Source organism: Schistocerca piceifrons, chromosome 1 (assembly GCF_021461385.2).
Source record: "Schistocerca piceifrons isolate TAMUIC-IGC-003096 chromosome 1, iqSchPice1.1, whole genome shotgun sequence".
Taxonomy (NCBI): domain Eukaryota; kingdom Metazoa; phylum Arthropoda; class Insecta; order Orthoptera; family Acrididae; genus Schistocerca; species Schistocerca piceifrons.
Window position 1 is genome coordinate 367338852 of NC_060138.1, and position 288358 is coordinate 367627209.

The 288358-nt window shown below is 40.6% G+C and overlaps 2 protein-coding genes across 7 annotated transcripts; one reads left to right on the forward strand and one right to left on the reverse strand.

The window, feature by feature from the left end:
• Positions 1 to 4634: 4634 nt before the first annotated feature.
• LOC124710380 lies at positions 4635 to 197195 on the reverse strand. Of its 6 annotated transcripts, XM_047240925.1 has the most exons (18): positions 196964 to 197195; positions 163482 to 163567; positions 161483 to 161640; positions 151969 to 152055; positions 151779 to 151874; positions 139941 to 140052; positions 130792 to 130904; positions 109377 to 109472; positions 86315 to 86410; positions 86061 to 86156; positions 73043 to 73138; positions 65946 to 66041; positions 43670 to 43741; positions 37489 to 37533; positions 19267 to 19378; positions 17179 to 17288; positions 16120 to 16328; positions 4635 to 5059 (listed from the first exon to the last, which is right to left on the reverse strand). In XM_047240925.1, exons 2-17 carry the CDS (start codon positions 163521 to 163523, stop codon positions 16268 to 16270), a joined length of 1488 nt encoding a protein of 495 aa, XP_047096881.1. In that variant the 5' UTR covers positions 163524 to 163567; positions 196964 to 197195; the 3' UTR covers positions 4635 to 5059; positions 16120 to 16267. The 6 variants fall into 6 exon arrangements, with proteins under 6 accessions (XP_047096881.1, XP_047096878.1, XP_047096876.1 ...); XM_047240922.1 differs by lacking the exon at positions 163482 to 163567 and having other exon boundaries at positions 139941 to 140049; XM_047240920.1 differs by lacking the exon at positions 163482 to 163567.
• A 3944-nt stretch (positions 197196 to 201139) lies between these two features.
• LOC124802739 (zinc finger protein-like 1) lies at positions 201140 to 239124 on the forward strand. Its single transcript, XM_047263725.1, has 6 exons — positions 201140 to 201386; positions 216139 to 216250; positions 221382 to 221575; positions 230236 to 230497; positions 233381 to 233498; positions 237982 to 239124. Exons 1-6 carry the CDS (start codon positions 201285 to 201287, stop codon positions 238208 to 238210), a joined length of 1017 nt encoding a protein of 338 aa, XP_047119681.1. The 5' UTR covers positions 201140 to 201284; the 3' UTR covers positions 238211 to 239124.
• Positions 239125 to 288358: the final 49234 nt, after the last annotated feature.

Here is a 288358-nt window from a genome sequence, read left to right on the forward strand (position 1 = left end):
GTTTGTATGGATAGCAATCCAGAATGCTTCTCAGGATATTATACACCATGCTCACAGGCGTGCCGAATGTTTGGGTCATTTCCCGTGCACTGCATGTTTGCATACCACCACTCGACCCCTCTTGTAATGCTGTGGCTACGTCTTTAACGGACGTCAGATCAACTTTTTTCTTCCCTCTGGAACACTGCACTTCCAAAGAACATGTCTTTTCAATATTATGAAAAGGGTAGTTGATACTGACAATACAGCACAGATGCTGAGTCGCAGATAGGCACAACAAAAAGACTGTCTGGAAGTGAGCTTTCAGCCAACATGGCTTTCATCAATTTCATAAAATTGTTACATTTCATCTTGGGTTTTCCATTCTTGGATTTAATCTGTCTTTTTTAATTTTGTAATCTTTTTATCAAGACTCTTAGTAGACATCTATCTTGTCATCTGTTACCCGTCTTTATGTATTATATACTTGTAAATAAACAGTGCTTTGAAACCCGATGAATCATTTCGGCTAACCCTATATATAAAGATTATTCCGATATATATAGGAATATTATCACATTAACAGAAGTGATTCCATTAACAAAACTGTTTGTATTGAGGCCTAGATGGTTATTTAACATTAAAACAAGAAGGAAAATGATAATAATAAATGATAATATAAAAACAGCATATACATACCTGATGTAACTTGATCTGGCAGCATTTAAGAACCAAGATGATGATGTTTTAAGTAGAAGGATAATTAATTAATGAAAAAGATGATTCTATACTGTTTAAATTAGGTTACTTAACAAATAGTTAAATATTTACCCATTTATATAGGGCAGCATGCATAAGGGTACAGAATGTTTGTGGATTTAAATTTAGATTTTTCCCTCAAGTCCCAGAGGTACAAACGTTTTGGTACCCTCGTCATCTATAATTGAGTAAATGTGTTCAGAATGAAATTTTCACTCTGCAGTGGAGTGTGCACTGATATGAAACATCCCGACAGATTAAAACTGTGTGCCGGACCGAGACTCGAACTCAGGACCTTTGCCTTTCGCGGGCAAGTGCTCTTTCAGAAGTGCTAGTTCTGCAAGGTTCACAGGAGGAGAGCTTCTGTGAAGTTTGGAAGGTAGGAGACGAGGTACTGGCGGAATTGAAGCTGTGAGGACGGGTCATGAGTCGTGCTTGGGTAGCTCAGTTGGTAGAGAATTTGTCTGCGAAAGGCAAAGGTCCCGAGTTCGAGTCTTGGTCCGGCACACAATTTTAATCTGCCAGGAAGTTTCATATCAGCGCACACTCCACTGTAGAGAGAAAATTTCATTCTGGAAACATCCCCCAGGCTGTGGCAAGGCCGTGTCTCTGCAATATCCTTTCTTGCAGGAGTGCTAGTTCTACAAGGTTCGCAGGAGAGCTTCTGTGAAGTTTGGAAGGTAGGAGATGGGGTACTGTCTGAATTGAAACTCTGAGGACAGGTTGTGAGTCGTGCTTCGGTAGCTCAGCTGGTAGAGCACTTGCCTGCAAAAGGCAAAGGTCCCGAGTCAAGTCTCGGTCCGGCACACAGTTCTAATCTGCGAGTAAATGTGTTGTTTATTAACGTTATGTTGGAGTGTATGATTCAAATAAAACACAAGAGCATATTTTCACGCATATGATATTATGTGGTAGTGCAGATATTTGGTTTGCATTGTATTATTTCTTTGAGCTATTCCTTGGACAGCATGTGGCAGCTGGGTGTTTGCCAGCAGACACCTTTACATCACACCAGGTGTGGCACAGAGCTTCCAACTCTGCACGTATAGTGTGTGGGAAGAATGATTGTTTGAATGCCTCTGGCACACTGTAGTTAGTGCAATCTTGTCACTGCAATGCCTACTGCATTGTAATATATTCATAGATTACTCAATTAAGGTGCTTCTTGGAACTTTGCGTAAGTATGCTTTCTCATGGTAGTGTGTTTATCTTCAAGTGGCTGCCCGTTCAGTTTCTTCAGCATCTCCGTGATGCTCCCCCATGGGTCAAACAAACCGGTGATCATTTGCACTGCCTTTCTCTGTGTACATTCAACATTCCTTGTTAGTCCTATATGGTATGGGTCCCACATCTTGAGCAACATTCTATGGCTGTTCACACCAGTGTTTTTAGTGGCAGTCTCCTTTGTAGACTGATTGCATTTCCCTAATATTTTACCAGTGCACCACTATGAAACCTTATCAGATCCAACTGAATATTCATACAGCTATTTTCAGACAATACTTCATTATAAATAATTGCATCATCTGCAAACAATGTGAGGTTACTATTATACTGTCTGCAACATCATTAACAACAGAACAATCAGCATGGTCCCAACTAACTTCCCTGAGGCACACCTGAAAGTGTTCCTACGTCTGTTGATGACTTTCCATCCACGTTAACATGCTGCATCCTCTCTACCAAGAAATCCTCAATCCAGTCACATATTTTGCTTGGTACCCCAAACGACCTTACTTTTATTAATAATCATAGACATGATATTGAGTAGAATGCTTTTCAGAAATCATGAAACACTGCATCTAACTGACTGGTTTAATCCACAACTTTCTGGATGTCATATGAGAAAAGTGGGGGTCGAGTTTCACATGACTGGTTTCAAAACAAATATTGACTGGCACAAAGCGCTCATTTTGTTCAAAATATCTCATTATGTTTGAGTTCAGAGTATATTTGAAGATTCTACAAAAATGGATTTCAAGGATAATGCACAGTAGTTTTGTGGATCTCTTCTGCTACGCTTCCTGTTGACTCGTGTGACCTGTGCTTTCTTCCAACTGCTGGACACAGTTTTTTGTCTGTGGGGTCTGCAGTAGATTATTCTTAAAGGAATGCTAATTCAGCTACAAATTCAGGGATTCTATTGAGCCCTGGAGCTTTATTCACATTTAGCAATACAGCTGTCTCTCAACACTGCTGACGGTAATACCCATGACACTCATTTTTGCAGTGCAGCAAAAATTACATTGGGTAATACTCCAGTATTATCCTTCATAAATGAACATTTGAACATGGAGTTCTGCATTTATGCTTTTGCTTCGCTATCATCAGTTCCAGTTCCTGTCTTACTCCTGAGTGCCTGGACACTACTTTTGGTACCACTAACAGCCCTTACACATGACCGGTTTTGTGAGATATCCTTCGATAGTATTCTGCTACAGTGGTTGCTGAAGGCTTCATGCATTGCCCTCTTGATAGCCAAACATATTTCATTCATTCAGCATCTTCGTATCTATAGCCCTATGCTTTGTACTCCACCTACTATGCAGTAGTCTCTGTTTCCTTAGAAGACTCTTCACAGTTATAGTATACCATGGATTGTTCCTCCCATCATGAATTGTTCTAGTGAGTACATACCTGCCACATGCATGGTCAACTTGTGATGATGCCATCTGCTTGACATGACAAATGGCTGCACTATTTTATTTTGTAGGGAACTTTGACAGTTATTCCCAACTATTGCTCAAATTTTGTCTTCGCGTGTTTCTTTTTTTTCCCCTGATGAGGGAACCTCCCCATCGCACCCCCCCTCAGATTTAGTTATAAGTTGGCACAGTGGATAGGCCTTGAAAAACTGAACACAGATCACTCGAGAAAACAGGAAGAAGTTTCGTGAAATTATGAAAAAAATAAGCAAAATATAAAAAATGAGTAGTCCATGCGGAACAAATGCAATATCAAGGAGAGTGTGAGCTCAGGAGCGCCGTGGTCCCGTGGTTAGCGTGAGTAGCTGCGGAATGAAGGTCCTTGGTTCAAGTTTTCCCTCGAGTGAGAAGTTTAAGTTTCAATTTTCAGACTGTCATGTGATGTACATGCCGTCACCAGTGTCGTATAGAATATATCAGATGTGTTTTCCTGTGGAGGAATCGATTGACCTATGATCTTGCGATCAAATGTTTTCGGTTTCCATTGGAGAGGAACGTCCTTTCGTCTACTAATCGCACGGTTTTGCGGTGCGGTCGCAAAACACAGACACTAGACTTATTACAGTGAACAGAGACGTCAATGAACGAAGGGACAGATCATAGATTTGCAAAAATAAAGAAAGTAAACTTTCCACTCGAGGGAAGACTTGAACCAAGGACCTCTTGTTCCACAGCCGCTAACGCTAACCACGGGACCACGGCGCTCCCATGCGCAGATTATCCTTGATGTTGCCTATCTTGCACATGGACTACTCAGTTTATATATTTTGCTTATATTTTTCATAGTTCCACACAACTTCTTCCTGTTTTCTCGATTGATCTGTGTTCAGTTTTTCAAGGCCTATCGACTGTACCAACTTATAACTAAATCTGAGGGGGGTGCAATGGGGAGGTTCCCTTGTGAGTATGTAAAATCTCTGTTCACCATGGTGTAAACAAGCAATCAAAAATGGTTTGCCTTGAAACCACATAATCTGAAGGAAATGGAATAAGATGTCTCCTCACACGAAAAAATCATCTGAACGCTATATTCCAGAAACTTTCTTTTATTAAAAATATAGTTTACTAATATCAAGTGAAATATTAAAATTTATTTGAATTGCTATCTTTAAAAAGAAATATCTGAAAATGAACTAGGAAACAATCCAATAATTACACTTCATTCATTATTGTAAACAAATAACAGTGTACTACGTTGAAAGGAAATTTACAAAGGCATAAATACAAAAAAACCAATTTTAAATAACAAATTTTTAACAAATTAAATAATAAATAAATACAGCTTAAATAAATTTAAAGAAGCATAAATGCTCTCAAAACAATGTTAAAATTGCAAGGAGACAAAAATCAGCAAATCTTCCTAATGTACCACATATGTCTGAAAACTTTATAATAATACACAAGTGGAATTTTACAATTATTAACAATGCACTTTCACATGAGCTGGATATAACAGTTTTTATCCTGACCTCTGCATGATTTTGGTTCCTCTGGCAAATTCTGCCTATTCTCTTACATGGGAAATGAAAGTCATTATGCTGTATGCAGTAAGTGTAGGTCACGCAAACAGACTGTGTTTGCCCACTTTTTTTGCTACTGGTTGTGATCCTTTTGACCTGCAGATACGTTCAAAAAGAAAGTTTAATTAGTAGTTATAGTTGTTTATGGAGGAAAATCAGGTGAAGAATAAGAAATCAACTAAGTCAAATCAAAGGAAAAACCATGATGGGATGTAACTGTATATAATATACATCATTCCTTACCAATTACAAGAAGTGACGCACAGAGTAGTAACAGGTACACAGAAAAGATTAGAATACAACATAACTTTAGCAGAAGCCATTTATGGACTTAATTTTCCCAAGCAATAATTTTAAGTCACTGGGCCAAAATAGTTTGTGACTGGTTTGAAGAACACTCAGAACAACTTGAGCAAATAATTTGGCCACCCAGATTGCCTGACAGGAATCCCATCAAACATTTATGGGACATAATTGGGAGATCAGCTCATTCACAAAACCGGCAATACTTTTGAAACTATATGGTCAGCTATAGATGCAGCATGGTTCAATATTTATGCAGTGGAATTCCAATGACTTGTTGAGACAATGCCACGAGTTGCTGCACTACTCTGGGCAACAGGAAGACTGACACAATATTAGGAGGTATCTCATACTTTTGTCACCTCAGTATATACAGGGTGTCCATAATTAAAGATTCTGTTTGAAAACATCATAGAAAGAGAACTGCTAGAATGACGTCAAATTTGAACAGTATATTATTGACATAAGGGGAAACATCATGGAACAAACAAATTTAATGAAAATTTTACCAACAGATGGTGCTGTAAGCTTTTTAGTGTAAATAGGGTTGGCTACAAATGACATATGAATCACAATATGATGACTATGGTTTGAGTTGCAAATTACACCATCCGAAATGACAAGGTTGTACCACATCAGATGGAAGAAATTGGTATTTAACTGACCTGAGGTCAAAAACAGCATAAAAAGCAAAATGACATCGATTTTTAACTGTCCCAGAGCCAAAAACTGCATAAAAAGCGAATTGATTTTTAATAACCCTGAGGCCAACCACCTCTTAAAATGCAAAATGATACTAGTTTCTAATTGTCGTGATACTGGCACAAGTATGCTGTCCACTATTTTCTGCCACAAGTTGAAATCGAGAAACAGCACATTCCACAACATATTGAAGTGTCTCGGGAGTCACAGTTTAGATCATTCTAGCGTCTTTCTACAATGTTTTCCAAGTGGAAATTGAATTATGGACACCTTGTATATACTGAGGTGACAAAAATCATAGGATAGCACCAAATATTGTGTCAGACCTCCTTTTGCCCAGCGCAGTGCAGCAACTCAACGTGCATTGACTCCCTGCAGAATATAGAACTATGCTGCCTCAACAGCCGACTATACCTGTGTTTTGCAATGTGTGCCTTTGGTTCAGCTATGTTTGTAATTGGAGCACTGAACACATAACTCCACAGCCAGAAGTCACATGAATTAACATCGAACGATCCGGTTGGCCTGGTTGTACGTAAATGATGGCTAATAATTCTAGCCTTTCCAAAAAGCCTCAGCAGCAGCCACTTTACTGGCTGTGCAGTGTGCAGAGGAGTGCCATCTTGCATAAATATGACTCTACCCACACAACCACACTGTTGAAGGATTGGAATGATGTTGATGCAGAAGACTCTCACAATGTTTACCAGTGATCGCACAGGACTCATCTCCTCAATAAAATATGGCCCTACAATAAATGATGCCATCAGCTAGCACCACACAGTCACCTTTGCAGAATGAAGTGGTATCAGTTGAAGTGCATATAGATTTTCCATTGCCCATATTCTGCAATTCTGTATATTCACATGTCCTTGGAGATAGAAATGGGCTTCATTTGTCCACAGAATGTTCCATGGCTGTTCATTGTCCACTTGCAATCGAGCAATATATATTTGATAGTGGACGTTTGACTTGCTGAAGGGTCAGCAGGAAGCAACTCCTGAACATACGTGATTTTGTATAGAAAGCAATGCAGGGCATTTGATAGGATTTTACGCACCGTGCTTGCAGGCATGTTCAGCATTTGGGTGATTTCCCATGCACTGCAAGTTTGCAAATTACCACTTGACCCCTTCTGCAATGCTGTGGCTACATCGTCGATTGATGTCAGATCAACTGCTTTCCTCTCTCTGCCACATAGCACTTCAAAAGAACCTGTCTCTTCAAATTTAATCATTTTCTCCAGATCTTTAGCAGACATTGGACATATGCCTTTTTTTCATACGCTTGTGTGTCTGGACCTTCTGCAGGGTTACTGGAGCACAGTCACTGTTCTTAGAGCTTTATCAGCAACACATGATCCTTTCTGGAGACAGTCATGTTGGGCATCTCGGAAGCAAACTGAGGAACACCTGTGTGACACGTGCCTGATAGTGTGGACATTCTGATGCTTATAGCGCCATCTATTGTCAGATTTTTGATTTTTGTTTTTTGTTCCATGAAGTTTCCCCCTGAGTCAGTAATATGCTGTTTTGACATCAGTCTGAATAGTGGTTCTCTTTCTACAGCATTTTCAAACTGCAACTTCAATTATGTACACCCTGTAGAATACACCATGTCATTGTAAGTGGGACAAAACTGACAGATGTAAAAATCATTTCAAGAGTACCCCAATGGACAGTTATAAGTCCATTACTGTTAACAAAATATACAAATAATCTAGAATATAATAATGAAGCTTTGTGAAGCCATTTGTGGACAAGGCTGTTATCCTACAGAAAAAATATAATCCTAGAACATTGTAATGAAAGGCCTGGAAACACGCAGGTGATAAATAACTGGAATAGGACTGGCAGTTGATCCTGAATGTAAATATAGTGAAGCTATGACCCACAGATAAGTGTAGAGATCCATTACCGTTTTAATGTGCTACTGTCAGTAACTCCATGAAAACTGTAAAAATTATTGAATACCTGAGAGTAACTGCCGGGAGCAAACTAAAGTAGAATGAAAAGAATAAAACTAGTTGTACAAAAGCAGATGCCAAGCTGAAAGTCATTAAAAGAATTTTATGGAAATTTAATTCATCCATGAGAGAAGTGGCTTCCAAAATACTCATTGAGTACTGCTTGTCAAATTGAGACTCTTACCAGGTAGGATCTGCAGAAGAGAGGGAGAAGATCTGGTGAAGAATGGCATGTTTTGTAACAGATTCATTTAGTAAATGTGAGAGTGTTTTGGAAATGCTCCTCAAACTCATGTGCCTCATGTACAAGCCGATTCTTATAACCTTACTTGAAAAATTAGGGGAAGTGTATTATATACAGAGACAAGGCACTCTAATATAACCCTAGAAAATTTCATTTAAAAATCAGTTTACTCCAGTCCATATAAAAGTTAAAAAGTTTAGTAAGACATTAAACTGTATTATGAACAGAAACGACTCCATAGTCAAGGCATCCAAAGCTGTGGTAGTACCTTTTATAGCAAGAACTCCACAAACAGCTGTATCTTGAACCAATTTTTATTAAGATATTACTACAAGAAATCAACAAAGGTAGTGATTGGGACCCTACACATCAAAATAGTACCAATCATATGCACCTACTTGTAATAAAAGATGTGCTTAGAAATATTAAAACATGATAACTAACACCTGACACACCTGATGATGTGGCTATAAGCCACGGAACTGTTTATGCCTTCATAAAAATTGGTTGAAGGTATGGCTGTTTGCAAAGTTCTTGCTATAAAATATATTATGAATGTCTCAAATGTACCAACCAGAACGCCATATAAGCACTTATGACCATGAACTTTCAAGGAGTTCAACTTGTGTAGCACAGGCTTCAAAATGATTATCACTGCAAAAGTTAACAATATCATTGTTTTTATGCTTGTATTCTTTTCTAATATAAGTGGCAACTGCACCTTTCTCCATATCTGTCCTACAATAATTTGATGCTAAGACCTACAATAATTGGATGCTAAGCTATACCCACCCCCATTCAGCATTTCTGTTTCAGTGCTCAAATGACACTCAGTACATACTGTACTCATATGGTTTGTAAACTGCAGTTCAACCAAAGAAATAACAAATTCATTAATTTTACTTTTAACCTGTAATGTTCCAAAAAAATACATTTACTTTAACCTACCTTTCATCTTTACAATTAATTGTTGGTGTTGTGGTCTTCAGTCTGGAGATGAGTTTTGTGTAACTCTACTTGCTGGTCTGTCCTGTGCAAACCTCTTCATCTCCTGCATAACTTCTGAAACCTACATCCACTTGAACCTGCTCACTGTGTTCATGCATTGGTATCCCTCCACAATTTTTACCATCCACACTTCTTTCCATTACCAATTTGACAATTCCTCAATATCTCAGGATGCCAAATGAAACAACAAGTTTACTGTTATTGGTCACTGTTTATTTACATCAACAATGTGTTTTGAAGGTTTAAACCTCCACTATAAAGCAGATTTACATGGTTAGTAACACGTGTGTTGTGTTACGATTTTGACACGACACATGCATATGTCATACTAACACATGTAACTCCAACTAATGTTGGAAGTTTAAACCTTTTAAATACATTGTGGATATAAATAAACAGTGACTGGTAACAGTAAACTTGATTCATTCGATATCAATAACAGTCAGGGTAAAGCTTAACCTGAAATGTTCGCATCACGGGATGTGTCGTAAACTGATCTGCTCTTTTAATCAAGTTGTGCCATAAATTTCCTTTTCCCTCAATCCGATTCAGCACCTCCTCATTTGTTATTCAATCTTCCCATCATTCTTTTATAGCACCACATCTCAAAGGCTTCTTTTCTCTTTTCATATGAATTGATTATTACCCACATTTCAGTTCCACACAACGCTACACTCCAGGCAGATCAGATACCTTCAGAAAATACTTTCTAGCACTTAAATTGATATTAGATGTTAACAAATTACACTTTTTCAGAAACGCTTTTCCTGCTATTGCCAATGTGCACATTATATTTTTTCTACTGCAGCATCATCACTGTTTTACTGCCCAAGTAACAAAACTTGTCTACTACTTTTAGTTTCTTATTATTTCTTAAAATAATTCCCTCAGTATCACATGATTTAATTCAATTACACTCCATTACTCTTGTTTTAGTTTTGTTGATATTCATCACCTAAAATTTTTTCAAGACACTATCCATTCTGTTCAACTGTTCTTCCAAATTCTTACCACCTCTGTCATTGGCACACCTTAAATTTTTATTTCTCCATGAACTTCAATTCCGTTTCCAAATTTCTTTTTAGTTTCCTATATTGCTTGTTCAGTGTACAAATTGAATAACATCAGAGATAGGCTACAATTGTGTCTCACTCCTTTCTCAGATACAGCTTCCCTTTCATGTCCATCAACTCTTGTAACTGCAGGATGATTTCTATATAACGTGTAAGTAACTTTTTGTTCCCTGTATTTTATATCTGCTGCCTTCAAAATTTCAGACTGCAGTCCAGCTGTCAAAAGCTTTCTCTGTATCTACGAATTCTATTAATACATGTTTCTCTTCCTTCAGTCAGTCTTCTACAATAAGATGTAGGGTAGCTATTGCCTCACGCGTTCCTACATTTCTCCGGAACCCAGACTGATCTTTACCTATGTTGGCAGTTTGACAGTTTGTCCATTCTCCTTTACTGTATTAATATTTTGTAGTCATGATTTATTAGACTGACAGTTTGCTAGCATTCACACCTGCCAGCACAAGCCTTCCTCAGAATTGGGATTATTACATTCTTCTTGAAGTACAAGCTGTTTCTCATCCCTCAAATCTTGCTCACCAGGTGGAACAGCTTTGACATGCTGGCTTTCCCGTGGACATCAGTAATTCTGCGGGGATGCCGTCTACTCCAGGGGCCTTGTTTTCACTTAGATATTTCAGTGCCATGTTGAATTATTCTTGGAGTGTCATATCTCCCAACTGGTCTTCACCTGTATCCGCTGCTCTTTCTATAATATAGTCCTCCAAGTTTGTTTCCCTTGTACTTGACCTCTATATATTCTGGTCACCTTTCAGCTTTCCTTTCTTTACTCAGTACTAACTTGCCATCTGAACACTTGATATACATACAGTGTCTTCTTTTTTCTCCAAATGTATCTCTAATTTTCCTATACATGGCATCTATCTTTTCCCTGCTAGTGCTTGCATTTTTGCTCTAGTCATTTTTGCTTAGTCATTTTGTACTTTCTGTCAATCTCAGCTTTTTGATGTCTGTATTCCCTTTCCCCTGTTTCATCTGCTGCATTTTTATATTTTTACTTTTGTCAATTATATTCAATGCCTCCTGTATTATCCAGAGATTTCTACCATGCCTTGTCTTTTAATCTATTTGATCCTCTGTTGTCTCCTCTAATTCATCTTCTATTGTATTCTATTCCCTCATTCAACATGGCCTGATGCTTCCTCTGAAACTCTCCACAACATGTGGTTCCTTTAATTAATCAGGGTCCCATCTCTTTAATTTCCAACATTTTTCTAATATCTTCAGTTTCAGTCTACGGTAATTTCCAAGAGTGATTGCCTGTGAAACATGTGGATTCCTATCAATATATATCAAACATGTGATTCGATGTCAACCACACGACTCTGGTGGTGTGAGTTATGGATAATGTTTACAGTGTTCACTAGAGCAACGACATAAGATGAATGTTTACTAAGTTACAATTAATTACAAATGAAAGTAATAACTTTACTTTCTTTAATTGTCAGCCATGTCTTCTTCATGCACTATTCCTCATGTTGTATGAGCTGCCAGCAGCAATCTTTTTTGCCCATACCTCGGGTACACTCTTGCTACGTCAGTTGGAAATGTTGGAAGAATATAAGGAGGATCAATTTTTCCATGCAATGTCAAGTTGTGAAAATATAGGTATTAGAAGAGGAACAACTTTCCACACTACATAACCAAGGAATTAGATTTTGCCACATGAGGCTAACGGCACTTGAAACTGCAACACTGTCACTGTTGTTATTCACAACTGAAAACAATAAACTATGTTTCTCTGGCAATGCGCTAAACATTCACCATAATTCATGCCAACAGAGTTGTGGGGTTGGCATTGAACCACATACTCGATATTTATCATTATGGGCCAGTGCATTCGATAGGCAATCATTCCTGGAAATTACCAAATCTACAGTTCACAGCCAATAAATTACAGCCAGAATCCACACCTGCCCATAGAAATGTCTTACAGCTTAAAATCTGGTTTTGAAATTTCTGTCTTAACATTATATAATTAGTCTGAAACATTCCAGTGTTCTCAGGTTTCTTCCACATATAAAGCCTACTTGCGTGATTCTTAAACCAAGTGTTAGCAATGATTAAATTATGCTCTGTGTAATTTCTACCTGGTGGTTTCTTCTTTTATTCCTTGCCCCTAGCCCTGTTGTTCTACTATTTTTCCTTCTCCTCCTTTTCCTGCTTTTGCGTTATTGCAACTATGATATACACACATAGCTTAGTTGCATTCCTACTTTCTTACTCATTATTAGACCTACTTCTGAATTACTCTTATTTAATTTTGTGTTGACAGCTCTGTACTGACCTGGCTAGAAGTCCTCTTCTTCCTGCCACCACACTTCACTAATTCCACTATATCTAACTGCAACCTATTCATTTCCCTTTTTAAATTCTCTAACATACCTAACTGGTTAAGGGCTCTAGCATTCCACACTCCGACCCATGGAGTACAGGTTTGACTTTCCTGATGACCACATCCTCCTGAATAGTCCCCACCCAGAGATCCAAATGGGGCTATTTTACCTCTGAAATATTTTACCCCAAGAGGATACCATAATCATTAAGCCATATGGTAAACTATATTTTTCACTTATTCACAGTACCAGTACAGAAAAGTAGAATGGCGAATGTTACAAAGGCAGATCAGTCAATCATCCAGGCTGTTGCTCCTCTAACTTCTGAAAAGACTGCTAACTCTCTTCAGGAACCAAAGGTTAGTCTGGTCTGTCCACAGATACTCCTCCAATGTGGTTGCACCTGTGGCACGTTATCTGTATTGTTGAGGAACGCAAGCTGCCCTACTGTGGCAAGGTCTGTGATTCATGGAGGCTTCACAATTTACAGGATCAAAATTAATTTATCCTAAAGAATTGTCTCCATTCATAACCGTAACTGCACAGCTGTTTCTACAACATGTTTATTTTATACCCGAATCAAAATACCGGTGAATTTCCTGCCTGTGTTCATCCACATATAACTTAAAAGGGAACCCACCATAGGTTGCTCTCTGATACAGTCAAAACTTGGCATGGAGACAGAAGGGTAAAAATAAAGAGACACCTACTTCAGCTTAGGTGCCAACGCTCAATAGTTTTTGAGAAAATGATTGTCAAAGAGTCCACTTGGATATTGTGAAACCAGGTAAGTTGGTAGTGCAGTGGCTAAAAGCACCATGGTGTATATGCAGACAAGAAAAAAACTCTGGATTTTCCTGTTAAAAATACAATTTCTCCTGTACAAAAATACACTATACCCTGAGTGAAAGCATTTTTTTTCATGTTAAATGACAATATACTTTCCCTCGGAGCTGTAAAACTCATGAATCCTTTGAATAGTTATGGTTTTATAGACTGGCACAGAGCTTCCCTGCAAATTAGAAAACAAACCCAGCAAAAAACAATGTGTTTTGGAAAGACCTTCGAAGTGCAGCAACATGCATATTGCATATTTTTGTATTAAAAAAGTATAAATACATATTCCACAAAACATAGCATGGTAGCTTCTGAAGCACTGAAATCAAGATTGCGCAGCACGATGCACTTTTCTCAACCAGTCATAGCTCATATCACATGATCTCACCAGTCAATGAAAGCAAATATTCAGAGCATAGGAGATGTGATGTAGTCAGGCAATAATAACATCACTGTTAAGTAGCATGAACACACAAATAGGTATAAAGTTAATGGTTTAAATTAATATACATACAGTACAGTTACAAGAAAAGCTAAGATTTCACATACAACATTGGTCATCAAAAATGTTTTGCTGTTCGCCCCTCCCCAGGGTGTGTTTAGGTAGGATCCTATGTGCACAGCTTACATTGCAGCAGCTGAACATTTCTGACAAGCACGATTATAAATTTCACTGCTGTGCATAGAACACATCATGGGTTACATGGTTGTATACATGTTCCATCAAGCACTTCAACTCTTCCATAGAACAGCCAGTTACACGTGATACTGCTCAAGAACTCACCTCACTCTTTTTTCGAAGGATGACTATACTTTTTGCCATTTGTAATCTACGAAAGAACTACAATAAATATGAAAGACTAACCTTGAAGCTTGGTCATTTTTAGCATGTGTTACCTTTTAAGATAGATCAAACACAAATGTGCCAGTAAAATTTTAAATAATAGCTTAAATCGTTGGTCTTCTGGGCCAAAAATTTTTCTAAGTGGCTGGTTCTCAAAGTGTTAATTTTTGAATGAGAGTCAAATTCTCTATAATTTAACAAATTAAGTGCACGTTCTCAAACATAACAAAATTCATCTAGCGTAAAAGGAGATTTGCTTTGAAAGTAATGCTTCTCAAACCAACATTTGCGATATTTTCCTGCGACCTGTTAAAAATGTAAACGGCTGTGATATCACACTCACTGAAAGCAGTTTGTTGCTATGTAGTACTGCGTAGTCTTCACCTTAAAGCCTTCGATACATTTCACTCTCAACAGGCACTTGTGTGTGCAGTGTCTTTTGTTGTATGTTTTAGTGCTGCAGTATTATTCTGCAGTAGCAGGGTAAAGTAAAACACACTTTTAGCTCAGGTTTCCACAGTCACGAATTTCTTACACATGCAGCCCCCTGCCACCACTCAATTTATATGTGGAAACACCTTACTTGCACATTGTCATGCCAACTTATGCATAAGTTACAAAAGATGAAAAGCAGTCTACTTTCTTGCAGCATGTCGCTTTTCCCACCTCCACCTACAAGCTTCAGCAACTGCGATAAGTGGATCTGCTCTCATTCTGCTCTGGTTCATTCTACAGCACAGATCTAGAATCATTTGTTTATGTACCTGGAAAGGTAGTGTCATGTGAAAATAATGGATTCTTCAACCAAGTAAATAAATAGTTTCTTAAGTGATAAAATGTTCTTAAACAGCGTGATAAGAATATCATTCTAGCAATCAGCAACTCCTTATAATCAATGATTTATAATGGAGTAATACATAATGGATTAAAAAGTACTGAAATAGAGTGTGACCTTGCTGAGGTTACTATTACTGCGGAACTGCCAATGCTGTGTGGATATTTTTTATTTCAGTATAATGAGCTATGAGCACTACTTCTTCTTCAATACTGTGAAAGAAATCTCTTCTACAGGAATCTCTTTGCTGTCCATATTCTGAGAGGTGGTAGTGTGGACCAAAAAATATGTTCAGTATACATCGGCACTAAAGTGCTTACTTTAAGAGCATAAGCATTTTTGTTCATCTCCGCTCCTGTGAAATACATATCATCTGCAGAACATGTGTTCCTAAGCTTTTTAAGATATGCATTTTAGGATCCATGTATACTACCTCCATCCAAAATATGAAAAGCAAAGAGCTTGCAGTAGAAGAGATTTGTTACACAGTATCGAAGATGAAGAAATGCTAAGCTCTTAAGGTGTGTTAGATCCCTTGTTTACTAGACCTTTTTGCTTATAATGAGCGTTCCTGTCATATCCTTGAACACTGACCATCCCTCTGTTTAATAAACAGTAAGTGAAAAAAATTTCTAGTGCATCAATGTTTGCTCTTATTTTTACTTTTATACTTCCAGGGAACCAGAACATTTCTACAAACATTTAAATTACAACAATTTGGAACACCACACACAGCACGCGAAGGCACATACACCAAAGCCACCTTTTTTTGCGAGGAATAGGGCAATAATTTCACAGTAAACCATGAATGTCGAGCATTTTCTCGGATGCTGGAGCCTGCAATTGACTTCGGATCAAGGTGTGTATTTTAACCGAATTGCTTCTACTTGTGATTTCCCTTTGCTGTGCAATAAGAGAAGGGCACTTCTGTAATTGGCAAATGTAACTTTTCAAGTGTCAGTAAAAGTACACATTGTAGGCTTTACATACATTATGGTGGAATTTCTGCCAATCCCTACATGGAGGGACAGTTTCGCCCACACCATGAGCCAGTTTCTTTTGTGAGCTTTCCAGATTTTGTGGTTGTTGTGTGCACATTCTGATGTCGTTCCATTAATTGGCTTATACCTTGATGGGTTCAAGGACCAAATTTGTCACTAACTTCTTGAAGACAAACAAAAGCCGTTGGTAGCAGTTCTCTGAAAGGTTTTAATCAGTTTTAATTGTCAAGATAAAAACTATGTTTAATAAGATTTGACATCTTTATTTCTTCATCATTACTTCTACTGTCTTTCACAATGTCATGTTAAGTAATGATGACAGTACTTTTGTGACGGATTTGTTATTTTGTTATACAGGGAGAGTGTATCCTTTACATTTATCCTTTTCCCAAAGCTCATACTACATTTTATGCACAGTCTCTGTGCCTCTGACACACAAACATGACAAAAAAATGCAATAACTAATTTTAATCCTTATTCTGAAGCTGGTAAATAGATTGTCATCTTCTGTGTTAAAATCGTTAAAAACGAACAGCTCAGCAAAAAAAAAAAAAAAAAAAAAAAAAAAAAAAAATTCTCAGAGATGGAGCAACATTTGATAAGCATTAAAATTTAATAAATGGAAACATAAAGGAGAAGCTGATTTTTAATGCCACCTGAAAAGACCAATTTAAAAATTAAGCACACTAAAACTTATAAATTATCAACAAAACTTGGCAAGAGACCTCACCTACACACACACACACACACACACACACACACACACACACACACACTTACAAACTGTAAGGGTATCTGTTCAGAATATGTGGCAAATGAAATAATTTAAATAGTGCACAATTTTTTGTAGTCCTCAATTTCTTTCTCCAATCACAGACATTTCAAATTGGTTTTAAGCTTATACATTTCAGAGTTTTCTTCACAGCGCAGTTTCCTGGTTGCTGTACTTCACTTGTACCTTGTGAAAGAAATAATATAAAAATAAAAGGGAAATATGTGAAGGACTGTTTGTGCAGAGTCAGTAAGGTAATATATAGCATTTACTTACTTAATACGTCTCACTATTTCTTCTGGCAAATTGTATTTATTAATATTTGGCACAATCTTCTTCAGGTACCGTTCCCTCAGCGAATGCCATGTATGACGATTTCCCACTGGCTAAAATAATTTGAAAAAAGTTGTTAGTAGATTTGATCCAACAACAGAATTTATGTTTATAAATACTTTGTGTATAAAGTATTCCATAAACTATCAGACATTAGTAAATACAGAAAAAAAGTAAGCAACAAATATGAATTTTCTGATTTCTAAGGTTGCCATTACAATAGTTTGCCAAGGAGTGGGAGCCCTAGATGTGACATGTTTCTAACATTTTGGAAGACGAATGGCAACTTGTAAGCAGCCATAAAAATGTTCCAGCTCTGATCCTGTGAAATACTGACTTTTAAATAATTTTCTTGGGGGGAAAAAAACTGTCTAAACTATACATTTTCCTTTCTCTGTGAGCTTGTTGGAGGGTGAGGGGGGGAAATAGCCACAATTGTTTGAGAAGAGCTCAGACAAATAGTGTATCCGCCAGCCTCTGCAATCAAACAAAATTCTAGTGTTGAAGCAATCAGAGTATAGTTACTGGATGCTGTGCTTTATTTTTTATGTTCTATTTCAATTATATGCAGCAATATTGGCTAATGACCAGTTCTGTAAAAGTACTGAAATCTGAATTGTAAACTGAAATAAGTGTGATTGAAACAATGTACAATACAAATGTGTTATTTTTGGAAACTATACAAGGAGCAAAGGCAAAACCTGTCACAGTCAGTTCTATGTCCTGTTTTAGGCTCAAAACCTGTGTCAGTTTTTGCCAGTTTGATACAATAAATAAATTTTTAAGGTATTTTGACTATTTTGGCTACACCATTTATTTCATTAACTCGACACAGACTGCCTGACATACGTTAAGTGGACACAGATATTATTTCAGGTGGAGGGAACACAATGAAGCTGAGTTGCAAACCTCAATTGAGATCAGTGGTTATCAACAAGTAGTTCAATTGTAGCCACTAAAGCTGGTTATGCTGTAACATGACTCACTTAAAAAAGTCATATAAACAATATTTTCTGCAGCTCAAGTCCACAATACATTTATGTTATGGCACAGCATATATAAACATAAAGAAAAAATCGATATCAACATTGCTGAGCATCAAGCTGAAAAATTGAAACCTTGCCTTCATGCACTTGGCTTCTCACCATTAAGAGGTGAATATTTGTAGGCATAGTCATGACACGACGCACATCTGAAAAGTTAAAAATTTTCTGTGTGTCTAAGTGTGACACATTAAATACTTTAATCTGTAAATAAATCATCCAGTATGCACACTTTTACACAAGCCGAATACAAGAGATTCATAAAAGCAATTGAACTGTTGAAACAATACACAGCTTATGATCACCAATGAAGGTATTTCACTAATGTAAAAGTTATCAGTTTTACTAGCATTGATAAAACTGAAAGAGTACATCATATGTGATGGTAGTGAATAATAAGAATCCAGGCATCAAAAGAGGTTTTGAACTAGTTGCAAATTGTAAGTGACTAGACTGAGACAGTTAAAACAAACAAATGTGTTCCATTTATGTGAAAAGAGAAAGATAGAGAAAATTGCTAAATGTAACTGAAAGCAATGCTGGAGGGACTAAGTCAGAGACTCAGCACCTATTTCCATAACCAAGAAAGCAATTTACAATGTGGTTCTGTTCCAAGAAATAAGACCCAGACAACATATCAGTAAATGTCAAGACATGTGCCAGATATTTCTCCGTCTAATTTGTCATCTTTGTACTGAAGTCTGGGCTTCATAGCATAACTTTCAAAAAAGTCACACAGAACTTTCAAAAAAAAAAAAAAATGTCATTGCAAAGAGCTACAAATCATGAAACCAGCATTTCTACTAATAATTACCACTATGTCAGATATGTAATGTGCCAATAGTAATCATACAGTTCCCAAAATGAAAATCAGTGATTTGCTCAACAAATATGACCTTTATACGATATAACTGAATACAGTCAGATAGGGAATGAAACTTACAACATAATGCAAATTTATAAGAAAAAGTTATATGAACATCAGTACCTCTGTTGCTGCCATATTCTTCCATACAACGTTGCCTCCAGTATTACTAAACCTGTTATGCTTCTGGAGGTATGTGACTATGGCATATTCTTCTTCCATTGTAAATTCTTCCCTGAGAAAAGATACATCTAATAATGTATGACAGAATTTTCACAACATGAACTACGAAATGCATATATCCATAAGAAAATATCATGATACTTCCTAGCATATGTTGAACCAAAGGAAACACTCGTGTTACTTGCATATCTTCAAGCAATTTCAAGATTCTCATGTTATTTGATATTGTCGATTTCGTTGGTTTACCACACGTACATGGAATTTTGTATCACCACATGTCGACTGAGGAGGGCATTTATGCTTCACAGATTGGAGTACTTGACTTATTTTCTTTGTTGGTCTAAAGACCGGCCTGATGTGATGTTTCTGTAATATCTTAGCAATGTGATCCATTACTTTATTAATAAAAAGGAGAGAATCTGTATTTTTAGGTTGTTGTGGTTCATCCTTGTCCTCCTTCCTTTTTCAGAAAGTAACACATACAGACAGATATTTGCATAAAAACTCCAATCACCATCCACAATAAAAGAGAGGTGTCATTAAATGTCTTATTGATAGAGCTGAATGGATATACACATCAAAACACCTGGACACTGAAATAAAACACCTGAAGCAGGCCTTTGAGAAAAAGGTCTACTCGGGGAAAGAGGTAATGAGAATTTTGTGATCAAGGAACAGAAAACAGAAGGACAAGGATGAACCACAACAACGGAAAAATACAATTTCTCTCCCTTTTATTAAAAAAGTAACGGATCACATCAATAAGATTTTACAGAAACTTGACATCAGGCCGGTCTTTAGACCAACAAAGAAAGCAAGTCAAGTACTCCGATCTGTGAAGAATAATGCCCTCCACAATCGACATATGGTGTATACAAAATCCTGTGTACGTGTGGTAAAGTTTATATTGGAACTGCAAAGAGAAGCATAAATACACGGCTAAAAGAGCACAAAAGTCTTTGTCAACTAGAAAAAAAAAGAGAGAAAATAGCTACAGCAGAGCATACTCTTCAGTCAGGACACCACAAATGGAAGTTTTCTGAAACAGTAATTTTATCTACAACGTCTAATTATTATCCATGACTACGTAGAAAAGCCACTGAAATTTATAAGCACCAGGATCATTTCAATATGAAAGAGGAGGCAATGAAACTTAGCGACATATTAACAGCAGCTCTCCAGAATCGCTAGACAATTTTATCTTTGACAAGGATTATCTCTTCTCATCACGTGTTACTTTGACTACACCCCCTTTCCTATAGTATATACATCGCTCTCGGGTGTCTGACCAGTCAGTCGGCGAGATTCAGAAGAGGAGCACCTCTGAGGATGTCCAGTGCAGTCCTGGATGAAATGTCAGGAACAAACGTGTTTCTTGGACCAAGAACTCACGTCCCAAAAGGTTTACCAGCAGCTACGCTGCCAGTTGTGTCTGCCAATGAAAACATTATGTCACACCAATGACATGAGGAGTGCATTGCATCATATCATCGGTGCTGCACACATCAGCAGTTGTAGACAGCTGTTACATGAGCAGGTACTGAGTCAGTACTAAAGCATCAACTGGATCTCAGAGTACGGAGGTTGGCTGTCTTCATTGGAGCCGAGGCCTTGAGTGGCTGGTAGAGGAAGAAAATTGAAGCTCCTCTGGGCATTGGGGAAATGTGTAAAGCGGACACTCAATCAGACATGCCAGTGACAGTGGAGGAAGAGCTTCACCCACATTAGGCCAAGTCTTTACAGTATGTGGTCAACGATCGGGAAACTTGTAAGATTGCACCCAGTTTCAAACTGAAAGAACTCAACAATATGATATCAAGATGGGAAATAGCACAAGTAAAGCTTGTAGGCCACATTAAAATCCTAACTGTACTTCTCAAGTCATATTCTGAAGAGTCAAAATGATTTTTCAATGTATTTATAACAAGAGATAAAATAGAAAGCTGGGCCACTTGTGAAACCACAAGAGAGACATAAGAACCACAAGAGATATGTTCACTGTGAACTTGGTTAGTAATGAAGACAGAAATAAGATAGATAGTACTCCCATGAAAAAGGAAAATATGGTGTGTGAACTACTCAAAAAAAGTGTCCTCAAATTATTATGTATAATGTATCATCCAAGATGACACAGGAGTACATTTTTTCATGTATCAATAGGCAAAACCTAGAGTATATCACCAAGGAGGATGGAAACATCCAGCTGAGACTCAGAACATGTGAGCAGAATAAAGCAACAGCACACCACATCATAAAGATATCTCTTGAATTAAGGAAATGCTACTTAAATCGACAATGGAAAATCCAGGATGGAATGTAACAATATTATGAAAAGGATAGTTGCTACTCACCATACAGCAGAGATGCTGCGTCACAGATGGACACAACAAAATGCTACTCAAGTAACAGACTTTATATTGGCTACAGTTCAGTGAGCATGAAGGATTATTTGCCCTAACAGTGTGTATGAGGTTCTGCAACTTTTGGCATGTAGCCAAGTGCTGCACTACAGCACTTTAGTGAGGCCCTCTTGAGCTCATGGTGGAGACAATATGCATGAATGGAAAGATGATCCCAATAGGAATTTTGATCCTGTATGCATACCCTAAAAACATAGGGGAAAAAGCCATTTGCTTCTATATGTACACCCTAAAAATATAGGGGAAAAAGCCATTGTGCTCTTGGATAGAAAGGGATACATACAAACTTCAACTGCAAAGAGGGACTCTACACATGGCTATTAATATATCTTTGCAGTATAAATGTAAAAACCTCTCATGTAAAGAGAAAACATTAATCTCTTACAAAATAAGCATGTGATTAGATAAGGCTTACAATCTAGTAATTGGTACAACAGTAAAATCAAATGTGGCAGTTCAGACCATACAGCACCTTATACTTCTACTGACTGGATGAAAGTGATGCTGTCCATTTAAAACATTCCTGCAATCAATCGTAAAAATGAAAAAGGGATGGCAGATGATGAGATGCATTTCTCACAAGTCTACATCAAAACACGGAAAATATCTGCAAATATCACAATGTATTGATTTCTAGTTCTCACATGTGCTTGGTATCTGTCTAAGAAAGCAGACAGGTGGTATCAACCCTAATCAAATATGCAGAAGTTTAGTGAGGACTCTTCAGCTCTCCAGACTTGAAGGGGTCATCACAATAAAGACACTTCAATATCGGGTGTGAAATGGATATTCCAGGGGACATGAAATCACTTTTCCCATTAGAGAGGCTGAAGTTGATAATTCTCCTTACCAGGACTGAAGAGTAAGTGGACCTAAATATTCAAGTACTTCATACAAGAGGTGAGCATTTCAACAATGAAGTCACTTACAGGAAATTTGTAATTTTCCATAGTAGTATTGCTTTTAACTCAAGCAAATCATGGCTACAGTGTTACATTCACATGTATCGTGTTACATACATTAAATCAGCTCAATAGGATACACACAGCACAGGTCACTGCTATGCTCAGCCTAGTGCTTATGAACAAAATCAAAAAGCTGTTTGAGGGAATGAGATTCGACATAATCTGCTTAAAAGAGCCATACTCTGGGCAAGGCAACATCCAATTAATGTAATGAACTGTACAAGTTAACACTGCAGGAGGGTGTCCAATGACAGTAATTCTCTTCCATAACAAAGTACTGAGGCCTGTAAAACTAACTGTACAACAGTAGAATTAATTTTTCCTTTTGACACATGGTATATTGTAAATATGTACTTTCGGTACAGCTATAAGATTAGTGTTCATATAGGGAAACTAAGATAATCAGTGAAACTCTACATGACAAATTTGTCACCATAATGATGGATACCAAAGACAAATCAAGTTTCCAGAACAAAAGAATTCGTGGCCTTGAGTTATGAAAAAACATACTTATGAAAATTCAGTTTCAACGCAAAATAGCCACATAACCTATTAATTTAAAACAGGCAGTGACATCATCAAATACTGATTCAGCATGACAAGCAGCTGTGCCTGTAGATCTGTACAAAGTTGGTGACTAACTCAAGGGGTAACCACCCACACTTTCATAACCATATTGCATGAATTAAAAGTCGTAACCATATTGTATGAATTAAAAACCAGAAATTTCGTAGTTGTGTGTGATGCTCTCTAGCTTTAAAACTGGTTTGTTGAACAGACAAGTTGCACCATGTAAAGATTAAGGTACAGGCCTTGCATGCAAAAGGTTGTGGGTTCGAATCTCATTAGGTGCTTTGAAACTTTTTATTTTTATATCTTTATTGAAATGACTTTAGTCATTTTTTAATCCAATTAATTGGGTTAAACGTATTTCTACATTTCTGTTGATTTATCATGTTATTTTCATCATCATATTAATTTTTTCATTTGCTCTTTTTTTGTTTTTATCAGTCTTTTCCCACTTGGAATCTTTGTTCATGTTATTTTAATCATTTTTACATATTAATGTTGATTTAATTTCTTCCATTTTACATGCCATATTTTTGTCTGTGTGATTGCATTAATTATTTCTATTCCTGATTTTGCTTGAATTTCATTTAAATCTTCATCTGCATTATGTTGTCCACAGTGCAATAAGAATTTATATTTTAAATGGTTGTATGATGATTATCATTCCAAAAATGTACATATTGTCATGAAAAATACAGTTTTGTTACCATTGCTCATTTAATACAAATAGTTTATTTTCTCTAGTTTTTGAACAGGTACAGTGTCAGTTTCAAACATTTAAATTTTATGACAGATAAATGAAAAGAATGTAATTCACATGCACAGAGATTCCAAAAGGAAAAATAATGACGGGAAGGAAAAAGTGAAAGCAACTGGAAAATTTAATGTGTTGATTTTAATGTGACGAAGAAGCATAAATAAGAAAAATTACATTTAATCCAGTCAACAGATTAAAAATAATGACCAAAATCATTTCAATAAAGATTTTTTAAAAAATTTCAAGCCATGTGATGAGATTTGAACGCACCACCTTTTGTGTGTGAGGCCTGAACTTTGTTGCACTGCACAACTTGTCTGCTCAACAGCCCTTTTTTAAAGCTGTAGAGTGTCACACAGAACACCTTTTGCATGTGAGGCCTGTACTTTATTAATTACACTGCACAACTAGTCTTTTGAACATTCCTTTGTTTTTAAAGCTGTAGAGCATTGTGCAAAAATTTCAAATTTTATAATTATTAGTTCCAAAAGAGGGCCTACATGGATGAATGGTCACAGGATGTGATAGCTGGTATCTTAACCTACATCATAAAGATTATTTCAAAAAGTTGATCCCACAGATGGGGACTTTACCTTATTAGCATTCTCAACATTAGTAGATAATAATCAACCGACTACTGGTTGGCAGCAGCTAGTCGAAACTATTACTGAGTGTACTATTGTCAGATGAAAGACAAATGAGATGTTGAGGAAACATCTGCCTGAAGGAAACGAGAACAGTTAAACAGTTAAAATTGTTGATGAACAAGGTTCTGGAGATTCTCAGCATATTAAAAAATAATAATGCACCAGATCCAAAAGACTGAGATATTTATGTACTTGGGTATAGCCACTACTTCCACTTGAAGCGAACTGTTCAATGAGGGTAGTGCCCAAGGAAAATCTGTAAACATTTGGAAATCAGCGAAGGTCATAATTCTGAGAAAGGAGGAGGGATGATAAAGATCATACCCAAGGGGAACCTTATAGATCCATCCATCTGCTAAAAGTTATTGGCAAAATGTTTGAAAACGTGCTAAATAAGAGGCTTTAGATTCACAAGAGCAAAACTGGAATAAATGATGCATAGTATCAGAAACTACTGAGGAAGTTACTAACCGTGATCTAAGATCTCCTGCTCTTAGCCAGATAGACAGAAACATGGGAGCTCTGCTGAACACAATTCAGGAGTACTGCAGTATAAATAAACTTTCCATTGCCCATTGGAAGTCGAGCTATATAATGTTAAAAGACAGACTAAACTACAGCAGAAATCCTCTATTCAGAATTAATGATGTGCTCAGAAGCAGAATGCCCACTCGAAACTACCTCAGGGTGTGATTGGATGAGAAATCAAACTATAATATTAAAAAAAATGCAGCATGGTCAAAAGGTTTGGCAGTTATGAGTGAATTTGTTAACTTTGCACACTGAAGATTTGAACTACCTACAAAAATTTTTCATCGCTATCAACTGGCAATACTAGTGACCATAGTGGGTACTGGTGCAAGCCTTTTGGGTACATGGGACACGGACAAAGACATTGTTTGCAGTGTGGGTGCAGCATGCAGTTCTAAAGCTTTGCTCGGGTGCATTTGCTGCAACATCAATTGACGCCTTGTAACTAGTGTTTTGGACCAGTCTCTGATTCTGCATATCACGGAAAAATTTGTAACTTATTGGACGAAGAAAAGCATACCACACAAAGTAAATGAAATATTTAAGAATTGTGAAGAGAGCTGTATCTCCATCAGAGAGTGTATTTTGAATTTGTGGCAGGAATCTGGTATCTTTTCTGCCAATGGAAGGAAGACAGTTTGTTTCTTTTCAAATGTCAGGATATACTCTAAATGGGTCACATTTCATCATCTACTGCTCTTGTGCACATTTACTGCTCTTGTGCACCATTTTATGGTATGGTTCAGACTCAGATCAACTATATGTATTGCATAGGAAAGATAATACAACTGTGATCGCCCATCAGAAGTGCACCTGAATGTGTCCTAATGGTGTGCCCTGTTTATGAGATGAAAGAAGGAAGACAGTAGCTTCAGGGTACTCCTGTCCATGAGGCAGTGCCCAATGAGCTGAAATTTGTCTTCTTGAATTACTCCTGCCACTGCCACTACCCACTGTAGAAGGATGTGACGTACCATGGAGAAGGGGGAATGGCCTGTTACCAGGACAGGAATGAAGGGAAATATGTCCAGCAAACCATCACCTTTTATCACTTTCGGAATTGAATTTACTTTGGATCTAAGGGCACATCTGAAACGGAGACTGGATCTTCAGTACTTCAACTAAAATGCAGCTGGTGAAACAGGAAGCACTCCAGTACACTGTCAACTTGTTTTAGTATACACAGAGTTCCTAGAGCTAGTGTGAGGAAAAAATTGGATCTAGAGTAGCCTAAACACTGATATTACTTAAGGTTATTCAAAAACAGTCACTGTTGCCTTCTCCACATATTTTTGTAAAAATGACAAATTTTGTTCTCCTTTCTATAGTTCTTTTCATTCCCTCTCTAACTTTTTATTATTATAGTTCTCTTTTATTATTAGATTGTGATTCTTTTATAATATTAGGTAAGGGAAGTATAATGGACAATTTTAATGAATAAATTAGTAATAGTTATTTTACAGCTAGCTCTTAGAAGAACAATATGTGTAGGTACGCACACTGCCAGAAACTGTTGTCCGCCAGCTGGTAACGTTTCACCAGTGTACACTAGGCACTTTAAAAAAACACCAAAATAAATGTTTTGTGTAAAATATGTTATTTTTAAAAAGTTCATTTAGTTAACTACATGACTGACCATCAATAAATTTTACCAACTGCAAATGTCTGATGATATTAAGCCTCCAAATAGTATCACAGGCCTTCTCAAGGAAGAATCAAAAGGGACACCTTTAGACATGTTTGCTTAAGAAAACCCGTAACATAGGGGCAGATTACCAATGGTGGAATGATACCTCCTGGGACCACACTGGAAATAACTAGGACACAATATATGCAGCTCATAACTTGCAAAAGGTTCCCTCCCAGTATATGTCTAAAATATGATGACAAGAAGATAGAAGAGGTTGCAGAGAGAAGTTGGCAGTATTAAATTCTTGAGAGTACAACCTGATGATAAATTCAACTGGGAGAAGCATAGCACAGAAGTACTGAAGCACCAGAGCGTACTACAGAACTAAGCATGCTCCTAAAAAAAATCTTCACTTGTAATGTGGATGTTGTCAGATAAAAAAAATAAGGCACTAGCACACTTCATTCGATAATCAGTTTTTGGGTAACTCATCAACTATTTAAAGATCTGGTCTTTAAATATGTCTGCTTGTGTCTGTATGTGTGGATGGATATGTGCGTGTGTGCGAGTGTATACCTGTCCTTTTTTCCCCCTAAGGTAAGTCTTTCCGCTCCCGGGATTGGAATGACTCCTTACCCTCTCCCTTAAAACCCACTTCCTTTTGTCTTCCCCTCTCCTTCCCTCTTTCCTGATGAGGCAACAGTTTGTTGCGAAAGCTTGAATTTTGTGTGTATGTTTGTGTTTGTTTGTGTGTCTATCGACCTGCCAGCGCTTTCGTTCGGTAAGTCACCTCATCTTTGTTTTTATATATAATTTTTCCCACGTGGAATGTTTCCTTCTATTATATAAATATATGTTAAGCATTATATAAAATGTGACTCCTGCACATCTTCAGTGGAGTAACGTGATGAACGTAAATAAGTGAAGCAAACTGCTTCCTGTTTAATGATGCATGGGTACGACAGATAAAGAATTATCTTATGTACCTGAATGTACACACATTTACATGTTTGTGAATAGTTTGTTACCACCTCTTAAATGAAAATGTGTTTTAGATTTTTTGACTCATTCCACATCCATGACAATCATTTCACTCACAATATGTGGAAGGAATATTGGCACATCTCTGTACACTTGTAAATGTGAATTACGTATGACATGTTTTATGTCCTTGAGGATCTCCTCACTATGGGTCTATGGAACAAAAAGTACAACTAATCTAAGGACCTGTCTAGATTGGGGAACCCAGATGAGACAGTGGTCAGACATTCACTTCAAGGCCTTTCCTATGCTTCAAGTGTGGGCAACATTACAACAATTACTTGGGTATGAACAGAACGTTTACATTTTTAATAATGAGATCCGGATGCCCCACTGTAAGTTAGGGAATTTCCTGTACCCTAAATTCAGCTGAACAGGCCAAGGATTTCTTTAGTTGTACCTCTGAGACAGAGCAGCATGGGGTAATAAAAATTATTGTGAGTACAAAGATGTTGAATCATGAGCTACAGACATTGCTGAATGCAGTTTCCACACTGAGGAGTGGTACTTGTATCGTTCTTCATTATTGAACTTTACTTCTCACTATTCAGTTTAGCAATATGTAAATGTTGGAGAATTGTTGGATCCTAGCTGACAGCAATGGTCATTTGCCCAAAATGTTCTGCCACTGTCTGCGTGATGTCTCTCTGGTTGGTCATAAGACTTTTATTCCACATTACACCTGTGCCTGACAAAATCTAACCCCACCCAGAAATACTAGGAACAATTTCCCACACCGCTGTGTTGATTATTGAGTTCAAGAACTCCTACCACAATCTTTTCTTGCCATTCTTAAAAATATGGTGAGATTTGTTACTGAGACTGAAGTTTTTCCTTGCTTATGAACTGGAAAATCATACTGAACCAATTCAACAACCCAGAATTCAACAACCCACAATTTTGGATTTTTTTTTTTTTTTTGTTAAAAAGCAGGAACTAAAATGCTATTTGCAATATTTCATACACTTTTCACGATCAGATCTAAAACAGCTAGATACGTTCATAGTACTATGTTCAGCCACCAATACCAATTTTCCCCACACTTGAGCAGAACAAACTGCACTAAAAATAACAGGTTTTGGAAAGGTTTTTTAAATTGTGATGTATATCTAAAATGCATATTTACGTATTATATAAATATGAATATGAAACACACCAAATATGGTATTTTAGCTCTGCATAATACTTTACAGTCTTTGACAAAACATAAAGAGATCCTCAAGTGTTCAGCAATTATTGCTGGATTCGCTCTCTCTCTCTCTCTCTCTCTCTCTCTCTCTCTCTCTCTCTCTCTCTCTCTCTCCCCCTCCCCCTCCCCCCCCCCCCCTCCCCATTCCTCTCCCACCCCCAACTATAAGGTGCTTTTTTTGCAAGTAAGGTGAGAGGTGTGAATTTTAAAATTTTCCCGGTGAACTGAGTGTTGTAAGAAATTTTGAGCTTTCAATGGACTCTAGCTGATTACGACTGGCTGCAAGCCTGAAATTTCTTCGAACATGGTGAGAGATGATTGCAACTGTACAGATAAACACAAGAGCTTAATTAAGGCCCTTTTAACAAGCAGTAGCAGATAAAAGACAATGTAAGTAACAACATAAATTTACATGTGTTTGTGTGTGTGTGTGTGTGTGTGTGTGTGTGTGTGTGTGTGTGTGTGTGAGGGGGGGGGGGGGGGAGGGTTTGGGTGCGTGGATGAGCATGAAGATTTGAAATAATTCCCTTCTGAAATTTCGCTCATCCAGAAATACAAGAGGGGATGTGGAATGAAGAGAAACCAGGAATAATTTTGTAACATTTTTGGACACTTTTTCAACTTCATATTACCCAAAAAAGCATAGCATGTTTTGTAAGAAACGAATACAGGGAATAGTCCCACAGAAAGAGCATACAGTCTACACTGAGAATCCCCCACAAGGTGTCAAAGTTTAGGGGCACAATTAAGAATATTTTATTTAGCTGACAAACCCGCCATTGTCCGAGTATTAAATTTCCCAAGTTTTTACTGGAAAAATAATTTTTGTATGCTGGGCACAGCTGCTTCATGTATTTACAACACAATTTTGTAAATGTCTCTAAGGCAATGCCTCTTCATGCTCTACAGACGGCTACTGTTCTCAACTAAAGCTGTTTGTGCTTTGCAGTTGAAAGCTGTCAAATGCATTGCCAGGTGTCTGGGATTTCCTTAAGTTCACTCGACTGCAGGAATAGTAAAGAATAAATGTATTAAAATTTCATAATGAGTAATTTTTTTTCACACAGCTCAGTGTTTATAATGTCATATCTCTTGAACTGTGTGTCACACTATGATGTCTTTGGGTACATACATTCTGCGGCATATGTGGATACTGTCTGCGACATATATTGTGAATAGATTTATTAGCAAAGAAGTAATAAATTTAAGTGTTGTGTATGAGTGACAGTTTTTCATGCGTCTCAGTATTTATGACATTGTATCTCCCGGTCCACATGTTATACATTGATATATCTTTGTAGGTACATTCGGTGGCATATGTGGATACTGTTTACAAAAAGTGTTGTGAATAGAGTTAATAGCAAAGAAGTAATAAATTTAAACATGGTGCACAATGTGGCAGTTTTTCATGCATATCAGTGTTTATGACATGCATGTCTTCTGAATTGTGATAGTTTTTTGCCCCCACAGAACTGTATTGCTGCTTGATAGTAGCAGACAAACAAAAATATATGTATTTCATGACAGCTTTCAGTACCTCATCTAAGAATAAAAAATATAGTAAAAAAATAGGATGTGAACTAAGGTGCATGAAGGCTGACTGATTTGAACACATGCCTTATGTCACTTGACTCCTTCATCTGCTAGCTGGGGCTCTCCTCACCGTCTTTATCTGCAATGGATGGAAATCACAAATTCTTCAATTTCTTGGAAACTATCCGGGAGTAGGCTGATTTGTACGAATAAAATTTCCTTAGTTTTTAGTGATCAGTTGCATCTGATCCAAAAGGGGCCCTACATTATGACCTTTAAGCTCTATGTTTTTCTGTAATGGAAGCCTGGTGACCTAAATCGTTCCACAGGAGTTATTTTAAAAGATACCCCAACTAGTGGGCCAAAACTCATTTAAGTCAGTAGGTCACACATCCTGGTCTCTCTGAATTAGCCTAAAAATGAGAGTCTCAGTGGTTAAGATGCTGCAACGAAGTTCTGGAGAAAAGGGGCCACATATCAATAAACATTTAGCACATTTCTTATGAGAAAATGTTCTCTTGCTCCAGTATTTAAGCTGACAGTGCATTAGTGTTAACAGAGTAAACTAATTTTGTATGGCATATTTGGCTGAAGTTCCTCAAAAGGGATGTTCAGCCACATCTTTGCTAGTTCTTTCAACTGTATGCCACTGCGGTGATTTGCATGGCCCTAACATATTCCATTAACCCTACCATGGAGAGGGCACCTACAGTTTAATGTGGAACCCCAACCACATGTCATTCCTGACATATCTTCACATCACTGAGGTTAAGTCTAGCTTAATGGCAGACTGAAGGATTCTGGTCTCTGGGATTCAATTCTGCAACCTTGTCGGCACAAGGCTTGCACTTAAGAGACAACCAAGCCAGTTGACAGAGTAAGGTGTTGAAACAGAGAGCAGCAAAAACCATTTGAATCTGAGCCTGATGCCTTTTGTTCACAGCTGTCACATCACTCTGGAACCTCAGGCTGCTGGTTAACAAGTCACTTGTGGATGGTAGCTAAGGCTGGTAATTTAACTATTGGGACTTGTTTGCAGTGTGTGTTTTGTACCTTTGTGTGGAATGTTATTTTGCACAAATATGTGAAGCTAGCAGCAGAAATTTATTGGAAAAAGATACGGCCATTATGATTTTGCAAAGTGAATGTAATATTTTGCGTTGATGGAGAACATGTAAACTGTTGCTGCAGAGGCCCTACCGGGTGCTCAGGTAAAAGTGAACTGACAACATCACTATCTTTCATGCTTGACCATCAATCACTTTCTTATTTTGATCCAGGTACTGACTCTCCACGCATTTGGGTTTCTACTTACCAGGTGTACTGATATGAAATGAGCATTAAGATACAAATGTGTCGATAGGGAACATTTGTTGTGAACGAGACTTAATTTTTTTTGTTTGGCTGGTATGACATCTTTCAAAGATATTTAGTACACATCAAGTCATGGAACAAACAACGTCATACTGTTAACAATGTCGAATTTTGTACCAGAAAGTGATGATTTGCGGAAAGCATTAATTTTTTGTTTTCACTTGAAAAAAAGTGCTGCAGATTCGTATCGAATGCTTGTCGAGGCATATGGTGATCATGCTCTATCAGAAGCAACATGCAAAAGATGGTTTCAATGGTTCAGAAATAATGATTTTGATGTAAGAAATGAAGAATGTGGAAGACCACCTAAACAAGTTCAAAGACACCGAATTGCAAGCAATATTGGATGAAGATGATACTTTGAGTCAGAAGCAAATGGCAGCAATGCTAAACGTTGCACAACAAACAATTTCTGACTGTTTGAAAGCTATGGGAAAGATCCAAAAGTGTGGAAAATGGGTGCCACATGAATTGAATGAAAGGCAGATGGAATACCAAAAAACAATTTGTCAAATTTTGCTTTAAAGACAAGAAAGAAAATCATTTTTGCATCGAATTGTTACTGGCGATGAAAACTGGATTTATTTTAAGAATCCTAAACGGGAAAACCATGGGTTAATCCAGGACAACCATCAACATCGACTGCAAAACGAGATTTATTCGGCAAGAAGACAATGCTCTGTGTTTGGTGGGATCAGAAAAGTGTGGTGTATCATGAGCTTCTAGAACCCAGTGAAACAGTGAATACTAATCGCTACAGACAACAAATGATCAATTTGATCGAATAAAGACCAGAATGGGCCAGAAGACATGGCAAAGTAATTTTTTTACATGACAATGCACCTGCGCACAAAGCAAAACTGGTTCAGGATACAATCAAAACACTTGGCTGGGAGCTGCTACCCCACCTACCATATTCACCAGACCTGTTTCCATCAATGGAACATGCATTGGCTGAGGAACAGTTCGATTCCTATGAAGAAGTCGTAGTTTGCTTCAAAAGACGAACATTTCTATTGGCGTGGTGTCCACAAATTGCCAGAAAGGTGGTCAAAATGTATAGAAAGCAATGGTCAGTACTTTGAATAAAATGTTTTTACTTTTCAATTCAAAACTAATGTTTCATTTTCACAAAAAACCGCTTATTTCATACCGGTACACCTGGTAAACCATTTGACACTATTAATGGGATAGTACCTTGAACCACATTTACACTGGTTTCTGTTCATTATTTTATTTTCAAGTCTGCAGTGTGATTCCAATCATATTCGTTGTTTGTGTCCCCAGCTACACTAGCTATCAAACATTTCTTCATACTTATTTCCATTCTCTGCTATGCTGAACTTGCAGCAAATGTTTCACACTGTGTATTTACACCGAAAGCTAAGCTATGACAAGTGAAGATATGAATTAGTGATATGTTGTGATGCATTAATAATACTTAGTGATTTTAGCAGACAAAGAAAAAGATGTAGTCCTTGTTGGTGGACAAAAACATGCTACAGAAGACATGGCAGCAACGACACATTCTGTGAGTTGAATTTGGAATTTCACTAGTATGTTGCTGTATGATTTTGATATTCTAAAGAACACAGTAGTGCCAACTGTTTCAAAGAAAGACACAAATTTCAGAAAAGCAATTCCTGTGAAGCATGGATTTGCTGTTATGTTTGGTTTTTGGCAACATGATATTCCTATGAAACTGTTGGATATTTATTCTACATTTCAAAGCCAATCATATCTCAAATAGTCCCTTTGGTTTGTAAAGGTTTGGTTGAATGATTGAAAGATTATATAAAGGTAATGCAGTTACATTAACAGCACTGAAAAATATATTTTATTAATCATAGATTTATATGTAGATTAAAATTACACCAAATCAGCATCATATTCGACAAACACAATCTCTTCCACTACAATGTCATTGGCAATCTGCAGCTGAAGATCCCCCTACCACATCTGCATTCACTGTTGAATCCTCTCCTGCACAAATTCATCTCTGCCACAAAGAGAGTGTCTTTGGCTGTAATTGGCCTTTCACAGGACTGCAAGCTTACGTAATGTGCACAACAAACTTCCCGATGGCTCTGATGGAATTGTGCTCTTGTTGTTATTACTGCAAAACATTCTACAACATTACAGTTGCCTCATTTTCAGCTATTTTTATGGAGGGGGCAAACTTGATGGTTCAGCTACACCTTAAGATTCTTCCATATCCTTATCTGGCATCTCTTGTGGAACTTGAAGTCAAATTTACTTTTTTCAGATAGTGTGAATCAAGATGAATAGCATGCAAAAGAAAATGTGTTCAGCCAGGTACTCCACTTATCCCACTGTGAAGGAGCAAATGAAGGGTAGAATATTGTCCTACAACAGGCTGTTGGTTGTGGGAGTGAATTTTACAATTACAAAATGTAATTTATCATTGTGCTGCTTGTTAGTTTGACACCAATCACAACTTTTTATATGCTGATGTTTTCTGCAAAGGGAGGATTTCAGATGGTGGCGCATTTAAAAATACCTCTGTAAGTGAACTACTTCATACAAAAAAGTGAACCTGCCATGCATGGATGTTTGCCTGGAAGGACAAAGCAGTTACCACTTGTATTCCTGGTAGATGATGCTTTTCAATTACAAGAAAAATCATAAAGTCATGTCCAAAAATGCACAACTGAGAGTCAAAAAGAAGTATTTTAATTGACAATTGTCAAGGGCAAGGATGAAAGTAGAAAATATATTCAGTGGGACAGCCTCTTGGTTTTGTTGCTCCCCAAAGTATCTTGTTGCAATCTGAGAAAGCATAATCTATCACTATGACAGCAGTGTGTCTCCATAATTTCTTAAGGAGAAACCCCAAGTCAAAGAGCTATCACAGCCAACAAGGAAGCTTCAATTCTCATTGTCTCTTAAAAGGTGAAGTGATCCCAGCAGCACGAAGATGAGATGCTGCTGCATCATCTATTACTGCACTTCCAAATATACAAATAGAACTTAAAACACAAACAAAGAAATTCATGTTGAATTTGTTAATTACTTTGAAAGCCCAGAAGAAGTTATACTATAGCAAAATAATTAATCATAGGCCTGTGTCCCCTTGTGTACCTCTTTCTTGATTGTATTTCTTGTTTCTTTGGTTCCTGAATATCCTCAAAGAATCATAAATAATCAAAAGTGGACCACTCTGGTTAATACAGAGACTCGGTACCACTGCCCAATTTCTTGATCTCTCCAACTTTTCTTTTTTTCTTTCTGTACTGAGCCACACACAGGTGCTAAGCACCACAGTGATATTCTGTAGTGAGTCCTGTTTCATCTTCATATTTTTATAATTCCAGGGGCACTCCTTTGTCATACAGAATGTGAAATGTTCAAATATGTGATTTCTTATCAGTTCCATTATTTTACAAAACACATCACAACATGCAACATTACACTAAGTAGGACAGAACATAAACAAACTCCAGAGCTGCACAGCAGCATGTAGTGGTAGCAGACTACGAACAATGTTACCTTCGATCTGTAATGAAACAGCTATGGAACACGTTTTTGTGTTTTTAACATGTTGCAGACATCAATAATACAGTAGTAGCTGCACACAATATCATAAACATTGTAGATAAACATGTTTCAAACACAGTGTAAAAAGGATTTGAAAAGGGTCATTGCCAATTTCTTTTCTCATACTTCTCCATATCAGCTTGTGCTCTATTTGTAAGGACCTCAAACTTCAACAGACATGAAACTCTAAGTTACATTTCTTCCTTTTGTATGGTTTGATTGTTATTTGACAACCACTTGGCAATGAGCCACTTCACAGATAATTTTTTTTTTCATTTGGAAAATAGCTGAATCTCCCATTATTAATGCAATTATCCCACTCTCTACCTTAAGTGATTTGGGGAAATGTTAAGAAACCTAAAGTTGGAAAAAAAAAAAAAAAAAAAGAAACATCAGATTTAACATCCAGTTGGTGATAGGATTGTAAGAGATGGAACACAAGCTTAGACTGGAGAAGAATATCAATCACATTCTTTTCACATGTAACCTCAACAGCATATGCCTTAACACATTTAGAGAAACCATAGAAAGCTAAATGTGCATGTCCAGAAATAGCAATGAACCCTAGCACTACCAAAAACAAATTTAGTGTGCTACATACTAGATCACCTCACTTGGTATCTAAATTGGAATTGGAATGTAATGTTTAAATGTGATTCCCCCACAAATACACACATGTACATCAATTAAACTAGCTCAGAAACCCAGAAAGAGATCATGTGGACTAAACTGTGGTGGGGCAATATGTAACTGTGCGGAAGAAAGAAAAGGGTAGATTCAAAACTAAAAGCCAGAAACTGGATTCTAATCTTGCCTTTCAAGAGCACAAATATTTTGATCTAGCGTAACATCTGACCTAACCAAAGAGTTCATGGCAGGCACTGTGTTACAGCTCTGAGAGGATGTTCTGTATGCTAAGCAATATCCTACTACAGACCCCCTCCCCCTCCCTCACTAACCCACACGTAGTGTCTTGTCCATTGAGTTCCAGCTGTTCAATGATTCAGTAACACTACAGATCATAAGACATGCTTCCACTCACATGAATGTTCACTCTCTTTCCATAATCTGCTCTTATATTGTGTGGCTCTGAGAGATTTAATCGCTATTTGTGTGCATTTTAGACACATTCTCCAATTTTTTGAGATGTAATGGCCAAAACATTTTTATTCAATAACAATTTTAACCTTTTTTCCAATTCTTATCTCCTTTCCTCTACATCTAAGGCACAAATAATTACTAATTCTTGATGGTAATGCCCCACAACAAAAAGCTGTCCTGATGGATGAAGCCTGCAACACTATTATTTTCTTAAAAGCATTAATTTTATCTTTCAGTTATCAAAATGTAACTGAGAAAGTGTAGTCCTTTTCAATAACAGAGTAACCTGTAGACTGGTATAAAGAAATTACAAAAGGTTTTCAGAGTTAATTTTTCAAGGAGACTGAAATAAACTGATGATATAAAGATTTTTACTACCACAAATAAAATTTAATTATTGTTCCTGATGTCTCCTTCCTCCCAACAAGCATTTGTCATACAGTAGTGACAATACAGATGTAAAAAAACCTTACTATTAAGAGTCAACTCTTTTGTGTACAAGTAATAAAAAATAAGCACACTTTTCAACTAATTACCAAGGAGGATAGTAGTGAATAAATAAAGAATTTCTCTCACAGAACTAGGGTTTATTAGTACGTTCCCTTATTTCATGAAGCATAAAAATGGTGTTGGTAAATACTTAGATAATTGCCACTACTATACTCCCTTTGTTAAAATTATTGTTAGAAGTAAAGTTTTTTTCATATTGACCATTAGATGTGCTTAATTACATGAATATGAGCAACTGTTGTCAGAAAAATAGATTTTTAATAATTATGTACTGCCAAAGAATGGGAACAAATTACCTCCTCTTTCAGCTTACTCTGTTTAAGTACAGATACATACCTATGTCTTTTCCTCAACTTCTTAGACTTCTGACTGGTGGCTTTGCTGAAGAAAAAATAAATAAATAAATAAACACAACAAAACTCTATTCCAAAAGTCTGCTAAAAATTTAATAAGGCATCAATAACCTCAATTTAACATCTTCATACTAAAACAGAAAATAAGGAAGCTCATTAATATAATGGGTGATTCAAATGGAGTAATGATGCATAAAACACAAATTTTGACAAGATAAAGTCACATAGCCTCTCGTATTCAATCCCCTCTCTCACCTCCATGTTGGTGAACAGTGGGAACCTGAGCAACCCTGTGGAAGACTGGATACCCAAGCCCTGTGGGAAACAGGGTCAGAGCACATGAGCACAGGGCCGAAACCCCTGACTTGGAAAGAATTATTGTTGTGAATAATTTAATACAGAAAGCCAGACTGCCCTCAAGAACACAAAATAACTGAGGAAAAAGGATACAAATAGGACTCTTAAATTCAGAACATGAAATATATGTACCCTGCTGGAACCAGGAAAATGAACAGCACAGCCAAAAAAGGTTAAAATATGTTTTGGAATTAGCTGCCCTCCAAGGGATCAGATGGAAGGAAAAAGGAGAATAAGGAAGCAAAAATTTATGTTATATTACTCTGGGAGAGGTGAGAGACAAGGAGATAGTGGTGTTAGGTTCATTGTAGGAAAAAAATAGGAGCAAATCTGTCGCTGTCTTTACATCATATAATGACAGAATACACAGCCTAAGAACAAAAGGAATATTCTATAATATGACTTTTGAAAACATACATGCTCCAACAGAAGGATCAGATGAGACTGTGTTGGACGTCTTTTATGGACAGCTACTGTTGTAACGGTGACCGGAACAGTCACGGGGTTGAAGTGACGGAAAATGTGGCAGGACCCGCGGAGCGGCCCGCGAACAACAACATGACCAACAATAGACCTCACGACAACAACATGAACGAGACAACAGAGTCAAGAACCTAACAATACAACCACGTCGACTCGTAAACAAAACACGAGAGTAAATACGTTGTCTAAGGCGAGGTGATATGTCCAGAGACATATGCAATGTTAGACCGGCTGGTTGAGCGAGAGGTAGGCACTTAAGTACTCTATCGGGGATGCTGCTATTGGCCACTGCAACCACGTGTTCCACTGTGGCGCCCTCCCTCACACTAAATGCGGGCCAGGAGGCGCGCACGACCACAGCTTAAGGTGCGATGGTGTAGAGACCTCTACGGGTCTTCGACGTTCATGATGTCTGTCGGGTATTCAAATTCCGCAGTGCGTGGTACCAGAGCTACACAAAGTCTTTGAGAGGATACCTGCACCTGTACATGATTCAAGAATAGCCCTGGGATATTATAATGCAAAACTTGGAAAAGAAGGAGCTTCCGCCATCCGTTTCGGTAAGGAAAGCTTGCATAAGAAAACAAGTACTAATGAGCTGAGAGTTGCCCAGTTCACAGCTGTCAATGATCTTAAAGCATTAAGCACATGTTACACAAGGAAAAAATTTCACAGAAGGACTTGGTATATTTCTGGAGTGAATGATAGAAGTCAAACTGACCGTATATTGATATCCAAGAGATGGGCAAGTGACAGTGAAAATGCATGCACATTTCACGGAGTTAACTTTGACCACTACCTTATGGATGCAAAAGTGAGGCAAAGGATTGCTATTCTGTATAAAGAGGAAATTATGAGAATGCTGAAATAGAACGTAGAAAAACTGGGAGATCAGCTTTCGAATATCAGAATAAATTGAAACAGAAATTACAGGTACTGGAGCACAGTAATGACATAGATAAGGAATGGCAATGTATTAAGAATAATAGCATAACTGCGTCAAAGGATGTAGTCGGGGAACCTAGAAGATCTAGAAGTGAGGGGTGGTAAGATGATGAATGTAGATAGCTGGTTCAAAAGAAGAAGTGTCTGAAGTGTCTCCAAAGAGAAACAAGAATAATCCAGGCTACATACAATGAAGGGAGGATAGAAGTGCAAGGGTATGCAGAAGAAAGAAAAGGGAAACCTTAAAAAAGGAAGACACGAGATATTAAAGAGCTTTATAATAGGAATGAGAGGGAAGGTGTATAAGAAGTTAAAAGAATGAACACACGGGTATAGACCTAAAATAATAGTCTGCAAGGATAAAGATGGAAACCTGCTGACAGGAAAGAGGAAAAAGATGGACGGACAGAAAGAATATTTTAAAGAAGTGCTGGAGGGCGACTGCAATGATGGGGAGCAATGGATATACCATACAGTACATCCAAAAATAGAAGAGTGTAGACTTGCATAAACACAGAAGGTGGTGAACTGTAAAAATCACGTATCTCCAGGAAATGATGGAATAATTGCCGAGCTTTTAATGAGAGGAGGCATTACTTTACACAAATGAATATTTAAATTTCTCTCTTTAATCTGGAATCAAGAAAGAATTCCAGAATAATGGACTATAGTTGTAATCCAGCCAATACATAAGAAAAGCAACAAAGCACGGTGTTCTAACTACAGAGAAATAACTCTGTTGAATGTGGCATAAAAGGTTTTATCTGGAATCCGATACAATAGACTATTACCATCTGTATTGGATGATTATCATCGTGGCCTTATGCCTAACACATCAACTGTGGATCAGGTATACGTACTGAGACAAATACAGGAAAAGGCATATGAATATAATATACAGTTCAACAGTATCTATGTGAACTTCAAGCAGGCCTTTGATAATTTTTAATAGGTAAGAGATGTTAGAGGATATAAAACTGCTTTGGAAGGGATGGCGAATTAATCAATTGTTTTAGTATCAGTAATGGAGTTCAACAAGGTGCTGCTCTTTCCACAATACTTTTCAATTTGACCTTAGAAGCAATTGTAAGAAAACTGGAAATAGCTGGGCACACAGGTATAAACACCACACAATTGAATGCATATACTGCTGATTTTTCAGTTATGAGTAGATGAAGGATGTCACTGGGGAGAGAAGCCACACAGCACAGGGGACTGGAAATTAATGACTAAAAGACTAAATATATGAAACTCCATACAATAGAGGGCACCAAAATCTGCATAGCTGGTCAGCAGGAGGTTTTAATTTTCAACATGTAAATGATTATGAAAATCTAGGGGCTAATACTGTCTCTCTTTCCAAGCATTAATCCCGACCTGGCAGGGTCTGCTGTTAAGGTTAACTGGATGTGGTGTGTTAATTTTAAGCGGTGGCTGGATGCCCTTTCTGTCGCCACCCCTTCCCCCCTGGGACGGAATCAGTGTACCCCAACTCTCTGCATCTAGTGTAAATCGTGACATAGTGTGAACATGTTTCAAATGGCTGCGAGCCGTGTAACTGAGGCAGAATGTGTGTGTGCGTGTGTGTGTGTGTGTGTGTGTGTGTGTGTGTGTGTGTGTGTGTGTGTGTGTGTGTGTGTGATGTTTCAAATGGCTGTGAGCCGTGTAACTGAGGCTGAATGTGTGTGTGTGTGTGTGTGTGTGTGTGTGTGAGTGTGTGTGTGTGGGGGGGGGGGGGGGGGGGGCGGGGACACCAACCCAGTATTCACCAAGCGGGATGTGGAAAACCGCCTAAAAACCACATCCAGGTTGGCCAGCACACAGGTCCTCATCAATAGTCTGCCCGGCGGATTCGATCCGGGGCCGGCACGCCTACCCGAGTCCAGGAAGCAGCACATTAGTGCTCTCAGCTACCCTGGCCAGTCATCTAGGGGCTAATATTAATAAAGTAAATTCCATGTTCACTGATATAAAAGCAAACTTTTTAAGTGCTAATAGGTGTTACCATACATTTACGAGGGCTATCCACAAAGTACATAACGTTTTCGTTTGTGTCCGTTAGGGGCGGGGCTAGCGCGGCCATCTTGGTGTAATGGCATTCCGACGCTCAGTCGGCATCCTGCCGTGCTAGTGGGAGGTTCGTGCTGTACTCCGTTGAGTTACTGTGACAGTTTGAAATGTCAGCGTTAATTGAAAATGCTGCGACGTGTGAAGTGCATGCTGTAATAAGGTTTCTGACTGCAAAAAACTGTACACCAATAGAAATCTATCGGCAGCTTTGTGAAGTGTATGGAGACAACATAATCACTGAAGGTGGAGTGTGTCAATGGGTCATAAAATTTAAAAATGGCCGAACTAACATTCACGACTAAGAGCGAAGTGGAAGACCCAGCATAGTGACTGCCGAACTTGTTGAAAAAGTCGATGCCACGGTCCGTGAAAACCGTAATTTCATAATAATGGAACACTCTATGAGTTTTCCACAAATTTCACGAAGTTTGTTGCACGAAATCATTACCAAAAAGCTTGGTTACCACAAGTTTTGTGCAAGATGGATACCAAAAATCTTGACAGAGATTCACAAAAATCAGCGAATGGCTGCAGCGTTAATGTTTTTGGACGCTTACGAGAAAGATGGCGACTCATTACTCGATCGCATCGTTACTGGTGATGAAACATGGGTTAAGCACCTGAACTGCGAGACAAAATTGCAGTCAATGCAGTGGGGGCACACAAATTCCCCCCAAAAACCCAAGAAATGCATGCAGACAATGTCGGCAAGGAAGGTGATGGCGACTGTCTTTTGGGACAGAAAAGGTGTGATTTTTGTGGATTTCCTGGAAAGAGGCACTACAATAAACTCTCAAAGGTATTGCCAAACTCTGCACAACCTCAGAAGAGCAATACAAAACAAGCACAGGGGAAAGTTGGGCTCAAAGATCTTGCTGATTCACGACAACGCCCGGGCCCACACGGCAAATGCCACTCGTGAAGTTCTCGAATCTTTTAAGTGGGAGTTGTTTCCTCGTCCGCTGTACAGTCCCGACCTGGCACCGAGCGACTTCTACTTATTCCCAGCAATGAAGAAGTGGTTGGCTATGCAGCATTTTGATGACGACGCACAGCTTCAAGAAGAGGTAACCACGTGGTTGAAGGCGCAGGCGGCCGAATTTTACGACGAAGGAATTTCCAAGCTCGCCCATCACTACGATAAGTGTCTTAATTTAAATGGCAACTATATAGAAAAGTAGTATTTAACTGTGGCTTTCATCTGTATATAATAAAAAAATTTTCCAATACTTTATTTATTTTTAATTCCAAAACGTAATGTACCTTGTGGATAGCCCTCGTATAAAGCTGATGACATCTTGAATGGTAAATCAACAGCTCAACATGGCTATATACAGGTGCGAAGCATTGACATTAACCAGCACTGATGAACAACAACTCAGAATATTTGAACAAAGAATACTATGTAAAATTTATGAAGGGTTTCAAAACAATTACGGTACTTAGATAGCAAGAACCAATCATGGTTTGGATAATCTCATACAGGGAACTGATACTGTAAGGCTAATTAAAATTAAAAGAACAGCTTGGCTGGGGCACATCCTAAGTACAGAGGACACAAGAGCTACAAAGAAGCTGTTCCACTGGAAACCAACAGGAAGAAGGTTAAAAGGAAGATCACGTAAATTGTACTTTGGAGGAAAGAATATATAATTATTCCTGCACTCATGGTAAATAAATAAATTATAACATTTAACAGGCCATTGCACCTTTCCAGAAACAGAATATAAAAAAATAGCAAACAAATACACTCTGACCATATTCCACATAAATTAACTGCAGAGTGCATTTCGTCCTTGTACAAATGATTACGAGTTCTAGTTTCGTGAAACAAAAAACTATTGCTATTATTATTATTATTGATTGTATTGAAGAGAGGTGCAGCTTTTTCACTGAAAAGTCAAGATTTAACCATATTTCCAAGCTCATTTCCCTTCTCTTCCTTCTCTGTATTCTCCTCTATTCAAAGAACACATCGATGTTTTCATGTTTCCTGCAATGGCATGGTCTTTAGGGATGTGTGTGTGTGTGTGTGTGTGTGTGTGTGTGTGTGTGTGTGTGTGTGTGTGTACCCCTTTACCCCTTCCCATCCATCTCTCTCTCTCTCTCTCTCTCTCTCTCTCTCTCTCTCTCTCTCTTTCACACACACACACACACACACACACACACACACACACACACACACACACACACACACACTTCCTCCCTCTCCCTCCCCCCTCTCTCTATGAAATATTTACATTGACTTCTATTTCTTTTAAAATAGTCTTGAAATTAAATTGAAGATGGCAACTACATTTTAGACTTACACATTCACGTTCTGTCGTTCTGCAGTCGTTGCCGCAAACCAGTCATCAGATGAAGAACTATCTTGAGATTTTCTGTAGTGGAAGAAAAATATTTCTTTGGAAAAATTCATTGTTTTATACAGTTGCATCTTATTTTTCTTCATAAATGTATAAAATATGAATCACCATTTCACAGCACACAACTGTCATAAAAGGGCATTAAAGACAAATTCAAAGATTTTTCCAACGAAATTTGACAGTAATGTCAGATCAGTTATTGTAGGTGATACAATATAACTGTCTTATTGCTGTCGGGGATAGATCATAATGGAGCTGATTTGGTATTAATCTCATTTGATGTTAGAAAATTTTTCAATTTATATTACTATAATTAACAAATGTCAAGCGCAACATTCCATGTTATTCACTAGCGTGTAAAATATACTCCAGGTTTTAAACACCAACAGTCCTTTTCCAAGGAGATAAAAAAAAAAGATTAGAATGTACCACTAGTATTAATCTTAGGAATGCTTTTAAGACTGGAACACAAGCTACACATGGACAAGAATGGGGCAGAAAATCAGAATGGCATTTTTAAAGGAACCACACTTTTTATCAAGAAACAGTGGCATGATTTGAATATCAAAGAAGTCAGGCACGGACAGGTATGAGTATTACCAAACTATTAAGTTAATAAGTTGTGACAGCAAAAGAGTAACAGAAGGATCAAAAGATAGAATCCAACATGGGATAAGATCAGTTCAGATCCTGAAGAGATTTAGGAACGCATTAGGCAGTATTATTTCAGAAACCTATTTCTGAAGATAGGTGAAGGAAAAACAAGCCCACATTGACAGCATTTGTAGATTTGGAAGTGTTCTTTAAATATACTGATTAGAATACACTCTTTAAAATTGTGAAATTGCCAGAGACAAAACACAGGAATAAAAGGTTATCAATAATTTGTATGAAAACAAGACTGCAGATATAAAGAGTTGAGGGACATGAAATGGAATCAATAGTTAAGAAGGAAGTGACACTATACTGTAGCCTTTCCCATTATTAATCAATCAGGTAGAAAAGGAAACTGAGGAAAAATTTGGAAATGGAGTTTAAGTTCACAGTGAAAAAATAAGAACTATAAGTTTTGTTGATGATACTGTAATTCTGTGCAAGACTGCAAAGACTTGGAAGATCAGGTGAACCTTTTTTTGATGATATTGTAATTCCATGCAAGACTGCAAAGATTTCGAAGATCAGTTGAACAGAATGGATAGTGCCCTAAAAAGAGGTAATAATATAAGCAAGAAAAAAGTAAAATAAGTGCAATGAAGTGTGATAAAATTGAGTCAGCTTGTTGAGAGGATCAGATTACTAGATGAGATGGGCAGGAAAACAACTGACGATGGCTGAAGCAAAGAAGATATAAAAGGCACACTGGCAATAGCAAGAAAAGCTTTTGTGAATAAGAGAAATATGTTAACATTTATATCAGTATACATAAATATATTACACAAATTTAAGTATTAATGAGTCTTTTGTGAAGTGTAGCCTTATACAAGGATGATAAACAGTACATTTTTAGAACCATTGCAAAACGCCGCTTTCAGTGTCACTGGTATTTTGGCAGTACACTACAACAGTTGTATTATCATCTACTAACTGCAAGTACTATGACTAGTGAATCATCGCTCTCTCGGTCTCACAGATGAGAAAGTTGAAACTCCAGCGTTGTACAGAATAGTAACAATTCTGTGGTGATTATTGGAAATGATATTTGTTTGTGACACAGACGAGACCTTAAATAGCGTGGGTCAAAAGCCTGATGAAGTATAGGTTCTGATAAGATAGAACAATAAAAATTTCAGTGTGGTTTGACCCATTATCTTTGACAGGTGAAGAGAACTTGATCCGAAATGAGTCGATTCATTGTAATTACACCAACAGGGAATAATTTAGAAACAATTTCATTCTCGTTAGATTTCTAATTTGTGACGTGGTCCAATTCACATACGTACATTTGACTCAATAAAGCAGATGGAGTTATAAAAAGCAGCAACATAATTTTTCATTATGAGACTGACAAAGTTGATAGATGCATAGTTTTCCTGTGAAATTCCAAATCGTTTCCAAAATTTCGATATTGCATTAAGCAAGCTGTTTTCTCTTATGGATCACAATGATGTCTCGATTAGAAACTGCCACTCAGGAGTATACATCTATAAGGCACACTGTAAATAAGCTTTCTCAGGACATTTTGAGTCTTTCTTCAAGTCACGGCCAGTGCCATTCGAGCTACCATTCTACGTTTACATTCAATACCCCCTGTTACATTTGTTTGGTATGGGTCCCACACACTTCGGCAATTTTTAGGATGGCTTGCCAATTGTTTTGTAAGTAATATCTGTTGTAGATTGATTGCATTTACCTGGTATACTAACAATGAACTGTAGTCTGCAGCCTGCTTTTCCTGCGACTGAGTTAATGTGATCATTCCATATCATATCCCTAAAAATCATTACAGCCAGATATTTGTATGAGTTGACTGATGATTTCAACTTTGTGCCTGTTTATCTCAGCAGTTTATCATCATCATCATCATCATCATCGTATACAGTTCAGCAACAAAACTGTTTTATACATATAACCAAAAATACATAGGCCTAACTGTTTACACCACATAAACATTCAACAGCACAGACTACAAACGAAAGTTGACATGCTCAATTCAGATGAATACCTCACTGGATACTTCATTTACAAGCTACCCTTGATACCAAAAGGGAAATGTCTGTTAGGACACTCATTTGCAAAGTGGTCCATTGTCTGAATATCACCACAGTGATACGACTATCTGTCCAAAAGCCCAACTTGTGCAGGTTGTATTAGCACATACCTTCTCAAGTCCAGAATCAATTGAGCTTTACCCACACCTATGCAGGATGATGAAAGCCTAGAAGTTAAACAGTTGAGTTGTCAGTAAATTTGTGGTTTTGGGTTTTTATGACTTGTCACTAATGTTCCCATTCATTTTCCAAGTGGAATACAGTGAAGAGCATTTGGATTGATTTCTCATATGCTTGTCTTCTGGATTTGAGGTGTTTCAAGTGAACCGAAAATTAATCTTCATAAAGAGGTATTGATTAATTTTTAGAAACTTGCTGACAAAGGTTGTAGTAAGCTGCCTTTTGATGAAGGTGTGCTGGACAGATGTTCAATAGTATTGGTAGCCAGTACATTGGTGTAGATCTGACCGTGCTACTAATTAGAGGTCTGCATCTGATGTTTATGCTCGCTTGAATTGCTTAGAGCATGCAGTTCCGTGTAAGTCTCTCAGATGTCAATACAGTCACTTTGGACTGAGGGGGCAACAGCACTTGACTTTCATGACACTCGTTGGAACATTGCACACTCGAATTGGTTGGCCATCTGCTATAGTTACCCGAGTGCCTCTAAGTCTCCTGCTGTAGGATCATGGCACATGAACATGAGATGAAAGAGTGTGCGAAAGCTAGACCTAATTCAAAATAATATATGCTGGGTGCAAAAGACAGTGCCTGTAACAATGTTGGGGAGAGATTTTCGTCAGCACCTGACAAGGGTGTCGGCTACGTGTACTATGGCAAGTGCTCTGCTCTCCTATCTTGGATACCCGCCATTAGACATCTCAAGGCACATGTCTGCAGTTTACGATAAAGTAACAATATTATGAAACAAAAAGATGCCACCCACCATGTAGAGGAGATGCTGAGTCGCAGATAGGCACAACAAAAAGACTGTCACAAATAAAGCTTTTGGCCATTACGGTCTTTGTCAGCAACAGATGACTGACACACACACACACACACACACACACACACACACACACACACTGCAGTGTGGTTTCAGTTGCCAGGAGCTTGTAAAATGTCAGTTCAGAATTGGGAGATATAGATGTTTCCAACATTTTGCTTCCTGTTACGATAATAGTACGAAATACTGAAAGACAAGCCAATGAAATACAAGCAAGTATGATGGGCAGCATTGTTCAGGCTGTAGGCGTGAATGCATGTGGATGTACAGTTGATATATGGACTGACAGATATCAGAAAATGTGTTACCGTCTAATAGTGTGGACTTTGCTTATTGAGATTAGGCACTGCGAAATATGGCACTGGCGCCAAATCGCTTTTCGGAGAGAGAGAGAGAGAGAGAGAGAGAGAGAGAGAGAGAGAGAGAGAGAGAGAGAGAGAAAGAAAATATATGGACAATTTACTAAGAACTTCAGTAAGGAAACATTATTCAAATTGTTAGGGGTAAATCCCCACCATTTTAATAAGATTTCATTTGAAGCAGACAAAGACTTTAATGTAATTAAGGCACTGTAATACCTTCAGCATTATTATGCAAGCATTATTAATGATTTGAATGTAGTCCTGAAACATATGTTAGATGACAATTACTTAATAAACGGCTCGAAGTAGTTTATTCCACAACTTATGCTGCTAAAGATAGTTACCGTTTCATGAAGAAAACTGATGACCTGAATTCACTATAGACAAAGTTGAAGCAAGAAAAGTAGAGTAAGTGTAACAGCTTGTTTAGAATGCTACACAATGTACTAAGGAACTACGACAAAGTCATGGAACTGCTCCAGGAGAGAGGTGTGTCTGAAAAACTTACTGATTACAACAACAACACTGCAAAAGAACTCATGACATTTTTAGAACCATTCAGAGATGCAACAGGAATTCTAGAAGGCAAGAAGTTTCCAACAGTTCTGTTTGTTTTGTTACGGGTGCACAAACTGAAAAGCCATTGTAATATAGGACCTGAAGATACAAGGGTGCATACGTACAAATTATTCTAGACAAGCTGCATGTCCAGCAAATGAAAACTGTGCTTAATTGCAAAACGCCGCTTTCAGTGTCACTGGTATTTTGGCAGTACACTACAACAGTTGTATTATCATCTACTAACTGCAAGTACTATGACTAGTGAATCATCGCTCTCTCGGTCTCACAGATGAGAAAGTTGAAACTCCAGCGTTGTACAGAATAGTAACAATTCTGTGGTGATTATTGGAAATGATATTTGTTTGTGAGACAGATGAGACCTTAAATAGTGTGGGTCAAAAGCCTGATGAAATATAGGTTCTGATACGATAGAACAATAAAAATTTCAGTGTGGTTTGCCCCGTTATCTTTGACAGGTGAAGCGAACTTGATCCAAAATGAGTCGATTCATTGTAATTACACCAACAGGGAATAATTTAGAAACAATTTCATTCTCGTTAGATTTCTAATTTGTGACGTGGTCCAATTCACATACGTACATTTGACTCAATAAAGCAGATGGAGTTATAAAAAGCAGCAACATAATTTTTCATTATGAGACTGACAAAGTTGGTAGATGCATAGTTTTCCTGTGAAATTCCAAATCGTTTCCAAAATTTCGATATTGCATTAAGCAAGCTGTTTTCTCTTATGGATCACAATGATGTCTCGATTAGAAACTGCCACTCAGGAGTATACATCTATAAGGCACACAAACTGATCTGAGTGTAGTTCCATCAGCTGGTGGGTGCGACACCAGTCTGCAGACACAGAGTGCTGAAAATAATTTGGTGGTAACAGCAGCACAGCGAGTGCGTCAAGACTGGGCGGCTTCTACCCATCCTCTGTACAGTGCCTACCCACCCCCTGTATGGCGCCTCATTCGACAGCAGCTCACTTCCGAGCATTTGTACTCGGGGAAGCCGTGCCAAATGTGGTGCGCTCGAGCGAGTTTGGGATTTCATACGGGCACTGATAACCGCGCAGTTGAGCGCCCCACAAACCAAACATCATCATCATCATCCATCTTTAGGCCTCCTAACCGATGTGTAGGAAGATTCCAACCTCGATTCCAGTCAAAATAAGGGCCAGCATTCAAAGACTCATATCTGTAGATTTCTGCTTGATACAGCGATCACTTCAAACATCCAGTCGCTGTATAATGCAGAAATCTACAGATACCAACCAAAGTTGGAAACTTCCTACATATCGGTCAGGAGGCCTGAAGTTGGTGTAATATATGCCAGAACTGGTAGCCCAATAAAATAACAGTTTGGAAATTAGATGGCTGAAAGGGGTTTCAATTGACATTCTACACAAACAGCCAAGGTCCCGCAATAATCTCTGAAAAGATGGACATACAGAGACTTATGCATTTGCTCCACATGTACTACTTGCCAGTTTCCTTGCCAGGTTCACTCATGTTTGGGCCTTTTTTGCTGTTTTGGAAAGGCGAAATGATATGTTAGTGTTCTGTCTAGTGTGACACCAAGGTACAGTATGGGATCAAAAGTATCCGGACACCCCAAAAACATACATTTTTCATATTAGGTGCATTGCACTGCAACCTACTGCCAGGTACTCCATATTAGTGACATTAGTAGTCATTAGACACCGTGAGACAGCAGAATGGGGCACTCCGCGGAACTCATGGACTTTGAATGTGATCAGGTGATTGGGAGTCACTTGTGTCATACATCTGTATGAGAGATTTCCACATTCCTAAACCTACCTTGGTCCACTGTTTCCGATGTGATAATGAAGTGGAAACATGAAGGGACACGTACAGCACAAAAGCGTACAGGCCAACCTCGTCTGTTGACTGACAGGGTCCACCGACAGTTGAGGAGGGTCGTAATGTGTAATAGGCAGACATCTATCCAGACCATTACACAGGAATTCCAAACTGAGATGTACCCACTGCATGTACTATGACAGTTAGGCGGGAGGTGAGCAAATCATCATCTCGCTTGGTGTAAGGAGTGTAAACATTGGATGACTGAACAGTGGAAAAACGTTTTGTGGAGTGTTGAATCCTTGTACACAATGTGGCAAACCGATGGCAGGATGAGGGAATGACGAATGCCCGGTGGATGTCATCTGCCAGCGTGTGTAGTGCCAAAATTAAAATTCGGAGGTGGTGGTGTTATTGTGTGGTTGCGTTTTTCATGGAGGGGGCTTGCACCCCTTGTTGTTTTGCGTGGCGCTATCACAGCACAGGTCTACATTGATGTTTTAAGCACCTTCTTGCTTCCCACTGTTGAAGAGCAATTCGGGGATGGCGACTGCAACTTTCAACATGATCAAGCACCTGCTCATAATGCATGGCCTGTGGTTACACGACAATAACATCCCTGTAATGGACTGGGCTGCACAGAGTCCTGACCTGAATCCCATAGAACACCTCTGGATGTTTTGGAATGCCGACTTCATGCCAGGCCTCACCAACCGACATCAATACCTCTCCTCAGTACAGCATTCCATGAAGAATGGGCTGCCATTCCCCAAGAAACTTTCCAGCGACTGACTGAATGTATGCCTGCGATAGTGGAAACTGTCATCAAGGCTAAGGGTGGGTCAACACCATACTGCATTCCAGCATTACTGATGGAGGGCACCACGAACTTGTAAGCCATTTTCAGCCAGGTATCCCGGATGCTTTTGCTCACATAGTGTATTTTGGCTTATCATCATAAATAGCTACACTAAGAGAATTGAACTTTGGGCTGACCTTTGCTGATGTTAGATAATTAGAGAGGTGGAAAAGATGTACTTTTTGAAGCATAAGATCTAAGTTGCCATATCTTAACCCTCCTAGTACTAGTGGGGTCAATATGACCCCATAAGCACATTGGAAATAGATATCACCCTTGTTGTCAAAACTGTTATTTTGAAAATGTATGACTTTCTCCTTGTGAGTCAATTGTACCAATGATGTTTCAATAACTTTTATTTTTACAACACATTAAAATTTATTACTGGTTTCTGCACTGAGTAGCAATAGTCAGTCTGACCCCAATCTAAATTTCTTTCTCTTTCTTGAATATAATATTTATGAAAACAGAATGATTACTGTTACATTGAACAATTGTTATGTATACTTTTATGTTTAGTTCATTGCAATACTGTCAATATATCTGACATAAATTATTTGGGGTCTATATGATCCCAACTGTATTCACTGAGACAAGAAAGCACTCTAGTAGGAGGGTTAAAATCTTCGCACAGTTTAGTGGGGACTGTGTGTTAGATGTTCTTCAAATTCAAAAAGATTTTCATTCTGATATGAAATTCCAAGATCATCTGCATACTTTCCATAAATAAGAGTGAAATATAGTCAGTTTTCAGCATGGAAAAATAACCCTTGCTGATCGCATGTGACTATCAGTCACACACTGTTTGATTATACACTGCCAGAGAAAGTGGGGAGGGGGAGGGAGTAGTACACTTGCAAATAAGATGTTGATTTTGATCTGATGATGGCATATGGCACCTGTGGTATAGTAGATGTACTGATAATGGTTTAAACATCATTCATCAAGAGACAGTTTAGTGGCATAGCTACCGGAACACCATCTGTGTCTATCCTCTTAGAAGGAATACTCACAGCCAGAAGGCTCAGTGTGGTGCAAATGTGTGAAGCAAATATCCGACCTTGCCACAGAGATGCATTCGTGTTTCCTACAGTCACCCGAGTGAGTTTGAAAGAGGTCAAATTGTGGCCTCCTGAGTTGTGGGGCAGTCCTCTCAGAGAACTCCCACATAAGGTGGACATCCTATATTAGCTGTGCAAAGATGCTGGTATCAGTAGTCACATGAACATTCTCACACCCGAGAAGAGGTTCTGGGCATCCACCCAGCAAAGATGCCTGCCAAGATTGCTATATTTTAAGGCCAGCAGTGGCAGATCATACAGCTACCACAGCACAGATAAAAGGACTTGTGAGCCTTGAAGTGTCAACATGAACTGTTGCAAACTGGTTATTAGCAGTGGGACTATGGGCACACTCACCTCTAGTCTGTCTTCCACTCACACTATAGTATCGACATGCACGTCTTGACTGGTGCCATCAGAGGACCACTTGGAAGGGGGAATGGCATGCCGCGGCCTTCGGTAATGAAAGAAGATTCTTCCTACACATAAGTGAAGGTTGTCTGCATGTAATAAATGTAGCTGGTGAGGGTTGGGGATGTTTGGGGGAAGAGACCAAACAGCGAGGTCATCGGTCTCATCGGATTAGGGAAGGATGGGAAAGGAAGTCGGCCGCGCCCTTTCGAAGGAACCATCCCGGCATCTGCCTGGAGCGATTTAGGGAAATCACGGAAAACCTACATCAGGATGGCCGGAGGCAGGATTGAACCGTCGTTCTCCCGAAAGCGAGTCCAGTGTGCTAACCACTGCGCCACCTCGCTCGGTGTAGCTGGTGAGTGCTGTCTCATAAGAGTGCATTTTTCCAAGGTGACCCCCACCCCCCTCTCCACATCAGGCATTGTGGTCTGGAGTGCAATTAGCTATAACTCTTGTTCACCTTTGGTGTTTCTGAAGGGGATGCTAACCAGTCCTCAGTACATGGAGAATGTCGTTAGATCTGTTCTTTTGCCGTTCTTGCAACAGGAAGGTGATGTGTTGTTCTAACAGGATAATGCTCACCCACACACTGCCTGTGAAACTCAACGCGCTCTGCAAGATGTGCAGCAACTTCCCTGGTCAGCACGATCTCCGGACTTGTCTCCAATCGGGCACATGTGGGATATGTTGGGACGAGTAGTTACTTATATGACTTGTCAGCTAACAACTCTTACAGAACTACATGAACAGGTCGAGCAGACGTGGCATGACATATCCTAGGACTGTATTCATCATCTGTACTGTCGACTGTCTGCCAGAATCAGTGCCTGCATTGCCGCCCGTGGAGGCTACACCACGTGTTTCAGCATGGGTCGATACATGGTACCTCCGAACTGCTTGTACTACTGATCTGTAAATGTAATTATTTTATGCACTCCATATGCATTGCTGCAACACTAAATCTTGAGTGAATTGGAAGCCACTAAAAAGAGTGTACTCTTTTTTCTGCCAGTGTATTATAAACTTTTCTGGATGTACCTGTCACAACTCTTCATTGGTGAAAAGCAAGTTTACGATAATGTTATCACAAACTGTGTGTCCTGTGAAGTGTTCTTATGCAAAAACAAAGACAGCTGAAACAATACATATACATTCTTATAACTATCTTTGTGGTCTGGTATTGCTGTCCTGAAAAATACATAAAATGCATTTAAGTGACATCCAATCAAAGATTCATTACCATCTTTCACAGGTTCTCACAGTGTTTTGAGAAGATACATGGTGGCATACGAAAGACTGGCCCAGAGTATTAGACTGCTCATTGTCACCTGCGACTTGTAGTCTGTGGGGTGGTTCCATATCAACAAAGAGCAGTACACAGAATTTGGTGACACAGTGGTGTACTACAGGGTCAGTGGCAAACGCAAAAAAGAATCGAGCCCCATCCATTTGTACACCTACTGCAATCACATATATTCAAGCACTTATGATCCAGAGTCCAAAGAAGTTGACACGACAAGTGAACATTTCATGTAGGTCTTGTCAAAGTGTTATTACTTATCCAGTTGACTGCAAGTGGCATCTCAATGGTAGACCTAGGTGTCATATACAGGGTGGAAAGTGACCAGTGAGGATGCAGGGTGTTGTACCCATCCCCCTAACCAACAAGTTTGAGGTGCTTTCTCTCACTGAAATTGAAACTGAGCCACTGGGACTCACTTCACCTTTTTTGAGGAAAACCATTTTGCCTGCTGTCAAGAGGAAAAGTGTAAGGGTCTATTAATCGCCAGCAGTTCAAATGTATGGTGAATGATGGTACCTCTAAGAGAAATGTCAGGAAGGGACAGGAAAGGACACCAGGTGCACTCAGTGTGTATGCCTGGAGGTCTCACACAACACGTTGAAGAGTCTATTCCAGCTGCCATTGAGGGAACAGGGTGCAACCAACTTTGGAACAAATGGCTGTCGTCTGGGCTCTGGTGTCAAACTTAAGCCACTCCAGCAACTGGCAGAGAAGGTTGGAAGACCAGCCTTGCGCATGTAGTTTCAACAAAGATCACAATTTGCAGAACTGTCCCTATAGCTGATTGCAGCCCTTTGGTTCTGAGTCGAGTGGAAGCACTAAACCAGAGACTTTGAACGTTTTGGGACTAGTTAGGCTGTGACTTCCTGGACTTACACTGTAGGGTTGAGGACTGTAGGATCCCCCTAGGTGTGCCCTAGACATTAGAGGCTGCTATTCAGGTAGCTAACTGTGTGTGAGGTGCACACAAGAGTTTTTTAGATTAGGCAACTCTCCATCCAATCCAAATAACAACAGCTGTAGGAAACCCGGAACTACAAGTGTAAGATCGAAACAAATGCCTCCCACACATGAGGTATTAAAATTCTAATGGTAAAGTGCAGAAGCATTCACAACAAAGTGCCAGATTCTGAAGTGCTCATGAAAAGCAATGAAGCTCACATAATACTAGGTACAGAAAGCTGGTTGAAGCCTGAAATTGAGAACAGTGACATTTTTGGGGAAATTTTAAGTGTATATCAAAAGGATAACAAATGGGAAATGGAGGTGGTGTATTTGACGTAGTAGACCACAAAACTCAAATCTACCGAGATAGAAACTGAAGCTGCATATGATACTGTTTGGGCAAGACACAGTATCAGGGATGGATATAAAATGATAATTGGATCCTTCTATTTTCCACCAGACTCATCTCCTGATGTAACTGAAAGCTTTGGAGAAAACCTCAGTTCACTTGTACACGAGTTCCTCAGTCATACTGTAGTCATCAGTGGAGACTTTAATCATCTGACAATTAATTGGGAAAATTACTGTTTTATTAGTGGTGGGTGTGATAAGACATTCCCGTGAAACATTACTAAATGCCTTGCCTCAAAACTACCTAGAATAGATGGTTAGCATTCCTGAGTATAGATTTAAGTGTCAGGAAGTCATTTCTGAAAGTATTTGTATGGAGTGTAGCCATGTATGGAAGTGAAACGTGGACAATAAATAGTTTAGACAAGAAGAAAATAGAAGCTTTCGAAATGTGATGCTACAGAAGAATGCTGAAGATTAGATGGGTAGATCACATAACTAATGAGGAGGTATTGAATAGAATTGGAGAGAAGAAAAATTTGTGGCACAACTTGACTAGGAGAAGGCATCGGTTGGTGGGGCATATTCTGAGGCATCAAGGGATCACCAATTTAGTATTGGAGGGCAGCGTGGAGGGTAAAAATCATAGAGGGAGACCAAGAGATGAATACACTAAACAGATTCAGAGGATGTTGGTTTGCAGTAGGTACTGGGAGATGATGAAGCTTGCACAGGATAGAGTAGCAGGGAGAGTTGCATCAAATCACTCTCAGGACTGAAGACCACAACAACAACAACAACAACAGAGGCTTGTAATTCTTTTTAAGCCGTCCGGGGTGGCCGAGCGGTTCTAGATGCTACAGTCTGGAACTGCGCGACCGCTACGGTTGCAGGTTCGAATCCTGCCTCAGGCATGGATGTGTGTGATGTCCTTAGGTTACTTAGGTTTAAGTAGTTCTAAGTTCTAGGGGACTGATGACTTCAGAAGTTAAGTCCCATAGTGCTCAGAGCCAATTCTTTATAATCAATTCCTTGCGGAATTTTTATGATTAATTATAAATTAAAACAGGAATTTGAAAAAAAAAAAAAAGGAAACAAAAGTAGCATAGACGGGTCTCGAACCAGGGTCGCCTGGACGGGAGTCTTGCTCGCTTGCCACTCGGCTACTCGCTCACTTGCCAGAACAGTGAAACTCTTCTGCATATAAAGAGCTACCCAAACTTAACAGGCAATATTTCAAAAACGAGGCCGCATTGGCACTTACAATTTTAGGGTGTGATAGGTACCTATCCACACTATAAGCAGGTGAAGTGGGAGCTCATAACTTTACATCTACATCTACATCTACATCCACAATCTGCAAGCCACCCCACGGTGTGTGGCGGAGGGTACCTTGAGTACCTCTATCGGTTCTCCCTTCTATTCCAGTCTTGTATTGTTCATGGAAAGAAAGATTGTCGGTATGCCTCTGCATGGGCTCTAATCTCTCTGATTTTATCCTCATGATCTCTTTGTGAGATATATGTAGGAGGGAGCAATATGCTGCTTGACTCATCAGTGAAGGTATGTTCTCGAAACTTCAATAAAAGCCCATACCGAGCTACTGAGTGTCTCTCTTGCAGAGTCTTCCACTGAAGTTTATTTATCATCTCTGTAACGCTTTCGCGATTACTAAATGATCCTGTAACGAAGCGCACTGCTCTCCGTTGGATCTTCTCTATCTCTTCTATCAACCATATCTGGCACAGATCCCACACCAGTGAGCTGTATTCAAGTAGTGAGCGAACAAGTGTACTGTAACCCACTTCCTTTGTTTTCAGACTGTATTTCCTTAGGATTCTTCCAATGAATCTCAGTCTGGCATCTGCTTCACCGATGATTAATTTTATATGGTCATTCCATTTTAAATCACTCCTAATACTTACTCCCAGATAATTTATGGAAGTAACTGCTTCCAGTTGCTGACCTGCTATATTGTAGCTAAATGATAAAAGATCTTTCTTTCTATGTTTTCGCAGCACATTACACTTGTCTAAATTGAGATTCAATTGACATTCACTGCACCATGTGTCAGTTCGTTGCAGATCCTCCTGCATTTCAGTACAAACTCGATGCACCTCCCAGAAGGTCCCCTCATAAGTGCTAACGTGTACTATATCGCACATGGCATTTGGCCTGCCGAGGAGCACCACAGTCTGGGACCCTTGGATAAATCACAAATATCCACTGCATTATGCCACTCACAAACAGACCTGGACTGCAGGCAGGTCAATGAGACTAGATCCGATGGGCAGGGCTTACAAATTAGTGAGAAATGATGGGCTTCAGACTGGCAGAGATTTTTCCAATGTTTTTTCAAATTTCCCTGATATTTCCCAGATTTCCCTGACATGTTTGAAATTCCCTGATATTCTCTGATTTCCAGAATTTGTGGCAACTCTGGCTCTACTGAGCACCCAACGTGGTGGTTTCCTTTCAGGTTCCACATTATCTGGCACATTAATCCAGACTGGGTAGCAATCGCTTCCGTGCAAGTCATCGACCACTTCCTATTGAGCAGTGTGTGCATGGGCTGGAGAGAAAAATGAGAGATCGATGGCCAGTGCAAAAGTGTGTGCTCTGTCCCATATTGAGCAAATGTGCGCGAGGTGACACGAGAAGCCTCTCAATTTCACTAGCCTGGGACAGATAGTTGCAGAGCCCCAAAGCACATTGTGTGCATTAAAATCACCACAGTGCAGCTGTGTAACAAGGTCATTTAGAGCCCCTTCATTGAGCGCATCATGTGACAGCACATAGAGGGAGCGTATTGTCAACAGATTATGCACATGCACTGATTTGGCAACTGCTTGTAAATTCGTTGTAAGTGAGAGAGGCAAGGAGTGGAAGTCGGTACCGACAAAAATACCTACTCCTCCTCCCAGGCCATCCTTTTTGTGGAGTACATAGCCCCAGAGTTCAGGGGCATATGACTCAGTGAAATTAGTCTCCTGGAGACACAGACACAACAGTCTACCCTGAGATAGTAGACGGAGTTCCTACACATGCATCCTGAAACCCAGCAAGTTCCACTGAAGTATGGGAGTCATTCATCCTGTCTCTCCACAGGGGTGGGAAGGTCGCAGTGGGTGAAGGTTCAGTGGTGGGGCGAGACGAGTGCCCATCACACACCTCATATTCCTTCAGCTCTGGGGAAGAGTCAGATGAAGCATCAGGTAGAATCACATCGACATGGTCCAATGATTTATCACTTGATTTTGTGTGTTGTTGCTGCTTTACAGTAGCTTTTCACTGTTCTGAGGGCTCTGCTTGAGCCGAAGTAGGAGTGGTAATGGCCATGCTGGGTTACTCAACAGCCTCAGCCATCAGAGGTGCCTGGGGTTCTCCCAAGTACCTTTGTCTGCTGATCTAGGGGATGCTACAGGCTCTGAAACACTTGCTACCTTGTAAGTGCACTGATATGTGCAGGTGTTTTCTGTTCACACTGAACAACTCTGTTTGTGTATAACCATTAGCTTTGGGAGCATGTTCCTGAAGGATCAGCACAACAGATGTAACAAATGAGGGAGGCTGCATGGACTTGTAGATCTTTTTGGCTTCACCATAGAGGATATGATAATTTATGTACTTGTCTGTTTTTATTTTCTGTACTTCGCATTTCTCTAGAAAGATTCTGCAGTCTCTATTCCAAACAGGGTGGTATCCAGAGCATTCGATACATTTGGCTGGAGATGAGCAACCAGCACCTTCATGAGCAGCCTTACTGCAGTTGCTGCACGTTGCTTTTCCTTTACACCCGAAAGTTGTATGCTGGTATTTAAAATAGCACATTGGATTTGGGAAATAAGGCCTCATGCTAAGGTGAAGGAAGCCAGCCTTAACATACTCAGGAACTTTCATGCTACTGAATGTCAGGATACAGGAGTTGGATTTGATAATATTTCCATCCACACTATTCGTGATGGCAACTATACACTATGTGATCAAAAGTATCTGGACACCCCCAAAAACATAAGTTTTTCATATTAGGAGCATTGTTCCGCCACCTACTGCCAGGTACTCCATATCAGCGTGACCTCAGTAGTCATTAGACATCATGAGAGAGCAGAATGAGGCACTCTGCGAGACTCACGGACTTCGACCATGGTCAGGTGACTGTGTGTCACTTGTGTCATACGTCTGTATGCGAGATTTCCACACCCCTAAAATCCCTAGATCCATTGTTCCCCGTGTGATAGTGAAGAGGAAACATGAAGGGACAGGTACAGAACAAAAACGTACAGGCCGATCTTGTCTATTGACTGACGGAGATCATCAACAGTTGAAGAGGGTCGTCATGTGAGATGGATCCACTGCAAGTACTATGACAGTTAGGATGCCAGATGAGAAAACTTGGATTTCATGGTCGAGCAGCTGCTCATAAGCCACACATCATGCCGGTAAATGCCAAACGATGCCTCGCTTCGTGTATGGAGCATAAACATTGGACGATTGAAGAGTGGAAAAATGTTGTTTGGAATGATGAATCACGCTACACAATGTGGCGATCCAATGGCAGGGTATGGGTATGGTGAATGCCCTGTGAACGTCATCTGTCAGCATGTTTAGTGCCAACAGTAAAATTTGGAAGCGGTGGTGTTATGGTGTGGTCATGTTTTTCATGGAGGGAGCTTGCACCCCTTGTTGTTTTGTGTGGCACTATCACAGTGCAGTCCTACATTGATGTTTTAAGGACCTTCTTGCTTCCCACTGTTGAAGAGCAATTCGGGGATGGCAACTGCAACTTTCAACACGATCAAGCACCTGATCATAGTGCACAGCCTGTGGTTACACAAGAATAACATCCTTGTAATGGACTGGCCTGCACAGATTCTTGACCTGAATCCTATAGAACACCTTTGGGATGTTTTAGAATGCCGACTTCATGCCAGGCTTCACCGACCAACATCGATACCTCTCATTAGTGCAGCACTCCATGAAGAATGGGCTGTCATTCCCCAAGAAACCTCTCAGCACCTGACTGAACATATGCCTGCGAGAGTGGAAACTGTCATCAAGGTTAAGTGTGGGCCAACACCATATTGAATTCCAGCATTACCGATGGAGGGTGCCACAAAATTGTATGTTATTTTCAGCCAGGTGTCCCGATACTTTTGATCATGTAGTGTACCTTCTGGAGACCACTTATGTTACAATCCTTCCTTGGGAATGTTGGCTAGATCCCTGCATGTCACAACATCCAGGGTGCTATCCAGTTCAGTGTTTATTGCATATTCCCCAAGGCATTTAGCAGTTTGTAGGTTAGTGGCTTGCTGGGAATCTGAAGTTTCCATTAGCAGGGTCCCAGTACCAAACGCTTTACTGATTTTAAGGAGTCACTGATTCCCTCCAAACCCATTTGTATACAGAAGGGCAAAATCTTCTGAAAACTACCCTCCTTCCATTTCACCATGAGAAACATATTCTGAGGACCATCATGTATTCTGTTACTAGAGACTGTACCTTCCAAATAAACTCCTGAGTCAGGAGGATTGTCTACACAAGCCCTCTTGTTAGACTGGGTGTTAGTACCTTCCAGCACCCATCCTTTTCGCTGGGAGAAGGAAAGGAAAATTTTGGAGGATCCTTTTGGTGCCATGAGCAGCTATGGAAATAAGGGTCCACTCAGACAGGGTCCCATGTGCCTGAATAAGCCTTATACAACTGAGGTGTGGCAGGTTCCCCTGAGGTTGCCAGCTAGCAACTGTTCCACCTCAACAGCCTTGCATCTCATCAGTGCACAGCACACCTTGAGATTCAAGGTTTTTTTAATAGAGGTTTTCATCATCCTCACGATCCGAGTGGTCAAGCCAAAAACCCCCTTCCCTGTGACATACAACGTTCCACTGCTGTGCTGCAAAGTAGCCACTGAAGCATGCCCAGAGCTTACAGTGACAGAGAACTAACAGCCTTGACCAGTCCCCAGCTCAGGAACCCTGCGGTCACCAAGCCCATACCCAGCAAATGAATGCTGATCCCCTGAAGGATGTTTTCCTCAAATCCTGATGCCAAAGTAGAGGACTGACCAACTTCTTTTTAAACTGAGCACAATGCAGCCACAGTAAATAGGACAGTGAGAAGTCAGTTCTGAGGAGAAGTGTTGTAAGAACATCTGGGAGGCTGAATTGCTTCTGACCTTTCTGGGAGGCTGAATTGCTTCTGACCTTAAGTGGAGGATGAAATTATTCTACATTTGCATCTATACTGTGCAAGCCACATTATGGTGTGTGGTTAAGGATAATTTGTGTATCAATGTCACTCCTTTGCCTGTTCAAGTAGTGTATGGTTCATGAGAAGAACAATTGCTGGTAACCCTCTGTGTGGGCTCAAATATCTCTGGTTTTAACTTGATGGCCTTTTTGTGAGATATACGTAGGAGAAAACCAAATAATGGCTCACTCTTCTAGAAAAGTATACTCTCGAAATTTTAACAGTAAACTATACCATGGTGCATAATGCCTTTTTTTCAAGTGTCTGCCACTGGAGATGGCCGAGTCTCTCAGTGACACTTTTGTGCTTACTAAATGATCCTGTAATGAAATGTGCTGTTCTTCTTTGCACATTCTGGAAGGGCACTGCTATAGTCACTTACTAACATTCATTTGGTCCTCAGCAAGCTTCATGTAGGCTACTGAAACACACACTATGACTCTTTTGAGAAGTTTTGCCATGAATATTATCAGGCAGACTTTAGATCTGTATACAACTGATTATTATACAACTTTTTATTATAGAACTCATTTTTTTATACAACAGTATCTGATTCATAAACAGCAAAATAAGTGCTCATGAAGAGGGGGCAAGGTAAGAGTACGTCAGGAGGGGATGGATGGGGTGGGAGAAGGGAGGGTGTGTTCTGCAGCCACTATAATTTTTAATAAATAATTTTAGGATTAGATTTATTGTTACTTCATCATCTTAGACCTATGTCTAAGCATTTCTGTTCACTGTCAATATGCGTAAAGCGCTGTTCTGTTAGCATCTCGCTCACCTGGTGGAACAATGACATGTTTTGTTTTATGGTCAAATATGGCACCATTTTTGGTCAATTTCATTGTTCTTCTCAGTCAATTCTGGTGTAATTTTTTGTCAAGTTTGCTGCTATTTTTGCAGATTTTGGTATTTGTTTCTGATGGCTTATTTCTGAAGTACTATTATGATCCTAATTTTGTCTTATTTCATTGTTTTTCACTGTTAAGTTGAAACTGAAAATGTAATTATCAACAATTTTATGTTTATTGACATCACAATTTACATTTATTTACATTGTTAAAAGAATATTTATATTAAACGCAGCAAACCCGGAGCACAGTCCCACTGCAGGTAGTCTGTCTACAGCTTGGTAAACAAAAATTGGATTTTCACTATTTCATACAATTACTGACCAAATTTAAAAATTTAAAATGCTTTCATAATCTACTCATTAAGAGCTACAATCTTATGTTTCAGGTTTGACACTATAACTCAAGAACATCAGTTAGAAACAGTGTAGATGCAATGAGGCAGCACAGTACCCATACTATATTCATCCAGCGTCTGAGAATGTAAGCACTTAGTGTCTCCCAACAAACTTGACACGTAACTTGAAACCATCATGAAACTTTTTCTCACACCCCTCACAAAAAGATGAAAAGAAAAAAGTTTATTGCTTATTGTGTTTACACTGTACATGCGTTGAAACAGCAGCATCAGATATTATGTTTTAACTGATTATTTCTTTCCTACCAGTTCTATTCATAACACATTTTTAGACAGTATCCACTTATACCACTGAAGTACCCGCAAAAACATGTCATTGCACGATGCATAGTTCAGAAGATACGATGTCTCAATGTTTCATACATGGGAGTTCACTTCTTTAAAGAATCAGTGGTGGGGGTTTATGGTTAAATCTAATGGATTTAAAAAAACGTACCAATAGTGTAAAATTAGATGCTCTGAGTTCAAATTTAAATATGCGTGAAAATTGCCTTCAGCACAACACCAGAAATTTGACAAAGTCCACATATCCTAGTGACATGGACAGTTGTTTTCCCTTAAATTATGAAGGAGTTTGAATACCTTCAGAATATCTTACATGACTGAGACCTGCCATTCTTGTACCAGTAGTAGACTTATTGCCATGTCAGCATTAATAAAGGTCATTATCATCCCAGGGATTGAACAAGAACCTACATCTATGAACACAGACTTAAGAGATGTACCGTATCAGAAGAGTTGTAAGCCTAATATGAAGGTACAACCCAGCGCATTTCAGTGTTTTCTGCACTTCTGCCTGAAGTATCTGTCCCTTCACATTTCTCAAAAGATTACTTCTTTAATCGGTAAAAATTTGTCTTCCCACATAATGAAGCAATTTTCACTTTTCAATCTTAATAGTGGCAATGTTTTATTTAGGGATGTCAAATTTCCCGCTTTTTTTGCGTAACAAATCATACCAAAAATTATAGTTTTGAGATGTGTTTAATGTAGCACATCAATTAAACTACATATTTCTGCAGGATGCACATATAGATACAAAAATCACCAAACATGGCAATTTAGCTTCACAAATACACAAATCAACATAGCACCTGTTTTGTTTGCTTCCATCAGCCAATCACAGTACAGGACAAATAATATCACACAAACATGTATCTGGTGGTAAAACAGTACACTGAGAATATTCACTCCAATATTTAGCCAAATTACTTTTTTTATTTCATAAATGAAGTTTGTGATGACAGCATGACTTCCTGAGTAGGCTGGGGGCTAGGTCATATGCCATCTCGATTTACGTGTTTTCAAAACAAAAGAACTGTATTTGGTGTTTCTCACATTTATACTTGCATATTACATAAATATCTATTTTAACTGATATATCACATTAAAGATATCCCAAAAATGTGGCATTTTTTGTACAGCAGGTTGTGCAAAATTGGTAGGAAAATTGAAGTCAGTGACTAAAACTGTTACTAGAATCTAGCTCCTTTGATGTTGTACCTAGAGGCATACTTTTTTACGTATCAACTACTATTTTAAGATTACACACAATTCTCCGAAATGAGAAAGAGTCAAAATCCAATTTCAGCATTTAATAACTACTAGTTACCATTATTGGAAAACTGCTGGCCTCAGGTTTGCAATATTTTTACACAGGAATAGGAAATAATGTCAAATTGCGTTACTTTTCGTAACAACTCACAATTTCACATTAGGTCACTAAAAATTGCCATTTCACATTATTATTTTCTTGCAAAGTTTTCCTGTCCCTAAAAATAGGTTTAGCTATGTATGACCTTCAGGCAGTGATGCTTGTGCCAATGGTACAAAGATGAAAAGTCTTTTATAAATTAAGATTAAACTACTTCCGTGTCACCACAAATATGGTATCCCAATGATTCTGAACAAATATTATTGTCACTTTTATTAATTTTATTTTGTTAATTATCATATTCACTTTTTTTGTAGATACCCAAAACTAGATGATAACCATTGTTATTTTAGGCATGAAGTACCTGGCAGCACAGTTGCAATAGAAATTGGTTCTTGTGCTTTGCTTTACTTTCCACAATTTTCAATCAAGTGTACTTTATTCAGATAACTGCAGAGGGCAACAAAAGAACATGTAACTATAAGTCTTATACAACTAACAAAAACACAGTTGTCTTAGAAAAAACTGATAAGAAGAACTGCTTACTTTTAATAGTAATTTAAATTAGATTTTCCTTCCCGATTTTTCATCGCACTATATCTCAATGCAGTGATTAATATAACATCAAGACAATAAGCCACAAATATCTAGTAAGATGGCATCCTCAAAATGAGGGAGACATTATCCACAGCATTATAGAATACACAGCAAAGAAATCTGAGCGAGTCTATGTTCCCGACAAATGTGTTACATTAATCAGAAATGCAAAGAGGAGATCCCCAACATTTAAAAGAACAGAGCTTTGAGGAGTTCACGAATTTAAAACCACTGTATGGTGAAGTAACTATAATATACCAAATAACATTGATGGGAATCCATTTAAGATCAGTGATGTGGAGCTCTTACATTTTGAGAAAGGTAGTGACTGTTTTTCTCAAAAGGGTAATTACAAACAGCTGGAATGGCAAACTGTTAATTTCAAACCCAAAAAAGCGTTCTGTGGATAATATTTGGGAAGAAATTTGTGTGAAACCTGTGTACAGAATGTAGTTAACAATTCCAAGCACCAAAGTAAATTATTTGAAGAGCTTGATAACTAGTAACATAATTCCCGGGTTCTATAGCAGTTATTTTTAACAATATTTGTTAGCTTTGTCTGCAAATTATTGGCTTGCAAATGATTTGTGACTTTCATATCTTTTTTTGTGTTTTGGAAAGTTAATGTATTTATATTTTTATTGAACAATGGAAAGACAGTTACTACTCACCATATAGCGGAGATGCTGAGTCACAGAAAGTACAACAAAAAGACTGCCACACAATAAGCTTCCAGCCAACAAGGCCTTTGTCAAAAATAGAAAACAGATGCACACATGCGCTCACGCAAACGCAACTCACACACACATGACCATAGTCTCTGGCAGCTTCAATTGCTAGAGACTGCAGTCACGTGTGTTGATTTTTATTTCATATTTTATTTCCTTACTGAATTTTTTTAATGACATGAATCTCTTTTGCAATAAATTAGCATAAACAAACAAATAACATTATTTATTCTCTCTGAGTTTTAGACCCTTCTTATAATTTAGTACCCAACACTTAACAGAAAGTAAATGGTAGTTGAGATTTAATCTGGCACTCACCTCTGATCTCTATTTGTTCTTTGTACAACTGGAGCTCTATGATGCTCCTCAGTACCTGAATTCATCTCATCAGAACTGTTAATGACCAACTGCCGCCTAGAAACAACACACATTTTTATGTAGGTAATGAACTTTGTCTGTAGGAGAACGAGAGACAATATCAATCATTCATAAGAATCTGTTTTGATTTGCATGTCAAATAAGCAATTACATAACTGAATCTTCTACATGATTCCATTCCATGCATCAGCATTTGATTGTTGTAACCATAATTGCCCATTTGAAGGTCATCATATAGGAGACAACACTTTGCAATAGAAAATACAATTTTATACTCTTCTCCCAACATTACTGTCAATAAAGACATGCCTTTAGACTCTTTAACTACTACTACTACACAAATTGCTTATGGCTAACATGAAAGTAAAGGGTCAAAAGTGAACTCGGCACAGTCACGCAGATGTCACAGGGTTAAAATGATGGAAAGTGGAAATGATCAGAATTAAGCATATTTTCTCCCAGTTATTTTCTACAAAACTGATTTCCTTGCTAAGCTGTCTGTCATGAGGTCACATTCAACTGCAGAACTGAGGGCACTAGTCACCAGATGGAAGGGTAATAAAAAATGAACAGACATGCAGAAAAAAAGACCCTTATTGGTTGAGATTTTAGATAATGTTTTCCATCTAACTCTCTCCTTCTCTGTCCCTTAGCTCTACAGCTGCATAGGAACTCATTCAAAAATGGATGCACAAAGCCTGTTCCCTCACTTTCAACATTTGACAAGTGGGTAAGTGAATTCAATTGTGTCTGATATTCTTGACCACATCGGATTTCCCGAGATTGCAACTACAGACGAAAATATTGAGACAGTATACATGGTAATGGAAAATCTGTGGTTCAAGAGGCATGAATTATCAGAAGAAATAATGGCACAAAATTTTTGAACAGAACAAGTGTTGTATTAGTTCAATGCTGACCACAAGCAGGTGTGAAAAAGAATCTTTCATCAGCAACGTTAGCAGCAGTTTAAAAAAAAAAAATTGATTCTGCACAATGATTTGTCACTGTGGATGATACTTGAGTCCACCACTTCACTCTATAAACAAAACAGCAAGTGGATCAATGGATGGAACGCTTCGGGCCTTCTCCAAAAATGACAAGTCAGTTTCATTAGAAGGAAATGTTATGACTAATGTAACAGGTATTTTACCATTAATTATGTAGCAAAAGGTAAAAAAAAATCTGGTGAACTATAAAAGTGTTCTAGATGAAAGAATATGTGAGAAAGAAACTGGGTTACAAAAGGGCAGGCAGAAGCCAATACATTTTTCTCAGCACTACAAACATTCACATAGGTGCTTTGGAAATAGGGAACCAAAAGCTTTGAAGAACAAATTGCTCTGCAAAAAGTTGCACAAGTAAAATTATGAGTTGAGAACACAATGGGTTCTGTCTATAGTTATTTATATGTGGGCTATAGGAATGAGCTCAATAATTAGGCTATCTTTAGAAAATCTGTGTGACTAAATTAATGAGTATTGAACAATTCAATAAATGTTAAGGGAAACATTTCTGTTCTTACTAGACTTTGATGTCAAAGAAAAGCAACAGGTAGGAGATACAGATTTATTCAATCTATGTGATCCAAGCCCTATCTCATCGAACAAAGAACGAGTTCTATAAACTATAATCTGTCCACTCGTACTTGGAAAGTAAAAAATGTTAAAGGTTCATATGGAAGAGAATGTAGACAGAAGACATACAAAGAGCTGCTTGAGATCTGCTTTTCTGGACACCAAATTACTAACGTATATGAATAGGTATCTGTTCTTTTGGAGATGTCCGAAAGAACAGATACCATTCGTGATCTTGCAGCTCTCGAAGAATGAAATGTCTGAAAGAACAGATACCATTGGTGATCTTGCAGCTCTTGAAGAATGAAATTACAATGAAATCCCATTTAGTTGCTTACAGGTGTTGGTAAATATCAACGGGGACAGTTGAAAATGTGTGCCCCGACCGTACTCGAACCTGGGATTTCCTGCTTACATGATACCATCTTCAAATAAATAAAGCTTACCGGCCAATGATCTTCTTCAGTGCGGAAGCACTCACACTGCCCGAACTCTTACGGGAATCGGTAGATTGACTGCCGCGAGTAAAGAGTACAGTGGGCAGGGGCACTACAAATGTAGTGTGTGGACAGTAAGTTGTTAGTGTGAGTCTCACGGGGAGCATGCCAGAGATAAGTCCCTGCAGTAGCATTATCCTCTGTGTCCTCGATGGCTCAGTCAGATAGAGTATATGCCATGTAAGCAGGAGATCTTGGGTTCGAGTCCCGGTCGGGGCTCACATTTTAAACTGTCCCCATTGATATCTATTAACACCTGCAAGAAAGGTCTGGATTTCATTGTAATTTCATATTACAGACATGTTGAGAAACAAACTAACTGGACTAAAGATAGTGATGGATGGGAAAAAAGGACGGCACTGATATGACAAGAAACAACAGGATTTTATTTCCATTTCACGGTGGCAATCTCACATTGTCACATTAGAGGACAAGAGAATTTGGGGCATATGATAACAGGACCATGACAGGTATGTTGAATTAAACAAAACTATTCAGAAATTTCTTTGAAGGATACAAGATGTTACAATGGTAATTTGGTAAGAGACGTGACTGAAAACATTCAGAGTATCTACCAAACATAAGCTAATATCATTAGTTAATATGACAGATGACACAGAAAATAACAGAAGAGGAAAAACTTACAACAATTTAAAAATCACAAATTCACTTTTCAAGGAAAAAGGATATACACAAGTATACTGGGGCCAGCAGAGGTCTTAGATCAATAATTGACTACATCTTAGTAAATGATAAGCTAGCAGGCCACGTAAGGGATACAAGAGTTTATAGAGGACAAGATATAGGATCAGATCATTTCTTACTAATCTCCAGAATAGATCTTTTTACAAAATGGAAGAAAATAACTAAACAAGTAACAAACCAACAAGACTAAAGCATTTATAAGGTATACTTGCTTGAAGAGCACAGTATCAGACACCTGTACCAAAGGAGATTAAATGAAGAACTAGCAAACTTACAAACTAAAGACAATATAGAAGAAGAATGGCAAACTCTGAAGAATACTGTATGCAGAGTAGCAGGAGAATCTCTCAGTAAAAAGAGAAGAATATGGAAAAGAAAAGAATACGGAAAAGAAAAGGCCTAAAAATTTGGAAAGAGGATATAATGAAAGCTGACAAAGAAAAACAGGATGCATATATAAAACACTTAAGCAGCCCCACTATTGAGAACAAACAATACTATAAGGAGAAAAGAAATAATGCTAAATGCATAGTAAGGACAGCACATCAGGAGCACTGGGATAGGTTTATTTCTACTATCGAACATGATATCCACGGAACACAACAAATGGCATATTAGGTTTTAAAAACCTTAACCACAACAGAAAGAGAAGATACAAATAAGTAGTATTGAAAAAGAACACTGAAGTGCTGAAGAAGAACATTACAGCGAATTGTGGTATGATCATACAGCACAAGAAAATGAAATTGGCCAACTAGACGAGAAAGGATTAGATTAAATACAGTCTGACGAATTAACATCTGCACTAACATCACTTAAGAACAGAAAAGCAACAGGAAAAGACGGCATTAATGCTGAATTATTAAATTATGGAGGAATGATGCTACACTCACGACTGCCATATCTCTTCAACGAATGTTGGAAGAAGAAGAAGACGAATAGTATTCCCAAAGACTGGAAAACAGCTAGAGTAATATCAATTTTTTAAAAAGGAGCTAAAAGCCTATGCAGTAATTACAGAGGAATAAATTTACTGGACTCAACATACAAGGTGTATGCCGAGATTTTAAATCCAAGACTTAAAAACATAGCAGAAGCAGTACTGCATGAGGAACAAATGGGTTATAGGAAAGGACACTCCACAATAGGTGCAGTTTTTATCCTACAGCAAATAATAGAAAAACGGAGAGAGTATGATAAAGAAACACACATTACTTTTATTGACTTTAAAAAAGCTTTTGACAATGTCAACATATATGGAAATCAGAATTTCAGAAAGGCAACTACCTAGACAGGAACATTATTTTAAATAATTTACTATATGCTGATGATGCAGTGATCCTAGCAGATAAGGAAGATGACCTTCAGAAAGGAATCTACTTGCTAAAACAAATAAGTGCAAAATTTAACATGGAAATTTTAAAAGAAAAAACTAAGACACTGGCCTTCATGGGGAAAGAACCAATCAGAACCAAAATAGTGATAGACCAGAAGATTTTAGAGCAAGTAAACCATTTCAGTTACCTCGAATGTGAAATGACATATGGCTACAGCAGAGATATTGAAATCAAGCTTAGTAAATTCACTCGGCTATGTGTAACAATCATCAGGAACATAAAAAACAAAACCAGGAAAAACACTGAAATTAAATTTTACAAAACTGTTGCAGTTCCCACCCTGCTCTATGGAAGTGAGACATGGGTGATTACCAAGAAGCAAGAAAGCCGGATTCAGGCACAAGAAATGAAATTCCTTAGAGGTGTTAAAGGTTGCACAGGAGAAGACAGGCTAAGAAATCAAGATATTAGAGAAGAACTGCAAATCTTTAGCCTCAATGATTGAATTTGAGATTACAGAAGAAAACAGAACGAACATCTACAAAGAATGGAGAGTGAGAGACTTCTCTTAAAGACAAGAAATTATAAGTGCCATGGGAGAAGAGACAGAGGAAGACCACAACAGAGATGGGTACTGTAACAGGCAACGATCATTGTAAGAGTACTTTAAATGTCTGTATATATCATGAGATGAATGAAAAACATAGTCATGAAGTAATGAGATTTCAAAAAAATGCTAGATGAGGTTTTTGAATACAACTGATTAAAGCTGGGGCAAAAGAAATACAGAATGGAAATGCTAAATGTCGAACTATTATTCAACATACAAGAAAGGCGTTTGACAAAATATAAAGGACCAAAGACCTATGAGGCTCTCAACCATAATTTTAACAATTTTTACTGAAATAATCACCAACCTTACAGAAGTAGCATAAGATCTTAATCAAACATAGGAAGAAGATAGCTTTAGAAGCCAATATAGCACAGTGTACTATTTATAAGTTGTAATAAAGTTATGGTGACAGCAATGAGCATGATTTACTCCACTGACTAGGCTTCATATATGTTTGAAAACTTCTGATTCAACCTGAACATAATTGGTACTCACATTTCTTTAGAAACACCACAAGCAAGCTACGTTAGCAACTGAAAAATACGCAAATCAATGCTACAGTTTCTATTTACTGCATCACAATAGTGAGACATGCAGAATTTAACAAAGGGGTCAGGCAAGGAGATTCCATATTAACAAGCTACACTGTCTAACAAATAAAGTGAAGCACCCAGAAGTAGAGGAAACAAAGTGAAATATTATGGGCTGAGAATGTGAGTGAAGTTTACCGTGTCTCACTTCACTAGCATGTTGTGAAGATACAATTGCAAGAAAATTCTGTAACAGTGGTTTATTAAATCAAACTATGGAAAATCAGGGATGGAATGTAACAATACCAGAGAAGGAAAGTTGCTACTCACCATATAGCGGAGAAGCTGAGTCGCGATAGGCACAATAAAAAGTTTCACACAATTAAAGCTTTCAGCCATTAAGGCCTTTGTCAGCAATAGACACACACACACACACACACACACACACACGCGCGCGCAACTTGCACACACATCTGCAGTCTCAGAGAGCTGAGCCCACACTGTGTGCATCTCCGCTACATGGTGGGTAGCAACTTTCCTTCTCTGGTATTGTGACAGTAGTTTATTAAGTTTATTAAGTGAGGAACTGAAGAAAGTGAAGTCAGCAGCTTATGAAGAGGCACATCCTTGGTACAAAAAAAGTGTAATATTTTCACATATGTTGTTCTAAAACCCGTAGTATTTCTCATTTCACTAGCTATCGATTGCTCTTAAAAATTACATTCTTTCACCAAAAAAATCTGTAGTTATTGGAATAACACAGTAGATAATGAAATTTTACATAATAATGATATAATAAGATACTCTCCTCTTTGCATGCTCTCATTTGCCTAAGTCTCATTTCGATATCTGAAACCATTTATGTAATATGAGGAATGTCGTGCATGTTTTACTCTGGTTTTATTGCTGGTGCAGCGTGATTGCAAATGAGTGTGCTCATCACATCAATTCTGTCGAGATTGGTGGCAGATACATACCTCTACCCAAGCCCAAAGATGAATTCAGTATTTTAGCTACATTTCATATGCAACAACATATTATAAAATATGCACCAAACGCAATAAAGCGACCTCTATTTTTCACAGCACACTTTTCCTAATTTTGTGCTGTGTCTTACTTCCACATGAATATCACAATAACTACGACCATTAATGAAATAACAGGCACATCATCACGAAGCTAACATATAAAGCTATAAGTAAAGCAGAAATGAATTTTTTCACCAAAGAGTTTTATTAAGGTTGTTTGAAAAAGATTGCAGGGTGCACACCACAATTCTGCCTTCACTGAGCAGCTGCAAGCTGGAAAACACTTATCGGCCTCCCCTTCCGAACAAATGAATGAACTTGCCCAGCACTTTGGATGAAAACTGGTCACTGTGCATCGGCCACCACATTCTGCGCGAGCTATAGTTGCAGCAAGCTTGTATACAAAGTGGGTGCTTTTATAGATGGTTCTGTCAGTGATGGGGTGGAATATGCCAGTGAGAGAACTGATACTTGTTGTAAATGCTGAGTATATGGGCTAAGTCTTTGTATCTAGGTCTTTGCCACAAATGTGATTTAGGTGGTAAAGAGTTGGAAGCAGGTTGGTAAGCTGAATTAGCAAATTCCAATTCTTAGTTATGTGCCTAACCGCTATTCAATGTCTTCAATCACAAGATTTCTTGGAAATTTAATACTAACTGATAAACAGAAGGAAATGAGGGAAAATTATCAATGTTTTTTTTAAAACTTGTTAGCACTAGGAGAGTTTTACAATGTCAAGTGTCAACTAACCTTTGTATGGTATGTTCTTTGTTTTTCTCTAGGTGCTGCAGGTCATCCTGTTTCCCGGGACATCTGCCACCTTCGTTCTCATGACATACCCGTGAGCTATATGGAATGACAGATTTGAATTAATATTTATACCAGAAATTTATCATACATTGTTGCTACCCTCAACACACACAGATTGTAACATAGATAAGGAAACATATGATTTCAGTGGGAGGGTGCAGCATTGTATGGAGAAATACACTTGATACGGAGGTTGCACATGACTGCTATTACCCATCTTAAATATATTTGAGCACTGAATGATACCTATAACTAAAGTGGGTGACTTTCACACATGGTAACATTACAGCTGGAATGTCATATTGTTGTCTCTTGTATTACTGTATTACTTCTATCATCATTGCTTCTGTCATGTTACTCTTACTGTAATTACTAACGTTAGTCCATAAATTAATAAGGGATTATCCATGTCAACAGTTTCATTGATTAAAACATAATCCCCTTTGCATTTACGTATATGAATTCAATGAGAAGTCCAGTCATCTTTACTTATTATACAGGGTGATTCAAAAAGAATACCACAACTTTAGGAATTTAAAACTCTGCAATGACAAAAGGCAGAGCTAAGTACTATCTGTCGGCGAATTAAGGGAGCTATAAAGTTTCATTTAGTTGTACATTTGTTCGCTTGAGGCGCTGTTGACTAGGCGTCAGCGTCAGTTGATGCTAAGATGTCGACCGCTCAACAGAAAGCTTTTTGTGTTATTGAGTACGGCAGAAGTGAATCGACGACAGTTGTTCAGCGTGCATTTCGAACGAAGTATGGTGTTAAACCTCCGGATAGGTGGTGTGTTAAATGTTGGTATAAACAGTTTACAGAGAATGGGTGTTTGTGCAAAGGGAAAAGTTCTGGACGGCCGAGAACGAGTGATGAAAATGTAGCACGCATCCAGCAAGCATTTGTTCGCAGCCCAGGAAAATCGACTCGCAGAGCTAGCAGAGAGCTGCAAATTCCACAATCAACTGTATGGAGAGTCCTAGGAAAAAGGTTATCGTCTGAACGTCAACTACCCGAGGCGATGGATCGGCCACCAGGCAGCCCGTGACAGAGCACTTCATCACTGGCCTGCAAGAAGCCCTGATCTTACCCCCTGCGATTTTTTCTTATGGGGGTATGTTAAGGATATGGTGTTTCGGCCACCTCTCCCAGCCACCATTGATGATTTGAAACGAGAAATAACAGCAGCTATCCAAACTGTTACGCCTGATATGCTACAGAGAGTGTGGAACGAGTTGGAGTATCGGGTTGATATTGCTCGAGTGTCTGGAGGGGGCCATGTTGAACATCTCTGAACTTGTTTTTGAGTGAAAAAAAACCTTTTTAAATACTCTTTGTAATGATGTATAACAGAAGGTTATATTATGTTTCTTTCATTAAATACACATTTTTAAAGTTGTGGTATTCTTTTTGAATCACCCTGTATATCAATTGGAATTCATTTCATAGAATACCTCTTTACAAGCCAGATTTAAACATTGTTTATTTAATATTAGTTACAGTGAAAGAATATTTAAGAAAGAAGAGAAACAGCAGAGAGAGCAGTGTGCTTTCCAAGACAATTAAAAAGTGGTGTTTCCAGTTATATTAAATTTGTAACTAATGTGCTGTTATTCATAACTTCCGGAGTATGAGCAGGAGAAGACAAAATACTACAATGCTGAGGAGACAGAATACTACAATGCCAAGCAGTAAAGCTTATTTGCTTCAACAGTGGATAGATGGAAATATAGTATTGTGCCAAGTGTGTGAAAAAATACGTCAATATTATTTTTGTACTTTCAGAATATTTTAAAAATCAATGTGATTTTTGAGTTAGTGAGGGTTGTTTTTATTTAACTAAATGAACTTGCATTATTTTTATACTATTGTTATAGGTGCTTTGGGACAAAAAATTCCAGATTACACAACATTTACAAACACATGTTCACAGAAATGCTGTCAATAACACCCAAGTGTCTCCAAGATCCAAACTACCTTACCTGTAGCATTTTCTGCAAGTGGAAGTGGAAATTATGGCAATGAAAATTTTTCAAGAGGTATCTGCAAAACGTTAGTTTCTGACATTTCTTTCAAAAATTTAAATAATGTAGAATTTTGAATGATCCTTGAAAAATATTCCGAATGAAAAGATCCTGATGAATCGACATTAAGGAAAAACTACCTTGGCAAAGTTTATGAAGAATTGAGTTTAAAAATTTATTTAATGAAACTAGTTTGTATGTCAACTAACCTCCCCCCCCCTTACCCCAATACATACAAAAATATTTTCAAATAGAAACATAAAATACTGTATGGCCCGCAATGCCACATGGTTTGATCTAGTTACTTTATGATAAAGAAACACGTTTTTTACAATTTTTTTAAACTTGTCCTTGCTCCCCCTCCCCATATAAGAAGAAGTGAGACTCCAAACTACACCATTGATCTTTACTAATTTTCAATAAAATAATCAGTTTTAGGTAATACTAGACATAAGAGATGATATCGGTGACTCACACTTGTGGTTATCTGACTCATGTGGGAAATTTATTGCCAATGTCATATGTGAAAAATGACAGAATCTGAACCAGGAACACCACATCTCATTGTCTCCAGGGTAATGGAAGAGACAAAACATTCAACAACTGCTAGGATTGTTTGTGATGCATTACGTCTTTTGTGGCCTCCTAAAGAAAATAAAGAAACACTCTTGATGATAGTTACAGATGCAGCAGCTTACATGATTAAGGTTGATAAAGCTTTGCAGGTATTTTATCCTACAGCAGTTCATACAACGTATTAAACACATGCTCTTCACCGGTTGGCTCAGAAAATTTGAGTGAATTTTCCATAAGTAAATGCCTTAATTTGCTATTTGAAAAACGTGTTTGTGAAGGTGCAATCAAGAGTAAATTCTTTACTGATATGATGCAAGAACTCTTATCCTCAGGCTCACTCCTCACAGCTACTTATGAGAGAAACAAAGTACTTAGCTCCACGGTATTTCTTTCCAGATGGTAAGTAATATGTGTACCAAGTTTGGCTGAAATTAGATCCAGAAGTTTAGAAGGAGTTTTTAATCCACAACTTTGCCTGCATATGTGCATGTCATATTTATTTAACACATTCACATATATTCGTACATATTTCACCTCCCTGTAGTTTCAGTTTCACACAGCTCAATGTTTATGAGGTCATATCTCCTTAATTGCATGTTGCACAAAGATATAATTTTGCATGTATATCAAGTTTTATATGTGGACACTGGACGCAAAAGTGTGTAAAGAAGTTATGAATTAAAGCACCATGTATCATGCAGCAGTTTTTCATGCATCTCAGTATTTATATGTCATACCTTCTGAACTATGTGCCATACAATGATATATTTTTGCAGATTTATTCAATGGTATATGTGAATACTATCTGCAAAATGTGTTGTGGATAGTGTTATTAGTAAAGACATGATAAGTTAAAAGGTTAAGCCAGTGAAAATGTAGTAAGTGGCAAACTGTTTTCCTTTCATCAATTTGTGAGGGGGGGAGGAGGGGGGGGGGGGAGTTGAGCAAGAAAAACCCTTGTAAAACTTTGAAATTATGTGTAAAATTGGTTGCAAGACAGTAAGTGCTCACATTCTCAAATACTGGATGAATATAGTCTGATTATCTGCACGTTGTGAGCTACGCTTCTGTTCACATTTATCCCCCACCCCTTTGAGATGTAGGTGTTTCTTACCACCACAGTGGTAAGTCTAGTTGAAATCAATCCAGTGGTTCAGGAGGAGATCTGAAACTACATACATACGCATACATACATACACTTTTATAATATATATGGATTCAGTGCAATTTATCTACAGTGCGGCCCATATTTGTAACACTCTGAACCAATTAAGGAAAAAGAAGCTATGTTCAAACATACCCATGCATCTCAGAAAGCACTTCTCACTCCAAAATCACATCTTACACTGAAGAACCAAAGAAACTGGTACACCTGCCAAAATCGTGTAGGGCCCCCGCGAGCATGCAGAAGTGCCACAATGTGACGTGGCAAGGACTCGACTAATGTCTGAACTAGTGCTGGAGGGAATTGACACCATGAATCCTGCTGGGCTGTCTATAAATCTATAAGAGTACAAGAGGGTGGAGACCTCTTCTGAACAGCACATTGAAAGGCACCCCAGATACGCTCAATAATGTTCATGTCTGGGGAGTTCGGTGGCCAGTGGAAGTGTTTAAACTCAGAAGAGTCTTCCTGGAGCCACTCTGTAGCAATTCTGGACATGTGTGGTGTCACATTGTCCTGCTGGAATTGCCAAAGTCTGTCGGAATGCACAATGGGCATGAATGAATTCAGGTGATCAGACAGGATGCTTTCGTACACGTCACCTGTCAGAGTCGTATCTAGACACATCAGGGGTCCCACATCACTCCAACTGCACATAGCCCACGCTATTACAGGACCTCCACCAGCTAGAACAGTATCCTGCTGACATGCAAGATCCATGGATTCATGAGTTTGTCTCCATACCTGTACATGTACATCTTCTCAATACAATTTGAAATGAGACTCATCCGACCAGGCAACATTTTCCAGTCGTCAACAGTCCAAGGCGAGGCGTAAAGCTTTGTGTTGTGCAGTCATCAAGGATACATGAGTGGGTCTTCGGCTCCCAAAGCCCATATCAATGATGTTTTGTTGAATGGTTTACACGCTGACCCTTGTTGATGGTCCAGCATTGAAATCTGCAACCATTTGCAGAAAGGTTGCACTTCTGTCATGTAAAATGATTCTCTTCAGTCGTCGATGGTTGCATTCTTCCAGGATCTTTTTCTAGCCACAGTGATGTTAGAAATTTGATGTTTTACCGGATTCCTGATATTCATGGTACACTCGTGAAATGGTTGTACGGGAAAATCCCCACATTATCGCTACCTCGGAAATGCTGTCTCCCATCGCCAGTGCGCCGACTACAATACCACATTCAAACTCACTTAAATCTTGATAACCTGCCATTGTAGCAGCAATAACCGATCTAATAACTACGCCAGGTACTTGTCTTATGTAGGTGTTGCCAATAGTAGCGCCATATTCTTCTTACATATCTCCGTATTTGAATATGCATGCATATACCAGTTTCCTTGGCGCTTCCTGTTTACATATCTCTGTATTTGAATATGGATGCTTATACCAGTTTCTTTGGTGCTTCAGTGTAAATCTGCCCCTGCCTCACTACTTTGATGTCTGCTAGGTGTCTTGCATTTGCAACCAATGCATCATAACAAGGAAGTGGCACAGTTGTTCACATAAGAATCCAGATGGATCAGAAAAATCAACTGGAACAGTAACCTCGGCAACAGCTCAACTAGATTATTTATGCATAAAGAGATATCTATAAACATTTCTGGGATCTGGAACCTTTTTGCTTTTTTTAATGGTACAAAATTTTACTTGTTTTTCGACCAATGAGGCCTCCATACCGAGAAAAATTCACAGTCACTCCAATGATGGGCATCCTATCTTAGTAATTTTCATTACTCCTTACAATACCAAGCCAGCTTGCAGTGAGCAAATGCTAACATCTCTTTGCTGGTCCTGATGATGACTCTGACACACATGAAACTGTATGTTTTCAACTTAATGTTAATTTTGCAACACATGTTAAAATAACTTTATATTATCACATGAAGTTGCTCTTGTCACTTCCACAAACTTTCTACTGAGAGGTATTGTCAGATATTTTTTACAAGACTGGTCTGAATGGCTACCATGTGCCAACCCTTCCACAATTGACACCCTCACTGCAGAGCATCACCAATACAAAGTACCAAAGGGCATTCTCCTGTTGGAGATGGGCAGCCCATTCTTGAAATCCTCTTTCCACAAATCCTCCAGCTGCTGCATCACTCACATTGGGAAGTGTCATCATAAATGTCAGATCTTGCCCACAGCTATACATGCTGGCCAGTTATTGAAGCAGACACAGGATAAATAATTTGTGTGTACTCTTTCACAACACAACCGACAATGACCTTCATCAGAGGACCTCTTTGAACAAATAAACATCTACTACAGGTGTCACTGCTTGGAACCACAAAGATCTTAGATATGGATGTGTTTTCAACATCCACATGTCACCTTCTTGACTTCCGTCATAACTAAAAACATTCTTGACACTGGCACCATATTTGCCATCAAGGACATAGCTTGCACCATCATTTCTGACAATGACTCACAATTCATTTCCTCAGTATTCAAGTCTTTTCGTTGCAGAAATCAACACAGCATCTTGACAGTGCATCTTTTCACCTCACTCCCAATTTCAATGTTAAATGGTTGGTAAGGACATTCAAGGCATACATCAAGGAATTAATGACTATAGTGCTGAATAGTTTTTGGGCACATACTGATACATTCTTCCACCCATGTTCATGACCTCAGCCCAACAAAAATCCCACACATATGCCAGCAAAGGTGGCTGTACCAAATCCGTACACTCCATTAACAGCAGTCCAAGAAAGATCACTCTTCCACATTAGCTCCTGGATCTGTGTGCTCACATTTGGCCATACGCAAGGATGGATTCCTTGCACCATCACTGAGTGACAAGGGTGCCAGAGACTTCCCATTGAGGTCAAATATCATTAATATTTTTTATTCGAGTATATAATCAGTTTCAAACATTAACGTAACAAAAGCCATAAAAATTGCACAACACAGAGAATTTGCAAAACAAAAAATACTGAAGTCAGACCCATTTTTGGTTAAACAGTTCTACAGCTTTGTCAAGGACAGATTGTGGATAAATGTATTGTCTTTCTGATGGTGATGTTGATGGTGTGTCTAAAGTCATGAAAATATGCTGCTCAAGAATTGAGCAGGTGTCTTTAACAATTGGTCAATGGAAGGAACAAGCACCACCTTGTGGGTCATAAAGCTGATGAGGAAATCTTGTTGTTCATGTGAAACTTTATACATGTTTCCAATCCACCAACATATATGCAACATACTGTCCAAGTTGTAAACCTGCAGTTAAGTTTTCTCGAATTTCTTCATCTGCTTCAAAGGCATTAACTAGGAATGCTGCAGCATCATTGGTACCTCACTTACTCTGAGCTGATTATAATTAACTGGCTTAAATTGATGATTTTCTCTCATTCCAGAAATTGTATGTCCCCTGGCAAACCTTTTTCTTGATCAGGCTGAATTTTTTTCAATGTCTTCTTTTGGTACATAAAAAAAACTTTACAGCTGGAGTACTGTAATCACAGAATTTGACCAAATCATATGGAGTCAATATTTGGTTATTTACGGGCCTCTGCAGACTGGAATGGACTGCTAGTCTTCCCCAATACCGTCACAAGGTGATTTACCATGGCTTGTTCATGCAGACATAAACTGACGAAATTTTTGAAGATCTAATATTGAACAACTAAACCATCATTAAAGTATTAAATGTTCTTAATGTTTTCAATCTTTGTCTTTAAATGCGCTATTAACTTTATTTGAAAGGCATGGACAGTAACTGTATGAGTGAAACAGTCACTGATCATACAAATACTAATACTCTGACATTTTTTGCCACAAAATAGACAACAAATGGATGTAATGTGGCCAGACAATTCTCCCAATGAAAGCCTTGCACAGCATCTTGAGCAACAAATGAATAATTCTCAGCAAATTCCATCAATGTAATTAATTCATTTTCTGTAAGATTAACTTTTTCCTCCTTAAGGTGTGGCTTCTTAAACAGGTAATTTTCAAAATAATTGCCTCCATGAAATGTTCAACAGTTCTCTAACATGTTACCAGAATGTCTGTCGGTATGGCTCCATTGCTTGTGCTTTATTGTTTCTTCAAGGTCATTGTCTTTAAAAGTGTCTTCAAGAACAGCCTCCAGTTGATTTTTTCCTGGACATTCCTCGCAATGTTGCACCATACAATCTTTTGATTCCAAACTGCATACAGTTTCTTTCGTCAAGTCTGTGTGGTCATCTTGGATATATGTTGCTGAAACCAAAATTAATCTGACATTTTGATGAATAACACATACACATACTGAATGTGATTCAAAAGCACCAACTGTAGTACACCATTTTGGCCTGAGCTCACGAAATTGAGAAGCTCATTTGATTTCCATATTGCTTACAATAAGCAATGAACATTTCTTTCAGGTTACAAAAAAGCAGACTTTTCTGGTTCTGCAACACAATCCTTTTTGCCTGGGCATAAATAAGAAAACACGTCATCTTCAAAAAACTGAGGACATTTTGTTTTACTTTATCACTGAGATTTTTCCCTTTTCGGTTTGCAGATGTTGCCAAAATCCCATCTTCCATCTTTAGTTTCCTAGCTTTCTTCACCATTTTAGTTGGAACAGCAAATTCTTTAGTTGTTTTCTCAAGAGTCCAGCCACTTAGGGGTCAGGGTCAAAATTTGAACTTTACTGCAATTGCCTGAAGTCTGAAGCTTCATCTTAAGTTCTTCAATTAACATGTCCACATCTTTACAGTTTTGGCATTCTTCCATTTGTACCTGAGCAATATCTACTTGGCACACACCAGCATTTGTGGCAATTACCTTAGTAATGCTGCCTTGTGCTTTCGGAATTTTGTGCTTTATGTTTCCCATTGAATCCCTTTTGCTGATCTGTTTAAGTTTTAATGGTGACTCTCCAAGTGATGATAATGAAGTACTGGCAGGAAAGCAAGCATCAACAACATCCATGTCTTCAGAGGATGGTGACTCTTGCTTATCCTGGTGGGGTTATTCTTTTTGGGCCATTTCTTGTCTACATTTGGTACAAATTTTCTGACCAAATTTAAAAACTTCACTTGTCAGTAACTTCAACCTATCAGACATTGCAATGGCTACTGGTGTTAAAGCCTTCTTGGTTATGTGTTTTTCTTAACAAAATAGGATGTAGCAAGTCTTCTCCAGGAATTGAAATTTCGTCATCAACAAGGCATCATGGTATGAACAAATTTGAGCACATTCAGTAAAATCAAGCCCAGACCTACATCACAGAAGCTTCCTTAATTGATTGTAGTTGATTTTTGCCATAATATAATGGTGATGACTTATGACAATCAGCTCCATCTGATCCACAAAAGTAGCAGGGTGCAAGGATCTCTTGGTTCATTTCATAGCATAGTTTATTAATCTATAACAACCAACTTTGAAAGCTCATGAATACGCTGTTTTGAAGCTTAATGTCAGATGCTGTTACACATGCTGATGCCTATGAATCTTTCACTTAAAATTTCACAGTTTTTATAATTTACTTGTAACATATTCAGTCTTGTTTGTATATAAAATATGCAAATTACGTTATCAAAAGATATTGTTTTAGTGCTCGTCTTCAACTACAATGATGGTCACTGATTATTCAAACACTCAGTATTCAACACTAAGATTGTACAACATCAACACCAAACTAACATCACACAGAAGACTGCCACTGTGAAAATTTTCAATAAAGAAAGCAACAACTGAAACTGGTGATTCAGCTATGTATCACTGTTACGATGATAGAGCTTTCAGAAACTATTGCTACTTTATAATGCCAACAGAAACAGTCTTGTAAGGTTAAAACATTCTAAATCAACATAGCATTCCTTTATGATCTTCGAGATTTTGTAGTCTTAAGAGCATTTTATGAAATTTTATTATATTTACATTTTATACTGTAAAATAGTGTAAAAACACTTCTTGTTAGCATAGTTACATTTCCTAAACCACAGGCCCAAATCTTATACCATTAAAGGACACTACAATTACACATATTTTGATTTATAAGGATTAAAAGGATTTTAAAAAAGACACAGTTGTGATATTGCCCCTCAACAATACCCTAAAATTCGCATACAGAAAATTTTGGCCCATTTCGCAGACACGTATCTTTTCAACTAGGCATCCAATGTTAATTAAATTTGATCCATATATAGACATCATAGGTAGGAATAAACCTCTGAAGTTTTGGTGTGATTGATTCATACAAAAAGTAGCAATGGTCAGTCAAATCTTGGCTCTGAAATAGTAAGGCGAATTTTTTAGCCACTTTTGAGGCTTGTATCTATATTTAGGTGCGGCTAAATTCCTAATTTTTGCCATAGTGTGATTCAGCATAAATTGTTGCCTACATATATGAAAGCAAATGACCAAATTTTTGCTAGGCATTTTAAAAAAAGGCTAGCAAACTTGGCACATTTGCACCTTCATATATGATGCAAAGATGAGTAACCTCTCTTAAAGAGCCCCTAAAACTTCAACCACTGGAGACACTGGACTGAAATTCAGTGAATAACCATCAAAGAACTTATAAAAACGTCACACCAAATTTCGTGAGAGTTGGAGATGGTCGAGTGGAGAGACTTTTTAATATTGGTCCCTTTGAAATGAAATGACCCACTACAGTCTCCACAACTAAACTACATGAACAACAGGGTGTGATGGAGATGGGCCCATTGTCACTGAACCAGCTAATATGGACCCAGAGTGCAGCCAGTTGTAGAATCTGGACCTAAACAGCCCTTTGCACCCCCTCAGTGCTGCCAGACCCAGTCAGCATGCAGGGCTGCCACAAGTTTCCCCATGCGAAATTCACTGATATTTCCCTGATTTCCAGACAAGTTTTACCATTTTTCCCTTTCAAATTTTGAGATCTCAAGGGTAAGTTATGCCATAAGTTGACAATCTGTCTTTGCAGTTACAGAACAAGAAACAATAGGTGCAAATGAGGAAATATCTAATAAAAACTTGTAGTAGATGGGGTTTCCTGATGTGAGCAAAAACCTTAAATACTAACATCAACATCTTTTGTCACGAACTGCTTTAGATGCAGAAAGCAAGGCAAGTGGTATATGTGTTTCACTAAGACCACTGATGTTATTTTATTTTAATAAAATGAAACACATTTGGTGCTAAAAGACGCATTTCTTTGGAGTCTCAAGACATATTTAAAATATCTTCACTGATTTCAGAAATAACCTCAGAAAAAAGTAGGTCTATTGAAGGAAATGTATAAGTTGGGGAAGAACTGTGTAAACCAACAGTATAGGCAACCACCAATATTACCCACTGTGATATATCTATTATTTTACAGGTATTGTGTGATATATGAGTACATAGCATACAAACCCCAGCAACTGACACAATTTTCTCCTTCTTATCACCCATACTTTCTAACATATAAACTACTTTTGAAGTGCTAAAAGCAGTAGAGCAAATAAAATGGATATAAAATGCCACATTGTACAACGTACTTGCAGTGGGGCAGTCGCAATTCCTGTAATCCCTCGCTCATGGCCTCTGGCCTGCTGAGGAGCACCACAGCCCTGGGTCCATGGATAAACCACGAAAATCCACTGCATTACACCAACACAAACAGACCCAGGCATATGGGCAGATCAGTGAGACTAGATCCATTACAGATACCCAAAGAAACGGCCTGCAGTTTTGGCCCGTCACAGAAATCCAGTCGTGTGGACAGCATGTTGATGAAATGAGACCACAGTGATCAATCAGTGCAACAGATAACTTGTTAAAATACTCTGAGGATTAATAATAATGAGGATAGGTAGTAACTCCCCGTAAAGACAACTGCTGAGCTACAGACTGGCACATAGAAATGACAATCACACTCTGACAACTAAATTTTCAGCCATAGCTTTTGTCAGAAAACAAGAGCACGCATACATTCACACAATCACTCAGATACAACTCATGACCACATGACCGCCATCTCTGGCCGCTGTGTCTACAGTCTCTAAGAAACAGATCCAAAGCAACCACCCCTTATGCCTCCCTGCCTCTCGTCGGCAGATACTACGCTAGCAGCAATAAGTGGTGGCAGCACTGGCTGCATGCTGAGAGGACTGGTAAGGAGGGGAGAAGCAGTAGAAATGGGGAGTAGGGAAAGGGTGAACGTACTCAGCTGCACCCAGCCAGCAACGATGCATGACACCTCTGTAAACAAACCATTTAATCTACTGAGACAAAAACGAGATTTTTCAAGTCTGTTTTTTTCCCAAATTTCCATGACCTGCTTGAAATTCCCTGATTTCCAGAACCTGTGGCAACACTGGCATGGATCTGTGAGTCTCGTCATACAGAAATCTCTTTGTGAGGGGGATAGCATAGGGACTGCCCCCCCACCCCCGCCCTTTGGGGCAAATTAATGAAAGTTGTCCTCTTTGGCAACAGTCCAGATATTTTCCAACTTCCCAAGACATTTCTGATCCTACAGGCCAGTTAAAGGATGCAGGAGAGAGACGGGCAGGTGGCTGGGAGGTTAGTGTCCTTGGTAGATATCAACCGGGTCACAGATGAGGAAACTGTTGATACTGCTGGAAGGAAGGCACCGATGAGTAATGCACAGCTCCACTACTGACACTGACTGTAGTATATAACATGAGTTGATCCTCTCATGACTAGCAGGTAGTACAAGGACCATCCGGTACCTCACAGCTTCAGTCTGTGCCTTCAATATTGCCTACTCCCTTGAATTAGTACTAAGCTGATTATGAACTTAGCTGATGATCAGCTTATCTTGGATGGTTGTTAACACACACTGAATACTGATACAAAATTAATTCACTCAGAATCAATTTGACAGTGATCTAGCTCCGGACAAAGTTGCTGCTCACAGATTTCTGCAGTGTCACTGTGTAGCAACTTATGGCAAGTATCAGATAATTAGCATAATAAAATTAATACAAATTATGTTCATAAAATATAATTTTCAAAAGGTTAAGTTACGAAGTCAAGAAATTGGGAACAGAGTGATATTAAATCATGTCAAAAATAATATTAAAAGTCAATAAGGAACATAATGAATACAAAGCATTTCAGCATATATGACACATACACAAACCCACCATCACATGTAGAATATTATTTGTTATTTTGGTGCAGTGATTAATACAGGGAAACCCCATGGGAGTAAAAGTACTGCTGTTGACAATAAAAATTTTAACACACCTGGTAGATCTATTTACCCGACATATATCTTGAAGTCTCTGATCGTCTGTATTTCCTGGACAACCATCACTGTCACTTTCAGAAGATTCACGGAATCTAGAAAAGGCAACAATTTGACACAGATAATTCAACACAAACAGAAAGAGACAGTAATGGTAAAAATATGAGCAACACTATTCACTAACAAAACTGAAATATTCAAGTAGCAAATATTTTTACCTTACTGGGCAACTAAAATAAAAGTCTTTCCATACCTGATGATTCTGAATGGTTTACGTTTCTCTGGGAGCCTCTGACCACTGCCCCTTTCAAGACTGCTGGCACCAGTACTTGCAGAAGATCCACAGGGGCTAGTAGTAAAGAGAAATATGGTTTACAGTTTAAAAACACAATATCATTACACAAAACAGAAAGTAACATTCTAGTATGTATTGCAACTCAGCAGGAAAACAATGTCAGTTATCAATAATATTTACAATGATTATATGTGACAGAAGTCAAAAAGTTCCTGGAACTGGTAGGCAGAAGGTAGTTGGACAATCACCAATAGAAATTTCATCTTTTTGCGTTGGCACCTACAAAGAAGCAGCATATATGCTGTAGAAAGTGCTCTATATTTGCAATGGGTTAATTAACTGATGTCTTAGTCATTGATGGCAGAAAAAAACTGAAAACCAATTATTCACAAAAACTACCTTTAATGATAGTATATGAATCAAATTTCATGCCTTACAATCGAAATCACTATCTGAGACTCTTTAAATATCGAAAAAGCCTAAGGAAATTAGAAAATAAAAAAAATCACAACTGTTCCAGCATTTTGTGATTTGTCCGAATGCACTAGAGATGACATCCAAGTGTGATCGCACATTGACTTTCACGACTGCTGCCATTGCTACCATGAAATCACGCAGATGACAAATGGACACTAATTTTGGTTTATTATGTCCCACTGCTCTACTCAACATATAGCAGAGATGCTGAGTCACAGAAAGGCACAACAAAACGTTTGTTGGAAAGCTAGCTTTTGGCCAACAAGGCTTTTGTCAGAAATAGACAACATGCACTGCACACGTGCACGCTCATATACACACACACACACACACACACACACACACACACACACACACACAGTCTCTGACAGTTGGAGCCAGACTGCGAGCAGCAGCAAATTATGGGAGACGCAATCAGTTGGGGGCAAGGAGTAGGCTGGGATGGGGAGGGTGAGGGATAGCAGGATAGGGGTGGGGGACAGTGAAGTGCTGTTGGGAGTGTGCAGGGATGAGGTCGAGAGCGGAGCAGCTAGGTGCAGTTGGGAGGTTACACAGAGGGCGGGGGAGAGAGAGAGAGTGTAACGGGAAAGGAGAGAAGTAAAGAGACTGGGTGGATTGGTGGAACAGAGGACTGTGTAGTGCTGGAAAGAGAACAGGGAAGGGGCTAGATGGGTAAGAACAATGACTAACATAGGGTAGGGCCAAGACAGTTACGGAAATCTAGGATATATTGCAGGGAGAGTTCCCACCTGTGCAATTCAGAAAAGGTGATGTTGGTGGGAAGGATTCCAGTGTCACAGGCTGCAAAGCAGTCATTGAAATTAAGGACATCGTGTTGGGCAGCGTGCTCAGCCACAGTTTGTCAGTGACCATCCATGCGAACAGACAATTTGCTGGCTGGCATGCCCATGTAGAATACAGCACAGTGGTTGCAGCTTAGCTTGTAGATCATATGACTGGCTTCAATGGTAGTCATTCCTTTGATGGGATAGGTGATGTTTGTGATCGACTGTAGCAGGTGGTGGTGGATGTATGGGACAGGTCTTCCATCTAAATCTACTACAGGGATATGAGCAGTGAGGCAAGGGATTGGGAGCAGGGGTTGTTTAGAATGGACGAGGATACTGTGTAGGTTCGGTGAGCAGCAGAAAACTACTGTGGAAGAGGTAGGATGGATAGTGGGAAGGACATTTCTCATTTTTTGGCCCGAGAAGAGGTAGTCAAAACCCTGGTGGAGAATGTTATTCAGATGCTCCAGTCCTGGGTGTACTGAGTCACGAGGGGAATGAGCCTTTGTGGCCAGACGGTGGGGCTTTGGGAACCGTTGGGTGACTGGAGAGATAAGGCAGAGAAGATCTGTTTTCGTATAAGGTTGGGAGGCATTATTTGCCAAAAGCTAACTTTTCTACAGTTTTGTTGTTGCACCTTTCTGCGACTCTGCATCTCCACTATATGGTAAACAGCAACTTTCCTTTTCATTATATTGTTACATTCCATCCTGGATTTTCCATTATTTGATTTTGCCTTAAGGGTAGCAACTTTCATGCAAGTGAAAATAAAAACTGAAGTACTAAGTGGATATCATTTATTATGAGTTCATCGCAAATGGCCAGACTGCAACTAAAGAACTTCATATGAATGTCCTCTACCATTGAAGACTTGCTAGACATGCTATAAAAAAAAAAAAAAAAAAAAAAAAAAAAAAAAAAAAAAAAAAAAAAAAGGGGGGGGGGGGGCAGATTACCTAACTTTATTGTATGACAATAACCCTGCAGAGGAATCACTAATGCTTAAGCATTTCTAGTCAGGAATTGTAATTACTACACTCGAACATTGCTCCCACATGTAAAACATTCATATGTCAATTTGTAGCTGTTCTCATAGTTAAAAATAAAATTTCAGTATCAACAAAATGCTAACTCTGAAGACATGGTGGACAACACAACACAAAAACAGCTTTGTAACAAAGGATTCCAGGAAAGTTTCAGGAACCGTATTGGCACTAGTGCAGATATGTGAATGCAGTAGGAAAGTGAAAAAATATAAACACATTAGGTATTTTGCTTTTAAACAATTACAGAAACTTCTTGACATAACCTTGTAAAGCATTTCACGACAATAAGTAAAAAGCTTACATCACAAACACTAAAATATGCAAGAGCAGGCATTGCCTGCAGGGTGAGCAACTGCTAAAGATAAATGTTTGAAAACAGCCACAAGATGCAATTTGTATTTTTTATTTACCAGTTTAACTCTTCAAATGAGCAAGAGCATCATCAGAATATACACTGCAAAAGAAACAAATTGAGAGATTATGGAAAAATTTACATTGACGTTCCATAAAGTACTTATTCCATTTCCAATATGGTGACATGTTTAAAGCAGCCTGGCAGCATTAGAGATTGCATTTAAAGTTGGCTGACACCTCTATACAGATTAAACTGGCTGCACTATAGTACTTAAACTTATTTTTAAGTACATTTACACTACAGTAGTAAACAATGACAGTGACAGTGCTGAAGATGGACTTGTAACATCCATAGTATAGTGTATCCAATGATATTTTACAACTACAGGAAACAAAATATACATTTTAATCGTCTCTTTTATGGGTAGGTGTACAGCCATCTCACATCTTTAAATACCTGTTTATCTTTCAAAAAATACGAGTACATCTATAAAAATTAAGATATCTTTCAAACTATGTTATAAAACACACATATTTAAAAGTGTCTTTATAAAAATATATTAAAAAACCAAGATGCTGTGACTTACCAAACGAGAGAGCGCTGGTAGCTAGACACAATAAAAAACACACACACAAATTTCAAGCTTTCGCAACCCATGGTTGCTTCATCAGGAAAGAGGGAAGGAGAGGGAAATACGAAAGGACGTGGGTTTTAAGGGAGAGGGTAATGAGTCATTCCAATCCCAGGAGCAGAAAGACTTACCTTAGGAGGAAAAAGGGACAGGTATACACACACACACACACACACACACACACACACACACACACACACACATATCCATCCACACATATACAGACACAAGCAAACATACGTAAAGGCAATGAGTTTGGGCAGAGATGTCAGTCAAGGCGGAAGTACAGAGGCAAAGATGTTGCTGAGTGACAAGTGATGTACGAGGGGCGGCAACATGAAATTAGCGGAGGGTGAGGCCTGGTGGGTAACGGGAAGAGAGGATATACTGAAGGGCAAGTTCCCATCTCCGGAGTTCTGATAGGTTGGTGTCAGTGGGAAGTATCCAGATAACCCGGACGGTGTAACACTGTGCCAAGATGTGCTGGCCGTGCACCAAGGCATGTTTAGCCACAGGGTGATCCTCATTACCAACAAACACTGTCCGCCTGTGTCCGTTCATGCGAATGGACAGTTTGTTGCTGGTCATTCCCACATAGAAGGCTTCAAAGTGTAGGCAGGTCAGTTGGTAAATCATGTGGGTGCATTAACACGTGGCTCTGCCTTTGATCATGTACACCTTCCGGATTACAGGACTGGAGTAACTGCCCCAAGTGTAAAACCTGTCCCATGCACCCTCCCACCACCATCTACTCCAGTCCTGTAACCCGGAAGGTGTACACGATCAAAGGTAGAGCCACGTGATTTATCTTACAGCATCCGGGTTATCTGGATACTTCCCACTGACACCAACCTATCAGAACTCCAGAGATGGGAACTTGCCCTTCATTATACCCTCTCTTCCCGTTACCCACCAGGCCTCAACCTCCGCTAATTTCAAGTTGCTGCCCCTCGTATATCACTTGTCACTCAACAACACCTTTGCCTCTGTACTTTCGCCTTGAATGATATCTCTGCCCAAACTCTTTGCCTTTACATATGTCTGCTTGTGTGTGTGTGTGTATATATATATATATATATATATATATATATATATATATATATATATTCAAGCTTTCGCAACAAACTGTTGCCTCATCAGGAAAGAGGGAAGGAGGGAAGGAGAGGGAAAGACGGAAGGAAGTGGGTTTTAAGGGTGAGGGTAAGGAGTCATTCCAATCCCGGGAGCGGAAAGACTTACCTTAGGGGGAAAAAAGGACAGGTATACACTCGCGCACACACACACACACACACACACACATTATATATATATATATATATATATATATATATATATATATATATATATATATATATATATATATATATATATAAAAACAAAGATGATGTGACTTACCAAATGAAAGTGCTGGCAGGTCGACAGACACACAAACAAACACAAACATACACACAAAATTCAAGCTTTCGCAACAAACTGTTGCCTCATCAGGAAAGAGGGAAGGAGAGGGAAACACGAAAGGATGTGGGTTTTAAGGGAGAGGGTAAGGAGTCATTCCAATCCCGGGAGCGGAAAGGAGAGGGTAAGGAGTCATTCCAATCCCGGGAGTGGAAAGACTTACCTTAGGGGGAAAAAAGGACGGGTATACACTCGCGCACACACACACATATCCATCCACACATATACAGACACAGGCAGACATATTTAAAGACCAATTTTTAAATATGTCTGCCTGTGTCTGTATATGTGTGGATGGATATGTGTGTGTGTGCGCGATATGTGTGTGTGTGCGCGAGTGTATACCCGTCCTTTTTCCCCCCTAAGGTAAGTCTTTCCGCTCCCGGGATTGGAATGACTCCTTACCTTCTCCCGTAAATCCCACATCCTTTCATCTTTCCCTCTCCTTCCCTCTTTCCCGATGAAGCAACCATGGGTTGCGAAAGCTTGAAATTTGTGTGTTTTTTATTGTGTCTATCTACCAGCGCTTTCGCGTTTGGTAAATCACAGCATCTTGGTTTTTTAATGTATTTTCCCATGTGGAATGTTTCTTTCTATTATATTCATGTCTTTATAAAAATGTATTCGAAACTACAGTTTTCAAAAATATTTATGTTAGTATCACACAGCAGGTGTTACATTTTGGTTACTCATCTACAGCACTTCATCAAATAACTGGAAGGACCCATGTAAATTAAAATCATTTTATTCATTTAATAAATTTTGCAGGTTTTTCTTCTATTTTATAAAAATTTTCTATTCTTCCAAAACTTTTAACAGAGGTCCTTTATCTGCAGTGTGTATAATTTGCATACTATTTTCAATCTCACATAAGTTATGTTTAGTTGTTCTCAAATGTTCATCTAATGTTGTGCAATTTGAACTTAGACTCAATGTTCCTTATAACATATTTTAAATGTTCTTCCAGTTTGGCCAACGTACACTATGTGATCAAAAGAATCCAGACACCCCCAAAAACATACATTTTTCATATTAGGTGCACCATGCTGCCACCTATTGCTAGTTACTCCATATCTGTGACCTCAGTCGTCATTAGACATCATGAAAGAGCAGAATGGGGTGCTCCGCAGAACTCACTGACTTTGAATGTGGTCAGGTGATTGAGTGTCACTTGTGTCATACGTATGTACGCAAGATTTCGACACTCCTTAACATCCCTAGGTCCACTGTTTCCGATGTGATAGTGAAGTGGAAACGTGAAGGGACATGTACAGCACAAAAAGTACAGGCCGACCTTGTTTGTTGACTGACTGACACCGCTGACAACTGAAAAAGGTCGTAATGTGTAATAGGCAGACATCTATCCAGACTAACACACAGAAATTCCAAACTGCATCAGGGTCCACTGCAAGTACTATGACAGTTAGGTGGGAGGTGACAGAACTTTGATTTCATGGTCGAGTGACTGCTCATAAGCCACACATCACACCAGTAAATGCCACATGGTGTAAGGAGCACAAACATTGGATGATAGAACAGTGGAAAAACGTTGTGTGGAGTGACGAACATGGTACACAATGTGGCAATCCGATGGTGGAGTGTGGGTATGGCGAATTCCTGGTGAATGTCATCTGCCAGCATGTATAGTGCCGACAGTGAAATTCGGAGGTGATGGTGTTATGATGTGGTAGTGTTTTTCATGGAGGGGGCTTGCACTCCTTGTTGTTTTGCATGGCATTATCACAGCACAGGCCTACATTTATGCTTTAAGCACCTTCTCGCTTCCCATTGTTGATGAGGAATTCGGAGATGGCAACTGCATCTATCAACATGATCTAGCCCATGTTCATAATGAATGGCCTGTGGTGGAGTGGTTACATGACAATAACATCCCTGTAATGGAGTGGCCTGCACGGAGTCCAGACCTGAATCCTATAGAACACCTTTGAGATGGTTTGGAACACTGAGTTCGTGCCAGGACTCACTGACTGTCATCGATACCTCACCTCAGTGAATGAAGAATGGGCTACCATTCCCCAAGAAACCTTCCAGCACCTGACTGAACATATGCTTGCGAGAGTGGAAGCCGTCATCAAGGTTAAGGGTCTGCCAACACCATATTGAATTCCAGCATTACCAATGGAGGGCGCCACAAACTTGTAAGTCATTTTCAGCCAGGTGTCCAGATACTTTTGATCACATAGTGTAAATGCTCTGACGAATTTGGCCATTCATTACATGTACTCCTGAATTACTGTATTTGTCCTTATGTATATTCTCTTTGTGTATTAGTGCATGTCTAAGGGAGCTGCTACTTTAACTCTCCATCTTGGGAAACATCTCGCTATACAGTCTGTTATTGGACCTTTTTATGTGAGTTTAATATACCTTTTCTTTTCTACTGGCTTGCCTGTGCTATTGTTTTTCTTTCATTTAATATTTTTCTGTGTAGAGTGGTACAATTTCATCATATCACATTCTTGGTAATTGTTCCTTAAAGCTATCTTTTTGATTGTCTCTAATTCTGCAGCTCTGTCCTCATCTGTGAGTGACAATTGTAATATTCTGTGTAAAGTTGAACAGAAATAAGCTCTTTTGTGCTGGACTAGATGATCTGAGTTATTCCCAATAATTATTCTTGAATATGTAAGCTTCCTGCAAACTTTAAAATATGTTTCCCATTTGATCTATTAATTGACAAAATGAGAAAATTGATGCGACTATCAGTTTCATGTTCAATGTGAACTTAATTTTTGGATGCATCTGGTTCAGCTTGTCTGTCATTATTTTATTTAAATCTTCCTTGGTTCCTTAGAAAAGAATTATAATGTTGTCAACATACCAGTGATATTTGCAAATTTATCTAAAAATCTAATTTCCAAGTTACTAAGAAAAATTTCTGATATGATGCTAGATGAACTATTATCAATTGGTAGACCATCTCTCATGTGGTATATTTTTCCATTACATCTACATCTACATCTCTACACCGCAAATCACCACGTGGTTCATGGCAAACGGTACACCCATGTACTAGACATACCATTCAGGTATGTGTGTTCAGTAATTATTCTAATCTTGTCCTCACAATCCCTATGCTAACGATATGTAGGTGGTTATAGTATATTCCTAGAGTAATCATTTAAAGCCCATTCCTGAAACTTTGTAACTGAATTTCTCAGGGCAATTTAAGTCTGTCTTCAAGAGTCTTCCAGTTCAGCTCCTTCAGTGTCTCTGTGACACTCTCCCACAGATCCTGTAACCATTCGCACTGCCCTTCTCTGTATACGTTCAGTATCTCCTATTAGCAATACCTGGTATGGGTCCCACACACTTGAGCATTACTCTAGAAATAGTTACACGAGTGATTTGTAAGCAATCTCATATGCGGATTGATTGCACTTCCCCAGCATTCTACCAATGAAGCGAAGTTTACCATCCGCTTTACCAATGACTGAACCTATGTGCTCATTCCGTTTTATATCCCTACAAAGTGTTACACCAAAGTATTTGTATGAGTTGGTCGATTGTACTGATATTATAGTCATAGGATACTACATTTCTTTGGCTTGTGTAGCGCAAAATTTAACATTTCTGAATATTTAAAGCAAGCTCCCAATCTCTGCACCACTTTGAAATCTTATAATATCTGAATGAATATTTATGCAGCTTCTTTCAGGTAGTACTTCTGAAAACAGTTTAATTTTACTGTTAATACTGTCTGCAAGGTCAATAATATACAACATGGACAGCAAGGGTCCCAACACAATTCCCTTTGGCACACCCAAAGTTACTTCTACATCTGACGATGACTCTCCATCCAACATAACATGCCGTGTTTTCCCTAACAAAAAGTCCTCAGTCCAGTCACAAATTTCACTGGACAATAAATGGGGGTTTGGAATTGAGTCAAATAGTTTTAAGAAATCAAGAAATACAGCATCTATCTGATTGCCTGGACCTAAAACTTTCAGTATGTCATGTGAGAAAAGAGCGAGTTGGATCTAACATGACCGATGTTTCCGAAATCCATGCTGGTTGGCGGCACTGAGGAGGTCATTCTGTTCAAGATACCTAATTATGTTCTAAGATTCAACAACAAATCAATGTCAAGGACATTGGACAGTAGTTTTCTGGATCACTTCTACTACCTTCTTGTAGATGGGCATGGCTTGTGCTTTTTTCCAAGAACTGGGCACATTTTTTTGTTTGAGATAGCTATGATAGGTTATAGTTAGAAGAGGGGCTAACTCAGACACAAATTCAATACAGAAACTGACAGAGATTCCATTGGGGCCTGGAGCTTTGTTACCAATTGGTAGACCATCTCTCATGTGGCAAATTTTTCCATTACATCTACATCTACATCTCTACACCGCAAATCACCACGTGGTTCATGGCAAATGGTACACCCATGTACTAGACATACCATTCAGGTATGTGTGTTCAGTAATTATTCTAATCTTGTCCTCACAATCCCTATGCTAACGATATGTAGGTTTGTACTGATTGTACTGATATTTCAGCTGTTTCTCAACACTGCTAACACGAATACTTATTTCATTCACCTTTTCGGTGGTGTGAGGATTAAACTGGGGCAATTCTCCTGAGTTTTCCTGTGTAAAACCACATTTGAAAATGGAGTTACACATTTCGCCTTTTGCTTTGTTACCCTCAATTTCAGTTCGTGTCTCATTCACTTGGTGCCACTAACAGCTTTTACATGTTGTTGTTGTTGTTGTTGTTGTTGTTGTGGTGGAGGTGGTGGTGGTGGTCTTCAGTCCAGAGAATGGTTTGATGTAGCTCTCCATGCTACTCTATCCTGTGCAAGCTTCTTCATCTCCCAGTACTTACTGCAACCTACATCCTTCTGAATCTGCTTAGTGTATTCATCTCTTGGTCTCCCTCTACGATTTTTACCCTCCACGCTGCCCTCCAATGCTAAATTTGTGATCCCTTGATGCCTCAGAACATGTTCTACCAACCGGTCCCTTCTTCTTGTCAAGTTGTGCCACAAACTCCTCTTCTCCCCAATCCTATTCAATACCTCCTCATTAGTTATGTGATCTACCCATCTAATCTTCAGCATTCTTCTGTAGCACCACATTTCGAAAGCTTCTATTCTCTTCTTGTCTAAACTATTTAACGTCCATGTTTCACTTCCATACAAGGCTACACTCCATACAAATACTTTCAGAAATGACTTCCTGACATTTAAATCTATACTTGATGTCAACAAACATCTCTTCTTCAGAAACGCTTTCCTTGCCATTGCCAGTCTACATTTTATATCCTCTCTACTTCGACCATCATCAGTTACTTTGCTCCCCAAATAGCAAAACTTATCTACTACTTTACACGTCTCATTTCCTAATCTAATTCCCTCAGCATCACCCGACTTAATTCGACTACATTCCATTATCCTCGTTTTGCTTTTTTTGATGTTCATCTTATATCCTCCTTTCAAGATACTGTTCATTCTGTTCAACTGCTCTTCCAGGTTCTTTTCCGTCTCTGACAGAATTACATTCTCATCGGCAAACCTCATAGTATGTATTTTTTCTCCACGGATTTTAATTCCTACTCCAAATTTTTCTTTTGTTTCCTTTACTGCTTGCTCAATATACAGTTTGAATAACATCGGGGAGAGGCTACAACCCTGTCTTACTCCCTTCCAAACCAGTGCTTCCCTTTCGTGTCCCTCGACTATTATAACTGCCATCTGGTTTCTGTACAAATTGTAAATAGCCTGTCACTCCCTGTATTTTCCCCTGCCATCTTCAGAATTTGAAAGAGAGTATTCCAGTCAACATTGTCAAAAGCTTTCTCCAAGTCTACAAATGCTAGAAATGTAGGTTTGCCTTTCCTTAATCTATCTTCTAAGATAAGTTGTAGGGTCAGTGCCGGCCGCGGTGGTCTCGCGGTTCTAGGCGGTCAGTCCGGAACTGCGCGACTGCTACGGTCGCAGGTTCGAATCCTGCCTCGGGCATGGATGTGTGTGGTGTCCTTAGGTTAGTTAGGTTTAAGTAGTTCTAAGTTCTAGGGGACTGATGACCATAGATGTTAAGTCCCATAGTGCTCAGAGCCATTTGCATTTTTTTGTAGGGTCAGTATTGCCTCACGTGTTCCAACATTTCTACGGAATCCGAACTGATCTTCCCCGAGGTCAGCTTCTACCAGTTTTTCCATTTGTCTGTAAAGAATTCGTGTTAGTATTTTGCGGCCATGACTTATTAAACTGATAGTTTGGTAATTTTCACATCTGTCAACACCTGCTTTCTTTGGGATTGGAATTATTATATTCTTCTTGAAGTCTGTATCACTTTACATATGACCAGAATTTTTTTGGGTTCTGTGAAAGATTACTTGACAGTCTTCTACTATGGTAGTTATTGAAGGCATCACACATTGTCTCTCTATCTATAGTGCTACACTTTGTTTTACAGCTATTATACAGTAATTTCTGTTTCTTTAGAAGTTATTTTTACAATGACAGCATATCATGGAGGTTCCCTCCTGTTATGAACTGTTCTACTGAGTAAATATCTATCCAGTGGCTGCTAAACCATTCTTTTAAACATGAATCAGAGTTCCTCTACATGCTCCTGTCTTGTGTCTTGTGCTGAAAGTTTCAAGTTCCTCATTACAATAAAACAGTACTGACTTTTTATCTAGTTTACTGAACACATATATCTTTCTGCCCTCCCACCCCCTACCCCACAACTGCATCATGGAAACTGATAACAGTTTCAATGTGGACATCCTCGAAGGGGTCAAGTCTATTTGTTGCTATTAGATCCAATATAATTCCATCATGAGTGGAGTTTCTAACTAACTCTTCTAGTTAGTTTGCAGATAAGGGCTTCAGTAAAGTTTCACAGGATGTCTTATCTCACCCACCACTAATTAAACTGTAATTTTCCCAATCAATTGTTGGATGATTAAAATCTCAACCAATGATTACAGTATGATTGGGTAACTTGTGTACAAGTGCACCGAGGTTTTCTCTAAAGTTTCCAATTACATCAGGAGATGAGTCGGTTGTGGGATAGAAGGATTCCATTATTTCACACCCACTGAATCTTGCCCCAAAAAAATCTCATATGCAGCTTCAATTTCTCCCTCAGTGGAACTGAGTTTATTGTCTACTGCGACAAATACATCGCCTCCATTTGCCTATCCTTTCGATATACACTCAAATTTTCTCGAAAAATATCACTGCTGTCAATTCGAGGTTTCAACTGGTTTTCTGTACCTAGTATTATGTGGGCTTCATTGCTTTACAAAGTGCTTCAAACTCTGGCAATTTGTTGTAAATGCTTTTGCAGCTTACCATCAGGATTTTAATACTCTCACCTGTGGCAGGCAATTCTTTTGATCTTACACTGATACTTCTGGGTTTCCTACAGTTATCATCATCAGGATCGGATGGAAAGTTGCCTAACCTAATAAAAAAAAAAAAAAAAAAAAAAAAACACACCCCTTGCGTGCACCCCACACACAGACAGCTACCTGAGTAGTAAACTCTGATGTTTAGTGCACACCTGACGTAATTAGGGGGACCATATAGTTCCCTACCACATGTTGCAAGTCCAGGAAGTCACAGCCTAGCTTGTCACAGAACATTCAAAGTCTCTGGTTCAGTCCTACCACTTGGCTGAGAACAAAAGGGCCATGATCAGTTCTGGGAACAATGCTGTAATTTGTGAGCTTCATTCAAACCCAAGGCTGGTCTTCTCAACCTCCTCTGCCAGTTGCTGGAATGACCCAAGAATGACCTTGGAGCCCAGACGATAGGCATCATACGTTCCACAGTGTGCCACAATCTGCTGCTGGTTGCATCCTGTTCCCTCAATGGCTGCTGGAATAGCCTCTTCAACATGTTAAACAAGTTTGTGTGATTGCAGGTTTCCTCAGACTATTTCAGCTATGAAATCATCTTCGGTTATCAGATGAGTGGCATCATCGTCTTGTCGCAATGTATCAACGGATTTCATATCGATCATTTTTGCCTGACGATGATGGACATGTAATCCATTGAAGTGTTGCAACAAGACGTCGCCCCGCTGATAATCCAAGATGATTTCATAGGTGCTCAATGAGGCACCCGGGCATACACACTGAGTGCATCTGGCGTCCTTTCCTGTCCCTTGCTGCCATTTCCCTAAGGGGTATCACCATTTGCTGTACATTTGAACTGCCAACGATTAACAGACTCCTACCCTTTCGTGTTTGTCCCCTCCTGACACCGGACAAAACAAGTTTTCCCAAAAGTGAACTGACTCCCACTGGCTCGGTTTCACTTTCAGTGAAAGGCAACTCCTAAAACTTGTTTGTTATGGGGATCTCTACAACACAATATGTCCTCCCTGATCCCCATCCACCCTATACAGGATGTCTGGATCTACCACTGACATGCCATCGGAGTCAAGTAGACAAGTAATGACAGATCCTGTATCTCCTGCACAGGAGACAGGATAGAATAGTACTAAAGGTACCTCTGGTATAGGTATCACAGGTACATGACTTTCAGGAGCTCTTACAACATACCGATTCACAGCAGCTGCCAGTTGTTTCACAACAGTCAGGGTGATTTTGTGTTGCTTATGAATGTCAACCAACCCATCCTCACTTCGAGAAAAGTGTTCACAGTGTAGCTGCATTTTGGCTGGAGCAATGCATTACAAGGCAATGGACAAATAACTTTGTTGGTCATTTTTTAATCAGTTGAGGCAAAATTTGCTTACTCCCTTTAAGAACTGAAGCAAATACAAAAAATGAGATTTCTATTAAAGCAAAACAAAAACCTGTGGTAAAAAACTACTAGTTTCCTAAAACATTTTGAGGTTAATTATAGTTGTTAGTAAACTCAAAAACAGAGTTAATTTACGATAAATATAGATAATATATAGAGCTACTTGTCTTTAAGGGGAAACTAGATGTAACACAATATTTTGATTAGAAAATCTACTGCAGTAACTAAATCACAAATGCCAATTTGTTACAAATTCCTTGCAGATTCTGCAAAAGGCAATGGCAGCAATTCCCAAAATTGCACATTTATTTTTGTTTATATACAATGAAGCTCAGGGATTATGTATGCTTTGACAGAACTGTGAACCATAAATGCTGTGTTACTACAAAATAAATTATGTATCCAAAACCCTCATACCAGTACCTTATGAAAATATAGTCTTGTCAGCATCCGAAAATTTTCAAAATAAACTATTTGTCATGTAATTATACAATGAAATTAGGGAATGATTGTTTTGAATGAACTTAAAGTACCTGAAATCAAGGTTAAATTGCAAGAAGTCTAACAGCTCTACAGTCTCGTGTACAACCATAGGTTTATGATGTAGTAGATTACGGTTAAATAGTTCTAAAGTTTTGTCAATTTATATGTTCATAAACATATTAGTAACATCCCAAGAGATGAAAATCGCATCTTCTGGAATATTCATACTTGTATGTATTGTACTGAATGTTAACCGGGGACCTAGAAACGACGGAGAGGTTCCGTCCCCACCGCAGCCACAGTGGTCTGCAACCCCACGACGACTACTGCAGTCCATTTCACCCCTCCGCCACCCCACACTGAACCCAGGGTTATCGTGCGGTTCGGCCCCCGGTGGACTCCCCCAGGGAACGTCTCACACCAGACAAGTGTAACTCCTATGTTTGCGTGGTAGAGTAATGGTGGTGTATGCGTACGTCGAGAACTTGTTTGCGCAGCAATCGCCGACATAGTGTAACTGAGGCGGAATAAGGGGAACCAGCCCGCATTCGCCGAGGCAGATGGAAAACTGCCTAAAAACCATCCGCAGACTGGCCGGGTCACCAGACCTTGACACAAATGCGCCGGGAGGATTCGTGCCGGGGACCAGGCGCTCCTTCCCGCGCAGAAAGCCGTGCGTTATACCACACGGCCAACCAGGCGGGCATATTCATACTTACTATGCTGTTTGTAAATTGGATGCTATTTTTAATGCTGATAGGTTTGTCAGATTTGTACACATTTTTAAGTATTTTTAATTGTGTATTTAATTTAGTTCACTATTGGGAGCATATTCATTATTATTTATATCTCTAATTGACTTCTTGTCTTTATGTATTTTAATTTGAGCTCTTGCAGTAGGAAGCCTTGAAATCATCATCTTTAATCAACGTTTTTCTAATCTGTCAAGTAAAAATTGAGAAGCATCAATTTTTCTTTTTACTTCAGTTTGGAATGTATTGAGTGGATCTATACTAATTCCATTCATGCAGTTCTATTTGAAATACTGTAATGTTTTGTCAGTGTAATATTTTTCGTATAATGGCACTACCGTATTACCATTATCCGATTATCTTACTTTGTATCTTTTACAGTGTATATTCTAATGCACCCTTGTTCACTTGAAGAATGAAACTGGTAAATAAAAAATACAAAGTGTGACTTGTGGTTGTTTTCAAAAACTGTTTTAACAGTCTCTCCCCCGACAGGCAATGCCTGCTTTTGCTAAATTTGTGCATAGCCAGGCCTGTTGAACTGTACACAAGTACCCAAGAACGAAATCAAAACTTATGCAGATTAACATGAAAACTAAATTCAACTGAGAATGTTTACAATGTGGCGTCATCCCTAGATATGCAAGATTTAAAATCCAGAACACACTCACATCGCACAATGCATTGCACATATAGTGGAGGTGACTTGGATAAAAGCAGAAATTAGAGATGTGCACAGTTACCTCTCACAGATGAAGACAGAGCTACAGAATTACAGACAATCAAAAAGATAGCATTAAGGAACAATTACCAAGAATGTGATACAATGAAACTGTATCACACTATACAGAAATATATTAAACAATAGAAAAACAATACTACAGGCGAACCAGTAGAAAAGAAAAAATTACACTCACATACAAAAGGCCAGTAACAGACTGTACAGTGAGATATTGGTCAAGTTAGAAAGTTAAAGTAGCATTTTAAACTAACAACTCCCTTAAGTGTGCACTAATACACAGAGAGAATATACATAAGGAAAAATACTGTTATTCAGGAGTACATATAATGAATTGGCAAATTTGTCAGAGCACATACATTGACCAAACTGGAAGAGTGTTTAAAATACATTATAAGGAACATACAATCTAAATTTGAATCGTGCAGCATTGGGAGAACATTTGAGAAAAACTATACATTAGGTGAGATTCAAGACAATATGAAAAGTATCCACTCCACAGATAAACATCCTCTGTTGAATGTGTTTGGAGAATTGGAAATTTTCACAGGAAAGAAGAAGAACCCGCAAAATTCATTAAATGAACAAAACTAGTTTAATTTACATGGGTTCTTTCAAGTTATTTGATGAAATGCTGTAGATAAGCAACAAAAATATTATTTTAACATAAATATTTTAAAAAATGGTAGTTTTGAATGCATTTTTGTAAAGACATTTTTAAGTATGTACTTTTTGTAATGTCTTTTGAAAGATATTTCAATTTTTACAGATGTACTCATATTTTTTGAAAGATAAGCTACTATGTACAGATGTGAGGTGTCTATACATGCCCATAAAGGAGGTGACTGAAATCAAAATTTCATTTCCTGTAGTTGTAAATTATCTTTAGATACAATATACCATGGACATACTGTTGTACAGTCAATTTCATCATCAGTGGTGTTGATGTCATCATTTACTACTGTCGTTTCAATGTACCTAAACATAAGTTTAAGTACTGTAGTACAGCCAGTTTAATCTTTCGAGCTGTCCTACTTTAAACACAATCTTTAATGCTGTCAGGCAACTTTAAACTCAAGTCACTGTACTGGAAATAGATATGTACTTTACATAACATCATTACCTGTTTTCCTTATTATCTCAATTTGTATCTTTTGCAGTATATGTTCTGATGATGCTCTTGTTCATTTGAAGAGTGAAACTGGTAAATAAAACACAAAGTGCGTCTTGTGGCTCTTTTCGAAAACTTACTAAAATACACTATAGGCAATATATGCTAGTCTAGGTTATCAAATATGATTTCCAATTGATGGCTATGCAAATAACTCTCAAATTAATGCAAAGAACAGACTGATCAACTGAGAGCAGAAAAATGGCGAGAAGCTACTATTTTTCCACAAATGTATGGTGGATGGCACATAGCCATTCACTTGCTTCTGAGTGGTTTTCTATATTCATTTTTTATTTGTAGGTTCTTCTAGGAATTTCTATTATTATAATATTTTTGAGATACTATTATGTTTCCCCTATCTTTTTATGTTCAGCTCTCACAATCATTCTTTTGGGGCAGGTCTCATACCATCGTGAAAATCTGGTTTCATAGTTGAGATGTACAAGAAAATAAAAACTGAGTTATCTGCTTCGTTTTAAGAACTATCACAGCACACAGTATTTGAGCAGGAAGTGTTTTATCATGAGTTCATATGGCACATATTGTTTGAGAATACTTATTGAAGTAAATACAGTGTTCACTACAAGCCCACCAAAAGTCTTGTCCTGTTATAATGTATATTACCACAATAGTCATACATTCAGGTCAGCACAATGACGTTGTCCACAATTACCATCTTGGAAAGTACCTCGACAGCTGAGTGATCAGCACGACGGAATGCCATGCAAAGGGGCCTGGTTCGATTCCGGGATGGGTTGGAGATTTTCTCCGCTCAGGGACCGAGTGTTGTGTTATCTTCATCATCATATCATCCCCATTAACATGCAAGTCATCAAAGTGGCGTCAACTCAAAAGAATTGCACCAGGCGACAGGTCTACCTGACGGGAGGCCCTAGCCACATGACATTTCATTTCATCTTAGAAAGTGTTAGAAGATCTTTCGCAAGAGACAAAAAACAGAAGTCAGGGAAGTCACACTCAGCAGATCACAGGGCAGCAAGGAGCAGAGGGATGTGTGCCATCATAGCATCATAATGTGGCACCAAAGCCAATTGATTGACAAAAAATTGTGGCAATTGGAGAGTTAATAGTTCCAGCATTCCCTGGCAATATCATGGCCTCGGAACCATTTCCACCAATGGATTATGGCTATTCCCCCCCCCCCCCCCCCTTTTCCATGAACCATGGACCTTACCGTTGGTGGGGAGGCTTGTGTGCCTGAGCGATACATACGTCTAGATCATTGACTGAACTGACCTTGTAACATCAGCCAAACCTGTATTGCTGTGCTGGTGCACGGAATGGCTGAAAGCAAGGAGAAACTACAGTCGTAATTTTTCCTGACGGCATGCAGCTTTACTGTATGGTTAAATGATGATGGCGTCCTCTCGGGGAAAATATTCCAGAGTTAAAACAGTCCCCTATTCAGATCTCTGGGCAGGAACTACTCAGGAGGACATCATTATCAGAAGAAACAAAACTGGTGTTCTACGGATCGGACTATGGAACGTCAGATCCCCTAATCAGGCAGTGGGGTTAGAAAATTTTAAAAGGGAAATGAACAGGTTAAAGTTAAATATAGTGGGAAATAGTGAAATTAAATACAAAATCAAAAAGGGGTAACTCAGAAGTAGGTTTAATAATGAATAAAAAAATAAGAACTCTAATAAGCTACTACGAACAGTATAGTTAATGCATTATTGTAGCCAAGACAGACATGAAGCCCACACCTACCACAGTGGTACAAGTTTATATGCCAACTAGCTCCACAGATGATGAGAAGACTGAAGAAATGTATAATGAGAGAAAAGAAATTATTCATATAATTAAGGGAGACAAAAATTTAGTAGTCATGGGGACTGGAATTCGATAGTAGGAAAGGGAAGGGAAGGGAAGGGAAGGGAAGGGAAGGAAAAGTAGTGGGTGAATATGGACTGGGGTAAGGAATGAAACAGGAAGCCGCCTGGCAGAATTTTGCACTGTAGCATAACTTAATCACAGCTAACATTTGGTTTAAGAATCACGAAAGAAGTTGTATACGTGGAAGAGACCTGGAGACACCAGAAAGTTTCAGACTGATTACATAATGGTAAGACAGAGATTTAGAATCTAGGTTTTAAATTGTAAGACATTTTCTGGGGCAAATGTGGACTCCGACCACAATTTACTGGTTATGAACTGTAGATTAAAACTGAAGAAACTGCGAAAGGTAGGAATGTAAGGAGATGGAACCTGGATAAACTAAATGAACTAGAGATTGCAGAGAGTTCCAATGGGAGAAAGGAATACAGTAGAAGAAGAATGGGTAGCTTTACGAGATGAAGTTGTGAAGGCAGCAGAGTATCACATACGTAAAAAGACAAGGACTAGTAGAAACCCTTGGGTAACGCAAAAGATACTAAATTTAGTTGATGAAAGGAGAGAGTTTAAAAATGCAGTAAATGAAGCAGGCGAAATGGAATACAAATGTCTCAAAAATGAGATCAACAGGAAGTGCAAAACGGCTATGCAGGAACGGATAGAGGACAAACGTAAGGATGTAAAAGCATATATCATTAGGGGTAGGACAGACACTGCCTACAGGAAAATTAGAGACCTTCAGAGAAAAGAGAACCACCTGTATGAATATTAAGAGCTCAAATCGAAAACCAGTCATAAGCACAGAAAGGAAAGCAAAAAGGTGGAAGAAGTATATAGAGGGTCTACACAATGCCGATGAACTTGAAGGCAATATTATGGAAATGGAAGAGTATGTAAATGAAGATGAGACAGGAAATGTGATACTGCATGAGGAATTTGACAGAGCACTGAAAAACGTAAGTTGAAACAAGCAGACAACTCTCTGGTATAACTAATGATAGCCTTGGGAGAGCCAGTCATGACAAAACTGTTCCATCTGGTGAGCAAGACATATGAGACAGGTGAAATACCCTCAGTCTTCAATAAGAATGTAGTAATTCCAGTTCCAAAGAAAGCAGATGTTAAAAGGTGTGAAAATTACCGAACTACCAGTTTAATAAGTCATGGTTGAAAATACTAACACAAATTCTTTACAGACGATTGAAAAAACTGGTAGAAGCTGATCTCGGGGAATATCAGTTTGGATTTCATAGAAATGTAGGAACACGCGAGACAATACTGACCCTACGACTTATCTTAGAAGCTAGGTTAAGGAAAGGCAAACCTACATTTATAGCATTTATAGACTTGGAGAAAGCTTTTTTCAGTGTTGACTGGAATGCTGTCTTTCAAATTCTAAAGGTGGCAGGGTAAAATACAGGAAGCAAAAGGCTGTTTACAATTTGAACAGAAACCAGAAGGCAGTTATAAGAGTCGAGGGGCATGAAAGGGAAGCAGTGGTTGAGAAGGGAGTAAGACAGAGTTGTAGCCTATCCCCAATGTTATTCAATCTGTATACTGAGCAAGCAGTAAAGGAAACAAAAGAAAAATTTCGACTACGAATTACAATCCAGGTAGAACACATAAAACCCTTGAATTTTGCTGATGGCACTGTAATTCTGTCAGAGACAACAAAAGACTTGGAACAGTAGTTGAATGGAATGGACAGTGCCTTGAAAGGAGGATATAGGATGAACATCAACAAAAGCAAAATGAGGATAATGGAATATAATCAAATTAAATCAGGTGATGCTGAGGGAATTAGATAAGGAAACGAGACACTTAAAGTAGTAGATGAGTTTTGCTATTTGGGCAGCAAAATAACTGATGATGGTTGAAGTAGAGAGAATATAAAAAGTAGGCTGGCAATGATAAGGATAGGGTTTCTGAAGAAGAGAAATTTGTCAACATCAAGTATAGATTTAAGTGTCAGGAAGTTCTTTCTGAAAGTATTTGAATAGAGTGTAGCTGTGTATGGAAGTGAAACATGGATGATAAACAGTATAGACAAGAAGAGAAAAGAAGCTTTTGAAATATGCTGTTACAGAAGAATGCTGAAGATTAGATGGGTAGATCACGTAACTAATGAGGAGGTACTGATTAGAATTGGAGAGAAGAGGAATTTGTGGCACAATTTGACTAGAAGAAGTGATCAGTTGGTAGGACATGTTCTGAGGCATCAAGGGATCACCAATTTAGTACTGGAGGGAAGCGTGGAGGGTAAAAATCGTAGAGGGAGACCACACTAAGCAGATTGAGAATGATTTATGATGCATTAGTTACTGGGAGATGAAGAGGCTTGCACAGGATAGAGCAGCAAGGAGAGCTGCATCAAATCAGTCTTTGAACTGAAGACCACAACAACAACATTGTTATTTAACTGTGCAGATCTGTACCCACAAGGTGTTTTCCTGAAGCATGCACTGAAAGGACAGGTATATCAGTAGAAGCATCACACTGTTGAACAGATGAAGCAGAATTATCAATGGATAAAGTACTTTAGCCCAGTGTAAATGTTAGCTGATGAAACAGAACACCAGAAGAAAATGCCCTGTTTCAACAATGACTTTGATGTTTTGCTTATACAAAGGGGATTCAAAAAGTTTTGCACAGTCATCTCTAATTGTTTTATATTAATGCAGGAGGAGAACACAATTTTTTGTGAACATACTTGGAACATTTAGCTATACATTGAGCCTACTCAATATAGCCTCCATCAGCTGTGATGCATCTGGTAAAACATTTTTCCACAATGTAAATGCACTTTCGTAAAATTCTTGGCGTTGCCTTTTACACCATCGCTTGACACAAGAAATAAGGTGTTTCTCACTATCAAATGTTTTACCGCACAGGTGGGCCTTCAGATGACTAAAGAGGTCAAAATCAGACGGAGCCAAGTCCGGACTGTAGGGGGTATGAAGAACAATTTTCCAACCCATTTTCCTGATTTTCTCCTGTGTCATAAAGGCTGTATGGGGTGTAGTCTGATGAGCTAACCCTGAAGCTGTGGTCTGTGGGTCTTGATGGCATGTTGCAGCTTGTCCAATGACAAACAGTAATGGTCTCAGTTAATTGTGGAGCCAGGTTCCAAAAAGTCAATGAAAATGACACCACACTGATCCTAGAAGGAGGAGGCCATCACCTTTTGGCCTGCTGTTCGTGAAAGTCTTGGTTTCTTCTTCCGTGAAAGTCTTGGTTTCTTCTTCCAAGGGGAACCCAGATGACACAACTCCATGGATTGGGTTTTGCTCTCAGGTTCAGACAAAAACAACCAAGTTTCATCCTGTGTAATGACGGTGTCAAAACACTGTTTCCACTCTTCAGTAAAGGTCTTCATGAGACCCTTCGCACAAATTCTTCCTCATCATTTTCATTTCTCTCGTCAATAATCTAGGCACCCAACGTGCATAGATTTTTCTGTACCCTAGTGACTGTACCAGTGATACCATATTATCCAATGACAAACGAGTCATTTCAGCAAGCTGTCGTGTTGTTGCACATCTGTCATTTTGGATGATTTGATCAATGGTCTCCTTATTCACATCACTCACTGCCATTGACGATCTAACACATCATGGATTGTCCAGTAGAGAGAAATCACCTTCTTAAAACCTCGGCAACCACTGCTGGATATTGCTGGACACTGCTGTGATTCACTGTGTCCTCCCTATGAACAGGGAGAAACTTCCTGTGAATCGATATGGCAGGGTCATTGCTGGTCTCGAAGAGGAACTCCATCACCGACCTTTGTCACAACCTAACATGTACTTCACGGTCCATTATGGCTCACCTGTACATAAAAGAAAGTACTTTTATATATCAACTTATAACTAAATGTTCCAAGTATGTTAAAAAAATTCATTCTCCTCCTGCAAAAAATGAAACAATTGGAGATGACTGTGCAAAACTTTTTGAACGCCCTTCGTATATGCATAACAGTCTATAGCATCAGTTTTCTATCCATCCCCCCCCCCCCCCCCCCTGTCTCTCACACACTCAAACACACACACACACCAGCCCCCACCACATCCCTCTCTCACACCCTCCCGATAATTCTGTTTTTTTTGTCTGAGTTACTCATCAATGTTTCTGATTTCCTTTAAAAAGCTATCTTCTAAATGATTTCAAAAATTACAAGGGACTAAAGAGCAAGCAATGATTTGGTTTATAGTTGGATGACGTGTAACTATGTCATTCTCAAATCCTAAAACCTTCACTTTCACAGATTGTACCAATCCCTGAAATGATACACAAAAGAAACTATAAATGAGGTAAAATTTGTAGTTTAACGGAAAAGAAATGAGCAAGTAATACAAATGAAGGATTAGGAGGCTACCTAAGTACAAACTAGCATTTATTTTTCATTTGAAATCGTGTAATGAAATTGGTAATCAAATGGAAAATATTTTCAGTTTACTGATAAACTATATCATATGTTTTCACAGAACTGAATATAAACAATATAGTACCTGAGCAATCTACTTGATCTAAGTTCCTCCACATGTTTCTGGCTGATAGCCCTTGAAGAACTTTCAGTACCACCACTTTCTGCTGGTTTATGCAGGCTAAAAGCAAATCAAAATTTTATACATTCTCAAATTATTAATAAAGATAAATTTTGTGTCATACGAGCGTAAGTCAATTATTATCTGCAAAGTAGTTATAAAATTTTATTGTAATCAAATAGGAAACTTACAAGAACATCATTTTTCGACATAGTCTTCTTGCATTTCAACGCACTTGGTCCATCGTTGTACAAGCTTCCTGATGCCCTCAGAAGATTCTCAGTTGAGCTGCCAGCCAGGAACGCGCTGCTTCTTTCAGTGCTTCAACCAAGGCAAAACGATGGCCCCTTAATGCCTGTTTGAGTGGACCAAACAAGTGATAGTCAGAAGGGAGAAGATCGGGACTATGTGGAGGATAATCCAGTACTTCAAATTTGAGTTTCTGGAGCGTTTCAGCAGTGTGGGCAGCAGTATGCAGACGGGCATTGTTGTGCAACAACACAACACCTTTGACAGCAATCCTCGGCATTTGCTTCGAATTGCAGGCTTTAGCCTGGCAGTAAGCATCTCACTGTAACGTACACTGTTTATTGTGGTGCCCCTTTCCCCATAATGTTCCAGTACTGGACCTTGTGCATCCCAAAAAGCTGTAAGCATCAGTTTTCCTGCAGACAGTTGGGTCTTGAACTTTTTCTTGTACGGCGAATTTGGATGTTTCCATTCCATAATCTGTGGTTTACTCTCTGGCTCGTAATGATGGATCTATGTTTCGTCACCAGTAATGATCCTGTCTAAGAAGTTGCTCCCTTTGTTACCATAGGGATCCAATTTTTTTTGCAGATGTCCAAGCACAATTGTTTATGCAACTGTGTGAGTTGTTTTGGGACTCATCTTGCACAAACTTTATGAAACCCAAGTCTGTTGTGGATGATTTCGTAGGCAGAACTGTGACTAATTTGCAGATGATGTGCCACTTTGTCAATAATTAATCATCTGTCTAAGAGAATCATTTCACGTGAACACTCAATTTGTGGCGGTAAACGGTCATCCGGCTCCATCATGCATAACTCTTGTGCGACCATTTCAGAATTGTTCAATCCATTCGTAGACACTCTGTTGTGGCAAACACTGTTCCCGTACTGTACTGAAAGTCTTCCATGAATTTTGGCCCCTGATACACCTTCCGACCACAAAAAATGGATCACTGAATGTTGCTTTTCTTTGGTGCAAATAGACAGTGGAGCAGCCATGATTAACAGCACGGCAGTGATAATGAAACTAACCTAGCAGCTTGAGAATTGCAAAGGTATAACAAAAAATAAACAAAGCATGTGTCATCAACGTAAAACTACAGTACTACAAAAATAAAATATAACTAAATTGTGGATAATAATTGGCTTACCCTCGTATAAATAGGTTCATGCAATCCAAACACAGAAAAAATTAAATAGTGTAAAAGACTAATTGTACATTTGTAATCATTTTTAAGAATTAAAAAAAAAAAAGTTTGTTGAAATCTATACAACAAACCAGGAAATATGGCAAGATATCCAACCAGTGGTTGCACTCCAGCCCTTGACACACACACACACACACACACACACACACACAAACACACATACAGTACAAACTTCATGCAATAATACTAATTAAAAACATTATATAAAATTTTTCACTGTTGGCAGCATTACTATTTCTGTACATTCTTTGCACTTGATGGCTGCTAATATGCCATCTTTGCTTAATCCAGTGCATAGGAAGTGCCTCAAATACAAGGTATTCACATTTTTGATACTGTTTACTTATGAAATCAAAACAACCACACGACTTTTGAGCTTTGTTGTCTTTCGTTACTGAGTTGAGCTTGTCAGTCACAGCCTCCTAGAACTCTTAACTGAAATACAGAGAAATCATGAGCCCTATAGGTGCATTTCTGTTTTCTGAGAGGAAAATGGGTGAACACAAATCTGGTGAGTAAACAGGATGAACAACTTCAATACAACTTCAAGACTTACTTTTCACCAAGAAATGGTGGTTCATTGCTGGTGACTAAGTCAAAGCATTATCATATGGCAGGAGAAAGCACAACAAACAAACAAACACACACACACACACACACACACACACACACACACACACAAGCACAAGGTCACACAGATCATACTGCATATGAGCTAGCAAGCATTTTCAACACTTCCTGACAGAATTATTTATTTATTGTTGTGCACTTATGCTCGAATTCTCTGTAAAGAAAGCCAAATCAATCAGGAAACACAAAATACCTGTATATATTCAATAATAATGGCTACACTGATGCCTCTCACTGTAGCTGTCTGAAAGTGCTCACTTTATGTACACATTTATATCATACCACTAGCTGATCTGGAAGTAGTGCATAATCAGAGTAACCAAGAGAACTTGGTTATGGCCAAACTCATTAAATAAGATAAATACACTGTGCAACACAATTAAAGGATCACTTTTTCAAAACGTCATAACATTGTGATGCATTTGTTTGAAATTTGGTTCAAAGGTGTTTACAATCTTCCTCTGCAATGGTGCAAAAACATGGCACCTTGTGATGTCACCCTCAGGCTCAACAATGCTATGTGTTGATACATGCTAAGAAGAAAAAGGCCCAAGCTCGTAAGTTCATGTGAGATGTAAAGTGGGTTAATGATGTCACACTGGCAACAAATTTCATCAAAATTTTGTCCAACTCCACTACGGATGTTTCACACGATGGGAAGGTCATCGCACCCCCTCTTACCGACGCTGTACCTCATCTTTTGACGCCTCTGCAATAGAGGTCAGAATGGCAATGCTCAGTGTTGAACTTGCACAGTTTTCTTAGGGGTGGCTGAGCAAATCATTCCAGATACTACACTGCTCAGAATTGACACGAAAAGACCTAAGGATGTGGCATAAAGGGCAGCAATCAAACCATTCCTTCCCTTGAGGCCACGATTCCCACATATTCTGCAGTTGAAAATAACAGTGCACAGTGCAGTGAGCAACAAGATGACATTCTTGACAACCTCCGACACTGCTTCTCTAAGAACTTCTCTGTGGACTGCAGCATGATCACAGTTTTTGCTTGGTGTACAGGGTGGAACCACTACGCACCATTTAAAACCATTTGATGAAAGTTGAACGTGATGTGAAGCAGCAGATGGTGCTTATGCTTTTTCACCCCTCATGTTTGCACCCACCTGCTGCGTGATTACGGCCGTGGGTGTGACATACACACGCGCATAAATTAAACAGCGAACAGTCCCTCTATGACCCCCCAATCAGCAATAACCTTGGTGCCACCTGTGCTCTTTTCTTGAGCACGTTACAAATGTACTTGTACAGACAAAGACCTTAAAGTGCTGGCAATGTAGGGAACCCTTTTGACGCACTGCACTTTAAATGCGGCCATCAAACACTAGTGCAGGGATGTTCTGTAACTCAACTGTTTTATTCTGACGGACAAGGAAATCATTTTTGGGGGAAAGAAAGGTACACATTCTGATTTCAATGATTTCTTTATTGATTACAATGAATATTCAGTAAGATGTGGCACCAACACTAGCAGTATTAACCGCCTCCCATTAACAATGACAGCTGTGGATCACAGAATTGCTGTTGTCCTGGGGGATGTTGATCCAGATGTTTAGGAAGGCACTGGAAAGTTCATCAACTGTTTCTGGCTGGGGATGCAAGCACCTTAGTCTTCGCTCCATGTAATATGACACATTTTCAATTGACTTTAAGTCTGGGCTGTTGGCATACCAGATCATCACAATGATGCCTGCTGACCAGACCTTCAATGGCCTGGGCATTGTGATATAAAGCATTGTCCTGCATCAGTGTGCATAACAATCCAAAATCTGCAGCACTACCCCATACCAGTAGCACTGTGTGTTCAATGCAGGAGGAGGCACTATGATGAGGGGTATTTTCCTGTGTCTAATGCCTCCCCAATTCATGACACTTCTGCTACGAAATGCAGTCCGCAGGGAAACGACATCTGCATGATTCCTCACTTCCTCATCATGACGGCAAACGTAGAGAAGTGTAACTCACCCGTGAAGAACACCAAACTCATATGTTCCATACCCCACTGAATGTGATGGCTGGCAAACTCCAACCTGATAACGTAATGTGCACATGTCTAGGTGGGATCCTTCATTGCCATGGGTGGACGAATGTGCTGTTCCTATAGGCATCGCCAAACTGTTTGTGCCGACACCACTCGACCAGTAGTAGCACGGCAATTGTCTGGAGTCAGTGCATCTCTCTTTGGTCCCAGGTCTCCTGCCATGCAATAGAACAATCCTCTCGTGCTGTAGTGCAACGGTAGGTGCTCTGACGTGTCTCTGTATAGGTACATTTTTACTGTGCTCAACAACGGAGTGTGGGTGGCACCAAGGGTATTGCCAAACTGGGGGCTTGTAGAGGCATAGTTTGCTATTTTATTCATGCATGTATCAATGTCATCCCTCCATGATTACACAACAGAAGGGAGCAAAACTAGAGGACTGAAAAATCATAAACACCCTTTGGTGCTTCAGATCATGTTCAATTCTCGTGAACGGTTTTTAACAGTGCCTAGTGGTTCTGCCCTGTGTACCAGAGGAGAAACTGTGGTTGTGCTGCATTCCAAAGTGGAGAAACTGTGTTTGTGCTGCACTCCAAAGGGGTGCAGTCATGTTTAATGCAGCTACAGCTCCACAGTATGCTTAGAGAGGGGTTGAATCAACTGGGGCGGTGTCAGCAGCGTCAAGAATGTTATCCTGTTGCTTATTGCACTATAAACTGTCATTTTCGACTGCGAAATGTATGGGAACCGAGGCTCTAAGGGAACAGGTGGTTTAACTGATGCCTTCTATGCCACCTCCTGAAGACTTTTCATGTTGATTTTGAATGACGGTCTCTCTGAAATGATTTCCTCAGCCACCCAAAAGAAAACTGTGTAATTTCATTGTTGGGTGTAGCGGTTCCGACCTCCATTGCAGAGATGTTAAAAGAAGGGCTGAAATGAGGGTAAGAGGTGGTGTGATGGCCTCCCCATTGTGTGACATGCCCATGATGGTGTTGAGCAGAACTGTGGCAAAATTTGGTGTGAATGTGATGTAATTAACCCACCTTATACCTCATATGAACTACTTAGCTCTGGCTTTTGTTTGGCACGTTGACACTTGCTGTCTGAAGTGTTGCTGAGCCAGTGGGTGATATCACAGGGTACCATGCTTTTGCACCAACACAGAGAAAAGTCGTAGCCATCTTTGACCCAAATTTCAAACTTACGTGTCTCAATGGGAGACAATTATGGAGTTTTGAAAAGGTGGCCATTTAATTGTGTTGCACAGTGTATTTAGAAGATGACAAGTCTGTTACATTCTGCCTTAACATTAATAGTTTCACAGGTTTGAAATCTATGAACAAAAGCAGAAAGATAAAATTGGGAAATTTCTGAGAGCATACCCCAAATTACATAAGGTAAGGTGTACAGTTAAAGGATACAGAAAACCAAAACACATTATTTACCTGAAAGATGGAAGATTAGTCAATCTGGTACAGAAATAGCTACACCTTCATCTACATCCATACTCTGCAAAACCACTGTGAGGTGGATTAGGCTTTTTCTTGTTACATTCATGTGTGGAGCACAGGAAGAGTGACTGCTTAATTGACTCTGTGAGCACTGTAATTAGTCTAATCTTGTCTTTGCGGTCCCTATGGAAGCAATGCTTAAGGGATTGAAATATATTCCTTGATTTATCACTTAAATGTGGTTGTTGAAACTTTCTAAGTAAGTAGGCTTTCATGGAATAGTTTGCATCTATCTTTAAGCATTTGCCCATGCTGCTCTTCCTATACATTCGATATCCTGTGTTGGTCCTATCTGGTATGTATGACATTCGCTTGCACAATATTCTATGATGAGGCACATGAGTGTTTTATAAGCAGTTTCCTTTGTAGACTAATTGCAAGTCCCCAGTATTCTACCGATAAACCAAAGTCTACTACCTGCTTTACTTGAGGTTGGTTGATTTGGGGGAGTGGACCAAACAGTGAGGTCATCAGCCCCATCAAATTAGAGAAGAATGGGGAAGGATGTCGGCCATGCCCTTTCACAGGAACCATCACCATATTTACGTGAAGAAATTTAGGGAAATCACTGAAAACCTAACTCAAGATCGCTGGACATGGGTTTGAACTATCGTCCTCCCAAATGAGAACCCAGTGTGCTAACAACTGCACTACCTCACTCGGTGCTTTACTTATGACTGAGACTATGTGATCCTTCCATTTCATATCTCTTCAAATTTTACACCCATTTGTATGAGCTGAGGGATTCCAACTGTGACCCATCAATATTATAGTTGTATAATACAGTGGAAACTCGTTTAACAAGCACCTCCCACAACAGGCAATTAGAAAAAAAAAAAGAGACTCGCTTAACAAGCAATGCTTCGCATAACGAATAATAACGATTTAGTGTGATGTCACCAGCCATTCATGTGCAATGCAGGAAATGTTCAACATTATGAATATGTTTCACTGTTGACAATGGCATATTTAGTATGTACTGCAGTTGGGGTTAAGTGCTATTTCTGCTACTGTCTTAGTGCAGCTAGTGATCACATATTTCTCTAAACTTGAGTTCACACAGTGTTTTTTGTGTGCAAATTTTATTAACCTTTGCAGAAACTTCCCCGAAGATAAAGCCGCAAAAGACGACCATAAGAGAAAGAAAATGACCTTAGAAATGAAATGTGAAATCACTGAAAAACATGAACGTGGTATGAGCTTGCTTACTTAGTACGCACAACAATCAGTCTACATGAACTATTTGCACTATCCTCAAGAACAAGGACAAGGACAAGCTTTAGGAGGCAGATGCTTCAAAGGGAGTGACAAGATTATCAGAACAACAGTTTCTTATTCTGGACAATGTCAAAAGGTTGCTCCATACATGGATAAATGAAAAGCAATTGCAAGGCAATACTATTAACGAGATCATCATTTGTGAGAAGGCGAGAATGATTTTCGCCAACCTTGTTAAGAAGACACCAGGATTGTCAGTGGCCAAAGAAGTTTTTAAGGGAAGCTGTGGGTGGTTTGAGACGTTTAAGAGAAGAATCAGTATCCACAACATTGTGAGGCACAGCGAAGCAGCCAGCTCCGACATGAAGGGAGCAGAGAACTTCAACAGCAACTTCAAGATACTCGTACATTCTGAGGGTTATCACCCACAACAGGTTTTTAATTGTGACAAGATGGATCCATTCTGGAAAAACACGGCGAAGCGTACCTTTGTAACAGCAGAGGAGAATGCACTGCCCATTGACAAGCCAATGAAAGACCATCTCACACTGCTATTCTGCGCCAATGCATGAGGCGATTTGAAAATAAAACTGCTGTTTGTTTACCATTCAGAAACCCCATGTTCCAGAAGTGTAAATTCCACAAGAGCATGGTTGATCTTTTTTGTGATTGGATCAAGAAAGGGGAAGGAGGCGCCAGCCACTCCGCAACACACTAAAACCTCCAGCTTAAAAGTTTAGGCCAGAGGCCAGACACATTGCAAAACTTTAAAACCCTAAGTACACACGTCTCATCATCAGCTAAAATAGAGGGCAGATCCCAATTTTTGCCACCGCCCTTGCATCAGGGTATAAAATGCACTCTGTTAAAATGTGGCAGACAGAGATGTGCTCACCACAGGCATCACAAAACGGGTATCCTCCTGCTGTAATAGAAAGCTATGTGAGAGAGGACACTGCCCAATCCTAAGATGAGCGAGTGTGACTTCATCCCGCCTGAGCAACCACAAGGAGGAGCACCGTGGACAGTTTGTGAACTTCAGCAACCGCAGCTTATTGGCTGTCACTGCCAGCCATTCCTCCTCCCACAACTGCATGCTCTTCCTGTGTAGGACAGAAATGACAGACTGCAAGGGAATAGGACACTGTGTCACATCCTGTCCTATGTGGGCCTCCTTGGCAGCCCGATTGGCCTGTTCATTGCCCCATATCCCTATATGACCAGGCACCCAGCAGAATGATACCTGCTTACGCTGCTGGTGGAGCAAGTACAGTTGGTCAAATATGAGCCAGACCAACTCCTAAGCTGGGTACAGGTTCTGCAACAATTGTAGGGCACTAAGGTAATCGGAGCAGATGGGAAAACGTTTGCCCGGAAGACGACGCATCTGCTCCAGTGCCTTCAGGATCACGTGGAGCTCTGCTGCAAAAATGGTATGCTCAGCAGGAAGGCGAATCCTGGTGACACATTCTGGGAACACGACACAGCAGCCAAGGAAATTCCCACATTTGGGGCCATCAGCGTAAATGACCGTGAAACCGTGATGCATATCTAAAGTGTTAAAAAATAGAGATTTGTATGTAAAATCTGGTGTACCATCCTTAAAATTAGTCAAATCTAAAATAATCCTGGGTCTCTGGAGGAGCCAGGGTGGAAATCTGGTCCAACCTCAACGTAAAACATTAAGACCAGCCGCGTCCATCTCTAAAAGGCAATCCTGTGTTCAAATCCCATAGGGCCTCATTGCAAGTTGCCAGGTATGAAAAAGCCGTGCCAGCGGAAGCCGAGCTTCGGTATGGCATGCAGGTGTGTATGGTGTGGACAGTGTTTTATACATCTGGCACACCGTAAGAAGCCATTGCTTGATGTGAAGTGGCGGTTCACCAGCCTCTGCATAGAGGCTGGGTATGCGGCTTGTTCTGAATGCCCCAGTGGACAATAGAATGCCTTCATGATGCACCATGTCCAACATTTTCAAATAAGAAGGTCTTGCAGATCCATACACCGTGCACCCATAATCGAGCCGAGATTGCACAAATGCCCTATAAAAGTGGAGCAGACAAGTCCTGTCCACTCCCCATGTAGAGTGACAAAGACATTTTAAAATACTGAGAGCCTTAAGCGACCGTTTCTTCAGGTACCCAGAAAATGAATGCTGAGCCCCTGGGCTAGACCAAGGGCAAGGTAGATTATGTTGTCTCTTTTGAAAGAAAGTAGGGTTGAAAAAAGGCTGCATACTGTTACTTGCTGCATGTGCTCTCCACTGTACATTTGCTTACTTTGTTTTGGACCTTGGCTGTTTGCTACAGCAGATCACAATTCTACTATTATATTGAATGATTACATACATAAATATGGTGTTCTTTTATTTTAAAGAATATGAATGTCCTGCCACACAACATGGACATGTGCACAATTCATTTATTATATTTAAGTGCTTTTATATAGATTATTACAGATAATATTTATATATTGTAGGTTGAACTAGATCTTAGTCGGACATGTGTAGAGAAACACTGTGCAATTACTGGAATCATATGTGATGTAATGAAACTTATCTTGGTATGTATTCCCCTGGCTCAGATAATTTAGATACTGTACTCTGCCACATAACAAAGTGGAAACAATTTGTAAATATAATTGGGGAGGCTTTAATTCAAGCTTTGATGTAACATGTAACAAACCTGGTTTAAGGAAGTGACTGAATATACTAAGGCAACACGACTTCCATCATGTACATTCAGAACTGACAATAATAAACATGTACTTAGATAATGCTTTTGTCAACTGTGCTCGTGGCACATCCTCCACTAGTGTAAAGGAATTTTATTTCTCAGACCGCTCCATGCTAACAGTACAGTTAACACATTTTATAAAAGGGGATGGGAACAAGGCCATACAAAAGTTACCAAAACCTAACATCTTAATACTAACAAAAAACAATATCAGAAAACTAACACACCAGTTGAGCATAACTAATTAGGACAAATTATTTCAAAGATGTGATTCCAATGCCCAAACAGTTTATTAAACATTCCACAACTACTTAATAGGTATGTTAAAAGCTCTTTTGTTCCAAAGAAATCTGATAAAACAAGAAAGGGTAAACTGTGGTACACCAAAGAATTGGAGAGTTAAAAAAACTAATGCTGTTAAAGTGCCTTGGCAAAGTAAATAATTCTAATGAAATTAAGGACCTCGAAATAACTACTAAGAAAATGTACAAGAAAGAGCTACAATTGGCTACACAAAGATACAACACTAATCCCATAAAAAATAATAAAAACCAGTGTAAAATAGCCTGGTCAGTAATTAATATTGTTAAAGGCGAAATCAGAAATTTTGATAAGGCAGTCTCAATGCCAGCAGATACATTCAACAAATATTTTGTAAGCTGTGCTACTGAAATCAAAAAAGTTGATCAGGACACCCAATGTAACATAAATAGATTATGTTAAGAGCACAAACCTAAATCATAATTAGGCCAGACCTTCATTAAATCACTTCACAGAGATATGCCAAGATGAAGTTCTTAAAATCGTCAAAGAAAAGAAAAATTCATGTAGAACAGATATTTTTAATATGTCAAACAATCTACTGACAGAAGTAATACATTACATTGCAGCATCATAAACATATTCAATACACTTGTGTCTCATAGAAGGTGTTTTTCCCAATCCTCTCAACTAACCAAGGTGACTCTGGTCTTTAAGAAGGGTAGTAAATCTGATCCAGTAAACTACAGGCCAATTTCATTAAGTCCAGTACTAGCCAAAGTCTTTCAAGGCATAATGTGTCAGCACATGTATGAGCACCTAGAACTAAGTACATCACAGTTTGGCTATAGAAAACAAGTCAACTACACACACCACAGAGGTCTTAGTGACAGACATTTTAGCAGCATTCGAGGACTACGCTCACATAAAGGTAACATTATGTGATCTGAGCATGGCCCTTGACTGTGATGACCACTCTGTTTTGCTGTCTAAACATGAATACTATGGAATGTGTGATAAAAGTTTAAAACTCTCCATGTCATATCTTAATAAAAGGAAGCCAGTGGTGATTTCAGGAAGTCATCTGTCACATACACTTGAGGTTCAACACGGAGTGCCACAGGGATCTAAATTAGAACCACTTCTATTGCTTTTACACATAAACGACTCACCAGGAAACATAGGCATAAAGATGTATATGTATGCAGATGATACAACTTCTCTGTCTGTAAACCATGTATTTGATAACCTTGTTAGCAGTATGAATATGGAAAAAGAAAATGCAATATCATGGTTTAATGTGTATGGTCTACTATTAAATGAGAAAAAGACTCAGAACATGTTGTTCAGTCTACCAAAGACTGTAAAAATAAAAATACAAAATGCAAAATTTTTAGATATCATACTTGATAATAAATTAACATGGAACTCTCATGTTGAACACACAGTGGTTAGACTGTCAAGAATTATATATCTGCTGAAGAGAGTGATATGCTCTGTGACATTTGAATATTTAAGGACAATGTACTTTGCTTTTTTCAGTCTGTTTTAAGGTGCGGGTGAATACTCTGGAGAAAAAGAGAGAGCGAGAGCGAGAGAGAGAGAGAGAGAGAGAGAGAGAGAGAGAGAGAGAGAGAGAGAAAGTGAAATTCTGGCAATCCAGAAGAAAGCAATTAGAGTAAAGGCAAAGGCAGCTAATAGGACACATTGTAAACCATTGATCATTAAATATAAAATATTAACCATTATTAATCTATATATTCTTGATGTTGTTGACTATATACTTGCTGAACTTTCAAATTTAGGTGTAACGAATCAAAGGCATGGCTACAATACAAGAATCTGTATTTCTTTGCTCTTACCACAAAATAGATTAGCAAAAACTAGCACCAGACATAAGTATATGGCAATTAAAATATATAACAAATTGTCTAAACATGCCTCAAGGATACCAGTCAAAGTATTTAAGGAAAAGTTACACAACTTCTTGTTAACTAACCAACCCTTTCTATTCATTAGAAGAATTTTTAGATATGCTCAATATCAACTTAAATATGTAAAAATGTATTTTACAAAATTAATACATTAAGTGAATTGATGAAGTCTATTGCATGTAATAATGCTAAATGACTAATAAAAAATCTGAATCTGGATCTGAACTTACTGGGTAATGAATGAATGAGGTTAAAGAACGTGAGGTGCCCTGAAATTGTAAATTATATAAGTGCTTTAAGTACTTTGTCAGAGCTTTTGAAGAAGTTGGTTGAGCCAGTTTCATTATTGCTACTGAGTAGATTCTCTCCAAGCTTCTTTCTGTGGATACTGATTTTCAGTTCTTCATATAAAGATGTCATTGGACCATTGTTCAATGTGTGTAATATTTAAAGATTGCTTTCTACACTGTCACATGGGAAGATGTTGCAGATGTGTGTGGTGTGTTCTATCTTAAGACTTTGATGTATTCTTTGAACATGGCATGGAATTTATGGCCTGTTTGACATATGTATTGAGCTGGATACTTATTGTGCATGACTTTATGTATGCCAGAGGATGAAATTTATCTTAGCTGCTTTTCAGTATTATGAGATAGTCTGCAGGAAATTTTATTGTTTGCTAGGAGTGCAATTCTTATTTTATGTCATTTGAAAAATAGGCAATTTGTTAGGAGACATTAATGAGGAAGGTGATGCACTTTGTTAGTGTATTTTCCTGGTTCTTGAGGGTTACTTTGTTTATTTTCTTTTTTTACTTTTTTTGCTAGATTGTCTATTAGTGTGGGTTCATACCCATTCACTGTAGCTATTTATTTTATGGATCTCATTTCATTTTGGAGTGGGATTTTTAGAGCTCTATGAATGAATGAGAGGTATTCTGCTAATCTGTACACGTTCAGGAGACAGGATGAAACATTTATATTTATGTCTGTGGTGGCTAGTTTCCTATAAATGTGGAGGACATATTTGTCACCTTGCTTGCAGATGGAGAGATTAAGGAAGTTAATGCTATTATTTATTTCCATTCACAGGCAAATTTATAATTTTTGTGCACAAATATAATGTACAGTGGTCTCTTTTTTGACTCTACTTCCCTTCAAAGAACACAACATTACCTACCTTACACTTGGTCTCCTGGTGTGGAGAAAGGCATCTTTGTTCTTCACTAATAAGTTATATAACTAAACAATTATCCACATGAAGAAGAGGGTGTGAACCATAGATACTTGTAGTGGCAATATAAATGAATAACACAACAACCTTATTTATAGCACAAAGCCTGTGATATATTCCATATTTGTTGATTTGTCAACCCTCACTCATTTACATCATATGAGGCATGGATAACATCTCAATGCAATGAGGTAAAGATTGTTTTCATGTCTCACTTCACAAAGCATTTAATGTAATCAGAGAAGTATCTATCACATTCTAATGTTTTTCAGTGTTTTTACTATGCCTTTGTTAGTATAATGGTTTCCAAGAAAAAGGATAGTGAATAACTGTGGAAACATCGGAACAATTTTTAGTTCAACAAAACACTGTATCTTGGATTAAAAATGATCACAGTTCAGTGCATTCCACTGCCATATTAAATGCTTTTAAATTAATAGAAAAACCTGTTAATACCAATGCAGAAAAATGAGAGCGAAAATGTAGTATCCACAGAAATACAATGCTCATCTGAACACCATTTAAAAATAACTAAATCTGAACATATACTACACTTGGATGAATATGAGCTAATAGAATCAATTATCTGGACAGGTGAAGAGTTTTTACACACTGTTACTAAGATGACAACAGATGATTAAGCTGAACTATTTCAGTTTGCAGATTTTTTTGAAAAATTAGCTAAATGAGAGAAGAGTTATATAGTTCATAATAAGAAAGGAAGGACAAGGTAGGCACATGGAAATGGACAGGAACTTTACCTTCTGACCCTGCATGAGATGAACTGAACAAGAGCAGCAAAATGCACAAGAGAACAAGAGAAGTTGTCGTGGGTGAGAGCATTATACTGTGTAAATAAACGTTCGCACAGATTACAGCATAAACAACACAACAAAGAAGAGAATATTGTACCAGTGGCACTACTTAAATCCAATTCACAGTGAGGAAACCACGCACGGGGAAGTACTGTATATGTGTATGTAGTCTGTGCTCATTGCCTTATTGCACTCTGTGTTAATAAAAATAATCATGCAGTTTGTGTTAAATTCTTATAAATTTGTAAATCTGTGGCAGATATGAGCTAAAATCTTTCTTTGTTATCACCATATTATCACAAGTGTAAATAATAATAAATTATTATAATTTCTTTTATGCAATACATCTCTTCCAATTTACTTGTTTACAATTTACACCAAAAGCATTATAAGAGTACTGTTAATGACCAATGTCACAAGTAAAATTTAACATTCAGTGGGAATATAATTACCAGTACATCTACAAAGTGCCCAAAGCACAATGAGACATAATTATAATCTGGAATTCGACAGAAATTTATTTTTGATCCGCTGATGACATGCTTTTCTCCTGTAAAGATAGTTATAATAACCAAAACTGGTGGAGAATAAACATACTGTAGTTTTGTATGATTGTAAGCACCATGACTGCAGGCACATCCAGCATTCGGGCAATTCACTGTGCGCTGCATGTCTGTAGACCACCACTCAACCCCTCCTGGAATGCTGTGGCCACATCTGTGACAGACTTTGGATCAACTGCTTTCCTCGCTTCATCACATTGCATTTCAAAAGAAAATGCCTTTTTTAATTTTGTAATAATTTTCTCCAGAACCTTAGCAGACATTGGACCAACGGCTTTTTTAATATCCTTGAGTGCACGTAACTTCTGGAGGGTTACTGACACACAGTCAACATTCTTGTAAAAGAGCTCTACCAGCAATGCGTGATCCTTCATGGATACAGTCATGTTGAGCATCTCGGACACAAACTGTGGAATAGCTGTGTGCTGCGCGCCTGTTGGTGCACGTATTGTTCTGACGCTTCCAGAACCATCTATGGGTCAAATTTTTTGGCAATAGTTGAATACGAAGAACCCGAGTCCTCAAGTGTATTCTGGAAATTGGCATGAATGTCTTTTGCTTTCATACCTTTCTTTATGAAGCACTTAATCACTGCTCGAATCTCGATTTTTCCATCTTCACAAATCAGTATGTGGGAAGAACAACAGAGCTACTTGTTGCGCTAGCACTGACCTCTCATGGTGATTCTGAAACCTTTTCAAACCACCTTCGTATGATTCAACAGCAACACAATATGACACAGTTCATCCAAATGTAGCCATTCAAGTTGAGGTGTTAATGGCAGCCTAAGCCTGGGATGGTAACCCACTAGTACAGCTACTGCTAGTCTCCTACCAAAGGTGTGGGATGACACCAAGTGTTGCTGGGCTCCATTACTTGTTCTCTGATGGCAGGTGCACATATGAAGAAGGTGCAAATGTGCTTGGAGTGCAATACGATGATCCTCCTTTGTGATGATCAGACGCACCTTGACAACAAATATGCTTGCCCTTAAATTCTCATGTAGTCTGACTTGAGGCCACTACCACATCCAAATGCCCCACAAATCTGGATACTGCACAATTCAACCAGCCAGTCAAATGGAGAGTCACAGTGATGTCCCTTTAAAACTCTGTTATGTGCTGATAATGCTGTATCGTGGGAGTACTCAACATCTTCATGTCTTCCACAGTGATCACTCAACATCTGGTACTATTCACACTCCTTATATACCCCACCAGTCCTGGTATCAACACTAAACAGAAACAACACTAATGCACTCTGGTCGCCATTCTACCCATCACAAAGCATTGCAGCTCTAATCAGTTACACATCCATCAATGATATGTACATATTAAGTTCATTGACATTCAATCATATTTTATGGGTGCTTCACTTTTTTTGTCAGATAGAGTATATATGCCGTATTTGTTCAACATATTAAATATCCTCCCATACTAACTAATGTATGAGATCTCATATTCAGAACAAGATCATAACAACGCACTTAAGTGAGTATTTCATTAAAGTTTCTCTGTACATGTATTTACTCTTCATGTTTCATGTGTAAAGTGACCCATGTTCTGGTTAGTACCTCACACTTTGTTCTGCACCCTATGGATCTTCCATCTTCCACACTGCTCACTTATAAGCTCAACATGCTTCATCTGTATCTTCAGTCTCATTCTATCATTAATTCTCTGTTTACACCAACGCAAAATCACCTCCTTAAGATAAGGAAAACATCACACAGTTGAATGAGTCAACATTAGCACTCACCTTATAGTTCTTGCTTTCAATGATAGATGGGCACTTAAAAAAGCTGTAAGTTTTCTTTTTTTCCAGGCCACACAGACATATTTTCCTGCAAAATATATGGTCAATCAGACCAAATTTTCTTATGCACAAACACCACATAGAAATAATTTCTCAAGTCAATACTGTGTTTTTTGCACTCCACAGAATACAGGAAGTTTTTAAATATGAGCTATCAAGTTCGCATTCCTGTTTGTATGCCAATCAACTGATCAATACCTCCACTGTAATGCAATTGGTCATCTTTATTCATTACATCATTTGTATTACAACAAGGATTTTCCAGTATTCTGTGAACGAAAAGTCGCAGTTTAATGGTTCGGAGTGCGAGTACTACATGGAAGTTTTTCCCTGTAGTACAGATTAGTAAACAAGTCTTCCTAACTGTTTTAGTATTTACCTGTCTCTCCTGATTGAGGTATATCTCCTGATTAATTGTCCAACTGATTCATTTAACATGCCTTCTTCTACTTCTATCTCTTTTCAAACATATTGTCATGTAGAAGAAGGTGTAAGTAGCTGAATTACAAACACCAACTTCACTTAATGAAGGTTTATTCAGCTCTTGCACATACAAGAGCACGGAGCGAATTGTCTCCGGCGAGAACACACACAGTATATATACAGCTACAGAACATTCCAGTACAATGATTCTTGACATTTGTGGATACTTCTAAAATGTACTCGAACCGAATATAGAAATTAAAATTCTACAGTCCAGGTGAGTTTTGAACACACGACCCTCTGTGCAACAGTTTAGTATCATAACCACTACACCTCTGGTAGAACCAAAAGCACAACCTTCCTTGGCTACATGAATGAGTATATTTGTGACAGCTTTAGGTTTTATATTAAAACAGTAGCTCTGTTATTAGTGAATACACAGCAATTCAGTGAGCCAGTAATATGAATAAACCAATGATTGGAAATTCTATAATATGCAAGAGACTGAAAGTCAAAAGACGATATGCATACTCTTTTGGATAACTGATTTGGTCCATACAAATACAATTAATGGAATCAGACATTTGCAAATGTCCACATGTTGCTTCAAAAATGTGACACCTAAATGTCACCCAAATCAGCCTCCCAGTTACTTGACACGATAACGACACATTTGGAAATCAAAGTGATAGTATGTGTTACTTGAACACTTGTATCAAGGAATATGACACTCATCCCTGTTACCACACACATTGTGATCAACAAGTTTACGATTATTTACCAAATAGCAGAAGCAATGAGTCGTCAATAGGCACAGACAAAAGAGAAAGAAAAGTCTGCAATTCCTTCAATCACACACACACACACACACACACACACACACACACACACACACACACACACACACACAAAATATGTGCCAGATGGACACACAATGAGAGGCTTGCAGTTTCACAGGAGGGCTGGAGTGGGGTTGTGTTGTGTTGGGTGGGTAGAGGGAGAGAGAGTTGGAAGGCAGGGAAAGGGGGTCAGGTGGCTAGCTGATGGCTTGGAAGGAGGCAGCCATGTTGCTGGCTAGGAATGGGGAAGGGAAAGGTGGTAGGTGCACAGGTGGGCCACGCAAAACATAGGAACTGGAGCCGGTGAGGTGCAGCACAAAATGAAGATGATGTAGAAGCATGGATTCAGATGGGGTAACAGGACAGAAGAAGAGGAAACTTTTGGGTAGAGGGTGTGAGGACAGTGGATTAGATGCAAAAGAGACCAGGAGGATTTTGGGAGAAAAGGATATGCAGCAAGGGTAACTTCCAACTACTTAGTTCAGAAAAACTTGGCTGGGAGGAAGGATCCCACATGGAAAGGGTTATGGTGCAGCCATTGTGCTCTAGCATGTTGTAGTCAACAGTCTGTTGTGTCACTCTGTTCTTGGCCTCAGTTTGGCAATGGTCATTCATTCTAAGGGACTGCTGGTGGGTGACCATGCCCACAAAAAATATTCTGAAGTGACTACAGCAAAGCAGGTATATGACATGGTTGCTTTCATTGGTGGCCCAGCCTCTGATGCAATAGGATAAACCTGTGACAGGACTTGGGTAGGATGTGCTAGGTGGATGGATAAGGCAGGTATTGTACCTGGATCTTCTGTAGGGCTATGACCACAATGGTATGGAGTTGGGAATGGGATTGCATAGGGATGGACCACGACACTGTGTAGCTTGGGAGTTGTGGAAAGGATCTTGGCTATGATGTTCTTGATTTCCAGACAGGATGATAGAAAATGAAAGCTCTGGCAAAGGCTGTGGTTCAGATGGTCCAATCTGGAGCTATATCAGGTGACTGCTTCTTTGCGGCTGACTCTTGGCGGAAGTGAGAGAATTAAGAGTATTCCACAAACAGATTTTCTGTGTAATATCCTCATACCCCCCATTCCTCCAAACACCCTGAAGAATCAGCTGTAAAGGAGCACCCCCTTGTCATCCATTATCATCCTGGACTGTAACAAGCGAACCATATCCTTTGCCAGGTTTTCCATCATCATGCCGGGAAATTAGGTACATCCAACCCAAAATTCTTCTCACCCATCCTAAAGCAGTATTCCATTGCTGACCCAACCTACACAACATCCTGGTCAATCCCTATGCAATATCTACTCCCAACTCCATGCCATATCACTGTGGAAGAACCAGGTGCAATACCTGCCTGATTTGCCTACCCAGCACATCCTACTACAGCCCTGTTATACATTTATCCTATCTCATCAGAGGCTGGGCCACCTGCAAAAGCAGCCATGTCGTATCAGCTCTCCAGCAACCACTCCACAGCATTTTATGCAGGCATGATAACCAACAAGCTGTCCACCAGAATGACAGCCACCAAACTGAGGCCAAGAACAGAGTTTATCACCCAGTGGCATAACATGTTGCAGACCACAACATGTTCCAAGTTCAATAGCTGCTTCATGACCCATGTCATCTGGATCCTTCCCTCCAGCACAAGATTTTCTAAACACATCCTTCACTCCTGTAATCCTCCTGGTCTTAATCTTCACTAACCCACTGTCCCCACATCTTCAACCCAACAGTTTCCCCTTCCTTTGTCCTATCACTCCTCCATGTCATCTTCATCGTGTGCTACATCTCACCAACTCAAGTAACCTTGTTTTGCATTTCTGGACCATGCATCTGCGACCCCTCCCTCCCACATTCCTACCTGCACACCTGCTGCCTCCCTCCAACCCATTTGCTACCTGTTTCCAACCTCTCCTCCCCCCCCCCCCCCCCCAACCTCTTTCTCCCTCTATTCACTCCACACAACACAACCCACACCCCTGTCCACTTACAAAATTGCAAACTTTGCCTTTTATGTCAAGCTGGCACAGTGGACATGCACAGGTGTGTGCGTGTGGGCGCACGCGTGCTCATGCCTATGTGCGTGTGTAGTCTAGCTTGCGAAGGATTTCTTCCAAAAGCTAACTAAGATTTCTTTCTTTTTGTGTGTGTGCCTGTTGAAGATGCAAAACTTTTACTATTTGGTGAGTGCTTTCCTTTAATCCTACATTAATTACATTTTGAAGAACTTTCCTCAGTATTATTTATCACTGTTGATTAAACGGGTTGCTGTAGTACCTGTAAGACAATTCATATTCAAACCTCGTCTAAAGACATGGAAATGTCTCAGTTTCTGTAAGCAAATTTCCAATTGAATAAGTAATAAAGTTTAAGCAAATTGGTAAGAGTCTACAGTGTTACTATGTTTTGTGGAGCAAGTTGTGATGGCAACCCAAGGGGTTCTGGCAACAACTGATTCAATTACCGAACACACAGCTTGAATTGTAAGAATAAGTTAAAAAATAATCATGCCAACTCCTGACATGAATATATCCATATAATGCACAATGTATTTGGAAAAAAAGCAGGGGCTGTACTTCCCAAAGTTCACAAGATATTTGCTAAAACAGACAAAAGAATGTTGGCATTAAACAGGCAGCCATAGCCACCATTTGGATTGTTCAGTAACTGTAGATCTCTTCTGTGAACATAATTTTTTCTCATGATTCTTAAACAATGTGTTAGCAATGATTAAACTGCATTCTGCGTAAAAATATTCCATGCAACATGCTCTTTCATTTCTTTCCATTAGTCCAGGTTCCCCTAGTATTTTTTTTCTTCTCTTCCTTTTCCTACTATTGAATTCTACTACCCCATCACAATTGAATTTTTGTCTCACTTAACAAACTAAAGAATTTCTTTTGTTTCATCATACATTCTTTGAATCTCATCATCATCTGAGGAGCTAGTAGGCAAATACAGGATATAAACAATAGCCATTTAAAATGTACCACAATGGTGTAGTGAAAGTTGTGATGAGCAATTTGATATAAGACACTTGTGGTCAATCAAGCCAGGAAACAATCTCAAATAGCCTACAAAAGCAACCTAAGCTGCAGTGCTTGCCAACAACTTTGTTAAACAATCTCTGTATCGAAAGATTATTTAATATGAAATACATAGACTGTATTTCTCAAGTGCAGCCATAAATATATGCATCACGTGTAACTTTAAGGAATTTGCTTTGTTTAGTGATGAGAAATTGCAGTTTTTGTACAGTATAACTCTGCAATTTAAATTTATAGGTCAGTTAACTTTTCTTTCTTAGGTGTAATGAAATGGCTCACTTAGTAACAGCATGAAATGCTGCATAGTTATCAAGGATAAGACAGACATGATACCACCACTTTTACAAATGGCCCCATCATTGACCATTATCGTATACAACCTTGGCACTGGTAAAACATAAATGAGCAAGAAAAGAGCAACTTGTGAAAGCACTCATATGCTGCACCAACTGACTTGTAAAGTTTTGTCCGGCATTTCATATTGGTACGATCATTATCAGGCTGCCATACAAGATGAATGGTCACAGACAAACTGACTCAACAGCCAACATAATATTGCTGAGTCTTTTTAGGAAAACTGCAACAATTAAGTTTTGTCCTCTATTTTATATTGGTATGATCATTATCAGACTGCCATACAAGATGAATAGCCACAAACTGTCTCAACAGCCAACATACTGTTTATAATTTTCACAGATTTCCAGCCAAGTCCTATGATTTACTTGTGAAGTTTCATATGTGGTCCACACAAACACAATACTTGGAAGAAAATGCTCAAATGCGTAAAACAACCATCACTACATGTAAATATTTCTGCAGATTTTTAAATCAGCAACATAATAGCACAAACATTGTAAAACATTGTAACACAAAATAAAATACCTACTGTTTCTGGAACTCAAGTCTGTCCGTTACAGACAAAAATGTATACTTTGTAATATTGGGCAACATGTGTTTCAGAAAATGCTTCTTCAGTGACTGCCATGTTCGACCCTGCAGCTGAAAAATAAATGGAAAAATAAAAAGAATAGCTTACATTTCAATTATGTAGAGTGATTTAAGGGTTGCTTCTTGACTAAGCTTTCAAATATTTACTGTTTGCAAAGTAACCAGCTAATCTATACTATTGAGGTTTCTAATCCAGCCCCTACACTCATTAAATTACACAACTCCCCTAAAGGGATCTCTAACGTATGTAAATGGGTCAAAGATGTAGATAATGATAATGGTGTCATTGTTGTTCTTACTGCTCAACACTGTAGCCTTTCATGTTCACACTTATAAACAATCACACGAGAGTGGTTAAAAAGGATAAAATATCCCAAATGTCTACAAGAATTAATACAAAAACATATCAGTCACTTCATAAAAATTTATGATGAAATAAGTGCAGTTCTACTTTATACAGCATATACTAAAACACTATAGCAGATTAAGGTGGATGGCGAATCACTCCATTAAATACGGACAGGACAATCACTCTGCACCTAAAAAAGTCTACACTTGTATTATGACAATTTACAAAATTTTACACTACTCACCACACACACATCATTATCATCTAAAATACAGTGCAAGTTCACATTTACACTGGCAGTTGCAATCTTGGAAGAATTCATAATGCATTCCATTAAAATGTCACATATCGAACCATGGGCGGCATTAATAGGTGGTTTGTCTCACCACAGAACCAGGAAACAAACACTACGATCAAGCAGTTGGTTTCACAGATCACAGCTGATTGTTAAGGACTTCCATCTACAATACTGTCCATCAGCACATGAAATTCTGAGTCAACAGGAATAGTACACTTTCCTGAAATGTATTCATGAGAGAAGCTTCCTTGGTCTCAGTGTAAACTCACTCACTTCCCTCAATTCAAACATTCCCTGATACACAGCAGAATGTCACAGCCTTTCCCTGGTTTGATGGCAAATAATAGATACCTTCAATCATTTTCTCTGCTTGGTACTGAAGGAATTGGAGCAGATGAGAAAACTCGTCCTTCTGTCACACCTCATCAGCTATAGTGCCTCCAGAATTGCATACAATTCTACGGCTGTGAAAAATTTAAAAACTATGTGACAGGAGACGTTTGCAGGGAAAAAACTGAGCAGCCACAGGAGTATAACACATCAGAACTGCTTTCTTTTACAAAAAATTTCAACCCTAAAATTATTTTGGATCTCATAAGAAGCCAAGTAAGAGATGTGCCCTAACATTGGCAACACGTATCAATATACATCAAACTCACACCTAGAAGGTAGCTCTTCACACAAAACATAAGAGGCATCATTCACTAATCGCCATAAAATGCTGTTTCATGGCTGGGTGAGAACTGCATTCTTTGGAGGTGTCTACCATACAGAATACATTTCATACGCTTAGCGTATTAAAAGAGTCCCTTCCATGCTCCTAAGTAAAGACAACAAAAAATACTGAGGCCTACTGAAAGAGGTGCACAAGCTCATTTGTGAGGTATTTATTTCTAAAAGCTAACTACTCATCAAAATTTAATGTGTTACAAACTCTGCATCAAGGGCGGTGGGGTGGGGGGGGGGGGGTCCTTGTTCATGGCAAAGTCTTTGTACAGAGTGAACTACAACGCAGTTTATTTACAGTATTTCGTTAGACATAGTCTGACAACACGAGAAGAAAAGTGCCAAGAAGGGGGATGTTAACACAGTGTTTCACTGGAACAACGTGTATACGCAAATCTTACAAATCCACAGGAAAAGGAAGGGGGGGAAGTTTGAAAGTGAGATTGACTTGTTTAGCGGACAAGGGAGCCAGCACAGTCAAAGAGAAAAATAGTGTCAGTGGCACACTTGGCATTAAATGGGTGCCAAAACAGCTGGGGATGAAACATTAATAAAGCTGCCTGATACTCCTGGTGCTCACAGAACTTCACTGCACTAAAATACACTACACCTCACACAGTAACCCAGGTGCTATTACCAGGGGGATTAACTGGGTGCCCAGCATCAGACTTTGTAGAGCTGCAGTCAAGGGAAGCCGCTACAGGGAATGCAGCTCAGGAAGGTGGCATGGAAGATGTGATAGCATTTTTCTCATTAACCAGACTGCGAAAAAACACAGAAACTGGGTGCGGGTGTGAAATCTGCTGTCAGTGCAAACTCCGGTAAAGTGCACCAGCTGACAAAGCGAGCCACATGGCCCCCAGAAAATATGGCAGTCTGGGCATTATCTACGGTGGCAGTGAGTGTGCTGGGGAGAGGCAGTGATACCTTGACCGGCAGGCACTTTACTGATTTTCAGTCAGTGCAGACCATTGTCTGCTGCTATAGGTGGAGGCAAATGGAAGGCGTCACCTCAGTCTTATCAATCTATCTTAATCAAGTTACACAATAAATTTCTTTTGTTGAAAATATGTACACCCACATATCTAACTCTCTCCTGAAATAGCATTCAATATTTGAAGTCTTTGAATAGGCTTTTTTTTTTTTTAGTTCTGTAATTATGATCACACTTTGTCCCCTTTTCCAGAAAACAACCAATTTAGCCAATAACAAATAAAGAGTAGCAAACAACATCTTCCGAGAGATCTCAGTAAGATATCCCGGGACAAACAACAGATGCCACCCCCACAGCACAGTTCTGTATTCTGAAAATGTTATCTCTGAAGCTGAGTTTAGCCAACAATTTTGCAATTCATTAATTAGTAAATAAATTTAGAATAAAGTAGTTTATTTATTTTTTAAATCACTTATACCTGTCATCTTGCATGCTTGAAATGTAGCTGAACTAATACACTTCATTACAATAAGTATGTGGGTTTTACCTGCCTCCTGGGGTTTCTTCACTTTATATCATCTGCCAATCCTTAGATGCTAGTAATACGGTGGTGATAACATGAAACTACAGCACTGTGATATTGTATAATCACAACTGACGGTGTGTCATACACCTATCACCTTATTAAACTGTGAAATGCCTTTGTTGGGAAAGTGTGTTGTTCCTTCATAACACACGTGCTTGCTAACTGTAGCTGAAAACTGTGTTCTAAATTTTCCAACACTCTATGTTCTTGTTAATAAAGAGACTGGATGAATTTACACTTATGTACCATGATATTTTACACTAAATGGATTTAATTGCTCAAAAAGATCATAAGGTTCTAATAGAAGTTGGTGAATGGATGACCAGTACAAGAGCAAGAAGAATATTTTTCTCCGTAACACAAAGATGGAACTGATAAAAATGGTCTTTTTTTAATCTTCATACCAGTTCCACAAAAACATTAAAACAAATGTCAAACTGATTTGTGGAACAGAATTAATTGCAATACCTTTTAAAGTAATGGTGTATGCTTAGCCCATGTCAATAAACTGAATACCACAGGTCATAATATTCTTTGTTTTGGACAGTTATAAGGAATCTGCTCCTTCACTGAAGAAATGTGTGGCTGACTACAAACATGATCATACATGTTTCGGAAGTGATCCACATGAAGGACTTCCCAAAACATCTGCTGTTACAGACTAAAAGATTGAAAAAGTGCACAATATAGTCCTGGGTGACCACCAGTTAAAACTGTATCAAACAGTTTACGAAATATGAATGTTAGAAGAAAGAATAGGGTACATTTCATGTGAAGATTTAACTATATGGAACTCGTGTGCAACATACATCTTGCATTTTCTGGATGCAGACAAAAATCAAGTATGAAAATAAATTTCTTAGCAATGTTTAGCTCATTAAAAAAATACCAATGATTCTGTGCATTAATCTGTTACTGTAAATGAGATGCGAGTCAACCACATCATGCCATATATGAAACAGCACACGCAGTATTGGGTAGAAACTGGTGGCACTGCAAAAAGAAGTGAAGTCAAATTCATCTGTTGAATACATTATGGTTAATATTCCTGAGATGCAAACTGATTCATCTTACTGATTATGTTCCAGAGGGCCACATAATAACAAGTGGATAGATACAAGTCTTCTGAATAGACTGGTTTGTAGGGAAGTAATCTTTCATCAGAATAAAATGACCCTGCCCCACATGTATTTTGAGACTGGAAGGAACCATGTGATTTAAACCACACATTGTTGGAACATTTATCCTATTTATCAAATTTGACAGAATCCTATGTCCACCAATTCTCAAATCTAAGGCAATTTGCAGCTATCAGTATTGGTACACTATGAGTGAAAACTTCAATTTGAATGTCCTCAGTGCCATGGAACTGACATAGCTAGACGCAAACTGTGGACCTGCGCTGTGCCTATGTGTCAACTATCGTTCATCTGCAGCTGAATTGTGGCCCGTCCACAATTTCTGACCACAGTAATTTAACTTTGGCATGAGACTATACACCGAGATGATAAAAGTCATAAGATACCTCCTTTTGCTCAGCACAGTGCAGCAACTCGACAAGGCATGGACTCGACAAGTTGTTGGAAGTCCCCTGCAGAAATATTGAGTCATGTTGCCTCTATAGCCATCCATAACTGTGAAAGTACTGACGGTACAGGATGTTGTGCATGAACTGACCTCTCGATTATGTCCCTTAAATGTTTGTGGGATTCATGTCAGGCTATCTGGTTGGCCAAATAATTCACTTGAACTGCCCACAATGTTCTTCAAATAAATCACAAATAATTGTGGCCTGGTGACTTGACATCATTGTTTGGGAACCTGAAGGCCATGAATGGCTGCAAATGTCTCCCAGTAACTGAACATAATCATTTCCAGTCAATGACTGGTTCAACTGCAACAGAGGAGCCAGTCCATTCCGTGTAAATACAGCCCACACCATTATGAAGCCACCACCAGCTTGCATAGTGCCTTGTTGACAACCTGGGTCTACTGCTTAGTGGGGTCTGCAGCACACTCAAACCCTACCCTACCATCAGCTCTTACAAAATGACTCATCTAACCAGGTCACAGTTTTCAGCCATCTAAAGTCCAACCGATATGGTCACGAGTGCAGGGGAGGCACTGCAGGCGTTGCACTGTTAGCAAAGGCACTCGCAAAGGTCATCTGATGCCATAGCCCATTTGATGCCAACTTTTACCATAGTGTCCTAATGGACACATTCGTAATACATCCCACAATGATATCTGCGGTTATTTCATGCAGTGTTGCTCATCTGTTAGTATTGACAACTCTACACAAACACCACTGCTCTTGGTCTGCCATTGGCCAAAGCATTGTCCGTGGTGAAAGGTAACGTCTGAAATTTTGTATTCTCGGCACACTCTTGACACTGTAGATCTTGAAATATTGCATTCCCAAATTACTTCCAAAGTAAAATGGCCCTGCATCTAGCTCCAACTACGATTCGTCATTCAAAGTGTGTTAATTCCTGTCATGCAGCCCTAATCATGTGGGAAATCTTTTCACATCAGTCATCAGAGTACAAATGACAGCCCTGCCAATGCACTGCACGTTTCTACTTTGTGTACACAACTTACTGTCATCTGTATTTTTGCATACTGTCATCCCATGACTTTTGCCACCTCAGTGTAATAGTTCACACAGTCAAAAGTCATACAAAATAGCAAATAGTAATAATTTCTGACTTAATGATCCTACCATGTCTTTTGTTACAGGCAAGTGCAGTATGTTGGGTTTATGGTCTTTTCCAAATCCAATCTGTTTATAGTTGAAAAGTTTGCCTATTCTATGTGTTTGTAAATTCTATGGTACAAGGGCGATGTACTTGAGGACAATATTATGGAAATGGAAGAGGATGTAGATGAAGATGAAATGGGAGATATGATACTGCGTGAAGAGTTTGACAGAGCACTGAAAGACCTGAGTCGAAACAAGGCCCCCGGATTAGACAACATTCCATTGGAACTACCGATGGCCTTGGGAGAGCCAGTCCTGACAAAACTCTACCATCTGGTGAGCAAGATGTATGAAACAGGCGAAATACCCTCAGACTTCAAGAAGAATATAATAATTCCAATCCCAAAGAAAGCAGGTGTTGACAGATGTGAAAATTACCGAACTATCAGTTTAATAAGTCACAGCTGCAAAATACTAACACGAATTCTTTACAGACGAATGGAAAAACTAGTAGAAGCCAACCTCGGGGAAGATCAGTTTGGATTCCGTAGAAACACTGGAACACGTGAGGCAATACTGACCTTACGACTTATCTTAGAAGAAAGATTAAGGAAAGGCAAACCTACGTTTCTAGCATTCGTAGACTTAGAGAAAGCTTTTGACAATGTTGACTGGAATGCTCTCTTTCAAATTCTGAAGGTGGCAGGGGTAAAATACAGGGAGCGAAAGGCTATTTACAATTTGTACAGAAACCAGATGGCAGTTATAAGAGTCGAGGGACATGAAAGGGAAGCAGTGGTTGGGAAGGGAGTAAGAAAGGGAAGCAGTGGTTGGGAAGGGAGTAAGATAGGGTTGTAGCCTCTCCCCGATGTTGTTCAATCTGTATATTGAGCAAGCAGTAAAGGAAATAAAAGAAAAATTCAGGGTAGGTATTAAAATTCATGGAGAAGAAATAAAAACTTTGAGGTTTGCCGATGACATTGTAATTCTGTCAGAGACAGCAAAGGACTTGGAAGAGAAGTTGAATGGAATGGACAGTGTCTTGAAAGGAGGATATAAGATGAACATCAACAAAAGCAAAACAAGGATAATGGAATATAGTCCAATTAAGTCGGGTGATGCTGAGGGAATTAGATTAGGAAATGAGACACTTAAAGTAGTAAAGGAGTTTTGCTATTTGGGGAGCAAAATAACTGATGATGGTCGAAGTAGAGGGGATATAAAATGTAGACTGGCAATAGCAAGGAAAGCATTTCTGAAGAAGAGAAATTTGTTAACATCGAGTATAGATTTAAGTGTCAGGAAGTCATTTCTGAAAGTATTTGTATGGAGTGTAGCCACGTATGGAAGTGAAACATGGACGATAAATAGTTTGGACAAGAAGAGAATAGAAGCTTTCGAAATGTGGTGCTACAGAAGAATGCTGAAGTTTAGATGGGTAGATCACATAACTAATGAGGAAGTATTGAACAGGATTGGGGAGAAGAGAAGTTTGTGGCACAACTTGACCAGAAGGAGGGATCGGTTGGTAGGACATGTTCTGAGGCATCAAGGATCACCAATTTAGTATTGGAGGGCAGCGTGGAGGGTAAAAATCGTAGAGGGAGACCAAGAGATGAATACACTAAGCAGATTCAGAAGGATGTAGGTTGCAGTAGGTACTGGGAGATGAAAAAGCTTGCACAGGATAGAGTAGCATGGAGAGCTGCATCAAACCAGTCTCAGGACTGAAGACCACAACAACAACAACAACAACAACAACAACAACGGTACATGGAAATCTTTTTTTAAATTGCAGATTACAATGAGAAGGAATAGATTTTTTTTCTATTGTTTTACCTCCTTTTGTGTAAAGGGATTTGACAACAGGTTACTTACAGCTATCTGGGAAACTAAGTTGAAGCCCCGAAAGCCATTCTTGCGAAACACAGGGGTGGTGGAGACCACTGATGAGCCCGGGAAAATAGGCCGTGTTCGGCCATCACCAGCTGGACATAAAGTCATTGCCTCAAATGATCAGTAATAATCATTCGAATTTCCGAGCCTTTCCCAGAATCACACTGGAATACAGCATATACAAGGCCGAATCTGCAATGTGCCGCTACCATTCACCAAGGGGACTTTCAGCTTCAAAACTGCTACCTGTCTGGTCTGCTGTACTCGGTCATTGTTAGCCACCAACCTTGCAACCACTCATGAGAAAACTCAAAAACTTCTACCTCTGCCTTAATGAGCTGAACCGATGTTGTTTGGTGCACCATCCTCCCGCTGAAGTAAATGGAAGGCATGCTAACCGCTACTGCACCCAACTAGTACCTGTAAACAGTCATCGACATCTCTGGATTTCCTTGGTGGAAAGGCCGAACTGCTGGCCATCTCCATACTGTGCAGAGCTGCCGAGATATTACCCGAGCATACTCCTTCAATGTCCACGAGACTGCTCTGGTAATAAGCATTCGCTGACCTGGACAGGAACATCTGCTGTACATGTTATGCCGGCTGCCAGTGAACCAGCGGCCCACTTGACACCATTTTTTGAGAATGAACACTGCCGGGGTGAAGGTCTCTGAAGACTGCTGAGACAGTGTCAACACGTTCCAAGGCCATGCACTGCATTGCCAAGGGCCTGGGCACTGACACATAGAAGAAGACATGATTTTAAACTTTAAAGCAATAAATTATTATTCTGCTAATGTTACATCATCAGCGGCCAGTGTGCTGACCAGCCTTCTCCACCACACACCACATTCTGTCATCTCAACAACAGTTAAAAAGTGACAAACAGCCCCCCACACTACTACTGTGTAAATGGACAATAAGAAAAATTTCATTTTTTGCTACCACAGTTTTGGTGGCCATCAGTGTAGCTATAAACCTATCACAGAGCATAAATGGCCAACTTACTATACTAATTAAATTTCTCTCTCCCTTAACATATGGAATAATTTCTTTTATATCATCATATTTTGTTTTCATCTCTTTGTCACCTGTGGGGCTAATAGGGATGTACTGTGGTGGGTCGTGTTTTTGTTTCTATCTTGGCTTTGATAATTCATTCACCAGGCTGTTCATAACAGTGCAGCCACATTCCTATTACCCTGTTCATTTTAGACCTATTGCTGCATTACCCAAATCTGATTATGTGTTGACACCCATATACTCACCTCTCCCAAAATCCTGTTCTCCCTGACACTGCATTTCACTTACTCCTAATAATCTAACTTCAACCTACCCATTTCTCTTTTCAAGTCTCAAATCTAACTAAACAATTAAGGGACCTATATTCCATGCTCTGACCCACAGAACACTATGGTACCAGAAGAAGTAAAAGGATTCCACAGCATTTTTTTATTATTCCTACTCTAACAATCATCATTTGTGTGCTATCTGATAACAACAACACAATATCTATAGTAAGCAACAAAAAAAATTATATTCACTACAAATCATTAAGTGTGTACTATCAATTGTAACACATTAATTCATTTCCAACCTTTTTTTGTGCAATTTTCTTCCAAAGAGTATTTCCCAAAATGAGACCAATCCCCTTGTTCTCTACAATGCAACGAAGAATTTTTCTCTCTTCATTTCCAGAGAATGTTCTGCTGAATAATAAAAAAAATAAACAACATAAACATCTTACTTCAGGCAAAGCTAATATTATAAGACAAAATCTATAGGATTTGAATCTTCTAATGATGAATATTAAAGCACTCTAGGTACATATTCTGCAAAATAATGTGCATATAAATTGTAATGATTAAAACTTCATTAAATAAATGTAAGAACGGTACAATTTCTAGAAATTTAATGAAGAAGTCACATGAAATGTTAAACAAATCTTCTAGAAACATTTTACACAATTCAGCTTAAATGGAAACAAGCACATTAACCAAGGTCTTAAATGAAGCTATACTGGACCCAGTAAACACACAACCTGCGTAGAACTAAAACTAGTCTGAAACAAAAAGTTTGAATCTTATTAGTCACCTTAATCAGTTAAAATAGGTCTGCCAGTAATAGAAATAGTACCAGTTTACTAAATGAAACACTGAGTGTGAAATTTCTAATTTCTTGGTGTCCAGAGGGGAACAAGCTAAACATGAGCAACAGACAGAAAAAGTAATTAGAATTGTTGGTTTAGTGTGGTTTGCAGTTAGAAATATCTGTCACTATGTTAACTTGGAGACAAGAGAACTAGCCCTTCTTCATTGTGTCATTTTTCCATGAAGTCAGAAGACACATTTATGTTATGTTGCACGGTACCATCGATGTTCATGTTTTCACTCACTAATTTCTCAACCAAATATGAATTAGTTTACCAGTTGTTGTTGCAGTATGTACTAAACCCTTTCCAAGCAAATAATGAGCAAGTTCCAGAACAATTTGAGAAGTTATTGTCTCTTCAGAATAATGACTGCCTTAGATTGTGTGCTTACCGGTACAAACACTGAAAAACAGTATAACTAGTTGAGGCTATTATCCTGACTGACAAGAGGTGCCATCTATTGGAGAAAGCAATACCTAGTAGCATTCTAACACAAGCCAGCCTGCATCTAATCATTCCCATTAGCCACAGAATGCTGCAGATGTATATATTTGCCAAACCCATTGGGAACCTGCATGCCAAGGACAGATATACACTGACAGGGAAAAAAAATCGCAACACCGAGAAGGAGTTGTGTGACATAAACAAAAGTTTCTAGGCATGTTTCTACATCTGAAAGATGAGGTATACTCAATTTTCACAAATAACATGAGAGTTGTGCTAATAGTGCCACTATGAGGATGCAGATCAGATTTCCTTTAAATTCAGAATTTATCAGTCGTGTGTATTAGTTATCTTTGAGAGTGGACTTAATGAGTTGATGTTAGTCTAGAATGCCTTTACGGCAACAAAGACATCATTATCAACACATACCGAGTCTGAACAAGGTCACGCAATAGGGCTACGAGGAGCTGAAAGTTCCTTCTGTGATACTGCAGAAAGATGTGGCAAGAATGTAGCCACTTTACATGACTGTTGGTAGCAGTGGTCATGAGAATGTATGGTCACAAGAAGACCGGGCTCCAGATGGCCACTTGGCTGTACCGAGAGGGAAGACCTCCGTGTTCAGTGTATGGTTCTGGCGCATCATACTGCATCTGCAGCAGCAATACGAGCAGCAGTTGGCACCACAGAGACACAATGAACAGTTACATATTGGTTACATCGAGGACAGTTCCCAGCCGGATGCCCTATAGGGTGCATTCCACTGACCCCAAACCACAGGCATTTGCAACTTCAGTGCTGTCAAGCAAGAGCTCATTGGAGAGCAGGGTGGAGGTCTCTTGTGTTTTCTAATGAAAACTGGTTTTGCCTCGGTGTCAGTGATGGCCGTGTGTCGGTTAGGAGGAGGCCAGCTGAGGGCCTGCAACCAATCTGTCTGCATGCTACACACGCTGTACTTTCATATTGAGTTATGGTGTGGGGTGCAATTTCGTATGACAGCAGGGGCACTCTCAGGATTATCCCACACGCCCTCACAGCAAATTTGTACATCAATCAGGTGTTGTGACCTGTTGTGTTGCCATTCATGAACAACATTACAGGGGGTGTTTTCCAACAGGATAATGTTTGCTGTAGCAACCCAACATGCTCTACAGAGTGTTGATATGTTGCCTTGGCCTAGTCAACCACCAGATCTGTCTCTATTTGAGCACACTTGGGACACCATCAGACAACAACTCTAGCGTCATCCACGAACAGCATGAACAGTCCCTGTATTGAGCCACCAAGGGCAACCGTGCATGCATCTTTCTGGAAGTTACACAGGTTATTAATGTAACAGCATTTCACATTTGCAATGGCTTATCTTGAACTTACATTAACCTGTAATCTTGCAATGTTAATCTCTTACATATGTTACCTAGACAAATGTACAGCCAATACTTCATTACTCTGCGTTAAGTATGTTTTGGTGTCGCGATTTTTTTTCACCCCTCAGTGTATCTCACTTAAAGGGCTAAACCAGTCATGGAAAACATACAATACTTAATTCTTTATTTCAAACAGATATCTGTAAACCTGGAACAAACTATTCCAACAGGCATACTTGTGATGCAGAATATGACAAAATTTTTAGCTAATTAGATTATTGTTATGTATAAAAAAAGTTATAAAAGGAAAACTGAAAAGCAGTGATCTATCTCACATCTAGCCACACAGAGTTATAGTAATACTTGGCAAAATTGCAAGTAACGTTAGAACAATGGAACAATGCACTCTGAACATAGTGCAACACTGGTATGATAAACAGGATATAAGTGTCAGACCCAGCAAAACTGTTTTAGTACTGTTCACAAGAAGACGTATCCAGGGCACATAATGGAATCTTAAGCTCTTCAACAAAATTCTATCAGTAGACTGAAGTACCTTAGGTAACCCTGGGTGTGGCACTAATCGGGATCTGTCACATAAATAATATATTTTCCAAGGCAAAATGAGCTCTCAAGTGCACTAGGAGGACTTGTGTAAAAAAACTAGGGTCTAAAACCAAAGAGCAAGCAGTTAAGGAATTCCAGAATCATTCAGTAATATAATAAATGCGGTAAACATGGGACCTGTTGGGGAAATTATGGTTGCTAATATAACAACTTCCAACTGATTCAATAAATATTTCTATATAACCTTTGGGGGGGGGGGGGGGGGTATGAACCAGCAGGAGAGAGAACCATAGTGCCGTTCAAGTAATGTAGTCTGATTTCCTAACGGATCAGATTACTCCAAAATGCAAATTCCTTACATAAGTTCACTACAGTATTCCAGGTGGAGATATTCACTATCAGAGTATGCTCAGAAGAGAATTTATGTAGGTGTTACAAAGACTGTAGCATCTACTTTCTATCAGACAGCCAAGTAGTTCCGAAATCTCTTTCAGCCTCTGCAACAATCTCTTAGATCACTGCAGTATGCCTTGAAGCCCTTGTGAGGCTGGGGGAAAGCAACAGGGTAAACCTACTTTGTGTTCACGATCACCGAAGAATTAGTGATAATGAAGAATCTCATAGGCTGGCGAGGGTAGGTGCAACAACTCCATTCGTTGGAACAGAACCTCTCTTAACCATTACTAAGGTGATGGTACAATCTAAGCTACATAGCTGGATCAGGAGGCAACACATAGAATATTGGACTAAGATCCAAAAACAAGACTATGGCAAGCTAATGAGCAACCATCTTTTAGAAGTTCTGCAATCCTGGGCTTGAACAGGGTCAGGTCAAACTCATGGTAGGTCTAGTGACTGGCCTTGGAAACTTCAGGAAACGTCCTCAAATGATGATTTTAGAGAAAGGAGCAAGTGCAGACTATGTGGTATGGGGGATGACGCCGCACTAATCTACCAATGAGAATCACTATAGGCCAAAAGAAACAATAAATTTAGATCATTAATTCCAGAAGAAACAGATGCTAACAGAGATGTAGTAAAGGGACTCCTAATACTCTTAAAAGGTACTGTGGATGAATCAAATCAAATCAAACCAAATTAATATATGCTCCCAGGTACGCCTCACAATCCAATTTACGATTTCGGAATCTCTGTCTGACCTTGATGTAATCCATCTAGAGTCTTCCCTTGCCCCATGCATTTTCCAAGTATACCTACTCCTCCTCTTCTGATTTTTGAACACTGTATTCACTACTACCGGCTGGATTTTATTGCAGAACTTATAAGTCTTTCTCCTCTCTCATCTCGACTACCAAGCTCACATTCTCATGTAACTCTTTCTTCTATTCCTTTCTCTATTACCTGTCCTTAATGATTATTAGATTATCATCTCCTTTACGATACAAATTACCTGTTTAGTATCCTCATACACTTCCTTCATCTCTTCATCTTGTATGTGCGACATCAGCAGGTTTGCATCTACATCCACATTTATATTACACAGTTACTTTGAAAATCACACTTAAGTTCCTGGCGGAGGGTTCAACGAACCACCTTCACACTAATTCTCTCTATTAGCCCACTCTCAAACAGCACACGGAAAAAAGAACATCTATATCTTCCTGTGCGAACTCTGATTTCCCTTATTTTATTATGAAGATCATTTCTCCCTACATAGGTCAGCTTCAACAAAATATTTTCACATTCAGAGGAGAAATCTGGTGACTGAAATTTCATGGGAAGATCCCACCACAACAAAAAAAACCTTTGTTTCAATTATTTTCATCCCAAATGCTGTATCATGTCTGTGACACTCTCTCCCCTATTTCTTGATGTATTCTGCTAATAAAATGCAGTCTTTTGTTTGCCTTCCCCACAGCATTTTCTAAGTGCTCTTTTCAATTTAAGTTGTTTGTAATTGTAATTCCTAAGTATTTAGTTGAAATCATGGCTTTTAGATTTGATTAATTTATCATGTACCCCAAGTTCGACAGATTCCTCTTAGCACTTTTCATTATTTAGGGTCAATTGGCAACTTTCACACCAAACAGATATCTCATCTAAATCACTTTTCAATTGGCTTTGATATTCTGATGACTTTATTAGATGATAAGTGACAGCATCATCTGCAAACAACCTAGGATGGCTACTCAGGTTGTCTGCTAAATCATTTATAAAGCTAAGAAATAGCAGAAGGCCTATAACAATGTTTTGGGAAATGGCAGAAATCACTTCTCTTTTATTCAATGATTTTCCATCAACTATTACGAACTATGGCCTCTCTGACAGGGAATCTTGAATCCAGTTGCGTAACTGAGACAGTATTCCATAAACATACAATTTGAAAACAAGTCACTTGAGGTACAGTTGGTTGGTTGATTAATTTGGGGGAGGGGAGCAAACAGTGAGGTCATCGTTCCCATCAGAGGTACAGTTGGTTGGTTGATTTGGGGTAGGGGACCAGACAGTGAGGTCACCGTTCCCATTGGATTAGGGAAGGATGGGGAAGGAAGTCAGCCGTGCCCTATCAAAGGAACCATCCCCGCATTTGTCTGAAGTGATTTAGGGAAATCATGAAAAATCTAAATCAGGATGGCTGGGCAAGGGTTTGAACCATCGTCCTCCTGAATGTGAGTCCAGTGCGATATCCACTGCGCCACCTCACTCTGTGTGAGGTAAGCTGTCAAAAGCCTTTTGGAAATCTATAAATATGGAATCAATGTGAAATCTCTTGTTAACAGCACTCAACACAGCACAATGTTTCCTAAATCCATGTTGTCTATGTGACAATATTCTGTCCTCTTTGAGATAATTCCTAATGCTGGAACACAATATATGTTACAAAATCCTGTTGCATATCAACCTTAATGATATGGGCCTGTAATTTAGTGCATTACTCTCCTATTGCCTTTTTTTAAATATTGGTATGACCCATGCAACTTTCCAGTCTTTGGGTACAGATCTTTTGTCGAGCGAGTGTTTGTATATGATGATTTTCGCGGGTTTGCAGCCGGTTTCCATCATCCTGACGACAACACGATATTTTGGCGGACCATCTGGCCTCCATCTTCAGGTGAGATTGAGTGCACAATCATGCCGGAACTGAAGAGACCTCAGATTCGGCGGCTCCTTTATACCGCGGGTACTGGCCGTTGCGCGTGCGGGGGCAACGGAAGAGCTGCCCTCTGTGAGGCGAAGAATTGCAGCGGCGCCAGCAGTGAAAACTGTCAAAAGTGAGGAATCGCAAAATTGTATGTGATTGTTAAATATGAAACTACTGCATCAGCATACTCTGAAAGGAACCTAACTGATATACAATGTGGACCAGAAGACTAGCTTTTATTATGCAATTTAAGTTGCTTCACTTCCAGAAGGATATGGCAGCTGTTCATGATTCAAATTCCGGAATATTTACCTTGTGTTCTTTGTTGAAGGAATTTTGGAAGACTGTGTTTAGTAAATCTGCTTTAGCAGCACTGTCATTGGTTGTATTTGCATTGATATCTGCAGAAAAGGCATTGATTGTGTCTTGCCACTAGCATACTTTATATGTGACAAGAATCTCTTTGGATTTTCTGCCAGTTTTCAGGATTAAATGTTGTTATAGAAGCTATTATAAGCATCTTACATTGAAGTCTGTGCTAAATTTCGAGCTTTTGTTTCATTGTTTCTGGAGCAGTGTTCTGTTCTGTTTTGTGTACCATGGGGATCAGCTTCATCATTTGTTAATTTATCTGGTATAAATCGCTCAACTGCTGTCGATGCTATTTCTGCGAACTCAAGCCACATCTGGTTTACATTTACATTGTTAATTTGGAAGGAGTGGAAATTGTCTCTCAGGAAGGTGTCAAGTGAATTTTTATCTTCTTATTTGAACACATTACTTTTTCATTTATTTTTGGTGGATTTGGGAGTTGTGGTGATCAGTTTTGCTACGACAACCCTGTATTCACTAATCCCTGTGTCCATTTTTATGCTCATTATTATCTCAGGATTATTTTTTACTAAGAGGTCAAATGTGTTTTCACAACCGTTTACTATTCAAGTGGGATCATGAACTAATTGGTCAAAATAATTTTCAATGAATGCATTTAGCACAATTTCAGATGATGTTTCATGTGTACCTCTTGATTTAAGCAGAACTATCTACTTCAATTTTGCTATAATATAAGCTACTTCTAACAGCAACAAACATGCCACTGCCAACTGTATTTAGCCTACTATCCTTTCTGGACACCACTAGGGCTTTGCAAAAATTTTGACTGAAATTATTTCCAGCTTTAGCCAGCTGTTAGTATCTATAACGATATGAGCATCAGTGCTTTCTATTACTACTTGGAGCTCCGATACTTTTCCAACATGGCTACGACAATTTACAACTGTTATAACGACAGTCCCTATATCTATCTTCTTCCTGCATTCGACCTGTGTACTTTGAGACTGAAGCACTTTTTGTGTTTCACCAATAGCCTCTAACTTAAGAAATGCCCAGTCCACGCCACACAGGCCCCACTACTCATGTAGCCACCCCCTGTGTGTAATGGACTCCTGGCCTTTTTAGCAGAACCAAAAACCCAACCACCTTACGGCGCAAGTTGAGGAATTTGCAGCCTACACTGTCTTAGAACAGTCTGAGCCTCTGATTCAGAAGCTACTTGGCTCTGTAACAGAGGTCTGCAATTGGTCCTGTCAACTATGCTGCAAATGGTGAGCTATGCTTTCATCTTGCAAGCAAGACTGGCAGCCTTTACCACTTCATATACCAGCTCAAATAAAGACAGACTCTTTTCCGATCCAAGGCAACACACATCATTGGTAATGATGTGAGGCACCCCTTCAGTCGGCTGCACACTGTGCTCTTTCATAGCATCTGGAAGGACCTGTTCCACATCTGGAATGGCTCCAACAGGTATGCAAATGGAGTGCACTCTGGCTTTCTTCCCCTCCTTGACAGCCATGTTCCTAAGGGAACCCATAATATATCTAACATTGGAGCTCCAAACATCAGTAACCCCACCCTCTGTGACTGCCTGAAGCTTGCAGGCTGAGAAGTTTCCTCTGAAACAGGACAAGTGACTGCATCTGGCTGAGGGACACACAGCACCTGGAACCTGTTTGTCAGACTAACTGGGGAGGCCTTATGTTCAGCCAACTGGTAAGTCTTTTGTAGCCTGCTACACCCTGAGGTAACCTCCCACTCGACCACGGGTGAGGAGTCAACCTCTTTGTGAACAGTAAGAGGGTTGACCAGTGGTGTGGACTGATCAGCGGACTCGTGGGTCATGCTGGATGTCCATTGTTCTCAAGGCTAGTTCACATCAGTGGTGCCCCTTGAGTTGCAGACAGGCGCAACAAAAAGCCTGTTACACATATAGCTTTCGACCTAAGCCTTCTTCAGCAAAGAAAACACACACACATTTGTACAAGCAAGCACATCTCACGCACACGTGACTGCTACCACAGCAGCTTGGACTGTAATGCAACTTTCACTTGAATAGTAGTCTGGTGTGGGTCAGGTAACTAGGAAGGGAAGGGACAGCAGGGTACATGTGAGGGGAGAGAAGAGTGCTGTCGGGCAGAGTGTGCAGGGACTAGACACTGCCAGGCACAGCATCGGGAGATAGGGAGGAGAGGGGAGGGGGGGGAGGGAAGGAACAGGAAAAGGAGAGGGGTGGAAAAGGAGAGGGGTGTGGAAAAGGAGAGGAGCAGAGAAGGGGAATAGATGGGCAAGTACATTGGCAGAGGGCAGCATACAAAGAGAGTATGTGCATTTGAAAAGGGTAGAGGTGATAGGATGAGGGGGTGAAAACAGTTGGGTGGAGGGTGTGGGGACAGTAGGTTCTTGTAGGTTGACGCTGGGATAAATTCAGGAGCAAATGTGATGTAAAGGATAACTCCCATCTGCACAATTCACAAATGCTGTTAACAGAGAGGAGGATCCAGATGACCTGGGCAGTGAAGCAGCCATCAGCCATCACCCATCAGCTGCATGTTATGCCACAGTGTGGTCTACTATGCTCTTGACCACAGTGTGGCAGTGATTGTTCATCCTGATAGACAGCTGGTTAGTAGTCATACCAATATAAAAGGCTGTGTAATGGTTGCAACAGAGCTGGTATACAACATGGCTGCTTTCACAGGTGGTCTGGATTCTGGTGGGGTAAGATAAGCCTGTGACAGGACTGGAGTAGGTTCCTATTCCAGTTCTGTCACTACCCCATCAAAGACACGGCCATTTGTGACAGCACCAATCCCTCCCCTTTTCCCACCCCACTCCCGATTAGTTTTCATGTGACAGTCACATTCTAGTTGGAGCTATCGGCGGTAGCTGTTATATGTGCAAAAGGTGAGAATGTGTGGGGTTTTCTTTGTTGAAGAAGGCTGTGGCCAAAGCTATAATGTGTAACAGTATTTTCGTTGTGTCTGTCTGCGACTCAACGAGTCATCTTTATGGTGAGTAGCAATTTATCCTTTTCCTAAAATTGTTATTACCCTTTCATTGATTTTTCAATATTTTTAACATTACTACCTCCTCCCTGACAGTCACATTCCAGAGACCAAAATGGGGGACTAGTCCAGAATCTTTTTCCAATAGAGAGATCATCATGATACTTTTTGAATTACAGGCTACATGTCCCATGCTGTGTGTCTTTAAAGCAGTAGTTTCCACTGACTTCTACATCCTCATACCCCTGATCACCTGACCACTGCCAATTCTTCTACCTTTTAGGGGCAATGTCCGGTCCCATTGTTGACTCCTTATATCGGGCGTGTTTGGCCATCACTGCTGATGATTTTTATTCAAAATTTAAGCATTAGCTAGATTTGAACCTGGGATCCATAACATTTTGATTACTATTCAAAGATGCTACTGCGAGACCACAGGTCCAGACTGAAACCTAATTGAAATCTCCTAGATGAACAAAAACCAAACAAAGCAAAAATTAGTGTAAAGAAATATCTATGATTGATTCAACAAATTCAAAAGTAAAGTTATATATATTGATCTGACAGAAAATACTGAGAAGTTCTGATCTTTTGTTGAATCTGGAAACAGAGAATAGTCATCTCTCTGGGTGCTCAGTGACCACACTGGTACTGAAAGGGAAGATGGCAGAAATAAGTCTGAAATATTAAATTTCTTTTTCAAAACTGTTTTACTGCAGAATATCATACTGTGGTTCCTCCTTTCAACCATCTCACAAGCAACCAATTTACAGACATCAAAATAAATGAGCATGGGATAGAAAATTAACTAAAAATGCTCAACAGAGAAATGATGACTGGACCGTATGGGATGGAACACGAAAAACCAGCCCCAAGTACAGACTGCACCACTGCTCCTCAATTACACACTAATTATTGCCCACCATGAGCAGATACAACAACAAATAGATAAACAAATACATTACTACGAGAGTTATACTTAGGTTGCTAGAAAAGTTAACCTATATATTGTTTCCTGCTACATATATCTTGCAGAAAGACCGTGACGATATGTCCTGGGTAAAGAATGGAGTTATGCACTCTTGGCGGTAGGTTATTCAATAAGCTCCCATCTAACATGTGGCAAGAAAATGAGAATCCTCATCAACTCAAAAGAAAATTAAAAATGTTGCTCATTAGCCACTCTTTTTACAAATTATCTGAATATCCAGATTGATGGATTGAAAGGTTCTGATAGCTACGTGGAAAGTAGCAATGTACTATAAACAAAACTAAGTAATTCTAGATGTAACATATTTTCTTTGATAAATCTATATGTTCTTCAAAAAATCTTATAGAAACCAAATAAGCACTAAGCTACTAATGGAAAATAAACAGCAGCTGTACAGTAAAACTGAGATTTTTTTCTTTCAAAATATCAGCCTTATTACTAAAGTTACCTGATTCATTTTAGATGGTATAAACATGAATAGCATCAAGCAGTACAGTGACAGTTTACTGTTAATGTAGCCTACATTTTAAGTCTTTATGATGTCTTTGTCTTACGTCAGTATATAGGTTGACTCATTCCACATCCCTCAAGGTTCTCCTTCACAAAAAGAATGGAGAGATGTGAGTTCACATGGAGGCTTACCAATAACTGTTCTTCCTGTGGAACACTTGTGAGTGAGAGAGTGAGACATGAGGAAGGACATATGAGAGTGGTACACACCATAAGGCAGCTTGAGAATTATATAAAAAAGTAATAAAATCATAAACAGCCGACCAGTTGCAATGGATAAAGAATTCTTTACCTAGGTTTCAACAAATTTAAATTTGTCTTCTTCAGAAGGTGGCAATTTTACATTAGTAAGGACTAATGTACCATCGCCGTTTTTATAAATGTCGGCGTAGATCCATTTCTCAAAATTAAAATATAGCCCTAGAAATAGGGTTTGTCACGTAAATATAAATTAGTACATGGATCTTGTAGAGCTCACAACCATTTTGACAAATGGATCTACACCGACATTTATAAAAACGGCGATGGCACATTAGTCCTTACTAATGTAAAATTGCCACCTTCTGAAGAAGACAAATTTAAATTTGTTGAAACCTAGGTAAAGAATTCTTTATCCATTGCAACTGGTCGGCTGTTTATTATTTTGTCACGTGGAACCATTGCTGTTGTGCAGCTATGTTTAAAATAATAAGAAAAAGTATATGTATAACCAATTAAACATAGCAGATTATGCACAGCACATGGCAATATTCACTGCTCTGTTTCGTAATTTCAATTGCAACTTACAAATGGTCCATAGTGGCATTTCCCCTTTTTAAAAAAAAAAACCAGTTTGTACCTTTGTCTGATTATAACTGAATGCTCTTTTCTTTGTGGTAGGTGATACTTTTAGTGAGTATCTCATACATTGGAGAAAGAAGGCTAATGGGGTATTACCAAAAAATGCAGAACACTTACCTTCTATGTGAACTCATGTTTCTTCTAGAATTCTGAGACTCCACAGTAGTATCAGAATCTGAGTGCCTATCAGTATTAGCTGAGTCATTTTCATCCCTGAAAAATTGGAGCACCTACAGTGGTAGAGAAGTTTCATTCCACATTCAAAATGCCCTAGGAATATACACATGTTATTAGCAACAAGTATTACCTTTCTGCAGGTGTTGGCCAGTGAGACTGCCTCAGGAGCACCTTCATAGCATTGAAGTTATCAGGATAACTGGAAGGACCACCTAACCTTCAGGCAAAACGAGGAGATGAAAAGAGTACATGATTTAAATACCTTGCTATTACGTAAAATATTAAAGTCAGAATAATTAAAGAACAACTGAAAATATTTCTAAAAATAATTTTTTCCTCTTAACAATCAAAAGCAAATGTTTAATGACAGAAATTGATTAATTTTAAAGACAGCATCCAACTATATTTGTGGTCTTCCTGAATGCCAAGGGGCAGAAAAGGATCACTGCCACGAAAAGCTTTGAGAACACTGCAATGATAGTGACAAGGGCAGATTTTGTCTCTTTATACTTTGGTATCCAGCAACAATAAAATATGCAGGAAGATTTATTTTTCTTTCCCTTTACTAGGTGGTGCTCCACATTATACAATTGCAACACAAGATAATTTAAGGACTGAGGAATTAAATATTTACACACTACTAATTCTGCTGACTCAGCACTGATTTAACAAATGGAACATACAGAATATTTGTAAGAAAATGTACCTTCCAAACACACTCTTCTCACATTAATTCACAATAACTGAATCAGTACACAATTAAAAGGTGATGAGGTGTACTGTTCTTTTGAAACTATGCAGAATTTGAGTAGGCACATGGTATTATAAAAAAAGTAACAAAAACAACAATAACGTTACTTTCTAATACATCATATTTGCTTACTTCAGCGTATAGGAAGTGGTTTTGATGTAAACACGACAGGAAAAGGAAGTATTTACATTTATATTATTGTTTATCTTTGCAAACAAAGACCTCCACAAACCTTTGAGTCTTTTACTAATATAGTGTTCTGTTATAGTTTTCTGCTACTATGTAGTACCCAGATTACCTCGAAGTTGTCAAAAAGACCTTCTTCTAAAATAGACAACACACACATTTGTGCAAGCACAACTCACACACAAATGACCATTGTATTTTTGCGCATGAAGGGAAAGCAATCTGTGTGGCAGGGATAAGGAGGAGAAGGCTGGGGTGCAGAGGGGTAGGGATAGCAGGGTAGGGGTGGGTGGTAATAAAGTGCTGCTTGTGGGAGCATACAGAGATCAGAAATGTGGTGGGGACAGGGCAGGGCAGTCAGGTGGAGTTCAGAAGTTAGGTGCCAGGTTCTGGGGGTGGATATGGAGAGAAGTGAAGAGGCTGTGGGTGCACTGGTGGAACAGAAGGCTGTGTAATGCTGGAGTGGGAAAATAGATGGAGATAGATGGGTGAAAGACAGTGACTAATGAAGATTCAGGGCAGGACGGGGGGCGTGGGGGGGGGGGGGGGGGGGAAGGGGGGGGTTATGATAAAGTAGGACATATAGCAGGGAGAATTTCCCACCTGTGCACTTCAGGAAAGCTGGTTTTGGTAGGAAACATGCAGCTGGCATAAGCTGAGAAGCAGTCACTGAATTGAAGAAAGTTTTGTTGGGCAGCATTTTCAGCCAAAGGGTGGTCCAGCTGTCTCTTGGAAAGTTTGTTGGTAGCCATTCATGCAGACAGACACCTTGTTGGTTGTCATACTCATGTAGAACGCAGCACAGTGGTTGCAGCTTAGCTTGAAGATCACATGACTGCTTTCACAGGTAGCACTACCTCTGATGGGATCTGTGATGATTGTGACTGGACTGAAGGAGGTGGTGGTGGTGGTGGTGGTGGTGGTGGTGGGAGGACTTATGGGAAGGTCTTGCATCTAGGTCTATTACAGGAATATGAGCTGTGAGGCAAGAGGTGGGAGCAGGTGTGGAGTAGGTACGCATGGTAGGTGGTGGGATACCACTGTGGGAAGGTTAGTAATAGGATATTCCTCATTTCAGGGCATGATGAGAGGTAGTCGAAACACTGGTGGAGAGTGTGATTCAGTTGCTCAGTCCTGGGTGGTACTGACTCACAAGGGAAATGCTTCTTTGTGGTTGAACAGTGGGACTTCAGCAGGTGGTGGGTGACTGGAGAGATAAGGCACGGAAGATCTGTTTCTCATCCAATGTTGGGAGAGTAATTTGGGTCTGTGAAGGCTACAGTGAGACTCTTGGTATATTTGGAGAGGGACTGCTTAGCACTACAGATGCAATAGCCACCAGTGCCTAAGCTGTATAAAAGGAACTTCTTGTTATGGAATGGGTGGCAGCTGTCAAATTGTTATTCTGATCTGAGCAGCCAGAGTTGATAGTTGTGTGTGCATGAGGTGTGCTTGCTTGTGTGAATGAATGGTATGTGTGGCCGAAAGCTTATATGTAAGTGCCTTTTAATTGTGCCTATCTGCAACTTCATGTGTCATTTTTACAGTAAGTAGCAATCTAGCTTTTCCTACACAGTTGATACTCCAACCTAGAGTTTCCTTTGTTTGTTTTTATGAACTTTAACTCTGTTTGTGCAATTTGATGCAGCTGTGAAGCATAATTATTTGCTGTAGTTGACATTAATAGTCATGTGTGATGGAATTCTTGGATGTTTTTGTTATGCCAGAGCCAAGGTAGCCCCTGAGGGCCAGCAACCCATATTACACCACAGAGGACGGCGTTGTCTATGTCCAAGGCGTACCAAAAGCACCAGGGTAAAACTGGCTATTTACTTACAAGATAATGGAAACAGACATTCCGAGCACTACTTCTTGCAGGAGGAGCTCGAGCCACGGCATGCAGGAAGTATCACTACGCCAAAACCTGATTGGCTGGAGACAGTTATTTAGGGGCTAGAACCAGCCCCAAAGTTGAGTTCACTCCGGATGCCAACCTTGTGTACTCCGACTGCTGAAGATTCCATCTTCGTCTCTGAATTGGACTCTTACTAGTGTGTGTGTGTGTGTGTGTGTGTGTGTGTGTGTGTGTGTTACCATGAACCTTTGTGGAAAATTAGAAGTGAACTTTTGTTTGCCTCAATTGGAGACTTTTACTGGCTTCATTATTGTTACCTTTTTGTTTTGTTATTCAGTCATCAACCTTGTGAACTTCCCTCAATAAAAGTTGTGTTTGTGAAAAATTGCGAATTGTCAGTCACAACACAAGTGGCGACGAGTTGGTGCCTGCGTGTATATTCCTCATGGCGGAAGTTGTACTTCAGCAGCTGGTCCAAAGTGTGCATGACTTACTACAAGGTTTTCAACAGTTTTGCAAGAAATCTAAGGATACACGGGAATGTTTATTTACGGAACTTTTGCAGAACTGCCTGGTTCCGCTGCCCCGGTGTTTCCCGCTTTCAAACAAGGATGCTGAAGAATGGGAAACATACGAGAAGCGGCTCCAGCAGCATTTTCACATCCACCAGGTTGTCCAAGAGGCTGCTCACCGTACCTACTTCTTGTCCTGGAACCAGTACAAAGTGTATGTTCTCTTGACGAAACTCGAATCTCAACGTCCGGATTCTTTGACTCTCTCCCAGATTTGTGAGGTTCTAGCTGCTTACTACCGACGATGGTTCCACAAGTTAGCTGCCCATGTCAAATTTTACCAGTGTCCCAAGAAGGCTGGCCAATCCTATCGACAGTGGGCAACGGAACTGCAAGGTCTCAGCCAGAAATGTCACTTCAACACACGAGTCTCCAAAGAATCCTACACGGGCAAGATGGCCCGCGACCATCTCATCCAGGCCGCTCTGATGCAGCTTTCCGGCACAACGCCCTCAGACCTGACGATCCTACTCTGAACCACATCATTGATCTAGGATTCAAGTATGAAGTCTCTATGGGGGCTGACAAGTGTTTGGAACCCTGTGCGGAAGTGGCGGCCCTCCGCGACCACAAAGCCTCGGAGCCTGTAGCATCGCTGGCGGATGTCAAAAACGTTGCCGCTGTCTGTTCCGGTGACTGGCACCAACCATCCTGTTCTACACAGCATCGACAGGGCAGCCGCCCTGTCCAGGAATTCACGCCCTCGGACGGCACCGCGGGTCTGGCACAGACCGTCGGTGCATGGAGGGCCCCCGCGCCCTCGCCAGCACCGCCAACCCAGTCTGACTGCCGACCTGCCTGGGATGCTTTAAGAGCCATGCACGAGAAGACTGCTCTGACAGGTGGGCATATTGTGCAGTGTGTAACCGTAACGGACATGTCAGTTCAGTCTGCCGATCTCGGTAGCCCCCTCCTCATCCAGCCAAGGACCATCGGGGGCCTATACCCATGGATATCAACCAGGTGCAGTCTCGGGATCATCCAAGCTGATGATCGACATTCAGGTCAACGGTAGGCCGCTGCAGATGCAGGTGAATACTGGTGCAGTGTTCTCACTGATTAACTATTCCACTTATGTGAAGATTGGGCACCCCCCTGATGCCCACACCTTGGCACCTCCTTACTTATAATAAACAAGTGATCACCCTCTTGGGTCAGTTAACGGCTTCCATCTTGTATAAATCGGTTTGCCGGGAAGTTACCTTCCTTGTGGTCAACAATGTGGCCATGGCAGATCTCTTCGGGTTCGATGCCTTCTGGGCCTTTGGCTTCGCCATCGACGACATTGTTCATTTGGTGTCTTCCCACGTTCTGTTTCCAGCAGTCAATACCTTATGCACAGAATTCCAGGACCTCTTCTCACTGGGCATCGGCTGTGCTCAAGATTTTCATGCGTCACTCCAGCTGAAACCACCTGCCTGCCCAAAGGACTTCCAGGGCCCGGCAGGTTCCCCATGCCCTTCAGCAGCCTCTTCAACAAGAAATGGACTGTCTCACCATGGAGGGAGTTGTCACTCCAGTCTATTACAGTTCGTGGGCCACACCCTTGGTCATCCTCAAGAGAAAAGATGGGCATCTTTGAGTTTGTGGCGACTTCAAGGCTACACTTAACCCTCAGCTACAGGTTGAAGACTATCCCCTCCTGTGCCCCGAGAACCTGTGCTCCAAGCTCACAGGGGGCCAATTTTTTTCAAAGATCGATCTTGCCGACGTTTACCTCCAAATACCTTCTACTCAGTTGGCCGTCATCAACACACCATTTGGGCTGTTCCGGTTGAACCCCCTCATGTATGGCATCGTTAGTGCACTGGCCATCTTTCAGCATTACTTGGAACAGATCTTGCAGGATGTGCCACGTTGTATAAACTACCTAAACGACATCGTCATCACCGGTCGTACTGCGGATGAACATCTCAGTCATCTACGACAATTGTTCCTGCACCTGCAGACAGAGGGTCTAAAATGCTCCTTTTTTCAACTGGCTATCTCCTACCTGGGTCACATCATTTCCCGTGATGGCATATCACCTACCTCCTCCCACATCGCCGCTATAACGACCCTTCCTCATCCGCGCGACGTCCACCAATTGTGTTCTTTCCTGGGTAAAATTGCTTACTACCGGAAGTTCATTCCCTCCGCCGCCCACAGTGCTGTGCCCCTCCATCACCTATACCGAAAGAACGTGCCTTTTCATTGGTCCCCAATTTGTGAATCGGCTTTCCAAACCTTAAAGCAAAGGTTGCACTCTGTGGTGTCTCTCATGCCATATAACCCCCATTCTTCCTGTCCTTTTGGCTAAGGACGCCTCAGACTATGGTGTTGGGGCTGTCCTTTCACACCGTCTACCAGATGAATCGGAACACCCAGTGGCGTACATATCTAAATCCCTTACACATGCCCAATGCAAATATTCCCAAATTGAGAAGGAAGCCCTAGCCACTGTGTTTGCCTGTACCAAATTCCTCCCGTACCTTTACAGTACACCTTTTTGCTTCATCACTGACCATAAGCCCCTTGTGGCTTTCTTTTCCCCTTCAGCCCAGTTACCCACGAAAACTTCCCACTGCCTGCAGCGTTGGGCTCTATTCCTTTCACGTTTTAGGTACACCATCCATTTCCGGCCCACCTCCCACCATGCCAACGCCGATGCCTCGTCTTGGCTCCCCTCCAGCCAGGATTCAGCATTCTATTCATCGGACCTCCTAATTTTTCAGGTCGATGACGAGATACAGGATGCGTTAGCTGCATTCTCAGTCACAGCTCAGAGTGTGGCCGCAGTGACGACCGCAGATCCGCTTCTACAACTGGTGTGCCACTATGTTCTCCATGGCTGGCTGACACTTCAGCCCGGACTGACCTCCGAGTCTTCTTCTCCATCTGCCATCAAATGGTGGCCGTTAATGGGGTGCTCCTCCACGCAAAAAATGATGCCAATCCACGAGTCATCGTACCAACTTCCCTGTGGTCCCAGACTCTCCACGTCTTACACCAAGGTCATCACTGGGGTATTGCCCAGGCGAAAATCCTCACACGTCACCATGTCTTCTGGGTAGGCATGACAGTGGACGTGGAGCGCATGGTCCGGGTTTGTCAGCAGTGTACCCAGGTCCTTCCCACACCGCGTCGGTCCTTCCAATCCTGGCTGGCCGCTTCCCTCCCATCGGAACACATCCATGAGGATTTTTTGAGTCCCTTCCTTGGCGTTTACTGGTTACTTGTCACGGATGCCTACTCCCACTTCCCTTTCATTATCCGATGCTCCTCTATCACCACAGAGAATACCACCATGACCCTGTGAAAAATATTTTCCATTGAAGGCCTTCCCGTCACCTTGGTATCAGACAACAGCCCGCAATGTCGCAGACAAGAGTTCACAAAATTCTGCCACGATAATGGCATCCACCACATCTTTACCCCTCCTTTCCACCCGCAATCCAATGGAGAGGCAGAGCACTTTGTTCACACTTTTAAAACTCAGATGAAGAAGTACACAGAGAACCGTTCTCCCGAAGAAGCCTTTAAGTTATTTCTCAGTACCTACAGGGCTACACCGGTGGGTGAAAACGAGTCCAGCTGAACTGCTCCATGGTCACCAACCTCAGACCCTACCTTCATCTCCTCCTGCTGCAGGTTGGACCTCATGCCCTGCCCAGCGCTTCCCGATATTCATCTGGCTCCAAGGTGTGGGCTCGCGGTTTCAGGCCCCGGCCCAGCTGGCTTAACGAGTCGTTATCCGGCCCCGTGGTCGACAACTGTTTGACGTATGCCTGGACGACAGGGTGGTTTCGCGTCACCGCAACCAACTGCATCTTTAATACCTCGAGCAGCCGCAGCCCCAAACACCGGCTCCTCTCTCTCTCCCATTGCCGGCCCCTTCCTTGGGGCCTACGTTGATGCCCTCTCATCGGTTGGTGGATGATCTTCCCAGCGATAACCAGCAGACGCTGGCTGCTAGCCCCACGCCGCCGCATACTTCGGACCCAGAGCATTTCCGGGACCTTCCCCTGAACCAATTTCCCGGCTCTCTCTGGCGCCGCTCCGGTTGTACGACGCAGACGTCCCCGTGCCGCTTGCCCAGCCCGACGTCAACTTGCAACTGCCACTGCTTCGGCGTTCCAGCCGCCTCACACATAAGGCGGTGCCCTACTCTCCGGTGGCCGAGTTCCACTGCCTCCTTCATGAGGACTTAGCTGCAGATCAGCCTACAGCACCGGGCTATATTGGTACTCTCTCTCCCACGGTAACCCGTGCCGCACCAGCTTTTCCAAGGGGGGAGGGGTGTTATGCCAGAGCCAAGGCAGCCTCTGAGGACCGGCAACACATATTACGCTACAGAGGACGGCGTTGTCTATGTCCAAGGTGTACCAAAAGCACCAGGGTAAACATCGGCTATTTACATATAAGATAATGGAAACAGACATTCCGAGAACTACTTCTTGCAGGGGGAGCTCGAGCCACAGCGTGCTGGAAGTATCACTATGCCAAAACCCGATTGGCTGGAGACAGCTATTTAGGGGCTAGTACCAGCCACGAAGTTGAGTTCACTCTAGATACCGACCTTGTGTACTTTGACCGTTGAAGATTCCATCTTCATCTCTGAATTGGACTCTTACTAGAGAGAGAGAGAGAGAGAGAGAGAGAGAGAGAGAGAGAGAGAGAGAGAGAGAGAGAGTGTGTGTGTGTGTGTGTGTGTGTGTGTGTGTGTGTTACCATGAACCTTTGTGGAAAATTAGAAGGGAACTTTTGTTTGCCTCTATTAGGAGACTTTTACTGGCATCGTTATTGTTACCTTTTCGTTTTGTTGTTCAGTCATCAGCCTTGTGAACTTACCTCAATAAAAGTTGTGAATTGTCAGTCATAATAGTTTTCACAGAGGTCTGAACTTTAGTTTATGTCACAACTGACAGTGGGAAACTGTACTTCCAAACTTTGAGAGTTTGTTGTTAAGTTTTGTAAATAAATGTGCGCTTAAATGAACTTTGCTTTCACATGTTTCTGTATTTGATTTTTTTTTAAAAAAAGGAAAAGGAAACTGCAATTTATGTGAGACCACCTTTCACATATATGTGAATGTTATTCAATAAACATTTATTTGGTTTAAATTATAATCCTCTGTTTTCATTAACATCATTAATCCTATCGGATTTATCCAGCCATTTCGCATTTTATATATTATCGGCTAACAGTTTGAGATGGACAAGGGCAAGGTTGGCTTTGCTGAAGGAACTACTCTGGCAATTACATGATGTGGTTTAGAGGAAACACACAAAACCAAACCAGGACAGCTGGAGAGAGATTTAAGCATTTACTGTTGAATATTAGTCCAGTCTCTTATGTATCACAGCAATTTGCTTCATTTATACAGAAAATCATCGCACACATGGAACTATAACCAACAGAACACAGACAACAATATTAGTAAAAGGACTGATTGCTGCTCACCATAAAGACGATATGCCGAGTTGCACACACATACAACAAAAATACTGTTACATATTTAGCTTTCGGTCAAAGCCGTCCTCAGAAAAGAAAACAAACAAACACACACACACACACACACACACACACACACACACATTCACACAAGGAAGCACAGTAGAACACCAGCAGCACACATAACCGAAATGTCTGGCAGCTCGGACAAGAATGCAAGTGACATGTTGAGTGGTAATCTGGAGTGGGGTAGGGAAGCGGGTAGGATAGAAGGATGCAGATGGAGAGAGAGAAGAGCACTGTCTGGCGGAGCAAGCAGGAACTAAATGGAGGCATGAGAAGACTGTCAAGCACAGTGATTAGGAGACTTTAGTTCAATGAATATAGGAAAAATTTTAGTGGTAATTTCTATAGATGAGAGCACATAAACACAGTTTGACATAAATACAATGTAAGTAGCAATCATTCTTCTTGAACAATCTATGGTTTACCCATCTTCTTTTTGGTGTTTGTACCGGACAAGTACTTTGCTTGTGCTTATTCTGAATTTTCTGCTTGGCTCCAATATCTAAGTCTACGATTAATTTCCACACTAGCCTAATTTTAACATCACACCTCACACATTATGGACTTAAGTTGCTGTAAAAAGGCTATATCATTTTACAAAATTGCATTACAGAATTTCTCTAATCTTGTACTAAAAATAAATTATATATGAAGTGCTTAGTGATATCCAAAACTGCTCACCATAAAGTGCGTATTATCAGATAACAAACAGAAATGACTTACTGTCATCAGACATGTAGCTAAAAGATACGCATGCTCCAAGATAAAGCTCCATTTCTACCTGTACTGATTTATATCCAAAATCCTATTGGCTATACAGCAGTCCTTGATGAATTCAGTGGAGAAAACTGCTTCATTTTGTAACAACAGCAAATTTTCAGGAGATGATAGGCAAATGCCATATGGTCCTCTTAAAGAAGCTACGCACCCACCACCATGCTGGCAACAAAGAAAACACTACAATTAATAATAAAAGAAAAATTTATTCATGATTTGTTCATATGCATAAATACAAGATTTGTCTCTGCAGTTTCTTTTAATACAAATTGTTAAAAAACACCTACATGCACATTGGCGTCCACAAGGGAAGGGGGTGGAGGGGGGGAGGAGTAAGCAACCCCCTCCCCTTCCATGGAGTACAAGATCTTTTTCCTTCATTACAAAACTCTCATACACTCCTAGAAGTGCTTTCCCGTGATTCCATTAAACCTTTCATTTAGTCAACTGTAGTACTACGTGGCTGGCCACAGTAATTCAATATTATGTCTTTAGCAAACTCCTGTAAAATGGCAATTTTAAAGTCTTGCTCCTTCCCTCACCTCAGATACATCTTGGAAGACACCCATGTACATGCAGTGAATGAAACAAACATAGAAATAGAAATATAACCTAACCAAGCACATCTACTGTAAGAAATTAAATATAAAAATAAGATTACTATTGTTTCTACCTTTCCTCACAATGCCCATCATGATCCACTTGCAAGTAACCTGCTCACAAACCACTGCCTGATCTAGGCTAACACACAAAATACCTCGGCCAAGAGTAGCTGTGAAAACCTGAATATTCCATGTGTCCCTAGACTGCTTCATATTTATTATTAATTTGCTGAAGTGTTCATTCCATACTGTAAGATTAGATTCTCTAATAATTCATCTAAGTTCTCTGACTAATAACTAATATATGTTTTCAAGTAGCAAAGTCACAACTACCATGACCATACTATAACTGAAACTACAAGTTTCCGACACACTGTTCTTGAAGTATACTTTAGTGATCAGCTATTACTGAACTCCTCAGATCCTTCATACGACACTCATGCTACTAGTTACTGTCTGTACAAAACCAATGACCTTTTGTTATGAACTAACAGCCTAAATTTCACACTGTATTCAATAGTTTGCTATGCTCGCCAAAATACCACACAGTTCACTGGTTAGTACTTATTTGATATCTTCAAGTGGTTTCTGTGTAATACACTTGCATTATTATAATACGTAGCAATAAAGGCAAGTTTAACTTCATCAACAGAAATTCTCAGAAATGTCATCCAAATTGGACATCAGTACACATGTACAATTCATACTGTTTGCAATCACATCGTTCCTCACCATAACACATTTTTTTCAGAATATTAATAAATCTCAATACTTTAGCCTGCACACTACACATCATCTAACTCTAGAATAGAACAAAATACTCTCCTCTAATTAGCACATCCCAGTTAAGACCAAAGACAGTTGTTTCTGTTTCTCATATAACTCCGTAAATCCCCTACCTGACGGATCACAAGACATACAAAATTTATGTCTACAGCCAAAATATATTCTCAAAAATGTTACCTGAAATTCAGCCTTTCAACTGTATTTATACCTGTCTTAAGGACAAGTGCAGAGGTGTAAGTACTGCCTGTTTTTATGTTATAGCTTCCACTCAGTCTATGTGATCCACTCCACTAATGTACAATCTTATGCACATGCTCTGACACTTTAATCACTCATAAATTCAAGATTCAGTCTCCAAGTACACTACTCACTCACTTGACACACATTGTAATAGCATAAGTCCTGTATACTGTTACCTGCACAGTAAATTTTAAGTTACAAGTAAATTTTTGCATTTCAGAAACTATTAAAAATATCAATTTGAAATCGAAATGGTAAAACAATATTGCTATATAACACCGTTGTATAAAGTTTCATCAAACTTGGTTAATTGTAGTAAAATCATAGGTTGGTATGTAATTTAGTATCTGACACATGCATAGTGTGGGTACAGACCACATGGGATCTCCTCATACAGCATCTATACCCACTGGCCATACATCTTTACTCTACCTCCAGATCACTTGTTTGACAATCTCAAACTAGAATGGAAAAATGTCAGGATCAATATTATTATCTCTATTTGACTAACAAAAGCAAGAGCATGGCATTAATGAATAAAACTTACAGTACTGATACTCTTCAGTGGAAATTAGTTAGAATAATTAACGACTTGAAAACAAATGATTTTACAGAGAGTTTACAAAAGATCACCTGACAAAATTTATAATGAACCAAATGCTAACATACAATTTAATCTACACTATGTGATCAAAAGTATCCAGACACTTCCAAAAACATATGTTTTTCATATTAGGTGTAGTGTCCTGCCACCGAATGCCAGGTACTCCATATCAGCGACCTCAGTAGTCATTAGCATAGTTAGAGAGCAGAATGGGGCACTCCACTGAACTAACGGACGTCGAATGTGATCAGGTGATTGGGTGTCACTTGTGTCATGTGTCTGTTAGCGAGATTTCCACACTCCTAAACATCCCTATGTTCACTGTTTCCGATGTGATAGTGAAGTGGAAACATGAAGGGACACATACAGCACAAAGGCGTAAGGCCAACCTCATCTGTTGACTGCCAGAGACATTTGAAGAGGGTCGTAATGTGTAGTAGGCAGAAATCTATTCAGACCATCACATAGGAATTCCAAACAGCATCAGGATCCACTGAAAGTATTATGGAAGTTAGGCGGGAGGAGAGAAAACTTGATTTTCACGATCAAGCAGCTAATCATAAGCCACACATCACACCAGTAAACACCAAACAATGCCTCGTTTGGTGTAAGGAGTGTAAACATTGTGTGGAGAGACTATACACAATGTGGCGACCCGATGGCAAGGTGTGGGTATGGCGAATATTTGGTGAATGTCACCTGACAACATGTGTAGTGCCATCAGTAAAATTCAGAGGCGGTGATGTTATGGTGTGGTCATGTTTTTCATGGAGGGGGCTTGCACCCTTTGTTGTTTTGCATGGCATTATCACAGCACAGGCTTACATTGATGTTTTAAGCACCTTCTTGCTTCCCACTGTTGAAGAGCAAATCGGGGATGGTGATTGCATCTTTCAACACGATTGAGCACCTGTTCATAATCACGGCCTGTAGTGGGGTGGTTACATGACAATAAAACCCCTGTAATGGACTGGTCTGCACAGAGTCCTGACCTGAATCCTATAGAACACCTTCAGGATGTTTTGGAAAGCCGACTTCATGCCAGGCCTCACCGTCTGACATCGATACCTCTCCTCAGTGCAGCACTCCATGACGAATGGGCTGCCACTCCCCAAGAAATCTTCCAGCACCTGATTGAATGTATGCTTGCGAGAGTGGGAGCTGTCATCAAGGTAAAGGGTGGACCAACACCAGATTGAAATCCAGCATTACTTATGGTGGGTGCCACAAACTTATAACATTTTCAGCCAGGTGTCCGGATACTTTTGATCACATAGTGTATTTGATGATAAAGTGATATTATTATTTGAAAATAGCTTTCAGCATAAGCTAATCAGAATGGGCATTAGACAGACATGTAAAAACCATGGATCACTAAAGGGTCTAAAGCACCTTGTGAAAGAGAAAGGACAATGTATCAGTTGACAAGTAAAGATCCTGCAGTAGTTGCACATTACAAAAACTACTCCAAATTACTAGGAAAAGTTATTAAAAATCAAGGAATCTGCACAGTATGTCAGAGATCAGTAATTCTGACAACAAAATTAAGGTTACATGGAATGTAGTGAAACAAGAGACAGGACAACAAGCTACAGATCAAGTTAATATCACTACTAAATTGAATGTAAGGGCTATAAATGATGCGTCACAGGTAGAAAACATATTTAATACTCATTTCTTAAGTATAGTAGCAAATATAGGGACAAACAGTTCAAGAGAAAAATCACAGCAATATGTTGAAAAGGCAACTCATAAAATTCAATCATATCAATATATCACTAAGTTCTCTTTCTGAAATTAAGAAAATTATACATTCTCTCAAAAATACAAGCTCATCTGGATTTGATGGTATTAACAGTAGAGTACTAAAGATTTGTCACCATATGTTTTTGAGAATAGCTTACAGGAGATGATATGGGATGTAATTTATATTAACCAAATGTTAACATAAAATTTGATTTAAATGATATGGGATGCAATTTATAGTAACCAAATGTTAACATAAAATTTGATTTATTCCAAGATAAATTCATATCATTATTTGAGAACAGCTTTTCACATAAGCCAATCAAAAGGACACTAAACAGCACTGTAAAAAACCTTGGATTACTAGAGGGCTTAAAGTATCCTGTGAAAAGAAACGAGAAATGTATTTTTTGGCAAGAATTAGTAGGGATCCTGCAGTAGTTGCACACTACAAAAACTACTCGAAATTACTAAGAATGTATGTTACAAAATCAAGAAACACGCACATCAGAAATCAGTACTTCCGACAACAGACTTAAGGCTATATGGAATGTAGTGAAATGAGAGACAGGAAAACCAGCCACAGAACAAGACAACATCATTATTGAACTGAAAGGAAGGGTTACAAACAATGAGTCACAGGCAGCAAATGCATTTAATAATCATTTCTTAAACATAGTAGAAAGCATAGGGACAAACAGTTCAGGAGCAAAATCACAGCAGTATGTTGAAAACTAACTTTCACAAAATTCAAACCTATGAATGTATCACCAATTTCTCTGTCTGAAATTAAGGAAATTATACATTGTCTCAAAAATAAATGCTTCTCTGGTTTTGATGGTGTTTGCAATAGAGTACTAAAAATTTGTTCCCATGTAATAAGCACAGAATTATTTGAAATATGTAATGCATCACTAATTCAAGGCATTTTTTCCAGAAATACTGCAATATGCCATTGTTAAACCCCTCTTTAAAAAAGGTGATAAGAAAGGTGTCAATAACTACTGACCTGTTTCATTGCTGACATCATTTTCCAAAATTTTTGAGAAGGTGGCATATTCTCAAATATAATGTCCCCTTAGCAACAACGGTATCCTTAACAAATGACAGTTTGGGTTTCAGAAGGACTGCTCTACTGAGAATGCCATTTACACATCCACTCACAACATTTTAGAAGCATTAAATAATAAAATAGGACTATTCAGTATTTTCTGCATCTTCTCTAAGGCATATGACTGTGTGAATCACGGTATCCATCACGATAAATTGATGTTTTATGGGATTGATGATACAGCCAAAATCTAACAAAGAGAATGTAGACAGCTGTACTTAGTAATTCAAGCAATCTAGTCTAGGGACATAATTCTAACTGGGGAGAAATCACGTATTGGGTTCTCCAAGGTTCAGTCTTAGGCCCACTACTGGTCCTCATATATGTAAATGATCTCCCATCCAGTAAAAAATAAGCAGAATTGGTTCTTTCTGCAGATGACACTAGTATTTTAATCAATCCAAGCATACTGCAGAAACAGAAGAAACAGTAAACAAAGTTCTTAAAAAGTATCAATGACTGATTTTCTGAGAAATGGTCTCATCCTCCATTTTAAAAAGACACAACATATTCAGTTCTGCACATTTCAAATATGTCTGCTTGTGTCTGTATGTGTGGATGGATATGTGCGTGTGTGCGAGTGTATACCTGTCCTTTTTTCCCCGTAAGGTAAGTCTTTCCGCTCCCGGGATTGGAATGACTCCTTACCCTCTCTCTTAAAACCCACTTCCTTTCGTCTTCCCCTCTCCTTCCCTCTTTCCTGATGAGGCAACAGTTTGTTGCGAAAGCTTGAATTTTGTGTGTATGTTTGTGTTTGTTTGTGTGTCTATCGACCTGCCAGCGCTTTCGTTCGGTAAGTCACCTCATCTCTGTTTTTTATATATATATATATATATATATATATATATAGACACAAACATACACACAAAATTCTAGCTTTCGCAACCAATGGTTGCCTCGTCAGGAAAGAGGGAAGGAGAAGGAAAGACAAAAGGATATGGGTTTTAAGGGAGAGGGTAAGGAGTCATTCCAATCCCGGGAGCGGAAAGACTTACCTTAGGGGGAAAAAGGACAGGTATACACTCGCACACACACACATATCCATCCACACATACACAGACACAAGCAGACATTTGTAAAGGCAAAGAGTTTGGGCAGAGATGTCAGTCGGGGATGTCTGCTTGTGTCTGTGTATGTGTGGATGGATATGTGTGTGTGTGCGCGAGTGTATACCTGTCCTTTTTTCCCCCTAAGGTAAGTCTTTCCGCTCCCGGGATTGGAATGACTCCTTACCCTCTCCCTTAAAACCCATATCCTTTTGTCTTTCCTTCTCCTTCCCTCTTTCCTGACGAGGCAACCATTGGTTGCGAAAGCTAGAATTTTGTGTGTATGTTTGTGTGTCTATCGACCTGCCAGCGCTTTTGTTTGGTAAGTTTCATCATCTTTCTTTTTAGATATACACTCCTGGAAATGGAAAAAAGAACACATTGACACCGGTGTGTCAGACCCACCATACTTGCTCCGGACACTGCGAGAAGGCTGTACAAGCAATGATCACACGCACGGCACAGCGGTCACACCAGGAACCGCGGTGTTGGCCGTCGAATGGCGCTAGCTGCGCAGCATTTGTGCACCGCCGCCGTCAGTGTCAGCCAGTTTGCCGTGGCATACGGAGCTCCATCGCAGTCTTTAACACTGGTAGCATGCCGCGACAGCGTGGACGTGAACCGTATGTGCAGTTGACGGACTTTGAGCGAGGGCGTATAGTGGGCATGCGGGAGGCCGGGTGGACGTACCGCCGAATTGCTCAACACGTGGGGCGTGAGGTCTCCACAGTACATCGATGTTGTCGCCAGTGGTCGGCGGAAGGTGCACGTGCCCGTCGACCTGGGACCGGACCGCAGCGACGCACGGATGCACGCCAAGACCGTAGGATCCTACGCAGTGCCGCAGGGGACCGCACCGCAACTTCCCAGCAAATTAGGGACACTGTTGCTCCTGGGGTATCGGCGAGGACCATTCGCAACCGTCTCCATGAAGCTGGGCTACGGTCCCGCACACCGTTAGGCCGTCTTCCGCTCACGCCCCAACATCGTGCAGCCCGCCTCCAGTGGTGTCGCGACAGGCGTGAACGAAGGGACGAATGGAGACGTGTCGTCTTCAGCGATGTGAGGCGCTTCTGCCTTGGTGCCAATGATGGTCGTATGCGTGTTTGGCGCCGTGCAGGTGAGCGCCACAATCAGGACTGCATACGACCGAGGCACACAGGGCCAACACCCGGCATCATGGTGTGGGGAGCGATCTCCTACACTGGCCGTACACCACTGGTGATCGTCGAGGGGACACTGAATAGTGCACGGTACATCCAAACCGTCATCGAACCCATCGTTCTACCATTCCTAGACCGGCAAGGGAACTTGCTGTTCCAACAGGACAATGCACGTCCGCATGTATCCCGTGCCACCCAACGTGCTCTAGAAGGTGTAAGTCAACTACCCTGGCCAGCAAGATCTCCGGATCTGTCCCCCATTGAGCATGTTTGGGACTGGATGAAGCGGCGTCTCACGCGGTCTGCACGTCCAGCACGAACGCTGGTCCAACTGAGGCGCCAGGTGGAAATGTCATGGCAAGCCGTTCCACAGGACTACATCCAGCATCTCTACGATCGTCTCCATGGGAGAATAGCAGCCTGCATTGCTGCGAAAGGTGGATATACACTGTACTAGCGCCGACATTGTGCATGCTCTGTTGCCTGTGTCTATGCGCCTGTGGTTCTGTCAGTGTGATCATGTGATGTATCTGACCCCAGGAATGTGTCAATAAAGTTTCCCCTTCCTGGGACCATGAATTCACGGTGTTTTTATTTCAATTTCCAGGAGTGTATTTTTCCCACGTGGAATGTTTCCTTCTATATATATATATATATATATAGAGAGAGAGAGAGAGAGAGAGAGAGAGAGAGAGAGAGAGAGAGAGAGAGAGAGGGAAACATTCCACGTGGGAAAAATATATCTAAAAACAAAGAGGATGTGACTTACCAAACGAAAGCGCTGGCAGGTCGATAGACACACAAACAAACACAAACATACACACAAAATTCAAGCTTTCGCAACAAACTGTTGCCTCATCAGGAAAGAGGGAGGGAGAGGGAAAGACGAAAGGATGTGGGTTTTAAGGGAGAGGGTAAGGAGTCATTCCAATCCCGGGAGCGGAAAGACTTACCTTAGGGGGGGGGGAAAAAAAAAAAAAGGACTGGTATACACTCGCGCACACACACACACACACACACACACACACACACACACACACACACACACATATCCATCCACACATATACAGACACAAGCAGACATATTTAAAGACAAAGAGTTTGGGCAAAGATGTGTCAGTCGAGGCGGAAGTGCAGAGGCAAAGATGTTGTTGAATGACAGGTGAGGTATGAGTGGCAGCAACTTGAAATTAGCGGAGATTGAGGCCTGGTGGGTAACGGGAAGAGAGGATATATTGAAGAACAAGTTCCCATATCCGGAGTTCGGATGGGTTCGTGTTGGTGGGAAGTATCCAGATAACCCGGACGGTGTAACACTGTGCCAAGATGTGCTGGCCGTACACCAAGGCATGTTTAGCCACAGGGTGATCCTCATTACCAACAAACACTGTCTGCCTGTGTCCATTCATGCAAATGGACAGTTTGTTGCTGGTCATTCCCACATAGAATGCATCACAGTGTAGGCAGGTCAGTTGGTAAATCATGTGGGTGCTTTCACACGTGGCTCTGCCTTTGATCGTGTACACCTTCCGGGTTACAGGACTGGAGTAGGTGGTGGTGGGAGGGTGCATGGGACAGGTTTTACACCGGGGGCGGTTACAAGGATAGGAGCCAGAGGGTAGGGAAGGTGGTTTGGGGATTTCATAGGGATGAACTAACAGGTTACGAAGGTTAGGTGGACGGCGGAAAGACACTCTTGGTGGAGTGGGGAGGATTTCATGAAGGATGGATCTCATTTCAGGGCAGGATTTGAGGAAGTCGTATCCCTGCTGGAGAGCCACATTCAGAGTCTGGTCCAGTCCCGGAAAGTATCCTGTCACAAGTGGGGCACTTTTGTGGTTCTTCTGTGGGAGGTTCTGGGTTTGAGGGGATGAGGAAGTGGCTCTGGTTATTAGCTTCTGTACCAGGTCGGGAGGGTAGTTACGGGATGCGAAAGCTGTTGTCAGGTTGTCGGTGTAATGGTTCAGGGATTCCGGACTGGAGCAGATTCCTTTGCCACGAAGACCTAGGCTGTAGGAAGGGACCATTTGATGTGGAATGGGTGGCAGCTGTCATAATGGAGGTACTGTTGCTTGTTGGTGGGTTTGATGTGGACAGACGTGTGAAGCTGGCCATTGGACAGATGGAGGTCAACATCAAGGAAAGTGGCGTGGGATTTGGAGTAGGACCAGGTGAATCTGATGGAACCAAAGGAGTTGAGGTTGGAGAGGAAATTCTGGAGTTCTTCTTCACTGTGAGTCCAGATCATGAAGATGTCATCAATAAATGTGTACCAAACTTTGGGTTGGCAGGCCTGGGTAACCAAGAAGGCTTCCTCTAGGGGCCCCATGAATAGGTTGGCTTACGAGGGGGCCATCCTGGTACTCACGGCTGTTCCCTTTAATTGTTGGTATGTCTGGCCTTCAAAAGTGAAGAAGTTGTGGGTCAGGATGAAGCTGGCTAAGGTAATGAGGAAAGAGGTTTTAGGTAGGGTGGCAGGTGATCGGCGTGAAAGGAAATGCTCCATCGCAGCGAGGCCCTGGACGTGTGGAATATTTGTGTATAAGGAAGTGGCATCAATGGTTACAAGGATGGTTTCCGGGGGTAACAGATTGGGTAAGGATTCCAGGTGTTTGAGAAAGTGGTTGGTGTCTTTGATGAAGGATGGGAGACTGCATGTAATGAGTTGAAGGTGTTGATCTACGTAGACAGAGATACGTTCTGTGAGGGCTTGGTAACCAGCTACAATGGGGCGGCCGGGATGATTGGGTTTGTGAATTTTAGGAAGAAGGTAGAAGGTAGGGGTGTCGGTGGCGTCAGGAGATTGATGGAGTCAGGTGAAAGGTTTTGCAGTTGGCCTAAGGTTCTGAGGATTCCTTGAAGCTCCGCCTGGACATCGGGAATGGGATTACCTTGGCAAACTTTGTATGTGGTATTGTCTGAAAGCTGACGCAGTCCCTCAGCCACATACTCCCGACGATCAAGTACCACGGTCGTGGAACCCTTGTCTGCCGGAAGAATGACGATGGATCAGTCAGCCTTCAGATCACGGATAGCCTTGGCTTCAGCAGTGGTGATGTTGGGAGTAGGATTAAGGTTTTTGTAAGAAGGATTGAGATGCAAGGCTGGAAGTCAGAAATTCCTGGAAGGTTTGGAGAGGGTTATTTTGAGGAAGAGGAAGTGGATCCTGCTGCGACGGAGGACGGAACTGTTCCAGGCAGGGTTCAATTTGGATAGTGTCCTGAGGAGTTGGATCATTAGGAGTAGGATTAGGATCATTTTTCTTCGTGGCAAAGTGATATTTCCAGCAGAGAGTACGAGAGTAGGACAGTAAATCTTTGACGAGGGCTGTTTGGTTGAATCTGGGAGTGGGGCTGAAGGTGAGGCCTTTGGATAGGACAGAGGTTTCGGATTGGGAGAGAGGTTTGGAGGAAAGGTTAACTACTGAATTAGGGTGTTGTGGTTCCAGATTGTGTTGATTGGAATTTTGAGGTTTTCTACATCTACATTGATACTCCGCAAGCCACCCAACGGTGTGTGACGGAGGACACTTTACGTGCCACTGTCATTACCTCCCTTTCCTGTTCCAGTCGCGTATGGTTCGCGGGAAGAACGACTGTCTGAAAGCCTCCGTGCGCGCTCTAATCTCTCTAATTTTACATTCGTGATCTCCTCGGGAGGTATAAGTAGGGGGAAGCAATATATTCGATACCTCATCCAGAAACGCACCTTCTCGAAAACTGGCGAGCAAGCTACACCGCGATGCAGAGCGCCTCTCTTGCAGAGTCTGCCACTTGAGTTTATTAAACATCTCCGTAATGATATAACGGTTACCAAATAACCCTGTGACGAAACGCGCCGCTCTTCTTTGGATCTTCTCTATCTCCTCCGTCAGACCGATCTGGTATGGATCCCACACTGATGAGCAATACTCAAGTATAGGTCGAACGAGTGTTTTGTAAGCCACCTCCTTTGTTGATGGACTAGATTTTCTAAGCACTCTCCCAATGAATCTCAACCTGGTACCCACCTACCAACAATTAATTTTATATGATCATTCCTCTTCCAATCGTTCCGCACGCATACTCCCAGATATTTTACAGAAGTAACTGCTACCAGTGTTTGTTCCGCTATCATATAATCATACAATAAAGGATCCTTCTTTCTATGTATTCGCAATACATTACATTTGTCTATGTTAAGGGTCAGTTGCCACTCCCTGCACCAAGTGCCTATCCGCTGCAGATCTTCCTGCATTTCGCTACAATTTTCTAATGCTGCAACTTCTCTGTATACTACAGCATCATCCGCGAAAAGCCGCATGGAACTTCCGACACTATCTACTAGGTCATTTATATATATTGTGAAAAGCAATGGTCCCATAACACTCCCCTGTGGCACGCCAGAGGTTACTTTAACGTCTGTAGACGTCTCTCCATTGATAACAACATGCTGTGTTCTGTTTGCTAAAAACTCTTCAATCCAGCCACACAGCTGGTCTGATATTCCGTAGGCTCTTACTTTGTTTATCAGGCGACAGTGCGGAACTGTATCGAATGCCTTCCGGAAGTCAAGAAAAATAGCATCTACCTGGGAGCCTGTATCTAATATTTTCTGGGTCTCATGAACAAATAAAGCGAGTTGGGTCTCACACGATCGCTGTTTCCGGAATCCATGTTGATTCCTACATAGTAGATTCTGGGTTTCCAGAAATGACATGATACGCGAGCAAAAAACATGTTCTAAAATTCTACAAGAGATCGACGTCAGAGATATAGGTCTATAGTTTTGCGCATCTGCTCGACGACCCTTCTTGAAGACTGGGACTACCTGTGCTCTTTTCCAATCATTTGGAACCCTCCGTTCCTCTAGAGACTTGCGGTACACGGCTGTTAGAAGGGGGGCAAGTTCTTTCGCGTACTCTGTGTAGAATCGAATTGGTATCCCATCAGGTCCAGTGGACTTTCCTCTATTGAGTGATTCCAGTTGCTTTTCTATTCCTTGGACACTTATTTCGATGTCAGCCATTTTTTCGTTTGTGCGAGGATTTAGAGAAGGAACTGCAGTGCGGTCTTCCTCTGTGAAACAGCTTTGGAAAAAGGTGTTTACTATTTCAGCTTTACGCGTGTCATCCTCTGTTTCAATGCCATCATCATCCCGTAGTGTCTGGATATGCTGTTTCGAGCCACTTACTGATTTAACGTAAGACCAGAACTTCCTAGGATTTTCTGTCAAGTCGGTACATAGAATTTTACTTTCGAATTCAATGAACGCTTCACGCATAGCCCTCCTTACGCTAACTTTGACATCGTTTAGCTTCTGTTTGTCTGAGAGGTTTTGGCTGCGTTTAAACTTGGAGTGGAGCTCTCTTTGCTTTTGCAGTAGTTTCCTAACTTTGTTGTTGTACCACGGTGGGTTTTTCCCGTCCCTCACAGTTTTACTCGACACGTACCTGTCTAAAATGCATTTTACGATTGCCTTGAACTTTTTCCATAAACACTCAACATTGTCAGTGTCGGAACAGAAATTTTCGTTTTGATCTGTTAGGTAGTCTGAAATCTGCCTTCTATTACTCTTGCTAAACAGATAAACCTTCCTCCCTTTTTTTACATTCCTATTAACTTCCATATTCAGGGATGCTGCAACGGCCTTATGATCACTGATTCCCTGTTCTGTACATACAGAGTCGAAAAGTTCGGGTCTGTTTGTTATCAGTAGGTCCAAGATGTTATCTCCAAGAGTCGGTTCTCTGTTTAATTGCTCGAGGTAATTTTCGGATAGTGCACTCAGTATAATGTCACTCGATGGTCTGTCCCTACCACCCGTCCTAAACATCTGAGTGTCCCAGTCTATATCTGGTAAATTGAAATCTCCACCTAAGACTATAACATGCTGAGAAAATTTATGTGAAATGTATTCCAAATTTTCTCTCAGTTGTTCTGCCACTAATGCTGCTGAGTCGGGAGGTCGGTAAAAGGAGCCAATTATTAACCTAGTTCGGTTGTTTAGTGTAACCTCCACCCATAATAATTCACAGGAACTATCCACTTCTACTTCACTACAGGATAAACTACTACTAACAGCGACGAACACTCCACCACCTGTTGCATGCACTCTATCCTTTCTAAACACCGTCTGTACCTTTGTAAAAATTTCGGCAGAATTTATCTCTGGCTTAAGCCAGCTTTCTGTACCTATAACGATTTCAGCTTCGGTGCTTTCTATCAGCGCTTGAAGTTCCGGTACTTTACCAACGCAGCTTCGACAGTTGACAATTACAATACCGATTGCTGCTTGGTCCCCGCATGTCCTGACTTTGCCCCGCACCCGTTGAGGCTGTTGCCCTTTCTGTACTTGCCCAAGACCATCTAACCTAAAAAACTGCCCAGCCCACGCCACACAACCCCTGCTACCCGTGTAGCCGCTTGTTGCGTGTAGTGGACTCCTGACCTATCCAGCGGAACCCGAAACCCCACCACCCTATGGCGCAAGTCGAGGAATCTGCAGCCCACACGGTCGCAGAACCGTCTCAGCCTCTGATTCAGACCCTCCACTCGGCTCTGTACCAAAGGTCCGCAGTCGGTCCTGTCGACGATGCTGCAGATGGTGAGCTCTGCTTTCATCCCGTTAGCGAGACTGGCAGTCTTCACCAAATCAGATAGCCGCCGGAAGCCAGAGAGGATTTCCTCCGATCCATAGCGACACACATCATTGCTGCCGACATGAGCGACCACCTGCAGATGGGTGCACCCTGTACCCTTCATGGCATCCGGAAGGACCCTTTCCACATCTGGAATGACTCCCCCCAGTATGCACACGGAGTGCACATTGGTTTTCTTCCCCTCTCTTGCTGCCATTTCCCTAAGGGGCCCCATTACGCGCCTGACGTTGGAGCTCCCAACTACCAGTAAGCCCACCCTCTGCAACTGCCCAGATCTTGCAGACTGAGGGGCAACCTCTGGAACAGGACAAGCAGCCATGTCAGGCCGAAGATCAGTATCAGCCTGAGACAGAGCCTGAAACCAGTTCGTCAGACAAACTGGAGAGGCTTTCTGTTCAGCCCTCCGGAATGTCTTTCGCCCCCTGCCACACCTTGAAACGACCTCCCACTCTACCACAGGTGAGGGGTCAGCCTCAATGCGGGCAGTATCCCGGGCAACCACAGTCCTAGTCCGATCAGGGGATGCGTGGGACGAGCTGGCCGTCCCCGACAAACCCCCATCCGGACCCCCACAGTGATGCCCATTGGCAACAGCCTCAAGCTGTGTGACCGAAGCCAACACTGCCTGAAGCTGGGAGCGAAGGGATGCCAACTCAGCCTGCATCCGAACACAGCAGTTGCAGTCCCTATCCATGCTAAAAACTGTTTTGCAAAAAACGTCTGAACTAATCTACAGAGAGCGCAAACAAATCGACAAAATTTAAACGGTTATTAAAATACAAGATTGCCTAGTAAATGCAGTAATGCTGCTACTTGCGCACTGCTGATACTGCTCGGCGGCGGAAGGAGACTAAGCGAAATTACACTATTCAGGTACTAAAACGCGATGCTACACTCTCAAATACTATAAAACGCCCGAAATTTATGAATTAAACAATGCAAGTACCAAAAACACGCAAAGAAATTAAGAATTAAACTATGTAACAAACGAGTGAGCTAGGAGTATACGACTTGCTGCTCAGCTGCTTATCCAACGGCGGCAGGGAGCACACTGACTGACCAACCGAGGGAGTGGAGCTGGAAGTGGGAGATTGAGTAGATGGGAGAGACTGGGTTTGTGTGCAATGAGAGGAGGTTGAGGTTTGCTGGAAAGGTTGTGAATGGTGAGAGAGTTGCCTTTCCGGAGGTGGGAAACCAGGAGATTGGATAGTTTTTTGAGGTGGAGGGTGGCATGCTGTTCTAATTTGCGGTTGGCCTGTAGGAGGATGCTCTGAACAGCCGGTGTGGATGTGGGAGAGGAAAGATTAAGGACTTTTATTAAGGATAGGAGTTGACGGGTGTGTTCATTGGCTAAGTTGATGTGTAGGTGAAGGATTAGGTGGGTGAGGGCAATGGATTGTTCAGTTTGGAACTGGTATAGGGACTGATGGAAAGAAGGGTTGCAGACAGAGATGGGAACTTTAAGTGTGAGGCCTTTGGGGGTAATGCCAAATGTTAGACAAGCCTGAGAAAATAGAATATGGGAGCGTAATCTGGCTAGGGCGAAGGCATGTTTGCGGAGGGAATGTAAATAAAACTTAATGGGGTCGTTGTGGGGGTGTTGTGAGGGTGACATGCTATTAGAGGGTGGAAAGTGTAACATGATATTCCCTCTATTATATTAATATCATTAATTTGAACCCAACAATTACGTTTGTTATTGTCACTGTTGCATTTCGAAATCTTTCCTGTCGTCTTATTTTCTCTTTGTGTTTTTGCCAGTAGTTTCACTTTGTATTCACCTTCTCCTTTTTACTGTAATCTGCTATACAATTTTATGCCGCCTATATATACTCAATAATACGTAACCGACTTCCAAACCATAACCAAAAAATTTTTTTGCCGCTTTAAAGACTACTGCTGCTATAAAATCCACCGTTTCTAGTTCACAAACAGTTCCTTTCACCTTTTAAACAACCATTTCGGCTATTTCTAATAACTTTCGCTTTATTTCCATTTCCGTTTTTCCCACATCACTGATAATTTTTAGGCGCTTCCCACAGGTTTTACCGTCATTATTTCTTCATCAGACAATTGTTAGCTTCATTTTCATAATCTGCCACCACAAAACCGCTCCTTTTAATACATTACATGCAGTTTTTTTGAACTTTTCCCGAATTTCTCCGTGCCTTAACATGTTTTGGCGGCAACACAACCACCTAACCTTTGTGCACATCGTTGTCTACCAACCCAAGTCCAACATAGCCCAGCTGTAACCAACACCTTTTCGCCTTTTTCACACCAGATCTCCAGTTACTTTCCAGTTCACCTTTATCTCTCCCCATATATTTTTATTTTCAGTTCAGCCTTATGTTACACTTTCCACCTTCTAATACCATGTCACCCTCACAACACCCCCACAACGACCCCATTAAGTTTTATTTGCATTCCCTCCGCAAACATGCCTTCGCCCTAGCCAGATTACGCTCCCATATTCTATTTTCTCAGGCTTGTCTAACATTTGGCATTACCCCCAAAGGCCTCACACTTAAAGTTCCCATCTCTGTCTGCAACCCTTCTTTCCATCAGTCCCTATACCAGTTCCAAACTGAACAATCCATTGCCCTCACCCACCTAATCCTTCACCTACACATCAACTTAGCCAATGAACACACCCGTCAACTCCTATCCTTAATAAAAGTCCTTAATCTTTCCTCTCCCACATCCACACCGGCTGTTCAGAGCATCCTCCTACAGGCCAACCGCAAATTAGAACAGCATGCCACCCTCCACCTCAAAAAACTATCCAATCTCCTGGTTTCCCACCTCCGGAAAGGCAACTCACTCACCCTTCACAACCTTTCCAGCAAACCTCAACCTCTTCTCATTGCACACAAACCCAGTCTCTCCCATCTACTCAATCTCCCACTTCCAGCTCCACTCCCACCAAAACCTCAAAATTCCAACCAACACAATCTGGAACCACAACACCCTAAATTCAGTAGTTGACCTTTCCTCCAAACCTCTCTCCCAATCCGAAACCTCTGTCCTATCCAAAGGCCTCACCTTCAGCCCCACTCCCAGATTCAACCAAACAGCCCTCGTCAAAGATTTACTGTCCTACTCTCGTACTCTCTGCTGGAAATATCACTTTGCCACGAAGAAAAATGATCCTAATCCTACTCCTAATGATCCAACTCCCCAGGACACTATCCAAATTGAACCCTGCCTGGAACAGCTACGTCCTCCGTCGCAGCGGGACCCACCTCCTCTTCCTCAAAATAACCCGCTCCAAACCTTCCAGGAATTTCTGACTTCCAGCCTTGCATCTCAATCCTTCTTACAAAAACCTTAATCCTACTTCCAACATCACCACTGCTGAAGCCAAGGCTATCCGTGATCTGAAGGCTGACCGATCCATTGTCATTCTTCCGGCGGATAAGGGTTCCACGACCGTGGTACTTGATTGTCGGGAGTATGTGGCTGAGGGACTGCGTCAGCTTTCAGACAACACCACATGCAAAGTTTGCCAAGGTAATCCCATTCCCGATGTCCAGGCGGAGCTTCAAGGAATCCTCAGAACCTTAGGCCAACTGCAAAACCTTTCACCTGACTCCATCAATCTCCTGACGCCACCGACACCCCTACCTTCTACCTTCTTCCTAAAATTCACAAACCCAATCATCCCGGCCGCCCCATTGTAGCTGGTTACCAAGCCCTCACAGAACGTATCTCTGTCTACGTAGATCAACACCTTCAACTCATTACATGCAGTCTCCCATCCTTCATCAAAGACACCAACCACTTTCTCAAACACCTGGAATCCTTACCCAATCTGTTACCCCCGGAAACCATCCTTGTAACCATTGATGCCACTTCCTTATACACAAATATTCCACACGTCCAGGGCCTCGCTGCGATGGAGCATTTCCTTTCACGCCGATCACCTGCCACCCTACCTAAAACCTCTTTCCTCATTACCTTAGCCAGCTTCATCCTGACCCACAACTTCTTCACTTTTGAAGGCCAGACATACCAACAATTAAAGGGAACAGCCATGAGTACCACGATGGCCCCCTCGTAAGCCAACCTATTCATGGGGCCCCTAGAGGAAGCCTTCTTGGTTACCCAGGCCTGCCAACCCAAAGTTTGGTACACATTTATTGATGACATCTTCATGATCTGGACTCACAGTGAAGAAGAACTCCAGAATTTCCTCTCCAACCTCAACTCCTTTGGTTCCATCAGATTCACCTGGTCCTACTCCAAATCCCACGCCACTTTCCTTGATGTTGACCTCCATCTGTCCAATGGCCAGCTTCACACGTCTGTCCACATCAAACCCACCAACAAGCAACAGTACCTCCATTATGACAGCTGCCACCCATTCCACATCAAATGGTCCCTTCCTACAGCCTAGGTCTTCGTGGCAAAGGAATCTGCTCCAGTCCGGAATCCCTGAACCATTACACCGACAACCTGACAACAGCTTTCGCATCCCGTAACTACCCTCCCGACCTGGTACAGAAGCTAATAACCAGAGCCACTTCCTCATCCCCTCAAACCCAGAACCTCCCACAGAAGAACCACAAAAGTGCCCCACTTGTGACAGGATACTTTCCGGGACTGGACCAGACTCTGAATGTGGCTCTCCAGCAGGGATACGACTTCCTCAAATCCTGCCCTGAAATGAGATCCATCCTTCATGAAATCCTCCCCACTCCACCAAGTGTGTCTTTCCGCCGTCCACCTAACCTTCGTAACCTGTTAGTTCATCCCTATGAAATCCCCAAACCACCTTCCCTACCCTCTGGCTCCTATCCTTGTAACCGCCCCCCGGTGTAAAACCTGTCCCATGCACCCTCCCACCACCACCTACTCCAGTCCTGTAACCCGGAAGGTGTACACGATCAAAGGCAGAGCCACGTGTGAAAGCACCCACGTGATTTACCAACTGACCTGCCTACACTGTGATGCATTCTATGTGGGAATGACCAGCAACAAACTGTCCATTTGCATGAATGGACACAGGCAGACAGTGTTTGTTGGTAATGAGGATCACCCTGTGGCTAAACATGCCTTGGTGTACGGCCAGCACATCTTGGCACAGTGTTACACCGTCCGGGTTATCTGGATACTTCCCACCAACACCAACCTATCCGAACTCCGGATATGGGAACTTGCTCTTCAATATATCCTCTCTTCCTGTTACCCACCAGGCCTCAATCTCCGCTAATTTCAAGTTGCTGCCACTCATACCTCACCTGTCATTCAACAACATCTTTGCCTCTGCACTTCCGCCTCGACTGACACATCCCTGCCCAAACTCTTTGTCTTTAAATATGTCTGCTTGTGTCTGTATATGTGTGGATGGATATGTGTGTGTGTGTGTGTGTGTGTGTGTGTGTGTGTGTGTGTGTGTGTGTGTGTGTGTGCGAGTGTATACCTGTCCTTTGTTTTTTCCCCCCCCCCCCCCCTAAGGTAAGTCTTTCCACTCCCGGGATTGGAATGACTCCTTACCCTCTCCCTTAAAACCCACATCCTTTCGTCTTTCCCTCTCCTTCCCTCTTTCCTGATGAGGCAACAGTTTGTTGCGAAAGCTTGAAATTTGTGTGTATGTTTGTGTTTGTTTGTGTGTCTATCGACCTGCCAGCGCTTTCGTTTGGTAAGTCACATGATCTTTGATATATATATATATTAACTGCAGATATTGCTACCAACCTTGCATCAACATTCACTTGTATATTTTCTTTTGTTTTATACGTTAATGAAATATAATGATACATACTTAATACAAAATTTGCTTGTTGTTTTTTTATGTGATGTTTGATATTACACTGTAGGTGAGTACCACTGAGCTCATTTTATACCATAGGTTAATCAGAGAGGCATAGCACCTTTCATTCACTTTCACCACCTTCCCCACAACAGCTTTATGTATTGGGTAGGTGCATAAGTTTGTAGCACTCTTCCATAAATTTAATAAACACAACAGATACACATAACAGAGATTTTAGTCATCAATAATATGTTCTACTTCACTATTTAGAATAGTCTGCCAACGCTGGCGTAACTTTTTGATTCTGAAGTTGTAGAAATCGCATGGGTTTCATGCGAAGAACTTGTCGAGGCATGTCCAAAGCACATTTTCATCCAAAAAGAAAGTTCCTTAATTGTTTGCTAGAGAGTGGAAAATTGTGTCTGCAAGACATCTCAGTTGTCGACAATAAATGTCAGCAGTGATGGTTACACCTCGGGGAAGCAGTTCGTAGTAAACCACACTGTCACTGTTCCACCAGACACATAACATTATCTTTTGTGGCTCGATGCAGATCCTTGTATGGAGAGTTGCTGCTTTGTTTGGGCTCAACTATTCCTTTTCTTCCTTATGTTAGTGTAAAGAAACCATTTCTCGTCACCAGTAATCATAAAGGAATAGGAATGGTCAGTGTTGTTCATGAGCCAATTGAGGATGAGCAAGCAGAGATGCACATATGGCCACCCACTGATTTTTGTGATTTTGGTTAGAGCATGCCGTACCCAGACACCAGATATTTGAACCTTCACCGTTGCATGCAAATGTTGCACAATGGTGGAACGATCACAGTTCATCACATTTGCCAGTTCTCGAGTACTCATGTGGATCACTGTGAATTAATGTGTTTAAACAATCTTCATCAAACACTGAAGGTCTTCCTGCACATAAACAAGTCACTAATGTGATAAAAATCCTCTTTAAAATGAGAAAACTTTTTTCTTGCCATGCTACATCCAATGGCACCATCCTCATACATGGGCAAGTGTTTCTGGCTGCCTCTGCTGCTGTCGCCCATATACTGAACTCAAACTGAAAAATATATTGAAAATGTTCCAAATTCTCCATTTGGCACACTATTTTCTAGCGTCCACAGCTCCACTCACTATATCCAAATGACAATATGTAAAATTTAATAGCAACAGTAAACTACAAATAAATAAATAAACCCATAGCAACCAGAATACCAAAATGCAATACAAAAATGCTACAAGCTTAAGCATCAACCCAATAATTGGTGGATGCTGTGGTGTTCAAGTTACCTACATACATCAACTGAAGACAAGGATACCAATTTTTGATTGTACTGTGCAGAATTTTTTAAGTAAGCTTGATTAACCTTCTTCTTTTTTATTTTTTTTATTTTTTGAATACTTGGCTGCTAGATTACAGTGCTGCGTTCACACCCTAACTCCGGCTTCCAGCAGGTGTCTCATCAGTTACATACAGTTTTGTGTGCATGGGGGAGGGGAGGGGGGAAGACATCATTTTTCTGAAACCAACATCTTGATCAACAGACTAGAGGCAGAATCCATTTGCAGGCAACTTCTGGAATACTGTTCAATTACTGCAATGGTGAAATCTTGTGCAGCACTTGATTGCATCTAAAGACATGTAACAGGAAGTATTATTTCGTTCAACAGGTAAAGTTGGTTCAGAAACACAAAAAATTTGCAAATATATTTTTGCAGATTAAGTCAGTGAATTTACAGACAAACTAAGGAGTTATATTATCACCAAACAGATGCAAATGACCTCCCATTTGAGAGCATTTATTTGTGTGTAAATAACTTGAACAGAATGATAAGGGTCATTATATATCTATTTCATAAAAATATTGGGTGACACAGAATAACAGGAATGTTTGAAATGAGTACTGGCAGCCATGGGCAGGTGTCAGCACTGTGGGTTCATAACAGTTGGCGAGCAAACAGTCCGCCCTTTCAGTAATCGTGAATCAGGGAACAGACAACAGCATGCATTAGGCATAAAAATGTTTTGCACAAACAGTGATAGGTAGCAGCACAGAGGGAGATTCGACATTTTTATAATTTAGGACGTCACGATGCCATTCCATCGAAACATGCGATAAAATGTTGGATTAATAGCTTTGAAGAGACTGGATCTGCCCTCAAGAAGAAACCAACAGGACGAGCAAGAAGTGTGCATTCTCCAGTGAACATTGATGTTGTACAGGAGTCTGTCTTACGGAGCCCGCGGCGTTCTATCTGTAAGCAAGCAGCATTGGTTGGAATGTCCTGGGAGAGTGTTTGCAGAGTTCTTCATCTAGATTCAAAATTTCACCTTTACAAACTACAGAAGGTGGAACAACTGAAGGACAACGATTATTGGTTATTATTAAGATTCTGTCAACAAAAATAAACAATGATGATGAATTTCTAAACAAGTTGTGGATGTCACATGAGGCACATTTTAATCTCACAGGTTATGGAAATTAACAGAACTACTGTTACTGGGCAAACAAAAATCCTAATGACATTCATGAGCGCTCTTTACATGCTGGTAAATTGACAGTATGGTGTGGTGTTTCATCACATGGGATTATTGGACCATATTTCTTCGCAAATGAACAGGGAAACACAGTAACTGTCAGTGCCAATTGTTACATGGAAATGTTACGAACTTTTGTTACACCTGCACTGAACAACTTTGCAAATGTTCAAGAAGCCTGGTTTCAACAGGCTGGACTGACATCATACACTGCACGGCAATCATTGGCATATGTGCAAGAACTGTTTGGCAACCACATGATCTCATGATTCGGTAACATTCTCTGGCCCCCTAGGTCACCAGGTTTATCCGTTAGTGATTTTTTTCTTGTGGGGCTACCTCAAGAGCAAAGTCTACATGACTCTACCAAGAACCATGGATGAGTTCAAACAGAGAATTCAGGATGCAATTCACAGTATCCCAGCTGAGGTGTTGCAGTGGTCAATGAGGAATCTCAACAGCAAATTTCACGAATGTATTCGTACAGGAGAATGGCATCTAAACGATGTAATTTAAAGAAAAAATGATAAATGCCATCACTGTTTCGTAAATGACAAAGTTGTAAGGTTTCAATTACTATGGATCCAATTTCTTTCCTGCATCACTTCTAGTTTCACTGGATTGTTGCAATGTTCCCGTTTTTCTGTTGTCACCATGTATAATAGTTGTCTGGCCCAAAACTCAATAAATGATGAAGATTTTGATATGACAGGATGTTAATATCTAATTCACTACAAGAATTTTCTTTATAATAAACTTTTCTAATACGTAATGCTTCTTATCTTGATATTGTATCAGTATATGTACTACATTAAGCAAATATCATAAAACTCTTCATTTTGTGTAAAATTGCCACAGTGGAAAGTGGACAGAAACGGTTGTCCATTCTTATAAAAACATAATAAAACATTCTACACATATCACTCCCAGAAAATTAAATGCTTGCTGCTAAACTGATATTTTGTCTTCTTCTCCTGTAGAGGAAGTGAGCTAAATGACTCGCAGGGCAACTAGTACAGGAATTCACTGGAGAACCGCAATTCTGTCACTTGTAAAAAGAAAAAAAAAAACTGTAAATAAAATGTTTGAAACTGTTTGTTACCTTTTCACCTGGCCAAACATAAAAATGATAAACATTGCGTAACTACTGGAATTATCAGAAAAATTAAGTTGGCTATCCTACTACTGCTGTAACACTAATACAAGTAGTTCAACTGTTAAAACCAATGCTTGACTTCGGCTTTAAATAAGAAAAATCATAAATTTCAGCTCCACTTCGTCTAGTGAGTATCGACAGAAACTCTGCTTTTTGCCCTCCGTCACATGACCTACATGTTAGTTTCAAACCTGAGCACTGCAGAGAGAGTAACATGCATGGTCTGTATTTATCTATTGTCTCAGAGTTGTTTGTACCTAACATTTATAGGCAGCATCATGGATCAAAGCTAATGCCCAGTGCCAAAGAGTTAACTATTTCCCATTAAAGGTGTCTAAGCTACTGCGAGGACCTCCTGCACAAACTCAACGCAGTGTGTCACAACAAAGCCTTTGAATTTATCAACTCTGCTAGAGTTTGTAATATAATGTAACAGATCAAGACTCACTGACTGAATAACACAATACACACAATTAAGACACATCAAAACACCCTTGTAGATTTAATTTTTTGTATCTAATCTTTCAGTTCCTTTGTTTATTCATAATATAACATTAGTGTCATTCAATTATGCTCATTTTTCTGCAGTTTTCTTTTATTTATACACTCTCGTCTACAAATGAAATACCTGACCAAATCAAATAGGGACACACAAAAAAACTGTTTTGTTAAAATAACATAATACACGAAATTTTCATAAAAACTTACTTTTTTAAAAATTACAGTTACTGGTAGAATGTTCATACTAATTAATATTTTAATTCTTGTGGGCAAATGTTGCTGTCCAAAGTAAATAAGAAAAACTGAAATAAGATAAATGTAAAAAGTCTGATAATTTCATCCAAATGGGAAAATGTCAATGAAACATTGCCATTGTAATTTTTTTTAATTTAAAATACCACATAAATCATGCTGTGAATCCCTTAGTGAAATTACTCAGAATCAAAAACTGTAATTACATCATCAGTCTTGACAAAAAGTAAACATTTTGTCGACTGGTCGAGAATTTATAAAATCGAACGCAATGATTACCATGAGGGTAGGTCAGTCAACGAATCTCAGTTCAGTCGTAGTACAGAACGAGTTTAGTTTATCTACTACAATGAGTTTTTAGGAACAAATGAAGACTTTCTTTCTATAAAGAAAGAAATTGATTTGTCACTAGATTATTTACTAAGCAAAATTCTCAAAATCACATAATAGGAAATAAATACATAAATAAAAATCATGTCAGGAGTTAGAGCTTGCAGAATAGGACAGACTTGTCAGCACAATGGTTACGCAGGTATTAAAATAAAAGCAAATCGTTTTTTGACTAATCTTAAAAGAACTAATACTGTTGTATCTTGAACACTATGAAAAGACACAGTTACAAGAAATCCATAGGTTATTAGACAATGAAGCGACAGCACAGCTGTTATAAGGTCACAGGTAAAGTAACTGAATTGGTAACATGTACAGACTGTGAGCTGAAGCATTTGCACACAAATGGCCACTGGTTCTCAGCTGCAGGTTACTGAGACGCCACCACACTCTGTGGCCTCTGGCAGGGGCATGGAGCAGCCAAACAGCACGCTACTCAAACTGCATAATGCGCGTGGCATTAGTGGCGGCAAAGGTGTAACAAACGGGTAACTACATCCTTCCGTCCTTGAGGGGGAAAGTGACCAGATCCTCTGCAACATGCCGATGAGTGACACATCAATTGTGTCGAAAGCAGTTGTCCTGGCTGTGCACAGTTCTGGGGCTACATGGTCCCTTGAGCAGGAGTGGCAGGAGGCAGTGGAAAGAAAGCACCCTTGTTCCTTCCTCCCCTTAAAGGAAATGCTGTTGGATGGCCCCTGCAGCCTGGAGACAGGTCCTGGGTGATGTCTGAGTCAACACTAGGTGCCATAAGCTGGAAAGCCATAGTATCTTGTGGGAGGGTAGGTGGTATTGGCAGGAAATGACAATCACCAGTGTCAGTGCAGGAGCCACCTGCATCAGTGTGGGAGGCACCCGCATCAATGTGGCAGGAACCTGCAATGGGACAGGAGTGTTTGGATCAATGTGTGAACTACCAGCTTCCACGCAGGAGGCGCCTGCATAGAGTAAGAGGAGATGCCTGGAGGTGACCACGTTGGTGCAGGGCATCCCTGCTTCAGGGTAAAGGCACCCACGTCAGAGCAGGAGGTATCTGCATCTAGGTGGGAGGCGTCTGCAACAGTGCCGAATGTGTTCAAAGGATGAACTGCATCATCGCAGTGTGGGATGTACACCAGCAGGAAGGTTGGCAGGCACAGACTGGGTGGTATGCCACCACAATGCGCTGCAGTGCCAACGGATTCTATTATAGGAGCAAAAATATGTAACACATCAGCCCAAAAACATTGTACAAGGGAGGCCTTCGACAGACAAATGTACGAAAGCACCGTAATAATCACTTCTAATGCAGTAGATGGGCAACAAACCTCAAGACCTCAAATGACCACCAACCAAAAGGGCCTAACAAAGGTTCAGCAAATGTGATAAGGGTTCTGTTCCAAGGTAACACAGGTGTCAGCCAAAGAAGAAAAAACAGGGCATGGTGCTGAAAGTAGATTGCGGCAGGCCACGATCAAGAACTGTGATTTGCTGTGTAGTGCACCTTAGCAGAAGGAATTTGATGGGAACCGACTATAGGGGGGCCAGCTACGCAAATGTTTGAGAACAAAGGAACAAAACAGCTGCTCTGGTGATCACATGCAGCTCTCTCATATTGTACAAAGCAAGATGGGCCAGATGGAAGAGCTACACCATGTCCTTGTTCCTGTTGCCAATGGAGTTGTCCATTGTGGCAAGATTTCCTGGTTGGGACTGCGGTGGCTACCTCTTTGGCCAGCTGGATTACTGCTATGTGCTAATGAGTTCATTTACGGTGACAGACCACCCCCCCCCCCCCCCCCCTACGACTTTGACTGGAGAAAGTGGAAAACAGGAAGAATCACATTCCTGAGCATGGAGCTGGCAGACTGCAGTACAAGAAAAAAGTTGACTTGAGTGGCAATAAAATATGTGTGCAATTGATGAATGACAGAAGCCGGTTCTGAAAAGGAGGGCAATGAACGAAGAGAGGGAGGGTGGGTCCTGAAAATGAGGCAAACAAACAAACAATGAACAGAGATAGGTCGTTCCGGAAAAGGAGGCCAACTAACAGAACTACGAAGGGAGAGAAATTGTTCCTGAAGGGGACCAATGATCAGAACAACAAAGAAGGTCGCTGTTCCTAAAAAGGAGGCCATGACAAAAAGAAAGCATACCAGTGTCCGAGTCCATTACCTGGAAGTGCTGGCCATTGGTCAGAAGCTTGCCAAATCCAAAATCTGCCACAGTGGAGGTGGAGTTCTTAGCTATTAGGTCTGGGGTGACAGCATACAGAACGAGTACAGACTAGTGATGGTTACAGACTAGTTAATGCATACAGGCTGCAGCTGGAGACGATGTGAGTCAATATAAAGAGCAATTGCCTGCCACGGGCTGCTGGCTCTTGGTTGCAGGTGATTGAGGTACTGGACCATGATCAACAGCCTCTGGTGGGGGTACGGAGCAGCCCAACGATGCACTACTTGAAATCTGTGATGTGCACCATGCTAGTGGCAGCAAAAGTGTACTAATATATGGGTTACTACTAAAAATGTAAATAACTGCTAATCTCAGGAATGAGAATATGTGCAGGGGTGCCAGAATTTGAATTCTGAACCCATGAACACAGTGTTGAATGAAGTATATGTACTGACAACTAGAGATCAAATTTTTCTGGGCTACGTATATTCTACGTGAATGAACAGAGCTGCCTCGGCATAGGTGTCTCGGTTATAGTAAACAAAAATAAATACAGTAAACATGCTTTCATATTTTGGTGTCACTGACTATAGAGATTATCTTTAAAGTGAGGACAGCATCACTTAGTTTTCAAACAAGAAAATCATTTCACTGATCTTCACTTCTAAAAAGGTAAAGGTGTCAATTTTTTCTGTGTTGGACAATGTATGAAATGTGTTTTGTTGAGTTAACTGACAATCTTTTCTATGTAAGCCACAAGCTGATGCTTGTCCACAGAGACTAGGACAAGTTTACGTTTTGTGACATGTACAGATTTATGCTTCTTTAAATTCTGAGCTAATTGGCATCTTTTGTATCAGACAAATAGTGCATCTAGGACTGAAGATATTACAACACACAGAGAATGGGACCAAGTACAAAAAATTGGCAAGAGCCAATGATTGCTGAGTCATTAATATGTAACACAAGAAATTATACTTGTAACAATATTCTGAAAAGCAAAGTTGCCACTCACCATATAGCATAGATGCTGAGTTGCAAATAGACTGCCACAAATACAGCTTTTGGCAAGTAAGGCTTTGTCAAAATTAGATATCAAACACACACATACACACTCACACAAACGTAACTCACACAAACATGACTGCAGTCTCAGGCAACTGAGGCCACACTGCAAGCAGCAGCACCAGTGCACGATGGGAGAGACAACTGGATGGAGGTAAGGAGGAGGCTGGAGTGGGGAGGGGGGATTGTGTGGTAGGGGTGGGGGACAGTGACGTGCTGTTAGGGAACACGCAGGGACGAGGTGGAAATAGGGTAGGGCAGCCACGTGCAATCAGGAGGTTAGGGACGGCAGCAGAAAGGTGGAGAGAAAGTGGGGGGGGAGGATAGCAGAAAAGGAGAGAAGTAAAAAAGACTCAATGCGATGGAGGAATGAGGTCTGAGTAGTGCTGGAATGGGAACAGAGAAGGGGCTGGATGGCAGAGGACAATGACTAACGAAGGTTGAGGCCAGGAGGGTTATGGGAACATAGGATATATAGCACGGAAAGTTCCCACCTATGCAATTCAGAAAAGCTGGTGTTGGTGGTAAGGATCCATATGGCACAGGCTGTGAAGCAGTCACTGAAATGAAGGATGTCATGTTTGGCAGCGCACTCAGCAACAGTGTGGTCCACTTGCGTCTATGTGAGTCTGTATGTGTGTGTTGTCTAATGTTGACAACGGCCTTACTGGCTGAATGCTACATTTGTGACAGTCTTTTTGTTGTGCCTATCTGCGACTCAGCATCTCCACTATATGAAGAGTGACAACTTTCCTTTTCACAACATCGTTACTTTCCACCCTGGATTTTCCATTGTTTGAAATTATACTCATATCACTTTTCCATTAGGCACACCCAAAATTATTTCAAAGCCCATGGAAGATTCTCCTCCAAACTTATGAATTGCTATATTCCTGACAATAAGTGCTATGTCCATCTGCAAAGCTAAGTACTTCAATCATACATATTTCCTTTATAGACATTTTAGATATCAATGGCCTTGCCAAGTGGTGACACCAGTTCCCGTCAGATCATCAAAGTTAAGTGATCTGGGGCTTGATTAGTACCTGAATGGGTGACAGTAGGGTCTGCCGAGTGCTGTTTGAAAGCATAGTGTACTCAGCCCTTTTGAGGCCACCTGGGGAGCTGCTTGACTGAGAAGCAGCAGCACCAGTTAGAAAAACTGACAATGGCCAGAAGAGCAGTGTACTGACCACATTCAGTGACACATATTGGCTGGGGCTGACACAGTGGTCCATAGGTACTGTTGGGGCTTCTGAGGCCTGTTCAGAAGTAGTTTAGTTTTTAATTTTAGATATTTTGGATACCACATTAAATATTACGGGAACAAGAAATCCAGTTCATTACTTCTGAAAGTGCCAAAGAGAAACTGGAGCTCTCTGAAACTAGACTGGGTGTCCTAAGAAATATAGTTTCATTCCAGACAGGTTATTATATTTCAACTTAGAATATGTCTGGGAATTTTTTATGCTACAGACAGATATTTGCAATAACATGTGGCAGTCCTGAAGATCAATTCAGCTGACTTTTGTAGACAGATACAACACACATATTTGTCCAATAGCAGCAAAAAGTATTACATTCTGTATCGAACTATAGTTAAGAGTGGAACTAATTCATTTGGGTTTTTGGTTTAAAATATCATGAGGCATCTATGGGACCAATGTGTCCCATAAGTAAGAAAGCAAGGAAACAGTGGGTTTCTCCTAAAAATAGAAGCATCAGAGAGGATGTACGATAGACCGCAGAAAAATAAAATCAACAATAAGTTCTATAGATTAAAAATTAACACTGCTGAAATAACAGAAAATTTGTTTCTGTTTCCAATAGATAAGTATGAAACAGTAAAAACAATCAAACTTTCAAAAGCTAAGAGTACCAATAGTATTTCTAATGTAATTAAAAAATTATACACTGAAGCATGAAAGAAATTGGTATAGGCATGTGTCTTCAAACACAGAGATACATAAACAGGCAGAATACAGCGCTGCGGTCGGCAACACCTATATAAGACAACAAGTGCTGGCACAGTTGTTAAATCGGTTACAGCTGCTACAATGGCCGATTATCAAGATTTAGTGAGTTTCAGCATGGCGTTACAGTTTGCGCACAAATGTTGGGACACAGCATCTCCAACGTAGCAATGAAGTGGAGATTTTCATGCATCACCATTTCACAAGTGTACCGTGAATATCATGAATCTAGTAAAACATCAAATCTCCAACATCACTGTGGCCAGAAAAAGATCCTGCAAGAATGGGACCAATGATGACTGAAGAGAACTGTTCAGTGTGACAGAAGTGCAACCCTTCCACAAAGTGCTCCAGGTTTCAATGCTGGGCCACCAACAAGTGTCAGCCTGTGAACTACCTAATGAAACATATTCGATATCGGCTTTTGGAACCGAAGACCCACTCGTGTACCCTTGATTACTGCACGACACAAAGGTTTGCTCCTCACCTGGGCCCATCAACACTGACATTGGACTGTTGATGATTGGGAACATGTTGCCTGGTCAGACGAGTCTCATTTCAACTTGTATTGAGCGGATGGACGTGTACGGGTATGGAGACAACCTCATGAATACATGGACTCTGCATGTCAGCAGGGGACTGTTCAAGCTGGTGGAAGATCTGTAATGGTGTGGGACGTGTGCAGTTGAAATGATATGGGACCCCTGATACTTCTAAATGACTCTGTGAGGCGACACATGCATAAGCATCCTGTCTGATCACCTGCATCCATTCATGTCCATTGTGCATTCTGATTGACTTGGGCAGTTCCAGCAGGACAGTGCGACACCCCAAAAGTCCAGAATTGCTACAGAGTGCCTTCAGGAAGACTCTTCCGAGTCTGAACACTTCTGCTGACCACCAAACTCCCCAGACATGAACATTATTGAGCTTATCTGGGGTGCTTATGACATGCTGTTCAGAAGAGATCTCCACCCCTCATACTCTCATAGATTTGTGGACAGCCCTGCATGATTAATGGTGTCAGTTCCCTCCAGTACTAGTTCAGAGATTGGTCAAGTGTATGCCATGTCATGTTGTAGCACTTCTGCATGCTCACGGGGACCCTATGCGATATTAGGCAGGTGTACCAATTTCTTTGGCTCTTCAGTGTAAATGTTATACAGTAGGACCATTTACTTTATTAATAAAAGTAACTCTGGAAGAAGATATTTTTCCTGAATGCTTAAAAAGAGTAAAGTAAGTTAATTATAGAAGGAAGGTAACAAAACAGACACCTTAAATTACAGTTCCATACTGGCTCCAGCTGCCAGAGACTGTGGTCGTGTGTGTGTGAGAGTTGCATTTTTGTGTGTGTGTGTGTGTGTGTGTGTGTGTGTGTGTGTGTGTGTGTGTAAGTTGTCTATTTTTGACAAAGACCTTGCTGGTGAAAAGCTAACTTTCCAACAGTCTTTTTGGTGTGCCTTTCTGTTGTCTATTTTTGACAAAGACCTTGCTGGTGAAAAGCCAACTTTCCAACAGTCTTTTTGGTGTGCCTTTCTGTTGTCTATTTTTGACAAAGACCTTGCTGGTGAAAAGCTAACTTTCCAACAGTCTTTTTGGTGTGCCTTTCTGTGACTCAGAATCTTCACTATATGGTGAGTAGCAACTATCCTTTTTATTATATTGTTTAATTCCATAACTAGAACTTATGTCTTGTCAAAAATATTGAAAATAATAATAAAAAACCGTTTACTTAAGCTAATAGGCATACAGAACAGCCTAAGTGAGGCAAAGTATGGTTTTAGGAAACGTGTGTCATCTAAGACAGCAGTTGCTAACTTTGTATCAATCATTTCAAAGAGTTAGATAAAAAAGTGAAAGTTTGTGGTTTGTTTCTTGACTTTTCTAAAGCTCTTGATTGTGTACGTCATGAGACGTGTGTAGTAACTTTACCATTATGGTGTAAGAGAAAAGTAAGCCAATCCTGTATAATTTTTTGTGAAACATAGATTACAGTGTCATGAAACTAAATATTGTACATCAGCAGAGAAGGGGGAAGAAGGTTGCTGCATCTGGCTTACGACGACAATGGACATGAGGTTGAATGGTCAGGACTTTTGAGTGGGCATCTAAGGCTGCCATTAAATGACAGAATGAAAATTATGTAAAATAAATATATTTTGGTGTACAGAATACAAAGTGCGTGCTTAGAGTGGTTTAGGCCAGTTTAGGATGATAAGTGGGCAATGGAAGGAGAAACAGTTCATGTTAAGTTATGCTGGCAGCCTGTCATGGAACGCAGAGCCAAGAAAAACTTCTGTTCTGCCTGAGGTCTGGATCACAAAAGAGCAAAGCAACTGTCTTCTGCACTGCAGAATCCTCCAGCATCCACACACGTGACATGTATCCCACACACGCTATTGGCTAAAACCGATGGCGTGAATTTGCTAGCAGTTTCAGAGGGCTCAATGTGTCTCTAGTCAGCAGCTTTAACTAAAGAGAACTGCCTTGGTTCTGAAAGGTAGGCAGCTTGTGTCACGCAGACACAACCAAAGTTGCTCTGGGAGAAAACTTGCAAAGATTTGACCGAGGTATTTGAAATAATTTTTTTAAACCAGTTCCCTAAATAATTCTCGCCTGGCTGCAACCCTGTGCAATATAAAATCCAATACCTGTCTTAGACCTCTTTAAGTAGATAACATAGTTCAGTATCTGGACCATTTATTTTTGTCTGGTACATAAAAGACCTAAATGTTGTTGGAGGAGTTATGCTGACTATACTTGTCTTATTACTTGCTGTTACATCATTAATGAACTTCAAACACAACTCTCTCTGAGCATTGAAAAGGCAAATAAATATTTCTATAGCAACAATATGTTTATAAATGGAAGCAAAACAATGTAATTGCAGGTACATGCCACCAGAGTAGTTCACACTGATAGCTTTAGACTTTATGTTGGAAATTCAGCCCAAAAGATACAGATTCCTGGATGTGGTACAAGACAGATACATGACTTGGAAAAATCACACAGATAATATTTAAGAGACTTGCTCAGGATAGATTAGCATGCAGAGCTGCATCAGATCAGTCTTCAGACTGAAGACCACAACAACGATAAGATTTACTCAAACTTAGGCTGTAACACACTATTCATTATGAAGAAAATGCCTAGCACTATAAATGAAGACATTTTATTAAAAATGTACTAAGGCCTCATATACCCATATTTAGCTTACTGCATTCTGGTCTGCTGTTGTACTACAAATGTGCATATACCATGGTTATTACAGCTTCAAATGAAAGCCACAAGATGTAGCACGAAAATATTTTCTAGTAATTCTCGTAGAAACAAATTTAAAGTTCCCAAGATATTAACAATCCCAGCAGTTCTGATACAGGGTGCTAAAAAAAGTGTTCCATATCCTGAGAAACAGAAGAAAGTCCAGTGAACATGGTTCCTAAAATGCATACCTTAAGAGCTATGAGTACCTTTTCAGTTTCACTACTGTGAAATACATCTCTTCTACTGCAAGCTCTTTGCTATTACAAACAACCTGTAGAATGCAGTAAAGTAATGAGAACATATTCTGTTACTGTGAAATGGCATAGCTTCTAATGTAATCTGTTTGCTATTATAAATGACCTACGCTTCTGAGTCATCGCTAGAGGAGATGCTCAATATGGTGTACATTCATAGTAAGCCACACTTCTGGAAGATGTCTTAAGTAATCATGCACCCTCCGGAAAACTCCATGCTGGTCACAGAGGTGGTGGCACCCATTGCTAACACATTCCTCTAGTGTCTGAAGTCAGTAACGGAGCTTGCATACACCAAAGATTTCATGTGTCCCCACAAACAAACACTCAAGGGATTATGGTTGGAGAAACAAGCTGACCAATGTACTGGACATCCCTAGACAATCCATCGCCCACTGAATTTTTGTATGAGGTGTTCTGAGACATTTTAGAGAAAATGGGCTCATGTTCCACATGCATTAACTGCATCTCCAGCCACTGTTAAAATGGTACCACCTCTAGTAGTACAGGTAACTTACTCGATAGGAAGTGAAGATATCTTGCACCAGTCAACCTGTTTGGCAATCAGCAATAATTCTTGCCCATATATTAATTGAAAATCGGTACTGATTCAAGTGAATTTCAGTATCAATGTATCAGCCAGTATCATTGATGGTCATCTTACTGCGTCGTACATTCTTCTGTAGCACTAACAGGTCCCTTATATCTGACATTCCTATTGAAGGTGCTCGTGGAGTTATTGGAAGATTTGCCACAATCACTCCATCAGCAAATGATGTTCCAACATGAGGGCACATGTGCACATTTTGCACCTGGCATTCTTGAACATCTGAAGTAAATGTGCAGTGAAAGGTGGATAGCTTGAGCTGGACCAACTCCCTGTCCATCATGATTGTCAGATTTGACTCTCTCAATTTTTTTTCTTATGGGGCAGTATGAAGAGTTGTGTATAAGACTCCTGTATAGTTGGAATTTGATCTCCTTGCACGAGTTCTGGCAGGAATAGAAATTATTTGGCACACAACAGAGTTTGTGGACCTTGGTTATGTAAGCACGCACCACTGATACACCTTGCAACATGAACAGCGTGGTCACCCGGTGGATCAGCTGCTGTAAAGCACACAGGTCTCCACCATGAAGATGGTAATTTGAAAGTGATCTTGTCATCAAACTTATTTTATTTCTGGACATAGTCACTTATCAAAACTTTAACCACTAAGCCTCTTCTACAATCACTAGAAGCCTGTGGTAGAAATTGTGAAACAACCTGTATATGCAAATATTATTCTTTGTACAACTATAATTTTCTTTACATAATTTGTAAGCAATTACACATTCTATAATGTATTTCCTGGCTTGTATCACACTGTTGTCGAAATGTTCAATGGTCATATAAACAAATAAAAAGAAGCAAGAACATTTGGAAGACTAATTTAACTTTCTTTTAACACTAATTTTTGTACCACTGACGGCCTCAAAATATGACTGAACAGTGTTCAAATTTTATGAGAAGCCTTGAGATAGGATTTGTTTATGGTAGTGCCTCACAACTTCCAGAATTGCTCTTCTGATCATCAAAATTGTTTTGGCTGTAATTTTCAGACCTTTGGCACTTAATTTTGTAGCTGCTGAGTAACAGGTGCTGTTTCTTAGCAAACATACCACATCTTTTGTGTACTACAGTGAGAGGATGGGCAGCTCTCTACCACTTGCACTTTTTTTAGGTTACAATACTACAAATTTCTGGGCAAAATAATGGGATGAGTAAAGGTAGCCATTTACCAAACTGTGGAGACAGCGAGTGGTGAACAAGCTCATAAATTAGATCCGTAACACAGATTGCAAACATTAGTTCACCTGAGCACAGAGACACACACGTTGTATACCTGAATTAGAAAGAAAGTTCATAAACTGGGATACCATAATCCGTCACTTGTTTATGTGCTCATCTATCACAAAATGCCTCCATAATTGCAATAGGGAGATACTGTAGTTAACTATCGCTTCATCCTTACACCATGCAGATATCTCTCAAAATGTCGCAGCCTAAGCTTGATTAGTATCATAAACTTTTGATCTTTACATTTATGATAGCAGACATCACGTTAACATCTATATTTAGTAAGAACGTGGTCTCTACATAATATACGTTGTATCACAGACGGTAAACTTACGTATATAACATAATTTGTTATACTACGACTACTAATCTGACATGTCATATCACCTGGATCATTTGGGCGATAATTTTGTTTTCATCATTTTCCTCCAAGACGAAAACCATGGGAAAGGTCCCAACAGTAAAGAGAGTAGTACTGCACGTAATTTCAAACATTTCGGTGTCACTATTACAAAACGTTGATACAGTGTCAGCTGTCATTCATTATCATCCCCTTACCCATACACTGCAACTCATTCTCCCGCGCTCAAAACTTAACATAAACAACAACAATACAGAGAACTTCAGCAATGCGAAGACACATCACAACGTCGCATCGTAAAAGTTCTTCCTTATATATCGAACTTATATATCGAAAACTTGTACAGGTAACCCTCACCACAGCTCGAACAGCTAACTAGCATACAGCCCGTTTACATGGGGCTCCCAGAACCGGATTTCGTAAACCATTTTCCCAATTCTGGGTGGTCATGTAAGCACTCCAAAATCAATTCTGGAAATCCGCTTATGGTTGCCGGTTTGCCAATTCCACAATCGGTTTTCGCTCCCATGTAAAAGCAACCGGTTTTGAAACGTGCTTGGGCTGTCAAGTTTCGTCTTGTTTTTAAAAATTTTCGGCTAATATGGAAGGAGTGGCCTTCTGTACAGTGAAGGATAAGTAGAACTATTAGACTGAAGCTGTTCATACCTCTTCTAATTAAAGAGAAATAGCGATCGTGCTGACTAAATCATGAACTATAACAGCGTTTTCCAGGCGACATGTAAAAACGACAGCGAAAAACGGTTTTCGAAATTCTGTTTCCGTCTGTAGGAAGATGTGTCGCGCGATAACGTTGTTCTGTACAACTAGCCTGTGGACAAACAGTACTGGTGTAATTATCAGACACGTTAAATGCCATTTAACTTACTGGTCTCATGTAGCTTCTCCTACCATATTCCCAGCAACTTCATCAACTAAAGCAACAGCAAAATATTCTCATTTAGTGAAATTTATTCGACAGCGCAGGTTTCGACTCGTTTGCATTTGTACGTGATTAGAGAGCGCTATATCAAAATAAAATGACTTTTTCTTCATCTGTGTAAGTGAATCAGTACTTCAGCGGCAGAAATGTTCTTAAATCTTATGAAATGAATCTAAATACAGGCTTCAGCTATTCCTTTTAATACCGATTACAGTTAAATGAACACAGCATTTGTGGAAACGCAAAGTATTTCAGCAGCATTATAGTGTGGAATATGAACTTACTGTACTTCAAATTACTGCAAAATTGTCTGTATATTAAAGGGAATTTGATTTCGTGACATATCATCGGGCACCCACCACATTACCCATACACTTCCACCGAAGTGAGTTTTCACTACTCATTATGTCACACCCGGTACATAAATTTTGCACTTGTGCACTTTTGACACCTCTCTCAGTTTGGTGCCCCAACTGGCCACTTGTGTCGCTTGAACCTTAAACCAGTTCTGCTTCTCTCGAAGGTTTCAGGCGCTGCCATCGCGCCTATGTAACGAGAACACCGTCACAGCCCCAGACGTCAACGGTTTCTACTCCTCGTGATGATGGCAGAGGCAGTGTCGAAACCTCAAGTACTTTATTCAAAGTGATGCGGCTTATAAACAGAGAAGATTATATTCTGAACTCAAGAATATTCAGTCAGGTCCTGTGAGCATTTACTGTATGCCATTCCATTCAGTTGATTCCTGCTACGTGCAAGATGGTGCTACAATGGATGTTTGGGGAGGGGTTTGGGGGCATACTGGCGGATTACCAACTTGATGGGTCGAACCACCATTGTAATGTTGACTGTATGAATGAATGATAGGTTGGAATATCATATTGTAGCACAGTACGACCTTCTAATGTCCTTGGTAGTGAAGAGATGTGTCTGACATTTGTCTGTGGATGACACTTACCCAGAAGAGAGTATACAGTGTATAGAAACTACATTATCCCGCTTGCGACTGGAGACATGACACACTCTATTGGACTAAGAATGCAGGTACTGTCAATTCATAGTGTCCGGCGGGTACAATATTTCAGTATGTAACCCGAGGATGGTGACACGTGTGAGTGCCGAAAGTTTGTGTCTACTGGACACTGTAAACTGACAATACACCTGTGAATTGTTTGATTATCTAGTAAAGTGGGAGAAATGGGGAATTACATGGTCAGCATTGATTACCGATAAATGTCTTGTTTTATACCATGAAACATCGTCAAACTTTGGGTTTTCTCGTCTGTTTATTTTTTAGTGGGAATGTGACTATTTGCATGCATATTTACAAGAATTTCTATGTTGGTGCTAGCGATGTAAGCAAAAAAAAGGACTCAGTCAAAATTTTCCTTTTGTTTCCACATTCCTTCCACTTGAATCCAGAATCCCAAAATAATGTATAGTCTTCCTAATGTATCAGCAGATCATGGAAACTCGTTACTTCTCATTATTACTATGAAGAGCATTGGCACATTAGAAGCTCTGTGCTTGACTCACAAGGAAGCGTCACAACAATTGTATTTTTGTAATTTCTTATTTATTTATGGTACATGAAGTTCAAAACTCAAATTTCAGTTTCCCAAAGCAGTTCAATGCAACCCTGAAAAATTCTTGTGAGTGTTGACACTGCAGTTTACTATCCATCTTTAATAGACGAGAATAAGATACGTTTTCTGACAAACAGTGTGGTTCTCTGGCAGAGTGCTCAAATGCCATTTGAGAAGCCTAGTATATATTCCCTGTGGATTCAAATTTTTAAACAAAGTTGCCTTTTCGATGAGCATTTCTTTGAATATGTAAAGAAAAAGTCGGTAATATTGGAAACTGTTTTTTAATATAAAAATCGTCAAATATGTGCTAATTAAAACATCTAATTGTCATTTCTATGAAAAATGCACATCATCTTATTTCTAAATAAGTAAGTAAATCAAAAGAGGCATCAACTTGAAGACGATTTTGAACAGCCTAGTGCTTTACTACATATCCTCATGTTTGAGGTAGTATGCATTGCCCTTCTCTGAACTTTAAGCTTACTTACCCAGCCAGTTATAGGCGGACCTACAGTTTAACATACCTTGCAAACCATAGTAAATCTCTACGATTTTCACACCAACAGACATTGCCAGAGGTGAAAGTAGGATAAGTGACATAAAAATCCTAGGATTTTGTTATTTCAGGTGAAATTATACTATTTTTAGTCAGTGCTTCATTTTATTTCATTAGCTTTTGAACTACTTTTTGTTACTTCCATAGGCTTCCATCGCTATGAACTGCCCTCTCTTTCTTGCGGTCTTAATAGATCGCAGAGGCACAAGAAATAGTCTCTGAATTAAGTACTGTTCTTTGTCAAAGCAAACCAACAACGAAACAAAACCGGAAACAAAATAGATTTAAAAAACTAGTGAATACAACCCTTCAATAAAATAAAAACCGAGAACATCAACGATGAATAAGGAAATCCAACACAGAAAAACTAAGTAAGGACTAAGGCAATATTTTTCGGACGGACAATAACGCGGGCCACTGGCAGCTGTGAGGCAGAAAGTAAGGTTGGTTGGGTTGTTTTTGGGTGAGGAGACCAGACAGCGAGGTCATCCGTCTCATCGGATTAGGGAAGGACAGGAAAGGAAGTCGGCCGTGCCCCTTCAAAGGAACCATCCCGGCATTTGCCTGGAGCGATTTAGGGAAATCACGGAAAACCTAAATTAGGATTGTCGAACGCGGGATTGGATCGTCGTTCTCCCGTACGCGGGTCCAGTGTGCTAACCACTGCGCCACCTCGCTCGGTAGAAAGTAAGGAAAGCAGCTTTCCCACTTCTCATCTCAGGCCTCACAGGCATTCTTCTCCCGCTGTCTGCTGTACCTGTTTTCCTTCCACCACTGATGCTGTTCATTTACAGTACCTAGTGATCCCATTCTGTACCTTGAGAGAACCGGCTTGGGGTACAGGGACTACGGAAAGATAAAAATACTTTCTCTACACACAGTCTATAAAGTGCAGTGTTGAATGTAGAAAGTTTTTGATCAAGATCAACTTATCACTTTTCTCGCTTCACCTACGTCCTCTGCACTTTCGTTTTGTTTTGACACGTCCCATTTCACGATGTTCCACATCGTCGACTTACGTTTGTCGATACATTAGCACTAAACAGTAGTATCTGTCTTGCTTTGTTTTTGTTCCAGTGCTATAAGTAGGTTTGTCTTTGCTGCTTAAGGACTGGGAAGGGTTTGTCAGGTGTTTGTTGTATGGACGTGGCCCGGTAGTGAAGTTGTCGAGTGATGAATGTTTGTGTGATGTTGCTCCGTTTGTAACGTGTGTTTATGTGTATTATAGTGAGTTACATTGCATTTGAAGTGCCTTAATAGTTATGGGTCTCTGCAAATGTCCAAAACGAAGAGTAACGAATCAATTTTGTTTCGAACACCGAGTAAATGTCTGCGAAAATTGTATGGTCACAAATCACCCAAAAGTAAGTGCGAGCTGCTACAAAACACTGACTGAATTACCCATGCCTTAAATACGAGCTCTTACACGTAGCAGTTGCTTCACAAAATAGCAGAGTATGACATTTCTTGAATTACGTTCAATATGGAATAAGTATTTGAAGGAATTTAAGTTCTACATTGAAAGAAATTTAGAGCCTTGAGGTTTGCCGACGACTTTCTGATTCTGTCAGGAACAGCAAAAGATTTGGAGAAGCAGTTGAACGGAACCGATAGTGTTGTCAGATGACCATCAACGAAAGTAAATCAAGGGTAGGCCTAATGGTAGCCTTTGTAGTCTTTCAGTTGCATCAGGCGATTCCTAGGAAATTAATTAGGAAATGACATTGAAAATAATAGTGAATTTTGCTATTTGGGCATCAAAGTAACTGACGATAGCCGAAATAGAGAGGAAGTAAATTGCAGATTGGCTCTAGCAAGAGGAACATTTCTAATAAACAAGAATTCATTAACATCGAATATAAATTTTAAACTAAGGAAGTATTTGCAGAATGTATTTGTCTAGAGTGTAACTTTGTAAGGAAGTAAAATATTGTTGAATAGCAGTTCAGACAAGTAGAAAACAAGCTTATTAAATGAGGTATTGTAGAAGAATACTGGAGATTGAGTGAGTAGACTGAAAGACTGAATAATAATGAGAAATTACTGAACCAAATTTAGGAGAAAATAAATTAGTGGCACAACTAGACTGATCCAGTTGATATGATACTTTATGAGGTATAAATGAACTGTCTATTGTTATCTGATGGAAGTTTATATGGGGGTGGGGGGGTGTAAAAAATTGTAGAGGTAAACCAGGGGATGAATACTGTTACAGCTTACTCAGGACAGACTACCATGGAGAGTTACATCAAACCAGTCTTTGGACTGAAGGCCGCCAGTACCACAACAAGAACAACAACATGGAATAAGAAATGTTCCACCCTCAGTGTTCTAAATCATATCAGATAATTAGCTTGATTCTCTCTCTAACACCTTTCAATTTCCAATTGAAAGTTTCGTGGGTCAGATCACCATTGTGTTGTGGATCAGCAAAACATCTTAGAGTGCTTTTCGAAATAGTGCTTCTGGAAGTGAAGAACAATTTTCTTTCCTGATCTTGTAATTCACAGTTTGTGAAAGCTTCAACACTTTTGTCAGAATGAACCCTGAAGTCTCTAGCCTTCCCCCTGTCTTGCACAACCTTCACATACATTGTAATACCTGCTAAAACTAGATATCAACAGATACTCTTGTTATTCAGTAATTAATATGTCCAGAATATCTGCAGCACTGTAGGCAGTAATGCGTTCCTCACATTATTGTTATTAAGATTCTTCCTCTGTTTTTTGAGACATTTCAAATGTGTGTGTTATCCACTTCGAACTCTGTACTGCCGTAAATAAATACCATCATGTCTGTTAGTAAAATACGATACTTTATACTTCTCATTAAGAGTATATACCTAGATGACAGGACATACTTGTGATGCAGTTGAGGACACTGTTTTCTATAGGTCTTCTGAAGTATTAGCTGCTGTTGTGTGCTTGGACATTAACATTGGTCGTGGATCTACTGATCTTCCTCATTGTTGAGTGAGGCATACTTGATGTTATTTGTGGGTAAATTCATGGCTTTCTATCCATTGTAATGTTACACAGAGATTCCCAATGTAATTGAACAATGCACCACATTAAATTCTCTCAACTTATTTTACCAAAACAGAAAGGCAATCACTTGGTTAAGTGGTCTGACTGTCATTCTCATATCACACATAGTGTGTTAATTTAGATATGAACGAATGTAAAAACAGATGGTGAGGGTGACCATCAGTGGTTGTGGGGTCGACAGAAGCGTACGATCCCACGCTCGGCTTTGACCCGTGACGTAAGGGTGTTGTGTGTGACGTCATGACGGCGCGGAGTTTGGTTTGAGTGTGGCTGTCTCCAGTTCTGTTTTATCTTATTTTATTTACTTTTCTGATCTGTTCGTTCTATCTCGTGAGATTTTTTTAAATTTAAAAACACTTATTACTTATTTTAATTATCTGTTTCCTCGAATTTCTGTTTTAGTTTATTATATTTATCTTTCTGGTCTGTTCGTTCTATCCTGTGAGATTTTTTTTTTTTAAATGACAAAAAACACTAATCAGCTACTGAAGCATCTTTATCTTCTATGGGTTGCATTGGTTATGACCCCTGGGGAGGTGGGTGGATATTCATGCATGGCTGTCTTCACTTACACGTTGTAGCTACGCAAGGCGTCTAAATTTGTTTATATTTAGTTTGCCCCCCACCCAAAACACCCCATTTCCCGCGCTTGTCCCGTTAGTGTCATTAGGCTTCTTGTGGAAAGTGTGTGTGTTTGTTTTTGTTTCCGCCATATTTGTGACGTCATGGGTCAAAGCAGACGGGTGGGATCGGACGCTTCCGTATTTCCGTGGTTGTGCATTGTTGCAGTTATTACAAGGAAGAGGACTGTGTGTTGACTTCTCGGCATGTGTAATAGTGTTATATGTGATTCACAGATTAGAAACACTTATGCTATTCTTCATTTTGTTCCCATCTCATTGAGTATACATTCAGTGGCTTAAATGGATGCTCCATCAAAGTGGCACATTGGTATAATTCTGGTTCTGAATACAGGAAGACTATGTTTCAAATTAACCCCACCAATTCCCTCTTCGTACACCCCTCCAAAACCCTAAAAACACATTCTGAATACCAACCCCCAGAAACAACAGCCCCCCACGTCCGTAAACCATCCGGAGACTTATCCCTCTCATATTTCCTCTTACCAAACTGCAACTTGGCAACCTCAGCCCTCACCTCAGGCCCACCCAGCTTACCCCTGTACTTAATATATTCAGAATAGACTTCCCTAAACATGAAAACCAACCTAAAACTGTCCTCTTGCTCACACAAGTCTCATGCGCACAAAAACTATGGGAGTATCTATAACAAAAATAATAAGTCATCAAAACTATCTCTCTCTGCCCAACCTAGATCTCTCGAACCAGGTACCATGCCTTATGGAGCGCCAGAGGTTATCCCTTCGGCACCGCCACATTTAGCAGTCCCTGGTCTGAGACACCGGAACTCTGGCTAACCACACATTCTACTTGCACACGCCGCATTTCACAAGAAGCCCAAATAGTTGCAGGAACTTAATGAGGGACAGCATATCATCCCCCATTTCAGCTCGCAGACGCACACTATTGTACTTAGAAGTCATATCCATACCTAACAAAAGCAACCACAAATTAAATTAAATGACTTACCACGTGACAAGCAGCAAATGACACTGCAATAACACAAACACAACAGAAACTTAATTCTTAACTCACTGAAACCAATTCATGTTCTTCTATAACAGTCACGGCCGATAAGTGTCCAGTTCAAGTAGCGATACCCAAATGAACCCAATACACACACCACCAGGGGACACCTCCGGCTGCAACAAGACAACATCTACAAACACAACACACTCATAAACTAAACTCCCCACCATCATAAAGTCACACACCACAACACCCTTATGTCACAGGCCAAAGCCAACGGGTGAGATCGGACGCCTCCATTGACCCGTTATGGGCTGATAATTTGTGAGTGTGGAGCTGATGCCTAATAGCATCCCAGCTGTGCTCCATAGGCTTCAGATCGGGTGACTTTGGTGACCGACATGTCATGAGATTACTGTTATGCTGCACAAACCACTGTAAAATGAATCTGGCTTTGTGACAAGGACAGTTATCTGCTGGAAGGTGCCATTTCCATCAGAGAAGACATCAAGCGTGAAGGGATGCGGTTGATACACAGTTTTGATGTAGTTCACAGCTGTCACGGTGCCTCCAATTATTACCACATGACTCTTGGAAGCCCTGGTGAATGGCCCCTGCAGCGTAATACTGCTCCCACCGGTCTGCATCTGTGGCATGGTACTTCCTGTCATACCCATACCCAAGCCTGGCAAGAACAAACACCCATTTCTCTCACCATCTGTGTTTGCAAGGTGGTGGAACATATGATTCATGCCTGGCTGCTATGGTTGCGTGAATTTCGCAATTTACTTACCACTGCACAGTGTGGACTTCGAGCATGCCATTCTGTGGTTGACTGTCTCATTACCTTGTCCACTCATGTCATGAATGGTTTTCTGCAGAAATACCAGACTGTGGCCATGTTTTTCGATTTGGAGAAAGTCTGTGACACCTGCTGGAGGACTGACATCTTCCGTACTCTCTACACCACTCATGCATGCCCCATTTAATTCAGGAATATTTCAAAAGACCGAGTTTTCAAGGTACATGTGGGCTTTTCTTTGTTGGGCACCTTTATCAAGGAAAACGGTGTGCCTCAGGATTCCATCCCGGATGTCGTCCCTTTGCTATTGCCATCAACCCCATAAGGGCCTGTCTGCCTTCAGGCATCTCCGTCTACTGTTTTGTTCATAATTTTGTGATCTATTGCAGTTATCCATGGACTTGTCTCCTTGAGTGGCATCTTCAGCGATGTCTTGATCTCTGTACTCATGGAGCATCGGTAGTGGCTTTCGCTTTTCCACTGACAAATTTCTGGCAGCGCAATTGGTTTCTTCCACTGTCTTTACATCTTGTGCCTGTTGCTCTTCTGTTCGTTGAAACTTTGAAATTCCTGGGGCTCATGCTCAACAGGAAACTTTCTTGGTCCTCCCAAGTACCTTACCTGGCCACCTGCTGTACACAGTCCCTCAATGTCCTATATGATCTCAACAGTATTTCCTGGGGAGTGGATCAGACCACCCTCCTTTGTTTGTTTCAGTCCCTTGTCTGTTCGAAACTAGACTATTGGTGTTTCATTTAAGCAGCTGCACATCCGTCCCTCTTACGTCGTCTCAATACTGTCCACCATCGTGGCATCTGTTTGGCCACTGGCACCTTTTGCACTAGCCTGGTTGAGATTTTGTCTGTCAAAGCTGCCAAACTACCACTGTCATATCTCCTTGACTTTCTCCTCAGCAGATACTCATGCTGTTTGTCTGCCATGCCTGGCAACCCATCCTACTCCCTTTTCTTCGATGACTCCTTTGATCGCCAGTATGGGGCCCGTCCCTCTTCTCTGTTACATCTTGGAGTTCGCTTTCACCTCATGCTCTGGCAGCTTAACTTCACAGTACCTGCCACTTTCCCGATGGGTGTGAACCCTTCACCACTTTGGCTTTGTGCAGCGGTCCATGTTCACCTTCACCTTAATTTGCTTCCCAAAGACATTACTCCAGCCTCACTCTATCACTTTAAGTTTCACGACCTTCGCACGGAACTTCGCGATTGTACCTTTGTGTACACTGATGGCTCTCGGACTGACCGTGGAGTTGGGCGTGCCTTCATCATTGGGGCCAACGAGTTTCGGTATTGGCTTCCGGAGCACATCTTAATATTTACAGCATAGTTCTTTGCCCTGTATCAGGCCATAAAGTACATTTAGAGACATAGGCTTTTCAATTGCAGCATCTGCTCTGACTCTCTGTGCCCTTCAGAATGTCAGCGCACTGTCACCATCCTTCCATTAGTGCAAAGGGTCCAGGAAAGCTGTCACATTATCATTCTTGGTGGTGCCACTGTGATGTTTATGTGGGCTCCTGGTCATGTCAGTCTGATGAAAAATGAGGCCGCTGATTCTGCTGCCAAGGCTGCAGTTCTCGTACCTCATCCTGCTAGTTCTTCCATTCCCTCTGATGATCCCTGTGTTGCTGTCTGTCGGCAGGTGGTGTCACTTTGGCACCATCACTGGTCCTCCCTTCATGGTAACAAGTTATGGGGAATTAAGCCTCTCCCATTGAATTGGACGACCTCCTCTCAGTTCTCTCACAGTTCGGAGATCGGTTTAGCTAGGTTGCATATTGGGCACTGTCTTTTTAGCCATCGCCATTTGTTAAGTGGTGCTCCCCTCCACTATGTGCTTATTGGCCTCAACCATTGATGGTTCGCGATTTCCTGATGGCATGCCCCCTTTTTTTTCATTCTCATTTATGTTTGCCACCTGAGTTATCGGCCGTTTTAGTGAACAACGCACAGGCTGTTGACTGTGTTTTACTTTTTATCGTCATAGCAATATTGCAAAGGACATTTGATCTTTCGATCAGGACCTGCATTTCTCTATGACATATTTTATGGACCTTTCTCCAACTCCCTGTTTTTAGCTGCCTTTCTTCCATTGACTGGGCTTCACATGTAGACTTTTTTAGTGTTCTAAGGTTCTGACATGGACTCGTATGACCTCAGTTGTTTTTGCACCCCAAAACAAAACAAAAGCACTGCCCTCACGCCATCCCCTGGCACACAGTCATCATGCTCGCTCTCCAAGTAGGAATACTGAAGATGGTAATGTGTAATCTGGTAGCCAATAGGCAAAATAAATGAATTGTGGCCATAGACTAAAACTTATGCTTTTTCAGTATTGTATTGGTTGCTGTTCCGCAAATAGTATGTTGGCACTGTGCGCTGTAGATAAGTCGTATAGTCAGTATTGCCTCACTTGTTCATACATTACTGTGGAGCTGAAAATCTTTCCTGGGATCAGCTTCGACCAGTCTTTTCATTTTTCTATAAACAGTTCATGGCAGTCTTTCGCAACCTTGACTTATTAAACTGATGCTACTGTAATATTCACATCTCTTGGCAACTTCCTGCTTTGGAATTGAAATTATTACATTCTTCTGGAAGTCAGGATATTTTGCAAGTCTGGATATCTTGCTTACCTGGTGGAACTGTTTTGTCATAACTGGGACTCCAAAATTTCGAAAGAATGTTGTCTGCATCGGGTGCCTCATTTCAACTTGTGTTTTTCAGTGCTCTCTCATGTTGTTCTCACAGTATCATGTCTCCCTTCTCGTCCTCATCTACTCCTCAGTTGGCTCATTACTCTGTTGAGAAGTGTGTGCATGGCAGGCATTTGTCCCCAAGCCATTGCAGTACTACTTCCTTTCCTGTGCTGCAATTTTAATCTCAGGATATATCTTTTTTCCAACTTATTGCCCAGGACAGATTCCCTGCTGACAATCTAGCTTGCTCATAGGATGTGAATTCTGGCAACTTCCACTTTGTTCCTTTCTTTTACACCACATATTTTGGTTCATTAATGTTTGGCCTCCAAATCTGGGTTTGACCTCCACCCTTCTTTTTTTAAAAAAAGGTGACTGGGGTTCCTGAGTGCCCCGACCAATTATAATTTATCAGTTTTTATTGCACCGGTTGTTTTGAGTTACAATTGGTATGTTACTCACCTTCACCAGTCCAAGAGAACACCTCCTGCAGGACTCCATACTTTATTATCGTCATCAAAGTCATAGTGATCTGTCAAATCACCGGTCACTTCTGTGTTGTTTGTTGATGGCTTTTGCATTTGATAAAATGCAAGTCTTGCATTTCTGTCATACTATGGTCCATTCTGACCCAGAATTCAATTTGGGTATGCAGCACTTGGAAGTTGTTGCCTATTCTTGATTTTTGGATCTCTTCTTTGGTAAAAAGCTGACATGCCTCCTACCATATTCATAAACTAAAGACAGTCTTAATCCAAAAGCTTAATGCTTCCTACTTCCTCGCCTACCCCTCTTGGGGTGCAGATCATGCTACTGCCTTCCTTATTTACCAGTCACTAATCTCATCCTCCCCCCCATGAACCATGGACCTTGCCGTTGGTGGGGAGGCTTGCGTGCCTCAGTGATACAGATAGCCGTACCGTAGGTGCAACCACAGCGGAGAGATATCTGTTGAGAGGCCAGACAAACGTGTGGGTCCTGAAGAGGGGCAGCAGCCTTTTCAGTAGTTGCAGGGGCAACAGTCTGGATGATTGACTGACCTGGCCTTGTAACACTAACCAAAATGGCCTTGCTGTGCTAGTACTGTGAATGGCTGAAAGCAAGGGGAAACTACAGCTGTAATTTTTCCCGAGGGCATGCAGCTTTACTGTATGGTTAAATGATGATGGCGTCCTCTGGGGTAAAACATTCCGGAGATAAAATAGTCCCCCATTCGGATCTCCGGGTGGGGACTACTCAAGAGGATGTCGTCATCACTAGAATGAAAACTGGCGTTCTACGGATCGGAGTGTGGAATGTCAGATCCCTTAATCGGGCAGGTAGGTTAGAAAATTTAAAAAGGGAAATGGATAGGTTAAAGTTAGATATAGTGGGAATTAATGAAGTTCGGTGGCAGGAAGAACAAGACTTCTGGTCAGGTGACTACAGGGTTATAAACACAAAATCAAATAGGGGTAATGCAGGAGTAGGTTTAATAATGAATAGGAAAATAGGAATGCAGGTAAGCTACTACAAACAGCATAGTGAACGTATTATTGTGGCCAAGATAGATACGAAGCCCACAGTGGTGCAAGTTTATATGCCTACTAGCTCTGCAGATGATGAAGAAATTGAAGAAATGTGTGATGAAATAAAAGAAATTATGCAGATAGTGAAGGGAGATGAAAATTTAATAGTCATGGGTGACTGGAATTCGTCAGTAAGAAAAGGGAGAGAAGGAAACGTAGTAGGTGAATATGGATTGGGGGTAAGAAACGAAAGAGGAAGCCGCCTGGTGGAATTTTTCACAGAGCACAACCTAATCATAGCTAACACTTGGTTCAAGAATCATAAAAGAAGATTGTATACATGGAAGAAATCTGGAGATACTGACAGGTTTCAGATAGATTATATAATGGTAAAACAGAGATTTAGGAACCAGGTTTTAAGTTGTAAGACTTTTCCAGGGGCAGACACATACTCTGACCACAATCTATTGGTTATGAACTGTAGATTAAAACTGAAGAAACTGCAAAAAGGTGGGAATTTAAGGAGATGGGACCTGGATAAACTGACTAAACCAGACGTTGTACAGACTTTCAGGGAGAGCATAAGGGAACAATTGGCAAGAATGGGGGAAAGAAATACAGTATAAGAAGAATGGGTAGCTTTGAGGGATGAAGTAGTGAAGGCAGCAGAGGATCAAGTAGGTAAAAAGACAAGGGCTAGTAGAAATCCTTGGGTAACAAAAGAAATATTGAATTTAATTGATGAAAGGAGAAAATATAAAAATGCAGTAAATGGAGCAGGCAAAAAGGAATACAAACATCTCAAAAATGAGATCGACAGGAAGTGCAAAATGGCTAAGCAGAGATGGCTAGAGGACAAATGTAAGAATGTAGAGGCTTATCTCACTAGGGGTAAGATAGATACTGCCTACAGGAAAATTAGAGAGACCTTTGGAGAAAAGAGAAGCACTTGCATGAATATCAAGAGCTCATATGGAAACCCAGTTCTAAGCAAAGAAGGGAAAGCAGAAAGGTGGAAGGAGTATATAGAGGGTCTATACAAGGGCGATGTACTTGAGGACAATATTATGGAAATGGAAGAGGATGTAGATGAAGATGAAATGGGAGATATGATACTGCGTGAAGAGTTTGACAGAGCACTGAAAGACCTGAGTCGAAACAAGGCCCCCGGAGTAGACAACATTCCTTTAGAACTACTGACAAACTTGGGAGGGTCGGTCCTGACAAAACTCTACCATCTGGTGAGCAAGAAGTATGAGACAGGCGAAATACCCTCAGACTTCAAGAAGAATATAATAATTCCAATCCCAAAGAAAGCAGGTGTTGACTGATGTGAAAATTACCGAACTATCAGTTTAATAAGTCACAGCTGCAAAATACTAACGAGAATTCCTTACAGGCGAATGGAAAAACGTAGAAGCCGACCTCGGGGAAGATCAGTTTGGATTCTGTAGAAATATCGGAACACGTGAGGTAATACTGTACGACTTATCTTAGAAGCCAGATTAAGGAAAGGCAAACCTATGTTCCTAGCAATTGTAGACTTAGAGAAAGCTTTTGACAATGTTGACTGGAATACTCTCTTCCAAATTCTAAAGGTGGCAGGGTTAAAATACAGGGAGCGAAAAGCTATTTACAATTTGTACAGAAACCAGATGGCAGTTATTAAGAGTTGAGGGACATGAAAGGGAAGCAGTGGTTGGGAAGGGAGTGAGACAGGGTTGTAGCCTCTCCCCGATGTTATTCAATCTGTATATTGAGCAAGCAGTGAAGGAAACAAAAGAAAAATTCGTAGTAGGTATTAAAATCCATGGAGAAGAAATAAAAACTTTGAGGTTCGCCGATGACATTGTAATTCTGTCAGAGACAGCAAAGGACTTGGAAGATCAGTTGAACGGAATGGATAGTGTCTTGAAAGTAGGATATAAGATGAGCATCAACAAAAGCAAAACGAGGATAATGGAATGTAGTCGAATTAAGTCGGGTGATGCTGAGGGAATTAGATTAGGAAATGAGACACTTAAAGTAGTAAAGGAGTTTGGCATTTGGGTAGCAAAATAACTGATGATGGTCGAAGTAGAGAGGATATAAAATGTAGACTGGCAATGGCAAGGAAATCATTTCTGAAGAAGAGAAATTTGTTAACATCGAGTATAGGTTTAAGTGTCAGGAAGTCGTTTCTTGAAGTATTTGTATGGATTGTAGCCATGTATGGAAGTGAAACATGGACGATAAATAGTTTAGACAAGAAGAGAATAGAAGCTTTCGAAATGTGGTGCTACATAAGAATGCTGAAGTTTAGATGGGTAGATCACATAACTAATGAGGAAGTATTGAATAGGATTGGGGAGAAGAGAAGTTTGTGACACAACTTGACTAGAAGAAGGGATCGGTTGGTAGGAAATGTTCTGAGGCATCAAGGGACCACCAGTTTAGTATTGGAGGGCAGCGTGGAGGGTAAAAATTGTAGAGGGAGACAAAGAGATGAATGCACTAAGCAGATTCAGAAGGATGTAGGTTGCAGTAGGTACTGGGAGATGAAGCTTGCACAGGATAGAATTGCATGGAGAGCTGCATCAAACCAGTCTCAGGACTGAAGACCACAACAACAACAACAACAACAACAATCTCATCCTGGCAGAACTATGTTGGTCTGGTTTATGGCTCAGGAGCAGCTTCAGCTTAGAAATTGTTAGACCCAGTCCATTATCATGGATTAAGACTGAAGACTAGCCACTGGTGCCTTCATGATTCGTCCCATGGACATTTAAACAGATTTGCCTTGACTGTATTTTAATTTGTAGTAACTCAGTGGGCATTACCGATATTACTCATGTTATCTTGTGGCACCTGCTGTTCATGACTTTCTGTCTGACCTTAGACCTACAGTATTCTCATTGTCTTTCTCTGAGTCCCACGTCGTGTGTATCTCTTGGAATGAACTGGCAGACCAGTTGGCTAGAGAAATGCTTACTCACCCAACATTCATTTTGATGGTCCCAAGTGCCGTTTTGTGGGTGCAAATAAGACCTCTTGTCAGCATGCTCCTCCTTCTTCCATTCCTCCTGGAATGAATCCACTGTCCTATGTTGCCTCTGCAATTGACCATACCAAATTAAAACACAACTTTATCTTATGTGAGAACCACCTTGCTGAAGTGGTAACACCGGTCCTCGTCAGGTCATTGAAGTTAAGTGCTGTTGGACTTTGCTAGCACTTGGATGGGTCACTATCCGGGTGTGCCAGGTGCTGTTGGCAAGTGAGTTGCACTCAGCCATTGTGGGGCCAATTGAGGAGCTACTTGATTGAAAAGTAGTGGCATCGGTTCCTGACCACATGCCCTTCTGTATCCACATCCAGTGAGCCTAAGGGTTGAGGATGACATAATGGCTGATTGGTACTGTTGTGCCTTCAAGTCCTGTTCAGATGGTGTTGTTTTGAATGAGGCATCCCCATGTTGTATTTGCGGAACCTTACAGATATTAGCTGTAGCCTCATGCTGCTTTCTCCCTCCACATTGTCATGCATTAAAAAAAAAATTCTGTATGTATTTTATTTCTCTCAGTGTTTAAAGGCTGTACAGATTAGAGAGCTAATTAGCTTATTTTCCTCGTTAAATTTTAAGTGTACTGACCATGGCAATCTTTCTTGGGGTATCCTCCAGTGACAGGCTACAGTTTTTAGGTGCCTGGGTTTTATCTCACTTTCAACCATACAGCTATTGGCACACGAATTTTCAACCACAACTTGGGTGCGAGACATGGAGCTCTCAGTTTTGCTTTTCTCTCTCCACAGTGTTTTACATGATGTTCCAGTGCAACAAGGGACTGATAACCAAAATGTTTAGTTCCTTTATATCATCATCATCATCATCATCATCATCACCAGACAATAGCTCACCATATGGTAGACTACTCTCTGTTTCTGGCTCTCCATGCCAAGCGTTGTTCTCTGGATTCTTTGCCTCTAAAGTTGGTAGGTGGCATCCAAACAGATGAACTGGTTCTTTATTTTCCCCGAGAAAGTGATTTTTGTCCTCAGTTACAAACATTTAAACTGTCTTCAGGGTTAGAACTGGGTTGTCTGCTACCACATCCTGCCTGAATGTGGGGACCTCTTGATCTGTCTCCTCTGCCATCCACCTTGCTCACCCCCCCTTTTTTTTTTACATAGTTTCAATTTCTGTTAGCCCTTTTTTTGTTGCATCCTATTTTACTTTCTTAGGAGTCACACACTGATGAAGGCAAGACCTTAAGGATTCTTTATCCTTGACCTTACCTGATGATGAAGAATAGTTGAACAGCTTTTCATTCTTCCTACAAGAGTGTAGACCCTCTGTTCTCATCTTTAACACTCCCCACCCCCCATCGTGCATGCTGAGCCTGGGGGGACTCTCACCTGCACCCACTCATCTACTTACCTAATTCTTTCTCTTACCATATTTTACTTTTGTCTGTCTGACTGATGTTCATTGCATTTCTAGCTTTCTTGCTTTTACTATTACAGATCTCCTGGCTAGAAGGCTTTATTGATTCCATTACTGTCTGAGCCCTTCATTCGCTTGACGAGGGTCAGATGTGAGTGAGGTTTCTCTTGCCACAGATCAAGCACTGTGGGAGCCCTCATCTGCTCTCTGACATGCACAGCAGCTCGATCTGTATACTTTTACACTACCTCTCTTCAGATGTTTTCTCTGCTTTGACATCGATATTGCTGTCAGTTCCTCAATGTTTCATTCCAGATGGAGTCTCTTGAATGAGGGGGAGACGACCTTGTCACACACACACACACACACACACACACACACACACACACACACACACACACACACACACACACACACACTACCAATCCGTTTTTGCATTTTAATGGATCAGTGCATATACATTCATTTTACATATAAACATTTGTCGTTTGCATGTTGCGTCTGCCCACCAGCAGCTTTTATGTACAACTTCCTTATGCCGTAAGCTCTAAAATGTAACTGACTGCTACACCAAGCACGTGTCTGATAAAGATAGTGCTAAAACAAAGATAATTGATATAATTTAATGTGTTTAACAGCACACTTGATTACAACAAACAGTGTTAACTTCCATACAATAACAGTAAATATTTCAGTGAAATATGTGAAGCAACAAGCAAAATAGTTGTTTTAATTTATAGGCGTATATTTTTGGATGAAATACAGAAAAATTACAAAAATTTGATTTGAAAAGCATATTAGGATTTGTCAGCACCTGTTCATGAAATGTGCAATATGTGGCCATTTGAAAATTGTGAATGAACTAGTTGATACCCAATGACTTGAAAATAACATGCTGATACTCCTGATAACATTATACCGTTGATCTTTGGAACCACATATAGAACGGATTTGTAAGTAATTTGTAAGTAAGATATTTCATAATAATAATGTTGCATGTAACATAGTGATGTGCTGTAACTGTGCTGATTCTTGTGTGTGAAGGGATTCACTAGTCTATCTGCATTTTCAAGTGTTTCTTGGATGGACAAGAAAGGAGAGAACGAGAGGGGTGGCATGAGTGAGAGTGATGTAATGTTTGCTCAAGTCTGTGTAAATTTTATAGTGTAAAGTGTGACCGCATGTCACATATAACTCTTTCCACATAAACTAATAAAATTGCTAAGCAGTGATGAACAGATTGATGCACAATAATTTCTTGACATTGAATACACAAATTGAAATTTGATTAGTGATTGAGATCATGCAGGAGAAGTTTTATTGGCCCATATCAGAAGTATGAACAGTTGAAGTAAGTTGATGTATCTGTCTGTGTCAGTCAAGTATGGGGTTCACATGAGTGCAGTTACAGTTGTTTTCGCACTCTGAATAGATTACACTCTGAGTAAAATTCACAAAAAGACTTGAATTGCTTGTGATGTATTGACTGCAGCATGTGATAACATCCCTTTTTGTCCAAATAGGAGCAGTAAATGAGAAAAACCACAGAAGTCAATTAACAAACTTGCATCAAACTTCTTATGATTGATCTCTGAGCTGGAGTAGTGCTACCTAAGTTGCTTCTTGACAGTCACTTCTTTTTCATGTAAATCTTGAGCAGAGAAGTTGAAATGAAACTCAGCACACTGTTTGTACCACTCGGCATATGGCTTAAACGTATTTTGGTTGCCAAAAACGTTCTTGAGACAATAACACTTCAGTTGTTATGAATATGTATTATTGTATGTATGTAGGTGTCTGTACATAAAGAGAGATCTACAGGTTGTTTGTTTGAAGCAGTTTGTCATTGAAATATATTGAAACTGGTAATTTGTGCTCAAAAATAGCCAAAAGATGCCACTTTGTTGTATTTTATTCTTGTTTTTCTATCAAAATATTACTGCACAACACTTTTTGATGTTATTTTTATGCCCATTGGCTATTAAAACTGTTTCAATTCTGTTCCAGTGCATAGTCCAGTCGTATCTACAATGGCTACAGGATAGCGATTACAACCCAATATGTGAACTATGCACAAAGGAACTGGCAGATGAAGACTGCATTAGGCTGATATGCTATCGTAAGTTTTCATGCTAGTCTGGTGATTTGAACTACATGTGGAAATAGTGTTTTTAGCTGCACAAATTAATAGTAAAGGCAAAACCAACATATTTATAGAATACATGATTGATTGAAGATATTTTCACTAGTATTATATGCTGATGACAAAAGAACAGCATTGGTCTTTGTTTATGTTATTAAAATTATCAAAATGAACTGCTGAACAGAATAATGCACTCCCAGTTTCATTTCTTGAAATCTCTAGTCTTGGATGACAGGATGGTAAGAGATTGACACTTCTCCTTTCTCCCCTTCAAATAAATAATTGCTAGGTCCATACAGAATGGTCACATACTCAGAAAATTACATATATCTTCAGTTTTGCTGATGAGTTCATCTGTTAACTCCTTGGCATCCTGCTAATGCTGTGGTTGAACTCTTCTAACTACCCATTCCCCCACCAATTTCCTCTTTCACTTGGGTTAGATTTGGAAGATTTGTTTGTGTCATCTCTCTGTAGACATATTTTTTTCCTCCATTTCATCATCCAGCCCTCACTTTTTTTAACATAGTATTGCCATACGTGATATTTCACCCTGTGTGATACAAAATAAGTCCACATAAGAGTACTGAAACCCAAAAGCATCTATTTTAGGCAACATACACTGGTTAAACATCTTGTGCCAGGATTACCTGTAGTATTTTTTAAGATGGCATTTACAAATTAATCTGTGTTTCTACATAGAAGTTTGTTGTTTCATATTTATAATTGTCATCTCTGACAATACACACTAACAACACATTAAATATACTTGAGACTGAGTTAAACAATGAAGAAACATGATCGTCATATTGGTACACTTTTCGGTTTGCTGGAATGCTCAGCATATCACTACATTACAGATGAATGGACTCAGTTGCAGATGAATATGTGTGATATTTAATTGTTTGCGCGCATGCATCATGAACACATTTATTGTTCTTCAGTGATGTTTCCTGTCGGTTGTGATTCACTGTAGCTTCTGAGAGGACTGTTTATTTAAAAGCTACTTAGTTTGCAGCAGCTGGAGAATTTGTGCAATGTTCATAGGTAAAGGGCAAGTGAAACCTATGCCTTCCCCTATAGTGTATATATTTGCCAGTTTGAGGTGGCAGGGGAACTGAAGTTGTCTTTTGTTGCCAAATAAAGCCATTCACAGTTTAATTCTGTTAATAATAACTGTGCTTAAAATTTGCTGCTGAAGCAAATCCTTTCATCCAGCAGCTCATTGCTTGGCCCACTTAGTCACTCATTTTCTCATGCCCAATTTTGTTTTCTACCTCTGATTCCTTTCTTTATTACTCAGTTGCTGCAAGTGTTGGTATATTACATTTACAATTGACTGTTTACTGACAACTGTCTACATACCCCTCCTCTACACATTCTACTCTTAAGAGTATACCCAGTTAGTGGCATGGGAGGGAAGCTGCTCCTCTCCCGTGAAAGGGGGGGGGGGGATGGGAGGAAGAAATCTTCACTAATTAAATTCACATTCCACCCTACCACACACCCTGGTGTGCCAGTACATTATTGGCACGAACAAAGTCAGACATATGTACAAATCTTGTCTCTCTGTAAAGTATGATGCAGGTATGTGGTACTAGTTCTAAAGTTGTAGCATTAATATGTTTGTTGATAAATAAGCAATGTTTTTTTACTAGCCTTGTGTAAGGGATTGTTCTTTGCTTCTTCCAATTGCCCTCCCTTCCTTTCCATGAAACTAAATGTGTTCGCACTGCCCCTTCCCCAGCTGTGATCCTGGTTAACTCTTGTTATACTTATGATCATTCTACTTAATGATTAAAGATTTGTTTCTGCTATCTGTTTTATGTTCATCAGTGTTATTTCCATAGCTTGAAATTGCATCTTTGTTGCTACCAAAAAGATATGGTTCAGCCATTCTGGGGTTGGTATTAAATAACACGTGTTTAGTATAAGACCTGCTGTACCTAATAGTTAAGAACAAAAATGACAAAATCAACATACTATGCTTAGAGTAATCTCAACTCAACACTCCACCACTATGCTAACCAGGTAGCACTGTGATATCACCCTGAATGAAGATAGATACTGTACTTGTGATTACAGTGCTGCCAAGGTGACATTCTTTGAAGTCTATTTTGTACTTAAAATACACTGATGAGTCAAAACATTGTGATCATTTTCTTAATAGCATGTTGGTCCACCTTTGGTGCACAATGTTGTATGGGTTCAGCAAGTCCTCGGTAGGTTTTTGGAGGTATATGGCACCAAATGTTTATTCAGACTATGCAATTCCCATTAAATTATTGGCTTGTGGGCGTCAATTTGGTGTCCATTATGTGCTCAGTCATGTTGAGATCAAGTGACTTTGGTGGTAGAGATATCAACGTGGTTCACTACAATACTCCTGTTCTTGTGAGAAGAACACTTATTCTTCTGGAAGATGCCATCGCTGCCAGGGAAGACATAAAGCAAAGATGCAGGTGGTCTGCAATAAAGTTGATGTAGTCCACAGTCATTATGGTGTCTTTGATTACAACCAAAGTCCAGGTGAATCTCCCCCATAGCATAATACTGCTCTCACTGGCATGCATCTGTGGTGTCATGCATGTTTTGCGCAGTAATTTGTGTGAATGATAGCATGTTTGGACAGAACCATCAACCTGGTGTTCTAATAAATGTGATTCATCTGCCCAAGTGAAACGTTTCCATTGATCCGCAGTTCAACATCAATGAAACTGTGCCAACTGCAGTCGTAATTGATAATGTCGTTCAGTCAACGTGGGATCACGTTGGAGTAATCTGCAGCAGAACTGCATATTTGACAATGTGTGCCTAATGGCATGCTCTGGAACACTTGTGCTTGCACTAGCATTATGTGGTGGAGTGGACAGCCCTCCGACCTCCACATTCTATGATGATGCACGGATGTCCACCACCTTGCCATTGACAGTTTGTTTCACCGTCCTTCACCCACATTCCGTGGATGCCCACAACAGTAATACATGTACAGCTGACCAGTTTCGCCATGTCAGAGAAAAAAATTCCCATCCAACAGGCCATAACAGTCTGCCTGTTGTCAAATTTGCTTATGTCAGTGGATTTTCCCATTTGTGACCCTTGTTGTGCTACAATACTTCCCCATTCATTTCTGCTACACTTACAAACTTTGCGTAAAAAGTCACACACTCACAATGCTACCAGATGGGCATTAGTCTCACTATGGACAGTAGTCACAATATTTTGGCTCATCAGTGTATGTACCAATTTATACACAACAAGCACCTGATATAAGATCCTAATACACGGAGCAAATATAGTTTTCAGACATCAGTGATAATTTGCCTGCAACTTCTTATGTTTCTTCTGTTGTTAACAGCCAATGATTCAATAGTTATGGCACCAGCATGTAGTGACACACTCCTTGAAGCTGTGAGGTTATCATACAATCTCTAATTGGTTACTTTCCATCATTATAACAAGCATGTCCTAAGTATCTAGAACCTAAAATTTAGAAATTCCTGTGATATGAACAGTTCAGAAAAATATAATTTATGTTTGTTCAGGAGAACTAAAACTGTAGTGACAAATTACATACAGGTAGTTTTAAACTTTGAGCACTTTCAGCAGTGAACATGAGAGGAGGACTGGAACAGGGAGAGAAAGAGGAACATGATAAAACACGAGTAATGAATATAGGTGAAGAGAAAGTTGTGTGACACATTGAGAAATGAAAAAAGAAAGGAGCATGATTGGGAGAAGATTGGAGCATTTGCTTTACTATTTGACAGGAAGAAAGCTGACATTATGTTAAGTTTTAGGAAAATGTTATCAGGTTGGCAGACTGGAGTGCTTCACCTTCTTCTTAAAAGCAGTAGAGCATTAAATTGTGTGCAGAGTGCAGGGTAGCAACAGAGGAGGAGATGGTGAATGTTTTTGCTTATGGTTGGGCACAGGTATGTTACTAAATAATTGGGACCAGAGGAAGGCAACATCCACTTGCGATAGGACCATTTTTAGGAAAGCACTGTGCTGTTCAAATCAACCTTCGGGTTGATAGCTTTTATATATTACCATAGAAAATGCTGTATTTGATCTTGTGTAATTTCAAAGAAAATCTGCTTCTCTTACTTCACATGTTCTTAATAATGATCCTGGTTTAATCATAGCTTCTTTTTGGTACAGCATAATTGACAGCACTCCATCACATTTATCTTGTTAATGTCCATACCAATTTTGCTGGAGTGTATTGTATGGTCATCGCTATTCACTGTAAACTGCTCTTTAAATTTAAACCTTAAAACATAATTATCAAGCTGTTCTGGGAACACACATGCGCGCGCGCGCGCGCGCGCACACACACACACACACACACACACACACACACACTACTAACTAATATTTGAAGTCACTCGCCCTGTTACTTACAGAGAAACCTACAGTTTAACATGAACACTTAACTATGGTACAGCTTGGCATTTTTCACTTCCATAGATCGTTGTCAGAGGAGGAGGAGGCAATAATCTACAGAAAAAATCATAGGACTGATAAGGGATTAAATCCGAAATCTTTGGATTTGTAGTCTGACAATTACTTATCCATGAAGCCGCAGTTCATAAAATTGAAAGTGAATGGTTGAGACCTGGTGCTCACTCCAGAAGAATGAGCATCATTTTTCTGTTTGCTGATAGGTTAAACCTTGCCTATCTTTCACTTTTATGAGAAAGTATTAGTGAACTGTGTCATCATTAAGGCAAATTGCTGTGGTGCTTGGTTTACATCAGAAATGTTGTAAAGAGAAGTTCATCTATTGCCTGTTAGGGTGTGTACGTTGTGTATCTACAGAACAGTCTTGTGAATTGATTTGTCCCCACTTTTGTAAGTATTACATGATATTTTATGACACATAGATAAATAAATAAATACAGAACTTACTGCCTTGTGAGGTATGTGATTGACACACAAAATTGTAGATCCCTAGTTCAGTCAATAAATCATAATGCATGAACTGAAAAGGGTAAAAGAGAATGTAGTTAAATTTTTATCTCTCACTAGTTTTACAGTAAGTATATTTGCAATTTATACTGCTTGCAGAAATGAAGTAATAGTCTACTAAATGGTGTTTCAGATGTCTATCACTGGGCATGTTTGGATCAGTATGCAAGGCAGTTGCCACCTACAACTGCACCAGCGGGGTACACATGCCCATCATGTCGTGTTGGATTGTTTCCAGCACCCAATTTAGTTTCACCAGTGGCAGATGTCTTACGTCAGCAGCTTGCTGGAGTAAATTGGGCTCGTGCTGGTCTTGGCTTACCTCTTGTAAGTTATTTCTTCATATTAGTTTGCTGTGTGTAGTTTTAAATAGAAAAAAATGAACATATATGGAAATAGACTGAATGTCAAGAAGCAGTAAGCAGACATTTAAACAGTGGAAGGTCCAGGATGGAATAACAATAATTATAAAGGAATAGATGGCTACTCACCGATAGGTTGGCGTCGACTCGCAGGCTAACACAGTGAAAAAGACTGCTAAACATTTAAGCTTTTGGAAACTAAGTCATGCTTCTGAAATAGAAAACACACATCCATTCACACAGGCACAACTCACACACACAGCCTTTGTATCTGGGCACTGGGACCCAACTCCAACTGTGTCTGGCATGAGCAGCAGCAGTAATATGCTGGGATAGGTGGTGCGAGTGAGGAGGAGGCATAGTGCAGTGCAGGCAGGGTGAGTGACGGCACGGTTGGAGTGGGGAAGATGCTGTCTGTGGTGTCATGTAGGGATCTGGTGGGGACAGAATGGGCTGTTAGGTGCAGCGTCAGGAGACTGTGTTGGGAGGGAGGTTACAGGAGAGAAATAGAAAAGAGGAAAAGACCAGTATTGATGGAATAGAATGTATGTTTAGTGCTGGAGGGGGAGAAGAAAAGGGGTTAGTTAGGTGAAAGAGAGAGAACTGCAATCCACAACCCAAAAACTGGTCCTTACCTTGTAATCCTACATCCCAAAAAAGGCTCTAGTAATTATATTTGCAGTTTATACTGGTTGCAAAAATGAAATAAGTCTACTAAATGATGTTTTAGATGATTTTCACTGGGCACATGCAGTAGTTAATGGCAGGGAATTCAGCCATATACAAACCCTCCCACAGTGATTTCATTCCTGAAATCCTGCAAAATCTCCAGTCCTTCCTCATATCCTTAGATCCATCCCAGAATCTCTCCCCTGAGCCTCACCAATCACCTCCACCATTCCCCAAATACGTACCTTCTGCATGCCTCCCAAAGTCCATAAACCCAACCACCCAGGACACCTCATTGTGGCTGGTTACTGTGCCCTCACAGAGAGAATCTCTGATCTCATGGACCAACAACTTCAGCCTACTACCTGTAACCTACTGTTCCATACATAAGACACCAACCTTTTCATACACTGACTCCACACAGTTTCTGTTCATTTTCACATGGGACCCCACTCTTCACTGTCAATATCACCTTCCATTATACTAATAACCCCATTGCTAAGGACCTTGCTGTTATTGAACACCGCCTTTCCCAGTGTCTGAATAGCTCCAAACCTACAACCTGTTTCCTGGTCACCATGACCAACTGTATCTTCACCCACAATTCTACATACATACTCCACGAGCCAGTTTATGGTGTGTGGTGAATGGTACCCTGTACCACTACTAGTTGTTTCCATTCCTGTTCCACTCACAAATACAGCCAGGGGAAAACGACTGTCTATATGCCTCTACATGAGCCCTAGTTTGCCTTACCTCCATGGTCCTTAAGCAATCTGGACATTGGCAGTAGTAGAATTGTTGCGCAATTAGCTTCAAATGCAGTTCTCTAAATTTTCTCAGTAGCGTTTCTAGAAAAGAATGTCTTCTTCCCTCCAGGGATTCCCGTTTGAATTCTTGTAGCATCTCTACAATACTTGCTTGTTGTTCGATCCTACTGGTAACAAATATAGCAGCCCGTCTCTGAATTGCTTCGATGTCTTCCTTTAATTCGACCTGGTGTGGATCCCAAACACTAGAGCAGTACTCAAGAATGGGTTGCCTGGGGCTTTACATATGAACCACACCTTCCCATAATTCTGCCAATAAAACAGTCGACCATTCACCTTCCCTACCTCAAACCTCAAATGCTTGTTCCATTTATATCGATGTGCAACATTACGCCCAGATATTTAAACGACCTGACTCTGTCAAGCAGGACACTACTAATGCTGTATCTGAACATTATGGATTTGTTTTTCCTCCTCGTCCACATTAACTTACATTTATCTACATTTAGATCCAGCTGCAATTCATCACATCAACTTCAAATTTTGTCCAAGTCGTCATGTATCATCCTGCAGTCACTTGTCTTTGATACCTTCCCATATACCAGTGCATCACCAACAAACAACCGCAGGTTGCCACTCACCTTGTCCACCAGATCACTTTCCAGAAATCTAGCAATATGAAATCTGCCAGTTGCCCTTCATCCACAGCTCACAGTATGTCATGTGAGAAAAGGGCAAGCTGAGTGTCACGAGAGTGATGCTTTCTAAAACTGTTCTGATTTTTTCAGACTCTAGAAAACTTATTATATTTGAACTCAGAATATGCTCTATAATTCCGCTCTAAAGTAATGTTAAGGACATTGGTTTGTAGTTTTTCAAGTCTGTACTTTTACCCTTCTTGTATACAAGAATCACAATCACTTCTTTCCAGTCAAAACAATTTTTTCCAGGCAACTGTCAACAGCATTGCTATACTTGGAGAAATGCATGGAACACACTGTGCTGTCTTTCAGTATATTTATTCACACATATAAATATATTGTAAGACAGCACAGTGTGTACTATGCATTTCTCTAAGTCTTTCCAGTCGCTTGGGACTCTGCCCTGGGCGAAAGATTCATGGTAAATGAAAGTTAAATAAGAGGCCAATGCTGTAGAGTAATCTTTATAAAACTGAACTGGGTTTCCATCTGGGCCTGCTGACTTACTTGTTTTCAACTCTTTTAGTAGTTTATCTGTATTATTATGTCATCCATACTGAACTCTGTGTGATGGTCAAACGACGGTTTGTTTGTATGACTCTCCTGCATGAACAATTTCTGAAACACAAAATTTAAAACCGCTGCTTTGCTGTCTTTGACTGGCACACCAGGCTGGCCAATGAGTGACTGGATAGAAGCCTTAGATCCACTTAGTGATTTTACATGGGACCAGAATTTTCTCGGATTCTCAGCCAGATCTTGTGCTAAGTTAATACAGTAGTAGCTGTATGCTTCATGCATAGCTTTTTTCACAGGTGCACGAATCTCTACTAATCTTTGCCAGTCATCACGTGTGTTCTCTTTTGAACCAAGAGTACAACAGCCTTTGTTTCCTCAGCAGTTTCTGAATTTTTCTGTCCTTAAACAATTTAACAAGCACATACTTGTCCAGAGCACCACTTACAATCTGTTTAGACTTCTCCTTTGAGGGCATCACCTACAAATAAAGCCATGGTACAGCAACAAGCAGCCTCATTGCACCATTCTATGCCAACCATGTTCATGGACCATCTAGAGAAATCTTTCTAACCAACTAGAATCCCAAATTGCTCACTTGATTCAGAGTTATTGGATGTCTTCATGGTCTGTACTGAGGGCGAGGACAACCTATCCACATAATTCCAGAACCTCAACACCTTCTCCACCCTTCGAGTCACCCAACAAATCACCTTCCTCAATGTTGGCCTCCACTTTAAGGTTAGCAACATCGCTACATCCACCCACATCGAACCTACTAACCGCCAACAACACCTACACTTCAACAGCTGCCATCCAGTTTATTCCTAGTCACCTGTGGTTGTCACATCTGTAGTGGTGAGCAGGATCTCATTGAAGTCTTCACATACCAAAATTATTCTCACGACCTTGTCCACAAAAAGAGCTCCTATGCCTTCTCTCTCCAGTCTTCTACCATCTGCCACACACCCACAGTATGGCCACAAAGAAACAGTTCACTCATGACCCAGTACCACTCAGGGCTGGAGAAACTGCATCACATTCTTTGCCAGAGTTTCGACTACCTTCCGTCATGTCATGAAATGAGGACTATCCTCCCCACCATCCTACCCAGCTCTCCTGCAACAGTGTTCCACCACACACCAAACCAACACAATAGATTTGTCCATCCCTATTCCACGCTTGCTTCCAATCCCTAGCTTCGCCACTCAAATACATGCAGGAGACCTACATGTAAGGCCTTTTCTATATGTCGACCGACGACCTTGTACTCCACTCCTGTCATAGCTATCCGTCACCCCATCAAATGCAGGGCTACTTTTGAAAGCAACCATGTGATCTACAAACTAAGCTGCAATCACTGTGCCACTTTCTAATGTGGGAATGACAAATAACATACTGTCTGTCCTCATGAATGGCGACCGCCGAACTGTGGCCAACAGACAGCTGGACTACCCAGTTGCTGAACGTGCTGCCCAACATGATGTGCTTCACTCCAGTGACTGCTTCATAGCTTGCGCCATCTGGTACCTTCCTACCAACAACAGCTTTTCTGAATTGCACAGGTGGGAACTCTCCTTGCAATATATTCTACACTCCCATAACACCCTAGCCTCAACCTTCACTAGTCCCTATCCCCCCTACCTATCCCATTCACTGCTTCCACTCCAGCACTACGCAACCCTTCTATCCCATCAACATACCTACTAGTCTTTCCTCTTCTCTGCTTCTCTCATGTCTCCTCACTCTTTCCCCCTCCGTTTCAACCCCCCCCCTCCCCCCTCCTCTCCAAAGCACAGCGTCTCCGCACCTAGCAGCTCACCCTATCCCCGCCACATCCCCTGCATGGTCCCACTGGCAGCACAGCATCTTCTCCCAACCCAACCCTACTTCCCTCCTCCTACTTTCCCCCACAGCTGCTCTTTATACCCACTACCCATCCCAGCAGATTGCTGCTCACGTGTCAGATGCAGTTGCATTCGGGCACCAGTGCTCGTAGACAGTGGCTGTGTGTGTGAGAACTGTGCTTGTGTGAATGAGTATGTGTTTTCTAGTTCAGTAAGCAAGTAGACATTTAGTAACATATGTATTTGACTGAATATATACATTTAATAGTCGCTTGTGTGAATGAGTATATGTTTTCTAGTTCAGTAAGCAAGTAGACATTTAGTAACATATGTATCTGACTGAATATATACATTTAATAGTCGCACAGAAGCTGCAATGTTATTTAGGTATTGGTTGACAAATAAGTAGAACAATATGCCACTTTTGAAGTTATGTTAACTAAGTCAGATACATTGTATTAAGTGTGGCTTGCAGTCATTCTCAGTTGACAGTTTGCCTCACAAAATAGATTGTAAAACAAGCACAATATCTTGAGGATGAAGTAATGAAAATAAATTCTCAGTGAAGACTTTTCTGGAATGCACATAACACTTTGCAGCGGAGGGTATGCCATTGCAAAACTTGTTGAAAAGGTAAAACAGTGTGTCTGTCAGACAGCATTTGAGACTCAGTTCAGCACTCTGTTTGAACCTGTCAGCAAGTCCCAGTTAAGATTTGTTAATCTTCTTACTTTTGCAGCTGGGCTGCACATAGATAGACCGTATTTCTGTTTTCGCTCATGGGATCATAAATATGATAGTTCATCATCAAAAGCCATCTAGGGACTGAATGGTGAGTACATTAGAGTTCTGTTGGATCTGATAGGAAACCCAAAATATTGAACACTACTTTTACATGGTATTTGCTGTACCTGGGTGCATCAACACACAAATAGAGAGAAAGATATAATCTGCCTAAGTAACTTTCTTCCTCCTGTATGTACTGTGAGTGTAAGAATAAAAGACCAGAGAAGGAAAAGAGAAGTCTGTTGTTGGGTCAGAAACATTATAATGAAAAGGCCCATTTTGCAGTTACTAAAATTGTTGAATCTCTGTGACTACATTATCCAGCATAAGATATTTCACATGATGTCTTGCTCTGTATGCTGTTTCATACACCAGTAATTTCATCATTCACAATCTTGTGAAATGTAAAATATATGCATGCACTTTCCAATCCAACAGCCACTAGGTTTGAAGTGAAAGCTTTGTTGTGCTGGAGAAAAAAAGAAAACTAAAGAAGTTAATGTGATTAAATGAATACTTACGCTAAATCCCTGAACTTTCATAAGGTACTGTCTCATCAGGTTTACTGTACGACAGTCATGGCAAACAAAAAGCATCTCACCAAAGCCAGAGCTTCAATGCAGGCACAAGCAGAAAGGCTATCTTGGAAGGGCATTTGCAATGAAGATTTCGTCCCCTCCACTCAGTACTGGATCCCATAAAAATCACCTACTTTTATGAAAGAACAGTGTGAACAAGGAAAATATGGGAGCAATCCAACATGAAAAAGAAAGCGACTCTTACTGTAACAGAAATGTTTTTCTAAAATCTGTGTTTGTTTATGAAACCAGTAAGTTGTCAGTATGCCCCTCACCTTTGTCTGATCCAGCTTGATCATATGAGGGTAGTGACAGACTGACTCTGCCATTGTTAATTTTTGCAGTTTCCTTTTGTTATTCCATTTTCATGTTTCGCATAATTTAGTATTTATAAAAAAAAATCCATATTTGTTTGGGTACAGTTGCTATATTCCAATATATCAGGTGGTTATAAATAGGAGCAGCTATTCACAGAGGACCAGTGTGGGCTGTAATTTGGTGCAAAATTTGGTAGATTCACAAAAACATTAAAGCAGAAGCGATTTACGCTGAAAAAAAATTAGCTACAATTTTGGCCAACAGGTGCACATCTGGTGCTGGGTGCATGTCATCACCTTCTCCAGTGCTCGTATTGAACAAGTTGTGCAAGCTGTGCTTAATATTAAACTCAACATACTGCTTTTCACACTTGTTTGACCTTTTGTGCCCATGTCTCGCTCTTAATCCATTACATATGGAAACATATCTATATGTATTCCTTGCATTCACAGTGTCAGATTTGCATCTGGTTGCCAAAATTGGAACTGATTTTTTGTCAGCAGAATTCGGTTTTGCATTAACGCATTAGAATATTTACCAAGTTTTGCTGCCATATGATAATTACAGCCCCTGTTAGACATCTGTGAGTAGCTGCACTTTAGTTATTACCACCTGGTTCGACTAGGAGTAACAGTGTAGTTGGAATGTAGAATATATATATACATTATGCTGTAGAAAAAAAAAAAAAAAAAAATGCTGTTCAGAATGGCATCAAATTTGAATGGAATATTGTTGAAGAAGGGGTAATAATTTTGGGGGAAAAAATCACACTAGATGGCATTTTAAGTGTCATAACATAAATGGATTTTGCTGCAGATGACAGATGACTCGCAATATGATTGCTATAATGAAAGTTGCATATTAAACCAACCATACTGCGCAATGTAAATGATCACACAACTTTGGCGTTTAGTGGTTGTGGCAATGTTAACTGGATAAACACACATGCATAGTGGCAAGGCCATAACATATCGGATAGGAAAAATCAGTTTTTAATTGTCTTGAGTCCGAAAACCACATAAAAATTGACAATGAAATTAGTTTTTAATCGTCGTGAGACTGGAACAAGACATGTTCAATTGCTGTCCACAGTTTTCTGTCACATGTTGAAATCTAGAAACGGCATGTTCCACAACAGATCAGTGTGTGTCAGGGATCATGTTTAGAATGCGTTGCACAATGGGTACCTTCAATTGAGTTAAATTTGTAATTGGAGCACTGAAGACAGCATCTTTCAGTTAACCCCACAGCCAGAAATCACACGAATTAAGATCAGGTGATTTGGATTGCTGGGCTGTAAGGAAATGATGGCTGATAATTCTAACGTTTCCAGAATGTGTCTACAGCAGCTTTTTCAATGGCTGTTGAATGTGCAGAGGAGCATAAAAATGCTCCTACCCACACATCCACACTATTAAAAGGTTGGAATGACATTGGTGCGCAAAAAACTCTCATAGCATTTACCAGTTACAATACAAGTAACAAGACCCGCTGGACACTTCCCCTCATAAGTATATGGTCCTTTTGGTAAATGGCACTGTCAACATCCATCACACAGTTTCCTTTGCAGAATGAAGCAGTACTGGTGGATATGTGAGCAGATTTTGCATTCCCCACATTCTGCATTTCTGTGTATCAACACGTCTTGTAGATGGAAATGGGCTTCATTTGTCAATAGAATGTTCCATGGCCATTCATTTTCCACTTCCATGCAAACAAGAAAGTACTGGCAGGTCAGCATGAAGCAAAGAAATATATTTTATGTATAGTAAGTGATCCATGGCTATTTCAGCATACATATGTGCCTGAAAAGAACAAGAGTAAGGAAGATTAAGTTACTTTGATGATTTGGGCTGGTACCATACCACTTTTTGAGCCCAAGTTCATCAACAATACACTTGTAAATTCGTCCAATTTTACATTCTTTCTGGAAATTTTATTGCACTTATATTAAAATGTTACTTATTCTGTTTTGAGTTGTTTCAAAGTTTGAGAAAAAGTGCAGTCAGATATGGTTCTTCCCCATAAGAAGCATATTTCTTGATGATTTATAGATAATCTTCATAGAGTGTGGTTTGTGAAGGTGAGTACTGCCTTAAATTTTGCAAAAATATGAGAGACCGTGTGAATGATTTGTAAGACATTAAGCTCTGTACAGGTGTAGCAAGTTAAATTGAAATGACATTGTTGAAAAGTATGAGCAAAATCATAAATCAGTAGCTGCTAATGAATTTTAGGCAGGAAAACCATTCATCTTGTGCACGATATTGAAGAAAGCCCTGTTTACCTAAGTACCATGCATTAGGGTTTGATGTGATGTAGCAGGCAGAAAATTGATTAATATTTTTGTTGCTTTAAAACTGTTTTTAATGAGCCACTGTAACCTTCTAAACTATCACAGTAAATTTTATAGTTATTTACTATGTTATTTTACTTGCAGCTTAGCGAGGACAAGGAACAAAAACCACCTAGTGATAAAGCAAAGCTAACTGCTGATGATGTACCAAATGTAGCAAGATCAGATGATGTACGGTCAGTTGCAAGTGCCAGCAACAACCAGAGACAGAGTACTCCAAAACGAACAATGGTACCAAATTCGGACTACCAGCAAACCGTTTCAGATGAAAATCCACATTCCATTGTTCATGTTGAAGAAACCACTTCAGCATTTAGTCGTGCAGAGAGCTTCCCTACTTCAGCAGGTTGGTATATGCAAAAAATATTGGATAAATATCGTTTTCCTCTTACCATTTAAAGTGTTTGAGGTAGGTGCATTATATCAAGGATCTGTACATTGTCATACCCTGCATATTCTTCTGTTAGTGGTATTCAGAAGAGTACCATAGAATAACTGCAATTTAGGTTTAATCAGCTGAAATGTTCTGTTTACGGAGATGGTGACTCATAAAATAACCTTTCATATTGAATATGCTCTTTGTGAAACAGAAAACCACCCCCCCTTCCCCCCTCCCCCCCTCTTTTACTGTGGGAGAGAGTATTTCTACAACACATAATAACTTTCCTCATGAATTTCATGATGAGAACATGGTATTACAACTCTTTTATTCTTAATTGATTTGCACAGTCCTCTGCCTGTTCTCTGAAAAGCACACAATTGTATGCTCACTGTGTGGAACAATATTTTCTTGTACATTACCATCTGAAGCACTTACCTTTTGTACACCAATGTGTGTCCACTTTTATTTAACTTTGAGTAACAGAAACGCAAGATTCACAAGCAGTGAAATTTCATCTTCATTGGAATCTGAAATAGTTATGAGTAGTATGCACACACACACTAATGGCTGTTGTGCATTGCAGGATCATAAACAATAACTTGATTTCATTGTATAGACAGAAATGAGTTAGTAAAGGTGGAAAGTTCAACTTTTTCTTTAAAAACATTCCTTCAGCACTGTGAGTCTTGTTTTTCCCAAAGTAAATACAATTGAGCAAATGACAAAGATAAAAGCAGAAAGGAAGGGGAAGTGTGGAGAGAGGAGAGAGAGGGTAAAGGAGGGGAGAGATAAGGTTAAACATCACAGGATACGTCTGAGACAGGGCCAATAAATGATTCATGGTTTGAAAAAGGTTCTAGCCACACTTATTGTTATGTTACTGTGTTATGTTGAAATGATGTTCTGTTGAAGTGATGACTTCCACATGCACAGCTGGTGCCTGGTGGTAAGTAAAACAAATTTCCAAGTCTGTATGAGGCACCTACAGTACAATTTTTCATTGCCTATGTTATTTTCAGCTGTGGGAAATGATATTGGAGGATCCACACTCTATACAGTATCACATTTTGAATAAAGATAATCCTCATTAGCCAAAGCACAATTTAATTTCTGTAATTAGGCTTGTCTTGTCAATTTTCACCATCGTATTATATTTGTTACTTAATGTGCTAGAATATCCAAAGAACTAAGCATGCATTCCTTTCCTGCAATCTCCTCCCCCTTCCACCACCACCACCACCACCACCACCACCACCACTGCTCCACATGCCACTGCATCCACCCACCCACACACACACACACACACACACACACACACACACACACAGAGAGAGAGAGAGAGAGAGAGAGAGAGAGAGAGAGAGAGAGAGAGAGAGAGAGATTCATTATTCCAGTTAGTAATTAAATGTTCTAATGGTACCAATATTTTGATTTGTTATTACACAGCTAGACAAGAGATAATGCGGCAGTGTTGTGTATCTATAGATGCAGTTTTAAAAGTCAGTGATGTGAGGGAGGGAGTTAAGAGTTATGGCATAGTTCTTGTTTTGAGACACACATTTCTTGGCCAAATCGGGGAAATTTTGTACAATGGCTGCTTTTTGAAACCAGGTGTGAAAGAGAGGCTGTTAAGTTCAAACTCTGTACAGAACATAATTTCCTTGTGCAGAATCGATTTTACTGAGGAGCTTAACAGAGAAAACTTTTTTTGTTGTGAGATGAGCACGCCTAAAGCACCAGTTAGGTTGGCAACATGGAAAAAGCCATTGCAAGAGCTTTTCTGAAGCCAATCGCAGGAGAAAAGCCATGGTTTTTGTGACCAAGTAAGAAGTCAATTCTAGGTGGGCAATGTTAGAGGAGTCATCTTGTGCTTCTGACATCTGGTCTGTGAACCTTTGAAGTCATTGTTGCTACAGCAAACTATGTTACAGTATGCAGGTAAGCTCTCCACGTATAGCAAAACGCTGATACAATTGTTCCTCTTATTTCTCCTGTTCTCCACTGAATCTTGTACTTTTTTCTCATCAAATCTTATCATTAAGAAGGTCATTAAGAATATATGCAGTTTTTACCAGGAACTGGGTATTCATAAATTCTTTTTCATTCCCAGCCTAAATGATAGATTGTGCATTGCTACCCTCATCCATTCCTGCAGCTCTGGGATTGATCCACAGTCAAAGTATTGGTGTCCAACACTGCCAGTAGGATCAAATTGATGTCCTTTGGTCCAGAGAATTTCTGTGGACCCTATTCCAATTTTTGTGATTGGTTGCTCTTTTCAGGCAATCATTGAGTAACTCGCACCTGGTGACCATATTTTATAAAATTATTTGAACTATAAATGCACAGTTGAAGTAATCAACAAGCATGAGCAATTAATCAATCTTGGGCAGAGACTAACCAGGGTTTCTACCACAATATGAATATTTAAACAAACAATTAATTAATTGTACTTTTTTAATGGTGCTGTGTTTACAATGTTACATGTTGGAAATTGTATTGAGGTGCAGAAACTATGCTGTGGGAAAGCTTACTTATTATACGGACTTCAATGTATTTCCTAGTTATCAGCCATGGTAAACAATCAAATGCTTTTATTGAATCAGTTTAATGACATTTTCAATATGAAATACTAAGTTCAATATGAGAGTATTGTGTGATAAATGTGGGCAAGAGACTTATGCTCTATCTAGATTTATATTTAGACTGTTTGTTCACTTTTTTTACAATCCTTCAGGACTATGAAATTGAAGACATGTCTGGAAACTTATTTTTCTTTATTATCATCAGTTCCATGTAATTTTTCCCTCATCCATGATGAATCATTCCTTAAGGTATCTCTTACAGGCCATGCACCTCGTCGAGTATTTGAAGCTCTAGATGAGGTAAAAGATACATCGTTTGACCATGATGAAAATAAATATAAGAGGCGATCTGCAATAGACTGGTTCTTCAGATGGTGGAGGTAAGTTTTGTATTAAATAATTGTGGCGTTACCACCGATAATATGTCTCTTTGGCAATATTTAAATTACTTCATTTTACACTTTTTTTTAATATTTAATTTCACAACAATATATCTACATTCATTACTGACTACGTGGACTTGGTGGCCTCACACTCCCTCTTCCTACCTCTCTCCCCAATGCCCCTCCCCCTCCATCTCTCCCCAGCAGTCCCTCCTCTCTCTCCAGCAGCCCCCCCACCCTCTCCCCAACAGCCCCTCCCCCCTCTCAGGCAGCCCCTCCCCCTTCTCTGGCGGCCACACACCCACTCACCAGCAGCCTCTTCACCTGCCCTTCCCTGGCACCTTCGCCTACCTCTCTTCCTCTCCCTAATGGCCCATCACCCCTCTTCGGTGACATCCTCTTGCCCCTCTCCCTCTTCCCGGCAGGGCACCTTCTCCTGCCCCTCCCCCTCTCCCCGGCAGCGCCTTCTCCTGCTCCCCCCCCTCCTCTCCCCCGCAGCGCCTTCTCCTGCTCCCCCCCCTCCTCTCCCCCGCAGCGCCTTCTCCTGCCCCCCCCTCCTCTCCCCCGCAGCGCCTTCTCCTGCCCCCCTCCCCTCCTCTCCCTGGCAGAGCCTTCTCCTGCCCCCCTCCCCTCCTCTCCCTGGCAGAGCCTTCTCCTGCCCCTTCCCCTCTCCTTGTCGGCCCTTCCATTTCGTGCCATCTGCTCTTCGCACTACTCTTCTTCATATTTATTATGCCCTGGTCTCATTATGATTGGGCAATGTTTGCCAGGTTTAGGCTCAGTAACACCCTCAGCTATGAAGTTATTGGACCCAGTAAATCACTGTGGGGTAGGACTGGCCATTGCCGTTTTCCTGACACCTGCCATTGCCATGTCTTGCTCACTTGGTCAATCACCATCTGGCAATTTTGTAGTCATTCAACTTCTTAATTTTTTTAGGTGAAAAGTCTACTCACTAAGCGGTGTCATTTTGGTTGTGTTATTAAATTTTTTGGCATATAAGGGTCATCAGCCTTCCTGACACAAGTCCTCGGGTGGCATTACCAGTTCATGTCCCATGCTGGGACCCCTGCCTAACCCCCTTAGAATGTACCCTCATGTTCCCTCACCCCTCTGGGTTAGTACCCTGACCATGGATTAGGACCAATATTTCCAGGACATAAAGTTTTCATCCCTATGACCTGTTTTCAGTGTTTGTTCCTCTCACTTTTAAGAATGATCAGGATACTACTATTGTTTACACAAATACCTCTAAAACCGTGGTTTAGGTGGTGTAATGTAAAAATATAAAAACAGTGATATGTAAAAATATACGGTAGTCTGCCAATGTAATCATATTCTTAGTGACTCAATAGTACCAGTTGAAAACACTTTTCTGCAAATGACTCACAAGAATGTTCGTAATAGTGCAATATCTTTTTTAAGTTAGCTCAACACAGATTAGTAATTAATAAACTAGCTCAGTTCTCAGGGTAGTTATGTAATCGTCGATAATTAATTGTCCTTTCCTTCTTTACCCGACACCACAGGTATTATTCCAGGCTCATGAGTAGTCGTGTGCTTATTGCACCCGAGAACATTTTACAAGTCTGTTCGATGTAAACTACTGCAATACGTAACTTAATATCGTGGTTTCATCTCGATTCCCCAATATAACAAGAGTAGCATCTACAAATGATATCCTATAATGGAATTGGAATCCTGTGACAAGACCTTTTCTGCCTGGGATGTTATCTCGTTATATAAAGAAAAGCTGTAAGTAAAAATTGTTAAATTATTATCAGTGTCCGCTGAGCTCGTAGGATCTGAAAGAAAGTTAATTGTCCTAAACGACGGCATGTCTCATAGATGAGCGAAAAGAAAAATGTTAAAGATTTTCTAAGATGGCGCCTAACAATGAAAATTCTTTGTTAAGGCCCATATCTACTTAGGACAATCCAGGTATCAGTTTACAAATTGATTGACCGCATACACAAATTCTTTTGACAAAATAATCATTATATTTTTCTGGTTTTAAGTACAACGTATATTATCAACTGGTACACCAAGATGAGCTTTACACAAGAACGTCCTCTTAGGTCCGAATCCAAGCAGATAAGATAAGCGAATGACAAAGGAACGATAGTTCATGCATAGAAGTGCAAGAGTCCATGGAATAACATATCCATTGCAGTTCTCTCTCTTCTTCCTTGGCATAACTTGTTGGTTCTTTATAAAATTTATCATAATATTTAGTTCACATTTTTTTAAACCCAAGACCACCCAGGAGAAACTGGTTTTACATCTCCCGTTGGACAGTAACATGTAGTGTTTTTATGAGAGTGTTTAAATTGTTTCATTTTACACTTCTTTTTTCTGTATATATAATTTCACAATAATATGTCTACATTCAGCACTCACTACATGGCATGGTACAAGTGTAGAGCAATTTTAGACACTAGAAAGAATTTTTCACTCTGCAGCAGTGTGCTCCCCTCCGGTGGTCCAACCCCCATCTCTCACAGCCTCACTCCTCCTCTCCGGTGGCCCCAGCCCCTTCTCTGGCGATCCCTGCCCCCATCACCTCTCTCTGATGGCCCCTCCCCTACCCCTACCCCTGGCAGACTGGGCAGGGGGGGTGGTATCTTCTGACACAGATGAACCCTTGTCTGTCCTTTGACTTACAAACTGGCTGACCCATATGCTTATACCTCTCTCTTAAATTTTTTCTCCGCCCTGGCATCAGTACTGCTTTCAGTGTATTGATTTTACCATTGCTACATAATTTGATCAAATGTTTGGTACACTTCACTAACTCCAGATCTAGATGGACTCTCTCTTGATGAAAAGACAGGTGACCTTCCTGTTCAGTCTCATAATCTGCACCCACCCAATCTACTCATTTGTCTACCCCTACCTTCTTTCTCCGACTACTCCTTCACCTGCGCCCCCCCCCCCCCCTTCCTTCCAATGACTCTCTTGACTTCTCCTTCGCCTACCCACCCACCCCCACTCCAACCTCTCTCTGTCCACGTCTTTGCATACCCTCCTACTCCTCCCATCCAACCTCTCTCTCTCTCTCTCTCTCTCTCTCTCTCTCTCTCTGTCCACGTCTTTGCATACCCTCCTACTCCTCCCATCCAACCTCTCTCTCTCTCTCTCTCTCTCTCTCTCTCTCTCTCTCTCTCTCTCACTCACTCACCCACTCTCACTCTCTGACCGAGCTCTCTCACTGACTACACCTTTGCCTACGCGCACACACACACACACACACACACACACACACACACACACACACACACACACCTCTCTCTGACTACTCCTTTGCTTCCTCCAGCCCCCCTTCATCTCTCTCTCTCTCTCTCTCTCTCTCTCTCTCTCTCTCTCTCTCCCTCCATCTCCCTCCATCCCTTCCCGCCTGTCCTGTTCTTTTCTCTCTCCATGTCACCACCGCTTCCTGTCCTTCTCCTCTTCTCTTCCGTCTCAATCTCTCTCATTGCAAATTGTCCCCTCACTTTGCTTCTCTTCTCTCCTCTCTCGCTCTTCACTTTACTTTCCAATACCTGTATCATGTTAGTGTTTTCTCCTCATGGCATATAACAGTTCATGTTATAACAGTTGCTGAGTGTTTTGTTTACTGTAGATATTGTAGATTCACTATTTGTACCCTTATATTGTAATAGACTGACATGCTGGAGACTGAGTGCAAGTAACTTAGCACCTGCCCCCCCTCCCCCCCCCCCATTTTTTAGCAAGATTTTTAATAGCCTGTACATTATGTTTCTACACATAAAACATTTCTGTACACTGTTGTTCACTATGTGTGATTTCGTTCATACCTTGTCTCTCTGTGTAAATACCTTCAGCCCATTCATTTGCATATCTGTAAATTCTGGCAACTGTTACTCCCATTGTACCAACCACGGCTTATGTAGCTCATACATATGCAGAGAAATCCCTTCAACTCTCGTGCCAGCTGGTGACTGGCATTATGAAATGCTTCACCATTGTGAGAAGTTGTTGTTTACCCTGATTTGTAGTGGCATGTGTCTTCTCATCAAGCTTTTCTGATCTAATGTAGCCTTCTGAGATTAAGAAAGCTATTCACTGCTGTCAGTACTGCTAGCTTGGGAGTGATCATTTTGCTGTTTGTTCAGACATACTTTCCTGTTGTACAATTCCTTTGAGTACCAGCAAAACTTTTAAAGGATAAACTTCTGCTGCTTCATAATAAAAGAGAACATATTATTCTCAGGAAATAAGACATTTATGATTTGTCTCTTAGCATGTAAGTAAGCACTACGCCATTTAAACATTTGAATTTTTAATGACTATCTTATTTTCTATATTTTTGTTACTACAGCTAGTTACCAGTTCAGTTAGTATTTTGTAGAATAAACTGTCAAATTATTTGTGATTCACTAAGTATGTATACTAATGTGACTTTCCTTCAAATTTCTTACTGTCAGTTTGCATCATTTTCGTTTATCATCTATTTCAGAACAGCTTCTGGTCCTGCACTACGAAACAAGAAGCCAGGCCCTCTGTATCGGCGCTACTTGATGGCTGTTATACTTTTCTTAATAGGCTTGTTTACTCTTATAATGATATTTTCTTGGCTTGGGCGCATAGCAACAGAAAATGATCCAAGTTTTGATGTGCATTTAAACCCTAATGTGCGAAATAAAGACACTGTTCCCATCCACGATCGCAATGAAGATGCTAAGTAGGAGAAGAATGAACGAATAGAAAATTTTATATATCTGGATGACAAGTAACAAGTAGTTTTTTGACTGCTTGATGAAGTTGGAATCATTATTTGATATTTTACATGTACTGCGTAAATAGTCCTCATAAGAAATGGATTTTTAAAATTTGGTCAATAATATCAGTGATATGATATGATACATGATATTCAAATGCAGTTGTTACTACATGAAAAATAAGACTGCTTCATTTTATATTGTTGTAGTACACTGCTTGAATGTACGTAACACTTGTTTTGAGAGAAAGTTATATTAAATATTATTTGTTGTTGTGAACTTCTAAATACTTGAGCCACCACCATGAAACATATTTTCTTATGATTTATATATGGGACCCAACTTTCAGAATCATTAACAGGTGCTGTGGATATGTCTACGTGATGATTTCTGTGTAATTTGTTTTCATATAACTGTTTTCTCATGTTATGTGAGTGAGTGCATACAGTGTGGTTCAACAGGAAATGTTTCCAAAAATGTACGTGGAATTTTTATTATTATCAGATGAGGGGCGGGGAAGGTTTTCAAATATCAACTACACTTCTCTACACACACAGTTTCACATAATTTTTCCAAACATAATCGTTAATTCTTAACATTGTTGTTTTACAACTTAAAGTTGTTTTACATCTCAATCAATTGCTTCAGATTATCCTGTGTTTAACAGTTGTTAACTTGAATTGTCTTGGAAGGCCTCTTTTAAAAATGTTAACTTTTATGAATTGAAGTTCTTGTTGCAGAAATTGTGATAGTATTTGATAATATAGTTCTGTTTTTAAGAAAATAAAGGCAAACATTGTAAGTTGGTATATGTGAATGAATGAGATTTTAGATGTGTAGCTGTGCTAGGAGAGTAAGTGAATAAAAAGTGTGACTGATTATTGTTCTCTCTTAAAGTGCTTGCACAGTAGTGCAAAACCACATTTTTTGTCAATACAGTTCACATATGGCCGGGAATGAAATAAGCCCATGTTTACACATTCCTGATACCTATATCGTTGAGTGAAGAGCTGGTGCTATTCAGTGAGGTCTGTTCACAATGAGCACTGTCTGGTAGAGTCGTGCATGACCGAGTAAGCAAGCACAAAATGAGACATGGGGTGAGCACAGCCTAGCTGGATAGGTTGCTCACATCAGCTGTTGTGGCTGAGGATAGAAGCCATGACCGAATGTCTAACTCCAAAGATGATAAACATGTCTTTTATGTGTGTACAATTACAGCCAGCATTTGTGGTGTGTCTGTCTGTAATGATGCAGTGTGATGAAGCCTGTGCAGTAAGACTGAAACCGATGCAATGACATTAAAGAAATAGGGAGATCTAAAAAGCAAACTATGGAAGAAATTTCTGTTGATTGTGGACAAAACAGACAGTCCACTGGATACGCATCATGCATAACTTGCTCTACATTACTGTGTTTCCATTAGGGAACAACTCATTTAAAGATACATAGTTATATGAAATCCCACACTGACAATCTTGGTGTCGATACGTGCAGAAGTTGAATGCGTGACAGATGGTATGGACCTGGGTACTCACTAAGGGTCTCCGTGCTCTGGTGCGCGCCTGCACCGTGAGCCTCATCGTACGAGTGCGCCACTCTCTGTACCACTTGAAGTCCGCAGCCAGTTGCGTTTCCTGCAGTCAGGTATTTAGGCAGCTGCGAAGTGGTACAGTGCTACCCGAGTAGTTTGATACTTGCCGTAGTTCACGTGCGAATCTCAGCTGTACTGCAATCCTGTTGGGTGTGTTGAGATACCTACTGTCGTTTGGAATGTTCCTGTGGTGTTGTTGTTGTTGTTGTTGTTGTTGTCTTGCCGTATTTATCACCTCAGTTCTTGCTTGCTTGCCTCATGTTGTGTCCTGGTCGGTCGTAGTGTCTGTTGTCCTCTACTTGTTCATCTGTTTTGTCTGTTCGTAGTTATAGATACCTCCAGTGGCTCCCCTGCCTGGTGGCTTCGCATCTCTGTTCCCTGCCATGCACTGCTCACCGGTCGCTCAAGGCTATAACAGACATAGGCAGTAATAAAAACTAGTACAACAACATAATGTGTGCAAAAAATATGAGACTTCTTAGTGCTGTTTCTGGTGGAGGTTTCAAAGAACTTTGCCAAGAAGGTGTAGGCACACATTATGGAGAAGTCAGTGTTTCATGTCTTGCTGTCCCTCTACTATCAACAGACATGTCAAAGAACAGGTTGATGCTGTTTGAAACAACATAACACCTTCTGTTGTTATGGCTGCTGCAACAGCTGATTGTGGGCTGACTCACATAGTGAGATTCATTATTTGACACTTACAGCAATTTACATAAACACAGGTTTGTCTCTTGTGCATAATGTTTTATTTACAGCTAAATTCCTGGACATTAAAAGATGGAAGCAAATATTAAAAATGAAATAGAAATGAGCATGACTGGTGAACACTTCGTCAGACATGCATGATTATGTTTTTGTGTCCGACCCATGTACCAGTATAATAAAACCTTTGGAAAGCCGAGAAAGCCTTGTTTGTGCTGCTCATATTAACACAGCACTTACACACATTTGACGGATATAGGTTTTTGTGTAATGATGCCCCAAACGTCAAAGCAACAATAAATACTCCAAATTGTATGGTGCATGTAGAAAAGTGATCTCTGCTTATCTTTGAAGTCATCTTTGAAACAATAGGTCAGTACACACTAGAACAGTGCTAGAGTCCTTATACTTTAAGTATAATGAATTGTTGTTTTAGTGACAGATGAGAATTCTGCTTACAGGTTACAGAGATATGGTAATGAGCTTCCGGGAAGAATCTGCATATTCTGAACCCATTTAAAGAGGCCATAGATGAATTAGAAGAAAAAAGAACTTACAGTTATTAATTCTTCTTTGTTTTGATGACAAATCTGCAGTGTCAATGAAAATGGTTGTGAAGAGTGTTAAATTACTGCAGTTACAAGTACTGTTTCTGTATGATATGAGGAAAAGATAGAATTTTAATTAAGTAGCCTAACTGATCTGTACTGATAGATATGTATTTGTTAATGGGAGATGCAAAGGGTTAAAAGGGATTAAAAACTGAGCTTTTATTTTTCTATGTGAGAAGGTTGTAATTACTTCCAAACATAAAATTGCTACATTCCTTTGACCATTTTTCTGTGATCTCAATATGCTTACGTAAATGAAAAACAGGAAAATCTTAGTAGTGTGTGATAAACTAGTTTCGCAGGTGCTACAGGCAATTGTTAATGCAATCATTTTTGTGAAGATGGTGCAGTGTCTTACAGCCTGACGAAGTATTATAATTCATACAATATATTATCAACATAAAATACTATTTGTTTGGGTACACTATAATGAAGTTCTCTATCATTACTCTCCCTCTGTTATTTGTTAACATAGAGCCTTGAAATATAAAGTCACCGCCACCCAGAAAGAGAGATTGTTTCAAGGACTGAAGAATAACATAATCTACACTGCAGGTGAAGTTGGTATCTATATTTTAATACATGTTGAAGATGATGGCATGTTAAAGTGATTTTGCAGGCATGAAAAGGATTTACCAGTGATAGCTGCAGTTACATGAAGTATTTTATGTATTCCTGCAGCAAGTGAACCTAGTGATCAGGGCTTTAGATTTTGAAAAAGCTAGCACGTTGTTAACAAATTGGCACAACCATTTAAATACAGACTGTGTCAGTGATCTACTGCTCATCAACAGTAACTGTAAATTTTCTTGAAATGAGAAGTTACAGCTGTGAATATATAATATTCTTGGTATGTTTTCTTTGTACAAATAGTCTTCTCCTAGATTCCAGGGATTAAATTTGTTTAAAGTGTATGTAGTTCCTATTACTGACAAGTAGAATAAATCTTCTGTTTGGAATGAGTCTCTTTTTCTGTGCTTGTAATGAATACCGAATTATTTTCCATGTATTGTATGATGTTAACTGTGTCACATAAGTGTTCTTAGAAATGTTGCTTTTGTGTTGAGAGAGAGGCACTGGCTTTGGGTTTGTGCAGTGTGGAGAGGTGAGGTGATATGTCAGCAAAGACAGGTCATGCTTGATTATTCACACATCCAGAGTCCAGACAACAGACATGATGCAGTTATGTGACTGAGCAGAGTCACATGGGACCAGACATGATGGCTGTCTGCCCTTGAGCATCGGGCTTATCTGGTCAAATGTGGAGCGTGCAGCTCTCTAGTGTGTGGCTTTGGAATTTTGCTTTTATTAACGAAAATCCACCACTGGAACTTCTTATAGCATGTGTAAGATGGAACTGCTTTCACCCAGACAATCAATTGGGTGGTTACAGTGGAGGGGCGAGGGGGGGGGGGCTTTTGCTGCTTGAAAATAAGATGACTGACATGCTCTGAAAATGGCAGCCTCTCTCTCTCTCTCTCTCTCTCTCTCTCTCTCTCTCTCTCTCTCTCTCTGTCTACTGGCTCCATGTCAGGGCGGCTTCCGCCAGGGTCGCTCTACCACTGATAATTTTGTGTCACTTCAGTCTGCCATCCAAACAGCCTTTTCCAGATTCCAACACCTGGCTGCCATCTTTTTTGATTTACAATAAGCGTATGACACGACCTGGCGACATCATATCCTTGCCACATTATACGAGTTGGGTCTCCAAGGCCCGCTCCTGATTTTCATCCACAATTACCTGTCACTTCATACTTTCCGTGTCATAGTTGGTGCCTCCCATAGTTCCCCCATATCCAGGAGAATGGAGTCCCGCAGGGCTCCGTATTGAGTGCGTCTCTATTTTTAATGGCCATTAATGGTCTAGCAGCAGCTGCAGGGTAATCCACCTCACCTTCTCTGTATCCAGATGACTTCTGCATGTCTTACTGCTCCAACAGTACTGGTGTTGCTGAGCAGCACCTACAGGGAGCAATCCAAAAGGCGCGGTCATGGGCTGTAGTCTATGGTTTCCAGTTTTCGGCTGCAAAGTCGTGTGTTACGCACTTCTGTCGGCGTTGTACCATTCATGGTTTTCGATGCCCGATTGACTTGGCTTCCTCACCTCCATCAGCTTAAGCAGAAGTGCTGGCACCACCTCATCCCCTAGGCAGACAGTTCGTCTGTGCCCGTTCATGTGCTCAGCCAGTTTAGGTGTTGTCATACCAATGTAAAAGGCTGTGCAGTGCAGGCATGTCAGCTGATAAAATGAGATGTATTGTTTCACATGTGGCCCTGCCTTGAATTGTGTATGTTTTACAAGGAGATGTCCAATACCCAATAGCAGAGCATGCTCTCCAGCATAATTCTAGGGACCTAGGAACCTGCTACACCGTACGTGCCATTTGGCTTCTCCCACCCAACACCAGTCCCTCGGAACTGTGGAGATGGGAACTTGCACTCCAACACATCCTTTCATCCCGCCATCCCCCTGGACTGAACCTACGTTAACCAACCTCACTCCCATTTACTCTTCAGTCTTCTCCTCTTTCCCTTTCCTCTTATAGCCATTCACGCATCTTTTCATCCTACACAGTTGTGTTTATCTTTATGCTATATACCTCTTTACTTCTGTATGCATCCTCTTTGGTTTGAAGCTGGCACAGTACTTACAGTACAATATCTTTGGCTTTCCTCTCACATCCATGCCTCCATCTTTGCTACCCTCACTGTTTTTCTTTCCCCTGTTGCTTCATAACCTGGGTTGTGAGTAACTGAATCCACTTTCCCTTCTTCCCCTTTTTTCCCCCCTCTCCTCCCTGATGAAAGCTAGGATACGTAAATTTTCTGTTCTGTTTTGTGTATCTATCATCTGTACTGAGCTGAGGTAAGTACTGGCCAGCCCCTCTTTCTCTTTGTTAGTATTTGTTTCACATCTTTATGTGAGAGTTTCCATTAATTAATTAGAACTATTTCATTAGATTTAGAAGTTGTCAGTGGTAGTCTTGAAGAAAGCTGCTGAAGATAAGTTTCAAAATGTCCTCCAGCTGTGGTGCCACTTGAAGAAAGTATTCTGAAAATACCACTTCAACCTCAGTCTTGTCTAAATTAGTATGTAAGCAAAATAATTAATCCTTAATATTTACTGGGTCATCGTAACGCTATGTAAGTAAATATGTGTGATAAAGGTAGTTCAGGTCTTCAAAGTAACAATATTTCTTACAGTGTAAGAGATCTGCTAAATCAATTTTCTCTGAAAGTGTTTTAGATATTGAGGATTAAAGTGGCTCTAACTTCAGATGAAATTAAAAGGAGACACAAAAAATTTGAAACTGATTCAGCTACAGGTGTATTTATGTAGATGTCATGCAACACATGTGATTGTCAATAATTAATTTGTTTGTTACAAAGCAGATAGTTGTAGTGGAATGTATAAAGCAAGAACGCTGCTTTAATGCTACCATAAACAGAAATTCGACACTGTTGGAAGTGTCATCCAAAGCCCTACAGACAAGGTAGGCAAGTCTGTGGTGGAAACTGAGGAAAGAAGCAGCAATTAGCAAATATTGCATTGTTTTAAATGAGAAGTTAGTAAATGTGTGTGAGGGTGAATATTCTGATTTGGCTGTGTACCATACTGCAGGAAAAAAAGTCATGCTATAGTACAAATTGATTTGCTAAGACAATGTGCAAATTTTAATTCATCAGATATCAAACTTCATTCAGAGTATTTTAAAACAATTTACAGAAATGAATAGAGCTGCATTTTGGGGTGGGGGGAACAGCAGTGAAAATTAGCTACAGATCTTTAGTGTGCAGCGTGCAGTGGTAGCATACATTGCAAAAATGGAAAGATATGTAATTGCTTGTATCTGAACTTGCATTAAGACTATGCAGAAAGTAACAATATCATAAGACCTGATGGCTAATAAAATTGTCAGAGGAGGATGCTTCTTGTCTCCAGTCTTGTTCATGTTGTAATGTGTAATGGAAAGAAATAGTCACTGTAGACTTCCAGCATAAAGCAATAAATTTATTAATCTTTACCAATGACCACATCTGAAGATAAATTAAGAAAAAAGCTAATTATATAATGCAAGATTTTAACCAGTAACATAAAAAAGAATTATAAAATAAATGCTTGGTTGCACACTGTCAATCTTGAAAACATTAGGTTTAAGTCAGTTTGCCCATGACACCACATATGAACAGACACTAACTTGTGATTTAATTAGCCAGTTTATCACATATATTTTGTACTAACTGAATACTAGTGGCAAAATTGCCATGATCTCAAAGACCACGGCAGTCCATATTTTCGCTACTTAAGAGATTTATGGAGACCAAAAGCCAAAGGAAGTAGCCAAATTCAAGCCACAGAACTGAACCTGTGAAAAGAGTTGAAGATTATTACACAAAGAAAAACAGAACTTAAAGATCAGGTGTCAATGACAGGAAAAAAATCTAAGAATATGAGCCTGAATGGTGTAATGTCCCATTTGAATGGGCAGTAAGCATCTACTAAAGCCAACAACAGGCAAATAATGTTTGGAGAGACCAAGTGATGGTTAGAATGTGTCTTGAAATACATAGTGGTGACTTCATAAAGTGCATATGTTTTCCTGTAATCTTCAGTTTAAGTAGCCTGGTTGTCTGTTTTTAATCCCCTTTCTTTTTTTAAACAGTCTGTACATTGTGGGCAGCATTTTACTTAGGTAATGCGAGGTATGTTGAGATTTCAGATGTTAAGGGTACTGTTATACTGCAGTGAGAAGAGTCAGTATGCTGCTCCTAAGACATCAGGGCTGCAGACAAAGTGGTGTGTCATATGTGGTGCGCAGTAAGTGCAGAAAACTAGCCTTGTGCGTGCAATGTTCAGTTAAGCATTCCAGAAGCTATTGCCAGAACGACAGCATATGCCAGCATCCGTGGCAGTGGGAGAGACTCCGTGCCATTGCAGGCATGTGTGTTGCAGAAGCAGGCTGTGGTTTCGATGTCGTCACGCGGCATTATTGCACAGCCCTCTCCGAGACGTGCACCCATGTCATCTGTGGCACTGAAGCAACCACGCGACGTGTGCGTGTAGCTGCTCCCAACCACCACGACCTTGGTGCAGAAGGCAGAGAAATGTTTCGGGCATATGGTGAGCATGTCGTGCCGCTCACGCTGCGTCGTCTGGCCCCAGAACTGGGTGTCGCACAGTGGCTCTTCATCGCGGCTGTCTGACACGCACTGGTAACAATACAGCGCTCCGGCCGCTGTCAGCAGGGATGCAACCACCGCCCACTGCAGCATACCACTACCTGCACAGCTGAGTGTATGCTGTGTAGGAAACCTATGAGAGATAATGTGTGTGGGCATTACACAGTGTTTACTAAAGGCCATTTTACAGAAATGAATCTATGATCAAAATAATCAACTCATGATAGGTGCATGTCGCATTCCAGGATATAAATTAGCAGCCAATCACATTGTGAGTATGTCGGTCATGGCAATGGTGATAACTGATTGTATAGTTTCAAAATCCTGAGTATGCTGCAAACTGCACAAGAGCAGAAACAGGGACTTTATCAATTGAAGACAGAAAGTCTGTAAATGAGATTGTTGTGTGTGAAGGTCCATGTTGATCACCTAGGTTGTACAATTCATGATTAATGGTTTCAGCTATTGCCATTTTCAGATCCGTTATGAATAGAAAACCCACCCGAGTAGTTGTGAATTTTAACGCGACCGCTTCTAGGACAGGGAGGTATGCTGGTACCGGGTCAAGGACTTAGTGTGCTGGCCAGCCTGGATGTGGTTTTTAGATGGTTTCCCACATCCTGTTAGGTGAATACCAAGTGAGTTCCTATATTCCACCTCAGATACACACTGTAACCGTTTAGAATACCAGCACTTAAATTGTATGTAGTGTATACGAGGGTGATTTGATAAGTGTGGTAAAAAAGCGAAAAAATGTTTGTTTCATAAATAACCCAACTTGCTTCTTGACAGTCTCCTTTGATTTATATGCATTTCGTACAGCGATCCTACAGCCTTTTCATGCCATCAGAAAAATAGGTTCTGTCAAACTCTGCAAAATACTCATTGACTGCAACTATCTCTTTCTCATGTGATGAAAATTTCTTACCAATGAGCCAAAGTTTCAAGTCAAGAAACAGGAAGAAGTCACTTAGAACTAAGTCTGTAAATAGGGTGGATGAGGAACCAGTTCAAAGAACAATTCACGCATTTTCCCATTGTTATCGCTGATGTGTGGGATGATGCATTATCCTCATGAAAAAGCACATTTTTATTTGCCAAACTTGGTCCAGTAGTGGTTCTGTCTTTTCCCAAGTAATCTATGAGGATTAGTCCTTGGGAATCCAAAAAAGCAGTGGCCATCACTTTATCAGCTGGTCTTTGCCTTCTTTGGAGCACTTTCACTGCCTTTGCCCATTGTTTTGACTGTGATGTGTAATGATGAATCCAGGTTTCATCACAAATCGGTGCTAAAAGTCTTGCAGAGTGCGATTGAACATCGCCAGACATTGTTTTGAAATGTTGTGTCGAATGTGAGTTTGGTCGACTGAGCACCCATCTCGAACACACCCTCTTCACAAACAACTCTCCGTTCACAATATTATGCAGTCACTCAGTTGAAATGTCTGAAGTCTCAGCAATCTCATATTTCTGTTTGGCGATCTTGCATTACCATAGCTTGGATTTTGTCAATAATTTCCTTTGTGGTGACATAAATTGGATGGCTGGAGCAGACTTCATCTTCAGTGCTTGCCCGTCCACGTCTAAATTCATTAATCTGAAAGTAAATGGTCTTCAATGATGGATTCAGAGTCTGTATGAACTTCATCCAGTTCTGATTTGTGCGGCAGTCCATCCTTTCAAATGAACACATTTAATAATAGTACGAAACTCAGTTTTCTCTATTATCAGTGTCAATCGACGCAGTGACAAATTTAGATGCTGTTAAAGAATGAACTGTATTCTGTACAGTGTTGAAATTCTTTATATGATCCTTGGAATAATCTAGTTCACCAACCATGAAGGTGGACAAAAATATTCCATTCTTTCATGGTCATTTACCACACTTACCAAACCACCCTTGCAGATACTGATGTTGATACTTATATCAGAATGTTTTATGGTATATGTAGTGTACATGGCTGTTGGTTCTGTTATTTTTTTATTTTATTTTTTCTTGTGTATTCATAGGCCTTTTGTAGCTTCAGCTATTTGCAGTGTGTTTCTGACACTACCACTGTTGTATTTGTAACAGATCAGATGATGGCAACAGCAGAAATGGTAATTGTGAATTGTGTAACCTATGCAATCGATACTAACTTTTACAAATAAACAGTTTTTGATGTTGTCTGCTGTAATACTGGAATTTAGCCAGTTCTTGCCATGCTCACTCATTTTGTAGCAATGGATTTTGTGGGTTTTCCTCTTCTTAATCTTTATTAAATGGTTTGCTTTGTTTTCGTGACACATTGTAAAGGTTGCATGATGCTTTGAAATTTCTCCTAGTAGTATTTTTCGACAAGTGAGGCCAGACATCCGAAACTTAATGATTATTTAGGATTTACAACACACGTACAAAGGAAAAGAAACCTTTACTGCACATAAATAACAACATAGGTATATAGGGGTGTTACAATATGGTACGGCCAAACTTACAGGAAACATTCCTCACACACAAATAAAGAAAAGATGTTATGTGGACATGTGTCTGGAAACACTTAATTTCCATGTTAGAGCTCATTTTAGTTTCGTCAGTATGTACTGTACTTCCTCGATTCACCGCCAGTTGGCCCAATTGAAGGAAGGTAATGTTGACTTCGGTGCTTGTGTTGACATGTGACTCATTGCTCTACAGTACTAGCATCAAGCACATCAGTACATAGCATCAACAGGTTAGTGTTCATCACGAACATGGTTTTGCAGTCAGTGCAATGTTTACAAATGCGGAGTTGGCAGATGCCCATCTGATGTATGGATTAGCACGGGGCAATAGCCATGGCGCAGTATGTTTGTATCGAGACAGATTTCCAGAACGAAGGTGTCCCGACAGGAAGACGTCCGAAGCAATTGATCGGCGTCTTAGGGAGCACGGAACATTCCAGCCTATGACTCGCGACTGGGGAAGACCTAGAACGACGAGGACACCTGCAATGGACGAGGCAATTCTTCGTGCAGTTGACGATAACCCTAATGTCAGCGTCAGAGAAGTTGCTGCTGTAAAAGGTAACGTTGACCACGTCACTGTATGGAGAGTGCTACGGGAGAAGCAGTTGTTTCCGTACCATGTACAGCGTGAGCAGGCACTATCAGCAGCTGATTGGCCTCCACGGGTACACTTCTGCAAATGGTTCATCCAACAATGTGTCAATCCTCACTTCAGTGCAAATGTTCTCTTTACGGATGAGGTTTCATTCCAACGTGATGAAATTGTAAATTTTCACAATCAACATGTGTGAGCTGACGAGAATCCGCACGCAATTGTGCAATCATGTCATCAACACAGATTTTCTGTGAACGTTTGGGCAGGCTTTGTTGGTGATGTCTTGATTGGGCCTCATGTTCTTCCACCTACGCTCAATGGAGCACGTTATCATGATTTCATACGGGATACTCTACCCGTGCTGCTAGAACGTGTGCCTTTACAAGTACGACACAACATGTGGTTCATGCACGATGGAGCTCCTGCACATTTCAGTCGAATTGTTCGTACGCTTCTCAACAACAGATTCGGTGACCGATGGATTGGTAGAGCCGGACCAATTCAATGGCCTCCACGCTCCCCTGACCTCAACCCTCTTGACTTTCATTTATGGGGGCATTTGAAAGCTCTTGTCTACGCAACCCCGGTACCAAATGTAGAGACTCTTCGTGCTCATATAGTGGACGGCTGTGATACAATACGCCATTCTCCAGGGCTGCATCAGCGCATCAGGGATTCAATGCGACAGAGGGTGGATGCATGTATCCTCGCTAACGGAGGACATTTTGAACATTTCCTGTAACAAAGTGTTTGAAGTCACGTTGGTACTTTCTGTTGCTATGTGTTTCCATTCCATGATTAATGTGATTTGAAGAGAAGTAATAAAATGAGCTCTAACATGGAAAGTAAGCGTTTCCGGACACATGTCCACATAACATATTTTCTTTCTTTGTGTGTGAGGAATGTTTCCTGAAAGTATGGCCGTACCTTTTTGTAACACCCTCTACATGTGCAGACTCGCCGCGCTGTACAGCGCAGCTATATGCACCTACGGGTGCGCACAGTTAACGTTGGGTAGCCAGCTGGTCGAGGGGCAGCAATGTCATTACGAGTACAACGTCACGCGTGCTCCGTTTGCACTGCAGTCTTTCTTACGTAATTTTACAGAAACTGTTCACTAAAAAAAATATTTTTGTTTTTTTTTATTACGTATAGCTTTATATGTCAACTTCATGGTGAAATGCCTATCTCGCTAATGGTCACACTTATTGCGATATTTGCACTTACGTAAGATGCTGAAAGGAATACTAAAAGTGTGCAATGAAAAATATGGGTCGCTATTGTTTTGCTTTTAGTGCATATTCTAAATTTTGCTAAGGTATTCAGTTTTTATTGAGGCATCGGAGGAGGTCTCCCTATGCATTCTGGAGAAAATGGATTTTGTGTAGAACGTTTACTTCAATCGCACGTGTGTGAGAATGAAATATTCATAGCGTACCTCCAGAACCTTTTGAGACATCGAATTGCCAGCTGATAGCACGCAAAGAGGAGAGTAATTTGCCCTATGATAATCATACGTAACGTTCTTATACAGGGTGTTACAAAAAGGTACGGCCAAACTTTCAGGAAACATTCCTCACACACAAATAAAGAAAAGATTTTATATGGACATGTGTCCGGAAACGCATAATTTCCATGTTAGAGGTCATTTTAGTTTCGTCCACCTACGCTCAATGGAGCACGTTATCATGATTCCATACGGGATACTCTACCTGTGCTGCCTTTACAAGTACGACACATGTGGTTCATGCACGATGGAGCTCCTGCACATTTCAGTCGAAGTGTTCGTACGCTTCTCAACAACAGATTCGGTGACCGATGGATTGGTAGAGACGGACCAATTCCATGGCCTCCGCGCTCTCCTGACCTCAACCCTCTTGACTTTCATTTATGAGGGCATTTGAAAGCTCTTGTCTAGGCAACCCCGGTACCAAATGTAGAGACTCTTCGTGCTCGTATTGTGGACGGCAGTGATACAATACGCCATTCTCCAGGGCTGCATCAGGGATTCCATGCGACGGAGGGTGGATGCATGTATCCTCGCTAACAGAGGACATTTTGAACATTTCCTGTAACAAAGTGTTTGAAGTCACGCTGGTACATTCTGTTGCTGTGTGTTTCGATTCCATGATTAATGTGATTTGAAGAAAGGTAATAAAATGAGCTCTAACATGGAAAGTAATCGTTTCCGGACACATGTCCACATAACATATTTTCTTTCTTTGTGTGTGAGGAATGTTTCCTGAAAGTTTGGTCGTACCTTTTTGTAACACCCTGTATACGTCGACATAGCCGAAGCTAAAGTTTTAATATAATTTTACTTTCAAAGGAGTATTGGTAGCTGGTGAAAAGATAATTTGCTAGTATTAAAATAAACGTGAAATTTCTTCTCTTATATCACTCAAAAACTGCGAGTATGAGGTTTTCTGGTAAGATATTGGTTTCCCTGGTCGGCAAATGCTTATTAAATTAGACACGCTGTTTCAATATTCTGTTACAATAGCTATTGCAAGGTGAGTTTGTGTAAATTATGCTGCGTTTTGACTAAACAACGAAAATTAAACCTGTCAACGAGAAAAATGTAGCTTTTACTCGTAACTGAAGTGTAGAAAAAAAAGTCCTATGGTAAGCTTCAGACCCAGCTGCTTATTTGTGAAGATACACCATGAATTCTGCGGGAATTATAATTGATGATTTATTTTCATCTTACTTTTTTTTTAGAATTAACGAGATTTGAGTAACACGTATGGTATATTTATTTAGTTTCCACATTAAAGTGGCTCCTTTTGTCAAAACAAAACAAAAATTGAAAAAAAAACTTAATGATTATTCGCATAAATGGAAAGATAGTTTGTCAACGCATACAGTGATAATGCAAATATTTTTTTTTTTCCAAATTGTTTCCGTAAAATCAGAAGAACAAGCTCGTGCGGTAGTTCGTATTCACACACCTGCCATTCACGCAATGGTCCTATCATGTATTTCTGGCACTGTAATGGTTTTTTTTTTGCTGCAACATCAGTCATCTCCGTGTTCAGTTTCTGTTGTGTTTTGGCAGAAGCAGCAAAATCTCATGTACCATATGCATTACTCAAAGCCTGTCACTGAATAGACGTCCCTGAAGGGGAAAAAATGTTTAACAAGTCAGATGAAAATAAGTAGTCAATTTTGATGCAATTCCAGGGAATACTGTAACCCAGTATCTCTCTGCCACTGAACAGCTGGGACACAAACTTACCAAAGGATTTTTATTTCTGTATTTCAGTTACCTTTGATACATGAAAAGGTACAGCAGATAGTGTATATTTCCGTTCCCAGGCCAGCCTGTACAGACTGAGAGAGTGAATATTCTTACTACAAATATACATCCCTTACTTCATCAGTTGCTATTGGCTTTGACGGATAGCTGGCAAGGTTCTGCAAGTCGTCAGTGTGTTCAGAGCTACGAAAGAGTATCGTTGGGTCAGTACTACTACGCAGATTTGATGCCTGTTTATCTGCGAATAACGAGGTTGCAAAAACATTATAGTTATTATTTATGAACCGCTTGAAACAACTCATTAAGTTCAAAATAGATTATAAAATATTTAGTCCATCTTTAACACATCAAAAGGTAATTAAGGTCAAAAAGTTCATCACTCTGAATGGGGATAGGAACAAAGTCATGGTACACCATTTGCTGTGAATTATTTTCCATATTTCCCAGAAGAAGAATAGGGAGAACATTATTTGACAAGTTTGCATTCCAGTCGTTCCCTATTAAAAGTACAATGGGTTACAGCATTCCACCCAAATTGCAACAAAAGTAGCGATTTATTTTTGGCTGAATTGTCAATCTTTTCTCATTTGAAGAAGCATCGTCAGTTATCAGTAAAAGTTACATTCTCTTATTGGCAGGTTTAATTTTGCGTCTGTTGCTAAAACACTGTATGATTTGCACACTCACATTTCAATAGCTGTTGCAACAGTGTATCGTAGTAAGCAAGCCACCGGCGACCAGAGAGGTCAACACCCTACAGAAAACACCATTGTGACGGTTTGCTGTAACATATGAGAAGAAATGTCAAGTTTACTTTCATACTAGCAAATTTTCTTTTGACTAGCTGTCGATGAAATTTAAAAAAATCACGGTACTAGAGTGAAAAAAATTAAAACTATAGCTTCGGCTATATCGACATAGATAAGACAGTTTTGTATGTTAATCATATGGCAAAATACTCTCCTCTTTGCGTGCTATCATTTGCCAAAATCTCGTTTCCAGATTTCAAACAGTATAGTAGGTATGAGGCATTGTCATGCGAGTGCAATCGGAAGTGAATCCGCTACATAAAACCCATTTCTCTCGAGATTGGAGGCAGGTAGAGACCACTTCCGATGTATAAACAAAAATTCAGTATCTTATCTAAATTTTGCAGCAATATATATTGTAATATGCACCGCAATCAAAATCTTAGCGACTCCTATTTTTCATTTCAAACTTGTTGAATTTTGCGCAGGGTCTTTCAATGAGAATATCTTAATAATTACGACAATTAGGGAGATGACGGGCATTTCGCCATGTGCTGTAAGCAATGTAAAAATAAATTTTTTTATTGAATAGATTCTGTAAAATAGTTTCAGATAGATTGCAAGGAGAACAACTCGATTATGCGCGCTCGTCGTGTCACACCACGACGAAAGCGGGCAAAGAGTGTGTCGTTCACTCCGGCTCACCGGCAGACGCGATACCGCGCCTGTCTGAACCGCCACCTTGTGGCCAATGTGTGCTGCCTCATTAGATAACAAGGGGATATTTTCTGCACTGCATCAAGTCACCTCGCACAGGGATGGCCTGCTTTCTTTCTGTGCGCACCCTTGTACTACCAGTATTCTCAGAGGTGTGGTGAATTTACTGTGCTTTCCACTATGAATTTTCCCACTGTCATTAATTTTCCTGTTGTAATTTATTTACTGCTTGTTTCACTAATTATCCATTTTTGCAACCTTTGTTTTGAGCAATTAGCCCGTTTTGTGGCAGTGTTGACAAACTGAACTTTGACGGAATGATGCAGACATAAACATGTGATTAAGCACAACATATTCATGTCAGTAACGCTAGAAAATGCGCTAACAGCCCAAAACCTAGGGTGCAATTTTAGGCTGGTGAGACAAGTGGCAAATAAGTGTTTTTTTTCATATAATAATGTTACACGAAGTACTCACAGTGAAATCAATAGAAATAAGCTATTGTCATTGCTAGTTCCTTAATTCTGTAACTGTGCCGGCCGGAGTGGCCGTGCGTTTCTGGGCGCTACAGTATGGAGCCGAGCGACCGCTACAGTCGCAGGTTCGAATCCTGCCTCGGTCATGGATGTGTGTGATGACCTTAGGTTAGTGATTTAATTAGTTCTAAGTTCTAGGCGACTGATGACCTCAGAAGTTAAGTCGCATAGTGCTCAGAGTCATTTGAACCATTTGTAACTGTATTTCAACGTTTTGTAAGAAGGATGGCCCCCTCGTAACCTCCCTGTCACAGGTGTGGTACCAAATTGCATAGCAGACAGCTCACAACACAAGCAATTATAGCACTGACTTGTTTCTGGGCGCTACAGTATGGAGCCGAGCGACCGCTACAGTCGCAGGTTCGAATCCTGCCTCGGTCATGGATGTGTGTGATGACCTTAGGTTAGTGATTTAATTAGTTCTAAGTTCTAGGCGACTGATGACCTCAGAAGTTAAGTCGCATAGTGCTCAGAGTCATTTGAACCATTTGTAACTGTATTTCAACGTTTTGTAAGAAGGATGGCCCCCTCGTAACCTCCCTGTCACAGGTGTGGTACCAAATTGCATAGCAGACAGCTCACAACACAAGCAATTATAGCACTGACTTGTAAACAAGAATGACCATTCATGACAGACGGAACTCAGTACCGGAACAATATGCCACGGGCACTACAGTAAACTCATCCGCCACAAGCAGTCGATTGACTTAAGAATGTTGCAAATGTAAAAGGGGCTTAACCCCGTATAACATCAGGCGTCACGAACAGAATATCAGTGCGACTATAATAAGTGTAATATTAATTGGTTTTGAGCGCCAGTGTTGGTAAGTGCAGATTCTACATGAAACTACCAATGCTTCTGACATGTGCTGCCACGGCCTGAGTATGGCACTTCTAGAGCGACTTGATTTTTGTTTTCTTCCTTCCACGAAGAAATTTATTCAGGTATTAAGAAGTTAAGCAATTGAATTAGCTGGTATAACAGGAATTTTGGGTCCGTTCCTCAGGATACTCGTCCCGACATTGGTGGCGCGGTGGATAAGACACCGAATTCGGGACGCGTTCGGCAGCACTGGTACTCAAATTCCGTTTCGGACGTGTCCAGACTCATGTTTTCCTGTTTCTCATTGCTCATTTAAGGCAAATGCCAGGATGGTTCCTTTGATAACTTCAGATCCAATATCTCTTCCCACTTTGCAGCAATCCGAGAAAGTACGCTAATGACTTTGTCATCATTTGGACGTTAAATTTTAATCTTCTTTCATTGAGGCATTAGCAAAGCCTCTCAGGAGTCTACATAGGATCTAAAGTGGGGTGGGGGACTCACATTAGTCGCATAGAAGGAGAAGGGTGAAGGAAATGAAGCACAATTTCATAGAAAATAACTCGAAATTGTTGCAAAACAGCCTTTATTAATCACCGAACATACTAATGCTGCTACATGTTACAGTAAGTACCTGCTGCCTACAATGTACAGAATGTTCAAGAATCCACAACGCTCAACAATAAGAAGTGAGAGGAATCATGTGCAGCTACTACTCTATCAAAGGAGCAGTCTCCAATGAAATCAGTACAGGAAAAGAACAGTGGACCTTCAAGTACTACTTAAAATATAATATATTACCAAATTTAAACAGATTTGTGGAATAATTAAGTCTCATGTACAAGATAAATAAAAAATGGCACAAGTGTTGAGAAAGCCTCTCGAAGCACAACGCCGGCGATACTCCGTTAGATGTCAGTGACGTGGGGACACAGATTTCTGTTTAACGCGCGATGGTGCACATACAAATCCACTGAATACATACTCCAATATACAGTATACTGTTTTACGTGGGGAAGGTGGGAATATAGGGGCTTCTCCGACACACTGTGCGTGAGTATGTGAATAGTTTGTATGACATTTATACGTATTTTGTGTCGGGCAGGTATCTTTCAAATACATAGGAATAGTTTCTATATTCATATATATTTTTCCCCCTTCTGGTATTGGCTGATAACTCGGCGACAAAATGGCGAATTGAAGTTGCAACGCTACGGAAAGCTTTTAGATCCAGAGGCATCTGAATTTACTGTTGCAAGAACAGTAGTGAACGACGAAACAGTGCACGACAAAAGATTCCGTGTACACTTGTTACCAACTATGCACATGTTCTGGCTTCAAACTGATACAGATTGATACGCCTGTCTGTGTGGCACAGAAGGGGAAGGAGGAAGGAAGCGAAAAGCAATTTCTTAAAAAATAAAATTCAAAGCTCTTTCTCAGCAGTCTTACTGAATGTGAGGGATTTCGTATTTCTTTATTCGTCGTGTGTTCGTTTCTAATCATATTCTTTGGAATCGGAAATGGTGGCTCTATCTCCACCCATTAGACTCACTAAATGTGGAGTCTCATTCACAAATCTCAGATTCCTGTATAAATCGTTGGAAGTTCAATATAAGATGAAACATTGGAGTAGCTAATTGCAACTTTGGTTTAGCAGCAACAGCTTCCTGTGGGACTACTACCACCTGTTTCTAACATTTTAAATACGTAAACTATTTTGAGGATGTGGTAATGTGCATCAACCGTTTTTTTTTTTTTTGGGGCGGGGGGGGGGGGGGGGGGGGGGGGGGGGAGTGAACAGCAATGATATTCTGTAGGTCTATGCTGTGGCAGCCATCGTTTACTGACTACTCTAATTCCGCAGAAGCCTATGTAGTGCGCCGAACGACTGTTTCTGTTGGGGGTTTGATAGCTTAAATTATAATTTTGTGCTCGTATGTAGGTTTTCCTAGAATTTATTTCGACTTAATAACGAAATCTAGCGTCTTTCTAGATTATATGTGGTATTTGGTGTATGACGTAGTAGGCGTAATGGGGACGACGTCCATATATTGTGCATATTGCTCCGCCGTTGGATCTGCCATTTCTGATAGATTCGTTCTGAGCCTGCATTCCTTCCGCCATTTATGTAACTCCTACAATAAACTAATACAAGTTTCACGTTAAGATATATTGTGCTCTTGAGTAGCAGATTCCCCTCCTGAGAGTGTGTTAGTACTACATATAATTCCCTAAACTGGTATGGACGTGGTCTGTACTCAAGCACTGGACTTACTTTTGTCTGTAACGAAAATCGAAGGCCAAGAGATCTCGTTATTCGCTTTTGTCGAACACTCCTGTCGGTGTTATCAGGCGATTATTCTTGAAAAGCATTTCCCTCACTAACAAATGTGACTTATGTACTCTGAGCATCATGGAATAAATAGACGTCCTCTGTGATAATTACGCCTCACATATAGAAAATATTCGATAATAATGTCAGTCACTCTAGTTTCCGTTTGATTTACGAATTACTAGTTTATTTTATTTACCTGCGCAAGTGGTCTCAAGAGGAACGGAAAATGATTCTAGAAGCCTTTAAGGCCTCCGTAAACCATCAAAAATTTTGCCAAACTTAACTATGCTTGCCAAATATTTGACGGTGTACGGTGCTGTTTGACGTGCTTGTCAAGTATAGAGCGTGTCTGACGTATCGCGAGAAATTTTGTTTGACGGGAAATTTGACAAGTTGGCGGACGTTGTCTGCGTCGTTGATTCGCCACAAACGTTTAGCGAAAAAATGTTTTATTACAATCTATCTCATTGTACCATGACTTTCCACAACTATGGAAATAGCGATCAAAGATAAAAACAAAATAGCACTGGCAGTTACCAAAATTGTAATCTAGCCATATGTACACAGGAAGAGGTTATAAACAAAATCACTATGCTAATGCTTTAAATATAATTACTACTAGTTTTTTAACAATTAACGGCTGAAATGACAGGCAGGCTACGTTGATGGAATCGACCAACGGCTAACTGAGAAAGATAATTATCGTTTGAACAAGCCTAGGTAAAAGTAAGAGCAAATAGAGTAGGAAACTAAAGAATTTGTTAAGCCATTTATTTATCCATTTATAACATAAATTTCATGCACAAACACGTTTGAAAATGATATGAAAAAAAATCCACCACTCATTCAATGTTGATATTTTAACTCATATTTCGGTCGTTTAAATTACTGTTTGTTCAGATGTTCATCATTTTTTCTCAGGACGAATTGGCGACGTCAAAGTCAAGTAGTGTCGAATCAGACTTATTTGATTTCGAGGGTGCTTCCCAAACAACAGACAAACAAACATTACTATTTAAGACAGAATCGAGGATTTATTCAAGAGAAAGAGCTTCACAGATTGAGCAAGTCAACATGTAGGTCCACCTCTGGTCCATATGCAAGGATTAGATTAGCTTAGATTAGATTTACTTTCATTCCAATTGATCTACAATGAGGGGGTCCTCCAGGATGTAGAACATGTCAGAAAAACAATAATACATGATAAATATTTACAACTTAAATAAATAAGCTAATGTACCATTCCACATGTCCCAAGTGGAATGATCGTCATTTTTTTAAATGAACACTATATGAAAGAATCATTTTACAAACACTAATGCACCGAATTTAAAATGAAAAAAGTTTTATTTATGTATGAGGTAATAAACACATTAGTGCACTGAAATGGTGCAGAAGTTAGATCTCACACACACACACACACACACACACACACACACACACACATATATATATATATATATATATATATATATATATATATATATATATATATATATATATATATATATACTTATGCACAATGAACAAATTACTGCACTGAAATTGTGCAGAAGTTGTATTGTACATATACATATATCAGCTGGTTCTACTGAGAAATTCATCAATGGAGTAGGAGGAGTTGGCCACCAATAAATCCCTTAGGTTTCTCTTAAACTAAATTTCATTGGTTGTTACGCTTTTTATGGCTGCTGGCAAGTTATTGAAAATGTGTGTTCCTGAAGAATGCACACCTTTTTTTACAAGAGTAAGTGACTTTAAATCCTTGCTGGAGAAGGAGTTATTCGGCTTGACATAGATTGATAGAATTGTTGGATGTCCTCCTGTGGGATATTGTGCCAAATCCTCTTCAGCTGGCGTGTTAGGACGTCAAAATCCCAAGCTGGTTGGAGGATCCTACACACAATGCTCCCAAAGTTCTCGACTGGGGAGAGATCCGGCGACCTTCTGGCCAAAGTAGGGTTTGGCAAGCACGAAGACAAGAAGCAGAAACTCTCGCCGTGTGCGTGCGGGCATTATTTCGGCCAGGATGGCTTGTAATGAAGGGAACAAAAGGGGCGCAGAATATCGTCCTCGTACAGCTGTGCCGTAAGGGTGCAGCGGATGCCAACCAAAGGCGTCCTGCTACGAAAAGAAGTGGCAACCCAGACCATCACTCCTGGTTGTCGGGCGACAGTCAGACTGTTGTCCCACCACTGTCCGGGGCGTTTCCAGAAACTTCGACGTGGAATCTCATTGACTGCACTAGAATTGTCTTCGGTGATGGGTCCTGCTTTGAACTGAGCCCGGTGACAAGTGAAGATGTGTCTGGAAAAGCTCCCGCCAGTGGTGGAACACTAATCTGACTGTAGTCCGCCATACGGCCTGACAAATAGGCGTCATGCTCGAGGCTGCCATTTCATGTAATAGCAGGACCCCTTTGGTTGACATCCGCGGCAGCACAGCTGTACGAGGACGATATTTTAAACCCTTCACGGCAAGCCATCCTGGGCTTACATTTCAGCAAGATAACGCCCGCCCACACACGGTGAGAGTTTCTGCTGCTTATATTCTTGCTTCCCAAATTCTACTTTGGCCAGAAAAGTCGCCAGATTTCTCCCCTATTGAGAACGTTTGGAGCATTGTGGGCAGGGCCCTCCAAGTAGCTAGGAATTTTGATGATCTATTGCGCCAATTACACAAAAGTTGGCAAGATATCCCTCAAGAGGACATCCAATAATTCTGTCACTTAAGAGCTTCTTGCATATCGGCCAGACTTGCTTAATTTGAGACGCTCTTTCTCTTGAATAAAACAGCCAATTTTTCTGAAATCGGAATCGTCTGATCATTTATTTGTCTGTACTTGCACACCACATCTACCGATTTCCGTCTCATACGTATAATTCCTTCGTGGTGCATCGTTTTCTTTCTTTTTTTTTGTCTTTGAATGTTCATCCAAGAAAGCTTCCCATCTACCCTCATTCCTAATAATTTAAAATGATCGACTTCACTCACTGTTAGACCACCTTGGGAAAATAAAAGTTGGCTTTTTCAAAAGTTCCATGTCAGAAACTGTATGAACTGCATTTTGTTGCGGTTAAGCGTTAATCTCTTCTCTAGAAGCCACATGCTGCTGTTACGAATTACGCTGTTAGCTACATCATTTGTGTTATAGTCCACGTCTTTCACAATAGCACTTGTGTCATTTGTGAAGAGAACTTTTTTTGAATCATCTGTTATATTTACTGACAGATCATGCATATGAGTGTTGATCAGAAACTTTTTATTTCATGCTACCAACACAGTCAACTGAAAGTACATACAATAGGTTGTTTTTCGACATAGACTGCATTTCAGTTTAGGAACTTGTCACTCCGCAGTTTGAGTTTGAATGTATCTTCCTGGTAAAAATCTTGTCCTTGCATGTTGAGCCACGTCATCGCGAAGTGTTTTACATCCTCATCTAAAGCAAATCGTTGGCCTCGTAGGTACTTCTTCAAGTGATGAAAATGTGAAAGTCGTGTGGCGCGAGATCCTGGCGGTATGGTGAAGTCCGAATGAAACTACTTCAACAACGTGGTGTTCTTCTTGGCTGAATGATGTCTCGCGCTGTCGTAAAGGAGGGTCACGTCCAGGCCGTGCCGTCCTGATTGATTTGTGCATTCACGTCAAGGTCTCGCAATATTGATGAGAAGTCACTATCTTCCTTCTTTTCAAAAACTCCACGAGTATGACACTTGCGCTGTCCCAAAATATTGTTGCCATCGCCTTTCCTCGAGATGGCGTTACCTTAAACATATTTGTGAATGGAGAAGAAGGGTGTTTCCATTCCGCTTACGACTGCTTACTGCTGGGTATGTAGTGGTGGATCGCTGTTTCGTCACCTTTGACAATCAGTAAAGAAGTCAGTTTCCTTTCATGAAAAACCGCTGCAGAAGTAGCAGATTTGCCCCCATGCGCTTCTCCTTATACTCATTGGTCAGATTTCATGAAACCCACTGGGAACAAACTTGTGGTACTACAGAAGGTAGTATGTGACGAACCCTTCCGAACGACATTCCCAATCCTCGTCATATGCCGTAACGTGATGATCCTGTTTTCTTGCATTAGCTCGTCCACGCGAGCTGTGTTCTGTTCTGTTGATGCTGTGCTGGGTCGACCACTACAATCCTCATCGATGGCGGTGACCTTTTCCGTACCGGCCACAAACTTTTGACACCCACCTGCGACATGTTGACGAGACTGAGTTCGCATGTATCGCGAATCTCTCGCCCTGTGTCGGAGTCCCAAGCCACTGGAAAAAAGAGCAGGTGACTCCTTTACATAAGGAGGGTAGAAAAAAGGACCCGCAAAATTGCAGATCAATATCTTTAACATCTGTATGCTCCAGGATCCTTGAACATATTCTCACTTCGAATGTAATAAATTTTCTTGAGAAAGAAAAGCTTCTGTCCACAAATCAGCACGGTTTTAGAAAATACTGCTCGTGACCTTTTCCCATGTAAGATCCTGCGAACTATGGACGAAGGGCAACAGTAGGATTCCAGATTTCCATGAAGCATCTGACACGGTGCCATATTGCCACCTGTTAACGGAGGTACAAGCTTACAGAATAGGTCCCAAAGTACAGGATGGAGCAGAGGAAACGCATGTTTTTTGAACCGCTAGTACGTGGCGACGAGAGGGGGTATTGACCTTGAATGAACGTTGGCAGACTGCCCATACAATGCAGTTTCAGTCGCTATGGAGAGTTGGAACGTAGAGCATCGTGTGTTCGTTGTCAAGCAGTACTTTAGAAACAACAATTCCGTAGTCACAGTGCAACGTCCTAAGTCCCATAGTGCTCAGAGCCAGTGCAACGTCTTTTCCGTCAAAATTTTAGAGTTAGACGTCGAGGTGCAGTGCCTGATCGAAATACTGTACTCTGATGGGTTGCAGCGTTTGTAAGTACTGGATCTGTGATGAAAAAGAAACCACCTGGTCTTTCCCGTTCAGTTCATCAGTTCATACTCCAGAAAATGTTGACCGAGTAAGAACGGCAGTTCTTGCTAGTCCGAAACGATCGACTTGATAACAGGCTGTAGCGCTGGGTATGTCACGTCGTTCGCTTCACAGCATCTTACATAATGATCTTAAGTTTCACCCGTGCAAGATAATGATCGTCCAGCAGCATAGTGAAGGGGATTTTGTGCAGCGCATAGAGTTTTGTTACGTAATGGACGAAATTATTATGGAAGATTCAGATGCTACAGTCTTCACGAGTAATGAAGCACATTTTCATGTAGGCTTCAATGTTCAAAATTGTCGGTATTGGGCGCCGGAGAGCCCACACGAATTACACCAAAGACCTCTCCACAGTTTAAAAGTAACAGTGTGGTGCTGGATTTCAAAGATGGGGATTGTTGGACCCTATTTTTTTGAAGAGGAAAGAACTGAAGTTACTGTGACATCAGTGCGCTACGTTAAAATGTTAAACAACTTTCTTTGTCCAGAACTTGAAAGGGGTCAAGTGAACATGAGAGAAATATGGTTTCAGCAGGCTGGTGCCACAGCTCACACGGCGAGAGCATCCACGGAAGTGGTTCGACAAATGTTCCCAGTAAATGGTATTTCGAGGTATGGTGATGTTTACTGGCCCCCTCGCTCACCCAGTTTGTCGATATTCGACTTCTTTTTGTGGGGATATTTAAAATCAAAAGTCTACATGAACAAGCCTCGCACAATCGATGACCTGAAGAATTCCATTCATCAGGAAATTGAAGCCGTGCCGAATGAAATGTTGGAGGGAGCCATGTGTAACTTTCAGGAGAGGATCCAAATTTGTATCCAGCAAGAAAGGCGTCATCTCCAAGACATTATTTTTCGAAACTAATTAAAGTATGTATATTTCAAAACTGCATTAAAAATCGACCACTTAATGCTTGATTTTATTATTTTCATCAAACCGTGACCCAGTCATTCAATAGTGAAAAACATGCGTTTCCTCTGCTCCATCCTGCATGTGAGTGCCTCGAAGACTTCTTAAGTAACAGAACCGAGGGTATCTTTAGGAGTGTCCTGAGAAGTGTGGCAGGACTGCTGTTATTTACTATGTACATAAATGATCTGACAGACAGGTTAATCAGCAGTCTGCGGCTCTTTGCTGATGATGCTATGGTGTGTGGGAAGATGTCGTCGTTCAGTGACTGTAGAAGGATACAAGCTGACTTAGAAAAAATTTCTAGTTGGTGTGATGAATGGCAGCTAGCTCTATGTGTAGAAAGATGTAAGTTGATGCAGATGAGTAGGAAAAACAAGCCCTTAATGTTCCAATGCAGTATTAGTAGCACGCGTCGATTAAATATCTAGGTGTAATGTTGCTAAGTAGTATGGAATAGAATTAGTATGTAAGGACTGTAGTAGTGAAGGCGAAAGGTCGACTTTGGTTTATTGGGAGAATTTTAGGAAGGTGTGGGTTATCTGTAAAGGAGACTGCATATAGGATCCTAGTGCGACCCGTTGTTGAGTACTGTTCGAGTGTTTGGGATCTGCACCAGCTTGGATTAAAGGAAGACATCGAAGCAAATCAGAGACGGGTTACTAGATTTGTTACTGGTAGGTCTGAACAACATGCAAGTATTATGGAGATGCTCTGAGCTACTCAAGAGGGGCTCACTGGAGGGAAGGTGACGTTATTTTCGAGATGCGTTATTGAAAAAATTTAAAGAACCGGCCTTTGAGGCTGACTGCAAAACGATTCTACTGAAGCCAACGTACATTTCGTATAAGGACCACAAAGATAAGATCAGAGAGATTAGGGCTCGTATGGAGGAATATACAGGGTGATTCAAAAAGAATACCACAACTTTAAAAATGTGTATTTAATGAAAGAAACATAATATAACCTTCTGTTATACATCATTACAAAGAGTATTTAAAAAGGTTTTTTTTTCACTCAAAAACAAGTTCAGAGATGTTCAATATGGCCCTCTCCAGACACTCGAGCAATATCAACCCGATACTCCAACTCGTTCCACACTCTCTGTAGCATATCAGGCGTAACAGTTTGGATAGCTGCTGTTATTTCTCGTTTCAAATCATCAATGGTGGCTGGGAGAGGTGGCCGAAACACCATATCCTTAACATACCCCCATAAGAAAAAATCGCAGGGGGTAAGATCAGGGCTTCTTGGAGGCCAGTGATGAAGTGCTCTGTCACGGGCTGCCTGGCGGCCGATCCATCGCCTCGGGTAGTTGACGTTCCTTTTTCGTAGGACTCTCCATACAGTTGATTGTGGAATTTGCAGCTCTCTGCTAGCTCTGCGAGTCGATTTTCCTGGGCTGTGAACAAATGCTTGCTGGATGCGTGCTACATTTTCATCACTCGTTCTCGGCCGTCCAGAACTTTTCCCTTTGCACAAACACCCATTCTCTGTAAACTGTGTATACCAACGTTTAATACACCACCTATCAGGAGGTTTAACACCATACTTCGTTCGAAATGCACGCTGAACAACTGTCGTCGATTCACTTCTGCCGTACTCAATAACACAAAAAGCTTTCTGTTGAGCGGTCGCCATCTTAGCATCAACTGACGCTGACGCCTAGTCAACAGCGCCTCAAGCGAACAAATGTACAACTAAATGAAACTTTATAGCTCCCTTAATTCGCCGACAGATAGTGCTTAGCTCTGCCTTTTGTCGTTGCAGAGTTTTAAATTCCTAAAGTTGTGGTATTCTTTTTGAATCACCCTGTAGATAACCTTTTTTAACTTGCTTAATTTGCGAGTGGAACAGCAAAGGAAATGACGAGTAGTGTTCAAGGGTATCCTCTGCCATGCACCATATGATGCTTGCGAGAGTATGTATGTAGATGTAGGTGTACAGTCTCTCCAAAAACTCAACCAGCTGTCGATGAATTTCAGTGGTGGTTATGTGTTTCGCGCACAGAAATCGAACAACTGAGCGGATTTCATCGCGAGAGCGGTTTTTCAAACTAGTCACCATTTGTGTTTACATGCAACTAGGTGGCAAGTGGCTGAAAGTCTGCACAGTTGCTAACCGCGCGTATCAGAATTGCCGCCCGCTACTTATCTCTCTATAACAGACGAAACTCCAGGAATAACGGCCTTGTAACCGTAGTTTCTGGTCATCTCTCGTATAACCTTTTAAGACGTGTGCCTACTATTGTGTACATTAACTTTTACTGTGTCTTTGCTGCAACAGAAATGTTTTTTCCCAATTGAAACGTGAGGTACATTTTTGTGACTGTTCAACCCAATTATGCGCACGTGCTGCCAACTGTTTGGCATCACCATGAAAATATCAGCAAGTCAGTGCAGCAGTGCACAGCAGTTCGTGGCACTAGAACACACGGATGTAGTTGCTTCACTATATCCACTATATAACTGAACATTGTTATCGTTATTTTGCATGATAATTATTGGATGATCTTTTTACTATTTATTACGATAGAGAATATTTCGTAATTTGTTATTTCAGTCTATAAAATGAAGCCAAGTGTACGAGGCATGTTTGGAAAATGGGTACTTATTTTTGTGTCAGTCTTGCACCCAAAATCGTTAAAAAATCGACTAAGAGCATTACCACATAAAGAAAAAATTTGTGCACTCCAGAAAAAATTCAAGTCTGAAAGAGGTATATATTTTAAAGCTGATGGTTGAGGAATCTATAAAGCATTTAGCTGAAATATTTTCGTGTTGTTTGGACAGTGGAACATTGCAAAGATACTGGAATAAAACCTAAATAATTCAAATACATAAGAAAGGTAGTACTAAAGCTATAAAGAACTATCAACCTCGTCAGCTTTCTATCATTACTGTCTTACTGTACAAGGTTTTCATCAGAATTTTGACTACTAGCTTGAGCACTACACTTGACGTGATTCAATCCACTGAGTGAACTGGGTTTTGCACTGGATTTTTTACGATTGGCCATATCCTCACACTATGCAAAGCAAATTACAGAACAAGTGAGTAACATATACCTCATTGCCTCGCCTTGATAGATTTTGAGAAAGGGATTCGATCCGATCAGTAACTCAGCTATGTTTGAGACGCTAACAGAACAAGCAGCAGAACACGGCTATATTAAAATTCATGTAACATATACAAAACCTCCAGAGCGTATGTGAGTGTTGTTGAAGAAACAAATGAATTTGCCATTTGAAGGGATGTAAAATAAATTGACCCTATATCTCCAAAATTTTTAAGCATCCTTAGAAAAAGAAGTGTTTAAATTGAAATGAAAAACAAAGAGATTAAACAACCTGTGATTTTCTAATGATATTATTCTACACACATCAAAAAACGTTTTGCACCACCCCGGTTCCCAGAACTCCTGAAGATAGATGTTGACTGTGGATACTATATCATACATTGTCCCTTTGACTGTTCAGAGATGTCACTAAACCCGCCCAAGGATGTAAACAGCCATGCATGAGCGGCGCCTATTAGACGGAGGGGGTCTGACAGCCGATCAGTTCCAGTCATTCGACCAGGAAGGGGGTACACGGCTCGTGTTGTCTGTAGTTCAACCATGCCTAGACAGTCAGGCTCTCGACAAGGGAAGTGCCAAGGCGTCTTGGACTGAACCAAAGCGATGTTGTTCGGACATGGGGAATATACAGAGAGCAACAACACCACATGTTGAGCAATGCTTTTTGTGCAGCCGCAGGACGTCGTGTTGCGGCTCAAACTGTGCACAGTAAGCTACATGATGGGCAGCTTCACCCCCGATGTCCATGGCGAGGTCCCTCTTTGCAACCATGACACCATGCAGTGCAGTACAGATGGGCCCAACAACATACCGAATGGACCGCTCAGGATTGGCGTCAAGTTCTCTTCACCAATGCGTGTCGCATATACCTTCAACCAGACGCTCGTCGAAGGCGTGTTTGGAGGCAACCCGGTCAGGCTGAACGCCTTAAAACATTCTGTCCAGCGAGTGAAGCAAGGTGGAGGTTCCCTGCTTTTTTTGGGTGGCATTATGTTGGGCTGGCGCACGCCGTTGGTGGTCATGGAAGGCGCCGTAACGGCTGTACGATACGTGAAAGCCATCCTGTGACCGATAGTGCAACCATATCGGCAGCATATTGGCGAGGCATTCGTTTTCCTGGACGACAATTAGCGCCACAATCGTGCACATCTTGTGAATGACTTCCTTCAGAATAACGACATCGCTCGACTAGAATGGCCAGCGTGTTCTCCAGACATGAACCCTATCGAACATGCCTGGGATAGATTGAAAAGGGCTGTTTGTGGGCGACATGACCCACCAGCCACTCTGAGGGATCTACACCGAATCGCTGTTGAGGTGTGGGACAATCTGGACCAACAGTGCCTTGATGAACTTGTGGATAGTATGCCATGACGAATACAGGCATGCATGAATACAATATTACGTGCTACTGGGTATTAGAGGTACCGGTGTGTACTGCACTCTGGACCACCACCTCTGAATGTCTTGCTGTATGGTTGTACAACACGCAATGTGTGGTTTTCATGAGCAACAAAAAGGGCAGAAATTATGTTGATGTTGATCTCTATTCTAATTTTCTGTACAAGTTCCAGAACTCTTGGAACCACGGTGATATAAAACTTTCTTTGATGTGTCTATTTGCGGATAGTATGGAAGAACTTCAAGTACTAGTTAGTGAACTTACGTTGGTTTACTCTGACGCTGGTCTAAAAATGTACTATGACAAAACCAACATGACCCATGACATATGACAAACATTGACACTGGAGGAAAGTGTGTGTGTTGCAAATACAAAGGTGCAATGGGTCACGGAATATGTTTATCTGAGGCTACTTGTAAATATGAAAGGGGAGATAAAACCGGTAATATTTCGAATCACTACATTGGGTTAGCAAGCTTACGGAAGATGCTCTTCAAGCTACAAGCTTAAGATGTCGGCTAAGCTGAAGAAAACGTTTTATGACCAATGTATACAATCTGTAATATCTTACAGTGGTGAGACATGGACATTCAATGAGAATGTTGTTTGAAAACTTGTAGTAGCTCAGAGAGGAATGGATAGTTCAGTATTGGGTTACACAAAGCCAGAAAACATTACACATCAGACATATAAGAAAGATAAGTGACACAATAGAAAGAATAAATATCTTGAAATGCTGGTGGGCTGTTCATGTCACCTGAAGAAAGGATGGCGGTTGGACAGAACAAATACCAGACTGGAGCCAAATTTACCAAAAACTGCCGAGGGATAGACCACTGGACAGACGGTACAGAGATTTATGAGAGACAGGTGGATTCAGTTAGCACCGGGAAGCACAAGATCGAAAGAAATGGAAGAAACTGCTGGGATCCTATGTTGCACACAGACTCAAAGAGGTCATACCACAAAATGATTTAATTGGCAGATAATATGTATTATTATACACCTACAGACAGAGTTAGAGGACCACAAGAAGCGTCTACTTGATGTGAGATTTTCTCAGGCAGCACACTTATTGCATCTTGTAACTATGAATTTTCTTCTTTTCCCGACCAAGTTTTATTTGTCTTGCTCTTCTTGACCTCTTGGCTCGCTTTTCACTTTGTCTGTCATGTATATCTGAGTCTGTTTTGCGAGCATTCTTCAAGTCTATTCTGATTTCACGTTCTCAGTACTTTCTGTGTACCCCAAGATCTGTTTAATTTGTCAGGTGTCCGGCATTCTCTCCATAAGCCTGTCAAATTTTAGTGACATTTCTTCATGTCATAGACAGGGTGTCCCACTCGAAAGAGGCCCCACAATCAAACATTTGAGTAAATTACAGTTAAAGGTTTTGCATAAATATCAGTAAATGAAATGAACATGTCATACTTTACGAATTTTCAGCATGCTGGAGTAGCTTGGGTCAGCAATTTCTGTTAATCAGTAGAACGGAAAACGAGTCCAAGTTTCAAATTTTTAGTTTCTATTCATTTGATGTCTAGTTTCGGGCCGAGACCCGTTTTCAGATCATCATAACATAGTCGAAAATGGCATTTCCGAAGATGTCAAAAATGTGAACTAAAGATCTACAATGCATAAATGTAAATATTCACTGCACATTGTTGACACCTTCGGAAATGCCGTTGTCGACTTTGTTATGATGATTTGAAAATGAGTCTCGGCCCGAAACTAGTCATCGAAAGAATAAAAAGAAAAAATTTGCAACTCTGACTGGTTCTTCGTTCTGCGGATGTCACACTTTGTTCATGGGGAAATAAAGGTGAACCACAAAAGGTGCAAGAAATGACCGCCCTCGACATGTAAACACAATGAACATGACGCTACAGATTCTCGAATGTTGCTGCCAGAACCTCTGATGACACTGCCTGGATTTCACGGATGATGTTCTCTCATAAATCTTCCAATTTGTTTGGTTCGTTCCTGTAGGCTTTGCCTTTGAGTCAGATAGTGTTGACAGGTGACCTTGGGGACCACAGCCCTTTCGAAATCGCTCTGCTGGGGAAAAATGATTCCACTTCAGCCATAGTCACTCGAGATATGTGGCATGACGCCGTCCTATTGGTACCAGCCGAGGATAAGTCCTTCATTGTCCAACTGGTTCACAAATCCCCGAAACATTTTGATGTAAACTGCACATGTCACAGTAGACTCGAAAAAAAAGAAAAAATCTCTGATGATGCGACGCTGTCATATTGCACAGAGCACGCCAATCTCTTGTGTATGCAGGGGTTGCTCAACCACTGCATGTGGATTTTCATTACACCACAAACGGGTATTCTGTGAGTTTACATAGCCAGAGAGGTGGAAGCACGTCTCATCACCGAACCATGAGTATTGCAATATTCCTGACCTCTAAGCAATAAATTGCTGAAACCAATGACAAAATGAATAGTTTGTCTTTGTCGTTGACAATGTCATAAAGTGACACTGAACATAAAGAAAACTAATGCCATGAATTTCATTTTGAAGAGGGAAAATGACAATGTTAAATTAAATGGAGATGGCACCTCTATAGACTGTGTAACAAATGTAAAATTTCTAGGAATGAATATTGATTCTCAGTTGAAGTGGTGTGAACACACAAAGGTGCTTGCAAACAGAATGTCATCAGCATGTTAAGCCCTTAGAATCCTATGATCAGTGTGTAACATGCAGTGTCTTTTAGTTACATACTATTCAAATGTACACGCAATTCTTAGCTGTAGCATTCTTTTTTGGGGAACAAATCCACAAAATATGAACACAATTTTCAAACTCCAGGAAAGAGCCATAAGAATAATAACCAAAAATAGTAGTCGAGCTCATTGTAAAGATCTGTTCAAAACACTGGGGATTTTAACTGCTCTGTGTGAATACATTTACCAGTCAGTTGCACACATCAAAAATAACATTGGTAATTACGGGTACTGCACAAACAGCTCTGTCCATGACCATGGAACAAGAGCTAGACTCAACTCAAATTTACCGAGAAAGAATAAACATAAAACTCAAAACAGCATTTTCGACCAAGGAATAAAACTGTACAATAAATTACCAAAAGGGATTAAAGAAATTACAAAAATACACTTATTTAAAAAGGCAGCTAAAACGTACCTGTTATGCAATACATTTTATACGTTGAAGGATTACTTAGATAAAACAGAGTAGGGGTTTGGTAAAAAAATTTTATACAAATAAATAATAATAATGACCATAAAACGTCCAATATTCCACATAACACCTTAACACTGTTCTTTTCCTTCCTTCCTCCTTTTCTAGAAAATCTTACCCCCAAGCTAAGCACAGCACAATACTAACACCTCTTTCTCCTTCAGAGCTCAATATCTCACTCGTTATAGAGAGATGCTGACTTAGTTTCTCATCAAATGGGAAGTTGCAGTACAGAAAATGGCTCCGAGATCAGCAGTGTGTGTGTGTGTGTGTGTGTGTGTGTGTGTGTGTGTGTGTGTAGTGAGTGAAGTGTTATGAAACAATGTGTGTATAGTGTGTGCAGTGACATAGTGAGATATGAGTGAACAGTGTGGCATTATGTTATTTAATAAGTTATTTGTAAAAAAAGCATTGTGTACCACGAGTGAAACTAATGATTGTTTCTAACTAGAAGACTGTAAATGTATGTGTACACGAATTAGCTTATTTTAAATTGGTCTAAACTTGTAAATACTCTGTATCCTTTTTCTGTCTTTTTGGATCCTAGGATTTTTCTGATGCTTCCTCTCTCCAGGTTCTTGATACCTTCCATTACACTTTTTGGATCCATGACCAACGTTTCTGAAGTGAATAAGATCGCTGACTTGATGACAGTGTTGTAATGTCTCGCTTTTACATTACGTGATAGCCTTCATTTATTGGAAGTGTTTCCAGTGTTCCTGAATGCTCTTGTCATCTCTTGATTCCTCTGTTCATGAGCTTCTTCCTCTATCCGATTTGCATGTATCAGCTTTCCAAGATTCTTGCATTTGTGAAATCTCCTGATTTCAATATATTTTGTTGTGATCTTATTTGATGCAGTTTTTTGGTTTGACATATATTCTGTTTCTCCGAAGAGATTTGTAGTCTGATCTTTTGAGCCTTCTTCTCAGGACCTCTACTTGTTTCACTGTAGTTTCTGCGTTATCTGTGAGTATTGCCAGATCACCAGTGAATTACAGACTACCAATATCGAATCCTTTAGTTTTCGTTCATAACCTGGTTAGCTTGTAAAATACCTTTATTTTCAGTTGTTTTTCCCATTCCCTGATAACACTGTCTAATTGTGTTTTGAACAGCAGTGGTGAAATAATGTCGCCCTGTCTCACTCCAGATCTGATTTCTGAGGACTCTGATAACTCTCCCTTGAATTTAATTATGTATTTTTTGTTTGTTGGTGTCTGTATGATAATGTTCTCTGTCTACTCACCGAGGTTCCTCTCTTCCAGCACTTGAATTGATGGTTATCTGTCTATAGAGTAACATGCCTTGTTGAAACCTGGAAAGGCGCAAACAATTCCTCTGTTCTCAACACTGGGTATCTAAGAACTGTCTTTAAATTGAGTTTCTGTTCAGCACAGGATCTTCCCGGTCTGAAGCCTGCTTGATGTTTATCTGTCTTGTTTTCCAGTTGGAAGAGTGCCCTATTTATAGTCCGATCCACGAACGATGGCGATTCAGGCAGCTGGAGACACAGACGGGGTTCGCGTTGTTGCTGGTTCCAAGCGACGGTTGCAGTAAGCTTATACACGTGCTCTGCTCTTGAAGTAAGCGCTTATACGCAAATTACGTCTCTCGCTTGCTTGTGCATAATTTGTCGCTTACCACCGCCATCACTGGGATGGTTCCTTTGAAAGGGCACAGCCGACTTCCTTCCCGATCCTTGCCTAACCCGATGGGACTGATGACTTCGCTGTTTGGTCCCCTCCCCCAAATCAACCAACCACCACCATCAGTCATGACAATTCACAACAAATGGAATAAAAGCTCACTGAATAACTCGCTATGATCATGTTTAATACTCATATTGGCTAGAACATTATCAGCAGGCCACTGAGAACACTAATGAACACTCATTGGCTGTCGGAGAACACATGATGTAGATGTGCAGAACAAGCCTATACTCGACCGCAATAGGGAGACAAAGCCGCCATGGCCCCACGTTACATTGTTGCCAGATTAATTCAAGATAGCGGAGCCAAAACCAAGACGGCGCCGATAGATGTGGCAATGCCACAATGACGTCATGGCGGGAAGTTCAAATTTAGGAGGGAAAATAGGTCAATTGGGCTACCTCCACAAATCTAACCCCCTCCCCTACCCCTCTCCCCCTGTCACCCCTATCCCCCACCCCCACCCCCATCCCCAAGAAAATTGCGGCAAGTTCAAATTTTGTGGGAAAAAGGTCACTTGGGCTACCTCCACAAAAAACTAAGAAAAAAGTGGGGAAAAAAGGTCACTTGGGCTACCTCCACTAACCTAAGTCATTCGACCACCTTCTCTTCCTTGGAACTGGTGGGGAAAGGACAGCCTGTGCTGGGCTGCTGGATAGGATGGATGTAAGTTTTTATTTTGCATGCAGTGTTTATTTAAACAGTTTGAGTTGTCGTAGGCAGTAGCTCCATCCAGTGTGTTCACCATGAGGTCCAGAGTCCAACTGACCTAGTACACAGTACTGCCACCAGAGGGTGCTGTCATCACATGGCAGTCTGGGGGGGGGGGAATGGGGGGGAAAAGGATTCAGTCTGTGTCCAGCTGCTGGGGAAATGAACTTTTTTTGGAACAGTGTTTTGGAACAGTTTATTTAGGGGTGGATTTCACATAGTATATTTATTACACTGATGGGAAACACTCGCCCTGACGTGCTTATAGCCTACAGACCTGCAAACTACTCGTAAATCACCACAATAGAGCAGTACACATAGCACTGATGTTCAGACATGAAAACAACTCGTAAATTGTCAAAATAATGCATTTATAATGCTCTGCAAACACGCTTGCCAATTGTAAATTGTCGAAATAATGCACTGCACAGCCTACACACCTGCAAACTAATCATAAATGATCGAAAGAATGCGACCGATGTGGCAGGAGCAGCCGCACTGAGGGAATGTGGGACGAACCCGACCGTTACAGGTGAGGATATGGAAGCATGCCAAACCCCACAGGAGTGCAATGCCGCAGCCATAGAGGGATCCTCCCCCACCCAGCCCCACAAGCCGAAGCAGCAGAAGAAGAGGGTGAAGAGGTGAAGTGGCGCCTGCCCGCATCAACCCGATGAAGATGGCTTCATTGCTCCCAACCGGAAGTGCACTGCCAGAGCTTTTGAGCTCCAGCAAGTACAACTGACTGCTATGGAGACTGTAAACCAGTATGGCGACTTGCCGGAGGCAGACAAAGAGGATGGGACGCCACTGCCTCAGCTGAAGAAACCGCCCTGCCACCAGCGATCAACATCAAACCGTCAGGAGGCTACGCACACTTCCACTAGAAGATACACTGTGTCCCCAAACTCATTGTAGGGGAGACTCCGACCTATACAAGGTCCAACGGGAGTGTATCTTTCACTACCACTAGCTCATGAAGCTTGTGGAAGAAGAAAAGTGGCATTGCTTCACACTATGCCAATCCACAGAAGCAGTTGAAGGTGATTTTCCACCACCTTCCAATGAAGATGGGTGATGCAGCAGCTCGCTGCTCAGGCTTTTTCAGTCCACTCTGCAGGACTGATGAAGTCACCTAGGACACACAGGGACATTCCTCTGTTCCTGGTTTCCTGGCCGACAACAGCGAAACCCTAAAATTTTCGAAGTGGAAAAGCTCACGAACTTTTCGGTGAAGGTTGAGCCCCTTTGTGCGAAAGGAAGGAGAGCTCAGTGCTACTTCTGTCAAGGCATGGGCCATGTGGCTCATTACTGCCACATGCCAGCCTGCTGCGCGAAGTGCACCGGACTGCACCAGACCAGGGAGTGCGGCAAGAAGAAGGCAGACCTGCCGACATGCTACTACTGTGGCGAGCCGCAATCTACAGGGGTTGCAATGCCTTCTGTCGCAAGGCAGCCGCCAGACGTGTGAAGCTGGGATGCAGCTTTTCAGACACTGACAGGGGGAAAGCGCCACCCACAAACAACAGGTTTGCGCCACCACAGGTTGCATGAGGGGGATGCGGATGTCAGACAGAGCAAAGCGCCACCACACATCGTGTAAAGCACACTTAGCACCCCAGCGACAAACGCCGCAGCCACCTTAACAGACGCCAGCGAACTCAGTATGCTCCTGCGAGCACTGAGCCAGCTTATGAGCCAAATTGCAGCACTCGTAGAAGCAGCAACGGTGGCCCTCCAGGCCAACGCCATCAAACTCCAGGGATATCATGAATAATGCCCATATCCATGGTTTGACTATCTGCACGTTCAATGCGAATGGAGTGCGTCCCGAGCAGGGACGAGGATGTTGACATCTGTATGGTGCAGGAAACATTCCTCAAACATGGGGTGAACGTGCAAGCAGCGAACTACTGCTGCTACCAAGACGACAGAGCCACCCACAAGGGTGGCACTGTCATCTGCGTCAAGAGGTTGTTGCAATATCATGAAGTCTAACCGCCAGAGCTCGCCATACTGGAAACCACGAGTTAGCCATCAATACCACTGTTGGGAAATTCTCTTCATGTCAGTAAGTCGACAGCCTGAGAGACCGATACACGAGGCAGATTTCAACTCTCTGCTGTCACTTGAGGGGAGACTTTCTACTGCGGGAGATTTCAATGCGAAAAACCCTGAATGGAACTCTCACCTTACCAACCCCAGTGGGCGTCGGCTCTCCCACGCTGTTCATCGAAACGGCCTGCCTTTGACCCTTTGACCCCACGCACTTCCCCGCCCGAGGCTGTCCGGATGTGAACGACTTCGCACTGCTGAAGGGCGTCAGACAAGTTACATACACCGAGACACGGAATATACTATCATCCGACCATGTTTCAGTCATTTATGAGATAGCCGTGGTCGGCACCTCCCTTGCAGATCAGCGCCCAAGTTACAGAAACTTGGACTGCGACCGTTTCCAAGAGGAAGTACTAGAGTCTCTAGAAGGCGCGGCTATCCTCGAAGTAGTCGGGGCTGACGCAGCCCTAGCTTTCCTCAACTGAAGGATTCTATGAGCAGCAAACTCAGCCAACCTGAGACGACCGGAGCGACCACGAGACTTCTCGCAGCAATTATCGCCACACATCGTGGCAGCTATCAACGAGAAGAATCGACTGTTCCATGAATGGCAATTCACTCGCCAATGCGACACCAAACGCCGCATCAGCCGCATGCGACGGGAGATAAAGGCAGCAGTCGAAGAACATAGGAACAGAGAGTGGGCAGACTTAGTGTCCATGCTCAACCAAACGACGGCAGCGCCTGGAAAATGCTTACACTGCTCAACATGCCAAGCAAGCAAAAATCACGTAGCGTTAGCGTCGGAACCCGACACTTCACCTGAAGATTTCAAGTAAAAAACTTGCTGGAACGTTGCCAGAGATGCCAGAGAACGACGCATTGACTCGGCTGTTAACCAGAGAAGATTTTATCATCGAGATTCCCCGAGAAATCCTACATTCTCATACAGCCTGTGATAGTCAGTTGTTTCGTTATCACAGAATCCACGTAACTAGAGTATGCACTTGTGTTGTTCTTTAGCATGTACTACCACAGGTATTGTTTAAGTGTTGGTGAGGGAACTTTGCAGAATACGATACCTCGTAAACGACTCGCACTAGAGTCTCGCATTAGAGTCTGACATTCAAATTTACCCTATTCCTAGTCTGTTTATAACAATACGCATTATTCCACTTAAAATGTGCATGTTTGCACAAAAAAAACATTTTCTAAGTATTATTACAATCTGTAGATTGGCTAACAATACGGGCCCCTGACAACCAATTGTTCTGTGAAAACCGCAGATCAAAAGCGTTTTCCACATCCACAACATTTTCAGTGCAAGTTTTAGGTGATTCACCACGTGTATAGTAATTCCAGCTGCCCCTACCAGTGGGTTTTTGCAACCCACAATGCCTTCAAATAGTACACACAACATTTTCGTATTCTCTCGCTCACTACGCACAAACTATTACTCCTAAAGAAAAAATGGTTGGGATCTTTTTGTAGGAAATGTAATTTACATTACTGGGCATTAAAATTGCTACACCACGAAGATGACGTGCTATAGACGCGAAATTTAACCGACAGGAAGAAGATGCTGTGATATGTAAATGATTAGCTTTTCAGAGCATTCACACAACGTTGGCGCCGGTGGCGACACCTACAACGTGCTGACATGAGGAAAGTTTCCAACCGATTTCTCATACACGAACAGCAGTTGACCGGCGTTGTCTGGTGAAACGTTATTGTGATGCCTCGTGTAAGGAGGAGAAACGTGTACCATCACGTTTCCCACTTTGATAAAGGTCGGATTGTTGCCTATCGCGATTGCGCTTTATCGTATTGCGACGTTGCTGCTCGCATTGGTCGAGATCCAATGACTGTTAGCAGAATATGGAATCGGTGGGTTCAGGAGGGTAATACGGAACGCCGTGCTGGATCCCAACGGCCTCGTATCACTAGCAGTCGAGATGACATGCATCTTATCCGCATGGCTGTAACGGATCGTGCGTCCACGTCTCGATGCCTGAGTCAACAGATGAGGACGTTTGCAAGACAACAACCATCTGCACGAACAGTTCGACGATGTTTGCAGCAGCATGGACTATCAGCTCGGAGACCATGACTGCGGTTACTCTTGACGCTGCATGACAGACAGGAGCGCCTGCGATGGTGTACTCAACGACGAACCTGGGTGCACGAATGGCAAAACGTCATTTTTACGTATGAATCCAGGTTCTGTTTACAGCGTCATGGTGGTCGCAAAAATGTTCAAATGTGTGTGAAATCTTATGGAACTTAACTGCTAAGGTCATTAGTCCCTAAGCTTACACACTACTTAACATATAAGTTATCCTAAGGACACACACACCCATGCCCGAGGGAGGATTCGAACCTCCGCCGGGACCAGCCATACAGTCCATGACTGCAACGCCGAAGACCGCTCGGCTAATCCCGCGCAGCTCATGATGGTCGCATCCGTGTTTGGCGACATCGCGGTGAATGCCCATTAGGAGCGTGTATTCGTTATCGCCATACTGGCGTATCACCCGGCGTGATGGTATGAGGTGCCACTGGTTACACGTCTCGGTCACCTCTTGTTCGCATTGACGGCATTTTGAATAGTGGACGTTACATTTCAGATGTGTTACGACCCGTGGCTCTATCCTTCATTCGATCCCTGCAAAACCCTACATTTCAGCAGGATAATGCACGACCGCATGTTGCAGGTCCTGTACGGGCCTTTCTGGATACAGAAAATGTTCGACTGCTGCCCTGGCCAGCACATTCTCCAGATCTCTCACCAACTGAAAACGTCTGGTCAATGGTGGACTGTGCGGCTGGTCCCAGTGGAGGTTCGAGTCCTCCCTCGGGCATTTGTGTGTGTGTTTGTCCTTAGGATAATTTAGGGTAAGTAGTGTGTAAGCTTAGGGACTGATGACCTTAGCAGTTAAGTCCGATAAGACTTCATACACATTTGAACATTTTTTGTCAATGGTGGACAAGCAACTGGCTCGTCACAATACGCCAGTCACTACTCTTGATGAACTGTGGTATCGTGTTGAAGCTGCATGGGCAGCTGTACCTGTACACGCCATCCAAGCTCTGTCTGACTCAATGCCCAGGCGTATCAAGGCCATTATTACGGCCAGAGGTGGTTGTTCTGGGCACTGATCTCTCAGGATCTATGTACCCAAATTGCGTGAAAATGTAATCACATGTCAGTTCTAGTATAATATATTTGTTCAATGAATACCCGTTTATCATCTGCATTTCTTCTTGGTGTAGCAATTTTAATGGCCAGTAGTGTAGTTAAATTTTGTACTAGGCTACATTTTTGCTGGTGGCTGTAGTTATCGAGTTATTCAAGAAAAACGTACAGAACTGACCTTCAAACACACCCCCCACTACATCAATCAGCCTCGGCCGGTCAGGATTCCTATAATTGCATTGTTATATTCGTCAGGCCTTCTGACTACGAAACTGCTATGTAACAGTTAAGTATGGGTCGAATTGTCAACGTAAGTACTTTTAGTGTAATGTTTACAAAAGTCGATTTTCTTTCATCATCCTCAAGGACACGTTTGAATTAAAAATGTCAACGAAACAGCTGACTATGCTGGTGGCTTAATAGTGCGGTCAATAGGTACAAAAGAAGATCGAACATCGGGAATAGTTCGTGTAGTTGGAAATTTTTCTACAGTAATAGGAGGGAGTGCCATGAACAACTAAATAGAAATCTTGCCATGAGGGAAATCTTGCCATGAGGGATGAGTGTGGGGGTGGAGGTGCAATTGGAGGTCACTTTTGTACGTTTTTCTTAAGTAACACGAAAACCGTCGACTCCATCGACAACGTATACCAGAACAAATTCACAACAAACTTTAACAACCTTAAATTTCCTGCAAAAACGTCCTGTTCACTTTTTTTCTGTGAGACTAATAGTTTGCACATAGCGAGCGAGAGAATGTGGAAATCTCGTGCGTTGTTTGTGAAGGCATTGCGGGTTGCATAAAGCTCATTGATAAAGGCAGCTGAATCACCCGAGAGAGAGAGAGAGAGAGAGAGAGAGAGAGAAAGAGAGAGAAACTGATAAAGGCAGCTGAATCACGCGAGAGAGAGAGAGAGAGAGAGAGAGAGAGAGAGAGAGAGAGAGAGAAACAGCGAACCCAATATAGAACCCCGTGGCAAGGACACTTCACATTATCCCAGTCAGAGTAAAATCTCTTCCCCGTTTGTTGACAACGCAGGACAATCTTGTGCTTCCAACTTTTCGGATATGAAGTGAACCACTATTGAAATTTTTCTCTAATCCCCTAATGTTCCAACTTATCCAAAAGTATTGCACGGTCCACACGTTCAAAAGCTTTTGTTAAATAAAAAGACACTTACTGTCGTCACCCTATTGTTTAGCCCTGCTGGTGTCTGAATGCTAATTCGAGGTCTTAACAGCTGCACCAGCTTGTCCCGTCTGGACTTGTGGAAACCAGCCATGGATTCGTCTAACTCTGCTCTTGTTACTTGAAAACCGTTTGTGTGATCCTCACTCAGCTTCTATGACTTGCCCTTTTGGGACAATATCAGTTTATATTCATTTTCTTCCAAATACATTACCTTTTCCAGGAAAAAATTTATTGTCAGTTGCACGCTGTGACCACTGCTTGAATCATCTCTGCAGGCCTTTAGTGACCACACTAAAAGATGGACGAATTTACCTATATTGGAAGTAAAACGAATAAAGTCGGAAGAAACACGAAATACAAAGTAGCAAGGAGGTGAAAGGGCTTCCAATAAAAAGGCATGTATTAGGAAGACTGGCTAGCCGTAGTTTGGATTGAATATTAGGACCAGTATTACGTGGCAGCATGTGACAGCTGAGCATCAGTTGCTGTGCTTACATTTGTGTGACTTTTTGTAGTACGTGAATGTTGCGTGCATTACTGGTTCGACATTTATCATAAATCTGGTATATCTGAGTTTGTACTTTGTTCGACAGTGGTTTACCGTGTTTTGCTTTGCTTGGGGAACTGTTTGCCGAATGTAGAAATCGAGTGAAGTTTATGCTCATGGAACTGTGCTGGTAATTAAGTTTGCAACACCATGAAGGTGACATGCCACAAACATCGAACTGACATCAAGTGCACTACACGCATGGGTTCGCAAATGATTAGCATTTCAGCGAAATTGCGCAAAGTTGGTGTGAATAATGCCGCTTAATTTCTTTGTGTAAGAAAGATTATGCCAGGGTTCCTCATTCAGAAACCGAACTGGAATGTTACTTTTTTGTGAGAAGATCATGTCATGCATAGCGTAAGAAGGAGAAAGGACTACAAGCACATGTCGGAATTCGACAGCAGTAGGATCGTTGTACGGGCACATGACAGCAAGACCTTTAGCGCGCATGGTCTATCGAGGTAGTTGTTTACATTTAATCGATACTGCTGCTCGCGTTAGTGAGGATCCTATGTTTTTTATGGGAACACAGAATCGATGGATTCAGGAGGGCCATGCTGTTATGGGATCTCAATGGCCCAACATGACTAGTGCACGAGAGGATAGTCATAATGTTCGCTTGGGTGCACTGGATCGTACAGACACGACACGTAAGGAAATGCGTTTGTTTGCAGCAATAAAAGTATTACACAGGCAGAGTGACTACGTCTTGGGCACCACTGAATGTCAGGATGGTGGCCACTGTTCCGGCTTCCCTCAAAGCAGCTTCAAAGAGATGCGCCAACAATAGTGCGTCCAGTGACAGCACCACACACAGGAGAGTCGCGGTTCTATGTACAAAATCGCGATGGACGTATCCATGGATGGAGGCTCTGAGGAGAACGAACGTAGCCAGATTACATTCGTGATAAGGGCTCAGAAACTGGCAAATGTTGTACGATTCCATTGGGGACGCAACACAATCATGTTTGGTTCACATGACCAGTAATTTGGCCACCAAGTGTTAAAATTTCACAAGTGTTAACACCGGTGGCTATACCCTACCTTTGAAGTCTCCATGACATGTTTCAACAAGATAAAGCAAGATGGGATATTGTGAGTGCTGTCCTGGCCTATTTCGATACAGACAATGTTCGCCAATTATCCTGGCCAACAGATTCTCCGTGTCTGGCACCCAGTGTTCATGGGTTGCCGAAAGGAGGGCATCCCACCACTCGCCAGCCATGCGATAGCTATTACCTGGCACAACGTGGAAGCATGCACCTGTGTAACATTCCCTAAGCTGATGTACCAACTTGTAACGTCCCTTCTGCGGAATGACAACCCCTAAATTATAATGTACTGGGCCCCTAGGACTGTCCAGTACGGTAAGTGGGAGATTTATAGGGGTGCAAGGTAGATCCCCTTTGTGACTTACCTGCACGGTGGCAGCATAGTCAGGCTCCGCACTTTCTCGACCTGTAATCTTACCCTACCCTTACCTGCAGTGCAGCCGCTCATATGTTATTCGGCACCCTGTGGATTCTGGATGTAGCAAATACGTAGAACTAAGGTTCTGGAGAGGAATTCTGGTGCTACTGAATAATGTAATACAGCTCTGATAAAAGCAGTTATAATCTAGAGACACGTTGGCCTCAAATCCTTTGATACAATTTATTACATACTCAGTCTTTACTTACATTTGATACCCCACATAAAAATAAGGATGATCATAACCAATTGGTCATAATGATCATTGGCAGGAAACAAAAACCGAATTGCAACAGCAGGAGCGAGCACACCACCGACTTACCGTTTTCAATGACTGTCGTGTTGTTGCATGCAATAATATTTGCTCATTTAACTATTGGTGTGTATACCTAAGTAATTGTAACATATTAAGATAACACTCATTCACAGTCAAAATAACTTCACCACCCGCGCGAATGTCACTGTGTCACGGTCTTTTGCAGATTTAGCCAAAAAGCAAAGCTTAGTTGGTAATCTTGTGGGAGCGCAACTGCTGGCCATCTGTACTGCTCCCCAGTCTAACCGCTAGTCCTCAGCAGTAGCGAGCTGTGCGCTCCTTCTCCCCCACTAAACTGCTTGTGACGTCAGCCACCATCTCTGCCCTTAAAACAGACACATTTTACCTTATACTTTCCTGTTGCTTTCTGCGCAAATAGACTTCTGACTTACACTCTTCTGCAAATTTTGCTCTGACCTTCTGCACTGATTTTAAAGTTTTTAAAAACGAACTGCTTTTTTACCCTTCGGCAGCCTCTGGTCGGACCAGTCCACCTTCTTCATCCCCAAGGGGCGCCCATCTGTGGATGCTGCGTCGTATTTCTAAGCTACCCCTGCCTTTTCTGTGTCCTTCCCCCTTCACGTTTTTGCAAGTCACCGTGCTGGCCTACCGCGCCCAACTCGGCTCTTATCGTAACACTTCGGCTCGCTACCTCCACTGTCCCGTCCGTCTGTCTGCCATCCCGCTGCATGCTAATCGGCGCTCGCTTAATTTAAGAAAAAGGTTATTGTGGTATACACCACTTCTAACAAACACCGAACAACGCGCTCCAGTACGCGGCCGCCAAATGCATCGCTGCCGGCCGAAGTGGCCGTGCGGTTAAAGGCGCTGCAGTCTGGAACCGCAAGACCGCTACGGTCGCAGGTTCGAATCCTGCCTCGGGCATGGATGTTTGTGATGTCCTTAGGTTAGTTAGGTTTAACTAGTTCTAAGTTCTAGGGGACTAATGACCTCAGCAGTTGAGTCCCATAGTGCTCAGAGCCAAATACATCGCTGGTCGCACTTCTCTGGGCGGCCCGCTGTTTCCATCGCTGGCCGTCTTCACACGCACGCTTCCTTACGTGGCCGAGAAATACATCGCTGGCCGCACTTCTCCGGGCGGCTCGCGGCTACCATCGCTGGCCGCCTTCGCGCGCGCGCGTTTGTCAGCACCCAGCAATTGGCTACGCCAGGAAACATTGCGATTGGTTTTCCCTGGAAAACAGCGACCCCAGCCGACGGCTCCATTAACTAGCAAGCCTTATATAAACCCGGCCGCCGCCGCAAACGACAGTTCTTATCGGGAAGTGAAGTACGCCGTGTTCCAGCTGCCTGTGGATGACTCGCCGCACCACTCGAAGTTACCTGGCTGCTCGGCGGAAATCTTGCGACTTCACTTGGAGAGACTGAACTTCACTGGACTTGGGAATAATTTCGGGACGTGCACCCCACCATGCACATTTGGACATTGGTATAACCAAACTTTAATTATGCATTACTTCTGAGTGTGAGCCTGGGTAGACGCTTGGCTAACATAATTGTTAAAAAGTGATTTGTGATTTAATAAACCAGACTGAAGAGGTTATTGTGTTATTCCTGGTTATAACAGTTATAACATTAGTTTTATTGCCCCTACAAGAACCAGGTTCCTTTCTGAAGCCACCTCGTATTCTTAGGTATAACATGAAGTTCTTAAAACTACTGCTTATCTGAAGCGTGGTCATTCGTGCACAACACATTGCCACGTTTCACCTGTATCTGCATAGCAAGCTCATTTCGAAAGATGGCGGCTCTGTGTACTAAATTTCACTCTTTATATCCGAAAATCACTTGTAAACTTAATCACATACTGCTGGAAAAGAATTAGTGCACCTGGAAAGACGACGTCGATTTTGATCCGATGTCGGCATATGCTACCTGGAGTATGGTAGACATGCTGATAATGGTTTCAATGTCATCCGCCAACATATAGCATAGTGGTATAGTTACCAGAGCACCACCTGTGCCTACCCTTTAACAGGGAACGCTCACAGCCAGAAGGCTCATTGTGGTGTAAACGTGTGAAGCAAACAACCAACGATGCAACTCATGCTTCCTACAGCCAACTGAGCGAGTTTGAAAGGGGTCAAATTGTGGCCTTACGAGACGAGATGGTCTTTACGGATCATTGCCATACACTCTGTATGATGCTGGTATCAGTGGTTACGTTAACAGTCTCACATCCGTAGACGAGGATCTGGTCATCCACCGAGCACAGACGGCAAACAGAATCATTGAATTGTAAGGGCAGCGGTGGCAGATCGTCCTGCCACCACAGATAGATAAGGGGGCTTGTGATACCAGAAGCATCAATAGGAATGGTTAGGAATCAGTTATTAGCAGTGGGACTATGGGCACACATACCTCTAGTCTTCTTCTCACGCCACAGCATTAACATGCACGGCTCGACTAGTGCAGTCAGAGGACAACTTGCAAGATGGAATGGCTCGCTGTGGTCTTCATCTATGAAATCAGATTCTTCTTGCACGCAAGTGATGGTTATCGTCTGCATGTACGACATAGACCTGGTGAGCGCTGTCTCTTAAGAATGCATTTTTCCAAGACACACTGGCCCCATCGCAGGCGTTATGCTCTGTTTTTCGATGAGCTATAACTCTCGTTCATCTTTAGTTTCTGGAGCGGACACGAACCAGCCCTGGTACATGTAGAATGTTGTTAGACATGTTCTTTTGCCATTCTTGCAACAGGAAGTTGATGCGTTGTTGCAACAAGCTAACGCTCGTCCACACACTGCCCGTGAAACTCAACGTTCTCTACAAGACGTGCAGCATGTTCCCTGGCCAGCACGATCTCCGATCTCCTATCGAGCATGTGTGGGATGTGATGGGACGAGAAGTGACTTGTGCGACCCGTCAACCAACAACTCCTACAAAACTATGTGAATATGTCGATCGAGCGACTGGGTGCCAGAGTCAGCGTCAGAATTGACGCCAGTGGAGGTTACATCACGAACGGATATGAGTGTTTCAGCGTAAGTCGATACCTGGTGCCTCAGAACCGCTCGTGCTATTGATCTACAAATGTAATGATTTCATGTACTCCATTTTCATTGTTGCAACAAAAAATGTGAGTGAATTGGAAATCTCTAAAAGGATGTACTAATTTTTTACGTCTTTGTATATTCTTCCTAATATACGAGGATTGGATAAAAAGTAGTGGAAGCACTGCCGCAACTTGAAGAATGTGCGTCAGATAGGATTTACGCTGAAACTTCCTGGCAGATTAAAACTGTGTGCCGGACCGAGACTCGAACTCGGGACCTTTGCCTTTCGCGGGCAAGTGCTCTACAGAGTGAAAATCTCATTCTGGAAACATCCCCCAGCCTGTGGCTAAGCCATGTCTCCGCTAGTTCTGCAAGGTTGGCAGGAGAGCTTCTGTAAAGTTTGGAAGGTAGGAGACGAGGTACTGGCGGAAGTAAAGCTGTGAGGATGGGGCGTGAGTCGTGCTTGGGTAGCTCAGTTGGTAGAGCACTTGCCCGCGAAAGGCAAAGGTCCCGAGTTCGAGTCTCGGTCCGGCACACAGTTTTAATCTGCCAGGAAGTTTCATATCAGCGCATTCTCCGCTGCAGAGTGAAAATCCCATTCAGGATTTACGCTGGCTGTAGCTGACAGCAGAACGTCAATTGAAGTACTGCAGTGAGTCAGTTGCAGTGTGTACTCTCTGAAAGAGCTGGAGGCCAGTTCAAGCGCCCTAATAGTATGTTTAGGAAACACGAACCACGTGCGTGTATCAAGACTGAAGCGGCTCGTGGTCGGAAACGCACAGTGCACTTGCAGAGGAATTGCTCAACCGCTACCACAGGGAGGGTGAAGCGCTCCTTGGAAGGATCGTCACTATGGACGAAACCTGGGCACGGTCGTACCAACCACGAATTAGGCGGCAGTCCAATGAATGGAAACGCCCTGGTTCTCCTAGCCCTCAGAACGCGCTCCGTGAACCAGCTGGCACCAAAGTGATAGCAACTATGGCTTACGAAGTCTAGGGGTTAATCCTGCATAATGTTGTACCACGGGAGCAGACGGTCACTGCAGCCTACTATTATAATTTCTTGTGAGATCACCTTCGCGCTGCACAGAGAAGAAAGCGGCAGACCTTCTGGCTCTGCATCTCATCATTCTTCATGAGAATACACAATGCCACACGACGAATCCCGTGTAGGAGCTCCTACGTACTTGCTTGTGGAAGATAGTGGAACATCCACTGTATTTACCCGATATTAGTCCGTGCGGTTACGGCCTGTCTACTAAAATGAAGCAACCTTTTCGTGGTACGCGCTATAACAGAAGACATCATCCGTGCCATAGGGCAGTACTTGTGAGAAATCGACAGAAATGGACGCGCTGATTGCCTGGGGAAAGATGATCGAGATGCGGGGCGATTATATTGAGAGCATGAATACGGTGGACATCTGCCAATAAAGTCTGATATGAAGTATAAAAGTTTTGCCATTACATTTTATCCAGCGGTATATGCACAAGAAGACAGGACTTAATTTCGGCCTGAACGCGCCGGGACGGCGTTCCCACACCTCCCAGGATTTTTTTTTTTAACTCTCTGAAACAAGTCGGCACCGGAAATTTAAAATAGTACACGTGCATTAAACGTTCGTATTCGTATGTGTTGTATTTGTGGTAATAAATACGAACTCAGTAAGTAGAAGACCAATGAAGTTTAAAGCATTTACTAAATATCTAACTCTGTGTCTCATGTCCATCGCGTTTTGTTTTTCCTAACTCTTCGGTAAGTCGGAATTGTACGGGATCCTGATGGGGCAGTAAAAATTTCGTAGCCATTCATCGCCGAATGCTTCGTTGATTAATACTGGACGCACGTTAACCGAAAACAGCAATGCAACTCTTTGAACGATGCGGCTGGCAGCAGTTGAAAACATGACGACGTAGTCACGAAGCCTACCGACTTGTGCCGATATGTATCGAGCGGAACTAGTAGCACCAGTTGATTATATTAAATCTTGTAGTTTTATTCTTTTAATAATAAGAAATTTTGTTTTAAAAACGTGAATTTCAGAACAGTGTTTTGTAAAAAATGATTTCTCATGGCCGGTCGCTGTGGCAGAGCGGTTCTAGGTGCTTCAGTCTGGAACCGCGCGACCGCTACGGTCGCAGGTTCGAATCTTGCCTCGGGCATGGATGTGTGTGATGTCCTTAGGTTAGTTAGGTTTAAGTAGTTCCAAGTTCTGGGGGACTGATGACCTCAGATGTTAAGTTTTATAGTGCTCAGAGCCATTTGAATCATTTTGATATTTCATATTATGGCTTGGGGGGTGGGGGGGGGGGGGGGCGAAAGAAGTAAGGTTGTACGGTTGAAGAGGCGCGTTCTGGCACCTAAAATTTTGGAAATTAAGCACTGCAACAAGTAAAATTTTTGTTATTTAGTACCCTTCGCAATTTCAACGGCCAGGTGCATATATCATTGTGATTTAAATAGGCCTTCAGATACTATTCCGTGTCTTCGTACAATGGTTTTTGCCTGTCAATTTTCAGAACGGAACATATAAATGAAGTTTCTTTGTTACAAGATGCACATTAGTTGTGAGAAAAGATGAAAGTAGACAGGGTGGGTTAGCTAAAATCTATTATTACAGTTCATGCCGTGACAAGAAGTGGTATCTTTGCGTTTTTCAAAAATACAAACCACACGATTTTTCCGTAACAATTGCTTCATCAATC

Excerpts from the sequence above, each read along its gene's own strand:
- LOC124802739 (XM_047263725.1), top strand. The coding sequence starts at position 201,285 with ATGGGTCTCTGCAAATGTCCAAAACGAAGAGTAACGAATCAATTTTGT. Across the intron at positions 216,251-221,381 it reads CATTAGGCTGATATGCTATC|ATGTCTATCACTGGGCATGT; the intron begins GTAAGTTTTCAT and ends ATGGTGTTTCAG. Across the intron at positions 233,499-237,981 it reads TGGTTCTTCAGATGGTGGAG|AACAGCTTCTGGTCCTGCAC; the intron begins GTAAGTTTTGTA and ends CATCTATTTCAG.
- LOC124710380 (XM_047240920.1), bottom strand. The coding sequence starts at position 197,116 with ATGACAGCTGACACTGTATCAACGTTTTGTAATAGTGACACCGAAATG. Across the intron at positions 73,139-86,060 it reads CGGGTAAATAGATCTACCAG|CTCACGGGTATGTCATGAGA; the intron begins GTGTGTTAAAAT and ends CATTCCATATAG. Across the intron at positions 17,289-19,266 it reads AGAATATGGCAGCAACAGAG|CCAGTGGGAAATCGTCATAC; the intron begins GTACTGATGTTC and ends AAATTATTTTAG.